Source organism: Lepus europaeus, chromosome 2, assembly GCF_033115175.1.
Source record: "Lepus europaeus isolate LE1 chromosome 2, mLepTim1.pri, whole genome shotgun sequence".
Classification (NCBI taxonomy): domain Eukaryota; kingdom Metazoa; phylum Chordata; class Mammalia; order Lagomorpha; family Leporidae; genus Lepus; species Lepus europaeus.
Genome location: NC_084828.1, coordinates 75297528 through 75585885, shown reverse-complemented (window position 1 = coordinate 75585885; position 288358 = coordinate 75297528). Strand labels below are relative to the sequence as shown.

General features: G+C 39.5%; 1 protein-coding gene across 2 annotated transcripts; it reads left to right on the top strand.

Annotated features, from left to right (window-relative positions):
* Positions 1 to 47374: 47374 nt before the first annotated feature.
* Positions 47375 to 223093, top strand: IGSF11 (immunoglobulin superfamily member 11). Of its 2 annotated transcripts, none has more exons than XM_062176859.1 (7): positions 47375 to 47455; positions 191265 to 191428; positions 192798 to 193005; positions 195152 to 195307; positions 218289 to 218411; positions 219213 to 219360; positions 220826 to 223093. In XM_062176859.1, the coding sequence occupies exons 1-7, from the start codon at positions 47404 to 47406 to the stop codon at positions 221268 to 221270; spliced, it is 1296 nt and encodes a 431-aa protein (XP_062032843.1). In that variant the 5' UTR covers positions 47375 to 47403; the 3' UTR covers positions 221271 to 223093. The 2 variants fall into 2 exon arrangements, with proteins under 2 accessions (XP_062032843.1, XP_062032853.1); XM_062176869.1 differs by lacking the exon at positions 47375 to 47455 and adding an exon at positions 74935 to 75019.
* Positions 223094 to 288358: the final 65265 nt, after the last annotated feature.

Genomic DNA, 288358 nt, shown 5'->3' with positions numbered 1-288358 from the left:
TGGTGGGTGAGACCCCAGTGGAAAGAAGTAGTCATCAAAGAAAGAGGTACTTTTCTCCGAAGGGAGGAGAGAACTTCCACTTTGCTTATGGCCTTGTCTAAATACTGATGGAGTCTGTGGATTCAAAAGGCTTCCATAGCCTAGTCAGCTCATATCAAGAGCCTTGGGTGATCACTGACATTATACATAAGAGTGTTACTTGTTAAATTAAGAACAAGAGTCACTGTGCACTAACTTCCCATTCAGGACCTCTGTCCTCAAAGAGTTGTGTTATAATTATATCTAAGTGCTCACAAAAGATGTGTTATCCTTGGGTGCTTCTTTAAAGTTAATTAAGTTTCTAAAAAAAAAAAAGTGAAATTAACTTCAAAATGCAGCCCTTGTCTAGACTGTTGAGAAACAGTTCTTTTTGTTTTTGTTTTTTTGTTTTTTTTAATGCAAATTATTGAACTCTTTACTTAGTATAGGGTTGGTCTTCTGTGTATAAAGTTAACTGAAAATGGGTCTTAGTGGAAAATGGGACTGGGAATGGGAGAGGGATGAGGTGGTGGGGGTGGGAGAGTGGGTAGGAGGGTTGGGGTGGGAGAGTGGGTAGGAGGGTTAGGTATGGTGGAAAAAATCACTATATTCCTGAAGTTGTACTTACGAAATGGATGAAATCTGTATCCCTTAAATAAGAGGTTTCTTTGGTGGGGGAAAGAAATGGGAAAATGATACGAACAGGCATTTTTCAAAGGATAAAACAAAACGGCCAATAGACACATGAAAAAAAAGGTCAGGATCACTAGCCATGAGGGAAATGCAGGGGGGAAAAAAAACAGCAATGGGATATAACCTCATTCCAGTTAGAATGGCTATTAGTCCATTCTCAAAAAATACAAATGCTGGTGAGGTTGTGGAGAAAAGGGTACCCTAATACACTATTGGAGGGAATGCAGATTAGTACAGTTATTAGGAAAAATAGTATGGAAATTCTTCAGAAATCTGAAAATGCATGTACCATATAACCCAGTTATTCTACTCCTGGAAACATATCTAAAGGAAATGAAGTCAGCAATATGAGAGCGATACCTGTACTCCTATGTTCATAGCAGCACGATTTATAATAGTAAAGATATGGAATAAATCTAGATGTCTAACAACTGATGACTGGATATAGAAAATGTGGTAAATGTACATTATGGACTATTGTTTAGCCTTAGGTAAGGATGAAATTGTGAAATTTGCAACAAAATGGATGCAAATTGAAATTATTATGCTAAGTGAAATAAACCACACCTAGAAACAAAATGTCACTTTTTTTCTTATTTGTCAAAGTTAGTATGTAGAGAGAGGACAAAAATTATGTGGATGTCACATCATTTGATATTTATTTATAAATATTGTTTCACTGAATCATAACATGTAAATTACAATTTATAATTCTTTACTCATGTTATAAAAAATGGAGAGGTGGGAATTGTGAGGACTGGTGGGGTATTAGCAATGTTTTGGTATTTATTTAGGTGTTTGTTATAAATGTGCTCAAAGGACAAAAAAGTGTTGAGGGGAAGTGAAGAGAATCACAGGTTCTTCAGCCCAGACCATTACTTTATAATAGTTTCTTTGATTAGTTCAGTATTTTTAAGATTGGCTGGTCATTGTAATCTACCTGGCAAAATCTAAGTGTTTGGATTTCTCCTAATATTTGAGATGTATAGATTGTGGGAGGTCAGTATTCCTATTGCGAAAGCTAGATAAATTACAAATGTAATGTACAGAGAGCTGTAAAAGCAGGTTGTGATACTAAAATTCTAGAAAGGGAGGAACCAATCACAGTTAGATGAACAACAGTCATTTCTCTCCCTGGGGGCATTGACACAGGGTCTTCCCTGAGAGAGCCTTCATAAAGGGTTTCATAGGCGTGTAGTGCTAGAGGGAAAAATGGAAACTTGCAGCACTTCAAATGCTGCAATGTCAGGTTTCTTCCCCAGCTGGTTTCCTTTTCACGACATTTGTTAGATTTTAAAATGTAGAGGAGATCTGGCTGATAACCTCAAAAGGCAGGGCTATATCTTCTATAGCTTGTCAGATAATGAAATGGGTGGAAATTCTTCAGACGCTCAATAAAAATTTCAGGAGAGCCAGGAAAAGAGGTGAGCTAGAGGTAAACTTGCTGTTATTTAAACTGAAACTCAACCCCATTCGAGTTCAGCACCTAACTGGGTTGAGGTGATTAGCCTGTCATTCTGCATGCTAGTAGAGGACTAGAGGAGCTTCCTTTGGTTAAATGTAATGTTATGGGGCTGGCGCCATGACTCACTTGGTTAATCCTCCGCCTGCAGTGCTGGCATCCCATATGGGCGCCGGTTCTAGTTCCAGTTGCTCCTCTTCCAGTCCAGCTCTCCTGTGGCCTGGGAAGGCAGTGGAGGATGGCCCAAGTGCTTGGGCCCCTGCACCCGCATGGGAGACCAGGAGGAAGCACCTGGCTCCTGGCTTTGGATTGGTGCAGCACTGGCTGTAGCGGCCATTTGTGGGGTGAACCAACGGAAGGAAGACTTTTCTCTCTCTCTCTCTCATTGTCTAACTCTATCTGTCAAATAAAAAAAAAAAAGATTTTAAAAAAAGTAATGTTGTTAGGAAATACATATCTTTTTTATCAGAGTGCTGTATAATAAAAAATAAAAATACAAACTAATGAAAACAAAAAACCCATAAAAACTAGAAATATAATGAGACAAAACAAATTTGTATGGTCTGTAAATGAAGAGAAAAATAAAAACAGTTGAAAAAGAAAACAAATTCCACATGGTCCAGATATTGGCATTTGTAAATAAGGAATTTAAAGTAACTATGATTAAAGAAAATATGGAAAATTTCATCAGATAATTAGAATGTATAAAAGAGTAAAATAGAAACATGTAACTAAAAATGTAATAGCTGCAATTAAGAACTCAGTAGATGGGTTTTATGAGATTGAACACAGAAAAACATAGTTTAGGGAAATGGAAGACAATTCAAGAAGAAATTTTGAAGTTGAAGCATACTGAGACAAAAAATTGAAGAAACAAAGCAGAGTATACTAAACATGTATTCAGTGTGCTAATAATCCACTGTTGCGGGGTGGAGGGTATTAATTTGTAGTGCTTGCTGATTGCTGTGGTGTAAATGCTCTTTCCATAGGAGATTTTGAATTACTAATCATTTAACAATTATCTCACAAAGATCCTGAGTATTTAATAATCAATTCTGGAGAGTTGATATAGGCTCACTTCAACACACTATTGCCTGTGAATCATACTCAGAATGTCTATATATGTTTAACTAGAGACCCAGAAAGAGAGAAGATAAAGAATGAGAAGAAATACTTGAATACAATATATCAGAGATTATCTAAACTTTTGAAATAAATCATCATAGATGAAGGACAATAGTAAAATACAAAGGAAATAAATATGAAGAAGACTATACCTAAGCACATCATTGTAAAACTGTTGTTGCAAACTTGGTGTCATAGTATAGATGCTGACATCAAAAGATATGTCCCTGTCCTAATCCCTGAAAACTGAAAATGTTACATGGTTTGGAAAAGATCTTTACAGATGTAATTAAGGATTTTGAGATAGGAAGATGATCCTGGGTTGTTAAATCCAGGAGGACCCTAACTGTTATTCTGTCTGTTTCACCCCTGTTAAAAGAGAGAAAAATATGAATGACTTGCATTTAGTTAAGAAAGAGGACAGGGTGAATATTTGGCCTAGCATATAAGACATTTGTTAGGACACCCATATTCTATATTGTAGTGCCTATATTGGGTTCAAGTGCTAGCTCTGGTTCCTGGTCCTAACTTCCAGCTAATGTACCTTCTGAGAAGCAGCAGGTGATGGCTCTAATGGTTGGGTCCCTACCAACCATGTGGAAGACCTGAATTGAGTTCCTGGCTCTGGCTGGCTCTGGCCTAGGCCTGCCTAGCTCTTGTGAGCATTTAGAGAGTGAACTAGTGAATCAGTCTATCTCTTTCTGTCTCTCTGCCTCTAGTAATAAAGAAGACACTATCATGCATCTTATAGATATAAAATTTTATATCCATAATTTGGATAAAATGGATACATTTTTGCAAAATAAAAGTAACTCAAGCTGATAGAAGAAATAAAAAACTTGAATTGTCTTATTTATTAAGTAGTTTGCCCATTAATACACAGGTTTCCTTTAATGATATCCTATATGTGATAGGTATACAAGTGAATTCTTTCAAACACTTATGGAAAAATATAACAAATGATTCATGAATTTATTTATAAAGTAGAAAACCAGGAATACATTCTTAATTTTTATGAGGCCAGTATAAACTTGATTCTAAGACCTGACAAGGCAGGTATTTGGTCTGGTGGTTAAGATGTCATTTATCAATGGGTGTGGAGAAAAAGGTACCCAAATTCCTGTGTTTTGCAACAAAATGGATACAACTGGAGAGCATTATGCTTAGTGTAATAAGCCAGACCCAAAAAGACAAATATATGTTTTCTCTGATTTGTGACAGCTAAAATACAGAGTACAACAAAAACCTTAATGTAGATTAGCAAAATTGACATCTTATGATTTAATTGTTATTTATATAACCCTTATCTATATTCTGTAGGAACAGTAACCTTTATATTTTATTTTTCAGTTGTAGAACTCCTTAGGGGAGCTTTTGGATTCTAAAGTAAATTCAAAGTATATTACTGCAAAAAAGTGAAAAAGGGGAGAACACGGAGGGAGGAAAGTATCATTTTATATTTTTGAATCATATCTATGAAATTAACAAACTCTGTTCTCAATATATTAATAAAGAAAGATGTCACATGAGGCACCTGCATCTCACATGAGGGTGCCTGGGTTTGAGTCCTGGTACTACTCCTGATTCCATCTTCCTGATAACGTGCTCTCTAGGAGACAACAGATGATGGTTCAAGTTTTTGGGTCCTGCCACCCATGTGGGAAACTTGGATTGACATTTTGGCTACCAGGTTCAGCATGGTCCAGCTTTGGCTATTGTGGGCATTTGGGATGTAAGCAGCAGAGGAGATCTGTCTGTCTGCTTCTCAAATAAAATGTTAAAAAAATTATAAAATTTGAAAATAATTATAAGAAAAATAAAATAAAATTATAAATCACCATCTCATGATTTAGTTAGAATCCAGTTATGTAAGTATAGTATACAGTATAAGTAAGTATATACAGTTATGTAAGTATAATATTATGACCAGTGGTATTTAGTTCACAGGCATACTGGTAATATAGTATACAAAAACAAATTAAGTTTACACATAATTAGGAAAAACAGAGAAAAGGCATGATCACTATAACATATACAGAAAAATAATTTTAGAAAATCTAGGACATATTAATGATTTTCGAAAGTCTTAGAAAATGTGGAATAAAACGGCACTTTCTTAATTTGATAAACATATCCATTTAAACATCTATAGTTAATATCATATTAAATGATTCAGAACTTTCCCTGTGAGGTTAAGTATGAGCCAAAGGATCCTGCTACCAACACTTCCATTAACATTTTCTGAAAGTCTTAGAAATTGCAATAAGGTAAAAAAGTCAATAAGGATTTAAAAGGAAGAAATAAATTTATGATTTTTCAAATTATATGATTGTTTTTATAGATCATTCAAAATAATATATAGGCAAATTAATGGAATAGTAAGTGAATTTACTTAGAAACAAGGTATATGTGTGAATTAATTTTTTCTGTATGGCAACAATAACCAAAGAGAAAATAAAATTTGAAAAATTTACAATAACATCAAAGAACATCAAATACCTTGGAATAAATTTAACTAGAAATGGACAAGAACCAACAAAATACTATTATGAGAAGTGAAAGATAAACTATATTTAATATTTTAAACCTGCACATATAAGAGGTATTTGTCTTTCTGGACTGGCATATTTGATTTCCAGCTCCATTAGTTTTTTTGCAAATGTCAGGATTCTGTTCTTTTTATGGCCTGTATAATATTTCATTGTTTATATATACATTTTGTTTAGCCGTATATCCAACACTGAACATTTGTGTTGATTTCATATCATGGCTATTGTGAATACTGCTGTGATGAACATGGTATGGGAATCTCTTTCTAGTCTGATTTCATTTTCTTAGTATATACACTCAAAAGTGGGATAGCTGGCACCTGCGCCACGGCTCACTAGGCTAATCCTCCACCTGTGGCACTGGCACACCTTGTTCTAGTCCTGGTTGCTTCTCTTCCAGTCCAGCTCTCTGCTGTGGCCCGGGAAGGCAGTGGAGGATGGCCCAGGTCCTTGGGCCCTGCACCTGCATGGGAGACCAGGAGGAAGCACCTGGCTCCTGGCTTCGGATCGGCGCAGTGCACCGGCCGTAGCGGCCACTTAGGGGGTGAACCAATGGAAGGAAGACCTTTCTCTCTGTCTCTCTCTCTCACTGTCCACTCTACCTGTCAAAAAAAAAAAAAAAGGTATAGCTGGGTCATATGTTAGACATACGTTTAGGTTTTTGAAGAATCCCATACCGTTCTGCATAGTGGCTAATCTAATTTGCATTTCTACTCACAGTGTATAAGGGTTCTCTTTTCTCCATGTCCTTACCAGCATTTTTTTTTTGTAATAACCATTCTAACTGGAGGGTGATGATGCCTCATTGTGGTTTAGATATGTATTTTCCTGATAGCTAATGATTTTGAGCATTTTTTCTTGGATTGACTTGCCATATATATTTATTCCTTTTAGAAACATCTATTCAAATTTGTTGCCCATTTCTGAACTGGATTTTTTGTTTTTCTTATTTCTTTATATCTGGATATTATTCCTTTGTCAAATGAATAGTTTGCTAACATTTTCTGCCATTATATCAGTTGTCTGTGGATTGTTTCCTGTACTGTGCAGAAGTTTCTTAGTTAGACATAATCTCATTTGTCTGTTTTTGCTTTTATTGCTTGTGCTTTTGGGTCTTATCCAAAAAGTTGTTGCCTATACAAATGTATTGAATGTGTTTTCTTTTAGTAATTTCATAGTTTCACATCTTACATTTAGATTTTTGATCCATGTTGAGTTGGTTTTTGAATAGGATGACAGGTAGATGTCAAGTTTCAATCCTCTGCATATGAGTATCCCATTTCCCCAGCACATTGATTGTTGAGACTTCATTTCTCCAGCATACTTTTGTAGGTGTGTGGATTCATTTCTAGGATTTCTGTTTTGTGCCATTGATCTATATGTCTGTTTTTCTGTCAGTGCTACATTGGCTTGGTTATTATAGCCTTGTGGTATGTCTTGAAATCTGGTATTGTAATGCCTCAAGCTTTGTTCTTTGTACAGGATTGCTTTTTTTTTTTTTTTTAGATTTAAAAGGATTTATTAAAGTCAAAGACCTCCAGCCAGAGCAACATGGAAGAGGGCTTCCGAGAGAGGTAAAACCCAGAAGACCCTGTGGCATTGGGGTTTTTAAGTACAATTTTGGGAATGAAACTGTCAATCAATAAGGTGGGGACAACCCCAACAAAAGACCTGAATTACAATTCTTTATAGGATTGTTTTGGTTATTTGAGGACTTCTGTGCTTTCATATGAATTTTTGTTTTCTTTTGTTCTATTTCTATGAAAAAATCCTTGATATTTTGGTGGAGACTGGATTGAATCAGTAAACTGTTTTGAGTAATATGGTCATTTTAATAATATTAATTCTTCCAGTCCATAAACATGAGACTATGTTCATGGAAACATTGGTGTTATCTTCAAATTTTTTCATCAATATTTTGTAATTTTCATAGAGAAATTTTTTTTTTTGACAGGCAGAGTGGACAGTGAGAGAGAGAGAGAGACAGAAAGGTCTTCCTTTTGCCGTTGGTTCACCTTCCAATGGCCGCTGCGGCTGGCGCATCTCGCTGATCCGAAGCCAGGAGCCAGGTGCTTCTCCTGGTCTCCCATGCGGGTGCAGGGCCCAAGGACCTGGGCCATCCTCCACTGCCTTCCCGGGCCATAGCAGAGAGCTGGCCGGGAAGAGGGGCAACCGGGATAGAATCTCGTGCCCCAACCGGGACTAGAACCTGGTGTGCCAGCGCCGCAAGGCGGAGGATTAGCCTGTTAAGCCTCGGCGCCGGCCCATAGAGAAATTTATTGAAGGTATTTTTTGGTAACTGCTGTGAAGAGGATTGCCCTCATAATTTCTTTTTCGGCTTTCTCAGTAAGCTTGTTATTGATGTATTAAAATATTGATTTTTGAGTATTGATTTTATATCCTGAAAGTTATTGAATTCCTTTATAACTTTTAACTTTTATTTAATAAATATAAATCTCCAAAGTACAACTTTTGGATTATGGTGGCTTTTCCCCCCATAACCATCCTCCCACCAGGAACCATCCCATCTCCTACTCCCTCTCCCATCCCATTCTTCATCAAGATTCATTTTCAATTATCTTTATATACAGAAGATCAATTTAGTATATACTAAGTAAAGATTTCAACAGTTTGCACCCACACAGAAACACAAAGTATAAAGTACTGTTTAAATACTAGTTATACCTTTATAATTTTTAATAGTCACTTTTAGAGTCTTTAGATTTCTCTCTGTATATAATTGTGTCATCTGCAAATAAGAATAATTTGACTTCCTCTTTCCCTATTTGTATGCCTTTTGTTTTTTTTCTCTTGCCTAAGTGCATTTTCTGGTACTATTTTGCATAAGAGCAGTGAGAATGGAAATCCTTATCTGGTTCCAGATCTTATAGGAAATGCTTTCAGATTTTCTTCCTTGAGTATGAAGTTAGTTGTGGATTTGTCATCTATCTATCTATCTGTCTATCTATCTATGTTTTGTTTTGTAAATTTTTATTTGAGGTAGGGGGATAGATCTTTTTAATTTTTTACTATTTTTAAAGATTTATTTATTTATTTGACAGGCAGAGTTACAGATAGATGGAAAGATAGAGAGAGGCCTTCCATCCACTGGTTCACTCTCTAGATAGCTGCAACAGCTGAAGTTGGGCAGATCCAAAGCCAGGAGCCAGGAGCTTCTTCCAGGTCTCCCACATGGGTGCAGGGGTCCAAGCACTTGGACCATCTTCCGCTGCTTTCCCAGGCCACAGCAGAGAGCTGGATTGGAAGTGGAGCAGCTGAGACTTGAATTGATGCCCATATGACATGCTGGCCCTGCAGACAGAAGGTTAACTTACTATGCTACAGCGCTGGCCTCAAGAGATCTTTTTTTTTTTTTTTTTTAAGATTTATTTATTCATTTGAAAAATCAGAGTTACACAGAGAGAGAAGAGGCAGAGAGAGAGAGAGAGAGAGACAGAGAAAGAGAGAGAGGTCTTCCATCCTCTGGTTCACTCCCCAGTTGGCCTCAATGGCTGGAACTACATCGATCAGGAGCCAGGAGCTTCTTCTGGGTCTCTGCTTTCCCAAGCCATAGCAGAGAGCTGGATCAGAATTGGAGCAGCCGGGTCTTGAACTGGCATCCATATGGGACACCAGTGCTTCAGGCCAGGGCATTAACCCACTGTATCATAGCGCTGGCCCCAAGAGATCTCTTTTTTTTTTTTTTAAATATTTATTTTGAAAGAGAGAGAGAGAAAGAGATCTGATGTTAGGTGTGTTACTTGTTTTTATCATGAGTGGATGTTAGATTTTATTGTATGCTTTTTCTGCATCTTTTGAAATAGTCATATAATTTTTATCTTTCATTCTGTTGATATATTCATTGGCTTATGAATATTGGGCCATTCCTGAACCCTGTAACAAACTGCATTTGATTAGGATGATTTTTTTAAATGCACGGTTGAATTTGATTTTTGTATTTTGTTGAGTATTTTTGCATCTGTGGCATTAGAGATACTGACCTGTAGTTTTCTTTTTCTTTCTTTCTTTTTTTTTTTTTGTTCTGACTTTGTCTGGTTTTGGAATCAAAGTAATGCTGGCCTCTTAAGATTAGTTTAAAGAAGTGTTTCCTTCCATTCCTTTTTTTCTGGAATAATTTGAGGAAAATTGGTGTTAGTTCTTCCTTAAAAATTTGGCAGAATTGAGCTCTGACCATCTGATCCCGGGCTTATCTTTGTTGGAAGACTTTTTATTACTGATTCCGTCTCATTTATTGTTGATCTGTTTTCTAAGTTTTCTATGTCTTAATTGTTCAATTCGGTAAGATTTTTGTATAGAGAAATTTAATTTATCCGTTTCTCCTACATTTTCCAATTTGTGTATACTTGTTCATCTGTAGTATTGCTGGTTGATCCTTGCCATTTCTTTGACTCTAGTTGTAATAGCCTATCACCTCTGATTTCATTTGAATTTTCTCATTTTTTCTTAGTCAACTGGCAGAAGTTTCAAATTTTTTCTTTAAAAAACTGCTCTCCATTTTATTGGTCTTGTATGTTGTTTTTATTAAGTTTATTTCATATATTTCTTCTGTGAGTTTTATTATTTCCTTCCTTCCATTAAATTTAGATTTGGGCCAGCACCGCAGCTCACTAGGCTAATCCTCCGCCTGTGGCACCGGCACCCCGGGTTCTAGTCCCAGTTGGGGTGCTGGTTCTGTCCCAGTTGCTCCTCTTCCAGTCCAGCTCTCTGCTGTGGCCCAGAAAGGCAGTGGAGGATGGCCCAAGTGCTTGGGCCCTGCACCTGCATGGGAGACCAGGAGGAAGCATCTGGCTCCTGGCTTCGGATTGGTGCTACGCGCTGGCCATTGCAGCCATTTGGGGAGTGAACCAACGGAAGGAAGACCTTTCTCTCTGTCTCTCTCTCTCACTAACTCAGCCTGTCAAAAAAAAAAAAAAAAAAAAAAAGAGAGAGAGAGAGAGAGAATGAATCTTGCTGATTCACTCCCCAAATGCCTGCAAAGGACAGAGCTAGGCCAATCTGAAGCCAGGAGCTAGGAGCTTCTTCCAGTTCTCCCACATGGGTACAGGAGCCCAAGTACTCAAGCCATCTTCTTCTGCTTTCCCAGGCACATTAGCAGGGAGCTGGATTGGAAGTGGAGCAGCTGGGACTTGACCTGCACCTATGTGGCATGCCAGTGCTGCAGGCAGAGGCTTTATTTGCTATGCCACAGCACCAGCCCTGAGATCTTAGGTTATCTGTGGAGATATGTTGATTACAAGCATTAAATGAATTCAGATATCTCCTATGACTGCGAAATTCAATGTATACCTTATTATTAGGTCATTTTCAGGAGCAGGAGTTGATGGAGAGTAAAAAGGGAAAGAGGAGAAGCAAATCAAATATTCATTGGTTACAGTGACAAATTTTGGGTGGAGGTACCAAGTCCACAAAATGGATATTTTATCCCCATGATGGCAGACTTAATGGTAATAATAGTAGCTAATGTTACTTGTCAGGCTAATTACCTGCCAGGCACTGGAGCTATGCTCAGTTGTTCTGTGTAATCTGGGGCTTGATGCCAGCAGCAGCTGATACACAAGCACAGAGGACCAGACCTAAAGAAAATCCCCTTCTGCTTCTCTAAGCACACAGTGATAGTGGCCAGAAAACATGCCCCAGCATCACCCACCCTTGCAACCCCTGTGGACACTGGAGGAAATCCTAAATCCCTTCTGTGTCCCATGACTCTGGGACTATGGATGGTGGTGCTAAAATTCCTGGAGTAACTCACATGCACTGCACCATATTTCCATTGCTCTGCATTAGGCTGGTGGCTGCCTGTTCACCACCCCTGGCATAACCAGCACTCTTAACTGTGAGACTTGGGTTAGGACATCACTATATCCTACAGATCTGGGACTGAGAAGGTTGTTTCTCTAAGTTTCAGGGATGCTTGATCTCCTCTGTGTGGCTTGGCAAAGGCTCTATCTTCATTCCTATGCTCTAGGCCTGGATAATGTGCAATCACAATGTGGGACCTGGGTGTTACTCTCTGAGTCCTGCAGCTTTGGGACTGTGACTGTTGGAGTTATCTTTCACAGAATCACCATTATTTACCTCAAGGCACCTCGGTAAGGATTCTACTACATTCTGAAACTCTAGGTCTGTGACTATTTTCTGTAAATTCCAGGGACACCTGTGCTTATTCATGGACCCTGGAGAACACCTCATGTGCATCTTATTGATCCTGGCTTGCCCTGGCTAGTGTACAATTGCTAGAATAAACTATGATCAGTCTGGGATGTGAGTAAGGTTCCCTCCTAGTCCTGCAGCTATGAGGCTAGGGTTGTTGGAACTCTGTTCCATAGAGTCATCTGAGTTCTCTGTGTGGGACCTGCAGAGGCCCCTATCTACATCCCCCTGCTCCAGCCCTGTACCTGATCGTGCAGAATAACCTGTATATAAAACGTGAGAACCAGGTAAGTTGTTCACTGCATCCTGCAGCTCCGGGACTGTGACTTTTGGCTTATAAGTCCTGGAAACACCTGTGCTTGCCCTGTGGGCCCCTGCTGCAAGCCCATGGTTGCCAGTGCACAATCTCCAGCATAATATACATTTTCTGTTTAAGACCTGAACAGGTACCCATCCTGTTGTGTAGCTCCAGGACTATGTCTATTGATGATAGATTCCTCAGAGTCACTGGGACCTGCCCTGGAGGACTAGGAAGGATTCTACCTGCATCCTGCAGCTTCAGGTACATACTTTGCAGGGTACAACCCTCACCATAACCTGTATTCATGTGGGACTGGGATAAGGTAATGTTCACATACTCCCAGTGCTGACACTAGGGTTGTTGGTGCTATAAGCCCCATCGTCATCCATGTACGCACAACAGAACCTGTGGAAGTTCCCATCCATATCACATGGTTCCAGGGACAACATTATTGGTGCCACAAGCCCCAGCATCATTCAGACTTTGATAGGATAAGGGGCCAGCCCCTTCTGTGTCCAATAGCATCAGGAATAAGGCTACTACCATCACAAACCCTGGTGCAATTCACTCCCAACTCTCTGGGTGCTGAAGACACACACTTTTGGAAGCCCATATCCACTATAAAGTCATACTGTTAACTCCAGGAATTGCTTTTGACTAGAAGACTGTGGCACTTAACATTCTCTGCTGACATTGCCTGCAGATGAAGAAATCACTCAGAGGTTACACTTCTGGGCTTATCTAGAACCAAATCCAAAGGAAATACCCAAATGACACACCACATGTTATATAAGTAAAAAGTCTTTCTAGTGAAAGCTATTCCATAAAGAAGAAGGAACTCGTATACCTGATGTGTAGACATCAACACAGGGGCACAGGAAAACATGAAGGAGCAAGGAAGCATGTACCTACAAAAAGAACACAATAGTTCTCCAGAAATTAATCCCAATTTGAAGGAAATCTGTGAAATGCTGGAAAAAGAGTTCAAAAGTAATGATCCTAAGGGAACTCAATGAACTTATTAGAGAATACAGATAGAAATTCAAAGAAATGAGGAAAAAAATCATGATATGAATTAAATCAGCAAAGATTTAGTGATTTCCATCATGAAAAGGACAGAAATTTTGGAACAAAAATGTTTAAGAAATAAAAAGTACAATTAAAAGCTTCAACAATAGACCAAAATGAAAGAATTTTTGATCTTGAGTATCAGACTTTTGAAATAACCTAGACAAAATTAAAAATAGTTAAAAATAATGGAGAAAGCCTATGATATATATGGGATGCCATTAACTGTACAAATATCTGTATTGTAGTGACACCTGAAGGAGAAATGAAGAAAAATGGCATTGATGAACTATTGAATAATAGTCAAGAACTTCCCAAATCTTGAAAGAGATAGGGACATCCAAATACAGGAACATCAAAGTAGCTGAGCCAGACTCAACAAGAAAAGACCTTCTCCAAGGCATATTATAGGCACTTTGTCAAGTTGAGATAAAGGAGAGAATCCTAAAGACAGTGAGAGAAAAACATCAAGTTACATATAAATGAAAACTTATCAGACTAGCAATGGATTTCTCAACAGAAACTCCATGAGCCAGAAGAGAATGGGGTGATATATTCAAGGTCTTGAAAGAAAAAATCTTCTAATCAAGAATACTATATCCATTTAAACTATCATTTAGAAGTGAAGGAGAAATATTTCCCCAGATGAATAAAAATGGTGAGAATTCATCACCACCAAACCATCCATATAAGAAATCCAGAAGGAAGTCTCATGTTAAAATCTAAAGGATCATAACAACGATCATGAAAACACATGACAGTACAAAATTCATTAAGAGAACAGATACACAAAAGATAAAGTGAAAAGGATCAGTTCTTAACATGGTTTATCAAAGCACAAAGCTACCATGAAGGTAAATAATAAGAGAAGCAAAAACAAGAAAATATATAAAAATTATTAAGCAATCAACAAAATGACAGGAATTAGTTATCTTTCAAATATTAACCTTGAAAATAAGTGGAGCAAAAAAGAAAAACAAGAACAATAGAACATTTACAAATATATGGATTGAATATGTTCCTGAATGACCCACGGATCAACAAAGAAATTAAAAAGGAAATAAAATTTCTTGAGAAAAATGAAAGTGATAACATATCAAAATCTAAGGATACAGTAAAATCAATATTGAGAGGCAAGTTTATATTGTTAAGTGCATAAATTAAAAAATAAAATTTTTCAAATAGATATTCATCTCTCCACGATTTAGAAAACAAAGAACAAACAAAACCAAAATGAGCAAGGAGGCAAGAAATAATGAGTGGAGCAGAAATTTAACTGAAAAGTGATCCCTGTTAAATATAAGAGTGGGAATAAGAGAAGGAGGAGATGTACAGTTTGGCACATGCTCAATCAGACTTACCTTTAATGGTAGAGTTAGAAATGTACCAGGGGATTCCAATTCAATCCCATCAAGGTGGCAAGTACCAATGCCATCTCACTAGTCAAAGAAATCAGTTTCAGTTCATAATTGATCATAATGATAGGACTAAGAGTCAAAGAGATTACACAAACAAGACTAGTGTCTGCTATTACTAACTGATAGAATTAAAAAGGGAGAGAACGATCCAACATGGGAAGTGGGATACACAGCAGACTCATAGAAGGGCAGATGTCCTAAACAGCACTCTGGTCTCAGAATCAGCTCTTAAGGAATTCAGATCTGGCTAAAAAGCCCATGACAATATTTCAGGCATGGAAAGCCAAGACACTCTGGCAAAAAAAAAAAAAATCCTAAATAAAAGATCTCTGTGAGTGAGATCCCAGTGGAAAGAACAGGCCATCAAAGAAGGAGGTACCTTTCTCTGAAGGGAGAAGAGAACTTCCACTTTGACTATGACCTTGTCTAAATAAGATCAGAGTTGGCGAACTCAAAAGGCTTCCATAGCCTTGGCAACTCATGACAAGAGCCTCAGGTGATTACTGATGCCATAAATAAGAGTGTCAATGTTAAATCAACAACAGAAGTCACTGTGCACTTACTCCCATGTGAATTAATGCTATAACTAATACTCAAACAGTACTTTACACTTTGTGTTTCTGTGTGGGTGCAAACTGTTGAAATCTTTACTTGGTGTATACTAAATTGATCTTCTGTATATAAAGATAATTGAAAATGAATCTTGATGTGAATGGGGTCGGAGAGGGAGCGGGAGATGTGATGGTTGCGGCTTGGAGGGGGAAAAAGCCATTGTAATCCATAAGATGTACTTTGGAAATTTATATTTATTAAATAAAATTAAAAAAAAACAAAAAGATCAACAAAATGAAAAGCCATCTGTTTAAAAAGACAAACAAAACAGACAAACCTAAAGCTAGACTTAATAAGAAAAAAGGGAAAAACCTCAAATAAATGAAATTAGAGATGAAAAAGTAAATATTCCAAAAAAAAAGCCCCAGAGAAATATAAAGCATCATAAGAAACTAGTATGAGCAATGATATGCTAACACATTTCTTTGTGGAAAGCCTCAAAGAAAGAGATAAATTCCTATATACATCCAACCTGGGAAGATCAAGCCAATAAAATTAGAAAATCTGAACAGATCAATAATGAGTAACAAGATTGAAGAAGTAATTAAAACTTTCCCATCAAAAAAAAAAAAAAATCCAGGACCTGGTAGTTTTACAACTAAGTCCTACAAAAAATTTAAGATGGAACTAATTCAAGTATTTCTCAAACTATTCCAAAAGGATGAAAAGGATGGAACTTTATCAAATCCTTTTATGAGGACTGCATTAAGCATTACTCTGCTATCAAAAACATGGATACAACACAAAAAGAAAATGATAGATCAATATCCTTGATGAACATAGACACAAAAATTGTCCACAAAATATTAGCAAACCAAATCTAGCCCTGCATCAGAAAGATCATACATTATGATCCAGTGGTATTTACTCCACAAATGCAAAGACGGTTCAATATTCACAAATCAATGAAGGACAACAACCATATTATCATTTCAATATATACAGGAAAAAACATTCAATAAGATTCAACATCATTTCAAGATAAAAGCTGTGAACAAATTAGGTATTAAAGGAAAATCATTATATCTCAAAATTATAAAAGCTATCAATGGCAAACCCACAACCAATATCATGTCAAATGGTGGAAAAGCTGACATCACTTCCCCTCAGATCTGGAACTAGACAAGGATATCCACTTTGACCACTCTTACTCAAAAGTTTGGAAAATAAGCAGGAACAGTTAGGAAAGAGAAAGAAATGAAAGGTGTCAGAATTGGAAAGGAGGAAGTCAAAATATTCATGCTTGCAGATGACATGTTGTACATTGAAAAACCTAAACACTCCACCAAAACTGTTATAATTGATAACTCAATTTGGTAAATCAAGGTATACAAAATCAGCAAAAAAGTAGCATTTTAATACAATAATAGTCTTGCTGAAAGGTAAATTAAGAAGGCAATCTAATTCATAATAGCTACAGAAAATGTAATATTTAGGAATATATTTAACCAAAGAAGTGAAAGACTTGTACAATGAAAGTGTATTTGAGACTGAGTCAGAGAGAGAGAGACAGACAGACAGACATCGTCCATCTGCTGATTCATTCCCCAAATGGTTCCAGTGACTGGGGTGTGCCAGCCTGAAGGCAGGAGCCTAGAACTCTATCCTGGTCTCCAGGTGGATGCAGGATTTGAAGTACTAGGGCCATTTTCCACTGTTTTTCCAGGCACATTAGCAGGGAGTTGGATTGGAAGAGGAGCAGCTGGGACTCAAACTGCTGCCTAGATGGATGCTGGCCTTACAGGCTGCAATGTAACCTGTGATACCACAGTACTGGCCCTTAAAGCAGGACCTTTTTTAAAATCAGTAATATTCCATTTATTATTATTATTATTATTATTTATTATTATTAATTTATTTATCTCTCCCTCTCTCCCACCTAGACTTCCTCCCTCTTACTTTTTTGTTTGTTTGTTTTGTTTTGTTTTTGACAGAGTGGACAGTGAGAGAGAGAGACAGAGAGAAAGGTCTTCCTTTTGCCGTTGGTTCACCCTCCAATGGCCGCAGCAGCTGGCGCGCTGCGGCCGGTGCACAGCGTTGATCCGAAGCCAGGAGCCAGGTGCTTCTCCTGGTCTCCCATGCGAGTGCAGGGCCCAAGGACTTGGGCCATCCTCCACTGCACTCCCGGGCCATAGCAGAGAGCTGGCCTGGAAGAGGGGCAACCGGGACAGAATCCGGCGCCCCGACCAGGACTAGAACCCGGTGTGCCGGCACTGCAAGGCGGAGGATTAGCCTGTTGAGCCGCGGCACCGGCCCCTTCTTACTTTTTTCTTTCTTTCTTTTAAATTTTTTTGAGATAAAATACTTTAAATTTGCATTAAAATCAAGTGCTTAATTCTCCACCAAATAAAAAATTTAACAAGTAAAAGGCAAAAGACCCTAGTTTAGTGGGAATTTAGGCAAAGGCTATAAACAATAATTGAATGGAAAGATGACTATTTCTATGCAGAAAATTTTAAAGTAATCACAGATCAATAAAACTATAGTAATATAACATTCTTAACCGTTGGTTTAACAAAAGAATAAAACAAAGACTGACAAAACTATATTTGCAGCAATACTGATACACACAGGCATTTCATTTTCATTTCTTTTCCTTTTTAAAGTTTAGCTTTCATATATAAGGGAAGACATGTGGTATTTGTGTCCAGCTTATTTCATTCAAAATTATCTCTTCCAGTTGCATCTATTTTGCTGTAAATGGTAGAATTTCATTCTTTTTTATAGCTGAATAATAGCCCATTGTGCATATACACCTCATTTTCTTTATCCACTCATCTGATAATGGACACGTTAGTTGATTCCATATTTTGGCTATTGTGAAAAGTGCTGCTATAAACATGCTGGTACAGTTGTCTCTGTGATACAATGTGTTCATGTCTTTGGTATATACCCAATAACAGGATTGCTGCATCATAGGACAAGTCTATTTCTAGTTTTTTAAGAAATCTTCATACTGTTTTCTACTGTGGCTACATTAATTTACATTCTCACCCTTTCTCCTTTCTCCACAACCTTGCCAGAATTTGTTACTCTTACTCTTTTGGCTTTTAGCCATTCTATCAGAGGTGAGGTGATACCTCATTTTTTAAATTTGCATTTCCCAGATGGCTAGTGATGTTAAGTATTTTTTTTTATCTATTTGTTGGCTATTTAAATTCTTCTTTTGAGAACTGTGTATTGAGGTCTTTTTCTCCTTTCTTAACTAGATTAGTTGTTTTGTTGTTGAGCTTTTAAAGTTGCTCATATATTCTGAATATTAATTCTTTGGAAGCTGGAAAATATTTTTTTAAAGATTTATTTATTTATTTAAGAAGTAGAGTTGCAGACAGAGAGAGGGGGAGATGGAAAGATGGAGAAAAAGGTCTTTCGTCCTCTGGTTCACTCCCCAAATGGCTGCAGTGGCCGGAGCTGAGCTGATTCAAAACCAGGAGCCACGAGCTTTCTACAAGTCTCTCACCTGGATGCAGGGGCACAAGCACTTGGGATCTTCCGCTGCTTTACCAGGCCATAGCAGAGAGCTGGATCAGAAGTGGAACAACTGGGACGTGAATTGGTGCCCATATGGGATACTGGCACCACAGGCAGAGGCTTAGCCCACTATGCCACAGTGCCGGCCCCGCTGGCAAATCCTTTTTCCCATTCTATTAGATGCCTCTTCACTCTATTGGTTGTTTCCTTTGCTGTGCACAAGCTTCTAAGTTTGATATAATCCTATTTGTTTAGTTGTTCTTTATTGCTTGTGTTTTTGGGGGTCTTTTCCAACAAGTCTTCCCTTACACGGATATCTTAGAATGTTTCTCCTACATTTTCTTTTAGCAACTTATTAGTCTAAGGTCTTCAATTTAGGTTTCTGATCCATCTTGACTTGATTTATTATATGGGGAGAGGTATGGATCTAATTTCATTTTTCTACATTTATACATCCAGGTTTGCCAGCACCATTTGTTGAAGAGATTATCCTTACTCCAAAGTATGGTCTGAGCACTTCTGTCAAAAATCAGTTAGCTCTATGTATTAATTTTGGGGCTGTCTTTTACATTGATCAATATGTTGGTTTTTATGCCAAAGCATATTATTTTAATTACTGTACTTTATAATATACTTTGAAGTCAGATATTGTGATGCCTCCAGCTTGATTTTTTTTGCTCAGGATTGCTTTGGTTATTATGAGTTTTTTTTCAGGCCATATGAGTTTTAGGATTGGTTTCTCTAATTTTGTAAAGAATGTAATTGGTATTTTGATAGGACTTGGATTGAATCTGTAGATTATTTTAGGTAGTATAGACTTTAATAATATTAATTCTTCCAATCCATGAGCAAGTTATATTTTTCCATTTTTATGTCCTTTTTTGATTTCTTGCATCAATATTTTATAATTTTCATTGTAGAGATCTTTTGCTTCTTCAGTTAAATTTATTCCTAAATATTTGAGTTTTTGTGGCTATTGTGAATGGCATGTCTCTCTTAATTTCTCTTTCAGTGAGTTCACCAGATACTGGTTTTTTTTTTTTGTATGTTTATTTTGTAACTTGCTGCTTTACTGAATGGGTTTATCAGTTCTAACAGCTTTTTGGTGGAGTGTTTATGTTTTTCCATGTACATCATGTCATCTGCAAACATGGATATTTTGACTTCCTCTTTTCCAAAATTTTGATGCCTTTTAAACAATTATTAATATAAGCAGATTTCATGTATTTCATAGGTGCATTCTAAATAGATAACCACACTTTCTTTCCTCCCTCTATCCCTCCCTCAATCCCTACCCTTCCTTTGATTTTTGCAAAAACATAATTTTAATCCATTCTGTAATCACAGACTTAATGTACCACTAACCATAATATTCAACTAGTAAAAAGTAGAAAGACCACAAATCTGCAAATCCACAAGAGTATAAATAAGGGCTAAAACCAATAATCAAATCACGATATGTCTGTTTTTTGCCTATACATTTTTTTGTAGTGTATATTGATTATCACATATCAGAGACAACATATGATATTTGTCTTTTTGGGACTGGCTTATTTCACTAAGCATAATGGTTTCCAGTTGCATCCATTTTGTTGCAAAAGACAGGATTTAATTTTTTTATAGCTGAGTAGTACTCTGTAGTATATATATACTATAATTTCTTTATCTAGTCATCAGTTGATGGACATCTTGGTTGATTCCATATCTTAGCTATTGTGTACTGAGCTACAATAAACACGTGGGTACAGATACTTCTTTCGTACACTGATCTCATTTCACTTTGATAAATTCCCAGGAGTGGGGTGCCAGTTGTGATGCCTTTTATTTCTTTTTCCTCCCTAACTGCTCTGCCTAAAACTTCCAATACTATATTGAATAAGAGTGGGGAAAGTGGATATCTTTGTATTGTTCCAGATCTGAGGGAAATTCTTTCAGGTTTTTCCAGTCAGTATGATATTGGCTTTTGGTTTGTCATAGCCTTTACATTTGGAGGTATGTTCCTTCTATACCTAATTTGTGGAGGTTTTTTTATCATGAAGGGATATTGAATCTTATCAAATGCTCTCTCTGAATTTACTGAGATGATTTTTTTTTAAAATTAATTTTGAGGGAGGCGGCAAGATGGCGGAATAGGCAGGAAGCACACTTAGTCCGGGGGGAGAGAAAGTTTAATATAAGTGGAGATACTGCAGGGTCAAGGAAGAGTAGGGGATGAAACAGCAGAGGAAACTCTTCTGGAACTAGTGATTCACAGTGGACCTGCGTGGAGAGCGTGGGAGCCCAAGTTCGGGACACCAGCGGCAGACTCAACGCACCAGCGCTGGAACGCGAGGTGAGCCGAACCTCAATAGCCCGAGACACCAGCAGGCAAGCGGAAAGAGGAGGCTAGAGGGAACGAGGCTTGAAACTCCGTGGGGAAAAGTTCACCAGGCTAACTAGAAGAGAGAGAAAAAAAATAAAAAAAGTGACTGATACGGACACAAGTTTCTCTCTCTCCGCTCACCTCTCAAAGGCGAGCAAGACAGAGCAAGCGCCATTTTGGACATACGTCATAAGCAGGGCGACCTCAGGTCTGCACCAGCCCTGAGCCTAGCAGAAAAACCTGACTCTGTGGGGAGGGGTGAAATAACAGGAGATTAGCATCTAACTTGGCAACCCAGTGGGAGACTGCAGGAGAATTGGAGCCCACACTGAGGGCAGCAGAGATTCCCTGTGTGGTCCTTGGGAAAGAGCTTCCGATCTCTGGCTCCTGTGGGTATATCATTTGCCTGCTAACTACCTCCAATTACGTTCAGCTGTGCAGAATTACTTCCCTTTTAAATCAAAAAAAGAAAGAGAGATTTACCACACCTAACCTGGGAGTGTCATCCTTGACACACCCTCAACCCTGAGGAACCAAACACAGCTCTCAGTCCACACTCATCTCAAGCCTCTAAGGCTCCACTGAAAGCAGACAGTCCACTTAATATAGAGCCATAGTGTAACAAGAAAAAACACCACAGTGAAGAAACCAAATATCTCCAACATGCCAAACAACAAACGCAAAAACCAAGCTAACAAGAACAAGGAAGACACTTTGACGCCCCCAAATGAAAAAGACACCCCAATTCAAGATTATGAAGATGATGAGATCGAAGAAATGCAAGAAGCGGATCTCAAAAAATTGATAAGAACATTAAGAAGTTCTCAAAAACAAATTCTTGAACTACAGAAATCCTTCATGGACAAGATAGAAAATCTCTCTCGTGAAAGTGAAATATTAAGGAGGAATCAAAATGAAATGAAACAACTAGTGGAACAAGAAACTCTGATAGTGACTAGAAATCATAATGAAATGAAGAGTTCAATAGAGCAAATGACAAACACATTAGAGAGCCTTAAAAACAGAATGGGTGAAGCAGAAGAGAGAATATCAGACTTAGAAGACAGAGAACAGGAAAGGAAACAGGCAAACCAAAGAAAAGAAGAAGAAATTAGAAATCTAAAAAATATTGTCGGGAATCTACAGGATACTATTAAAAAACCCAACATTCGGGTTCTAGGAGTTCCTGAAGGCATGGAGAGGGAGAAAGGATTAGAAGGCATTTTCAGTGAGATACTAGCAGAAAATTTCCCAGGTTTGGAGAAGGACAGAGGCATCTTAGTACAGGAAGCTTATAGAACCCCTAATAAACATGACCAAAAGAGATCCTCACCACGACATGTTGTAATCAAACTCACCACAGTGAAACATAAAGAAAAGATCCTAAAATGTGCAAGAGAGAAACGTCAGATCACTCTTAGAGGATCTCCAATTAGACTCACAGCAGACTTCTCATCAGAAACCCTACAAGCTAGAAGGGAATGGCGAGACATAGCCCAGGTACTAAGAGAGAAAAACTGCCAGCCCAGAATACTATATCCTGCAAAGCTCTCATTTGTGAATGAAGGTGAAATTAAGACTTTTCATAGCAAACAGAAACTGAAAGAATTTGTTGCCACTCATCCTGCCCTGCAAAAGATGCTTAAAGATGTGTTACACACAGAAACACAGAAACATGGTCACCAATATGAAAGAAGGTAAAGGAAAGAAACCTCACAGCAAAAGATCACTGGAAGCTCAATTTCTCTTTGACATAGAATTAAACTCTGATGCTCTGTTAAAGCAATGTGTTACAGTAATCTATTATGTTCTCTTGATGTCTGTTAAATTCTAATTGTTCAAAAACAGCTGAATTTTTATTAAGAGCTATGGGTTATTTAAATATGTGCTTTTTTCAAAAATTTGAATAATCACCTTGTAACAATGATCAAATTTGGTCTATGTTATGTCATGATTTTAAGGAATCTTATTTCAAACAGATATTTTGGATTTTGAGCCTTCTTTGCATTCTTGACAGGCATTCAAAAAATCAAAGTTTCAAACAATCTGGTCTCTAAAATTTCCAGTAAATCCTGGACTTTGGTTTTTCCAGTTTGGGCCCAACTGAAAAAATCGAAGGACCTATGTCTCTCATCTTATAGAGACACCAACTAATCAGTCTATTTGGAGTATATTAGAAGTACTGTCAAGATGTGATGTGGTACCAGACTTTAAGTTTTATAATGGAAAATGCTATTAATACAAATGTTTGAGAATTAAAAAGTCTAATGATCTTGTGTTACTAGACATGATAGTTATCTTAATGAGAAAGCCCCAGAGGCTTAAAGGGTTAAATACTTGTAAAATCCTACAGGTGCTTTCAAAAATACTGTGAAGTAAGCAAGTGCCTCTTGTTGGTTGATGAGTTTATAATTTTAAACATGGCGACTTAAAGTCTTTTGTCATCCACAGTTATATATGATGTGCTGCTCATAAAACTAAAGCGTTGTTGGTTCTGTGTTTAGCTGTCCTCCTATAGGTTCCTATGGACTTTTTCCAGCCACTTTTATTGTATTCAGTACTTTGGGATGGCTCTGTAAACAGATGAAGCCAATAATGTATTAACAGTACCAACTGAGAGAAAGTATGGTTAACTGAGGTTACTAAAAAGAAAAAGCAATTCAAATCAATTGGCAATCTACAAAAAGAGTTAAAGATTTTAAAAGCTATTATTAAAATTGCTATATTGGTCTATTATGCTATATTATATGTGTGTACATATTGTATGTCCACATGGGGAAATTTTATTAAGAGTTTTATTTTAAATGGCTTATAGATAAGATTGTCCATAAATTGAAGCTGCTAAAATCAATCAAAGATACATTTTAATTTGTGGGACCTGAATCTGTGTATCATATGTTTTAGACTTGTTGGTAGAAAGAAACAAAACATTTTAGATGGTTGTGCTTAAGTTTACTGGCTAAACAAACTACACCATGTTAGATATTTAAGAGGTGTTTTCAAATACATGATTCTTAAAATTTATAGAAGGCATTGGACCTTCTGGTAAATGTTTTCTTAAGTTGTTATCTAATGGTTGAAACGGTTTGCTAAGTATTCATGTGATATTGCTATTGTCAGCAAGCGATCTAGGACTTACTCCCTCATTTCTCTATTCTAAGCCCAACTTGTTCTTTCATTTCTCTATTCTCTTCAAGGTAGGAAACTAATTCTATTATGAAGGAATCTGTAGGATGCACAATTTAATCTTCAGACCTTATAAAAGAGATGGCTAACATTTTTCTGCAATAGCATAGCCAAAATAAGAACTCAAATAATAATCTCATAGCTAGATTCACTTCGCCATCAGCGAAGTATACAGTAAGTAGAAAAAACCTCCCTTTCAGACCAAAGGGAAAGAAAGTTTTAAAGTGAGAATATAATTTTCCTCATGGGCATTGTCTACCTTAGAAAAACTACTACAGAACATGCCTGTGACTATAGACTTGTAGTTCAGGCCACCGAAGATTAGAGATGGGACACGGGCACTCCCTTGACTTGCATCCTCTGGTCTGCTTTAACACAAACCAGGAGGAAAAGAAAGCTCGGCATCAGAAGCAATGGGTGGCAGGCCTATTAATGGCTGATCTGTACAGTGATCTGCCCTCAAGGAGACCCAACAGGCCAGTCCACTGCAGTGGCTTTCAATGTGGTAAGCCTGGGCTTCAGCAGAAGTCAGCTTGTGAAGAGCCCTGGCAGCTCTGCCAAGAGTTGGATCACTGGAAATGGACCTGCCCTGGAGTCGAAGGATGCCCAGGTCAGAGCCACAGATCTTATTGGCTCTAAGCTGAAAAGCCCTTCACTCAGCCCAGCTTCCAAAGTGACCACTGCAGCTGAGGGCATGGTCAAGTAGGGTCAGCAACATTGCAGGCAGAACTGTACATTTCTTGTTAGAGATGCCCCCTGCCTTTCCCTGGCCAGCTCTCCTCCCAGGCCAGCCAAGTAATGAAAGTCAACAGAGTGCCTTCCCCTAGGAGGTTCACACCTCCCTTAGGATATACCCCATGTGAAGAGATAGATAGGTCTGGGCCTCTTAACTTACAAGGCCTAAAGCCCACCAGATTATTATCAAGCCCCTTCTATCAGGTTCTATTTGCCTCTCAATCAGAAAACTTAATTGTAGCTTAGACAGCACCTTTCTTAGCTCCTCTAATAATGACTCTGTCCTTTGTTCTAGACCCTGTCTAGCACACTTGAGCCTCATTCCTTTGTAATCATAACCTCTACTCTACCACCAATGGCTCTACTCCCATCCTGTGTGTACTGATGGTCCTCTTCCCCACTTAATGCTGTATAATTGTTCAAATCTGGTAAATGCCACTCTTAGGATCATTGGTTACTATCCTCACTCTGTCTTTTATGACCTTGTCTAAATATGATCAGAGTCGGCAAACTTGGAAGGCTTCCATAGCCTTGGCAACTCATGACGACAGCCTAGGATGGTTACTGGCGCCATAAACTAGAGTGTCAATTTGTTGGGTCAACAACAGGAGCCACTGTGCACTTGCTCCTCAGGTGGGATCTCTGTCCTTAATGTGCTGTACATTGTGATTTAATGCTGTAACTAGTACTCAAACAGTATGTTTCACTTTGTGTTTCTATGTGGGTGCAAACCTTTGAAATCTTTATACTCAATTGATCTTCTGTATATAAAGAGAATTGAAAATGAATCTTGATGCAAATGGAAGGGGAGAGGGAGCGGGAGAGGGGAGGGTTGCGGGTGGGAGGGAAGTTATGGGGGGGGGGAAGCCATTGTAATCCATAAGCTGTACACTGGAAATTTATATTCATTAAATAAAAGTTAAAAAAAAAAAAGAAAAAAAATTTTTGAAAGTCAGAGTTACAGAGTGAGGGGAGAGACGGAGAGATCTTCCAGCTGCTAGTTCACTCCCCAGATGGTCACAATGGCTAGCACTGGGCCAGGCCAAAACCAGGAGCCAGGAGCTTCATCTGGATATCTGACATGGGTGGCCAGGGCTCAAACATTTGGGCCATCTTCTGCTGCTTTTCCCAGACCTGTAGCAGAGGGCTGGAATGGAAGTGGAGCAGCTGGGACATGAACCAGTGCCCATATGGGATGCTGCTATTGCAGGCAGTGGCTCTACTTGCTGAGCCACAGTGCTGGCCCTGATCATATGGTTTTTGTTCTTCATTCTGTTGATGTGATTTAGGATGTTTATTGATTTGTGAGTGTTGAACCATCCTTGCTTCTCTGGCATAAATCCCACTTGATCATAAGGTATGATCTTCTTGATGTGGTTTTGAGTCTTGTGTTTTGTTGAGAATATTTGTATTTATGTTTATTAAGGATATAGGTCTATAGTGTTTTTTTTCATGTTTTGTCTTTGTTTGGTTTTGGTTTCAAAGTGATGACCTCATAAAAAGTGTTTGGCAGAGTGAACTAGTTTGGGAAGTATTAAAATTAGTTCATCTTTAAATGTTTTGGAGAATTCAGTAATAAAGCCATTGAGTCTTGATGGAAGACTTTTGGTTATTACTTCAATCTCATTAATGTGTTATAGGTATCTATAGATCGTCTATATCCTCTTGACTAATCTTGGTAGGCTATATATATCTAGAAATTTACCAATTTCTTTGAGGTTTTATAGTTTATTAGCATTTCATTTTTCATAGTAGTTTCCTATGATGCTTTGTATTTGAGTGGTATTTGTTGTAATGTCTCCTTTTTCATCTCTAATTTTATTGAGTTTTTTCTTTGTTATTTGGTTAGAGGCTTATCTTGTTTATCTTCTCAAAAAACGGCTTTTTGTTTTGATGTTTTTTTCTTAGTCTCAATTTCATTTATTTTTGCTCTGATCCTTATGATTTCTTGCTTCCTGCTGATTTTTGGTTTGGATTGTTATTGTTTTTCTGAGTCTTTGAGATGCAACAACAGCTACTTTGAGACATTTCTCTCTTTTTAATGTAGACACTTAATGCTGTAAACTTCTCTCTTAATACTGCATTTGCTGTATCTCACAAGTTTTGACATGTTGTTTTCATTTTATTTCAAAAAAGTTTTTTTTTATTTCCTTTTAAATTTCTTCAGTGACCCATTGATAAGTCCAGAGCATGGCATTTAATTTCCAAGTATTTATGAGTGTTCGATATTTTTTCTTGTTGATTTCTAGTTTTACTGCTTTGTGGTCTGAGAAGATATATAGTATGATTTCAATATTTTTAAATATTCTGAGACTTGATTTGTGGCCTAATATATATATGATCTATTCTAGAAAATATTCCATATGTTAATGAGAAGAATGTATATTGTGTAACTGTTGGGTAAACAGTCCTGTAGATGTCTATTAGGTCCATTTGTTAAACAGTATGTTTCAACTCCAGTGTTTCTTTATTGATTTTTAGTTTGCATGACCTGCCGATTGAGGAGAGTGGGGTGTTGAAGTCACCCACTATTATATTCAAGTTTATCTCTTTCCTTATGTCTAATAGTATTTGCTGTATATTTCTGCATGGTCTTGTGTTAGGTGTGTATATATTTGATTGTCCTATCATACATTGTCATTTTGTTGGATACTGCCTGCTGTTAGTGAATTTGGTGGTGTCATGAGTTTTCTTGATGTTTACTTCTAATGGCGGACTCCCTTCAGAATTTCTTTTTTTTTTTTTTTTCCAAATGGGATCATCTGTTTTTTTTTTTTTTTTAGAGTTTATTTATCTGAAAGGCAGAGTCACACACACACACAGAGATCTTTCATCCGCTAGTTCACTCCCCAAATGGCCACAATGGCCGGAGTTAGGCTGATAAGAAGCCAGGAGCTAGGAACTTCCTCTAGGTTTCCCACATGGGTGCAGGGTTCAAAGACTTGGACCATCTTCCAATGCCTTCCCAGGTGCACTAGCAGGGAGCTGGATCAGAGGTAGAACAGGCAGAACTTGAACTGCTGCCCATATGGGATGCTGGCACTGCAGATGAGGGTAGGCCCTTTCTCAGATCCTGCTAGGAGAGTTGAACTGGTGCTGTAGCTTGTAACATCCAACAGTCCTGGTCCTGGGGCCATGGAATGTGAGCCAGTGTGTGTTCTAGTCCTACAGGGTGACTACAAGATATACAGGAGATTTTGCTCTGGTTGGTGTGAGACCAGAGAGGTGGAATGTAGGCAGGTTCTTCATCAGGATCAATCAAGTATATTTCAGTGAGAATGAGAAAATTAGAACAAATTATTACACTCCGGGTGTTGCAAAGAATAATGGAATCACTCTCCAGATCTCCCAGGTTGGGAGCATATTTTTTTGTGGGCTGCTGATTGTGCCATCCCTAAGAAGCTATGGGAAACCCCGCTGGTTCATGTAGCATGAGTGAGCATAGCTCTGGGACTAATGCCCCCAAACTCCCACAGTTTCAAGATTCAGACGATCTTTTCTTTGCCACAAGTTGCCCTGTGACTCTGATGGGTCTGCTAGCAGCGGAACAGCAGCCTGCTGTGTGACTTTTTACAGCTGAGTCCAGTGCTCTGTAGGGGTTGGGGAAGGGAGGGAAGCAATGTGGCTTTCCTTCTCCAAGTTCAGCAGTTGCTCAGACTCTAGTCAGCTCCACAGGCTGGAGTAGAAGTCAGCGGGTAACTGTGGAATTCTCTCTCAGCTAAAGCTGTGGGTGGCAGGACACTGGGCAATAGCTTCCTGCCTTGAGTTGGCAAGATAGTGACCCCTAGGCAGCAGTTCCTGTGCTGCATGGCCAGACAGCTGCAGCAGCATCTCTGTCCTCCTTCCTCTTGTCCCACAGAGTCGTTGTCATCTTGTTAATTCTCTGCTGAAAATAACTTTGTTCTTCCTTTGTTCTCTTTGTATCCCAGGGCAGCCCAAGTCAATGTGGCTATACCCTATTTAGCCATCTTGGATCTGTCCCAAAGGGCAATTCTTACACACTGTTGGTAGGAATGTAATTAGTGTAGCCACTATGAAAACAGTATGTAGATTTCTTAAAAAGTTAGAAATAGAATCGGCATGTGATCCACCAATTCCACTACTGGGTATGTATCCAAAAGAAATGAATACATGATTTATTGCAGCATTTTTCACCGTAGCCACAATACAGATTCAACCAAGGTGTCTATCATTAGATGAATAATGAAACTGTGGCATATATATACAATGGACTACTGTTCATCCACAAAAAGACTGAAATCCTGTCCTTTGCAGCAAATGGTTGAAACTAGAGGACATTATGTTAAGTTCAATAAGCCAGACACAGAAAGACAAATACTACATATTATTCCTTATATATGTGAGCTGAAAAAAACCTGAATCTTAATGCAGAATGTTGATTACTAGAGTCTGGGGTGGTTAGTGGGTGTATAAGGAGTTTGAATAACAGGTACCAAAACAGAGTCAGATCAAAGGAATGAATTCCTAGTGTTACACAGCATGATGGGGCAACTACAGTTCACAATAACCTAGTACATATTGTGTAAACAAATAGAAGACAGAAGTTTCAAGCCTCCATTCATAAAGAAATGTCAAATATGGGAAATATTGATTACTCTGTTTTGATCGGTACACATTGTGCACCTGTATTGAAATATCGTGAAGATTAGAGATTTGTACAATTATTGTGAATAAAAAATTAAAAATACAGCAAAATTGAAATTGAGTAAATATCATTTAGAAGTTCAAACATAGAAAGTTTTGTGTTTGAAATATGTTACTCTAGACATCATAAAAGATATAAGAAGATGCCAAAATCTCTAAGTCAAAAAGTGTACTATTCTCACAATTTTGGTGTATAATTTTAAGAAAGATGGCTACTAAAAATATAAAATAACAAAAATTATAGTTGCATTTTATTAAGAACCATATATACACATAATCTACTTAAAAGAAAGTCTCTTAATTTGGGTTCCCCTTGAAGTATATCTTCTACCAAAAGTTTATATACAGAACAGGACATGGGAGCAGAAAATGGCAGATTAGGGAGTGGCACACTTTGCAGAGCTAGGGATAAACAGTGAGGAGAAAAGTGTAGAAGGTACATTCTCAGTGGAGAATTGGAGAGAAAACCGCCCAGGAAGCCCCACAGGAGGAGGCGAAACAGTGTGAACCTGCGTGGTGAGTACTGATGCACAGCCTGCACAGCTACAGCAGTGGAGAATCTGAGCTGGTGGCATTGTACAGACGGAGAGGAGGCCAGAATGCACCAATCCGTGGTGATAGAGCTGGAGAGACAGCATGGTGTGGGTCTGGATTGGAGCTTTGGGGGCTGGCGGTCACCTGTGGTCCTAGAGGAAGTGGAGGAGGATGATTGATTCAAACCAGTCTCTCCAAAACAGAATCCTTAATCTGGCTGAGAGAGGGTGGGCACCATTTTCCAATGGGACAACAACTACAGAAGCCTTCAGGGATGCACATAATAGCTCACCAAGATGGGTCTCCTGAACGCAGTGCTGGCAGCAGTAATGGACAGGCTAGGCCAGTGGCTCTAGTGTGCACTTGTGATTCAGAGCTTTGTGTGGAGGGAACGGCCCATGGCCCTCACTGACTCAGAGCTTGGTTGGGAGTTGGTTGGGCAACTACGAAGGACAGAGGGGTGTCCATACCAACAGTGCCCTCTAGAATCTGGCTGTGGAAGCCTTGTGTGCTGAGACCTCGTGCACTCTGTGGCTACATGAGAAATATAGCTGGGTCTTGAGTTGTACAAGCCCAACTTGGGTATTAGCCTGGAAACTCATCCTACCCAAGAGCATTGACCAGAGCCCACTGGCCACACCCACTATACACCAAATGTGCGGACATGCCACTCAGCCACAAAAGAATAGCCCCAAAGATTAAAACCATCAGAAGAAAAAAATTAAAAATCAAATCCACAAATGCCAAAAAATAAGAGCCAAAATTCAAGCAACAAGAATATGGAAGTCACCATAACCACCCCCTCCTCCACCAGAGGAACACATCATTTCAGTATTAGAATACAAAGATGAAGAGAATGAGGAATGCCAGAAATGGGATTTAGAAAATTATTCATAGGATTGCCAAAAAAAATTCAAAAATCCATGAACTAAAGAAAACCATACATGACACGAACAAAAGTTTTTCTCAGGAAATTGAGAATGGTGAGATATATTCCAAGTCTTAAGAGAAAAGAACTGTCAACCTAGAATACTATACCCTGACAACCTCTGATTTATGAACGAAGGTGAAAAAGAGACCTTCCATGACAAACAGAAATTGAAAGAATTTGTCACCATCAGTCCAGCCCTGCAGAATATGCTTAAGGATGTGCTACACACAGAAACAGAAACATGGTCATAACTATGAAAAAAGGTAAAGGAAGGAAATCTCCCAGTAAAAGTACAAAGGAAATCCAAAGTGAAAAAATAGGAATATTTATAGGAAAAAGGCAGGGCAAAGTTGTTACTTATCAACAGTCACTTTGAATCTAAATGGCCTCAGTTCTCCAGTTAAAAGATACAGACTGGCTGAGTAGATTGAAAAACAAGACTCATCTATTTGCTGCTCACAAGAAACATATCTAACCAACAAAGGTACATGCAGACTGAAAGTGAAAGGATAGAAAAAAATATTCTGCATTAATAAGAAGCCATAAAAGAGCTGGTGTAGCCATCCTATTATCAGACAAAATAGATTTTAAAATAAAAACTGTCAAAAGAGATTAAGAAGGGCACTATGTAATGATTAAGGGATCAATCCAACAGGAAGATGTGACTATAACAAGGGTATATGCACCCAATTACAGGGCACCTGGCTACTTAAAAGGAATGTTAATGGACCTAAAGGGAGACAAAGCCTCCACTACAACAGTATTGGGGGACTTCAATACCCCACTTTCAGCAGTGGACAGATGAACCAGTCAGAAAATTAGCAAAAAAGCATTAGAATTAATCGACACTATAGACAAAAAGACTGCACTGAGACTATTGGGACTCATAAAAGAGTTTGGTAAAGTGGCAGGATATAAAATCAACACATAAAATCAATAGCCTTTGTATACACAGAAAATGTCATAGCTGAGAAAGACCTTTTAAGATCAATACCATTCACAATAGCTCAAAAACTAATCAAATACCTGGGTATAAATTTAACCAAGGATATCAAAGATCTCTATGATGAAAATTATAAAACACTAAAGATAAAATAGAAGAAGACATTAATAATGGAAAAATCTTCCATGTTCATGGATTGGAAGAATCAACATAATCAAAATGTCCATATTACAAAAAGCAATTTACAGATTCAATGTGATCACAATCAAAATGCCAATGACAATCTTTGCAGATCTAGAAAAAACTATGCTGAAATTCATATGAAAACACAAGAGGCTCCGAATAGGTAATGGAATCTTATACAACAAAAACAAAGCTGATGGCCTCACAATACCTGATTTCAAGACATACTGTAGGGCAGTTATAATCAAAACAGCATGGTACTGGCACAAAAACAGACTTTTAGACCAGTGAAACAGAATAGAAACTCCAGAAATCAATCCACCCATCTACAACCAACTTCTGTTTGATAAAGAAAATAAAATCAATCCCTGGAGCAAGAACAGTCTCTTCAACAAATGGTGCTGGGAAAACTGGATCTCTATATGCAGACATATGAACCCCCACCTTACACCCTATACAAAAATCCACTCAAAATGGATCAAGACCGAAATCTGTGATCCAATACCATACCATCAAATTATTAGAGAACATGGGGGAATCTCTACAAGACATTGGCATAGGCAAAGACTTCTTGGAAAAGACCCCAGATAGGGGCAGGTGCTGTGGCGTAGTGGGTAAAGCCACTGCCTGCAGTGCTGGCATCCCATATGAGCACGGTTTGAGTCTCTGCTGCTCCACTTCTGGTCCAGCTCTCTGATATGGCCTGGGAAAGCAGTAGAAGATGGCCCAAGTCCTTGGGGCCCTGCACGTGTGTGGGAGACCAGGAAGAAGCTCCTGGCTCCTGGCTTCAGATCAGTGCAGCTCCAGCTGTTGTGGCCAATTGGGGAATGAACCAACGAATGGAAGACCTCTCTCTCTCTCTGTGTGTGTGTCTCTTTCTCTCTCTGTGTAACTCTGATTTTCAAATAAATCTTAAAAAAGGACCCCAGAAGCACAGGCAGTCAAAGCCAAATTGGCAAATGGTATTACATCAAGCTGAGAAGCTTCTACACTGTAAAAGAAACACTCAGCAAAGTGAATAGGCAACCAACAGAATGGGAGAAAATATTTGCAAACTGTACAACTGATAATGGGTTAACATCTAGAATAAATAAACAGCTCAAGAAATTCAAAAACAACAAAACAAACAATCCATTAAAGAAATGGGCAAAGGACCTAAACAGGCATTTTTCAGGAATGGCAATTGAAATGGCTAACAGACACTTGTAAACATGCTCAGGATCTCTAGCCATCAGAGAAATGCAAATCAAAACTACAGCGAGGTTTCACTTCACTCCATTTAGAATGGCTCATATATAGAAATCAACAAACAACAATTGCTGGTGAGGATATGGGGATAAAGGTACCCTGATCCACTGCTGTTGGGAATGTAAACTGGTGGAACTGCTATGGAAGACAGTACAGAGATACCTCCAAAATCCGAATATAGACCTACCGTATGATCCAGGCGTCCTACTCCTGGGAATTTACCCAAACTAAATAAATCAGTATATGAAAGAGTTATCTGTGTCCCCATGTTCATTGCAGCACAATTCACAATAGCTAAGATATGAATCAACCCAGATGTCCACCAACTATTAACTGGATAAAGAAATTATGGTATAGTACCCTATGGAATACTACTCAGCTATAAAAACAAAAACAAAAATGAAATCCTTTCTTTTACAACAAGGTGGTCACAACTAGAAACCATTATACTTAGTGAAATAAGCTGATCCCAAAAAGACAAATATTTTATGTTTGCCCTGATCTGATGCAACTAATAGAATACCTGAAATGTAATGTATTGGAGCAAAATAGACATTTTGAGAATGGATGATTCTATATATCCCTTGTCTCTTCAACTGTGGATGAATCTTTTGTTTTGTTTTGTTTTCTTTCTCTTCTTAGTATTTGCTGAACTCCTTTACTTAGAGTAGGGTTAACTATATTAATACTAAGTATACTAATAATAGACTATTCTAAAATTAAAATGGGAATCTGAGAGTTTGGGGGGAAGGGTTGGAATGTGGGTGGGAGGGAGAGGAAGTCCCACTATGTTCCTAAATCTGTGTATATGAAATATATGAAACTTGTATTACTTCAATAAAATTTTTTAAAAAATGGACAAAAAGTTTACATACAGTTAGTTTATTTGAAAAATTATTTTAAAGAGTAGGATTAATTGATATCAGAATGAAAAAGAGAAGCACTAAAGCCAATCAAAGATATATTTATTTGCTTGGGCACTGTCAATAATATCAAAATATTCTAAAGAATCTGATCTAATGTGGATAATAAATGCCCCTTGATGCCAGTAATGCAAGAGAGAAGGATTATCTGTTGACTTCTCTCCCACATTGGTCAAGAGTAGTCCCATAAGTATTATCACCCTTGCACTTCTGAGTTGCACAGATCAGTGCTATACAATTCCTGCTGCTAGCAGGTAGCAGTGTCAGAGAATCTGCTGATAAAGTATAGATACCTGGTGTAGACCAATGTAGAGCAAGACACTGTCACATTGTATTAGTTAGAGGCTGATCTAAGACTGCAGCTGAGGCTGGAATAAGATAGTGCTGACATGGTGCCCAAGAAGGTTCTAAAACTGCAGTACTCTTCTTTTAGGAGTACCTGGTATTAATATATGGATTTTGGTAAGGACAATGATTAGATTATGTATTTTTTGTAAAAGAAAATGTTATAGCTGCATACCAATTTATTGGAATTAAAATATCTTATAAGCCATCTATTTTTCCCTATTTTGTTACCATAGAAACATAGCATCACTTGCGGTTCTTGAGTTCTAATTTTCATAGGTTGTTCCTCATTTCATTATTAAAAAATATAGAATTCCAGGTATTACTTTTTAGTATTTTATGTTTACTAGATAGAAAATTTCAGGCCAGTGCCGCGGCTCAACAGGCTAATCCTCCACCTAGCGGCGCCGGCACACCGGGTTCTAGTCCCGGTCGGGGCTCCAGATTCTGTCCCGGTTGCCTCTCTTCCAGGCCAGCTCTCTGCTGTGGCCAGGGAGTGCAGTGGAGGATGGCCCAAGTCCTTGGGCCCTGCACCCGCATGGGAGACCAGGAGAAGCACCTGGCTCCTGGCTTCGGATCAGCGCGGTGTGCCGGCTGCAGCACGCTGGCTGTGGTGGCCATTGGAGGGTGAACCAACGGCAAAGGAAGACCTTCCTCTCTGTCTCTCTCTCTCACTGTCCACTCTGCCTGTCAAAAACAAAAAAACAAAAAAACAAAAAAAAAAAAGAAAAAAAGAAAATTTAAGGTTTATTTTTTAAGGGAGGGGTTTTCATTTAATTGTGGAAAAGTCCCTAATCTCAAGGAAGAGTATTCATAACAAACACAGAAGGTAGTTTAAGACATGAACAAATAATTCTTTAGTTAAAAATTAACAGAAAGATTATCAGTTCCACATTGTCAATCAGGTTGCTAATAGAAATAGAGGTATTAGGGTCAAGTGGATGCAACACTGGCCTTAGAGTCAGGAAACTTGCATCTCACTCTTTGGAGTTTATTGCTTAAGAGCTATGAGCTATATGATTTTGGCCATGCCATTTAAAACATATTTGAATGTCATTTTTATTCATCTGGAAAATGGGGGTAAAACTGCCTGTATTACAGGATCATTATAAGGATTTAAATGAAACCATGTATGTTAGAGCAGAATAAGTCACAGTGCTTGGAGCATGGAAAGTATGCTATAAAAATGGATTGAACTTAAATATGAAATATATACCCTATACTTGTTCTGACCCATACATTGGTCATAAATACAATCGGACTAGAGGCCATGTTTTCAAAATCTTTTTGTTCTTCTTATGCTTACTTCTTATGTTTTCAGTCCATACCTAGATAGTACTATTTTGTAAAGTCTAATATCTCTAAACTCCTGGAAAGAGAAGAAACCAAGAAAACTTTAATTCTAACGACAAAGTTTTTGGGTGCAAACAGTGGAAATTAGTGGTGGTTAATTAAAGCAGAAAAGATAGGTAGCTTACAGAAAACATGGGAAGTCTAAAGGATCGGAACACAAGCAGCAACCAAAGGAAACTATATAGACAAAATATTACCACAGGAACATTACAGTGGGATTCACTGGATGGCACTTGGTATCACCACCACAGATGTCACCAGGCACTGGATACCACACTTGGCACATTAGCCACAGAGCCTCTAGTCAGTAATACTTTAATGGATTCCCACTTATCCTTTCCTTATTTTGAACATCTTGTCATTTCCTTCAGCTTATCCTTTCCTCATTCTTGAATTTTTATGACACCTGATCAAGACCTAAAAGTTCTAGGTGTGAATCTTTCCAACTGGCTAACGATTGTGCTGTCACTGTAGTCTGGTTGCTGGGGAGGCATTTTTGGCTAGTATAGCAGAAGGTGGATGCTTGTTCTCATTGAAAATCAAACTTTGTGAAGTGTCTGAACATTGGAAGTAGATCTTGATGACAAGCCATAAAAAACAAAAATCACCAGTCTACCCTCTTGGATGCCCAATACCCACCAATAACCTTTTCTTATTTTATATGCATATGTCCTTATAACTGAAAAAAGTTCAGTCAATGCATTCACATTAGGCAACAATGTAGCATTGTGTTAGTAGCTGTTTCCACATTTGAGTCCAGTGGTGATATCTATGCTTCTTCCACTTAGGTTGTTCTTCTGTATTAATACATATCAGTCTGTGTACTAACTGTAAAATTATCCCACACTAGATAAATAAATAGGGAGCTAAAGAAGAAGAAAGGAAAGAAACAGAAAAAAATAGTTAAAATTTAAATATATAAATGACACAGCAAGAATAAAATAGTTACAAATGATGTAGGACCTTATTCCTGGAAAAGATTATGAGATCATAGATATGTCAACCCTGGATCTTCAAGAGATAACACCCCTTTGGCCTCAGAATCAGCCCTTAAGGCATTCAGATCTGGCTGAAGAGCCCATGAGAGAATTTCAGGCATGGAAAGCCAAGACACTCTGGCAAAAAATGACCTAAATGAAAGATCTCTGTGAGTGAGATCCCAGTGGAAAGAACGGGGCCATCAAAGAAGGAGGTACCTTTCTCTGAAGGGAGGAGAGAACTTCCACTTTGATTATGACCTTGTCTAAATAAGGTCGGAGTTTGTGAACTCAAGAGGCTTCCATATGACAAGAGCCTTGGGTGATTACTGATGCCATAAACAAGAGTGTCAATTGTTAAATCAACAACAGGAATCACTGTGCACTTACTTCCCATGTAGGACCTCTGTCCTTAATGTATTGTACTATGAGAATTAATGGTAAAACTAGTCTTCAACTAGTACTTTATACTTTGTGTGTCTGTGTGGATGCAATATGTTGAAATTTTTATTTAGTATAGAGAATTAAAAATGAATCTTAATGAAAAATGGGATGGAGAGGGAGTAGGAGATAGGATGGTTTGTGGGTAGGAGGGTGGTTATGAGGGAAGAACTGCTATAATCCAAAAGTTGTACTTTGAAATTTACATTTATTAAATAAAAGTTTTCTATAAAAAAGATTTATTTATTTGAAAGTGGAGAGGTAGACACAGAGAGAAAGAGCTCATCTGTCTGCTGGTTCACTTCCCAAATGGCCACAATAGCCAGGTCTGGGCCAGGAAGAAACCAAGAGCCAGGAACTCCATTCAGATCTCCCCCATGGGTGATAGAGGCCCAAGTACTTGAGCTATCATCTAAAGCTTTCCAGGTGCATTGACAGGGAGCTGGCTTGGAAGCACTGTAGCTGGAGTTGGAACCTGTTCCCCTCTATGGGATGCTGGTGTCACAGGTGGCCACTTAACTGGCTATGCCACTCTGCTGACTCTGAGAGATAACATTCTTTTACTCACACTTTTAGGAAGTATGTGAATTTCAGTCTAGGCTTTGACACTAGAATTTAGGGATTTGGGTGTGTTACTTTCTTTCTTTAATGTAGTGACATTATATGTAATTGATCACCCCATAGTTAATCATTCTAGTTTTACTGTACTCTGAGAATGACAACCAGATTTCTCAAAGCCTTGGTTTCAGTCATCACTTAATGAAATGAAAACATGAATTTTTTCCTTTAATTTCAATATGGTGAATGATGTTGATTTTAAATATTTAATATTAAATATTAAAACAATATTACATTTCTGAAGAAAATACAGTTGTTATGATGCATTTGGACTTGGTTTGCTTCTCTTTGCATGATGAAAATTGGCTTATCTTTTGCTTTCTCCCATTATCTTTATCAATATTTGCTATATGATATAATGCTTCTATGGAAAAATGAGTTGAAAATTATTTTTTTTCTAGTTTTGAATAGTTTGCAAAAGATCAGTTTTGTTTTATTTTCTAAGTATTTGATAAAATCTGCTTATAAAATTGTCTGGATTTGGAGTTTTATTTATAGAAAGAGTTTTAAGCTGTTGCTTCAATTACCTTAATTGTATGAGACTATCCAGGTTTTCTCTTTACTATTAAGCATTTTCTAGGACTTTGTCCATTTCTTCCATGTTCTCAAGTTTATTGTCATAAAATTATTTATCATTTTCTTATTTTTAGTGTCTATAGCATATTTAGTGATATATCTTTTTAAAATTTTGATTCTTTGAGATCTCTCAGTTCCTCATTTTTAACTTTGTCTCATCATAATTTGGATAATTTTTTTAAAAGTACAAACTTTTGACTGTGCTGATCTTGTGTACTATTTGTTTAATATTAAACTTTTCTTTTTATTATTTTGGATCTATTTTATTTCTTTGTCAACATTCTTAAAGCTGTGTAATAATCTATTTGTGTTTAAATTTTCTTTCTTTTTTTTTAGTATAAAAACTTTTTATTTGACAGCTACAAGATTTTTGCATCTTGCTGCTTTTGACCAGGTTTATACAATCTCAGTTTTTCAATAGTGCAACTTGTCCCAAGGGGGAAAAAAAAAAGGAAATAAAAAAGACCAATTGTCCCCTCACTTGTTTTTATAAACATCTATTATAGGCAAAACAAAACTTACCCCTATTATAGATAAGTGTCTATTCACATTTGTACATTACGATTTTTTTTTTTTTTTTGACAGGCAGAGCGGATAGTGAGAGAGAGAGACAGAGAGAAAGGTCTTCCTTTTTGCCGTTGGTTCACCCTCCAATGGCCGCTGAGGCCAGCGCATTGTGCTGATCCGAAGGCAGGAGCCAGGTGCTTCTCCTGGTCTCCCATATGGGTGCAGGGCCCAAGGACTTGGGCCATCCTCCACTGCCTTCCCGGGCCATAGCAGAGAGCTGGCCTGGAAGAAGGGCAACCGGGATAGAATCCGGCGCCCCGACCGGGACTAGAACCTGGTGTGCTGGCGCCGCAAGGCGGAGGATTAGCCTGTTAAGCCATGGTGCCGGCCTTGTACATTACGATTTTTAACAGCTTAAGATAAACTCTACAATGTCTTACAACACATTAAACAATATTCAAGTTACTGGGTAACAACAACAATACCAACAGAAAAACACACAGCAGAAGCCTCAAGTGTTTCCTCATTGTCTAGTTTACAGCTCAAGTACAATTCCTCTTTTATGAATGACAAAGCAAAAATTAATAAAGTAAAAAACCCAGTATTTGCAAGATGGAGGCCAATTTGTACTTCTTTCCAAAACCAGCTTTTAAGTTAAGGAAAATGTAACTTTAAGAAAAAAGGCTCATAGCCATTTTTGCAGCACAAGTCAGGAATACTATTAATACATTAAAATTAACCTTTCAGAGTTTTATCACACACACAAAAAAAGGTACGCAGTCATTACTTTGACAAGAAACCTGGGACAGGAAGGGGGGAGAGGCTCATGGGAGTAGAAACCATACACAATTATAAACACTATAAAAATGCAATAACCAATACTGTACAGCTACAAATGTTTCTCTCTTTTGGCCTGTTAAGGCCCATTTTGGGCTTCCTGACCTCAAAAACTGTTAGATGACACATTTGTGTTGTTTTACACCACTAAATCTGTAGTATTTATAGCAGCAATAGAAAACTAACATGGGTCCTCTGACTTATAATAAGAACTTTTACTTTCACTCTGAGGAAACTGGGAATCCACTGGAAAGTCTTGGACAGAGAACTGATCTGGTGTGGCCTATTAGGATTGATATCGGAAAACGGACTCCTTAAAATCTATATGAAAATGTGGCCCCTTAAAGTTTCCCAGAAGTGCCATCTGGGCTACCACATATCATTTGCTGATGAGGATATAGAGAAAAGGGAACCCTTATACAATGTTGGTGGGAATGCAAATTAGTACAGCCATTATGGAAAATTGTTCTTCAAAAGGACCCAGATATCCCATTTTGGTGTGTACATCCTAGGGAAGTGAAATCAGCCTGTGAGAGAGACCCACAACTGCCATGTTCATTCACTTCATAATAACCAATATATGAAATCAACCGAGGTGTCCACTGATGGATGAATGAATAAAAAATGTATATATTCACAATGGAATATTGTTCATTCAGAAAAATAATGAAATCCCAACATTTGCAGAAAATGGATGAATGAGAGATCAGATTTTAAGTGAAATAATCCAGACACAGAAATACAAATATGTGGAAGCTAAAAAATATATAGTGGATCTGAACTCAAATGGTGATTACTAGAGGTTGGGAAGGGTTGGGAGAACAGATGGAGGGAATTTGGATATTGGTACCAAAACACAGATAGCAGTAACAAGTTCTTGTGTTCCATAGCACTGTGCGATGACTGTGGTTCACAATAACGTATTATATACTGTACAAAGAACTGGAAGAGAGGGGCTAGCAGGCTCCAAACAAAGAAAAGGAAATGGAAGGCTATGTCTGCTTTATTATGTGTATGTGTTTGGATATTACATAATATACAAATATTACATGATGATCAAAACTTTAAAAAGCAAAATAAAAAGTAGTTACAGAAGGAATTATTCACTGAAATAAGAATCAAATAGGGTACTCCCAACTTTCAGAAAGATGTTCTTATACTGCATAGATGAAAATCCCTCAAAATTTAAATGCAATTAACCTTTAATTTATATACATGAATGGAGAAGGATCTGAGGTACTTAAAGTGGCTAATTCAAAAATAATTTATATTTTACTTTGGAAAGCCTTATAATTCCCTCTATCATTTAATTGCTTAATTATGTTTTGTAATCTAATAAATTAATTTTCCATTCCTGAATACAGATTGATTATGAAAGAAATCGGTTGAGGAGAAAAACTTGCCTAGGATGACTAACCCATACATGAGTTTTGAGATGTGGACTGTATTCTCATGTCAGTGAAGTCTTGGAGCCAAAATTGTTAGGGTAGCAGAGTTTTCTATGGAGTTTCTTGTCCCTGTCATACCCCTCTTCATTTCTTCCTTGGTAAGGCAGATCAACAATAGCTCCTCTAGAGGTGTATGTTGGGGGCAATCTCATCAGATTATACTTCTAGTAAGGTGGGCGGCAGAGAAGTGGAGATGGATAAATGCTGGGGAGGCAACTGCCATATTCCCCAGAGATGGCTTTAAGACTGATTTACACATTTCTTTAGATGCTGGTCCACAGAAATAAAAGGACTTCACGGTGAGGCAGTTTTACTTAGTGGTAGTTCTACTCGTTGCTATTTGCAGTCCCTGAGGATCTTGATCTTCTTGAGACACACTATTCTAGGTGAAGAGGCGGTAATAATATATGCCTTACCTCCTCCCTGGGGTTACTGTGAAGATCAAATTAGATAATATATGTGAACACACCTAGAAATGTACAAAGGACTCGGGAAATGTAAGAAGTTGTCTGTGGCTTTGGCACTTAGAATACACAGGAGATTTAAAGAAAACTGCAGATTAGGAGAGAACCAGAACATGCTGGTGTTATGGTATTTACAAAATAAAAAGCATACCTTTTTCTCTTCTTCTGTCGGTAACTCTTTCAGATAATTTTTTTTAAAGCACACTTTTTGTGTGCTGTGAGACAGTCCTTTGTGTGTACAGCACTTGGAGTTTCCATTATTCCTGATCTGCTTCCTTCGATTCCACAATTTGCCATCTGTCCCCAGGCTCTGGGCAGCCATACGGCCTCCTGAAATCTGACTGCTCCCACTCTGCCTTCACAGGCCACACTTCTTGTTCTACTAAATGGGCTCTTCCACCAAGCTGTGAGCACCCTGCCTGTCCTCTACGCCCCATCAGCTCCTGTTGGGCAAAGCAGAGGCACACTTTGGTGAGAGACGCAGGGAAGCTCTCTTTCTCTGGTTGTTTCTCTGTTTGATACTTGCTCACACAGATATATTCCATGTTCAACTGGAATTTATTTGAGGACAGGAATCCCATCTTCTACTTTTTTGATTAACTTTCAACCCAGTGCCTTAGGTAGCATAGGTACTTAGTAAATATTGATTTGGAGAGGTAAGTATATCAGATAACTTTTTTTTTTTAAATCAGGGCCTTTAATCCTAAATAGTTATTTATTTCATTAAAGAACACTCTATCTTTTTGTTTTTTAACTTTTATTTAGTAAATATAAATTTCCAAAGTACAGTTTATGGATTACAATGGCTTTTTCCCCCCCATAACTTCCCTCCCACCCGCAACCCTCCCATCTCCCGCTCCCCCTCCCATTCCATTCGAATCAAGATTCATTTTCAGAGTGTTATTTAGGACATCTGCCATTCCATGAGTCTGCTCTGTCTCCCACTTCCCACGTTGGATTGTTCTCTCCCTTTTTGGTTCTATCAGTTAGTATTAGCAGACACTAGTCTTGAAAAACTCTGGCCTCAGAATCAGCCCTTAAGGCATTCGGATCTGGCTGAAGAGCCCATGAGAGTATTTTAGGCATGGAAAGCCAAGACACTCTGGAAAAAAAAAAAAACAAAAAGAAGAAGACCTAAATGAAAGATCTCTGTGAGTGAGATCCCAGTGGAAAGAATGGGGCCATCAAAGAAGGAGGTACCTTTCTCTGAAGGGAGGAGAGAACATCCACTTTGACTATGACCCTGTTGGAATAAGATCAAAGTCGGCGAACCCTAAAGGCTTCCATAGCCTCGGCAACTCATGACTAGAGCCTAGGGAGATTACTGATGCCATAAACAAGAGTGTCAAATTGTTAAATCAACAACAGGAGTCACTGTGTACTTACGTCTCATGTGGGATCTGTCCTTAATGTGTTGTCCAATGTGAAGTAATGCTATAACTAGTACTGAAACAGTATTTTTACACCTTGTGTTTCTGTGTGGGTGCAAACTGATGAAATCTTTACTTAATATATATTGAATCGATCTTCTGTATATAAAGATAATTGAAAATGAAAAAAAAAACTTGGTGTTAAATTGGAAATTGCATAGAAAATTAATCAATTCTTAAAAATATATCATGTAGGATCTCTGTCCTTAATGTGCTGTACATTGTGATTTAATGCTATAACTAGTACTCCAACTACTCCAACAGTATTTTTCACTTGGTGTTGCTATGTGAGGGCAAACTGTTGAAATCTTTACTTAATATATACTAAACTGATCTTCTGTATATAAAGAGAATTGAAAATGAATCTTGATGTGAATGGAAGGGGAGAGGGATCGGGAAAGGGGAGGGTTGCAGGTGGGAGGGATGTTATGGGGGGGGGGAAGCCATTGTAATCCATAAGCTGTACTTTGGAAATTTATATTCATTAAATAAAAGTTTAAGAAAAAAGAGAAAACATGATATTAAAAAAAGATTCATTTTCAATTATCTTTATATACAGAAGATCGATTTAGTATATATTAAGATTTCATCAGTTTGCACCCACACAGAACATAAAGTGTAAAATACTGTTTCAGTACTAGTTATAGCATTACTTCACATTGGACAACACATTAAGGACAGAGACCTACATGAGGAGTAAGTACACAGTGACTCCTGTTGTTGACTTAACAATTTGACACTCTTGTTTAAGGCGTCAGTAATCTCTCTAGGCTCTAGTCATGAGTTGCCAAAGCTATGGAAGCCTTTTGAGTTAAGCCAATCCCAAAGGGACAAATATCATATGTTCTTCCTGATCGGTGACAATTAACCAAGCACCAAAAAGGAAACCTGTTGAAGTGAAATGGACACTATAAGAAACAGTGACTTGGTCAGCTCTTGTCCTGACTGTTGATGTACAATGTAATACTTTATCCATTTTAGTATTTTTTTTGCTCTAGTACTATTGGTTGAACTCTGTAATTAACACACAATTACTCTTAGGTGTTTAAATTTAACTGAAAAGTGATCCCTGTTAAATATAAGAGTGGGAATAAGAGAGGAGGAGATGCTCAATCTGACTTGCCCCAAATGGTAGAGTTAGAAACGTGCCAGGGGATTCCAATACAATCCCATCAAGGTGGCATGTACAAATGCCATCTCACTAGTCCAAGTGGTCAATTTCAGTTCATAATTGATCACACTGATAGGTCTAAGAGTCAAAGAGATTACATAAACAAGAATAGTGTCTGCTAATACTAACTGATAGAATCAAAAAGGGAGAGAACGATCCAACATGGGAAGCGAGATACACAGCAGACTCATAGAATGGCAGATGTCCTAAACAGTACTCTTGCCTCAGAATCAGCCCTTGAGGAATTCAGATCTGGCTGAAGAGCCCATGACAATATTTCAGGCATGGAAAGCCAGGACACTCTGTCAAAAAACAAAAACAAAAACAACAAAACCTAAATGAAAGATCTCTGGGAGTGAGATCCCAGTGGAAAGAACAGGCCATCAGAGAAGGAGGTACCTTTCTCTGAAGGGAGGAGAGAACTTCCACTTTGACTATGACCTTGTCTAAATAAGATCGAAGTTGGATAACACTCTATATTTAAATCTGGGGTTATGGTGAAACAAAGTGACTGGTCTGAGTAGCACTGACCACTACATAGCCCCCTTGCTTTTCTCCTTATGTTGTTTACATTTAAGACCCATTTAGACTGGATTAGATTGCAGGGATATGCACAAGAGAGGGTAAGAAATTGAATTGGATGCTGAAAAGATAGGTCCTTGTCCCAGAGTTTATGAGAATGAACCTTTAAAATTTAAACTTGTCTTATTTAATACGAAAGATTCTGCTGTCAAATCACTCTGTTCTTGCATTAGAGATCTCAGTAGGGGATTCTAACAAATGAAGTAGTGAGTAAAGTTACAGCCTCATTAAAAATATCTTTTCAGGGTATTCCTGCTAAAATTGATTGTCATTTCTTTTTAAATATTTATTTATTTAAAAGTCAGAGTTACAAAGAGAGAGAAGGAGGGAGGGAGGGAGGGAGGGAGAGAGAGAGAGAGAGAGAATCTTCTGTCTACTGGTTCACTCCCCAGATGCCCAAACAGCCAGAACTGGGCTAGACTGAAGCCAAGAGCTTTAGCTGTCTCCCATGTGTGTGGCAGAGGCCCAAACTTGGGCCATCAAGGGACATGGATCAGAAGTAGAGCAGCCAGGACAAAAACTGGCACTCATATGGAATGTTGGCCTTGAAGGTGACGGCTTTACCCGCTAGGCCACAGTGCCTGCCTCAATGATTGGAATTTCTTAACAGATCCTGCTCTTCCCCCTTTTTACTCGAACATATAAAATCCACCATATTTTCCAAGTACATCTGTAATTCCACCATCTTGACATTATTTTCATTTTTATACCTTATCTTTCCATCCTTGTCCAAATGGAAGGTTTACATTTTCGACTTTCTTCTGTGCATGCCAGTTTTGTCGTGACTTGCTCTGAGAGGACTGTGCCTCCCAGGTGGGGACTCGGAGTTTCTGAAAGGTCCAGAGAATGTGACCTAGGCTGCTGTAGCAGTGGACCAGAGGGGTCTGGCGCTCCCAAGGCACTTAGGTCTTCCCGCTCCCGCTCGGTGTAGGGGCTGAAACAGGAAGTGATTGTGGGCTGTGAGACCCAGAAAGAGACCTAATGGAAAAGGAATGTAAAGAGATGTGGGACGAATAATTAGAACAGCCACCAAGGTCTTTCTCCCCAGCCCCCACAATCAACAAAAGATAAAGCCCAACTACACTGACAACCACAACCAAAGCACTTCCCCACTAGTTAACAAATACTTGTTAAAGAAGCCTCCAGCGGTTCAAAAGGTACATTTAAGAGATCATAAATTGACATATTTTACACAAGGGACGAGAAGGTGGGAATCTCTTAGGAATGGGGAGTAAAGAGTGTTGTTTTTGTTTTTGTTTTTAAGGAAGAGGAGCAAGGAGGAACCAGGAAGAAGAAGAAGAAGAAAAAAAAAAGAGCTATAGAATCGGACAAATCCCATCGATTCCGAATGTTGCCAGATTCAGTGTATTCAGATTACTTTTAAAAAGGAGAGTCCGCTAGAAAGGATCTGAAGACTGCAACTGAAGACTTGTTGGTTGGGGTAAGGTGTGGAAACGTCAGCCCCGCGGCTCCGGGGACCCCACAGCACCTGTTGGCGAGCGGTTGCGGGCGCGGAGCCGCGTGTGGGCGTCTCGGGCTCCCGGCGCGGGCGGGGACGCGAGGACCGGGGGAGCGGGCGGCCGGCGCGCAGGTGGCCGGGGCCGCGCCAGCTGCGCGCCGCGCTCGGCTCCGCGGGTGGGCCGCCAGGCGTCGCGCTGGAGCCGCGGTTGCCCGGGAGACCTCGCGGGGCGAGTGGGCGGCGCGGCCGGGAGCCGCGGCTGCCAGAGAAGCCTGGCGAAGAGTTGGGAGGAGTGGCTCCCCCGGAGGCGCGAGGGGCCGGCGGGTCCGAGGGCAGCGCCGGGTGGCAGTGGCGCTGCTGGGCGCATCCGGCGAGCCCGGGACGCCTCGGGTCGCGCGGCTCAGCGTACGCGGAGTCGGGAGCTGTTCTGGGTTCGTTTGCGCGCCCCACGATTCCCAGCTCAGCCCGGCAAAGTGCGGCCGGGCTGCGGGTCTGGGAGCACTGGGTCGCCCCGCGTGTGCCGAGAGCCCGGCCCGCGCCTCCGCCGCCGCGACGAGGAGTCCAGCAGGCAGCGGGCGCGCTCCCCGCAGCCCCGGGATGACTTCTTGGGGCTCCCCTCTGGCGCCCTTGCTGCTCCTGTCTCTGCACGGTGAGTACCCGAGCCCTCCGCTCCTGGTCGGGCCGGGCCAGGCTGGCGAACCCGGGGCAGAGTCGTCTGGGGCCCTCACACGGCTTTCTCGGGAGCCCAACTTTCGCAGGTGCAGGGTTCGCTGCCGCGGGCCGAGGCTTCAGCGCTCACCTGCGGCCCCGCCGCTCTCAGGGCTCAGGTGTTCGCGATCTGAGCCGTAACTGAGCCAGGCACGCGGTGCCCGTCGGCCTCGGCAGCTCCTCTGGCTCCTACCCCTCCGCGCTCCTGGGAATGCGGGGTCCCTTCCCAGATAAGGAGCTCCCGTACTTAGGGGTCCGGTTAGAAACTGTGTTTAGGATCAGTTTCCCTACAAGGCGGCTTCAGGAAAACTTTAAACTGTAGCTTGACCGTAACCTTTACGAAGTAGCCTCTCGTTTTGATGGACTTTTATTTTAAAAATAATTGCGGCGTGCTTTGCAGCGTCTGGAAAGTATGTATTTCCGCTCTAGCTTCATCCTAGAATTTAAGTTGGTTCACTAAAAACAACCACCACCACTAAAAACACCCCCCCCCCCCCCAGGATAGAACAATATTAGGACAAAAGAAGTAAACAACTTTTATTTTTCTTAACGGTTTACTAAACATTATTTAAATTCAATTTTCCTCTCTAATCTTTCCTACATTTTATTTGCCCTGAATGGCCATCACAAGCTAGACCCTGATTGACATGTTACACAGTGCCCTTTGTTTTGGTGTGTGCATTGTCCCGTGGAATCAAGTTTTCTGTCCATCCGATGGCCCACGTTTACTGAGCTTTATTCTAAAGGGCTGTGTTTAAAAAGCAGGTTCAGTGCTTTACAGAGTATTGTGAACACTTTCCTTCGGAGATATCAGTATGTTTGTGGGCTTATTGGAACAGATGATGTGACTGGAGTTCTTGAGGTAACCTAATTTTAGCCAGCTTTAATTGTACAGATTCATTTAGTCGGGAAGAAGTGAGTACAAAAACTTTTTGGATATCTTCTCCACAGAAGCTAGGAAGGGTATAATCATCAAAATTAGAGCTAACTTTCCTGGAGTTAAGTAGGTGCATTTTTTGTGATGATGTGCAGATAATAATTAAGTACATTATGTGTACATTTAATGAACTTGTGCTTCCAAATTAATTTTGTTCTGTTACAAGTTTGAAAGGGCCAGTGTTTCTGTCTTCTACTCATTTGAAGTGTAAAATAATAGTAAATAGTTTTTTTTTTTACCATCAGTTGATGTAACAGTATTATAAATGTGACTTTTTTTGGTAGAACAATCTATTATTAAATTTCATATCTACAATAAATGCTACTCTGTATTATTTGTAAATAGCATTTGTGAACTGTGGTTTTTGAATTATCAGGCAGTGTCTTCAAAGAGTTGGTCTAATTGGCAGAATCAGTCTTACAAGGTCACCTGATTTGTTCCTTTTTCTTCAGCAGAATATTCCCAAGCCACACTAGAATGTTTTTAAAGACTTTCAAGGACATTTCAGTCTTTGTGATAATCTATTCTGTAGAAGCACTTGTAATCCTCAAAAAAAAAATGTTCATTTGTTCAGCAAATATTTACAAAGCCTGTGCATTTGAGAATCTGGTGGGGAGAGATGGTGGTGGAATACAGAGATGCATGATAGTTTGTCTGCACCCCTTAAGGAGTGAGCAATTTTAAAACAGGCTGTTGAAAAACAAACAGGCTATATCCATGCACAAATAATTTATGATACAAGGAATGCATAATGCCATTTGTTAATGTGATAATCACGAGGGTTTCATGGAATACTTTACTGTTTGGATTTTGAATGAGGATTTGAATTGGCTGAGATGGGAGTGGTTGGTTGGGAATAGCCAGAATGAAGGCCAGGAGGTGGAAGGTGGAGGGGCGTATTCTGAAAGGCCAAGCTTCTGTCTGCTCAAGCCAGAGATGGTGTGTACAAGAGAAAGGGATAACAAGGCAGTCAGGGGAGACCTGAATGCTGATTTTGAGCTTTATCATTATGTCTGGAAAAAGCACTAGTGATCAGTGTTTCTGTGATGAGGAGGGAAAGGGGTTGAACAGCCAGGGTGCCTGCTTATGCTGGCTTATTAGTTTCCAGGGAGAGATCCATGTCCTGATGGAATCAAGTTCTTGAACCAGTCAGTGACAGTTTCAATGAACTCCCAAAACGAGCAGGAATGGTGGATATTTGAACAAAATGGGTTCCATTATGAAGGGAGAAAGGGAAACAAATGATAGGTAAATAGCCAACAGCTGTAGCCACTGAAGTGGTATAATGCACCATAGGTAGAAACAGCAGCTCTTAAATAAAAGGAAGAAAATGATCATCAAAAATATGTATTGTTAAAAAAAATCTGCTGTCAAAATATTTATTAAATACGTATGGAATAAGCCATAAGGAAATTTGAATGGAAAAGTTAACTAACTTGAGTATCATTGTGGCAATGAGTTAGATGTGGCTAAAGTGTTTCTTGTACCTGTGATCCCCTGGAATTGCAGATCAAGTTCCATAATTTGAGAAAGTGTATAAAAAGAAAAAGCCACATAAAATAAAATAAAAATGCTTGAAATTATAAGCCATTTAAATGTTAGTATTATGAAAAATTTATGGTGAATTTTAGCTTCTTGGCCCTAAGTTTAATTATGTAACTGTTTTGGAAGGATTTGCTTTTTAGTAAAAATCTGTACTTTGACTCACATGAAAGGTGGCAGCTACTGGATGAAGATTTTAGAGAAGTTAAGCTTAATACACTATATGAATATATTTAACATGAACTCTTCAGGAAGTAGTTTAAATATGAGATCGTCAAGAGCTTTTAAAATATGCCTAGAACTGTTGTCAGACCCAAGATAACACAGCGGGTAAAGTACTTGTTTTGCTCCCCACCCCCAGCATATGTGGAACAGTTGCAAATGCGTTTTCTCACTTTGGTAGTGGAGACATTTGTAATGACGATTCTCATTTGAATCTTCATACTTAAGCCATGTGATTTAGTGTCAAACAAGGTGATGTCCTCCTGCACAAGACTCTGACTGCCGCGAGCCATAGAGAACAAGGGAGCTGGTAAAGAAGAGGAGATCCTGGAAGCACTGAGATCTTTGGAAGGATCTTCAGAGAATTAGGCTAACATTCACAGCTATGAATGACCGTAGACCAGGATTTAGGGTTAGGGTAGATGGATAAAGTATAATAGGTTTATGGGATTGGAAAGTCAATGCTGTTTTCTCGTTGAGAATCTCAGTCTGTAATAACAGTGTAAATTGTGAATGCAGACTAATATTATGGGAGCAGACACTTCTTTAAAGACTCATCAGTACAGTATTTTAAAAAACTGAGAAGAAATTTAAATCTTTACAAAAGACTGTTGAAAATCACAACAGTGGAAATATTACAAGGTCCTAATTTAAAGGCTCCCTTTACCCACATTTGCTCAAAATCTCATTGTTCATAGAGGTTGCTCACCTAAAATCTTTTCTTTCTTGAGCTCTCATTGATGTTGATTTTTCTGTTTCTTCCTCATTGTCATCTTCCATTTAACAGTCTTCTGTTGAAATCAGGTTCTTGTAATAAAGCTAACCATTTCTGACTCCTTTCAAGTTACTCAGTTCTACAGATTTCAAATATTGATAATAATAATTAAAAAGAACCCAAGCCCTGGAGTCAGTGAGACAGGCAAAGAAATACTCTGAGAAGCTGGGCTTTGGTGGGGGTATGTGGGTGTGTAGATGTGTTAATATTTTCCCTTTGTTTCATGCAGTTACCTTTATGATATAATAATGTGTGTGTGTATGTATGTATGTATGTATGTGTATTTGCCCAAGACAGTACTTATCTCAGTAGGTGCTTGTGAGTGTATATTCACCAATACATGTGATGATACTCCTATGTACTTGGAGTACCTGAAAAGAATCTTTTCTTCTTTTCTAAAGAAAAGTGGACTTTTTGTTAAAAAATTCTTTAGTGATTTGATGTGATTGGGTCAGCTTTTGTGGGAGAGATGGTAAAGATCTATTTTTTTTATTAAACTTTTATTTAATGAATATAAATTTCCAAAGTATAGCTTATGGGTTACAATGGCTTCCCCCCTCCCATAACTTCCCTCCCGCCCGCAACCCTCCCCTTTCCCGCTCCCTTTCCCCTTCCATTCATGTAAAGATTCATTTTCAATTCTCTTTGTATACAGAAGATCAGTTTAGTATATATTAGGTAAAGATTTCAACATTTTGCCCATATAGCAACATCAAGTGAAAAAACTACCATTGGATTACTAATTATAGCATTAAATAGCAATGTACAGCACATTAAAGACAGAGATCCTACATAATTTTTTTTTCAAATTAATTAATTTTCTATGCCATTTCCATTTTAACACCAGGTTGTTTTTTTTTTTTCATTTCCAATTCTCTTTATGTACAGAAGATCACTTCAGTATATAATTAGTAAAGACCTCATCAGTTTGTGCCCACACAGAAACGCAAAGTATAAAAATACTGTTTCAGTACTAGTTATAGCATCACTTGGCTTTAGACGACACATTAGGGACAGATCCCACATGGGGTGTAAGTACACAGTGACTCCTGTTGCTGATTTAACAATTTGACACTCCTGTTCATGGCGTCAGTAATCTCCCTAGGCTCTAGTCATGAGTTGCCAGGGCTATGGAAGCCTTTAGAGTTCGCTGACTTTGATCTTATTCCGATAGGGTCATAGTCAAAGTGGAAGTTCTCTCCTCCCTTCGGAGAAGGGTACCTCCTTCTTTGATGGAAAGATCTATTTTTATAGTGTTTTCAATTTCTGTAACCTCTTTGAAAGCTTATTTACAATTTCAATACTTATAGACCTCTCAGAATTGAGTCTTAGCTTATCTGTAATCCTAAAACTTTGAAGTTGTCCAGTTTTGAAATAGTTTTTTCTTAAGGAATTTTGAAGGTTTTGCTCCACATAGTGAAGAATGATCTCAGTTGCTGGCATCGTGGCATAGCTGTTAAAGCCACTTCCTGTGACTCCGGCATCCTTTATGGGTGCCAAATAGTGTCCCAGCTGCTTCACTTCCAATCTAGCTCCCTGCTAGTGGCCTGGGAGAGGCAGCCAAAGATGGAACAAGTATTTGGGCTCATGCCACCCATATGGGAGACTCAGAAGAGGCTACCTGCTTCAGCCTGGCCCAGCCCCTGCTGTTGTGGCCATCTGGGGAGTGAACCAGTGAATGGAAGATCTCTCTGTCTGTGTCCCTCTGTCTCTCTCTGTCTCTGTGTTTCTCCCTCTTTCTCTCTGTAACTCTGAATTTCAAATAAATAAGTCTTAAAGAAAAGAACTCAAACTTTGGCAATTCATTGAAAACTTTGGAAGTTTCTCACTTTCATGTCTGTTATTAGTCCTGAGGACCTGCTATGTTAGAACTATTTCCTAAGGACAGAGATAATCCCGGTAATACCTTTTATAGTCTAAGCTTTCCCTGTCTGCTTACATCGTTCTGAGGGAGTGGGCATGGTTTTTTAGAAATGTGTTAATTTGATTAGCTCCAAGTAGAGGGCATTGTAACCTGCTCCTATTGGTGACTGGTAGTTTTCTTCCCTTCCCATCCCCCTTGTTTTCTCCTGAAGTGTACATATTTCTGTTTGGGGATTTTTCCAGTTATGATTCATAGCTGGATGGACCACCCTCTCAGTATGCAGTGTTCTTTATAGTCTCCCTCAAAATGTCAGAAGTCTTCTACCACTCATATTGGAAGTCTCAACCATGTGCTTCAAAATGGCTTAAAAATTGCAAATATCAAACATTGATTACAATACTTAATTGTTGATAGGTCCATTACTGTCAATTATACAAATTCTGTCAGCCCCTGTGGGTCAAGATCATTTGCCAGGACACCAGATACATGGCAAAAACAGGCTTCATTGTATTAAACATCACTGCTTGCAGCACATCTTTAAATCAGGCGAGCTATTTAAGACTTTCACTGGTCAAGAAAGCTTGTAGTACAGTTGACCTATGTGTATTGCCCATGTGCAAAATATAGCTTGCACACTAGCTTCTTTTGGCCTAGACTTTAGACAGTATGCCTGTGAAAATGTGTTAACAGTGTACTGCAAAGATTCTCTAACTTTATGGTGTTAGAGATTTTTGCAGACACAAAGAGCTTTTGTTTTTGTCAATTACATCTATGATTACTATGTTAGAAATTAAAAGTAAGGAAATCTAAAAGTATTAACTAATCCATATAAAACAATAAATCTGTTAAATATTGAAGTATGCAATATATTTTTATGATGGATAACTTTTTTTCCAAAACCAGATAATATTAGAAGAGTGGCACTATTTTACATTTTTGGAATTCTTTTTAATGTTGAGTTCATTAGAAGGCAGCTGGATTCTCTTATCTGCTTCTGCATCCCATTCATTATATGTTTTATTGGTTTTGCTGAAATATATGAATAATATCTGTACATTCATGAATACATGCTATTTTGATAGTGTTTTGAAATAATTATAGATATTTTCTTAGATAGTCCACCAAAATGTGGGATATGGTAGTTTTGTTAAGATTGATTGCAACGCAGAATCATAAACCATGTCAGCAAGGATTTATTGTTATTAAAATACATCAGTTTATCTTTTACTTTGTATGGATCTTTTACTTACACATACCTCTTTGTACCATTGGAAAATATTTGTTCATTGTATTGTCCAGCTCTTACAGATATAAATATAATCATTGTTATCATGACCACTGATCTCGTTAGAATAGTCTTCCACTATTGTGAAGCTGTTAAGCACACAGTGTCATACAACTTTCCCCAATTTTTAATATTTGCTCCAGTTGTATCATTGACACCAAACAGCTGTCAGTTATTTCACTTGAAATCATAGTCTCAGTTTGCAAAATGTCTGCCAAATACCCATATCTCATTGCCCATATTCTGTGCTTGCTCTTTCAGGTCAACATGGTAGTCCATGCAAAACAGCACTGAATTATTTTCAAGTTGGAGCTCACACAGCTGTGCCAGTGCTTTTCCTTGGGTAACCCTTTGAGTTCATATGCAGCGCAAAGGCTTTTTGTTGTATGCTCCCCATTTGCTCATGCAGAATCTCCCAAAGTGTCAATATTGAGTGAAATTACCATTGTTGCATCATCAAAGACATTCTGTCATTGGACTTGATTTTCGTGGTTTTTTTTTTTTTTTTTTTTTTTTAAGTATTGTTGAAGACTTCAGTGACTGCTGGTACAGGTTGGTGCCAAGGCCTTGACCTGTGCTGAGGCTCCAGCAGTATCACTATCACTGCTGCTGTGCTATGTGAACGTTAACCTGGGAAAAAGGCAAATGGCACTTTATCAGCATTAAAAAATCATAGTTTTTACTGCAGAGACTCTTTGCGAGGGTCTTGGGAATCTCTGCAGATCCATGGAGTATACTTGAAATGTTGATGTACTGTAATGGAACTTTAGAAATATATTTCTTGAAGTTGTTTTAGAGACAGTAGTTTTACCTGTGCTATATGAGATGTCATTAAATGGAATATACATCTATTAGAGTAAATAATAAACTTATTTAAAATTATTTCTCTCTCAAAAGTGACACATCTTAGGCATAAAAACTCCAAACAATGCAGAAGTGTGAAAGAAGGGACTCATACCCCACCTCCGTTTACTGGAACCCTGGGTTGGCTCTGCATTGTTCTACACATTTTTCTAGTCACAAAGCCTGAATGTGTGCATATTTTTTAAAAAAATTAAACCACCCAATAAATACTGTCTTCCAATCTGTTTTGAAAACATAACAATTTTATATGGGCATCTTACCACATCTGTTCATGGATATACCTCATTTTTTAATAGCAATCTATAATTTGATAGAAAGTATATGACATTGATTTATTTAGGTGTTTCACCATTGTTAGCTGTTTGTGTTGTCTTTAGCTTTTTGATATTTATGCTGTTGTAGTGAACATCTTTGTACTTATAAGTTTATAGATATTTCTGTAATGGAATTATTTGGATATATAGGTATTGTTTGTATAGGTGTTCTGTAGTGGAATTGTTTGTACACATTTAACATTTTGGGGAGACAGCATTGTCTTAAAGTTCATGAACTTTGCATAGTCAGACATATTTAATGTTGAATTTCTGAATTGCCATTGTTTTACCCTATGACTTTGGGAATGTTACTTAATATTGTTTGCTTACATTGATCATGTAAAGTGGAGGCAGCCTTATTGTGTTGAGAATTATTAAGTTAAATGAAATCTGACATCACTGAAGTGTTTAGCATAGTGCTTGGTATGTAGCATATGCTTTGTTAGTGGCAGTTATTATTAGAAGCACTGATCAACCTTAATTTGAATCAGGAGGAGGTAGGAGTCATATCCAGATTGTACTATTGGAGGTGTGACCTGGGGCATATTCTGTAATTCTTCAAGCTTGCTTTCATTTTCAAAATGAGTGAGTTAGATTAGGTAAGTTCTTGTGATTTTTCCAGGTCTGCAATGTTTTGATTTTTTGACAGGTTTCCTAGTGATGAGACTATTGGTAGTAAGATATTTTCCCTCAAGTAGTTGGCTTTCCTTTCTCCCTTCCCCCATCAATATGATAAGTTGTTATGATGATTTCTATTCTAGGAATTAAAGGCATCTTTATCCATTGTAGATTATAAAAGGTAGCTATAATATAAATAATCTTAACATTTTATTTTAAAACAGATTTTTGCTCACATAGGCTTATACTATTTATGTATGTCTTTTTTTTTCTGTTAAATCCTTTATACTATAGTAGATCTTATATGTATTAGGAATGGATTGATTCAAAGAAGACTATAAATATGATATCTTCTTTTTATAACAATCTCTGTATTCTGATCCTTTTACTTGGTTTATTATGACTTTCTCTGATTATTACTTTTCTTTGTCCAAGCGAGAGCTTATGTGTCTGTTATCTATATTGGGCTTCTTGATGAACATTGACATTTTACTAGTGTTCTTACTGATTAGAGTGACAGTCCCATGACCTTTTAAAAAACAGTAAACTTGACAAAAATAATGATCCTTAAATAGAAAGCTCTGAGGTGTGTGGTTAAGGCACATCTTTGTTTAGTGATAGATTTTATGTCATTGATAGTGTTTTCTCAGCTATACTTTTCATAAAACAGAATGTTTTCATATAAAACTAGTTGGTCTCTAAAGTGGAGAATTAGTCACACTGGTAGAACTAAAATAATTCTGAGATTTTAAACATAATAGTGTCTGTTTTCAGATCATTACATTTTTTACTGAAACTAAGCTATATCAATAATAGATGGTTCTTGAGTTTTATACCCTGAAATAATTATAGGAACTTAAACACGACTAATTTTCATTAGAATATTTTCTGGAATTATAACTTAATTCATCCTAATGCATGGCTTCATTGTTAGCAAGATATCTTTTGGTTGCCTGTTGATCAGCCGATTCTAGTTACAGTCTTAACATTTGTACTTCTATGAATAAGTTAATTATGTCCTTTCTCTCTCCCCTTGGTTATTTTGAGCTCAGGGAGTTGGGTTGTCTTTGTCATTAATAAGAAAGTATAATATTGTGAGCCACAGGGAGCTGGACCAGTAAGGTCTCTTAGAGCCCTTTAATTCCATAATGTCCTTGATCTGATGAAGCCGCTCAGTAAATCTCTTCACAATTTCCATGACCAAGCCATCTGCCTGCATTAAAATAAATCAAATCTGCTTACTCCTTCAATGTCTAACAAATATTCTATAAACTGATGATGATGAAGTCCATGAACACAAAAATAATTTGCAATTTTCAGCACTTCCTCTTCAGTTCTCAGCTCAGATTCTCTTGACAAAGTGGAAGTTGGAATGCCAGCTTTCTCTTTGGCCTGAGTAGAGAGTATTGAAACTCTTTCCCCTAGTCATTTTCATTGTGTTTATCCCAACTTTGCAAAGTGAAGATGCTCCTGAATAATGTTTAAACTTTGCAAAGCCTTTACTTATCCTTCTACTTCAGATGTGTTTGCTAAAATTAGGTAGTCACACACATACCTTTATTAGTTTTCTATATGACAGTTCACATGTGTGTAAACACACATGCACAGTGTGTGAATATGTTCATGTATAAAATGCCAGCCAGACTCTTTTTTTTTTGGTCTATTCCAAGGTTTCCAATATGGTCCAAACTTTGGGGACTGGGTCACATGTGGTAACAGCATGCTATATTTGTATGTGATCCCATGATCGATTGAAGGCAAAAATAGTTCTTATTTTGTCTTCACATCTGAAAACCATTGCATCTTTGAAATCTTCTCAGTGATCTTATTATCCTTTTATCATCAGTGTCTTAATTTTTGTCTTTATCATTTTACGTTTAAAGTATCTCATCCATTTCCTAGCTAGTCTTTTTCCATTGCATACCTGTTACACTCTACCAAGTTAAGTTTCTGTCAGATACTGTTTCATTATTTTCCTCTCTTCTTTTAAAAACAGTAACAATAGCAAACTTGAAAAATACCAAACACAGAAGTAAAAGATCTTTGCAATGAAAATGATATAATGTTGATGTAGGAGATCATAAAGAACATGAAAAAATGGGAAGATATTTCTTGTTCATGGATTGAAAGAATTAATATCATTAAAATGTACTACCTAAAGCAATCTACAGGGTCAGTGCAGTCCCTTTCAGAATACCAATGGCATTCTTTTTTTCCTTTTTTTTTTCTTTTTATTTATTGGAAAGACAGAGTTACAGAGAGAGGTAGAGACAGAGAGAGAGAGAGAGTTCTTCCATTCACTGGTTCACTCCCCAGATGGCTGCAAATGACCGGAGCTGAGCCGATCTGAAGCCAGGAGCCAGGAGTTTCTTTCAGGTCTCCCAAGTGGGTGCAGGGGCCCAATCACTTGGGCCATCCTCTACTGCTTTCCCAGGCCATAGCAGAGAGCTGGATCAGAAGAGGAGCAGCCGGGACTGGAACCAGTGCCCATATGGGATGCCAGCGCTTCAGGCTAGGGCTTTAACATGCTGCGCCACAGCACCAGCCCTAACAATGGCATTCTTTATAGAATCAGAAAAAAAAATCTTAAAATTTCAGATGGAGGCCGGCGCCACAGCTCACTTGGCTAATCTTCTGCCTGCGGTGCTGGCACCCCGGGTTCTAGTCCCGGTTGGGGCGCTGGTTCTGTCCCGGTTGCTCCTCTTCCAGTCCAGCTCTCTGCTGTGGCCCGGGAAGGCAGTGGAGGATGGCCCAAGTCCTTGGGCCCTGAACCTGCATGGGAGACCAGGAGAAGCACCTGGCTCCTGGCTTTGGATTGGTGCAGCGCACTGGCCGTATCGGCCATTTGGGGGGTGAACCAACGGAGGGAAGACCTTTCTCTCTGTCTCTCTCTCACTGTCCACTCTGCCTGTCAAAAAAAAAAAAAAAAGAATTTAAACAAAAAAAATTTAAAAAAAATTAAAAACAATTAAAAAAAACAAACAAATAAAAAACTTCAGATGGAATGATAAGAAACCCAGAATAGCCAAAATGATCCTGAGGGGAGGGGGAACAAATCAAGCTGAAAGTATAACAAAACCTGGTTTCAAAGCATACTACACAGCTATAGTAATTAAAACAGCCTGGTACTGGCATAAAAGCCAGCATATAGCTCAATGCAACAGAATAAAGAGCCTGGATAGTAATTCATATACATATAGCCAAATGAATTTTTGACCAAAATGTCTGGAACATATATTGGAGAAAAGACAGTCTTCAAAAAATGGTGCTGGAAAAACTAAATATATATATGCAGAAGAATGAAATTAGATAACTACCTCTCTAAATACCTAAAAATCAACTCAAAATGGATCAAAGACTTTAAGACTTAGACTATGAAATTACTTCAGGAAAATGTAGGGGAAACACTTCAAGATATTGGTATAGGTGATGACTTCTTGGATAAGACCCCAAAGTACAGGCAACAAAAGCAAAACTAGACAAATGGGATTATAACAAACTCAGAAGCTTCTGCACGGCAAAGTGCAGACACTCAACAAGGTGGAAGAGAAATATTTGCCCGCTACCTGACAAAGGAATAATATCCAGAATATGTCAGCAACTCAAAAAACCTCAACAAAACAGCCAATCCAATTAAGAAATGGGTGAAGGACAGATAGTTCTCAAAAGAAGAAATGTAACTGGTCAACAAATATATGAAAAATTGCTCAACATCACCAGCCATCAAGGAGATGTGAACAAAACCGCCGTGAGAAATCACTTTACCCTGGTCAGAATGGGTATTAGCCAAAAGACAGTGAGCAACAAATGTTGGCAAGGATGTGGAGAAAGAGAAAACTCTTATACTTTGTAGGCAGGAATGCAGATTAATGCACTGGAAAATAGGATGGAGATTTCTTAAAAAAAAAAAAAAAACTAGAAATAGAACTGGCATTTGATTCAGCAGTCCCACTGCTGGGTATATACCCAAAAGACAGGAACACGTTGTCTCAGTTAGATACCTGCTCCACCGTGTTTTTAGCAGTACTGTTCACAATAGCTGAAATATGGAATTAACCAAGGTGTCTATCATCAGATGAATGGATGAAAGATATGGTTTATATATACAGTAGAATATTATTCAGCTGTGAAAGAATGAGATTCTATCATCTGCAGCAAAATGTTTGGAACTGGAGGACATCATATTGAGTAAAATAAGCCACAGATGAATATTGCATGTTCTTCCTTATATGTAGGAACTAAAATTGTATATGTTTATAGATATATATACACATACACATACACATATGTATATATTTATATATACACACAGTGTGTGTATATATATGTATATATATATACATACATACATATATGTGTGTAAATAAAACAACTCAAGCCTGAACGCAGAGTGTTGATTATTAGAGGCCAGGAAGGGTAAGAAGGATAATATTATTGGATTAAAAAACAGTAGGGGAAGCTGGGTGTAGTTCATTTATTGTGACAAATATACTAATATAAGATGTTAATAGGGAAAATGGGGTGAAGGGTATATGGGGACTCTCTGTAAGACTGCTTTACATTTTTGTTTGTGAAATTAAAATTAAAAGGAAAAAAAAATAAAGGATGAATCGCACAATTCTTAGAGTATTATTCAGTGTTCTTTGTACCTTTCCACTATTCCCACCTAACTTGTTTCAGCTGCCCCTCTATTAGCACTGCTCATATCTGCCTTTTTCAGTGTGTTACTCTCATTTCCAAGCTGCTTCTGGTTACTCTAAAATACCTCCCCCTGTACTCTTGATATCCTGCATAATCTTCCAGACCCAGTTCAGGGCTATCCTCTGAGGCTGTCTTGCAGGTTAGCCTGAATCCACTGTAAGAGATCTTCACAGTTTGTGCTGCTCCTTTAGTAGCCACCTCCACACTGCTGTGCTTTGTTGTCCTGCACTTCCTTGCAAGTGCCGTGGGTAGAACTATATACTGGCCATGTGGAAGGTGCTTCACTTAATGAGTAAATGCATGAATGTTAGGTCTTTGCGTTTTAGAAGACTTTTGTCTTGTGGTAGGTAATAGACAATATGAATTTTAAAAGTGTAGTTTATCATCGATATGTCTTATTCTCAAAAAATAAGACAGTCTTTTGTGCTGTAGACTGAAATTACATTTCACTTGTGTTCTGGTATTTTTATCCTATTTCTTTCTATGAACAAAGTTTATAGTAACCTCCCCCTATCTTCTAACTTGCTCCTGCTGTCTTTCTATAATTTATATTCAGTTAATTCTGTTGAAGAGTGCTAACTTACATAATCAGTCTTTTTCTTTGCCTTTGATGTGTTTCGAAATTGTAATGTTTATTACAAAAGGCCATTGTGATAGGGACTAAAAAAATTCAGAAGTGTGATTTACTTAAATGTGGAAATCTTAAAAGTGCTACTGGGGTCAGCGATGTGGCATAGAGGGGAAAAAGCTGCTGCCTGTGGCACCGGCATCCCATATGAGTGCTGATTCAAGTCACACCTGCTCTACTTCTGATCTAGCTTCTTGCTAATGCACCTAAGAAAGCAACGGAAGATGGCCCAAGTGCTTGGGACCCTGCACCCACCTGGGAGACTTAGGAGCAGCTCCTGACTCCTAGCTTCGAATTGGCCCAGCTCCTGCTATTGTAGCCATTTGTGGGGTAAACCAGTGGATGGAAGATCTCTCTCTCTCTTGCCTTGCATATAAATGAATAATTAAATCTTGAGTGCTACTTAATGAATTTAAATGACTGTACTTGTGTAATCATCATCTAGATTTAAAGACAGTATCACTAGCAAACCCCATCACCCCCTAAGGACCACATTATGATTTCTAACACCAGGAACTAGTTCTCATGCTTTTGAAACTTAAAAGAACAAAAGCATTAATATCCATTAAGCTTGCTTTCTTGACTAGTTTTTAAAATTCAACCTTGTTTGGGACCGATGCTGTGGCATGGTGAGTGCTGGCATCTCATATGGGCCCTGGTTAGAGACCTGGTTGCTCCTTTTGTGATCCAGCTCTCTGTTGTGGCCTGGGAGGGCAGTAGAGGATGGCCCAGATCCTTGGGCCCCTTTACCCATGTGAGAGACCTGGAGGAGGCTCCTGGCTCCTGGCTTCAGATTGGCTCAACTCTGGCTGTTGTAGCCATTTAAAGAGTGAACCAGCAGATGGAAGACCTCTCACTCACTCACTCTCTGCCCCTGCCTCTCTTTAGTGCTGCCAAAGAAAGAAAGAGAGATAGAGAGAGATGGAGGAAGGGAGGGAGGAAGGAAGGAAGGAAGGAAGGTTCAGCCTTGTTTATGTGATTTTGCTCCACTTTTGTGTGTAACTGTGGTTTGTTAATCTTTATTGCAGTATAGCATTTCATCATAGGAAAACATCATCAAATAAATTTACCATACTGCTGATAGATATTTGAGCTGTTTCCATTTTGGCCTATAATGAGTAATGTTGTTTTGAACTTTTTTTTAATAGTAAACTATATTTTCTGTCCCAATTTCTTTTCTTTTTTTTAAAAGATATTTTTTATAAACAGAGTTAGAGGGGGAGACAGAGAGTGAGATCTTCCATCTGCTGGTTCACTCCACAGATGACTATAGTGGCTGGAGCTGGGCCAATCTGAAGCCAGGAGCCAGGAGCTTCTTCCGGGTCTCCTATCTGGGTGCAGAGGCCCAAGAATTCAGGCCATCTTCCACTGCTTTCTCAGGCATATTAGCAGGGAGCTGGATCAAAGTGGAGCAGTTGGAACTTGAATCGGTGCCCATATGGGATGCTGGTGCCACAGGCAGCAGCTTTAGCTACTGTACCACCATGTCAGCCCCAGCTTTGAACATTTTTTATGTGCCTTTTGATAAATGTCAGAATCCATTTCTCTTGGGTATATCCTCAAAAAACATGTTGCCTGTATTCAGTGTAAGAACTGTCATTTTTTTCCCCAAGTGGCTGTGCTGCTCTTTACTCCTTCTAGCAGCATGTGAGAGGTTCATTTCCTCTGTACTTCAAAATTAGAATGTGAAGATTTCTAAAAGATTGATGAAATGTCTGAAATGAATTTAAAAGAATGATCATAAGAATACTCAAAAACACAGAGAAGCAAGTACATGAGATAAAGAAATCTATACACAAAAGATGAAAAAAATTTTGCTGGGTGATAGAGATATCAAAGACAAATCAAACTGAAATATTAGAATTGAAGAAATCAATATGTTAAATACTACAATGGAAAACCTTAACAACGTACCTGGTGAGGAAGATGAAAGAATATCTTAGCTAGGAGACAAATTCTCAACCAAAAAAAAAAAAAAAGAAGAAATTAGACTAAAAGTAGTGTTTGAGATTTATGAGATAACTATCAAATGACTCAACATATGGGTCTTAGGAGTTCTTGAAGGAAGAATGAATTAGAAGGCCTATTCAGAGAAAGAATGACAGAAACCTCCCCCAATATCAAGAAAGATAGAGACTTCCAAGTAGAGGAATCACATAGAACTACTAATAGACATGATCAGAAATGATATTCACCAGGACACATTATACTGAAACTTTTCAATGACAAAAAATAAAAAAAAAATTCAAAATGTACATGAGAAAATGCAAGATCACCTTTGGAGGATCCCCAGTTAGACTAACAGCTGATCTATCCTCATAAACCCTATAGGCTGCCGGCGCCGCAGCTCACTAGGCTAATCCTCCACCTTGCGGCGCCGGCACACCGGATTCTAGTCCTGGTGGGGCACCGATCCTGTCCCGGTTGCCCCTCTTCCAGGCCAGCTCTCTGCTGTGGCCAGGGAGTGCAGTGGAGGATGGCCCAAAGTCCTAGGGCCCTGCACCCCATGGGAGACCAGGAGAAGCACCTGGCTCCTGCCATTGGATCAGTGCGGTGTGCCGGCCGCAGCGCGCCTACTGCGGCGGCCATTGGAGGGTGAACCAACGGCAAAAGGAAGACCTTTCTCTGTCTCTCTCTCTCTCACTGTCCACTCTGCCTGTCAAAACAAAACAAAACAAAACAAAACAAAACAAAACAAAACAAAACAAAAACCCTATAGGCTAGGAGAGAATAGGGAGTCACAGTCCAAGTCCTAAAAGAAAAAAAAAATTGCCAACCCAGAATACTGTACCCAGCAAGTCTCTCATTTATAAATGAAGGGGAAATAAAAACCTTTCAAAACAAGCAAATTGAAAGAATTTATCACCACTTGTCCAGCCATACAAATGATAATTAAGGATGTGCTTCGTGTAGAAACAGAATGATAGTCATCATTATGAAAGAAGATTAAGGTAGAAAATCTCCCAGTAAAAGTATAAAGGAAATCCAAAGCAAACAATAGGAATATTTATAGAAAAATGGCAAGACCAAGTCATTACTTATTAATAATAACCTTGAATGTAAATAGCCTAAATCTCCAATTTAAAAGATACAGACTGACTGACTGTATTAAAAAACAAAACCCTCTATTTGCTGCCTACAAGAAACACACCTCACTAATAAAGATATGTGCAGACTGAAAGTGAAAGGATGGAAAAAGCTATCCCATGCTAACAGAAAACAAAAATGAGCAGGTGTAGCCTCCCTAATACCAGACAGAGTAGACTTTAATACAAAAACTGGTAAAAAGAGATAAAGAATGGCATTATGTAATGATTAAGGGATCAATTCAACTGGAAGATACGACTGTAGTAAATGTATATGCACCCAATACCAGGGTGCCTGTCTATTTAAAACAAGTGTTAATGGATCTAAATGGGGATACAGACACTCCAGTACAATGAATATAAGGGAATCCAACATCCCATGTTTACCAATGGGCAGATTAACTAGACAAAAACTCAACAAAGAAACAAAAGAGGTAATCTCCACTATGGACCAAATAGACCTAATTGAACACACATGCTTCTGAATGAACAGTGGGTCATAAAATACATCAAAAAGGGAAATAAATTACTAGCAATGAATGAAGGTGACAACACAACACATCAAAACTTATGGGATACAGCAAAAATGGTGTTAAGAGGGAAGTTTATAGCAATTAGTGTCTACATCAAGAAATTGGAAAGACATCAAATCAAATAATCTGAAAATGCATCTCAGGCACCTAGAAAGATACGAACAAACCAAACCCAAAATTAGTAGGAGGAAATAATTAAAATTAGAGAAGAAACAAAACTGAAACAAAAAAATACAAAAGATCAGTGAACTGAACAGCTGGTTATATGAAATAAAAGATACTTCATTAGCACAACTAACTAAAAAATTGTAGAAGATTCCAATTAATAAAATCACAGATGAATCAGGAGATCTTACAATGGAAACCACAGAAATAAAAAGAATCATCAGGAATTAGTGCAAAGAGCTGTATGCCAACAAATTAGAAAATATAGAAGAAATGGATAGATTTCTGGATACCAAAATTGAGTCATGAAAACATAGAAAACCTAAATAGACTAATAACCAAAGCAGAGATTGAGTCAGTAATAAAGACCCTCCAAACAAAGAAAAGCCCAGAACCAAACTGTTTCACTCTGAATTCTATTGGACCTTTAAAGAAGAACTAATTCTGATTCTTCTCAAACTATTCAAAATGATTGAAAGGGATATAATTTGCCAACATTCCCTCTATGAAGCCAGTGTTACCCTAATTCCAAAACCAGAAAAAGATAACAGAGAAATGAAACTATAGACCAATATCCCTCATGAATATAGATGCAAAAATCCTCAAGAAAATGCTAGCTAATTGAATCCAACAGCCATCAGAAAGATCATTCACCAGGACCAAGAGGAATTTATCCCTGGTACACAGGGATGGTTTAACACATGCAAATCAATCAATGTGATACATTACATTAACAAATTGTATAAGAAAAACCCAATGATATTGCAATAGATGCAGAGAAAGCATTTGTTAAAATACAACATCTTTTTTGATAAAACCTTAAGCAATTTGGTTATAGAAGGAATATTCCTCAAAACAGTCAAGGCAACACACAATCCACAGCCAGCCTCACCGTGAATGGGGAAAAGCTGGGAGCATTTCCACTACGATTTGGAACCAGACAAGGATGCCCACTTTCACTATTGCTATTAAATATTGTTTTGGAAGTTTTAGCCAGAGCCATTAGGCAAGAAAAAGAAATCAAAGGGATACAAATTGAGAAGGAGAAGTCAATCTATCCCTATTGAGGAAGTCAAACTATCCCTATTTGCAGATGGCATGATTCTGTATATAGGGGAACCAAAAGACTCCAGTAGGAAGGAGACTGTTGAACTCATGAAAGAGTTTAGTAATGTTGCAGGATATAATCAGCAACAAAAATCAGTAACTTTTGTATACACAAAATATGTAATGGCTGAGAAAGAACTTCTAAGATCAATCCCATTCACAATATCTACAAAACCAAATTAAATACCTTGGAATACATTTAACCAAAGAGGTGAAAGATCTCAACAATGAATGTTAGAAGACATTAAAGAAAAAATAGAAAACAAAAAAATGGAAAGACTTCCACATTCATGGATTGAAAAATATCATCAAAATGGTCATACTACTCAAAGCAGTTTACAGATTCAGTGTGATCCTAATCAAAATTCCAAGGACATAATTCTCACATCTAGGAAAACATGATGCTAAAATTCACATGAAAACACAAGAGGCCCCAAATAGCTAAAGCAATTTTATAAAACAAAAACAAAGCCTGAGGCATCAAATTACCAGATTCCAAGTCATGCTTCAGGACAGTTTTAATAAAAAAGACCTGATATTGGCACAAAAATAGACATGTAGATCAATGAAACAGAATCTTTGACAAAGGAGATAACATTAATCCCTGGAGCAAGGACAGTCTCTTCAATAAATGGTGCCAGAAAAATTAGATCTCTGCAGAAATATGAAACAAGACCTCTACCTTACACCTTACACAAAAATCAACTCAAAATGGGTCAAGGATCTAAATCTATGACTCAATACCATCAAATTACTAGAGGAAAACATTGGAGAAACTCTGCAAGATGTTGGCCTAGACAAAGGCTTCATGGAAACAACCCCAGAAACACAGGTAATAAAATTAAAAATAGATAAATGGGATTATCTCAAGCTATGAAGCTTCTGCACTGCAGAGGAAATACTCAACAAAATGAAGAGGCATCAGACAGAATGGAAGAAAATATTTGCAAACTATGCAACTTGTAAAGGGTTAATATCCCAGACTCAAGGAGAGCTCAAGAAGCTGAACGACAACAAATCAATCCATTTGAGAAATGGGCAAAGGCTTTGAACAGGCATTTTTCAAAGGGTGCAATGCTAATGGCCAATAGCACATGAAACAATGCTCAGAATCACTAGCCACAGGGAAATTTGAATAAAACTGCAGTGAGGATTTACCTCACCCCAATTAGAATGACTATCATATCATACAGAAATAAAAAAATAAGTGCTGGTGAGAGTGTGGGGAAAAGATACTGTAAGACACTTTTGATGGGAATGTAAATTAGTACAGCCATTATAGGAGACATGGAATTTCTTCAGAAATCTGAAAAATAAATCTACCATATAACACAGCCATCCCACTCCTAGGAATTTACTCATAGGAAATGAAACCAGCTTATGAAAGTTATCTCTACCCCATGTTTATTGCAGCATAGTTCATGATAGCTAAGATGTGAATCATCCCAGATGTATATCAACTGATGACTGGATAAAGGAAATGTGGTATATATACACTATGGAATTCTACTCAGCCATAAGGAAGAGTGAAATCCTGTTTTTTTGCAACAGAATGATGCAACTGGAAGCCATTATGCTTAATAAGGCAGTCTCAAAATGACAAATGTATATTTTCTCTGATATATGATGGTTAACAGAGTACAAAATGTAGACATGAAATGGACATCTTATGATTACCATTGTTAAGCCTTATACTCCTGTACAACTGTGATCTTCCTACTTTTTACTTGTTGAATATTATGGCTAGTGTTGAATTAAACTTGAGTTTATAGAGTTGGTTAAAATTATTTCTGCAAAAATTAATGAGAAGAAAGGAGGGAAGGAGGTGTTTGGTGGAAGGAGAGAGAAGGGTGGGAAGTATGGTGATCTTCTTAGAACTCTACCTATAGAATACATAAAATCTGTTTATATTAACATAAAGTTTACGAGTCAATTCGTTTTGGTATATTACATTATTTTTAAAATTTATTCCCTTAATATATTTACAAATCATTGGCATTAAGTACATTCCAATGTTGTACAGCTATCACTACCATTTCTGAAACTTTTAAAAATCACCCCAAAGAGAAACTCTATCCATTAAACAGAAACTCCTAACTTCTGTGTTCTAGTGTGTGGTACCCTTTGATGTACTGTCTCTATAAATTTGCCTATTTTAACTACCTTATATAAGTAAAGCATATAATGTTTGTGCTTTACTGACTGGCTTATTTCAGTTATCATTGTGTTTTCAAAGTTAGTGTTATAGCATGTACTAGAACTTCATTCTTTTAAATGGCTTAGTAATCTTTCATTGTATTTCTATACCATGTTTTATTTATCTGTTCATCTGTTGAAACCACTTAGGATGTTTTATTTATTTATTTTTTGGTCAGTTTTTAAAATTAGGTGATGGGTGTAACTTTTCTCCCAGTGATTGGTATAGGTTATTTTTTTTTAAAAGATTCATTTATTGAGTTACACAGAAAGAGAAGGAGAGGCAGAGAGAGAGAGAGGGAGAGAGGGAGAGAGGGAGAGGTCTTCCCTCCACTGGTTAATTCCCCAGTTGGCTGCAGTGGCCGGAGCTGCACCAATCCGAAGCCAGGAGCCAGGAGCTTCTTCCGGGTCTCCCACGTGGGTGCAGGGGCCTAAGGACTTGGGCCATCTTCTGCTTTCTCAAGCCATAGCAGACAGCTGAATCAGAAGTGGAGCAGCTGGGACTCAGACTGGCACCCATATGGGATGCCGGCACTGCAGGCAGTGGCTTTACCCACTTCACCACAGCGCCAGGCCCGTAGGTTTAAACAATACTTTTGTCAGAATACTAGCATGTTATTGATTTATATATGTTGCAAAATCTTCTCTGTGATTTGTTTTCTCATTCCCTTATTTTGTTATCTTTTAAAGAACACAAGTTCTTTATTCTAATTGTTCCAGTTTTAAAGTTCTTTCCTTTTTTATGACTTACAAATCTTGGGTAGATATTCTTTGCCTATTACTGTGTTATGAAGATATTCTCTGCTGTTTTCTACATGTTGTACTGTTTTACCTTTCATAGTCTGACCTGTAGTACACCTGGAATTGATTTTCTTGTGTGCAGTGAGTGTTGAGGGTCAAGGACTAAAAACTGACTTTTTGTAATGGTTTACCTGTTTACCTATATGTCTTGTCTTTTGGTTATGAAAGTCTTTTGATGTGGTCTTACGCTCCATTTTATCATCCAGGTCTAGTGTAGTACATCAAACATAGTGAGAGATCAATAAATTCATAATAATAATAGACCATGAAGATTCATCTCCCAAAAGACACAGAGGGGCCCAAACAGAATGTCATGTATGACTTTATTCTTAAGTAGTACTAATTATTCATTTCATCTTCACAGAATTACTTTTTTCTCTCAGTTATTGTCTGCTATCTGCCTTATCCTCCTCCTCTGTTGTGGCCACCGTCATCACTGTCACCTTCTTCTAACATTATCTTCATTGCCCAGACATGAATATGTCTTCTGTCTCATGATATTAATTGTATAATTTCATGATCCCAAGGTGAAATGGTATTTTCTGGTTCTGTTTCTGAAGCAAGAAGATAGGCTTTAGAAACAAAAGAGTCACGGACCTCTGTTATTGGAAAGAAAATGAACCTTTTGCCCATTGTTTTGCTTGCTTATAAAATAGAAATTTTTAAACTTCCATTGTCATAATCTTAATTATATAATTTTACTATAATTTCTTAAAATACTCCTTTTAGTTATTTTCAATTTTTTATATTTCTGAGTCCCTTGCATCATAGCACCACAGTCTACATTTGCTTCATAGAAGGGTTTTCAACCCCGAGGCTCAAAGATGGTTCTCAGAGATGCTCCAGAAATTTGATCTCAAAGTTAGGGTTGTTTGCTTTTGACATTTTTCTTTTTCTTGGGAACAGTGTCCCATCAGTGTTTTAAAGTATGATCTTTTGTTTTCCAACACATTATTGAGAAACCTACTTTATATACACCACTGTGAGTTACACAAAGGTTGTCAATTTGGAATGTGATTTTAAGGTATTTAATACAGGTGCAACTATAATTAGAGTTGTTACTGTTGTTACAGTTTGGATATTTAAGTGACTCAGTAAAGGAGTATTTAGAGAATAGTTGATAGAACCCTGTGAAGAAATAGGAATATAGATATGTTATAATTAAAGTGTCAGGTAGAAGATGATAAAGGTTGGTAGTTATAACCTTGTGCACAGCCAATTTTTTTTAATATTTATTTATTTGAAAGAGTTACATAGAGAGAAGGAGAAGCAGAGAGAGAGAGAGAGGGAGAGAGAGGGAGAGGGAGGGAGGGAGAGAGGGAGAGGGAGAGGTCTTTCATCTGCTGGTTCATACCCCAGTTGGCTTCAATGGCTGGAACTGTGCCGAAGTCAGGAGCCAGGAGCCAGGAGCTAGGAGCTTCCTGTGGGTCTCCCACATGGGTGCAGGGGCCCAAGGACTTGGGTCATCTACTGCTGCCCCAGGCCATAGCAGAGAGCTGGATCAGAAGTGGAACAGCTGGGACTCGAACCGTCACCCATATGGGATGCCTGCACTGCAGGTGGCAGCTTTACCCACTATGCCACAGCACCAGCCCCCCAATTTGGTTTTTAATCTCAGCTGGTATGGCACAAAACCTTGGTTTCTTACATGTTCAGTGGTTTTTGAAGATCAGAAGAGGACTGAAAATTTGCTGTGCTCTAATCATAGGAAGAAGAAGATATAGGGGCATGTCTTCAAATTCAGGCTAATTTCCATTGTTTAGTCTAACAAACATGATTCATTATGATGGCATAGTGAGGTGTTTTCTCTCTTGTACTGACCAATCTATTTGGTTCCTCGCATGCTATGGTTCTTGGGGTCTGCAGGATGGCCGCTTTCAACATTGTTCAGAGTAAAGCATGGAGGTAGTGGCAGAGAACAGATAGAGTCTGAGGCAGTGCTTTGACATGGAGTGTGGGAGAGATTTGTGAGTGCTCTAATATCCTGGTCAGGGAACTGAGAGAGCTTGCAGTTGGAATGAAGAAGTCTATCTGCAGGAATTTTAACATCTGTGTCCTACTTGGTTTGTGCTGCTGTAACAGAATACTGTAGACTGGGTGGCTTATAAACAACAGAAATTTATTTCTTAACATGTCTAGAGCCTGACAAGTTGAAGCTTAATATAGGTTCAGTGTCTCACAAGGGCTTGCTTCCTGGTCATACAGATAGGTGGCCTCTTTGCTGTATTCTCACATGGTGCAAAGGAGCTCCCTGGGCTTCTTTTATAAGGGCACCAATCCCATCAATGATAGTGCCACCTCCTGACCTCATCACCTCCTAGAGGTTCCCCTCTCCAAATCTCAGCACATGAGACAGTCACTAGCCATCAGGACAAATAGCCAGGACCACAGAACCAGGATGGGGACCTTCCCCTACCCACCATTATTCCCATTCTACAACAGCAACAAAGAGAATAACCCTAGGGAGGGCCAGTCGTGCCAGTCTGGGATCTGCCTGACAAGATCCTTCACAGCAGGGGCTGGTGAAGAACAAGTGAACTTTGTGAGTGGTTTGTTGGTAGGAGGGGAGATGTGTGAGAAGTGGAAAGAAAATAAATCAGTTTGAAGGAAAATACACTGTGCTCCATTGCATGTGCTTTTTTCCTAACAAAAAGAACGTTAACTTATTGTTGTCTTCCTAATAAAGCTAGGTTCAGGTATATGGCCAGTCTTAAGGGATTTCAGATCTTGTTCTGGCCAGGTACACCAGTCTCTAGCTCTGCCCTGATTTTTAACTTAAGCTGATACACCAACATGACAGCAAATGTTTAAGCAGTCACACAAACCATACTACAGTGGTATATTGAATCTCAGTAAATGATCTTCTCTTTCAAGAAAAGCCTCCTTATTCACTTGATCACTTATAGTGCTTTTAGAAAAATACTTGGATTTGGCATACTTTTTCTGACACTGAGGTGCCCACAGTGAAATGAATGTGGTTAAACAGCTTGGAACACTGGAGTTGAATAGGCTCTGGGGACATATGCCAAAGAATGGCAAGCCAAGTTACCCTGCTTCCAGTGCCAGCTCTGACAAGCTTCAGTTCAGCTGCTGCCACCACCCCTGAGTATGTGTCCAAATCACACATGTTTCTTCTCTTAGTGTCACAAGTTTCCAGTCTAGATAGAGATTCCCATTAATGTCATAGCTGCCAGTGTTGGGAACCCATCACCTACCATTCATTGCCTAAGCATTTTATTTACATGTTCTTGTTAATCTTTAAGCCTATGAGATAGATGAATATTAGTCCCATTTCCAGGTGAAACTGTTGATGGTGCAATTGTATAGTACAATGCATTTTGGTGCCTGGAATTAAATGCCTGGATGATTACTAAGGTTATTACCTCAGGAAAGTGCCTAACACTGTTTCAGGAGCAGACAATCAGTAAGTGAATAATATTTTCTCTTTTAAGCTCTGTTTGACTTTGTGGTGATTTTCTCTCTATTCTAGGGCCTAACTGGAGGAGAATTTGGGAAATGTTTATTGGAGCTGTGAGCTATCCTTATAAAGATCTGTAGAATCCTGAACATTGAAAAGCATTAGGACCTTAAGCATTTTGCCTCTCAAAGATGAACAGTAAACTGTAAAGTAAAGACAGGCAATTCCTACACAATTCTGAGCTTTTCACCAGAGAACTTTCCTTCCCCACTTCTCATACCCCTTTGTGTCTCTGTCTTACTGATGCCTGTTTGGTCTGCTTATTGAGTAATATGACACTTAGCTCTAAAATCATTTAAAATTTTATTTTAATTTCTATCAAATAATTAGGTATGTTATAAGGTTTACTTCATCCAACTCAAAGAGGGAATTCTTAAAAATATTACTGTGTTTATATGTTTGGGAGATTACTGGTTGGTAAGAAATTGTTCTTGGCAATTGTGTTTGACACTGCAGGTGATAGAAGAAGTCTACTCCTTGATTCTTGCCTTCATCGAGTTTATAATTTTAGAGGAGTTAGAGGAGGGAAGGGAGGAAACATTTTTTGAATGCCTGCTAGATACCAGTCTTCAGTATGCATTAAATAATTAGCTTTTCCAGCAACCATTATTTCCACTTTGTAAACAAGGAATACAGTGGCCACCAAGGTTCATGGTTTTCTAGTAACATAGGTAATGTGGCTGTTTGGTTTCTAAAGCCCATCTTCCTGCCTCAGGAAACTGAACCAGAAAATACCATTTCACCTTGGTGACTCCCTACTCTTATTTTCCTCTGATCCTGGCACACAAGGCTTTCTCTTTAATACCCAGCTTGGATGTCCCCTTCCATGTGAAGTCTCCCCCAGAGACAGCTTTTTATTTCTCTGTTTCCACACGAGTTTGTTGATACTTCTGCTTTTACCTCTTTAATTTATGCACTTATTTAAGTCACCTGTTCATTTCTTAGCCAGTGCCTTCTAAATGTTTGACTCATAAGTGACAACTGTATATGTAAGGCTAAATGTGCTGATGGAACAGGTGGGAGCTATTAGAGTCCCAAGGCTATGAGTGGGATTTAGACTAGCACCAAGAAGTCTAGACTCCCCTTGGCGGGGGTGTGGGTGGGTGGGGAGAGAGGAGGGGTGCAGGAGGGCAATGTTGGAAGTGGTCTGGAAAGGAGCTAGTTACTGTTAGGAAGTAATGTGAGTTAAATTTAGATGCTATGTTTATTATTTCAGCTCTTTGAAAACCACCCCTAATGCTCTCACTCTTCTATTGTTTCCTCAAAATTAATTATCTTCTGGTAGCTATGGAAACTCATTTGGAGCTCTATTATGCATGTAATCTGTACACATTGAACTATTTGCTTCAGCATTCTGAATGTTTTCCTGCATAGTCAATAATTCTATATTTACAATGTTCCTTTCCTTCTGGTGAAAATTGGCTTTTTCCTTTGGATTTCTAAAGATGATTTTAAAAAGAATTAAGAATGACAGCTTGACTAATGAATTGCTATATATGGCCATCATCTTTGTCAGTAGTGTTCATGCCATTTTTTTTTTCGCTCGTATTGACATATTTCCTGGCAGTTTTTGCTTTGAAAAACTTTGAACACATGACATACACCATCCTGGTTTCCCCAGCTTGGCAGCTTGCAGGGCCCCACATCCTTATTCCGGAGGTCTCCTACACTTCTGTGACTCCTGCTGTCCAGGCTGTTGTCTCAATGTGTTTGCAGCCCTCCTTGCCTGAGCTGCTGCTTATTATCCCACCACTAACCTTCCTGGTCTAGTCTCAGACTAGGTTTCTTTTATGTCCCATCTCTCAGAAGAGTTTTGCACCCGTGTCCCTACTCACCTGGATGAACTAACACTTGAAGCATTTTAAAAATAAATAGAACAATTTCACATTTCTAAAGTAAATTGAAAAAATAAATTGAAAAAGAGAATTTGAAAAAAATAAATTGAAAAAGAGAAAGAGGCATTATCTAGAAACATGTTGATTACTGCTGATAAATAGCAAATATAATTGTTGATAAAACTCCAAAGCAAAAAAGTATGAAAGCACATCCAGGGAGATATACATTTTCTGTGTCCACAAACCTTTCCTGTTCAGCCTCTGAGTCTTCTTTCTCATGTGAAAAATGGGGGAGGTAAAATCTACGCCAGTGAGTGCTGACTTAGATGGCGAGATTGGCCTCAGATACCTGATGTTTAGTAAGAACCTTTGACTCTTGACCTTTGCCATTAAAAAACAACTTTTTTTTTTAACTAAATATTATTCAGTGCCTTCTCTGTGCCAGGAAGAAAGACACCATCTGAGGTGGTAAAAAATGAAATAGCACTAAAACCTCTTCTTCAATTCCCTGCTTCTTTCATTCACCTATATAGTAGAGGTGTGTTAGAATTAATGTAAGTATAATAAAATTATGTTAAGTACTTGAGTATCCTTAAGGAATGATAAACATGCATTTTAAGTGTTTTATGACATTTTCGACTTTTGTTCCTGTCCTCTGTTCCATAGTGGATTTCTGATACCCTTTCAGTAGACAAGCTAGATTTTTATACAAGCAATTCTCTCCACTTCTAACTACGTGATTCCTTACTGCGGTAATACAAACTTTAATGATGTTGTCTGAAATAGTGATTGCTCAGAATTGCTTATAGCACAGAACCTTACCCAGGGACATCATTCAGGAAAGTTTTGAGGATTCAGAAAATGTGTATTTCCTTGGATGTGCTTTTACACTTCTTTTATTCTTGGAGTTTTATCAACAGTTACATGCGCTGTTTATTAGTGGTGATAAACATGTTTCTAGATAAAGCCTCTCTCTTTTTCAATTTACTTTTGTACTTTAGAAATGTAGTGTAAGATTGTTCTGTTTATGTTTAAAATGCTTCAAATTTTAGTATTTACCAAATAAATACTTAATATATGTGTGTGACTCATACACTTTCAAGGTACCTGAAAGAACTATATAAATAGGTATTTGTTGATTTGCTTCTGGGTTTGGTGTTGATGATTTCAAGGCAAAAGGGAGAGATTTCTACCTACTGCGGCTTCCTTGTGAAAATTTATGTACTGTCATCCAGTCCCGGAATTACAGAGCCAGGCCATACCTTCAGTTTTCTGGCTTCTCTTCTGTGCAGGGCTCCTCTTTTCTCATCCATTCTTGCAGGTCCTAAAGGAAAAAGGTGATGTAACCTTTCCCAAACCACACAGTGTGCAAGTGGCAAAGTTTGGGTCAGAATCCAGGCCAATATTCTGTACAGTAACACAAGTAAAATAATACAGCTAAACAACATTTCAGTAATGTTTTCTTTGTTGTTCAAGCGAATTTTTGCCCTTTTTAGGACCATGCATCAGTCTCTTCCTAGGATTTGTTGGTCGTTGTCACTCTACCTCATCAAAATATTGCTCAAGAGAAATATACATGTCCCATGAGTGTACACAGTTGTGTATACACAGTGCATGCACTTGCGCAGTTGTGGCAGGTCATTTAAACACAGTGGGGCTGTTGCATGCACAAAATGGAATGCATATTAGATATGCTGCCCTTAGCCACTTTTATGCTGCTGTCATGCCCTCATATTCCAGATTGAGTAAGATGAAACAGAGAAGAAAATACTCAGATTTCATTTCAGAATCTGCAGCAGCTGGAGTGAACGTCAAACAGATGGGCTTTTCCACCCTGATTATCCTAACTTCCTAAATTTAGAAATACATGCTTTAAAAAAAATGTAAATTACCCGCGGGGGTGGTGTAGCACATGCCAGGCAGCGCTAACGAGTGCAAATAGATGTCATCTGCTGACTTAGAGGAAGCTCTGCTCCCACTGCTGGCTCTCTGCTGTTTCGCTCCCTTTAGGTTTGTTTCATGCTACTTCTTTCCTTTCTGAAAGTGTGGTGTGGAGCCTTTTTTCACATATAGATTAATATGATCTTAAACTGTTGAGTTGGATATAGTATCGTAAACCAAAACAGCGTTTAATCTGTCTTATTACTCAGTATTCCTTCAAACTGGTGGAACAGGACAGAAAAGAGAGACTTTAGGTGAGAAATCTGTTGTACATTACCTTTGCTACTAACTAGCTGGGCGAAAATTGGTAGCCTCTAACATCCCTTTCATCACAAGTTACATGGTTCTTTGCTTTTGCAAATTATCTGAATCTAGAGATAATTTTGAGCACTGTTGAGAATCTAACACATAATCAACATTTTCAAAAAGAATTAATATTATATGTCATTTGTCTTAATTTTAATTAGCAATGTATAAATGCATATATAAATACATAGTTTACTTAGAAAGTTGTTTAGGGACTATTTTATGACTACTCTGCCCTGATTAGGATATACCACTTCTCTCCTGTGTCTTCAGTTGAGTAGACTGAGTAATGACTTGAAGACATAAAAAACTATAGCCAGCAAATCAGATTTGTTTATACAGGTCACCTTTCACTGGCATGTGAGTTGTGTGGAATTATGTGTTATAGAAGTGTCTGTGTTGATATAAACACCTGTTAATGGAGTGTTCTAAGAGAAAATCGTGCAAGACAGTGTGAGTACATCACCAAAGGAAGTGGAGTGATCAGGTTTGCAAGATGAGTGGTCAAAGAAGCAAGTCCTGGAGATTCATCTTGTGCGAAGACTGGACAATGAGAAAGCCCGAGGTGGGGAATGGGAAGGGAAAGGGCTTGGGGAGCTAGTCTTTCTGGGCAGAGAGTAGCTAAGCGGTCATCCATCCACAAAAGAGCCTGGGAGCTACAAGTAGTTCTTCTACATGATTGGAGGATGGGGTTCAAGGGGAGCAGAGGCTGTAGAGATACGACAAAGCAATAGACAAGTTCCAAGTATTTGGACTTTAACCGATGGGCACTGGGGAGCCTTCCAAGGATTTTAAAGCAGAGGAATAACTTGCTCAGATTTGCTACATTACCAGATTGACTTCAGCGCCAGTGTGGAGGATGGAATAGGATTGGGCAAGGAAGTAGATGTGGTGATCAGATAAGAGTTTGTCATGGTATTTCAAGATCAGGTGGAATTCCTCATAAGTGTTCATAAAGTAAGTCTAAGAAATAATCTCATCAAGTCTTTAAAATACTTGGCATAATTGCTGTTTCAAAGCCCCACACCACCCCCCTCTCCCCAGTAGAAGAGAGGGATGTAAAAGACATAAGAGAATATTTCCTTCTAAGAATGAGGAAAGACTTGAATTGAGTTTTGTGGGAGTTTTAATACATGAGAAATGTGAAAAATTGAGAGGCTATGAGTGTTGTATTGAGACTGTCGAGCTATTATATTTCAAACAAATTTATTTTATTGAAAGGCCGAGAGACAACAGAGAAAGAAACAGGAAAGTTCTCCTGTCCACAGGTTCACTCCCCGAATAGTGGCAACACCATGGATAGGTTAGGTTGAAGCCGAGAACCAGTGACTCCATCTGGGTCTCCCAGGTCAGTGATAGGGACCCAGATACTTGAGCCATTACCTGCTGCCTTCCATGATGCACATTAGCAGGAAGCTGAACCATGGACTGGAACTGAGACTCAAAGCCAAGCACTCTGCTGTGGGATGTAGGCATCCCAAGTGCTAAGTTACCTGTTGTACCAAACACCCACCACTTCGTGTCTGTTTTCTAGTTCTGATGTTAGTGAGCAGCGTGGAGTTTAGGAATCTAGATTGCATTCCATAAGAAGAGGAGATTCCGTTTCAGTTCACTAAGCAATATCCCTCTGAAACTAAATCAAACCACCTTTTTGCTTGATAGAACTTAAAAGCACATTGAAGAAAGCCTGTAAAACTTATTTGGGAGTGTCTTGAAAGATTTGGGAAAATTACAATTCTGAGAATGTTGGAACTTTTAGCTTTTTTTCTCTTTAGCTCTCACTGATAATTCTTGGAGAACCTCTTGTCCTTAAAGCTCTTTTCAGAGATCTGAGGTTGCCTGGCTGTCATTTTTCTATCTCACACCTCCTGGGAGAAGGGACAGTCTCATTACTCAGCTCGTTCCTATCAGTCTGGTCTCCCAAGACAAGTACCTTAGCAAGGTTAGCAGCTGTTGTGGCTGCCTCACACTCACTTAGGTTTCCCATCTAGCGTACCTTTTGTATGGAAATAAAGCATGATTTCTTTTTTGTTTTGCTGATATAATTGCATCTTTTGTGGGCACAGATCTCGTGGATAGTGGTAAGATGTAGTTACCTTTGCTTTCCTTGATTTCTATAGCCAGACAATACTCTCCAAATCCCAGCACTCAAAACCTTTCCTTAGGAACAGTACACAAAAGCTCCAATCTCAGTTTTCTTGTCTGTCAAATGGAATTACAGAAGAGTCTATCATGTAGGGTTGGTGAGAGGTTTAGGACGTTATAAATTGTATCTCACTAAGTAGGTAGAATATGCCTAGGGGTTTCTGGACTGTTTATTTATTGGTCTACATTGTGCCCTCATCACCATTCTAGCATGTGCATAAAGTGTCTGCTTCACCACTGCCAGCTCATATTTCCCAAGTAATCATGTGCTTGAATTTACAAGTCTGACAAAAATAGATTCTTGTGTTATGATGCTTACACACCGATCCTGAATGTTACTATTTGAGATTCCATGGGTATAGCTTTCCCTTTTGTTTTTAAACATTTGTGTATTTATTTTCAAGGCATAGGTACACAGAAAGAGGAACACACACACACACACACACACAGGAGCGCTTTCATTTGCTGGTTAACTCCCCAAATGGCTGCAGTGGCCAGGGCTGAGCCGGGCTGAAGCCAGGAGCCTGGAACTCCATCCAGCTCTCCCATAAGGGTGGCAGGGACCCAAGTACTTGGGATATCTCCTGCTGCTTTTCCATGCACATTAGCGGGGAACTGGTTTGGAAGTAGAGCAACCAGGACTCTTAACTGGTGCTCATGTGGGATGCTGGCATTTCAGGCGATGGCTTAGCCTGCTGAATCACAATGCCAGCCCATTTTTTTTTTTCCTTTTAAATTATGGTGCAAATTAGATCATTCTCCAAATTTTAGAAATAAACACATTACGACTCAGTGAATGGTCTTAGTTATTGTTAAATTTGGGGACTAAGGTCAGAACCCATGCTACAGAGAAAATGACTCTCCAGGAAGCATTGATGTCTCTTTAAAAATCAACTTTTTTGAGTTAAAGTTTAACTACAAGAAACTACATTCATTTGAAGAGTGCAACTCTGTGACAGTTGTATATGCCCATGAATCCACTGCACAGTAAAGGTAAGAGCATTTTGAGGAATTTTTGTGTTTGTCCTCCCCTCTCCCTGCCTCCCCGGTTCAGGAAATTACCAGTCTGCTCTTAGGAACTACATATTAGTTTGCATTTCATAAGACTTTATGTAAATAAAATCACGTAATGTGTTCCTTTGTGTCTGATTTCCTTCACTCAGCATAATTTGAAATGTTGAAATTTACCCATGTTTCTGCATGTAAAACTCGTTTGTGTGGATATACTAGAACTTGGGTTTTCTCTGCTATTGAGGAACATTTGGCTTGTGTCTGATTTTGTATGAGCCTATGTAAACATTTATTTTCAGATTTTTGTTATGGAAGGGTAAATAAATTTATGAGTGCAATGGTTGATCCTCTCTTATAAACTTTCAAACTCTTTTCCAAAGTCTTTGCATCATTTTCTATCTCCACCAGCATTGTATGAGCTTTTTTGCCTCATTTCATTGTCAAGACATGCTATTATGAGCTTTAAAAATTTTGCCCTTTATTAATGAGTGTGAAGTAATACCTCATAGTGGTTTTCGTTTGTACTTTCTGGAGGACTGGTGATGTTAAGTATCTTTTCATGTGCTTAGTGGCCATTCATTGATGTAAATAATTCGGTAAGGGGTTGTTCAGATATTTTGCCTATTTATAAAAGTAAGTTTTCTTATTGAGTTGTGAAAGTTATTTCTGTATTCTGGATACCATCTTTTTTTACATGTATTGTGAATAATTTCTTCTGTATGTTGGATTGCCTTTTGACTTTTTTTTTTAAGATTTATTTATTTGAAGAGGCAGAGGCAGAGAGAGAGAGAGAGAGAGAGAGAGAGAGAGAGAGAGAGGTCTTCTATTCGCTGGTTCACTCCCCAGGTAGCTGCAAAGGCCGGAGCTGTGTAGATCTGAAACCAGGAACCAGGAGCTTCTTTGGTCTCCCATGTGGGAGCAGGGGCCCAAGGACTTGTACCATCTTCCACTGCTTTCCCAGGCCATAGCAGAAAGCTAGATTGGAAGTGGAGCAGCCTGGACTCAAACTGGCATCCATATGGGATACTGGCTCTGCAGGTGGTAGCTTTACCTGCTACACCACAGTGCCAGTTCCTTCACTTTTTTAATTGTGACTTTTGAAGAGTAAATATTTTAAATTTTGAAAAATCTATTTTTTTTCTACCATGCTTTATGTTTTTTAAAAGATTTATTTATTTTAAAGGCAGAGTTACTCTCAGAGAGAGGGAGAGACAGAGACAGAGACAGAGACAGAGAGAGAGAGAGAGAGAGAGAGAAAGAGAGAGAGAGAAAGATAGAGCTATCTTCCTCTGATGGTTCACTCCCCAAATGGCTGCAACAGCCGGGGCTGGGCCAGGCTGAGGCCAGGAGCCAGGATCCAGGAGCTTCATCCTGGGTCTCCCATGTAGATGGCACTCAGGCCATCTTCTGCTGCTTTTCCTAGGCAGTTAACAGGGAGCTCCATCAGAAGCGGAGCAGCTGGGACATGAACCGTATGGGAAGCTGGTGATGCAGGCAGCAGAGGCTTAACCTGCTGTGCCACAATGGTGGCCCCTGTTCTTAACTTCTACATTAAGATCTGTGATCCCTTTCAAGTTAATTTTTACATATGGAGTGAGGTAAGAGTAGATACTGATTATTAATACTGATATACATTGTTCTAATTCCTTTTATTTAAAAGACCTTTTCCCCACATGTAATTACATTAACACTTCCATTGTAATCTAGTTGAAGAAATATGTATAGGTCTATATTTGAACTCTGTTCAGTATCATTAGCTTATATGTCTGTTCTGTTGCCAACACTATGCTGTTTTGATTGCTGTAACTTGATAGTAATTCTTGAAATCTAGTATCTATATATAAGTTTATATGTTTTTTTAAATTTTAATAGGCTACTATGATAGTTAATTGACTGGATTAAGGAATACATTGACACTTAGAAAAGCATTATTCTGTGTGTGTCTCTGAGGATGCTTTCAAACTAGGTTAGCGTTTCATTCTGAGTAGATCGGCGGGGGAAGACCTGGCTGTAGTGTGGGCAGGCATGGTGAATTGACTGGGGGAGGTCTGCAGAAAGTGAAACTGGCCTCTCGCTGTTAGAGGTGGCGCACAGTGGACTTCTACCTGGGACATCAGAGCTTCAGGCTTTCTGGCCTTTTGATTCAAGAACCTACGTAGTGGGCTCCATGCTGGCACTCAGGCTGTTGACCTTGAACTGAGATTTATATCCTTGGCTTCTTTGGTTTTGAGGCATTCAGACTTGGGCTGAGCCACCCTAATGGAATCCTAGGACCTCTAGCCGGCGGATGACCTGTTGTGGGACTTCTCAGCTGCCAAAATCACATGAACCAATACCCTAGTAAAATCCGTTTCAAGTATCTATGCACATATCCTGTTTAATCCTCTGTATAGAACCCAGACTAATACAGCTAGTCTAGATTATTTGCATTTCTGTAGAAATTGTAGAATCAGTTTGTCAGTGTCTTGGAATATCCTCTGAAGTCTTGATTGGGATCTCATTGAATCAACACATTGAATTGAGGAGAGTTTACATACTACCGATATGAACTCATCATGCAAATACACACATTCTCCATTCATTTGCATTTTTATATTTTCTCTAAAAAGTATTATAGATTTTTTTTAAAAATTATTTATTTTGAGCATAAGGGTTACAGAGAGAAAGAGGAAGAGTAGGGGAGAGAGAGAGAAAGAATCGTTCATCTACTTGTTTACTCCCCAGATGGCCTCAATGGCCAGATCTGGGCCAGGCCAAAGTCAAGAGCCAGGAGCTTCATGTGGATGGCAGGGACCCAAATGCTTGGTCTATCTCCCACTGCTTTTCTCAGGCTATTAACCGGGAGCTGGTTTGGAAGTGTAGCAGCTGGGATATGAACAGGCGTCCATATGGGGTGCTGTCATCACAGGTGGTAGCTTAACCCACTGTGCCACAACGCCAGTGCCCTGTAGATTTTAATGATGATATCTGCTATGTCTCTTAAATTTATTCCTCTTTTGTTTATTTATTCACTATAAATGAAACTTTTAAAATTCAATTTTTTGCTGCTGACAGGAGAATGCAGTGTTTATCTTTTATTCAGAGACTGTACCTAATTTATTAATTTTATAGAGTTTTCTGTGGAAATTATATGTCATCTGCAAACTTAAACTGTTTTGTTTCCTGGTGTTTGTCTTTTTTTCTTCTTGTTTTTTTTTTTCAATGTCTACAACTTTCAGTTGCAGTACTGAATAGAGATAAAGGTTTCCTAACTTTGTTCTTGATCTCAAAGGGGAAATATTCAATATTGGGAAGTATGATATGAATTCTAGGTTCACTGTAGATGCCTTTTCTTATTATTTTATTAGATTAATTTAGATTTATTTTATTAGATTGAAGATAATCCCAGTTTTCAGAGTGATATCATCTGGGATGGAAATTGAATTTTGTCAGATGTGTCTTCTGCATCTATTGAAGTGTTAACTGGACTTTGTACTTTATTCCATAATTAGGGTAAATGCTATTGATTGATTTTTGAATGTTAAATTGGCCTTACATTCTTGGTAAATTATATTTATAACAATGTAGAATCCTTGTTTAAAAATATTCTTGAGGGGTCTGTGTTGTGTTGTAGTAGGCTAAGCCACTATTTGCAGTGCCAGCATCCTATAGGGGTGCTGGTTTGTGTCTCGGCTGCTCCACCTCCCGATCCCCCTTATGGCCTGGGAAAGCAGTGGGGTGTGGCCCAGGTGCTTAGGTTCCTACACCCGCATGGGAGACCAGGAAGAAGCTCCTGGCTCCTGGCTTCAGATTGGCTCTATTCCAGCTGTTGTGACCATTTTTTTAAACTTTTATTTAATGAATATAAATTTCCAAAGTACAGCTTATGGATTACAATGGCTTTTTACGCCCCCTATAACTTCCCTCTAACTTCCCTCCCACCCGCAACCTTCCCCTCTCCTGCTCCTTCTCCCCTTCCATTCATATCAAGATTCATTTTCTTTTTTTTTTCTTTTTTTTTTTTTTTGACAGGCAGAGTGGACAGTGAGAGAGAGAGAGAGAGAGAGAGAGAGAGAGAAGGGTCTTCCTTTACCGTTGGTTCACCCTCCAATGGCCACTACGGCTGGTGCGCTGCAGCCAGCGCACCGCGCTGATCTGAAGCCAGGAGCCAGGTGCTTCTCCTGGTCTCCCATGTGGGTTCAGAGCCCAAGGACTTGGGCCATCCTCCACTGCACTCCTGGGCCACAGCAGAGAGCTGGCCTTGAAGAGGAGCAACTGGGACAGAATTTGGTGCCCCGACTGGGACTAGAACCCAGTATGCCAGCGCCGCAAGCGGAGGATTAGCCTATTGAGCCGTGGCGCTGGCCAAGATTCATTTTCAATTATCTTTATATACAGAAGTTCAGTTTAGCATATATTAAGTAAAGATTTCAACAGTTTTCACCCACACAGAAACACTAAGTGTAAAATACTGTTTGAATACTAGTTGTAGCATTAATTCACATTGAACAACACATTAATACAGAGATCCTACATGAGGAGTAGGAGTAGGAGTAGTGCACAGTGACTCCTGTTGTTGACTTAGCAAATTGATGCTCTTGTTTATGGCGTCAGTAATCTCCCTAGACTCTTTAAATGAGTTGCCAAGGCTATGGAAGCCTTTTGAGTTTGCCAACTATAATCTTATTTAGACAAAGTCATAGTCAAAGTGGAGGTTCACTCCTCCCTTCAGAGAAAGGTACCTCCTTCTTTGATGGCTTGTTCTTTCCACTGGGATCTCACTTGCAGAGACCTTTTATATAGGGTTTTGTTGTTTGTTTCTTTTTTTTTTTTTTTTTTGCCAGAGTGTCTTGGCTTTCCATGCTTAAAATACTCTCATGGGCTCTTCAGCCAGATCTGAATGCCTTAAGGGCTGATTCTGAGGCCAGAGTGCTGTTTAGGACATCTGCCATTCTATGAGTCTGCTGTGTATCCCGCTTCCCATCTTGGATCGTTCTCTTCCTTTTTTATTCTATCAGTTGGTATTAGAAGACACTAGTCTTGTTTATGTGATCCCTTTGACTCTTAATCCTATCATTAGCATCAATTGTGAACTGAAATTGATCACTTGGACTCGTGAGATGGCATTGGTACATGTCACCTTGATGGGATTGAATTGGAATCCCCTGGCACACTTCTAACTCTACCATTTGGGGCAAGTCAGCTTGAGCATGTCCCAAATTGTACATCTCCTCCCTCTCTTGAGGAGTGAACCAGCAGATGGAAGACCTTTCTCTGTCTGTAACTCTACCTCTTAAATAAATAAATAAAATCCTTTGAAAAATAAAAAATGTTGAATTTACTAATGTTTTGCTTGTTAAGAAGTTAGGTTAATATAGTGATTTCCCCTTACCCATAGTTTTGCCTTCTGTGTTTTCAGTTATCTTTGATTAACACTATCTGAAAATATTACCTGGAAAATTCCAGAAATAAACAATTTTTAAGTTTTAAGTTGGACGCTGTTCTGAGAAGTATGATGTAGTCTTATAATGTCCAATCCAGAATGTGAATCTTCACTTTGTCCAGCATGTCTACCCTGGATATGCTACTTATCAGTTGGCTGCTTAGTAGCTGCCTTGGTGATCAGATCACTTGTTGCAGTATCACACTGTTTGGGTTCAAGTAAGAAAGTCAACAGTAGGCTAACCCTACATCCCAATGTCTGCCTTATTGTATCATTTCACATCATCATGAGAAGACTGAGTAGAGAATAATATATTTTGTGAAAGACCACATTCACATAAACTTTATTATAGTATGTTATACTTGTCCTTTTAAATTATCAGTTATATATAAACAATGTTACTGGTGTGTGTACAGGAAAAAACAGAGTGTAGATAGGATTCAGTGCTGTCTGTGGTTTGAGATTTCTACTAAGGGGTTTTGGAACCTATCCCTAGAGATAAAGGGAGGGGATACATTAATGTCAGAGTGTGCTCTGCAGGGTTTGTTTCTGATAAAGTCTTTGTCAAGTTTGATACTTCTGGCCTCATAATGAGTTGAGAAATAGTCCTACCTCCTCTATTTTCTTAAAGAGTTACTGTGAAATTGGTGTTTTATAAAATCACCTGGGCCTGAGGTTTTTTTATTTAAGTGGGAAGATTTATGATAAATTCAATTTATGTACTAGATATAGAGGTATTCAAATCTTCCATGTGTTTTTTGTCATTTTTAAATGGATATACTTTTCAAGAATTTTTTTTCATTTTATTTAAATTTTCACTCCTGGCATAAAGTTGTTCATAATATTCTTTGATATTTTTTATTTATGTAGAATCCATGGTGAAAATCCTTTTTTCTTTCCTGATTTTGGTACATTGCTTTCACTTCTTAAATTTCTAGATGAATCTGGCTAGAAGCTGATCAGTTTTGTTGAAATTATTTTTGAACCAACCTTTGGTTTTGCTGATTTTCCCTGTTTTTCTGTTTTGCTGATTTTTGTTCGTTATTACTTCCCTCTGTTAATTTGGCTATCCCCTGCTTTCTTCTCTGATATATTGTGTGTAAACTTAGGTCAGTGATTTTAAACCTATAAGCATGTGTAGCACCCTACATATTTTGAAATATTTTGTTCTTTCATTTGAATTCATTTCAGACTGTCTTTTTTTTCTTTTTTTTTATTAAACTTTTATTTAATGAATATAAATTTCCAAAGTATAGCTTATGGGTTACAATGGCTTCCCCCCTCCCATAACTTCCCTCCCACCCGCAACCCTCCCCTTTCCCGCTCCCTTTCCCCTTCCATTCATGTAAAGATTCATTTTCAATTCTCATTATATACAGAAGATCAGTTTAGTATATATTAGGTAAAGATTTCAACATTTTGCCCATATAGCAACATAAAGTGAAAAAACTACCATTGGATTACTAATTATAGCATTAAATAGCAATGTACAGCACATTAAAGACAGAGATCCTACATAATATTTTTTTTTAAATTAATTTTCTATGCCATTTCCATTTTAACACCAGGTTGTTTTTTTTCATTTCCAATTCTCTTTATATACAGAAGATCAATTCAGTATATAATTAGTAAAGACCTCATCAGTTTGTGCCCACACAGAAACGCAAAGTATAAAAATACTGTTTCAGTACTAGTTATAGCATCACTTGGCTTTAGACGACACATTAGGGACAGATCCCACATGGGGTGTAAGTACACAGTGACTCCTGTTGCTGATTTAACAATTTGACACTCCTGTTCATGGCGTCAGTAATCTCCCTAGGCTCTAGTCATGAGTTGCCAGGGCTATGGAAGCCTTTAGAGTTCGCTGACTTTGATCTTATTCCGATAGGGTCATAGTCAAAGTGGAAGTTCTCTCCTCCCTTTGGAGAAGGGTACCTCCTTCTTTGATGGCCCCGTTCTTTCCACTGGGATCTCACTCACAGAGATCATTCATTTAGGTCTTTTTTTTTTTTTTCCCATGATATCTTGGCTTTCCATGCCTGCTATACTTTCATGGGCTCTTCCGCCAGATCCGAATGCCTTGAGGGCTGATTCTGAGGCCAGAGTGTTGTTTAGGACATCTGCCATTCTATGAGTCTGCTGTGTATCCCGCTTCCCATGTTGGATCTTTCTCTCCCTTTTTGATTCTATCAGTTAGTATTAGCAGACACTAGTCTTGTTTGTGTGATCCCTTTGACTCTTAGACCTATCAGAGTCATCAATTGTGAACTGAAATTGATCACTTGGACTAGTGAGATGGCATTGTGTTGGAATCCCCTGGCACATTTCTAACTCCACCATTTGCGGCCAGTACGATTGAGCATGTTCCAAATTGTTCATCTCCTCCCTCTCTGTACAATGTAATACTTTATCCTTTTTAGTATTTGTTGTTGTTGTTGTTGTTCTAGTACTGTTGGTTGAACTCAGTAATTAACACACAATTATTCTTAGGTGTTTAAATTTTAACAGACTGTCTTCTAATTTCCATTGTGAACTATTCTTTGACCCACCAGTCAAAGATTCTATTACATTTCCAAAACCTTCAGGGTTTCGCTTATTGAGTTATTGCTGTTGATTTCCATTTTAAGTCCATTTTGGTAAAAACATATTTGGTATAATTTCATTCCTTTTAAATTCATTAGAACTTGTTTATGACTAAAACATATGCTCTTCTTTAGTCAATTACCATGTGTAGTTTAAAAGAACATGGATTCTGCACAGTTGAGGTTCAAGGTAGTTGATAGTAATGTTCTGATCCTATTGATATTTTTTGCGTGATGTTTCTATCAATTACTTAGAGAAAGATGTTAAAGTCTTCTACTTTGGTTGTGGAATGACTCCATTAGTTCTGTGAAGTTTTGCTTTTGGATGAATTAACCCTTTATCATTATCTTTGATAGACCTTGTACTTAAGTCTGTTTATATAATATTAACATGAATTAGATTTCTCATGCTTACTGTTTGCATGGTATTTTCAAATTCTTGTTTTTGTATTTAACATACATCTATTGTAGACAGCATATAGGTAGATCTTGCTTTGAAACTTATTCTGATAATCACTTGTTGATGTTTAAGCTGTTCCTGTTTAGATTTTTTCTTATTTGTTGGTTTTGGAATTTTACATTCTTAGTTTGCCATAATATCATTATATTTAATATTATGCCATTTCACATAAAATGTGAAAGTGTAGAGAAGCATAGTTCATTTACCATTTGAGTGTACCATTCTTTATGATGTTATTCTTATACTCCTTACATGTATGAATATTATAAATTACAAAAGTAATTTTTGGGCTAAATGCCATGTCTATTTTAAAGAAATTAGGAGAAAAATGCATTTACCCAGATAATAACCATCTCTAATGTTTTTCATTCATTTGTGATGGTTCAGGTTTTCCACTGGCAATATTTTCCTGTAGCCTGAAGAACTTCTTTGAACATTTCTTATTGTGCAAGTCTCTTATGACAAATTATGTTGTTTTACCTGAAAATATTTAATTTCTCTTTCATTCTTGAAGGGTATTTTTGCTAAATATAGCATTCTAGACTTACAGTGTTTTTCTTTCATTACTTTAAAAATATTGTTTAATTGCTTTCTGGCTTCTGTGGCTTGAATTAAAAAGACACTGTGGTTATTTGAATAATTTATTATTTCTCTTTAGTGTTGTGCTTTTATTTTAGCATTTTGATTATGGTATTCCTAGTTGTGATTATCTTTGAATTTATCCTGTTTGAAGTTTGTTGAGCTTCTTGAATCTGCAAATTTATACCATTTACTGAATTTGGGGGAGTTTGTGGTTCTTATTTCTTCAAATAGTTTTGTTTTGTGAAACTCTGGTATAAGATATCTTGCTTCAAGGCATGTTGATTTTTTTTCCTGTGTAAATGAGCATTTCACATGGTTAGACCTAAACTGTAAAGTCTGTCTTTCCTGTGGTTGGTGGTTAGAGCAGCATTCCAGGCTGCCTGAAGTCAACCATGTATACATGAATTTCACTGGTTAGTCAGAGACCTGTACAGCATTTCAGCCAAATTTTAGCCATCACTTTGCTGCCCTCTTCTTTTTCAAGGTTCCTTCCTCACTGCCTGGTGGCATTTGCTGCCCAAGGCCCTGGTCTTTTCTGGAAAAAAAAAAAAAAAAGGCAGGTTTTTCTTATTAGAGTTTGAGGCTCTATATACCAATGGTAGGTTGTTGCTTATCTTAAAATTTAAATTAATTATGTTGTGTTTCTATGTAGAATTTGATATTCTCATTTTCTGGCTATCTCCTTTCCAGGATTTGTCCTCATTGCCTGCTAGCAGTGGTTTCTTTGAGCTCCTTCCCCTACTTCTGGTGTTTTGATGGGGTTTTTCTCCTGGGAGCTTAACCACCCAGAGCCACTACCACCACCAAGTAGCTGTGACTAGGGTATACCTGCAGGACCTGAAACTCGCTCCATGGAAGTCACTTCTACAGTATAGACCCCCACCCACATTGGTAAGGGTTTTCTTTTTTGCTCAGTGTGCTGATTCAATGCTAGTGTCTTCCAAAAACACCCTCAGAATTAATGTTTTATCAGTTGTTTGGGTGTCCCTTAGCCCAGTCCAGTAGACACTTAAAATTAACCACCACAGAATGGCTTCTATCATTTCCTCCCTTTCTCCTTGCTGTGTTTATATTTTTGGTACTGTAGTGTGGAAAGTTTCCTTGACAGTCCCAGCTGAATCTCTGTGACCTCACGTGTACTGCTTTGCCAGAAGGAGTCCTGTTTATGGGTACATACTATGTCCTATGCTTTCTGCATGGGTATGTCTTGGCATAAGAGTCTGAAGGGAAGGAAAACAACACCTCAAAGAACCCCCCCCCCCAAGGCAGCCAAGATAATGGCTCTTTTTTACATGACTTCCTCTTCTTTTGCGTCAGCATTCCCCCATGTTTTGATCATTGTGATCCTTTCTTTTCTCATTCTGCTTGTTAATTTTTATGAAATTAGTGTTCAACATCATATTGAAATAATATCATGTATTTCCTAGCCACTCTAACAAGATTTTACTTTTCACATTGTTTAATCTGTAATCCAGGTATTGCATAAGTCACAGTAGGTGTTACATCTCTTGTAGTATTTTGCCTTCCTCAATTTGTATGATCATTGAAAACAGTGTGACAAAATAGTAATAAATGAACCAAAAGGTTGTGAGGCCCCCAAGTTACTTGACAGTTCAAATTACTAGAGAGGCTGACAGGTAAGTAAAATAATCTTTTATCTCATAATTGTTACTAGCCATTCACCGATTCTTTGTAGTCTCTTAAAAATTATTTATGTAACACCAGTGTGGCAAAGGACATTGTAGAAGAGAAACCATGGATAGTAGACTTGAAGATATTTTATTTTTTAAAAAGATTTATGTATTTATTTGAAAGGGAGACAGAGAGACAGAATTAGAGAGATAGAGATAGAGAGGTCTTCCATCTGCTGGTTCACTCCTCAGATGGCCACAACAGCTGGAGCTGCACCAGTCCAAAGCCAGGAGCCAGGAACTTCTTCCTGATCTCCCACACGGGTGCAGGAGCCCAAGGACTTGGACCATCTTCTACTCTTCTCTTAGGCCATAGCAGGGAGCTGGATCAGAAGTAGAGCAGGCTGGCGCCATGGCTACTTGGTTAATCCTCTGCCTGCGGCGCCAGCATCCCATATGGGTGCCGGGTTCTAGTCCTGGTTGCTCCTCTTCCAGTCCAGCTCTCTGCTGTGGCCTGGGAGGGCAGTGGAAGATGGCCCAAGTGCTTGGGCCCCTGCACCCGCATGGGAGACCAGGAGGAGGCACCTGGCTCCTGGCTTCGGATTTGTGTATCTCCAGCCATGGCAGCCATTTGGGGAGTGAACCAACAGAAGGAAGGCCTTTCTCTCTCTGTCTCTTCCTCTCTCACTGTCTATAACTCTACCTGTCAAAGAAAGAAAGAATGCAATAAAAAAAAAGTAGAGCACCTGGGACTTGAATCACCGCCCATATGGGATGCCGGCACTGTAGGTGGTGACTTTGCCTGCTATGCCATAGCATTGGCTCTCAGATATTTTACTCTAAGAGTTTTGGTTGGCCTCTAGAGTTTACAGTCTGAAAGGTTGAACAGTGGATCAAATAGATTAAAGAATGCATTGTCTTCCTACTCATTTGATGTATTAGGTTCTCCAGAGAAGTGTGTGTGGAGAAGAGAGAGTGCGAGCAAGCAAGAGAGAGAGAGATAGGGATTAGGAGATTGAGATTTTAGTAAGGACTTGGCTCCTGTCATTGTGGAAGCTGGCAGGCCCAAAATCTGCCAAGCTGATGTCCCAGTTGCGTATGAAGGCTGGAAGTTGCTTTGGGTCCAACAAGAGCTGTTCCAGGTCACAGATCATCAGGCAGGAGAATTCATTCTTGCTCTGGAGACATCAGCCTGTTCTATTCAGACCTTCAGCTGGTTGGGTTAGGCTGTCCACAAGTGGAAGGGAATCCACTTTACTCAATCCATATTTAAGTGCTAATATCATCCAAAAATTCTCACAGAAACACCCAGGGTAATGTTTGGCCAAATATCCAAGCACCTCCATGTGTCACATTGACAAATTAAAAACACTCCTCACAGGTGGGCATGCTTATCTCTGAAAGATGTTAAGCTTTACTTAGGGTCACTTCAGGAATGCAGAATGACCAAAATTGTCATTGAGGTCTGTAGGGGAGAGAGTGGGCAACACTAACATTTGACACTGTTGACTGCTTCCTCTTCCTAGAAATTCCTTCCTTGCAAGTCTTTCTACCTCTCCGATGGCTCCTTTGGTTTCTATGCAGAATCTTTTAACACTCAGGTTGAGACTGTGTACTTAGTGTGTGGCAGATAGAGGAGTGGAGAAAAAGAAGAGGAAAACTGACTTTCCTGAAATGTTTTCATGGTGGAACATTATTATTTGGTGGAAAAGTTTTGGAATTCAGTGAAAGGTCACATGCCAAAGCCAACTGAGAAGGGTTTAGGTTATCTGTGGCTGTGTTTGTGTTGGCTTCCATTTCGGATTATGAAAGTGACTTCCTTTTCCTTTTATGGAGATATCAAAATGGTATTGAGATTTAATTGACTTTTTAAAGAGTATCTCTTTTTCTGGACTGAAGGTTGTTGAGATTCTAGCCCATGCTGATTTGCAATATAATACTGGTCTGATTAACCTCCCACGATCTCAGCTTCCTTTTCTTTTTTTTTTTTTTTAATTTTTTTAATTTTTTTAATTTTTTTTATTTTTGACAGGCAGAGTGGACAGTGAGAGAGAGAGAGAGAGAGACAGAGAGAAAGGTCTTCCTTTGCCGTTGGTTCACCCTCTAATGGCCGCCGCGGTAGCGCGCTGCGGCCAGCGCACCGCGCTGTTCCGATGGCAGGAGCCAGGTGCTTATCCTGGTCTCCCATGGGGTGCAGAGCCCAAACACTTGGGCCATCCTCCACTGCACTCCCTGGCCACAACAGAGAGCTGGCCTGGAAGAGGGGCAACCGGGACAGGATCGGTGCCCCGACCGGGACTAGAACCCAGTGTGCCGGCGCCGCAAGGTGGAGGATTAGCCTGTTGAGCCACGGCGCCGGCCCAGCTTCCTTTTCTGTAGAATAAAGTGAACAGAGTAGATGAGCTTGAAGACCTCTTTCACTTTTGATTCAATGATTAGGAAGATTGTAGGGAAGGAGGAGGCAATGGATATGAATCAAAAATTGGGCAGCTTGATTAGAAAAAGGAGGCAGCACAGTACAGTCCAGGGGAAGTTTTCAGAATAACAGGAGATACTTGATTTTCTGAAGGAACAAAGCAAGAGGCCAAAGAAACAGGAAAACTTGAAATGTGCAGTGGTGGGATGATCACATGAACAAGACTTTGGTGGAGGTTGGGAGATGGGCGGGGGGGGGGGAAGCCATTGTAATCCATAAACTGTACTTTGGAAAATTATATTTACTAAATAAAAGTTTAAAGAAAATGTTTTTGGAAAGAAAGAAAAAAAAAAACTGTTCCTCAGCAGTCATGACAAGGAATGTTCAAGTCATTGCTTCTTAAAGTGTCAGTTTCACTTCTACAGATTTCCTTTTAGGTGTTCCATTAGTTATCACACAGCAGGGAAAACATGTGATATATGTCCCTTATATATGTATATGTCCCTTATATATGACTGGCTTATTTCACTAACTATGTTTTTTCCAGATTCATCCATTTAGGTGCAAATGATTGGATTTCATTTTTTTACCACTGTGTAGCATTCCATAGTGTGCACATCCCATAATTTCTTTATCCAGTCTTCAGTTGATGGGCATTTAGGTTGATTCCATGTCTTAGCTATTGTGAATTGAGCAGAAGTAAACATGGGGGTGCAGATAACTCTTTTATTTGCTGATTTCATTTCCCTTGGGTAAATTCCCAGGAGTGGGATGGCTGGGTCATATGGTAGGTCTGTATTCAAATTTCTGAGGTGTCTCCTTGCTGTCTTCCATAGTGTGGCTTTACCAGTTTACATTCCCACCAACAGTGGATTAGGGTACCTTTTCCCCCATATCCTTACCAGCATTTGTTGTTTGTTGATTTCTGTATGAAAGCCATTCTAACTGGAATGACGTGAAACCTTGTGGTTTTGATTTGCCTGATGGCTCGTGATCCTGAGAATGTTTTCATGTGTCTGTTGGCCATTTGAGTTTCCTCTTTTGAAAAATGTCTGTTTAAGTCCTTGGCTCATTTCTTTTTTTTTTAACTTTTATTTAATGAATATAAATTTCCAGTGTACAGCTTATGGATTACAGTGGCTTCCCCCTCCCATAACTTCCCTCCCACCCGCAACCCTCCCCTCTCCCGCTCCCTCTCCCCTTCCATTTGCATCAAGATTCATTTTCAATTCTCTTTATATACAGAAGATCAATTTAGTATAAAGATTTCAACAGTTTGCACCCACATAGAAACACAAAGTGAAACATACTGTTTGAGTACTAGTTATAGCATTAAATCACAATGTACAGCACATTAAGGACAGAGATCCCACATGAGGAGCAAGTGCACAGTGGCTCCTGTTGTTGACCCAACAAATTGACACTCTAGTTTATGGCGCCAGTAACCACCCTAGACTGTCGTCATGAGTTGCCAAGGCTATGGAAGCCTTCCAAGTTTGCCGACTCTGATCATATTTAGACAAGGTCATAAAAGACAGGGTGAGGATAGTAACCAATGATCCTAAGAGTGGCATTTACCAGGTTTGAACAATTATACAGCATTAAGTGGGGAAGAGGACCATCAGTACACACAGGTTGGGAGTAGAGCCATTGGTGGTAGAGTAGAGGTTATGATGACAAAGGAATGAGGCCCAAGTGCACTAGACAGGGCCTAGAACAAAGGACAGAGTCATTATTAGAGGAGCTAAGAAAGGTGCTGTCTAAGCTACAATTAAGTTTTCTGATTGAGAGGCAAATAGAACCTGATAGAAGGGGCTTGATAATAATCTGGTGGGCTTTAGGCCTTGTAAATTCTTTTTTTTATTTATTTGACAGAGTTATAGACAGTGAAAGAAAGAGACAGAGAGAAAGGTCTTCCTTCCATTGGTTCACACCCCAAATGGTCACCATGGCCGGCGCTGCACTGATCTGAAGCCAGGAGCCAGGTGCCTTCTCCCAGTCTCCCATGCAAGTGCAGGGGCCCAAGCACTTGGGCCATCCTCCACTGTCCTTCTGGGCCACAGCAGAGAGATGGACTGGAAGAGGAGCAACTGGGACTAGAACCGGCCCTTGGCCCATTTCTTAACTGGGTTTTTTGTTTTGTTGTGGAGTTTCTTGATCTCTTTATATATTCTGGTTATTAATACTTTATCAGTTGTATAGTTTGCAAATGATTTCTTCCATTCTGTTGGTTGCCTCTTCACTTTCCTGAGTGTTTCTTTTGTAGTACAGAAGCTTCTCAGTTTGATGTAATTCCGTTTGTTAATTTTGGCTTTGGCTGCCTATGCCTCTAGGATCTTTTCCAAGAACTCTTTCCCCAGTGTTCCCTAATAATTTTATGCTACTGGGTATTAGATTTAGATCTTTAATCCATTTTCAGTGGATTTTTGTGTAAGATGTAATGTAGGGGTCTTGCTTCATATTTATGCATGCAGAAATCCAATTTTCTAGTACATTTGTTGAAGAGATTGTCCTTGATCTAGGGATTGGTTTTAGCTCTTTTGCCAAATATAAGTGGTTGTAGATGTTTGGATTGATTTCAGGCATTTCTGTTCTTTTCTATTGGTCTTTCCATCTGTTTCTGTACCAATACCAGGCTGTATTTATTGTAACTGCCATGTAGTATGGCTTGAAATCTGGTATTGTGATGTCTCTGGCTTTGTTTTAGTTGTATAAGGTGGCTTTAGCTATTCAAGGTCTCCTGTGTTCTGTATGAACTTCAGCATCATTTTTCCTATATTTAAGAAGGATGTCCTTGGTATTTTGATTGGTATTACATTGAATCTGTAAATTGCCTTTGGAATTATGGACATTTTGATGATATTTATTTTCTAATCCATGAACATGGCAGATTTTTTCATTGTTTTTGTATCTTCTTCTATATCTTTATTTTAATGTTTTTTAATTCTCATCATAGAGATCTTTGACATATTTGGTTAAACTTATTCCAAGGTATTTGATTTTTTTTTGTAGTTATTGTCAATTGGATTGATCTAGAATTTCTTTCTCAGCCATGTCATTGTCTGTGTGTACAAATGGTATTGATTTTTTGTGTATTGATTTTAGATCCTGCTATTGTAAAACTCTTCTATGAGTTCCAATAGTCTCTTAGTGGAGTCTTTTGGTTCCCATATATATAGATTCATGTCATCTGCAAATAGGGATAATTTGACTTCTACCTTCCCCATTTGTATCTCTTTGATTTCTTTTTCTTGTCTAATGGCTCTTGCTAAACTTCCAGGACTATATTGAATAGTAATAGTGAGAGAGGGCTTGCTTGTCTGGTTCTGGATCTCAGTGAGAATGCTTCCAACTTTTCTCTGTTTAGTAGGAAGCTGGCTGTAATAGTGTTGAGGAATGTTCCTTCTATACCCAATTTGCTTAGTGTTTTCATCATGAAATGGTGTTGTATGTTATCAAATGCTTTCTCTGCATCTATTGATATTATCATATGGTCTTTTGTTCAACAGTTTGTTAATGTGGTGTATCACATTGATTGATTTGCAAATGTTGGACCATCCCTGCATACCACAGATAAATCCCACTTGGTCTGGGTAGATAATCTTTCTGATGTGTCGTTGGATTCTATTGGCTAGAATTTTGTTGATGATTTTTGCATGTGTGTTTATCAGGGAAATTGGTCTGTAATTCTCTTTCTCTGCTGCATCTTTTTCAGGTTTAGGAATTAACATGATACTTGCTTCATAGAAGGAATTTGGGAGGATTCCTTCTCTTTGCATTGTTTTGAAAAACTTGAGAAGAATTGGAATTAGTTCTTGTTTAAATGTCTAGTAGAATTTAACAGTGAACCCATCCGGTCCTGGGCTTTTCTTTGTTGGGAGGGCTGTTATTACTGATTCAATTTCCCTCTTGGTTATGGGTCTGTTTAGGTTTTTTATGTCTTCATGGTCCAATTTATGTAGGTTGTATGTGTCCAGGAATCTATCCATTTCTGATAGGTTTCCCAGTTTGTTGGTATACAACTCTTTGTAGTAATTTCTGATGATTCTTTTTACTTCTTGGTGTCCATTGATGCATTTCCTTTTTATGCTCTAATTTTATTGATTTGGCTCTTCTCTCTCATTTTTTTGGTTAGTTGGGACAACAGTGTGTCAATTTTGTTTATTTTTCAAAAAACCAGCTCTTTGTTTTGGTGATCTTTTTTTTTTTTTCTTTGACAGGCAGAGTGGACAGTAGAGGGAGACAGAGAGAGAAAGGTATTCCTTTTTTGCCGTTGGTTCACCCTCCAATGGCCGCCGTGGTAGGCGCGCTGCGGCCGGCGCACCGCGCTGATCCGATGGCAGGAGCCAGGTGCTTCTCCTGGTCTCCCATGGGGTGCAGGGCCCAAGAACTTGGGCCATCCTCCACTGCACTCCCTGGCCACAGCAGAGAGCTGTCCTGGAAGAGGGGCAACCGGGACAGGATGGGTGCCCCGACCGGGACTAGAACCCGGTGTGCCGGCGCCGCAAGGCGGAGGATTAGCCTGTTAAGCCACGGCGCCGGCCTTGGTGATCTTTTATATATATTTTTTTTTGGTTTCAATTTTGTTGGTATCTTCTCTAATTTTAATTATTTCTTTTTTCCTGGTTTTGGATTTGGTTTGCTGTTGTTTTTCTAGATCCTTGAGATGCATTGATAGCTCATTTATTTGGTGCCTTTCCAATTTCTTGATATAGGCACCAGTTGATCGCTATAAATGTCCCTCTTAACTATTCTCTTGCTGTATTTCACAAGTTTTGATATATTGTATTGTTGTCTTCATTTTTTTCCCGAACTTTTTTTTTATCTTTTGATTTCATCTGTGACCCATTGTTCGTTCAGGAACATGCTGTTCAGTCTCCATGTGTTTGCATATGTTCTAGAGATTCCTGAGCTGCTGATATCCAACTTCATCCCATTATGATCAGAGAAGGTGTGTGGTATGATTTTGATTTTTTAAAATTTGCTGAGACTAGCTTTATGGTCTAACAAGTAGTCAATCCTAGAGAATGTTCCATGTACTGGTAATAAAAATGCATATTCTGTGGCTATAGAATGGAAAGCTCTGTGGATATTTGTTAGGTCCATTTGGTTTATAGTGTCAGTTAACTCTCTTTCTTTCCTGATTTTCTCTCTGTCTTGGAATTTATGTCTCCTTTTAGATCTCTTAACATTTCTTTTAAATAGCCAGATGCCCTATAATTAGGTGTGTATATGTTTATAATATACATCTTCCTGTTGATTTGATACATTAATCATTAAACAGTACCCTTCTTTGTCTCTTTTAACAGTTTTTATGTTAAAGTCTATTTTGTCTGATATTAGGATGGCTGCACTAGCTCTTTATTGGTTTCTGTTAGCATGGGATATCTTTTTCTATCCTTGCACTTTCAGTCTGCATGCATCTTTGTTGGTGAGATTTGTTTCTTGTAGGCAGCAAATAGCCGGGTTTTGTTTTTTCATTCCATTCAGCCAATCTGTGTCTTTTAACTGGAGAGTTGAGGCCGTTTACATTCAAGGTTACTATTGATAAGTAGTGACTTTGTCCTGCCATTTTCCTATTTTTTTGGATTTCCTTGTACTTTTTCAGGGAGGCTTTCTGCTTTTACCTTCTTTCATAGTGATGACTATGTTTCCATGTTTCTGTGCGCAGCACATCCTTAAGCATCTTTTGAAGGGTTGGATGGGTGGTGACAAATTATTTGAATTTCTGTTTGTTATGGAAGGTCTTTATTTTACCTTGATTCATAAATGAGATTTTTGCAGGGTGCAATATTCTGTGTTGACAGTTTTTTTCTCTTAAGGCTTGGACTATATCTCACCATTCTCTCCTAGCCTATAGTGTTTCTGGTGAGAAGTCCACTGTGAGTCTAATTGGAGATCGTCTGAAAGTAATCTGGTGTTTCTCTTGTGCACATTTTAGAATTTTTTTTTTAATGTTTTTCAGTGCTGAGTTCAATTCCAATGTGTCATGGTGAAGATCTTTTCTGGTCATGTCTATTAGGAATTCTATATGCTTCCTGTACTTGGATGTTCCTTTCTTTCTCCAGATTATGGATGTTTTCTGTTATTATTTCACTAAAAAGGCCTCCTAAGCCTTTCTCTCTTTACATGCCTTCAGGAACTCCTGGAACCTGTATGTTGGGTCGGTCGTTTGATAGTATCCTTCAGATTTCCAACAATATTTTTTAGTTCCTAATTTCTTCTTGTTTTATGGTCTGACTGTATAATTTTCCATGCTTTGTCTTGTAAGTCAGATATTCTTTCTTCTGTTGTTAAGGCTTTCCACTGCATTTTTTATTTGTTCTATTGAATTCTTAATTTCCAATATTTAATTTTGATTTCTCTTTAAGATCTCAATTTCATGGGAGAAATTTTCTTTCATGTCATGTATAGATTTAATTAGTTTGTGCATTTGCTTCTGATTACTTCTAAGTAATCCTTTAATCAATTTTTTATACTGTTTGGCATTTCTTCAGTCTCTTCATCTTTACCATCTAGTATTGAAATGTGTTATTTTGGGTGTGTCATGTTGTCTTTCTTATTCTTTTTTCTTAAATTGGTGCCTTTGTTATTTGATATTTGTGGAGATACTCATTGGTTTCTTTGTTTTTTTCCCCTGTGGCAGCTTTTGTCTTTGTAGTATTCCTCTGTGGATTAGTGGAGCTTCTGCTTTCACTGAATACTTAGAGGTGTGTGGGGGGTGTGGCCAGGGAGCTCTGTTCAGTTTTCCATGGTGAAGGGCATGTCTAAAGAGTGACTCACCCAAGTTGGGGGTGGTAATCTTTTTTTTTTTTTTTTTAATCAGAGAGGAGGTTTGTTCTGCCCACCTGGAATAGACTCTGCTCACCCCCTCTCCTCAAAGGAGGCCAGCACCTGGGTGCTAGCCGCAGTGTGTATAATATTCATCTGCTTTGTCACAAGAACCACACAAAGGATTTGTGCAGGCCTCTGTGTGAGTACAGATTCCCAAGCAATGTCCCTCACCAGGTAACTGGGGAGCCCTGAGCATGTGGAGCCTCCCACAGTGACTTCCCAAAGTTCCAGCCAAACATTGAGCCATCCCACACAGCCTCAGTGTTTTCACCATCCAAGCACACAAGCCTCCCACAGACACAAGCACCCAGCCCTGTTTTAGTTTTCCTGGCCAGACTGAGGAGTCTCTGCTCAGCTGGTTGCTGTCCCCCCTACCCACCAAGCTAGTGCAGCTGTTAGGTATGTCCAAAATGGTGCCTGCTTTCTATTAGCTTGTTACAGGACTCTGTTGCTGGGTGATGTGGAGGGGGGGAGAAATGTGCCCCTCCTTGTTTTTTTTCTCTTCTAGTTTGGCAGGTACATTGTCTCCATGGGGCTCCAAGCTGGATTCCTGCAGGCTCTTCCTGCACCTTTATCGCCACTGGCTTGAGCTACTACAGTCTGATCTCACCTCACTATCCAGAGCTGGTGTGGAGCCTCTTGGCTGCTGGGGTCCTGAGTTTTGTGAGTCTGCACCCTCCATGTAGATCCACAGTGTCCCTCTAATTTGCATGGAATTTCTTCTGCCATTTTTTCCCTATCTATTTCCTGAGACTACACTCTCTCCACCTTTTTAAAAACTACCTTCTCCTAAACTAGAGCAGTAGGTTTCCTTTCTACTCTACCATCTTAATCCAGAACGGCATTTTTCTTTCTGGCCTCTCAACTTTAATTGACCAAACACCTTATTTTTCAAGAATTCACTTATGAATTAATTTTTTAGACTTATTTATTTGAAAGAGTTACACATAGAGAGAAGGAGAGGCAGAGCGAGAGAGAGATAAGTCTTCCATCCGCTGGTTTGCTCTCCAATTGGACACAATGGACGGAGCTGCACTGATCCGAAGCCAGGAGCCAGGAGCTTCCTCCAGGTCTCCCATGTGGGCACAGGGACCCAAGGACTTGGGCCATATTTCACTGCTTTCCCAGGCCATAGCAGAGAGCTGAATCATAAGTGGAGCAGTTGGGACTTGAACTGGTGCCCATATGGGATGCCGGCACAGCAGGCGGAGGCTTTACCTACTATGCCACAACATCGCCCCCATACTTATGAATTAATTTAAAAAACGTATTCTGTTATTTTGGGTCTGTAAAAGTTAATTTGAATAAAATAAACTTGATCTTAAAAGGATATCTATGAAGTACTATGTCATAAATTTTATTTTTAATTTATAATTTAATACAGCATTATGAATAGTTGTTTTGACTTTTCCATTTACCCAGTAATGTACAGTCTGCATTTTTAATATATTGAACATTTTCAAAACTATTTTGCTTCATAACTTTTTATGGGGATATGTCAAGAACCTGATGTTTATAATGTTTTTTCCTTGTAACCCTGAGGAAATTAAGAAACCTGTAACAGCTGCTGTTTCAACTATTGATGGAATATAGAAAAGGATTGGGATGAAATTAATTACAAGATTGCATATGTCATGCAATTCCAGGGGGAAAATATGGAGCAGTTTTAAGATCAAACACAGTGGCTACTTTACAGCTTGACTTTATCTATAATTTTTGAATTATGTATTTTTGAAAGCATTAATTTCTTCTAAAACATTCATTTCATGGTTTATTTTTTAAAAGCATGTATTTAAACTTGTCCTTCTTGGAATAGGTACATTCACATGGCTCAAATTTCAAAAAATATAAACGTGTTTATTGTAAGCTTTCCATCCTATTCTGACTCCATTCACCTATCGGCAACCAGTGTTAGGTTTTTAAAAATATCATTGTACAGGGGCTGGCTCTGTGGCACAGTGGGTAAAGCAGCTACCTGCAATGCCTGCATTCTGTATGGGCGCCGGTTCAAGACCCGGCTGCTCCACTTCCAATCCAGCTCTCTGCTATGGCCTGGGAAAGCAGTGGAAGATGGCCCAAGTCCATGGGCCCCTGCACCTACGTGGGAGACCAGAGGAAGTTCCTGCTCCTGGCTTCAGATTGGCGCAGCTCCAGCTATTGTGCGGGGAGTGAACCAGTGGATGGAAGACCTCTCTCTCTCTCTTCCCCTCTCTCTCTCTCTCTCTCTCTCTCTCTCTCTGCCTCTCCTCCCCTCTCTGCGTAACCCTGACTTTCAAAGTAAATAAATATTTTAAAAAATATCATTCTACAGTTCTGTTTCAAAGTTCAACCAAATCAATTTATATATTCTCCAGTCCAACTTCATTTTCTGTGAGACTACTTGCTTACTATGCCCATTTCCTTATTGCTTTACATATTTCTGTGTAACATGTGTCCCATATCTTATCTCACCTGTTGATGGACACTTAGAGGGTTTCCCATATTTTACTAATATAAAAATGCTAAAATGAACAACTTTGTACATGTAATACTTTGCACATAAAATTTGTTTCATTTTCTTTAAATCAGCCACATAAAATGAAGCACCATTTGGCAGATTTCATAATGACATGATTTTGGGAGTGAGTGTAGATTGAAGTGCAGATTGAAATTTGAGGTTATGTTGAGTCATCAATAATAAATAAAAACCTTAGTTTGTTACACAGTGTTTAAAGTCTTGAATTTTATATGGCTTAAAAATGGCTTTGGGATTTTTTGCAATGAGAGACAAATATTTTGAACAATACCCACCCCTTTTGCAAATAAAGTATTATTGGGGCAGATAATATTTATTCAAACTAAAAGCCAGTTTGATATTATAGTAGCTGTATTTTTAGTTGTTTCACATTAGATTTTGAAGTACTAGAGATATTTTAAGATGTAATAAGTTTGATCATAGAAAGCAATACATGATAAACATTTTTCAGCTGAAATTGCAGGATTTAATGTTTAGGTTCATTATTCACTTGTACTTCACTTCACAGATTCTAATATTCTATTTATTTAGTGGCCCTATGTAGATATAAAGTAAGTGATACACAAGCAAATACATATTAGTTTAAAAACTTAGGGTTCTCAAAGTCACTGGGCTGTTTCCTGTGGTCTCTTTAATAACCCAAATGAGTAGACCATAAGCACTCATTTTACATTTGCTAATTGTTGTACCTGCTTCCTGCATAAACAGATGTTTTCAGAAAGTCTGTTTTACTTGATCTTAGCCAAAAAGCTGAGAAGTGATAGAAAGTCTGTTTTAAGAGAAAATATTTATATAATCATTTTATATATTGACTTAAAAATAAACCATGGGTGTTATCACCAGCTTAACAAATTTGAAGGGTTTGTGTATAGTAGTGAAGAAACACAGGTACTGGGGAAAGTTAAGAAAGAAGAGAGGATATTGGATATTTTAATCAGGTTTTCCTCTATCTTATTTTGGGTAATTAATTTTTTACTTATTAAAAAGTCTCTAATCTGTTAGCACTGTCATGTATGATATTTGGCATTAAAAGTTCTGGTATGGTACCATAGGAGGCACACAGTAATTTTATTATTTTCTGAAAGTCCTTGTAGCAGCCACGAGCTAGGGCAACCCCTGGGATCAGTAGAAATGCGGGATAGAGATAACTCTTGCTCATGTCCTCTGAACTGTTAGCCTTTCCCAGACTGAAATGTTACCCGAGAAGTGCTGTTGGAGAGTCAGGTTCAGTTCATAATTAACTAATAGAGAAGTCATTTGGAAATTAGTGTGGGCATCAGGAAGCAGACGGGCAGAGGAGCTGCAGAATTAGTTTGAAGGAAATGACCAAATCATAGGCTTCCCTGCTGATTCGTTCCTTGTATAGATCGCACCACAAATCTGGTGCTGGATCACTGGTTTCTGTTGTCCTTGAAATGCTGACCTAGACCTAACCGAGGGCTGCAGAATTCCAGATTAGGGAGCTACTTTAATCTTTTCTAAGAAGCTGAGCTTGCTTCAAGCAAGTTAACTTAGTTCATGATTATCTAAAATAGTCTTAGTCCTATTTACCATAGATAACCCTACTTATGCTAGTCCTGAAATAGTGGAGCTAAATGTCAGTTTGGATCCAGGACCGCACTGCCTGTTGCCATTGGGTAACTACTTCGATGTCTGATAGACACCTCAAACCACCCAATTAGCCTGAGATGAAACTCATTAGCATGCCCCAGATCTGGTCCTCTCTTATATTCTTTAAAAATCCTTATATTCTGTAGTGCACTAAATATACCATTTTGAGTAAAACAAGACCTGTTCTCTGTCTTGAGACTTCAGGTGCGTTGGTATTCTGTTGAAGAGCTGTACTGTTTGAAAAGATCATTCTGTGTGTGGAATGAGTTGTAGTGAGTCCAAGAGAGTAGTAAGGAGATTGGCTGCCGGCTGTTGTGGAAATAATGCTATGAGGTGGTGGTGACATGAACTATGGTGGTGGCAGTGACAATAGTGAGAAGTGGCCAATTAGTGAAATGGGTTTGGGAGTTAGAATCAGTGGCAGTTGGTGATGGACTGTATATAGGGGCAGTGGGGAAACAAGTGTCAAAAGGTGCACCCTGAGTTTCTGGTTCAGGCCCCAGCATTAATCTGGTGCTATATACCAAGATGATGAAGCTGCTTGCTCTGGGCATAGGCTTGGGGGAGGGGCAAGGGCAAGGGTTCAGTTTGGGGAATTATTAAGTTTTAAATAGCTTCAGGCTAAGTATATCTGCCCTTTTCCTTTCACCAACAAAGTTATTCCCCTATACCTGGAATTCATCCTTGATAATTTCTTCTTTCTCAAGTCCTGTTGATTGTATTAACTCCTTAGAGCTTCTGTGGTCTCTCTTCTCCCCCTTCCCTATCACTTATGCTTCCTGCAAGCAGTGATCATTTTCCATTTTCCTCCTGGGCTTTCATACTAGCTTCTTAATCAATCTCCAGTCTTCTGTTCTTACCTTTCTTTAGTCCTGAGTGTCCCCCAGCATCTTCGGCCAAGCACTGGGCCCCTTCAGTGGTGGAGGCTGATGGGACATTGCCTAGACAGCGCTACAGAATCTCCACCATTGTCTCATCCAGAAGAGCTTTGCCTTTTTTTTTTCCTTTTTCCCACTTTGGGTCACTATGTAAAACTTCATTTGAAAGCGCAGATAAGTGAAAGCTGGAGAATACTTGTCCTAGCGAATCTTCATCATGAAAACAATTGATAGGGTGGTATTTCTAAAATAATCCAGTAATTTCATTCTCCCGACTAAAACCCTTCAAAGGCTCACTGTTGCTTTTAGGATAAGATTTACAATTTGTAGTGTATCCATGAGCTGACTTAATTTCTCAACTCATTTTCTTTCTTTATTTTATTTTATTTTTTTATTTAGTGAATATAAATTTCCAAAGTACAGCTCATGGATTACAAAGGCTTCCCCCCCCCCCACAACTTCCCCCCCACCCGCAACCCTCCCCCCTCCCACTCGCTCTCCCCTTCCATTCCCATCAAGATTCATTTTCAATTCTCTTTATATATAGAAAATCAGTTTAGTATATATATAGATTTCAACAGTTTGTCCTCCCAACTCATTTTCTAACATTCTTGCCTGCTCCCTCCCTTTTTTTTTGTTCCCAAATGTCATTCAGGCCTCCATACCTCTTTGTAGTTGCAAAGTCCATCTTCTCATGGCCTCCACTGAAGTCTGCCTACCTTCTTTCCCTGCATCCCTCCCCTCTTGTCTGCCAGTTCACTAAAGCCCTGCTCAGCTGTCATCATTCCTGTGAAACCTTTGTGAGTCGTCTCCAGACACAACCAAGTGCTCTGTTTTCTGTTCCGTTTCTCTGCCACCACACGGAGAGTTTGCTCGCAGTGCCCTGGACTCGTACGTGCTCGTACGTGTCTGTGTTAAACTTAACAATCTGTGAGCTGCTGGGGTTCACTGTCTCTTGGTTAATTCTTGGGAATTCCTAGTGTTTGTAACATAGATATTAGGTCCTCTGGTGCACCCAGAGGCTGTCTAATTCTAGGCCAACGATCAGGTTATATACATAAGTTGATAGGCAATCAATCGCTCTAATTCATTTGTATTTGTCTTCATCTGATATCAAGTGGGTTAGGAGCCTGCTTTCAGAACTGTGTAGAGATTTGCAGTTTGGCATAGTCCCTTGAAAATATTGGTATACAATTTATATACTATAAAATTTTCCCATTTATAGTGGACAGTTTGATAGCTTTTCAGTAAACTTAGAATTGTTACCATGTGCAGTTGTTACCATGATCTAATTTTAGAATGTTTTTGTTACTCCAGAAAGAAAATGTGTACCCATCAATTGTCATTCCTTGTTTCCTCCTTAGCCTTTCTGACACTAGAAAACCTCTAAACTAGGTTATATCTCTCTTAATTTTTCTTCTCTGAACATTTCATATCAGTAGAATCATGCAAGGGTTCCTTAAAAAAATCGAAAACAGGGGCCAGTGTTGTGGCGTAATGAGTAAAGCCACCGCTTGAAGTGCTAGCATCCCATGTGGGTGCCGGTTCATGTCCCAGCTGCTCCACTTCTGATCCAACTCTCTGTTGTGGCCTGGGAAAGCAGTAGAAGATGGCCCAAGTCCTTGGGCCCCTGCACCCGCGTGGGAGACCAGGAAGCTGCACCTGGCTCCTAGCTCCCCAGTCAGCACAGTTCCGGCCATTGTGACCATCTGGGGAGTAAAACAGTGGATGGAAGACCTCTATCTGTCTCTGTCTCTACCCATGCCTCTCTGCAGCTCAGCCTTTCAAATAAATATATGTTTTAAAAAAATCGAGGAGAATGGAATTAAAAGATAAGTTTATTGAGGTGCAAAAATTTTGAAATCCATGAATCACTTTTATAATATGCATTTTTAAGATTTTAGTTATTTATTTGAAAGGCAGAGTTAGAGAGGGAGAGGCACAGAGAGAGAAAGCTCTTCCATCCATGGGTTCACTTGCCAAATAGCTTCAAAGGCCAGGGCTGGCCCAGGCTAAAGCCAGGAGCTTCTTCCAGGTCTTCTATGTGGGTGGCAGAAGCCCCAGAACTTGGGCCAATGTCCACTGCTTTCTCAAGCACATTAACAGAGAGCTGGATCTGAAGTGGAGTAGCTGGGACATGAACCAGCACCCACTGGATTGATTGTCTTTTCACTGTATTGACAATGTCATTTGAAACTTAAGTTTTAATTTGTTGAGGTTTAGAATATCAAGTTATTCTTTTTTTATCATTTGTACCTCTGGAACCAGATCTAAAAAAAATCATTGCTTAACTCTGGCACAACTTCTTGTTCTTGTCTTCTTCCCTTGACCTTTTTTTTTTTTTTTTTTTTCCCAATCCCAAGGTAGTCATGGGATCATTGTAACTTATTCAAGGGCCTGTAGATTTGTCCGGTTCCAGGATCCAAGTCACAAAACCAGATCAGTTGGTTAAATGGACAGTAGTTGTAGCTTCTTGGCTATGTGGGTGGGGATGCTGACCATTTGTTTGCTCTGCCAGTCTTGGAAAGTTATTTGCAAGAATCTGTTATTCTGGTGGATAAAGATATTTTGAAAAATATATTAAAATGATGTATAAATGGACTTTGTACTTTTTGCTAAATGTTTGAAGATCATCATTAAATTAACCTGTGTTAGAATTCTGGCCTGTGGCTTAAACTTGTATGCAATAAGGGACTTGCAAAAGGGCTATATCTGGGTGAAAACTACAAGTGTGGGTTGATAACTGGGAGACCCCTAACATCCAGACTGACTCTATATCTGATGCATTAATGTTTCAAAATGCCTGCTATAGTATATTCTTTCTTGTTTATTTCACATTTTGGAATATAGAATGTTTGTGATAGTTTTTGGTACATTTCCCTGATCTTTTTAGTGCCAGCTTAAGGAATTGCTAATTGTCCATTCTTACTGGAAAGTACTGATTTCCATTTGAATATAGCAGCCTTTTTGCTAAAACTCTCCTATGGTTGATTGGAGCAAATACAGAAGCCTTCTGTTTGTGGACTGAATGTTCAGCCAGCCGTGACGTAGCCGCTGTTGTCAATGAAGCCTTGTCATCACTTTCCCTGCTAGTACATTGTACGAGCCTTGCAGAGGATCTTGGAGACTGAATGGAGCGCTTCTCCTTCCCCACCTCCATCGACTGTTGGTATTAAGTGATTCTGTTTCTGTCTTTTCCAGACCTTGTGGATAATTAGATCTTTTTGTTTTCCATTGATTCTCAGTAGTAACTTGCAGATGGTAGCCACTGATTGAGAGTTTGTCTGTTTTCTAAATTAAAACAAGGCAATTAATGCTCCTAAGAGATAATTTTCCTTGTAATGTGAGCATTTATGTCCAGTGTCATTTTACAAAGATGTGGGCAATGTTATGTTTTCTTAAAGTTAAATAAAGTGGCAGTTTATAGTCTTAGGTTAAAAGCTTATTCATGTTTAGATAAATTTATCTTTTAATATTTAATTTCGTATACTTATTGAACATTTGGATTAAGCCCACAGGTTAATTCCTGAACTTTATTTGTATAGATACAGCTGTTGAAACACAAAAGGGGTTATGTTTCCCAGTTCATAACTAGAATTCAGTAGAAGGTGTTATCAAACTAAGCCTATTCTATAATTTGGTAAAATTATGTGCCCTGAAATACAGCAGGCACTTACTATCAGAGCTTGATAAAACACAGTCAGACCAGCACAACATGGATATTGGGCTCGCCCACATGGTAGTGGGGATAATAAGTGCTGTTTCCTCGAGTGTTAGTTGTGGGTAGTAGAGTGCAGAATATCCAGGATAGAATAATATTTGACTTTTTTTTTGACAGGCTGACTTTTTCTGACTCCTACTAGCTAATTATGTTTTTCAAAATATTTCATGAAAAATGCTCTGTGATTGCCTTACCTTCCCCACCCCGGGACCTAGAAATCAAGTCTCTGAGTTTCAGGGACTCGCTAGGCTTGTGACCTCTATTCCAAAGAGGAACAGTTCTCTGGATCTCTGTGGGTTTACATTATGCTTGAACACATCACTCTCCCTGGATACTAGGTGATTCTGGAGGAGCTGGTTGATTCCAGTTTTCATTTGAGAGAATTGTGTTTTCCTTAGGGATGTTGTTGAAAATACTCATTTTTTTTTTTTTCCAGACAAGGAACCTCTCTTCCTTATCCACATACCAGACTTTCCTACCCTTTGGAGATTCTGTGAACCCAAATAATTTAGCTTGGTTGCAGGTGAGTCTGGAGGGGCCGTCACTGTGGTGTAGCTGGTTAAACCGTCTATGATGCCAGTATCCTGTATGGATGCCAGTTCCTGTTCCAGCTGCTCCACTTCCAGTCCAGCTCCCTGCTAATAGCCTGGGAAAAACAGTGGAAGATGGCCCGAGTGTCTGGGCCCCTGCTGTTCCTGTGGGAAACACAGATGAGGTTCCCGGCTTCTGGCTTCCACTTGACTCAGCCCTGGCCATTGCGGCCATCTGGGGAGTGAACCAGCAGATGGAAGATCTCTCCCTGTCTCTCCCTCTTTCTCTGTAACTCTGACTTTAAACAAAGAAAAAAAATCTTAAAAAGAGAGAAGAAAAAGAAAATGAGTCAATATATCAGGTCTGCTAAGGTCCCAAGCTAACCTCTGGGGTACTCAGGAGACCCCTGAGTTGCCCAGGGTCTGGAAACAGTATTCCCCATTGAGTTCTCCATAGTGTCTAAAATACTGCATGATATAGAAATGTACAAAAGAAATGTGCTGCCTACAGCTCTGTATCCATTCCGAGTTTTTTGAAATCATTAAAGCCCAAGGTCAGTCTAGAATTTTAGATTTTACCCCACAAACCTCTCAAACCTCTGAAATCTCTCAGCAACACTGGTATAGTATTTGTATGAGGATGTGTCAGTGTTCAAAAATTATAATGCAAAACTGTACAGATTTCAACAAATTTTGCACCGAAATTTTCTTCTAATTCCATTTTCCGTGAATTTTCTGAAGTCCTCTCAAATTTTTGAACTTGCACATTTTCATTCTAGATTCTCACCTGCAAGTTTATCTCAGCAATGCACTTATCATCAGTTGGTATTTATAGATCTCCCCCTTCTGTGATCATGCCACTTACTGAGTTAAGTGAACAGATATCTAATTAGATTCATACCTATTCAGTCTGATCCATACTGATAAGTATGGAAGAAAGTAGGCATGTTCAAGAAGGAAAGCATTTCTCTAAGCCATTCACTCTTACCTGGTTTCCTCAATGTAATGCAGGTTCTCTTTGTACGGAGATTATTTGAGTGTGCTCATAACAGGTGTGGCCCACCCTCTTTTATCTCTCCTTCAGCTCTGTCTACCACACTGCTGCCAGAATAACTTTAATGAAAACATAAACACATCCTTCTTTGTTGATAAAAATCTTCAGTCGTTCTCTATTGTATTTACTTTGGGTCAAGCTTAAGGCCTAAACATGGTCATCACAGTCTCTTTGAATCTCTTTGTAACCTGAATTTCTGCACCTCTGATATTTATACCTGCACCTAAAAGTTGATTCTCTGAGTATACCATCCAATTATACCACTCCAGCCCTTTGCAGATGCTTTTCGCTGTCTCTAGAAAACCTCTACTTACTCTTTGCAACTCAAAGCTTCTCCTAGACCTCATAGGCCATTTATTGTCATCTTTGCTCAGATAATAGAGTATAGCTTATAGTATTTCTTTATATCACTTTGTTGCATTGCTCCTCAAACTTTTTGGACTGATAATTTTGTAAACTCCAATAAAGATAAACTAGTAGAAAAATGAAGTGTAAAAGAAATCTATAAAATAGAAGCCTCATTTTAAATTTATTGAATTTAACACATCTAAAATTACCACAAAATTTCCATAGAAGTTTCCAAATGTTTATTCTCAGTTTCTGTACTTAGCCATCTTCTTGTGGACCAATACCAAACAAGTTTTGCAGATTGGCATGGCTCCAGGGACCACGTTTTGAGTAGCTCTGCTTTATAACATTTAGCAAGCAATGCTGTAGTCATTTACTTGTACTTTTGCTTTCCTAAATGGAGCGGAGTTGTGATTTACTGATCTTTGGGCTGTGTAACTTCCCATATTTTGTCTTGTCCCCTACCCTCCCAAAGTATCAAGCTTTAAAAGAGTGCATGAAACAGAGTTAATGAATTAAGTGACACACTGGTCATATTACCTTGTAATCACAACTGGCTTGCATCTCTGTTTGCAGAGTAACTTGGGTGGCACTTTATTGTCCTTTCTGAGGGTATAATTGTGAACTGCGTGATACCCTGCTGGGTAGAGGGCTTGCTACCTCAATCTGAAGCAGAAGCAGTTGTGCTGTCATACCCCTTGGTTTTGGTAGTCTCTAGGAAACCCTGAGTGCAGGAAGGTGACATCTCCACAGTCTTAGCATAGATGATAAAACGGATTTTGCTGGAGAAAGGAGGCTAGAACTACTAGCACCATGGATGCAACCTTTCAGTAAATAGTTGCTTTAGGGAAAAGCTTTGCAGCCAGTTACCAATGAAATGCTTGTAATTTTCCTGGGTTTACTGGCGAGCCACATGCAGATGCTATTCTGTTCTCCTCCAGGTTTCCCACCCTAGGACAGCCAGCTTCTAGGCCCTTCCCCCTCTCCCATGCATACCTCCCTGGTTTGTGTGTCTTTAGAATTTGTGGTTTTGAAAGTCCTATTCCTAGCTCCAGAAGCCTTGAGCTTACCTCATTTTCTATGATTTTGGAACAATGTTGTGTGTGGAAAGCACTAGAAGCCTGAGTGCCTGTCCAACTATATGGTCGTGGACCCATCACCATCCCAATATCACTGATATCCCTGTTTGAAATCCAGACTAAATTATTTCTAAGGTTTCATTTTAATTCTTCTATTTGGTCCTCACAGGGCTCTGCCTTTGCTTATCTTACTTTTAGTCTTGTAACTCTGACTGATATTCACTGTGTATATACTGTGCCAACATTTAACATATTATGTCGACAGTCTCTTTGCTTTCTTTGTCCTCAGAGACATCTTACTCTTTGTATTATCTGCTCTTGGTCCAGTGTCTCAATTCACACCCTGTTAATATTGGCTGAATTGTTAAGCTGAACTCTGTGCTTGTTTTTGCTTCACAGCTTTGTTTGGTAGTCTGCCTATCAGGCGTGAAACTGTATATTTGATACAAAATTAATATTCCAGAACTGTTTAAGGTTGTAAATGTTCTAAAACCCAGTTAGAGGAATTCTGATCAGTCCTATGCATATGGGAAACTGATGAGAGTTGTGGTTATTCATTCATTGTTCTCCTTAGGAAATTCTTACTGATTATTACCTTGATGAAGGAAATGAGTTGATATTTCTCTGTGCCTTCTTGGCCCCTGGCAGCCGGGAGAAAGCACTGAATTCTCTTCCCACAGACTGTCCAGCCCTGCAAGGCAGCCTGCCAAAGGGCTCCAGTCACATGCCCAGTGAGTTGCTGCTACATTTTTTCTTCCCTGTCTTTTTCAAGGCTACCATTGTTAGGCTCTCTGCCTGGTGTCCCTGAATTGTAGCTCCTTTGGTTCTCTGGGTGATGAACTCCAAACATGGTTTAGCAATCCTTATTGGGACTGATTAGCTTCACGGAGTCTGCCAGGCTTGCTTTCTGTGGTCCCACACTTCCAGACAGTACTTCAGAAATGGAAGGCACTGGACTTGTTCTGGTCTTTGTTCCTGAGTTTGGAGCCCTCCTACCAGCTCACAGCCCTCAGTGCCCGTGGTTACCCCAGATTGTCCCTGAGCTTAGGATGTTTGGGGGATATTCTTGGAGGAGAGATGTCTTCATCTTCTAGAGGGAACATATGATGTAACCCTCAAATCTGTCCAGCCTCTTTTTTCTCGTTCTGTATTCCATTTTGCATATTGTTTGAAGAGCTGAGCCTCTGCCTCTTTGGAATTGCATTCATATACTGAAATGTAGTGTCTCATAATGGTGCATGCAGTGTTAAAGGCACAATAGTCAGGTTAGTACTTGAGTTGTATTTATGATGGTGGTGGTGGGTTTGAAATGAGCTTCTGTACCCATTCTCTTGTTCCAGGTGTCTGTGAGAAGGTTTGTAAGGGTTTGGTGGATGGACAAGACTTGGCTGCTCAACTCATGCAGACATTTAAAACCTAAAGTCATAGTTTAATAATACAGAGAGGACATCTTAGTTGAGTTACGATGTTTAGGAGGTGGGCCTAGTAGGAAGGAGTTCTCCAGAGAGGGCTGCTTATAAAAGCTGAGTGGGGTTTAACTGCTAGTTCTGCTCCTTGGCTTGCCATGCAGTTGTTTCTCTGCACATACTCTGCCTTTGCCATCCCTCTCTCATCCCAGACAGCTGAACTGATGGGGCTTGCCTGACCTTGGACCTCGGACCTCAAAAACCATAGGCTGAAAAAAATCCTTTTCTTTCTTAAGTGACTTCTCTTAGGTATTTTGTAATAGTGACTAAAAGCTGACTAACGGCAGGTATTATAGTGCAGCTGGTAAGGTTGCCATATCAGATGCTTGCATCCTCTGTTGGAAGGTCTAGGATGGAGTCCCAGCTATTCTGCTTCCAATCCAGGTTCCTGTTCATGCATCCTTGGAGGCAGCTGATGGTGACTGAAGTGCGTGTGCCCTTGCTGCTCATGTGGGAGACCTGGATGAAGTTCCTGGCTCCTTGGCTTCAGCCTGGCTGGGCTCTGGCTGTAGGCATTTCAGGAGTGAATCAGCCAATGGATGAGCCCTCTCTCCCTCTGTCTCCATCTGTATTTTTCTCTTTCTGCTGCTTTGCCTTTCAAATAAATAATAAAATAAGAATAAAAGTGGGCTAGTACAGGAGCTAATTAACACTGAAGTTTATTTGTTTTTTTTTTTAACTTTTATTTAATGAATATAAATTTCCAAAGTACAGCTTATGGATTACAATGGCTCCCCCCCCCCCATAACTTTCCTCCCATCCGCAACCCTCCCCATCTCCTGCTCCCTCTCCCCTTCCATTCACATCAAGATTCATTTTCAATTCTCTTTATATACAGAAGATCAGTTTAGTGTATATTAAGTAAAGATTTCAACAGTTTGCCCCCATATAGCAGCACAAAGTGAAAAATACTGTTGGAGTACTAGTTATAGCATTAAATAACAGTGTACAGCACATTAAAGACAGAGATCCTACATGATATTTTTAAAAATTGATTAATTTTGTATGCAATTTCCAATTTAACATCAGGTTTTTTTTTTCATTTCCAATTATCTTTATATACAGAAGATCAATTCAGTATATGCTAAGTAAAGATTTCATCAGTTTGCACCCACTCAGACACACAAGGTGTAAAAATACTGTTTTTTAAATTTTTTAAATTTTTTAAATTAAACTTTTATTTAATGAATATAAATTTCCAAAGTACAGCTTATGGGTTACAATGGCTTCCCCTCCCCCCATAACTTCCCTCCCACCCACAACCCTCCCCTTTCCCGCTCCCACTCCCCTTCCAATCACATCATGATTCATTTTCAATTCTCTTTATGTACAGAAGATCAGTTTAGCATATATTAGGTAACGATTTCAACAGTTTGCCCCCATATAGCAACACAAAGTGAAAAGAAATACTGTTGGAGTACTAGTTATAGCATTAAATAAGAGTGTACAGCACATTAAAGACAGAGATCCTACATAATATTTTTTTAAATTAATTTTCTATGCCGTTTCCAATTTAACACCAGGTTTTGTTTTTTTCATTTCCAATTCTCTTTATATACAGAAGATCGATTCAGTATATAATTAGTAAAGATCTCATCAGTTTGTACCCACGCAGAAACACAAAGTGTAAAAATACTGTTTCAGTACTAGTTATAGCATCACTGCACATTAGACAACACATTAAGGACAGATCCCACACGAGATGTAAGTACACAGTGACTCCTGTTATTGATTTAACAATTTGACACTCTTGTTTATGGCATCTGTAATCTCCCTAGGCTCTAGTCATGAGTTGCCAAGGCTATGGAAGCCTTTAGAGTTCGCCGACTTCAATCTTACTCCAACAGGGTCATAGTCAAAGTGGAAGTTCTCTCCTCCCTTCAGAGAAAAGTACCTCCTTCTTTGATGGCCCCGTTCTTTCCACTGGGATCTCACTTGCAGAGATCTTTCATTTAGGTCGTCTTTTTTTTTTTCCCCCAGAGTGTATTGGCTTTCCATGCCTACAGTACTCTCATGGGCTCACTGAAGTTTATTTGAAACACTAACCTTGACTTAACATTGTGTTCTCAGTACTAGTCATGGTCTTAGAGTGACCCTATTATTCAGTTATCCATTCTGCTGCGGAATGTGGAGGAAAGAAAACTCGGAGGCTGGAGAAGAATTTCGAAAAATTTCTTTGTGTTGCCTTTCTTTCTGTTTAATTTCTTAATTTTTGCGTTGTTCCCTTTCTTACATGAGAAGCAATGTTGGGTTTATGTTAAACCTACATTTAAATATTGACCCATAGCTGTGTAACCTTGGGAGAGTGTATTCTTTGAGCTGCAGTGTGCTTTACTGTAAAAACAGGATGCTGCCTCAACTTACATGGCAGGGTGTGTGTGTGTAATTTAAACAGAGAGAGCGGTCTGTTGATCATTCATGGTTTACTCCTCAAATACCCACAACAGTCATTGTTGGGCCACATGAAGCCCAAGAGCCTAGAAGTCAATCCAGGTCTCCAGTGTGGGTGGCAAGAGCCCAAGTACCTGCCGTTACCTGCTGCCTCCTAGGGTGCTCATTAGCAAGAAGGTGAAATTTAGTGCAGAGCTGGGACTGAAACCCAGGCGTTCTGAGATGGGCTGTGGGAGTGGCATCTTAACCACTTTGCCAGATGCCCACCCCACTATTTTAAATATTAAATAACATGGTGAAAGTATATACTTGGTACAGTGCACTGTTCACCCAGGGAGGACTCAGGTATGGCTCCTTTCCGTTTTCCTGTGAAATTGAGCATACAAAATACTGATTATTTACTGTAAAGCCCTCATTTGTGTCTCCATTGAAAACTGGAGGGAAATGTTGCAAATAGCGTTGAGTAGAAATTGAGGCCTTCATGAATAAAACTTAGTTACATTCAGTGAACAGTTGCTGCCCGTCAGGCCCTGAGTAGAGAGGGAGGTTCTGTGAGCCACGTACATTCTAATGAGTGATGAAGACAAGTGAGCAGACGTTTCCATCGAGTGTGATGGGGTGCGGAGGCATGGCTGGTGGCTGTGCTAATACAGGGGAGGGTACTGGCTCTCGGAGCAGGAGAGAAGGGAGAACGGGGTGTGAAAAGTCACAGAACAGTTCCTGAAGGAATGCACTTTTGAACCTTGGCTTGATGAGAGGGAGGGCGCATTTCAGGCAGAGGGAGATACACGAAGAGGGAAATACATGGAGCGCATAATGAGTACAGCTGGCAGTTTTCCAAGCTTGCCTAGTGGTCAATGCAGGAGGTGGAAGGTGAAGCTGTGAACAGCCAGCCCATAGAAAGCCTTTTTATTTTTATTTTTTGCATGCTAAGAAACTTAGTTTATATCCTATAGAGAATGGGGGCCGCTCCTTGCAAGCTCTGTGCTGAGTTGTGACACAATCAGATTTGCACTCTGGTGCGGGCTTTCAGAATATATTAAGAGGGACAGGAGAAGAAAGGGGAGACTTGTTAAGAAGCTGGTGCAGGGGTTCAGAGCAGAGATGCTGAGGGCCTGGCCTGAAAGAGTGAATGGCAGTTGGGATAAAGAGGAGAACAACTGAGAGTAGTTTGGGAGGTTGGATCTATGATGCTTCATTGTAAAGGATGAAAAAGTATCAGGAGTGAATCTCTCGGTTTTTATCTTGGGTGCATGTATGGGAATGGTGAACAAGGGAGGAAGATCAGGTTTGGGGGCAGAGATGATAAATTAAGTTTTGGAGAAACTGATTTTTTTTCTGCTTGTGGAGTGTGATCGGAGGGAAGAGAACAGCAGCAGGAGATTTGATATGGGTCTGAGATACAGAGGTCAGGACCAGAATGGCAGCTTGGAAAAAAAAAAAAAAACTTTAATCTTTATTGATAATGATGACGTTAGAAACGACAAGTACAAAGATCCTTTTGTCCTTGCATCATGACAGAGGGAGAAGGGGGGAGAGCAATTTGTTATATTTCACAAATGAAGCTGTCATTAAAGAAGTGCGATAGACACCCCCCTTCCCTCCCGCCTCAACCTGCTCCTTAATGGATTTAGAACACTGTTATCTCCCTTCTCTCTTTCAATTCCCATAGTGCCTTTTGGTTTGAAATACAGCTTTGAAATGAAATAAGATTGAATTTTGGAGGGTCTTAAATTTTAATGTGATACTTTACATAACTCCAAGCTGCATTTTAATGTGGCTTGGCATATCTTCTGATGCCTTTGGGAATGGTTCAAAATAATTTATTATTAGTAGTAGTGTTTTATCATTAGTTCACAGACGAAAGTTTAGAGAAAACTATTAGAAAAATCAGAGTGTTTCCTCAAGGTGGTAGAAGGGATACATGTCACTCCATCTGGCTGCAGTGGCTTTGTGTCTTCTCACCTGACTCTCCTGTTCTGCCTTCTCTCTCCTGGAAACTGGGCGGTCTCAGGTCAGTACTAGGGCCACTGAGGGCAGCTTCAGTGACAGAAGTCTTTCACTCTGGAGTTTTGGGTTAGTCTTCCACCCCTCACCTTTCTTGCTTACCATCCCCCTCCTCTCTGGCTAGCAGGGTGGGCAGACCTCTCCTTCTGGGGGTCTTGGGGGAGCCTAATCCCGAGTATCCTTGTTCTGGCTCTTTCTGGTCTTCACAGATTTTTCTTGAATGGTCCTCTTGTCAGCAGTGAGTTGTATTGTGACTGTTCCTTTCCTGCCCATTTCCATTTGAACATAAAATCAGCCATTCTTGGTACCTTGAAATTAGAGTGCTCTCTTGCGCTCTCTCTTTCTCCCCTCATCTCACAATTGCTCTCACTCTACTTCTTCCATGCACTCCTTTTCATACTCTTTTTGTTCCTCTTTCCTATCTTTTAAAATTCTTCCATAAATTAAGGGAAAAATCTACCAGGCATAGTCACAGCACACTCCTCCTGTTTAGATGTGCGTCTCTTGAACTTCTGTATTGTTTTAACAAAGGGCCAGCCAGCCTTTTCTTGAATACTTCCTGTATTGTGAAGTGTACTGTCTCACACAGCTTATTTCTTTTCAGAATCTTTAAAGGTTATAGGGTTTTTATTTTTTATGCACCATGATGATATCATAGTATGTCAGCTACTTTCTATTCCTATTATTCCCTGCATCCTCTGAGAGTTTCACTTTTAATGGTTTCTAGGGGAGGAGGGAGACACCTCATTCAGCAGAAAGCAAAAGAAGAGGCAGCTGTTTGGCTTTTTTTTTTTTTTTTTTTTTTTTTTTTTTTTTTTTTGACAGGCAGAGTTAGAGAGAGAAAGGTCTTCCTTCTGTTGGTTCACCCCCTAAATGGCTGCTGCGGCCGGCGAGCTGCGCCGATCTGATGCCAGGAGCCAGGTGCTTCCTCCTGGTCTCCCATGCGGGTGCAGGGCCCAAGCACTTGGGCCATCCTCCACTGCCTTCCCAGGCCACAGCAGAAAGCTGGACTGGAAAAGGAGCAACCGGGACTAGTACTGGGCGCCCCAACTGGGACTAGAACCCGGGGTGTTGGTGCCGCAGGCGGAGGATTAGCCTAGTGAGCTGTGGCGCCGGCCTGGCTTTTGAATTTCACAAATTACAAAGCCTACATCTGACTATAAAGCTAAATTTGGAAGAATAAAAGAAAGCCCAAGAAAACGGTTTTGTAGACTAGGAGAGGGAGGAGTCAGGATGTTGAGAGAGCCTCGATATTGGCCTTGAAGAAAATCCCAAAGGAGGTTTGATGAATTCTAGATAGGAGTGGGCCTTTCCCTATCATGAGTCATTACACTCCACGTAGGAAGTAAGGAGAGACATCAGAGCAAAATGTGATACTAAGTTTCAGCTTCCTGACTACATGGAGGCAGACAATGAAAATTAATTGTAATTACAGAAAAAAAGTAAAGTATTGAAATTACATTTTCCCCCATGTGGTCTGTGGACTGGGATTTGTATACACAGTATGTAGATTAGCAGTGATCTAAGTGGAGAGTCACTCAGGTTTAAATCTGGCTCTGTGTAACATCCTTGTTGAGTTATTTAATCTCAGAGTCATTCAGGTGGGTGGAAATAATACCTACCTTGTTTTCGATGCTTGGGTCAGATACCTGTCCAGAATAGTGCTTGGCTCCTGTTAAGCACTCAAAAAACACTTTCTTGCAGTTAAACCTTTCTCGCAGTCCCAACTCTTATTTTGGGTTCTCGAGACCCATAGATTCCATGAAACCCCTTCTTTCATGGACCAGCTCTAAAGATATTTGGAAGCTATTGTCCTAACAATGCCTGATATCACATCTTGCATCTTTGAGAGGAAGATGGCTTAGTGTATTCTGGGGCATGTTGCTTGGATCTGAATCTTAGCTTGTCCACTTACTCATGTAGCCAAGTTACTTACTGTATTTGGGCTTGTATTTCTTTATTTGTAAAATGGAAATGATAATAATATCTGTTGGAGCCGGTGCTGTGGTGTTGTGGGTAAAGCTGCCGCCTGCAGTGCCGGCATCCCATATGGGTGCCAGTTCGAGTCCCAGTTGCTCCACTTCCGATCAAGCTCTCTGCTATGGCCTAGGAAAGCAGTGGAAGATGGCCCAAGTGCTTGGGCCCTTGCACCCATTTGGGAGACCCGGAGGAAGCTCCAGGCTCCTGGCTTCAGATCAGTGCACCTCTGGCCATTATAGCCATTTGGGGAGTGAACCAGCAGATGGAAGACTTCTCTCTCTGCCTCTGCCTTTCTGTAATTCTGTCTTTCAAATAAATAAATAAATAAATAAATAAAAATAATACCTGTCTTTCAGCATGTTTGTAAGTATTAAAGATGTTGATACATAAAAAAGATCTCTGGGTGCCTGTTAGTTAACTGAGTGTAGAGTGAGCAGGTACTGCATTGTGACAGAGACAGTACCGCTTTTTTTTTTTTCCCCTCTGTTTTCTGTTTGTTTCCCATTTTCTTTTCCTCTTTAGAGCCAGACAGAGGCTATATTTCCTGCCTTCCTTGCAATTATCTTGGGGCCATGTGCTTATTGTAACTGGTAGATTAATAAGCAGAGGTGATATGTACCATTTATGGGCCAAAGCGCCTTACCTTGTGGAGTGTAGAGTGCACATGTTGTAATGATAATAAACTGGGTTCTGAAGTCACCATTTGGAAGGAATTTGAGGAAAGAGGGGGCATTGCATGGCAGGCTAAGGCTGAAGCACAGTGCATGTTGCATTTTCATCAAATTCAGTACTGAGAGCTCTGTTTCTCTGGACAGTGGCTGTAAGCTATAGCCCGGCCCAGACAGGGTCTCCGGGGTATTTGGTCGTGGGTGTTTTCAATGTGCCTTTCATGTGATGCTTCTTAACATTCAAGTGTCTGACCCATGATCAGGGGTCCCCTTGTGGGCACTGTGCTTATATGGCACACATCCTTATGGCTCTAGGCTGACCTGTGTCTGGTTTATTCCTACTGAAAGAGCTACCCTTGGAGAGAGCTATGATGGTGAGGTGGAATAGGTTCAGGTGTGTCAGTCAGGTGAGGCACAGGGAGGTGGCACAGCAAAACACATGAAATAACAGAATCAGCCTGTTTGTTACAGATCCAAGGAGAAGAGTATGGCAAGCAGGAAGGGGAACGCCATCTTGGAAACACACGCCCAGCCAGCAGGGTGGGGAGCAAGAGAGAAAGAGAGATGTGCCTGTGGGTTGGGGCTTTTACTGGGGTCTGAGTTTGACCCAGGCAGGTTTCCTGCAGGGAGCCTAATACTTGGGATTTCAACAAGCAGGCTCTAGCTCCTTGGAGGCACACTGGCACTGAGAGGTGGCCCCTGTGGCAGATCTGCCCAGTCCATGTGGGTGTGGGGGTTGGTAGGGCGAGTCTCCTGAAGAGGAGGCAGTTGTGGAAGGCAGATCTCCAGGTCAGTCACCTGGAGGAACTGGAGACTGGAATCCAAGCCTGGTTTCTTTTTTTTTTTTTTAATATATTTTATTTTTATTTTTTTGACAGGCAGAGTTAGACAGTGAGAGAGAGAGAGAGAGAGAGAGAGAGAGAGAGAGAGGGAGAGAGTTATAGACAGTGAGAGAGAGACAGAGAGAAAGGTCTTCCTTCCATTGGTTCACTCCCCTAATGGCCACTACAGCTGGTGCTGCACTGATCCAAAGCCGGGATCCAGGTGCTTCCTCCTGGTCTCCCATGCGGGTGCAGGGCCCAAGCTCTTGGGCCATCCTCCACTGCCTTCCCGGGTCACAGCAGAGAGCTGGACTGGAAAAGGAGCAACTGGGACTAGTCCTGGGTGCCCCAACCGGGACTAGAACCCTGAGTGCTGGCGCCGCAGGTGGAGGATTAGCCAAGTGAGCTACAGCGCCGGCCAAGCCTGGTTTCTGATATGAGAAAGTCCAGCAATTTAAAATGGGTGCTGAGGCCACATAAAACTATACAGTGTCACTGCAGGAAAGTATTAGTTTTAGCCTGGTCCATCCATAGACAAAGTCAGCTGATCCTGTGAGTGATAAATGTCATCAACCACAGTCCCAGTAGTTTCTGTGCTCCTCCCACATGTCATGCAAAATAGCAAATGGGATTCATTCTGGGGAGATGATTTTTAAAGTGTCTTTTTAAAACAAGTCTTAATTCATTTTTACTTATTTAAAAAGCAGAGTGACAGTGACAGGAAGAGAGAGAGGGAGAAAGATAGAGACAGAGACACATGTTTTCTCACTCCCCCCAGTACTCAGGCTGGGAGAGGCCAAAGCCAGGAGCCAGAAACTCTTTCTGGATCTCCCATGTGGAGGTCAGGGTTTCAGGACTTGAGCGACGAGGCATTATCTGCCTTCTCCCAGGCACATGAACAAGAAGCTAGACCGGAAGCCGAGCTTTAGGCAGAACGTGATTTCAGACACTCTGATATGGGATGTTGGCATCCCAAGTGACAACTGCTGTACCACAATGCCCATCCAGACAGAGAAATATGACTTCTAAAAATATTTTCTGTATATTTTTCTCTTCAATTTATTTATTTTTAATTGATACATTAAAAATCATACATATTTACAGAGTACCATGTGATTTTTTCATACATGTATGAATCTCATATTCAAATCAGAGTATACACTTCTGTTTGCTCAAACATTTATCATTTTTCTGTTGTAAAAACATTAAAAATCCCTGTTTTGTAGCTCTTTGGAAATATACTATATGCTATCATTGTCTGTAACCACTGGAATTTATTTCCCCCATCTAACTATAACTTAGTATCCATTCAGAAGAGGAAGGCCTTCCTCTGCCTATGTTCTACAGCTTTGGTAACCCCTATTTTATTTTGAACTTGTTTGAGAGCAACGTTTTTTAGATTCCGCACATGAATGAGGTCATACAATGCCTGCCTGTCTGTGCCTGGCTTATTTTATTTAACATTAGGACCTCCAGTTCCATCTGCGTTGTTGCAAGTGACAGGATTCCACCCTTTTTTGCGGCTGAATAGGATTCCTTTGTGTTTATGTTCTACATTTTCTTTATCCATGCTTCTCAGATTGACTGATAAGAAGATGAGCAGGCCGGCACCATGGCTCACTAGGCTAATCCTCCGCCTTGCGGCGCCGGCACACCCGGTTCTAGTCCCGGTCAGGGCACCGATCCTGTCCCGGTTGCCCCTCTTCCAGGCCAGCTCTCTGCTGTGGCCAGGGAGTGCAGTGGAGGATGGCCCAAGTGCTTGGGCCCTGCACCCCATGGGAGACCAGGAGAAGAACCTGGCTCCTGCCATCGGATCAGTGTGGTGCGCTGGCCGCAGCGCGCCTACTGCGGCGGCCATTGGAGGGTGAACCAACGGCAAAAAGGAAGACCTTTCTCTCTGTCTCTCTCTCACTGTCCACTCTGCCTGTCAAAAAAAAAAAAAAAAAAAAAGATGAGCAAAGAAATACCAGAAATAAGTGCAACAAAAATGCTAAGAAGTCTAGTCTAAAACAGCTGAGCTTTATTTGTTAATGGAAATAGGTATGTGAAAAAGTATTTGATCGAGAGCATTACAGGATCAGTGGCCACACATCCTTTGTGTTCACCTCATGTTACCATAAAGTCTGCTTTTGAGAAGACAACAGCATGAAAATGATGGGAAGTAGATGATATTTCAGTGCTGATGGTAGTTTGGGGATCATGTCTTATGGACTTCCTGTGTGCAGGACACTGCTTGAGAGAACAGACAGTACCCCGAGAGGAGTTGGAAAAGATGGATTCAAGGTTTGAACCTATTACTATCAGTCCAACTAAGAAGCTGTGAAAACAAAATAATTTTTGAGGGGAGCATACTGACTGCATTTGTTTGACATTGAGTTTGAAATGATGATCATTAAAATAGTGGCTGGAATTTTGACACTATCTTTTGTGAAAAGCTGTGGTTAACAGTGTTTTGGATAGAGACATTTTGTCGTTAGGTCCGAATTAAAGACCCACTCCCCCTCCCTGATTACCTGTTTGGCAGAGCACATCTTTGAAATTATAGTGCATGTTTGTGACAGTGTGTGATTCACTATGTAAGCTCCTAATGCAATGTCGTGCCTGAGTGAGTGCAAACAGAGGAGCACCACACACTGATAGAATTTGACGGTCCTTCAGACCGCGCTCATGCCCTAAAGAACTGTCGGCTCTGAAGCTCAAAGCAACAGGGTTTATAAAGGCAAAAACCACAAGGAGGGAAGAGAGGTATACATGGTTACTAGGGTCACGCTGACCTAAGGCCTATGCAAAACCAATATCAATTACACACTTGAGACTAGACAAATTGCAATCTTAGCATTAACCCCGGGGGAAGCCTATCTGTTTTAAGCTTGAGCAGTCATGCTAGGGAGTTCCTGTGCTGCTGCTATTGTCTGAGTTTTAGATCACACTTTCAGACCAGAGCCTCACAGTGGGGGATGCTTTCTCAAGATGGCCCCTTGGGTGCTCTGAAATGGAGTCCGTCTTGTCAGGGTATCACTTCAGCACAACTTTCTATGAGCATTCCCTTCTTATGTTCAACAGGGTTGCACTTTTATCTGTCACAGATACTAACATAAACCTATATGAAATGACTAAGTTTTTTAAAAGGAAAATTACAATTTGATTAAATAAAAGAGCGGTCTAACATTTTAAACATACATTGGCTTTGTGAACAAAATGATTTACCTTTAAGTATTCTTTTCAAGGCAATATACCTTCTATAAGGAAATATAGAGGAGAATTTCTTTTTTTTCTTTGTTTTTTAATTTTTAATTTTTATTAGAAAGAACAGATTTCATATATTTCATAGGTGCAATTCTAAGAAGAGAACCATGCTTCCCTGCCTCAGAGGAGAATTTCTTCTCTCTGGAATTTAATCTGCAGCCATCTGCCACTGTATCTCATTATGCTCTTCATATAATTAGAGCAATTAGGATGAGGCTTGCGCCATATAGTGGTCTTGGAAGCAGGGTTGAGCTATTTCCAGGCCTATTTTGAGAGGCTGGATTAATGGGCTAATCTTTTTGGTAAACTGATGGAAACTGAGAAATATTTAAGCTACAAAAAGGAGAAGGGTGAGTTTGTTTTTCTGTTTTGTTATCTGTCATGTTGTTTTCTTAATCACCATGGTAACTAGGTGTCTTGATAAATACGTTTTTAATGACACGAGCTCAAAAGGTGATAGAGGACAGGAAAAAAAGTGTAGCGTGAAAGAGAGGCCGTGTGAAAGAGGGCTCAGCAGTGTGGAGACAGTGGCTGCACGTTCTTGACCCTGCACCATTGGAGAAAGGAGGAAGAAGCATTTGAAGAGGCACAATTGGAGATATGAAAAACTCTTGTGGGAAGCGAGTCCCACGAAGTGCTTTGAGGACCCAGGAAGGGCCAGGTGATTCAGCACTACAACCGCAGTGTGCCAAGTCATTATGGGATGACTGTGGTCCTGGGTAGGGCTGTGCTAAGGAGTGAGAGTTCATCCTTCCCACCCATCTCACTCTGCCCCCTTCATCCACTGCAGCTGCTCATGCACTAGCAGGATTCTCGTTGTGTTAGTCTTCCAGCAGGTCTGTCTCAGGCCATTACGTATTCCAATTTAGCCTACTTTTTGTCACCAAATACATCTGTATGAAATACTATTCTATCCTTACCTTTTTCTTAAAAACTTTTAAATCTAATTACTTTTTTAAAAGATTTATTTATTATTTGAAAGAGCTACAGAGAGGCAGAGCAAGAGAGACAGAGAGAGAGAGAGAGGTCTTCCATCTGCTGGTTCACTCCCCATATAGCCACAACAGCTGGAGCTGCACCGATCTGAAGCTAGGAGCCAGGAGCCTCTTCCAGTTCTCCCACATGGGTGCAGGGCCCCAAGGACTTGGGCCATCTTCTACTACTTTCTCAGGCCATAGCAGAGAGCTGGATTGGAAGTGGAGCAGCAGGACTCGAACTGGCGCCCATATGGGATGCAGGCACTGCAGGTGGCAGCCTTATCCGCTGTACCACAGGGCAGGCCTTCGGATTTCTTTTAGTAAAGGCTTACATTGCCTGCTGTGTTCCATTGCCTGTCCTGGTATTCAGGATGACCATGAGAAGACTGACCCACTTCAGCTCCTGTAGCGCTTCCAGCTAGTCTGCTGTCCTCCTGGTCTCTGCGATGTCCATGCATCATACACCTCTGCCCTTGCCCCGATAACCCATTGCTCTTGTCTGAAAACCACCTTGGTCCTCTGTTGATATCCTACATCCTTCTAGGTTTCACTCAGTACCTGACTGTCCTAAGTGTGACCTACCACTGAGTATTGCTCACATTTTGACCGAACAGTCCTTAGAGTGCCCCGCATGGTTGTTTGTGGCATGGTGGAAGCTGAGAAGTTGGCGATGGTGACTGAAGCAGAGGCCTTGAGACGCGGAGGAACTCTCGAGATAACACGGTCCTCTTCGGCTGAATTTCAGGTTGCTGCGGCATCCTGTCCTTGGGAGCTCTGAGAGATGTGTCAGCCTAAAGAAATGAGTTGGCTTTTTATTTCAGTCCTTTGTTGAATCTTCTGTCAGAGACTTGACGTCACTAGATTCCATCCAGGCTCAGGCACTTGCCAGAGAAATCTGTTTTCTCCAGTTTTGAGACCGTGTGTCCTGGGTGCATTGAATGCAGTCAGCTTCTGGGTGTGTGCCCAGTGCCTTATACTTAGAACAGTTAATTCTAGGGGCTGTCCATGCTCCACTGTATTCAGACCAGTACTCATGTGTGTGCGCCAGGCTCCTGCTGAGCTTGGCATATGCTGGGGGGCTGGAGAGACTTGGCTTCTCTGGCATATGATAAGCCCTGCCCACTGCTGGGTGGGGCTGGTGCCTGTGTGAGAGATGGCGGATGAGAGAGCTCTGGCAGAGAAGAAAACATGGGGATTGAGAGAGAGTGAGCAATGACAAAATTAAAAGGCGCTTGTAAAAATAGAAGGAACTGATAGTTAACACTGCTAGTGGAAACAGCCAGGGAGAGCAGGGTTGTGATGTCTTCCTCAGGATCGTTGTCATGCATCTTTACCTAGGTCGTAGCATCACCTGAAAGTCACTTATTCCAACTCTTCATTTGTTTGTGCTGTGGTCTATGCGCTATTCCAACTCCAGTTTAGGGAGATGCTAAGTCTATATATTTTAATTCTCCAGGGGATACTGAACTTCCTAATTTGCTTTTAGTTTGTGTCAGTGAAACTCTAGACTACATATCTGAAAATGTTTCATTTATCCTTGAATTTTATCTTCCAGGCACTAATCTGTAGCTTTTACAGATTTAGTAATAACTTCTGCCCAGAGTAACTAGGATATCACTCTCCAGCCCTGTGCCCAGGCATCATGTGACAGCCTCAGATTTTTCTTTTTTACTTCAAATTGTAAAAAAATAGAGTGTCAGAATTTGCATGAACTACATGAATGCATCCATTCAACAACTGTTTATTGGATTGTATTCTGGGATATAAAAAATAGGAAGATTTTGCCATCATGAAGCCTACATTTCAGCTAGAAGATGGTAAACATTCATCACAAGCAGTGTAATACCCCTAATAGGTATGTTAGGAAGTAATAAATATATTGGAAAACAGAAATAGTGGTAATATCAGGGTGATTTGACAGTATGTGAATGAGACTAAACAGGTTAATATTTTTAATTTGGAGGAAATTTGAACCTTATATTTTAACATTCTTTGAAGCAATTGTGCTTTTTCATGGTTTTTGAGATTATAAGACTTTTGAGAAATTGTACAGTCAGATTCTTGCCTCTAGACCCTACAGAAAAAATAGGTCATTTAGATCTGACCATTTGGGATTGGAGAGATTGGCAGGAGTCAATCCAGATATCTCAGTCCAGATAAAAAATGAGTGAGAAAAAAAGCCCCCAGGCAAACACTTCTTGAGTTCTTGCTTTCTGTTCCTGTTGACTTGGAGTTTGCATTGTTCTCCAGTGATTTTTTTTTTTTTTTTTTTGACAGGCAGAGTTAGACAGTGAGAGACACAGAGAGAAAGGTCTTCCTTCCGTTGGTTCACTCCCCAGATGGCCGCTATGGCCGGCGCTGCGCTGATCCGAAGCCAGGAGCCAGGTGCTTCCTCCCGGTCTCCCATGCAGGTGCAGGGCCCAAGCACTTGGGCCATCCTCACTGCCTTCCCGGGCCACAGCTGAGAGCTGGACCTCCAGCGATCTTTACAGCCTGTGTTGGCCAGATGACTTCTCAGCTTCCCACTCAATAGTTCTTTCTTTGCTATTACTTCTCCCCTTAACGTTCAGGCATGACTTGCCTTCTTTCTCTTTTTCCTTTTTTTAAACCGGTTGAAGTCCTACTATTTTTTTTTTTTTTCAAACTCAGAGTGGTCTTGGATTTGTGATTAGTTGTCCATGGTACCTCTTGGCACTTAGTTACATAGTGCTGTTTGTTCCTTGGGGTGTGTTCTGTGGCCATTCCTTTTATTCCTCCTTCTTTGACAATCAACTCTGGAGAAACACAGGCAACCCCCTTATTTTTTCTGGTGTCCTCTTGCATACTGGCATATGGTACACATGGGGATACTGAAAAATTGCTTGATAATTAGTAGGGTAGAAGCCATTGCTATTTACATTGTGTGTGTGATGAATGTTATCTTTATCCGTTTTATTCTTTATGCATTTCTATGTCTCTACCATTCTAGCAGTTAAAGAAATGAGTAGTGGGTGGATGCGCTGTGCACATCTCTGACAAGTGAAACAAAGCTGATTTGCTCTATTTTTAGAAAGCAAATGTCACTTCCCAGTGGGTAGCTAAATAAGTACTCTGTGTTTTTAATGTGATGGTATACTTTGGGAAATGGGCATCACAGGTTTTACATCTTTAGTTAACACTTGCTTAAAGTTATTGAAGGGATAGAAAGCTATTGCTCGGGTTTTTTTTTTTTTTTTTTAATATCTATTTATTTGAAACAGAGAGAGGGAGAGACAGCAAGATTTTTCCATCTGCTGGTTCACTCTCCAGATGGTCACAATGGCCAGGGCTAGGACAGGCTGAAGCCAAGAGCCAGGATCCAGGAGCTTCACCCAGGTCTCCCACATGGGTTTCAGGGGCCCAAGCACTTGGGCCACATTCTGCTGCTTTTCTCAGGCTGTTAGCAGGAGCTGAATCAGAAGTAGCAGCTGGGACACAAACCAGCACCCATATGAGATGGTGGCATTTCAGGCAGCAGCTTTACCCACTATAGCACAATGATGGCCCATGTAATATTTTCAACTGTTAGAAGTTATCTGACTTTAATTAGAGTCCCTTTTAAACACAGCTTCAAAAAAATCCCTTTGTCATAGATTATATTCCATGTTGCATGTATGTACACAAAAGAAACTCAGCCAGTCTCTTGACCTGTTCTGCACTATTTTCAGTATTAACCACCTTTCTTCAGATGGCTTTTTCTTTTCCCATATCACTTGTGATTATAATTCCCAATGGCCTAAGCAGACAAGAATCTTGGGAAAGAAGGAATCGAAAGTGAGAGCCTGCAAGCACATCGGAATGATACTGTCTTGCCCTCACCACCCTCTGCCAGTCACCCTTTGCTTTCCCCAAACCCAGAGAAGAACATAATCCATTTTGCAGGAGTGGGTCTTATGCCTCTCTTTAAGGATGACCTATAAAATTTGTATCTGTTTTCATATGTAAAAGTATGTTGTGCATCAAATATATCAAATATTTTAACTCAAAAATTTGTTTTGTAATATTGTTTGTAAGTAACCTTATCTGAGGTGCTTTTTGATTAAGAAGCTTTGAAGAATACACAAACATTGAGATAGTTTTATGGCACAGCACCCCTGTGGGATGTCAACTCCCCATATCAGAGTACCGATTCAAGTTCCTGCTACTCCACTTCCCATCCAGCTTCGAGCTAATGCATCTGGGAAGAAGGATGATGGCTCACGTACTTGGACCCCTCACCACCCACATGGGAGACCAGGATGGAGTTCTGGATACCTGGTTTCAGCCTAGCCCAGCTCTGGCTGTTGTAGTCATTTGAGGAGTGAACCAGCTGATAGAAGATTTTTCTGTCTCTGTAACTCTGCCTTAAAACAGATACCTATTTAATTTTGTTTTTGTTTTTGTTTTGTTTTAAATTTTATTTAATAAATATAAATTTACAAAGTACAACTTTTGGATTATAGCAGCTTTTTCCCCCCATAACCTTCCTCCCACCCACAACCATCCCATCTCCCACTCCCTCTCCCATCCCATTCACATCAAGATGCATTTTCATTTTTTTTTATTTTTATTTTTTTTGTTTTTTTTTATTGTTTTTAAATTATTTATTTATTTATTTATTTTTTGACAGGCAGAGTGGACAGTGAGAGAGAGAGAGAGAGAGAAAGGTCTTCCTTTTGCCGTTGGTTCACCCTCCAATGGCCGCCACGGCCAGCGAGCTGCGGCCGGCGCACCGCACTGATCCGAAGGCAGGAGCCAGGTGCTTCTCTTGGTCTCCCACGGGGTGCAGGATCCAAGCACTTGGGCCATCCTCCACTGCACTCCCTGGCCACAGCAGAGAGCTGGCCTGGAAGAGGGGCAACCGGGACAGGATCCGGTGCCCCGACCGGGACTAGAACCCGGTGTGCCGGCGCCGCAAGGCAGACGATTAGCCTAGTGAGCCGTGGCGCCAGCCAAGATGCATTTTCAATTATCTTTATATACAGAAGATCAACTTAGTATATACTAAGTAAAGATTTCAACAGCTTGCACCCACAGAGAAACGCAAAGTGTAAAGTACTGTTTGAGAACTAGTTATACCGTTAATTCACATAGTACAACACATTAAGGACAGAGATCCTACATGAGGAATAAGTGCACAGTGACTCCTGTTGTTGAATTAACAATTGACACTCTTATTTATGGCGTCAGTAATCACCCAAGGGTCTTGTCATGAGTTGCCAAGGAGATACATCTTTAAAACACACACACACCCGAATGAACTTTCCTAATGGTCATGACCCTAAAGCTGGCCTGTATCACAGTGGCATTATTTGGAATCTGTGCTTGTACTGTGATAATGAGGAAGAACTCAAATTAACTTTGGGAGGAATCCCGGCCTCATTCAGTGGCACTGCTTGCCGATGTGTAATAAAATAACATAAAGGAAAACAGGATTCTACGGAGAGAAAGCCGTCCAACTCTAAGTTCTTATGTATTTGACATTTTACCAAGTGTGGGGAAGAAACAGGAATGGGTAGTAAGAGAAAGCATGGCAGCCGGGGAAGGGTGTGCTTTAGGAGAAGGACTGTTTGAGGAAGCCATGGGAGCTGGGGAGGCCTGCAGACTAACCAGGAATTGGAGAGGTGGCCACCTGGAGGTGTGCTGGAGGACCCAAAGGCTACTTGGGGTGGCATAGCCACCAGAGGAGGACTGCAGGAGATGTAGGCCAATTCATTAGGAAACACTTAACATTAAATTTTTAAAGGATTCTTGAGTTTCTGAGTGGGAAATAGCTGTGGACAGTGAATTAACTTGTTTTGGAGCAGCAACGTGGCGAAACAGCAGATCCTTGAAAAGTTGTATCTGTATCTTAAAAGACAATGCAAAGGGTAAGTTAGAGAAGAGATTGAACACAGATCATACTGTGATCAGTGGCTTTTAGAAACTTGCTTCTCCTTTACTTTCGAGTAATGAGTAGAATATGTATCGTATATGTGAAATATGTATAATATATGAAATATTTCATGTATTTTTCCTTTAATATTTTGGCATTAATTCGTGGAGCTCAGTTTATTTAGCACCCCTGTTTGTTTAGGAACCCTTTATACTTGTTATATCACTGAGAATATAGCAATATGTTTAAGTAAAATCTTTGTCCTTCAAAATCCTGAGTTAACTTTGGAAAGTGTATTTTTTTTCTTGCTCTCTTTTCCTTTCCCTTTCTCTACTTTAATATTATAAAAGCTGATGGGAGATACTGTCTCTTCTAAACGTGGTGTGAGGTCACCACCTCCTGTGCAGGCGGAGCCCTGTACATTCCATTAGTGTCCTGGGAGTGAAAGTTGGACAGAGAAGAGTACTGGGTTGCCTTGGTTGGGCTACATCACACTCAGAGTACGAAACAATCTACTGGAGATGAAGAATAGGAAGTGGAAAATAGTTTTGTTTTTTTTTTTTATCTCTCAAATTTTAACTGTCTCTTATAAATGTAATCTGCGTGCTGACTTGGTAGCAGTTCTTTATTCCTCAATGAGCATGTGTTTAAAAAAGGAGATTTTTTTTTCTGCACTGAGATGAGTTCTGTTTATATTTGTATCACATTAGTGTCTGATTTGATACTGTTGTTGTGTCATGTATTTATTTGGGTAAATGTATGGGAATCCTCGATATGCTGTTTGAGGTATATCACTGGGGAAATAGGATCTAGAGATGAAAGTCGCCTTTTGAATTCTGTGCTCTGCTAAGCACATTGTCAGATGCTTAATAAAGAAAATGGAAGTCAGAAACGTTAGTTGTCTCTTGGTAGACTTTCCACACCACTGTGATTTTTAGCTTGTGTAGAATATAATTAAGATAAGCCGGATAATTCAAGCTGGTAAAGGTGCTGGGATGTAGGGAATGGCAGGTGGAGCTGGAGGCCCTTGAATACCCCAGCCTTGCTAGAAAATAGCCATGCGGCTTTAACAGAAGCTACTTAACCTCTCTCAGCTGGAGTGGAGCTAATAATACCTCCCTCGTTAGGCATCACTTCTGAGGATTCCAACATGTGAAAATACTGTAAGTGGTCATGCATGGTCGCTAACCTTCAAATGAATTTAATTAAATAATTACTGAGTGCAAAGTTAGGTTTACTGAGCAAGACATCTCCAGCCACTGCCTTTAAGTGGTTTACAGGTCAGTAGTTGTGGACCCTGAATCTTTTCCCATTGCTCCAGTTGTTGTTTGAAAAGCATTATCAGTGCCACTTCTGACTCATGTCTTAATCCAATGGCCAGACCAGAGATCACTCAGGGACAGGGTGCTCCAGTAGTACAACCCCTTTCTGGACCACTTTTGATCAAGCAATGGACGAATTGGATCTGGCTGCTACCCAAGTTGATGAAGGTGGGGGTCAGTTCACCACAGACAGGGTGCGTGAATGTTGTTGGGAACTCAGCAGGCAGAGTCAGCATGTGGAGATTGCTGGGTGTGTAGCCAGGTGGAATTTACCAAGGGGTGTACGCCTGGTAGCCATTCTATATTATTCAGTGTGTGTGTGTATAAAAAAGGAGATACTCTTTTTTATGTTGAGATGAGTTCTGATTATATTTGTATTACATTAGTCTGATGTACTATTGTGGTATTGTGCATGTTCTTTTTACTCTTCTGTTGTTTTTCATGTCCATCTGTGGGCTTTTCTTACCACTCCTTAAGCTTCTTGTCTTTTCTGAATATTGAACTGCTCCACCCCCAGAATTTACCCACTCAAATGCTGCATATAAAACAAGTCAGTTCCGTTTCGTCTTTCTTTCACTCCCTACAGTGACACTTATATTGCCGTGCAGTGAACATATTTTAATAGATGTATCTGTTCTTGAAAATATATTATATTTATATATAATTTATATATTTTATATTAATTTTTTGCAGGAATTTTAGAAGAGATGGAAAAGTACAAAGGAGAAAATTAAAATTATCTTTATTGCTGAATGTCTAGAGAACATCCGCTCAATCCGTGACATATCTGTTCTGTCTTAAATTATTTCAGACACATTTGGATTTTTACATTTAGATTACAGCACCATTTTAAAATGATCTCTGATAATTCGGAATTATTTTTCCTCAAGAACTACAATCCCTTCTATGGGAAAGTTGTTTTTTTAAAAAAGCACAGTATCTGTTATGATTATTATGATCGCTACTAACCTCAGTTCATCTTCGAGCCAGAAGAGAAGCAATGAAGTGGAGGTTAGGAGAGACAAGAGCTCTTTTCTTTAGTAGTTTCGGACACATTAGATGCTCATTAAGTTAATTTTTCCCTCTTAACTGTCCTTTTATTTTAAAGATTTATTTGAAAGTGTTTTACACACACACACACACATGCACAGGGAACTCTTCCTTCTGCTGGTTCACTCCTCAGATGGCCACCACAGTTAGGGCTGGGCCAGGGAAGTCAGGAGACAATAACTCCATCTGGGTCTTCTTTGTGAGTGGCAGGCGTCCAAACATTGGACCGTCTTCTGTTGCTTTCCCAGGTACACTAGCAGGGAGCTGGACTAGAAGTGGAGCAGTGAGACTTCAACCAGCCCCCATATGGGATGCCAGTGTTGCAGGCTACATCTTAACCAATTATGCAGCAATGCTGGAGCCTTTATGTTTTTATGTTCCTCTTCAGCTTGCAGATTTAGCAAAGGGATGGAGCCCTAATCTTTGGGATGTCTTATGTGACCCGTGTTAGAACTTGAGTATAGCCTCTTAGAAAATACACTCATTCTTATTATTTAAAAGATTTATTTTATTTATTTGAAAGAGAGACAGACAGACGTAAGTGTTCCATCCTCTGGTTCACTCCCCAAATGGCTGCAACGACCAGAGCTGAGCTAATCTGAAGCCAGGAGCTTCTTCTGGGTCTTCCACACAGATGCATGAGCCCAAGGCCATCCTCTGATGCTTTCCTGGGAGCATTAGCAAGGGAGATGGATCAGAAGTGGAGCTGAGACTCGAGACAGTGCCCATATTGGATGCTGGTGCTGCGGGTTGAGGCTTTAAACCACTGCACCATAGTGAAGGCCTCAGAAAATACACTGATTCATCGCAGTTGGGACCTCCTGAACTCTCAGAGGTATCTACATTCCCTGAAACTGTATGCTCAAATGTGTTTCCCTGTGCCCTTTTATGAGACAGTAATCGCCCATACTTTCATCAGGTTTTTAAATGACTGACCAGAAAAGATTCAGGATGTGATGCTAAGATATAATTGTAGACTAGCCCTTGAATCACTGCCAACTCTGAGAAAGGCACATAGCTTCTCTGAAAGCGGAGGAGCTACTTGTACATGGTGTATATGGAAGTTGAAAACAATTTTGAAAACTATGACAAATTGAGTTTGTTAAGAAAATGTCTGGGGACACTTAATTGACTCTCTGAACTGTGAGAACTGTTGTTACCATATTCTGAAGGTGGATATGAGCTGTGGGATTTGGAAGACAAAATAAATATTGTCTTCAAACTCCAGTTCGATAGATTTGGTAGACTATAAGACTTTTCTTAACAAGAATTTCAGACACTGAAATGAACTTATGTAATGCTCTTCTCTATAAGCCCTTTTAAATTGGATAAGATTTTTGTTGGAATGAACTAGTTTAGAACTGATCTTTTTTGAAATTAAAATAGGTTGGGTTACCTGGGAGATAGGTTACATACTCAGAGACTAAAGAAACCCACACCTAATAGGTAGTTAAAAGTATAAAATGTCTTCCCCTCTTAATATTTGCAGCTCCTCCTCTCCCCTGGCTTTTGCTCCTGTAGGTAATTTTTGTGTTTGCTGTAAAGTGTGTATTCCCTTAAGCTAGGGTTTCCAGACGCTCTTCTCAATCCATGGCATGCTGCTGGGATGTCTTCCATCCTGACCTTCTTTCCTCTTTCACGTTGCTGGTCTTCTGCCCATCCTCCGACTTGCCCTCACTGTCTGTATGATTAGTACACATGTATAGACAGAAACCATCCAACTTTCAAAATTTCTTTTCTAGTTTCTCTTTCATTAAAAAAAGCACCAAAGGCCGGCGCCGCGGCTCACTAGGCTAATCCTCCACCTTGCAGCGCCGGCACACCAGGTTCTAGTCCCGGTCGGGGCACTGATCCTGTCCCGGTTGCCCCTCTTCCAGGCCAGCTCTCTGCTGTGGCCAGGGAGTGCAGTGGAGGATGGCCCAAGTGCTTGGGCCCTGCACCCCATGGGAGACCAGGAGAAGCACCTGGCTCCTGCCATCGGATCAGCGCGGTGCGCTGGCCGCAGCGCGCCAACCGCGGCGGCCATCGGAGGGTGAACCAACGGCAAAAGGAAGACCTTTCTCTCTGTCTCTCTCTCTCTCACTGTCCACTCTGCCTGTCAAAAAAAAAAAAAAAAAGCACCAAGCAATTATGCAAGCCTGGAATGTAATGACATGCAAAGACCTTCTTTTCCATGTTGCGTTAAGGGGTCATAACTGTGCAGGGACTCCAATGAAATGAGCAGATCCTGTAGACCGCGGGGGCGGAGGAAGGGAGGTGGTTTCACAAGGTTGGACTAGATGGCTGCTCAAGGATCTTTCTGTCTCTGACGTTCTGAAAATCGTTGCCTAGACAGAGACCACTGAAAACAAAAGGCTCCTCTGCATAACGGATCACTCCATGCTCCTCACCCAGGAAATGTGGCAGAGGCCAGCGTGAGACTCATCAGTCAAGGGAAGTCAATATCAATTAGGGAATAGTAATTAAAGTTGTAGCCACCCTAAAGGGAAAAACATTGATTCTCTATCTCTATATATGGATAGAAACGTTGACTATTTCTGTGTATAGAAAGAGGCTTTTTTCCCCAATCAAAAGAAATAACTGGATGGTTTTTGAGTATGTCTAATAATAGTCACCTAGTACTTTTAAATTCTTTTCAGTGCTCAGGTACCACCACAGAGAACTTTGTTTTTCACTCCTGTTTTACTCAGTTTTCCTGGCCTACAATCCCATCTCCATGAATCTCGTAGCTACTTGTGAAGGTAGTTCTTTACTAACACAATAGCACCTCAGCCATCATCAGAATGTAGGTACCCCGTGATGGAAATGAAAAGAAATAGCATTATTTCTGCTTCAGATTATTGCATGTTAATCAAATAATTTGTGACTTCTGGGTGAATTTTACTAACTGCTCTAGCACCCTATTTACAGAGAGAGGGAGAGAAGGGGGAGGGAAACTGGGGAGAGAATAATTAATTGATTTTATTGCAGTACAGAATGTCAGAGATAGGACAAGCCTTGAAGATAAAATGGTCCTCAAATTTTAGCATGCATAAGAATTACCTGGGGAGGAGTGGGTGCATGCCAAATCAGAGTGCCTGAGTTTGATTCCAGCTCCTGACTTCTGACTCCAGCTTCCTGTTACTGCAGACCCTAGGAGGCACTGGTGATGGTAATTAGGTAATTAGGTTCCTGTCATCTTTGTGGTCGACCTAGACTAGCCCTGGTCATTGTGGGCATTTGGAGAATAAATCATAGGATGTGAGCTTTCTCTCTGTCTCTCAAGTAAATACATAATTTTTTAAAGACTGGTTTAAAAAATTACCTGGGATCTCATTAGAGCTCCATAGTTTTGAGTTTTACCTCCTGAGTTTCTGATTGTAGTGTCTTTAGTGGAATCCTTCCTTCAGGGTTTTTAAGAGGAACCTCATGATCCTGATGGCTGTGGTGCCGGGATTCCCAGCAGAGCTCACCTCACATGGACAACGTGGACTTCCAAGTCTGCAGTCCTATGTGTCAGGAAATCAGCCAGGTCTCCTGCTCTTTGGGAACTGCTGTTATGAGGACTGCCTTCTGGTTGCCAATTCCAGTGTGGCTGTCTTGCAGGCTTCATAAGAAGTTGACTTAAGCATTTGGATTGATGGACTTTGAGCTTTTAAGGCCTGTGATAATTACCCCTTTCCCTCATTTCCCCTCTCTCACCCCTCAAGTCATTCGTGCTTGTTCTTTCCCCAGATTCCCTTCCTCTGCCCACTTCTCAAATGTGGGTGTTCTGGTGAACTTCTGGCTTTCATGTTGGCTTATTACTTTTAAATAATCTCTTGTTCAGTTCTAGGGGTCAGTCAGTGGCCCACGTATTTGTTCTCAACTTGCAGATCTTGCTTTTTCTCTGCAATTTGGCTGTCTTTGGGGCATTTTCATTTGCGTCTTCCTTAGAACATTTAAACTCAGTGTCTTTTTCCTCCCCAAATACTTACTCCACCTGTATTTCCCGCAACAGTATATGCTCCCACGAGTGCCCTACTCGAGTACTCGACAGAGTGGATTTTTTTAACACCCTCCTTTTTGTATGACAAAATTAGTTTCAGTAATAATTATGAAATGAAATGAAATAATGATCAGAAAATAATTTTTCTTTAAATCTGTATACATGCAATGTTAATCAAAAATGTTCAAATCTGTGCACATGTAATCATGCCAGTTACAAAAATATATCAGTATTACAATACAAAAGGCAAACTTGTAAATTATAATAATGTCATTATGTTGAAAAAGGGGATGGAGGACATGCAAAGAAGTGTTTCTGAAAGAATGAACTCTGCAAGGTTCAGAAAATGAATTGCAAGCAAAACACAGAACTGAAGTAGCTCAAGTTGCATTTCCTTTTTCTTTGTTCAGAATCTGCTCTTTAAGCACAGGAGTCAGTAGTTAGAGGCTTATGTGGGTTGGAGACAGGAGCCGTACATGAAACGAACCTTAATGTTTTCCAACTAACAGGCATTGAGGCCAGGCCATATCATAATTACATATATGTAAATCCCATGTAACTAGTGATCTTTATGGAGAAGCTCCTATGTTACATTCAGTGTTCACTAAAAGATTAGTAGTAAAAATGTGCTAATCCAATGTTAACTAGAACATAAATGGGTAACCATGTCAGTTGTTTAGACTTTAGACCAACATATTTTCCTCAAGGAGTCATTTATTAATATTTTTTAGACTTCCTAGTTCATGGTAGCAGTGAGAAGCAAGCTTTTAGTTAAATGCATCATTATCTTTATACCAGTGACCGTTATTGTCTTAATTCATTCCTGTCCTCTTAGTAGCTCCTGGATCCTGGCATAAGCCAGCATTATTTTAAAAATTTCTCTTTTTCTATGTTTGTGGAGTTCAATTGTTTCCTCTTCAGTTTCTTTCTTCTTTATTTCATGATTAATTTCTTTAAGTTTGAGGCTTTTTGTCAATTTTGTACATTTTTAACAGGTTTCCTCTTACTGCTTTTTAAAATTATTATTATTAATAGCCTTTTGAGGTATAACCACATATAGTAAAATTGCCCCTGTATGTTGCACCATGCCCAGAGCTTTGTGGTGGGCAGAGGGCAGAACCATAGGTTCTGCCAGAGCCTCGCATCCATTGGACAAGGTCTGCACAGGAGCCTCCGGCAGGAGCCCAGGCGCTGCGGTGAGGGCCAGCATGCTTTGCAGACAGCCGCCTGATAGCCACACCTCTGCAGGAGCGGGTCCACGAGGAAGAGGTGGCTCAGCGGCTGACGACAGCCATGGTGTCGAGGGATTCAGCTGGATCAAGGCCCTGTTCTCCTCCTCCCCAGAAGGCTCTTGTGAGCTCCTTTTGTGTTGTCTCTTTTAGTCTTTGTGGATAAGGTCAGGGTTGCCATGGAGCTGTAAGGGACTGTCCTGAAGACACTATCATCCAGAGGGGGCCATTTGACCGTGCTGCTCTGGCGAGTCAGATTTGGAAAGGATGGACACATACGCCACAAGAAGGGTTACACTGGGACAGATGGAAACATTACCGCTCACTGGGATGGGGCTTCTGGGGTGATTACATCAGCTAGAGAAATTAAGTTTATATTTTACTGTAGAAGTAACCACTGGGGCCAGCACTGTGGCATAGCGGGTAAAGCCACCACCTGCAGTGCAGGCATCTCAGATGGGTGCTGGTTCAACTTCCAGCTGCTCCACTTTTTTTTTTTTTTTTTTGACAGGCAGAGTGGACAGTGAGAGAGACAGAGAGAAAGGTCTTCCTTTTGCCGTTGGTTCACCCTCCAATGGCCGCCGTGGCCAGCATGCTGCGCTGATCTGAAGCCAGGAGCCAGGTGCTTCTCCTGGTCTCCCATGGGGTGCAGGGCCCAAGCACTTGAGCCATCCTCCACTGCACTCCCGGGCCACAGCAGAGAGCTGGCCTGGAAGAGGGGCAACCGGGACAGAATCCAGTGCCCCGACCGGGACTAGAACTCAGTGTGCCGGCGCCACAGGTGGAGGATTAGCCTATTGAGCTGCGGCACTGACCTGCTCCACTTCTGATCCAGCTCTCTGCTATGGCCTGGGTAAAGCAATAGAAGATGGCCCAAATTCTTGGGTCCCTGCACCCGCATGGGAGACCCAGAAGAAGTGCCTGGTTCCTGGCTTCAGGTCGGCACAGCTCCTGCTATTGTAGCCTATGGGGAGTGAACCAGTGGATAGAAGACCTCTCTCTCTGTCTCTGCCTCTCTGTAACTCTGCCTTTCAAATAAAATAAACAAATCTTAAAAAATAAATAACCACCATCAAGAATATATGTGTAGCATTACAATATTGTTTATGTTATTTATTTATAAGAGTAACATAATAAACACATGTGAGAAGATGAGTCACATATGCACTAGTAGTCTTCATCTCTGAGTAGTGACATTACAGGCGATTTTCATTTTATTTTTATATTTTTAGTCTCTCCCCAAATTGTCTGAAATAAATTGTCTACTTTAAAGCCAGGAGAAATGTGTACTATTGAAGAAAATAATTTAATAATAAGAAATTTATTAACAAAAACTGATAATTGTGTTGGGTGTATTTACTTTATTACACACTTTATAATATAGTTTATAAATATATATCTGCTATCATATTTTTATAGCATTAATGATTTTTGTCACCTAATATTATAACATGATCAGTTTCTCTTTTCCCTAAATATTTTAAAATAGCTTGCTGATGAGCTATTCCTCTGTCACTAGATATCTAGGTTATATTTTAAATTGCACCACTTTGATTAATGCTGTTATACATATATTTCTTTGTAATGTCGGCTTATTTGATTTCTTGCGATAGAGTCCTTGAAATGGAATTACCAGGCCATTTGAAAACAGAATATTTTAAAAGTTCTGGATATAAAGCAGTTTTTGTTTCAGTGATCCTCAGGGAGTCTTGAAAAAGGACTGAGCTACATTATACGGCTGAAGCCTTTTCATTCTGCACGTGAGTTATTTCTTAAAAACAGCAGTAGCAATGGCTAAACACACATGAGTACGGTCACACAGCTTCGTTCCGTCCAGTCAGGGCTGCTTCAGACCATGCTCTCCCAAGGATGTTCTATGACGGTTGTATCTGTTCTCCGTGCAGGAAACCTCTCACTCTCCACAGCTGCTCTCCTGTGGATTCAGCAGGGATGGGGCGGGGAGGGGGGAATTACCTCTGTGTGTTCTCACTCACCTCTATGCCATTGTGACTACCTCTTGATGGGATCCTCTGCAAATTTTTCCTGGCTGCTTCCTGCCCCTGGTTTTGGTTCCACCTCCTTGTCGATTAATAGTGCTCTTCCTGGCTTTTCCAGATCTCACTGAAGACTCAGACTATTTCAGTCTTCGCCTTTTGGGCCACACAGTTTCTCTCTCTCTCTCTCTCTCTCTCTCTCTCTCTCTCTCTCTCTCTCTCTCTCTTTCTGTCTCTTCTCTCTCTCTCTCTCTCACACACACACACACACACACACTTTTGGACATCAGTAGTATGTAATCTGCATCAGAAATCTTAAGAGCTTGCATCCTCTCTAAACCGTGACTTTTGGCCCATAATTAATTATAGAGGACATCCCAACACCCCGTGTTAAAGAAAAATCTTCCATGCATAGTAGAGGTTAGGTAGTTTATTTGTACTTCTTGTTTAATCCAGGCAGCATCTCCCAAATGCAGTCTTTAACATCTAGTGAAATTTGGCATATCCACCTTTATTTATTAGCAAAACATCTTTCTCTCCGATAAACACATTTTTCAGGTGACTCTGCAGTTCATATAATTCAGCAGACGTGCAGATTGTGCTAGGAGGAAAGAGTAGGGGTTAGCAGATGGAATTTATGAAATGGGATGATGTCCTCAGCTAATGTAGAGAATCTCATTTATTGCTTTTGTGTTGCCCACAATGCATAACTCAGTATTGAGGACAAAACCCACCCTTAATAAATATTTATTCTCTGTTCACCTATATTTCTGTTTCATTTTTATTATAGTAATGCCTTTGGTAATAATTAAATGTTGAAGAGTATCTATTATAAAATATACTTATTAATCATTCATGTCACAAGCTGACCTTGTCATTATCTGATTCACTGCGATTAAATCTAACTTTTTTCAGTTTTGAATTCATACCAGGGGCGGAAACAGCCATAACTAGCAAATGTTCCTTGAAGTTACTGTTGTGATATCCACATATACCTTTGTAATAATTTTGCTCTTAGCAGGCTGCTTGCAATCATTGTTTATGTTTTTTTGCCCCACTGACCAGGAGGAGTTATAATTGTGAGATTTCTGGCTATAGTGCTCTCATAATTCATCTCTTGAGTACACTGTGATAAAATAAAGGGAAAAATTAAACTGCCAAATTGGGTCACAAATTGTGCATGCATTCCCCCTCACTGTTCCCTCTACTTAGAGTGTAGGTGGTTGTTATAGTGATGACAAGAGCAGTGGTTTCTGGATACCGACTCATTTCCAACTTTGTTAACTTTCACTGATTTCTCGTTCTCCTTTATAAGGGAACAGTCATTGCATTCATCATTGGCCAGGCTGATTACAAACATTAAGCTTTTTTGGTGCACTTTCAGCTTGTCCCACATTCTATTAAATCTCACAGTCAAGCTTGAGGCAATATCTGTGATTCTGAGAATCGTAAGATTGATTTGCAAGTGGTTGTAGAGTAAGTGTGTTTAGGAATTCCCTTTTCTTCTGATTTTCCACTTTTGTATTTTAGCACCTTTGATCCTAGGAGGAAGGCTCTTTTGCTGCTACAAATCTAGCTCGTTTTGATGATGTCTTCCTAATCAAACTGAAAATATCTAACAGGGCGCTGGCATTGTGGCATAGTAGGTTAAATTGCTGCCTGCAATGCCGGTATCACATATGGGTGCAGTTATGAGTCCTGGCTGCTCCACTTCTGATCCAGCTCCCTGGTAATGTACCTGGGAAGGCAATAGAAGATGGTTCAACTGCTTGGTCCTCTGCACCCATGTGGGTGACCCGCCTGAAGCTGTTGGCTCCTGGCTTCAACCTGACCCAGCCCTGGCCATTGCTACCATTTGGGGAGTGAACTGGTGGATGGAAGATTCTGTCTCTCTCTCTTTCTCTCTCTGTCTTCCTCTCTACCCCTCACTCTGTAACTCTCCCTTTCAGATAAATAAATAAATAAATCTAACAGGCTTAGTAACCCAGCCACAGTAGGATGATAGAAATTTGGCAGGTGGTGTCCTCTGTTGGAAGTAAAGAATGCCAGTCACTTTACCCTGCTCAAGTTGGTAATACATCCAGGAGGTTTCTTTTTGTTAGCTGATAGAGAAGGCTCATTCCGCTAACACCTCTGCCGGCAGTTGGCTGCTGTCTCAAAGTAAAAATTACTTTTACTCTTCAAAGCAGGAGTGAAGTGGGGACTAGTTATTGCATTGAAAAAAAGCATGTTTAATATATGTTGCTTTTGAAATAAGCAGTGATTGGAGGAAATAAGTTAACTTGTGGCAGTGGAGAGTGTGGTGGTTAAGAGCTTACATAGACTTTGAAACCAGACTTAGAGTCAAAATTTGGCTCTGGTAAGAGGACTATGTGCCCAAATTTTGATAATGCAGATGAATTGGATGTATTCCCTTGAGAGAAACAATCTCCCAGAAGTCACTCAAGAAGAAATCTGAATAAACTTGTATCTACAAGGGAACACAACAGAATGCACAAAAATGGAATAAAAAGTGTGTTTTTTTTTTTTTTTTGTGCAAGGAGTTTTTGAACTCCATACGTAGTTTTTCAATGATACACATTTTTTCTTTTTTCTTTCTTTCTTTCTCTTTTTTTTTTTTTTGGACAGGCGGAGTGGACAGTGAGAGAGAGACAGAGAGAAAGGTCTTCCTTTTGCCGTTGGTTCATCCTCAAATGGCCGCCATGGCCAGCGCACTGCGGCCGGTGCATCTCGCTGATCCGAAGCCAGGAGCCAGGTGCTTCTCCTGGTCTCCCATGCGGGTACAGGGCCCAACGAGTTGGGCCATCCTCCACTGCACTCCCAGGCCATAGCAGAGAGCTGGCTTGGAAGAGGGGCAACCGGGACAGAACCAGCGCTCCGACCGGGACTAGAACCTGGTGTGCTGGTGCCACAAGGCAGAGGATTAGCCTACTGAGCCGCGGTGCCGGCTGATACACATTTTTTCACTAACCTTTGAAGACTGTTCATTTTAAAGATATTGAACCAATAATTTATCATTGTGATGGTTAATTTTACGTGGAAATGAGTGGGCTATAGATGCCCAGAGTAAACATTTTTTATGGCTGTGTCTATGAGGATGTCTCTAGATGATCTATAGTGTTTGAATTGACTCAATAGATTGTGAGTAGATATCATCCAATTAGTTGAGGGCCTGAGGAAGGAGGAATTCCTCCCTTCTGTTTTTCCTGCTTCTCTCCTCGCTGCTTCATCTGGGATATCTCATCTCATCCTTTTTTGCTCTTGTACTGGGATTTGTATGAATTCTCCTTAGTTCTTAGGCCTCTGGTCTGGAACTTAACTACAACACTGGCTTTCCTGGTTCTTCAGCTTGCAGACAGCAAGTCATGAGATTTTCAGTCTATAATCAAGTGAGTCAAATGCTCACAAGTCTATATTAAATATATACACATACAGGATTATGTGTGTGTGTGTGTGTGTATATATATATATACATAGGGTATTGGTTTCTGTCTACACAGACACAGACATATATACATGGTCTTCAAAAGGTTCATGGAAAATTCGCATTATGAAAAATACTTCAGTTTCTCCATAAACATAGGTGCAAAAATCTTCCACAAAATATTAGCAAATCAAATCCAACAATGTTCAGAATGATATGCCATGTCTAGGTGGGATTTATACCAGGTATGCAAGGTTGGTTCAGCATTCAAACTTCAGTTAATATAATCCATCACACCAATAGATTAAAGAAAAAAATCATATGATCACATTAATAGATGCAGAAAGGACATTAGGTAAAACTGTATACCCAATTATGACAGAAATTTTCAGTACACTAGGAGTAAAGGGAAATTTCCCGTGTTCATATCAAATATCTATTAACCTACAGCTAACATCATAATTTTTGGTGAGGAACTTCTGATTAATATTAGAAACCAGGCAAGGTTAACCCTTGTTCAGGACAATCATATGTCCAAACACTGGTCAGTGATGGTAAGGCTGACCACTGATGGTAAGGAGACCGTTGGTGGTGGATATAGGTGTATATGGTAGGGACCACTAGAGTGGGACCTTGCAGTGAAGGAGAGAGATTAGACTCAATTTCAACAAATAAAACATTTATTTTATTTATTTGAAAGGCAGAGTGAGAGAAAAAGATATGATATCTGCTGGCTCATTCTTCAAATGGCCTTTATGGCAGGGCTGAGCTATGCTGAAGCCAGGAGCCTGGAGCTCCACCTGGGACTCCCAGTGGGCAGCAGGGGCCAAAGTACTTATCATCTGCTGCTTTCCCAGGCCTGTTAGTAAGAAGATGGATGAGAAACATAGCAGCCAGGACTTTAGTTAGCACTGTGGTATGGGATGCCAGCATTACAAGTGGGCAGCTTAACCTGCTGTACCACAAGGCCTGCCCCAAGTGCAGAATTTTAATCATTGAGCAGGTTGTGGGGACAGTGGGTAGAAAATTACTAAGATGAAATATCAAGAATATGGCAAGTCTGTCCAGACTTACTTGGTAGAATTGCTATTGAAGTTAACCTAGGGAGATAAGATGTCAGATACCAAAGGTGGGAGATTTTCACTAAACTGACTTAGAATTCTCAAATTAAATTATACTAGGACAGAGAGAGAAACCCAAGGTCAGTTCTGATCAGAAAGGAGCTTATCTAAAGTTTTGGTAAAAGGAAGAGAGGCTTTGTCAGTCCTCTTAGCATTCCTTTTCAAGAGTTTATTTATGAGCATCTCTACCACTTTTTCAGAACTACTCTAGAAAATGAAGTAAAAAAAAAAAAACAAACGGGTTCTGCCATTTATTAGTTGTAAGCTGGCAAATTAACCCCTCCATGTTTTACTACTCTTATTTGCAAATCAGGAATAATAATAGTATATGAAGATAAAAACCATATTATAAAAGGGTTGTAAGGATTGAACTACTAAATGTGAATAACATAGAAAAGTTTATAACCTACAGTAAGAGCTCAGTAATGGTATGAGATTATTAAAGCTATAGCTGTTATTTTAAAAGGAATTAACACTTGAGGTTTAGTTGAAAGAATGTTTTGTTTTATGAGGAAGAATTTGAAAAATACTACCACTACATTTTGTAGTGATAGGAAGCCCAATCCTTGTGTGTGTGTGTGTGTGTGTTTATATGTGTGTTTTTTCACCCACTAAGAAAAATGCATCAACGAGAAACCTTAACCTTTAATATTCTGTAAAAAATGTATAAAAGGCATATTTCTTTATGAATCTTTTTTTTTGACAAGCAGAGTGGACAGTGAGAGAGAGAGAGACAGAGAGAAAGGTCTTCCTTTGCTGTTGGTTCACCCTCCAATGGCGGCCATGGCTGGCGCGCTGCGGCCGGTGCACTGCGCTGATCCGATGGCAGGAGCCAGGTGCTTCTCCTGGTCTCCCATGGGGTGCAGGGCCCAAGCACTTGGGCCATCCTCCACTGCACTCCCTGGCCACAGCAGAGAGCTGGCCTGGAAGAGGGGTAACCGGGACAGAATCCAGTGCCCCGACCGGGACTAGAACCCGGTGTGCCGGCACCACAAGGTGGAGGATTAGCCTATTGAGCCACGGCGCCAGCCATATGAATCTTTAATATGTCAAATAATATGTCTCATGGTGGCAATAAATACAAGCTAACACTATAATAGTGTTATTTATAATAGGAAATGAACACTTTTAATCATTGAATGGTGATTTGAAAATTTTTTACTATGTTGTCTTCAGTAGAGGATACTTGAGTGGGTGATAGGGTGAAGTAACAGCCCTTTAGGGCTATTCAGGTTAGTGGTGGAGATTGTATCCATGTTGCCATTCATTATAGGGCCCACATGTTGCTCCTTACACACAGAAAGCACACAGCACAGAGGCAGCTTATGTCTGTCATGGTTTGCTTAGAAAGAACTGATGGCTTCAAATATGATATGTCATGGGGGATGGCCTGAGTGAATTTCCATTTCCATTCATGATTCAAAAAATAGGGCTAATTCTTCATATTTCCTCTTTTATTGAGCTTTTGCGTTGGTAATTTTCCCTTCACTTCTCCACCTAATTTAGTTTATTCTAGGCCTTGGGCTTGAGAACTAAGGCCAGTTTTCTTTGGTGAATTAATTTCAGATAATACTCTCACATCAGAATGAATGCATCCCTTCTCCCAGAGGTGAAGCTTGCACAGGTATTTTGGCCTATCTGGAACTTCTCTTTGCTTGATCCTTCCTCTTGGAGCTGTTATGTGGGAAGAGAATGAATATCATGTAACTTGAATTTTAGCCTTAGCTTTGACGAATTTCTTGGATTACTTTATGTAAGCTATTGAATCAGTGTGTTCCTTTTTACCCTCAACATAACATGTAAAAGGAAGTAAGAGTTCTGGTGCTCACCTCACTCACATGAATACTTAGAATAACATATAAACAAGTGAAGTTACTTAGAACCTCCAAGAACAAGGTGATAGGTAGCAGGTTCAGGTTTTGTACTATTTCAGCTAAGCATGCTTAACTGTAAGAGCAGTTATGAGGCAAAAGGTAACTTCCTATGTGACCAAAGCAACCCCAGTGGGGTGTGTGTGTGTTTGTGTGTGTGTGTGTGTGTGTGTGAGAGAGAGAGAGAGAGAGAGGCAGAGGCAGACACACGTAGTCTCAAGAAACTGTTGACATTTCCTCTGGACTCTGTTGCTTCTTGTGATCCAGGTCCTCTGATGCTACCCGGGTTTAGCTGAAGGCTGGGATGTATATCCCTTTTCCTTCCAGAATGATTTTAGGAGCTTTGCTTTATCTCTCACTTTTTAATTTGCAGAATCTTTAAATGCAGCCTTTTAAAGGTTCATATAGCTTCTTGTTAAAGAATGAGTGAATTCCTTAAGCTCGAGCCAGAGAACAGGACCAGTGGCTGCGCATAGTTTGACACCCAAGACTGATCCTCCTCCTTGACCGTGACCATCCGTTTCCTGGATCAGAACTCGAGCTCAGACATCCTCTCCCATAGCTTGAGTTTCTAGTCAACAGGTCTTAGGGTGTCTTGGCTCCCATTTTGTCAGAGCCTTACTTCTGATGTTTTGGGGGCGTAGTGTTTTGCTTTCATATCTGCTCCTCTCGGAGGTCGCAGTCTGTGCACAGACTTAACTCCCTGGTATTTTCCCTGCAGGTAATTACTCCCCTGCTCTTTCTTTTAATAAGCATTGAAGTCTTTACTGTTATTATTTTAAATATCAACAGGTAAAATTTGCATGTATTTACCATGTGCAACATGATGTATTAAGTATAAGTACATTGTTGAATGGTTGAATCTAGCTAATTAATGTTACCTGTTGTAGTTTTATTTCTGTGGTGAGACACTTAACATCCATTTGTTTGAGTTTTTTCAGGATATACTGTCTCATCATTAACTATAGCCACCATGATGTACAGTAGTTCTCTTGAGAATATTCTATCAGTCTATAATCTTATTTCCTTTGGCCAGCATGTCTCCCTGACATGCCAGACTCTGACAGCCACTGTTCTACTCTCTACTACTGTGAGATCAACTTGTTAAGTTTCCCATATGAATGATATCGTGCTTTATTTATCTTCTGAGCCTGGCTTATTTCACTTAATGTAATGGGCATGGTCCTTGAATTCTTAAAGTAATTTTCAAGGGCAGGGCAAAGTTGACAATATTTAATTTGTGGTAAAAAGTCATTTATTACTTGATGTGATCCTAGATTATGTGTTGCAAGAAAGATTTTTTTTTCTATTCTTTGATAATGTTCCTTACATTTTGTCATTTACAAAAGCATTTGAAAATGTTTCTGTATATGGTTAATGTATGAGGATGCATGCATACAGATATAGGATAGATTGCTGGTCCAGAGGATTTGCATAAGTTTAGAAAATTGCCAAACTTTTTTTTTGCATTGACTGTTCTGTAACTGTACATGTACTTAGAACCCAAGTGTCTGTCAACACTGGAATGGATAAATAAGTTATAGTATGTTCCTCAGTCGCATATTACACAGCAGTAGGAATAAAATACAGCTACACTCAACAGTCTGTATAAATATTATCAACAAAAGCTTGAGCAGAATAAACCAGACATGGAAAAATATATACATGAGTCTCTTTATATCAGGTTCAAAATTTGGTAAAACTAAAGTATGGTGTTAGAAGTTACAGTAATGGTTTTGAATGGGGCAGGGTAATAACTAGAAGGGACACAATGAGGGCTTGTGGGATTTTGATCATCTTTTCTCTTTTTTTTTAAATTATTGTTTATTTATTTGGGAAAGAGAATTATAGAGAGAGATCGAGACAGAGACAGAGAGAGAGAGAGAGAGAGAGAGAGAGATCTTCCATTCTGCTGGTTCACTCTCCAAATGACTGTAATGGCCCGGGCTGAGACCATCTGAAGCCAGGAGAAGGAGTCTCTTCTGGGTCTCCCATGTGGGTGCAGGGGCCCAAGGACTTGGATCTTCTTCTGCAGCTTTCCCAGGCCAAGCAGAGAGCTGGATTGGAAGTGGAGCAGCCAGTTCTTGAGCCGGTGCCAATATGGGAAGCCAGCACTGTAGGCTGGAGCTTTAACCCACTGCTCCACAGCACCTGCCCCAATCATGTTTTCTTTCTAATTTAACAGTATGTGATGGTTACACAAGTGTGTTCTTGAAAAGTTATTGAGACATATTGAGATATATTTTTCTTTATGTCTGTAACCCTTCATAAATTTCACATTAAATGTGAAATTATTTCAAGTTTATCTTATTTTAAAGTAAGTGTTGGATTTATTTGTTTTTTTGTAAATTCATCTTTCTTGATAATCCATTGTTTAAAAAACATCTCTTAATTTAACTTCCTGATTATACTGATAACTATTTAATATTTTGTGATTATATAATTTTTAATACAGGGATTCAGAACTGTAAATTTCCCTTTAAATAGTATATTTGTTGCATCCCAAATAGTTCAGGGTAATAGAGAAGAAAATTTATGACTCTTTGGCACATCCATTGGGTTATCTCAAAGCTGACCCAATAAAGTGACCATCGCCATAGGGAAGTTCCCTAATCCTGATAATACTAATTTGAAGCTTTTTGAAGGAAGAAGCTTATAAATAAATACAGTAGGGAAGGTCCCCTTGAAGTATACGCAGTTACTACCAAAATAAAATAAATAAATAAAAACATACTTGGAAACAAAGGAGACAAATCAAACAGAAGTCGACACTTTGGCCCAATTGGAAACCCAGAATTTACTAAAATAATGTATATAACAAAAAGATAAGGCATTGCTTGATTTTCATACTTCTGTGGCATAGGGTCTTAAGTAATTTTAGTGTTTGATGAAATCTACCTTCACAGCCTTGGTTGATGCTGAAGGTTAAAATGAAAGACTGTAGTGATTTAACTTGAAAATTTAAAATGAAAACTTGTAGTGATTTAAATAAGATAACTGTATAAGACACCCACTATACTCACAGGCATGAGTATAGCAGGCATGGAAAGCCAAGATATCATGGAAAAAAAAAAAAAAGACCTAAATGAATGATCTCTGTGAGTGAGATCCCAGTGGAAAGAACGGGGCCATCAAAGAAGGAGGTACCCTTCTCCGAAGGGAGGAGAGAACCTCCACTTTGACTATGACCCTATTGGAATAAGATCAAAGTAAGCGAACTCTAAAGGCTTCCATAGCCCTGACAACTCATGACTAGAGCCTAGGGAGATTACTGACGCCATGAACAGGAGTGTCAAATTGTTAAATCAGCAACAGGAGTCACTGTGTACTTACACCCCATGTGGGATCTGTCCCTAATGTGTCGTCTAAAGCCAAGTGATGCTATGACTGGTACTGAAACAGTATTTTTATACTTTGCGTTTCTGTGTGGGAGCAGACTGATGAGGTCTTTGCTAATTATATACTGAAGTGATCTTCTGTATATAAAGAGAATTGGAAATGAAAAAAAAAAACCTGGTGTTAAAATGGAAATGGCATAGAAAATTAATTAATTTGAAAAAAAAATTATGTAGGATCTCTGTCTTTAATGTGCTGTACATTGCTATTTAATGCTATAATTAGTAATCCAATGGTAGTTTTTTCACTTGATGTTGCTATATGGGCAAAATGTTGAAATCTTTACCTAATATATACTAAACTGATCTTCTGTATACAAAGAGAATTGAAAATGAATCTTTACATGAATGGAAGGGGAAAGGGAGCGGGAAAGGGGAGGGTTGCGGGCGGGAGGGAAGTTATGGGAGGGGGGAAGCCATTGTAACCCATAAGCTATACTTTGGAAATTTATATTCATTAAATAAAAGTTTAATAAAAAAAAAAGCTGGAAAGAGTGGTGTTTCCCATTAGAGTACCATAATCTTAATGCTGTGATTCTACCCATTAGTATGTCCCAGTTCTTAATATTAGTGAAATTATTGACACCATCTAATCAAAAACTGGGTAATATTGTGCTGTCTTACTTTTGTCTAATCTGTTCTATTTCAGTTGCAGCAGATTCCCACCTGCTTTTTCCTTCATCTTCGAGGGGACATAATATGCTTTTATTTTTGTATTCATGGAATATAAAAGTATGCTGTTATCGCAAACACAAAACTCTTTGCAGACAAATCTTAATTATAACTGACACTCTCCTGCAGGGAGATTCATTCGGCATTGCTCTCTGGGACATACAATACTCAAAATGAAGTCTCCCAAAAGAGCATGGACCATCACCCCACACATAATTTAGCGTCTGGATCCCTTTGTTAGATTACTTAAAATTATTTGGTAAGCTAAGAGCCATTCCACCTTTAATACTGTCAAGAAAAACAGTTAATGATGGCCCTTTCCATACCTACAATATTAAATCAGGCTCCATGTCTTTCAGAACTTTTTAGGTTTTGGGTATATTTTTTCAATAATGGATTTTACATAAGCCAATTTATTCTGTTAGGTTTCAATCCAGCCTGTCTTGATTGGGAGTTTCTACAATGAAAGGCTCTATAAAATGTCCAAATTATAATATTGTGATAGTTCCATTAGTGCCTACTTCCCATGGGAAGATTCTTTTACTGCAGAGGTATTTAGCAACCTCCTCTCCAGTCTCCTAGAGTCTGTGAGACACCTATAGTACCCTCAAGTTTTTTGTTTTTTCTTTGTATTCTCTGCCGTGGTGGTATATAAAATGTGTTCAGTATTAATAGTTTTTTCTTTAAATCGTTAAATCCATGTTAATTTTAAATAAATAGAAATTAGGCAGATAAATTTATTTTGAATATTTCACAAGTATAATTTTAGAATAGCTATTTTATTAATTATTTTATAATAATTATACAAGGGTACAGTGTGATAGTTCCAGTTTTTCTTTGTGTTCCTAGAAGCTTTATTTTTTTTTTAAAGATTTATTTATTTATTTGAAGGGCAGGGCTACAGAGAAAGTAAGAGAACCAGAGAAAATCTTCTATTCACTAGTTCACTGTGTAAATGGCTGCAACGGCCAGAAATAGGCCTGGCCAAAGCCAGGAGCCAGGAACTCTGTGTAGATCTCCCACTTGACTGATGGAGCCCAAGTCCTTGAGCCAACTTCTGTTTCGCAGGTACATTATCATGGAGCTGGATGAGCAATGGAGCAGCTGGGACTCTAACTGGTGCCAAATTGCATACTAGCATTGCAGACAGTGTTTTAACCCCTGTGCCAAAACACCAGCCCTGGAATTTTTAAAAGTGTAAGATTTAATAATTTTAATATTTTGCCACATTCATTTCATGTCAATGTTGGATATGTTATTTTTCTTAAAAACAAGGAAGTTAATATCACATACTGTATGATTCATGACAGTGTTTATAAAGTAAGGAAAACAGGGTGTATTATATAGATGTTATAATTAAATGAACACAATATTTATAACCCTATACAAAATAATATGACATCCATACAATTTTTATACTCTGTATATGTTAACATCTACATATGAGGGAATACATGTGGTATTTGTCTTTTGTGTCTGGCTAATTTCACTTAGCATAATGATCTGCAGTTCCATCCATTTTTGTTGCAAATGTTGGGATTTCATTCTTTATTATGGCTGAGTAATACATTAGACACACATGTGTATATATATATATATATATATATATATATATAAACCTTTTCTTTAATTATCAGTTGATGGATATCTAGGTTGATTCTATATCTTTGCTATTGTGAATTGGGCTGCTATAAACAATGGAGTGCAGGTATCTTCATATGCTGACTTCATTTTTTTGGATTATACCCATTTGAGGGTATAATATTAAAGCAACAAAAAATTTTCTTCCAGCTGCTATTCAGTTGATAAATAACATAATGCAAGTTTACATTAATGTCTCTCATGACAACTAGTGTTTCACAGAATAAAACTTAGAAGCCTATCTGCTGGGGCCAGCGCTGTGGCATAGTGAGTAGAGCTGTCGCCTGTAGTGCTGACATCCAACATAGGCACCGATTCGAGTCCCTGCTGCTCCACTTCTGATCCAGCTCTTTGCTATGGCCTGGGATGGCCCAAGTCCTTGGGTCCATGCACCCATGTGGGAGACTCAGAAGAAGCTCCTGGCTTCGGATCGGAGTGAACCAGTGGATAGAAGACCCTTCTTTCTTTCTGCCTCTGACTCTCTGTAACTCTGCCTTTCAAATAAATAAATATTTTTTTTTAAAAAGAAGCCTATCTACTTAGAAAGCTACAATTAGTAAAATAGTATTCAAATCCTTATCCAGTATTTCAATCCTTATGTCAACAGTTAAAGATATTACTTTGATCCCAATTTTACAAGGTATGGGAAATCAAGAGAAGAGAGATGGGAAAAAAAATCTGTCAGTGCATGCTGAGTTACAGAGTTGGGGAATTGGCATATATCAGTCACTATTCACCTTAGGATAGTGTTTTACAAAATTACAAAAGTGTCCTAAATTGTGGTATGTTGGAAACTATATTGAGGATTAATAATCTTCAGTCTTGAATATTTAATGTGTGCCAACCATGGGCTTCAGTAATACACAGGGATGGGGTGGGGATAGGGGAACTTGTGAGGCAAAATGAGGTGAAAGAAAAAGTGGAAAGTGTGAGAATTATGTTCATTCAAATAAATGCACATTCAGGCAATGTGAAAAGGCACCAGAGAGACTGCTTTGGTTACGACTGAAAAGTGCTTTTCAGCTGGCTACCTGCTCCTGGTCACCAAGCACCCATTTGAGAGCACAATTTGAGTAGGTATTGCATTTAAACTTTGATAATACTTCACTTATTTGGATCGAGCAAGAACACAGGTCTGACTTAATCAAAAGAGTCAATAAATATTCAGAGCTGTAGTTTAGTGAAGTCAAGCAAAAAGACCAACTAATTGCAGCTGTTAGAAAAATAGCAAATAGAGGCCTTAACCAGCCTGCCTTGGTGAATATGAGGACATGGTTTATGTAAGCAGCATAAGATTGTTGAAAAATGTGTAGACTACAAATATGCTCCCTTCAGTTTCTCAAAACAATCCACAATCCATACCATTCTAACTTGCTGTCAACTATAATTGTTCTGATCAGATGCAGCCTTCAAGAATGAAATATTTCTCAAAACTATGCTGTTAAAAGTAGGATCTGGGCAGGTGCTGGATCCCAGAAGATTGAGCTGTCACTTGAGATACCCGCATCTTCCATCACAGTATGTGGTTTGACTCCCAGCTACTCCACACTTCTGATCCAGATTCCTGCTAAAGTGCCTGGGAGATAGCAGATAGTGGCTCAAGTACTTGGGTCCCTGACACCCACCTACACTGGAGACCTGGATGAAGTTCCTGGCTATTGGCTTCTGTTTGGCCTTGCCCTGGTGGTTGTGGTATTTTGGGAGTGAACCAGCATATGAAAGATCTCTCTCTTCTTGGTTTCTCCCCCACTGTCTGTCAGTATGTGTAAGTGTGAATAAGCCTGATACACACATCCTATACAGTCTCAGTCACATAAAATGGGATGTTTTGTGTGTGTACACACATAATCCAGAAGGACTTGTTGGACTAAACTGCTAGTGATTGTGGATGACTTTGTTCTTTGCTGCTTGTATTTTCAGTTTCCTATAATGCATTTCCATACTTTTAAAAGATACAAATTATTTTGATAACCTAAAAATAAATAAAGCTTTTTAAAAAGTCAGAGCTTCTGCATATGAAACAAGCAGTTTATTTCAGATTTTAGTTTTTATGAAGCATTTTTCTTTAACTTCAGATTAATTTATGATAAAGAAGACAATTAAAATTAACCATTTTCCAAACTACAGTTTGAAATCATAAAATGGACAGTTAAGCTTATCTAGTCAAAATCTGCACTAAAGTGATGATCAAACAGCTTATAAAAATGCCTTCAATAAAGTGAGCTATGAGGCAGAACAAAATAGAAAAAACATTAAATATCTCTATCCCATGCACCAGTAATGCAGGAAGCTAGGCAGTTATACCCATAGATCCTTAATGACAGATCTGTACTGTTGGAAAATCCTGAGCCTTTATGCTCCATGACTTTATAGAAGGCAAGTTGGTCTAATGTGGAAATACACCTCAATTAAAAAAAATCAGTCAACAGTATTTTATTTCGGACACTTGGCAGTTCACAGATTCTCAATAAGTTTTGAGTTAGTTCAGATATTACCTGTACAGGTAATATATATTAGATAATATATATCTGTATATAATATGTGGATATTTATTTTACAAATTAAACCAAAAGCATGTTACGTCACTTATTGGAAACCTCAGAAGTCTTATTGTGGTCAGGAATAACATAGTTTCTCTGATCTTTCAGACTTATCTTGTCTGATACATGAATTTATTGGTGAGAACTTGCAAATATTCATGAAAAAACAAATGACTAGATATATTAAGAATTCTACTAGAGTTTTAAAAAAAATTCTTAAGTCCTACAAGCATACATACTGTATAATTACCTACTTTGTGGTGATGAACACAGCACTGCTTTTCTGCCTTTAGGGGTGGTTGAAATGGGAAGGTAGTGCAAGAGCTTTGTTCAGGGCAGCATCTACTATCTTTTGGGACCACTGGGTGGCAGGTGTACACACGGAGCCAAGATCTAGCAAATGCCTGGATGCAAAAGAAGGGGTCCTTGTGAATTCAAACAGGAAGGGAAATACAGTATCATCTCAGATTACACATCCTTGTCATCATACCATGGCATTACAACAACTTGTGGGGAGACTGCTGAAAGAACAGGAAGTTTGTCCCAATAACATCTGTTAAAGTTCTAGTTAGACAAACCACAAGTAAAAATAATTGATATTTTCTTAGGATAACATTTATAAAAGCAAACACTAAATATTTGTAATATGAAGAAGTTTATCTATAATGTAAATTACTTTCATTGATACAAGCCTTTTCTCTTAGTTCATCACAAAATTATTCACTAGAATTCAACTCATCTTGCCATTGGTCTCTGGGTCAGTCTTCTCAATTGTTTGTTTCACTATAAACTTTCCTTTATTTAAACCATTGCCAAATATTAATAATAATTCAGGATTAAGAGTGATTAATTAGCAAGTGAAAAATAAGTGGAAATTGCTAGTTCTGTGTTATGAAGTAATGGCATTCAGCATAGCAAAATTGAAGAGAATGATAGAGACTCCTGTGCTTTCATATAGACCAAAAAACCCAATACCATTTGAATCAAGGAGAGAGAGAGAGAGAGATGAAAATATAAAAGATGAAGATGGGAAGGGGGAAGACAAGAGTTTTAAAGCCTTTGATTCTAGTGACCCCAAAGTTGAATGTAGAAGTAAAATATTTCTACATTTTAAAAGTTTATATAAATTATATGATTGGTAATTTTTTGAAAGCCAAAATGAAATGTCCTACATAGAAGAAGGTATGCCTAAGCAGCATACCATATTTAGACAAGACCACTGAATGTAATGGATAATAATAACAAATAAGAAAGCTTAAGTCTATGGCATACTGAGCAAAGATTTTAGTTTCTTATCTTATAAGCCCAAGTTTGGAAATTACTCTTCTACAAAAACTAATGACATCCGGAGTTTTGTATAGAACTCTTGTGCTTCTGGTTGGCATGTTAATCTGCTTTTTAATACGTGAAATTAATACAGACTTTGTAAAAGGTTGTGCAAAGCTATTATATTTACAAAAATATCGCAGAATTGGATTGGATGGTCCATGCTCATGCATACCTCATTCACATCTCCAGTGAAAGCTTTTCTAACATTATAGAACTGAGTAAGAATAATGGCTTTAAAGGCAACTGCTCTGCACTAAGTTATAACAGAATGGACAAATATTGCCCAAGTAAAATTATATTAAAATTATGCCAGTTTAGTTGAAACAAAGGGTTTGGGCATTTGGCTTAGCAGTTAAAATGCCACTGGGGCACTTGAATACTGTGTCAGGATGACTTACTTGAGTCCTGACTCTGCTTGTGATTCTAGCTTGCTGTTAAATGTGGATTGATTTCTGGGTTCCTGACTTTGGCCTAACCCAGCCTCACTGTTGGAGACATCTGAGAAATTAACCAATAGATGGAAGATATCTGAAGATACCTTTTTTTTTTTTTAAGCTGAAACACATTTAAAGTCATTCAAGTTCAAGCACAGGGTGAACATCTTTTGGAGTCCCATCTAGTTGTGTTTGAATTATGTGATGTTTCTTTTTACTTGTGATCTTAAACTTTGAACAGAAGGAAAATACAGAAAAACCAATATAATAGAAGCTATTTTAAATAAGAATAACATACAAAGATATAATTAAGCTACAGTAAAGAAACCAAAACTTTAAAATTATAAAACTTGTTTCTTGTTTGAGCCATCTTACACTAGGATATATAGTTTTCTTTTTTTTTTTTAAAAAAAAAAGATTGATTATTTGAAAGGGTTACACAGAGAAAGGAGAGGAAGAGAGAGAGAGAGAGAGAGAGAGAGAGAGAGAGAGAGAGAGAGAGAGAGAGGTCTTCCATCCACTGGTTCACTCCCCAGTTGGCTGCAATGGTCAGAGCTGTGCTGATCCAAAAGCCAGGAGCCAGGAGCTTCTTTTGGGTCTCCCACACAGGTGCAGGAACCCAAGGACTTGGTCCATCTTCTGCTTTCCCAGATCGTAGCAGAGAGCTGGCTCACAGCATTGGCCCCAGGATAAATAGTTTTCAAGCAAATTGATTATATTGGCCTAATATATCCTTTTCATCAGTGTATTGTTAACCTGATCACAGACTCTACATGTGCATATTCTTTCCACTAGCACTACATACCACCACCACCTGCAAAGCTGTTAATGTCAAATCACTTAATGAAATCAGAATTGAACAAGCAATATAATCAGGAGAAATAATGGGAGTTGTGTTGATTCATGCAAGTTCAGCTCTTTTAATCAGCCAGCCAGCTGCTAGTAACAAGGGTGGTTTCTATTAAGGAAAATCCTGTTGGGTGGGAATGGGTTCACCAGTGACCTCCATCTCATCTGGAGATGCAGTAGAAGAGAACTTGTCCTTCATTTTTGCCTCAGCCATGTTGTAATCTCCAGAGTCAAAATATTTTTGTTCTTTCTGCAGTTGTTTCATTAAGAAATCTGAAGCCCTGGGATTTTGTCCCTGGTGATATCTTTTAGTTTTGCTTCATTTTCCCCTAGTCAATTTTTTTTTAATCTTCTATCTGTTTTTTTTTTTTTTTTTAATTGGCAGGTAGAGTTAGACAGTGAGAGAGAGAGACAGAGAGAAAGGTCTTGCTTCCATTGGTTCACTCCACAAATGGCTGCTACAGCCGGTGCTGCACTGATCCGAAGCCAGGAGCCAGGTGCTTCTTCCTGGTGTCCCATGTGGGTGCAGGTGCTCAAGCACTTGGGCCATCCTCCACTGCCCTCTTGGGCCACAGCAGAGAGCTGGAGTGGAAGAGGAGCCACCGGGACTAGAACCTGGTGCCCATATGGGAAGCTGGTGCTGCAGGTGGAGGATTAACCAAGTGAGCCATGGTGCCAGCCCCCTAATCTTCTATCTTCTTACCTCCACAGAGGCTGCCTCATGGACTTCAGCAGATATAGTGCTCCTTCTAATCCCATGTCTCTGTCTCTGTGCTTAAGTATATTTAAAAGAGCTGTTTTGGAGTGCTTTTTTTTTTTTTTCCATCTGTGGATTGGCATTTACTGATTCCTTGCCTTCCCCACTACAGGCCGCATTTTCTTGTTTCTTGTGTCTGATAATTTTTATTATATGCTAGACGTCATTGATACTATGTCTTTAAGATTACTGATTTTATTATCAGAGTTTTGAATTTTCTTCTGGCAGAAGAATTATTTACTGGAATATTAGCTTGATTGATTTGAGATTTGATTTTAGGTTAAGTTAGGGTGGGCCTTTACTCTAGGGCTAGAGTAGCTTTATTACTAAGTCCTGGCCATTACAGTAATAAGTAAACACCTATAGTATTCAATATTGTCCCTTTACTCTGGATGGGTCTTCGTGGTATCTCTGTTTTGTTTGGTCCTCTGTCTCTCAGTGCTGTTCAACTTGTAATAGCTCTGCACAGCTCACAGCCCCCCTTATAGCTCCTTTCTGTTGAGTCCCATGTAATCTTTCCCTTTACATGCATACCTAAGCCTTCAGATGAAGACTTAGTGGGAACCTCTGTGTAAATTTCTGGAACTCCTTGTTCTCACAGCTCTTACTCTGGTAACTTCTACAGTTTCCCTCTACGTCAGTCGTGCTAAACTTGAATACTGTCTTTTTAGTTTAATGAGTCTGTGTGGGTGTGCTTTGATTCCACTCATCTACACTGAACTATGGAATGTGTCTTAAGGCCTAAGGCTGACAACAGTAATGGAGTTCACCTTGTTATAGTCCTATGTGCCTCTTCTCCAGTTTCTGGAACAATTATTTCATTTTTATAGTTATTTGTTCAGTTTATACAGATAAGCTCACTTTGCTCATTTTTATAGTTAGTTACATTGAGAGAAATAGTGTAGAAGCATTTACTCTTTTATGGTTGATAGCATAAGTTACAGTACACTTTTTTTTTTTTGACAGGCAGAGTGGACAGTGAGAGAGAGAGACAGAGAGAAAGGTCTTCCTTTTTGCCGTTGGTTCACCCTCCAATGGCCGCTGCGGCCGGCGCATCTCGCTGATCCGAAGCCGGGAGCCAGGTGCTTCTCCTGGTCTCCCATGCGGGTGCAGGGCCCAAGGACTTGGGCCATCCTCCACTGCCTTCCCGGGCCATAGCTGAGAGCTGGCCTGTAAGAGGGGCAACCGGGATAGAATCCGGCGCCCCAACCGGGACTAGAACCTGGTGTGCTGGCGCCGCAAGGCGGAGGATTAGCCTGTTAAGCCACGGCGCCGGCCGCAGTACACTTTTTATTAATATTTGTTGACAGCTTTCTTATCCTAACCATTTCAGTAATATTATCAATCTTATCAATAATAGCTTTAACAGATTTTTTAATTCATTTATGTAATCTAGACCAGATAATATTTTATTTGTGGTTTTTTTTTGTTTGTTTGTTTTTTGTTTTTTGACAGGCAGAGTGGACAGTGAGAGAGAGACAGAGAGAAAGGTCTTCCTTTTGCCATTGGTTCACCCTCCAATGGCCGCCGCGGTAGGCGCGCTGTGGCCAGCGCACCGCGCTGATCCGATGGCAGGAGCCAGGTGCTTCTCCTGGTCTCCCATGGGGTGCAGGGCCCAAGGACTTGGGCCATCCTCCACTGCACTCCCTGGCCACAGCAGAGAGCTAGCCTGGAAGAGGGGCAACCGGGACAGGATCCGGTGCCCCGACCGGGACTAGAACCCGGTGTGCCGGCGCCGCAAGGCGGAGGATTAGCCTAGTGAGCCACCGCACCGGCCATAATATTTTATTTGTGATCATATTTTTAAAATAGTTTCCTTTCATTAACTGGGATTTTCTAGTCACCTTAAAATTCAGAAAATTAGGAAGAAAACATAACTAAAATTTAGAAATTTAGAAAGAAAACATAACTACTTGATTCTTCTCCTTTAATCAGAATTTTCTTTTAAAAAATTTCTACATTTTAGATCGCTATAGAGTTGTTTATAGATTTTTTTTTTCAGAACTTATACTTGATGTTGCCAGCTTTTGTTTTACAAGGATGTGGTAGATATTTTATTTTATGCTTTTATATTTTTTAGCTTAATCAACTTTCAATCTTTCATTAACTTTTCAAAAATATGTTTGAATTTTTGTGTACAGTGCAATTAGATTATCTTAAGTAGGATATTCTGGCAGTAGTTAAAGCCAAGTATCTTTTAGATACTCTTCTGTGGCAGAGTAAGTTTTTGAAGTTCTTGTATTTAGTTTGAGCTTGTGCAGAAGTGTTAATGTCAATACTTTCTAATTTAGGAAATATTAACTTTTCTTTGGGATTGTGGCTCAAACACAACGTGGGGAGCTGTGAAATGTCAGTAACTGGAATTTGTAAAATCTCCAGTTGTAATTTTTCTTGTATTATTTTCAACTCCTTTTCACTGAAAAACTTTAAAATAACTGGTTTTTCTAGAATGGATTGATTTCAGAGTCATTTTCTTTTTCTCTGTCGTCCACCATTTGGAAAAAATCCAAACAAGTAGTGCAGTAAATAATAGAGAACCAGATCTAGAGAAGCAGAGACTTTAAGCTCCCAGTTAATAAATTCTTGAGATTTATTCCCAGGTATTTGAGTTTCTGTCCTTTGTTCTACAAATCTGATATTGTGGAAGAAACACTCAATTGAGAATTAGGGATCGACTCTGTGATTTCAAACAAGTGACACCCCACTTGTGGATCCAAGTTTTTTCATTTATGAAATAAAGGGGTTAGATTAGCTGATATTTAATATCATTTGCCACACTTTGAGCTTTCTGAAAAGGCATAAATAAAAAACTCAAATACTACAATGAAATCTAGTGTCTAGGATTTAGAAGAAAATTCAAAGAATCTGTAATCAGTTGTTCAATAGAGTATCTTAAGAGTGCATCTTAAAAAGCATCCAGAATAAATACTCTCAAATAGACTTTTAAAACTTTAAAATAATGAAAGTAGGTCAGGAGCAAATGTCATTTGGCTGCAGACTTGATTTCTGAACACGGTTTGGGTAACTGATACACCTACAAATAGTAAAGTCACTGAAGGTGGAAACACTGATCCCAAGGAAAACTCGATACAGCTTGGAACTGAAAACTGGTGTAGGGTGAAGATTGAAACAGTCTATAAAATTTAAATGCTTTTGTTTAAAGTTTATAAAATTGGAAAACTGAATAGTACAGACCACTATTTTATTTAACATCTAACTCAGTGGCAGGCATTAGGCACAACAATTACTATGCTGCTTTGGACACCCACATTCTGAGTCAAAGTGCCTTTTATTGTATCCAGGCTCTGCTCTAAATTCCAGCTTCCTGTGAATGTGCACCCTAGGAGGCAGCAGGTGATGACTCAAGTAGTTGAGTCACTGCCACTCACGTGGAGACCTGGACTGAGTTCCTGGATCCTTGCTTAAGCCTTGCCCAGCCTCAGCTGTTGTGGGCATTTGGGGATTAAACCAGCAGATGGGGGCTCTCTGTCATTGTCTCTGTCACTCTGCCTTTCAAATAAAATAATTTGAATAATAAAAGCTAACACAGTAAAGGCACCATGTGACTGCTGGTTTGAGTGGAGAGTGTTACTTTTGCTTCTTTAAGAACTCATAAATATTTCCTGTGTTTTATTTTTTTCCATACATACTCTGATCGCAATTACAGAGCCAGCACAGACACACAGTTCTGTTAAATGCCATCAGCTCCCAAATAAAAAGTAGGAAAGAATTGTTTTAAGTAAAACAACTGGAGACTTTCAAAATGAGCTACTTACCTAATTCAGTTCTCATTCATCTGGCATTTCCATTGTTAGTATTTTATATATGAGCAAATAGTGTCTGTATATATTATAATATGTATAAATAGAATGTGTATACACGTGAATAGTATATGCTTGTGCATATGTATGTTTTATATGTATATATATCTTGAGGTGTAGTTGTTAGGAAAAGAGTTCCAGATTGGTGCCTCCTTAGGGCATCAAACTGTTAGGAAAAGAGGCACAGAATAGAGAGGAGGCAGTGTATGAATTTACAGCCAGACCAAATTTTTTCAGAGAAAATAAATTCATAGAGGTAGGTGACCCACTGCCCGTGTGCCCATGATGGAACACAGGGCAGAAGGCCCTGACCCCCAGGGGCTGGGGGCCTTTTTATATTTTAGGAGGGCTAGGGATGGAGGTGGGGTAGGGGCAGCAGGCAGAGGGGAATTCCTGGAACTGGTCTTTCAGGTGGCTGTAAGGGTGAGGTATGAAGGCAATAGGGTGTAAGACCCAATTGAGTTTCAAGGGCAAGGAATACATTCCAGTGTTTATCTGTTTTGGGCAATAAGGGAGAATGGCTGAGGCTTATGTCATTGCTCCATCAGTAGTGATCATACATTCTGAAGGAGATACCTCATAATTGAGGATGGATTACTCAGTGGATTGTTTATACCTGTCATCATTCTATTTGTTGACCACTTCTGCAGAGGTTAAGGAGGTGGAAGTGAAGGAAGTGGGTTGTTACTTGGAGGATATTCTCATCAGGAAATTGAGTTGAGAAGAATAGACCTGTAACATCTCACTGCTCATTTTTTAGGTCAGTTTTAGTCTCATAACCCTCACCTCAACAGCTACTTTCTTCATGAAACTTTATTTACTCTTAGAGGTATCTAACCTGGTTAACAAATTTCATCTCCAACTCTTTAGATTGTATAAGTATACATTTAGTGGATGCTTCCATGATTGTAAATTAACTGCAAGCCATTTTGGACCTAGGAGTTTCTTTGGCTGCATCTTAAAATCATGGACAAATTTGAAGAGCCATGGGATTGACATCAGGCTTAAAATGCAGTGCTATTGTTCACAGGTACGGGGGGTTGGTATATGAAATGGATCATCTGTGCAAGGAATCGCTTTGGTCAATGTCTGGGATGGCTGCTGCTTCTAGTCTGCAACTGGAAGTTGTTTTGGGGAGGAGATGGGGGAGAGAGTAACTTTTAAAATTATATGCAAAGGTGCTGTCATTGTGATGTAGCAGGTTAAGCTGCTGCCTGCAATGCTGGCATCCCATATGGGTGGCTGATTTGAGTCCCTGCTACTTTACTTCCTATCCAGCTCCCTGCTAATGCACCTGGGAAAGCAGCGGAGGATGGCCCAAGTCCTTGGGCCTCTGCACCCATCTGGGAGACCTGGATGAAGCTCCTGGCTTTGACCTAGTCCATCCCTGGCCATTGTGGCCATTTGGGGAACGAACTATCTGATGGAAGATCATCTCCACCTCCATCCTGTTACTGCCTTTCAAATAAAGAAATAAATATTTTAAAAATGTATGCAAGGAACATATAATATTAAGTAGTTGAAGTGCCTTAGATCTGATAGTGCTTTTCAGTATTACCAGTCCTTTAACTCCGACCCTGGTGGAGGCACACAGCTTTTCTCTCTAGGGCTGGGGTAAAGCCAGGCAAGCTTCACTTAGAAGCCATGAGCCCAGCTGCCATCGGGAGCAGCTGCATGTCTGTGGCAAGGCAGCAGCTGTGTAGAAAGTTCTGTGTGCTCTGCTTGGTGCCTCCAATCCACTGTCAGTTTTTCTCATGCCAAGGAAAACATCCCTCACCAGCCTCTCTGAAGAGGACTCTGTTCAAAATTCAAGTGAAATCCTCTCTGAAACTCCGCTTGTTGACAGGAATGGAAAACAGGCAGGAGCCCATGAACCCTCAAGCTTCAGCTCCCAGGTTCCTGGGCCTGCCCCATGGGCCCTGTGTGCGGGTCACAGACCACCAGCTGTCCTGAGTTCCAGGTTCTTTTTCTGGACATGTGGATCCAGCAGGCTATTGAGACACCAGTGGTTAGCTGTACTAACCAAATCTAACCAAACTTTGCAATCAAAAGTACTTCAACAAAAGAAAAGAGAAATAAAATTGCCCATCTCTGCATAACATTCATTACCATACATTTACTCGAGTAACACCTATATTTCCATTAGATCATAAGGTTCCTGAAGACAGGAACTGTCTCTCAGGTTTGCTCATTCTGTTCCCGGTACCCAGCACATGGCTGGCTGCCTCAATTAATCTGCCTGACAGGCTTGACCTGGGCCTCAGAGCAGTAGGCTGAGGTAGGAACCTAAAGAATGTGATTCCCTCCATACTTAAAGGCCCCAGGCCATTGCCTCTCTTCTCCCCAACACCAAACCACCACACTCGGTCCTCAGTTCTCTGCCCATTCCTCATAAGAATTACGTTCTTTCAAATTGAGCTCTTACTGTGTCTGATCTTGAAATATTTTCTCCCCACTTCTCTTCCACTTAACCTATTATGTCCATGTCTTTTATAATCTACCCTATCCCTGTGTTTTAATAAAGAAGGCCATAAGCATTTATCTTCTGTAATGTTCAAATGATGTAATAAGACTAGTTCACTTAGTGAGAAAACCTAGTGACCATCATAATAATATTAATAATACAGCAATGAACATCTAGAATGCCCAAAAAGGGAGGCCTTCTGGATTCTATTGTAGGCTTCTGCCAGGTGGTCGGCACCTTCTGAGATGGTCCCCTGGAGCTGGAGTTGAAGAATGGAAGCAGTGAGAACACCTTCAATAGTCTGTCCCTCAGAAGAACACATCTCACAGGGCACATCCCTTCATCCATGGCTGTCAGTGTCCTCTTCACCCTAGCAGATTCTGCTTTGCTTTTCTTTACAGCAGCGTTGCGCTTTCTCTGTTGAAGTTATACACTACCCCATAATTCCTTTGTTGCAGAACCTCTTCATGTGGGAACGCTGTGTTTTGTGTAACTTGTTAATTAAGTAGCTCAGTGTCAAAGCTAAGCCAAAATAAAGGCGCAGTTGCTTAGACCACGTCTAGTAGTGTCCAGAGAGTGACTATGTTCTTAGTGCTTTCACCTGGCATAAAACTCCTTGTCAGTGTGTGGGTGCTCCTTTCTAATTTAAAACTCTGGAGAGGGACTGTTAGGGGCAAGATGTGCTTTCCCCCCACAGTAACACGTACAGTGTACCATCACCACGTACAGTGTACACAGAGGTAATGGCCGGAATCCTGACTGCTGTGATGGTCGGAGTTGCTCAGGAAGAATCAGAAGTGAGTAGAGGCCCCTTCCTGTGAACCAAACATTTGATTCTCTTGGTCCTCAAGAGATGTTTAACTTTTTAAGTAATAAGCTCATCTGTGAGATCAAGTCTTGTAAAGTCCTATAAATATGTTACACATGTAAGTCTATAGAAAAAAATAACAAGTATAATAGCAGAATCCTGTTTTTTAGTGGGTAGTATTCAAAGGCAGTATGTGGTTTCAGGGAGAATGTGTCTTCTGTTTTCAAAGCCATTGCTAAATTCAGCAGTGCTGTGTGTAACATATGTATATATTTTTTGGTCTTCCCACCTACTTGCAGCTATGGTTCTATGGTTGCCATGGAGAAGGTTATGATAAGGAAAATCATAATAAGGTTCAAAGTACTTCTCTGCATCCTGGACAGAATAACAGCCCCATCCCCTCTGTGCCCCCCCTGCCCCCCCGCCCTCCACCCTCACCTGGTAATTGATCTTCAGTGAGGGAGGATGACTTGATGGCTCCATGTCAGAAATTACGCAGAAGAGCTAATTCTGTCTCTCTCTCTTTTTTTTTTTTTTTTTTTACTTCTTTCAAGCTTCAACCCTTTTATTATTTTAGTGCAGCCACAGAATGGAAGGACATTGGGTTGAATTGTCAACCCAGAACATTTGTATTTCGTGTGGGTGGCTTTTTCCTTCTGTTTTATTTATGCGTCAAAATTTTTTATTTATTTTCTTATTTGCTGATATGGGGGAGGAAAAGCTTAGAGAAAGGACCTGATGTAGAACAGTTGGGATTTAGTTAATCTGCTTAGAAATAACATTAATCGGTGGATCAGATGCCGTCAACAATACAGTGCCTTGTAGTCCCATTATCTTCCCCCCTTCTTTGCTTATTCTCTCTTCCCACATTCTTTTCTTATTCTTTCTGCACTATCTTGGTTTCATTTAAATTTTGTTTCCTAATGTTTCTTTTCTGTTTTCCCTTTGCATTTCATTTTTGACTTTCACTACTGCTTTGTCATGGGAAAGTATTCGCTCATTTGACTTCTTTCTCAGGGCTGGGGAAGATAACTCATATACCAAAATAGATTTTTCTTTACATATGCTTAACAGTAACAACTTTGTATGGTTTGCTGTTGTTTTTGAGAGGCAGATGGAGTGAGCTCCCATCTGCTGGCTCACCCTCCAAATGCCCACAAAGGCTGGGACTGAGGCTGGCCTGAAGATGGGAGCCAGAAACTCAACTCTGGTCTCACACATGGGTTGCAGGACCCCAACTGCTTGAGCCATCTTTGCTGCCTCCCAAGATCTATATTTGCAGGAAGGTAGTGTTAGGTGGTGGAGGCAGATTCTCAAACCCAGGCGCTCTTTTTTTTTTTTTTTTTTTTTTTTCAATGTTTATTTCCATCTACTTAAAAGACTAAGAGTGAGAGAAAGGTATCTTGCAGCTGCCGGTTCACTCCCCAAATGGTCACATTAGCCAGAGATGGAGCAGGCTGAATGCAGGAGCCAGTCTCTGTCTAGGTCTCACATGTATATGCCAGGAGCCTAAGCACTTGAACCATCTTGTGCTGCCTCCCAGGATGCATTAGCAGGAAGCTGAATTGGTAGTGGAGGTAACACCTGAGCATCTTAGCCAGTGTTGTGTCTTAATTATGAGGTCAAACACCCAACCCTGTATAGCTTTTATTATTATTAGGATAACAACAATACATCATTACTGTAGGTTTGTGTCAAAATAAAAGTATGGTTATAATTTCCATGAAAAGTTTCGTGTTACTGGGACAATTAATTAAATGGGTCTAGGTGAATGCATACTATTTTTTCTCCTGTTGTACTTCTTACTGCTTATTAACTACTGTTGGTTATTTCCCTCATGTCAGATTCAATTTCTATTTATGAAAAACCTTCTCTGAGTCAGACATTTTAGTGTGCAAATTTTCAGTGTCATCCTGCTAGGGAATTTTTATTTTATTTTATTTTTTCATTTTCTTCAAGACACCAGCTAACTAAGACACAGAGAGTTTCAGTCGCGTGCCTAAGACTCCACAGCAGGTCAGTAGCCATGCCTGGATTCTGTGTCCTATGCCCTCTTCTCCATTATTAGGAGGCTGTATGTGGCAGGAGTGAGGAAAAGCTCTGGACTCACAGAAGTCATTGGTTTCAGCCCCCCAGCCTCATTTTCCTGTGTGTAAAACACACTTAAAAATTATACCACCTCCCAGTCTTATTTGCTGCTGAGCTTTATGTAAGGTGCTTAGAACTTCATGAATGGCATCAAATGTATGTACTGGACTCTCGCTATATGTATGGGTTTGGTATACTGGGCCTGGGTACCTAAGTTTCTACTTGGAATGTAAGAGTGACCTACACTAAGAGCATTAGTGTCATGACTGTTTCTAGGCACCATGGGAGTATGAGAGAGAGTGTCAGCTATCTTGGAGGTCAGTGGAAGTTTGAAATCTAGAGAATGGATAGGAGTTAGAAGGACCATATGTGTGTAATTACAGTTTGAGGAAACACACTATGAAATCTTCAAGGGGAGAAATGTGTACGATGGGATAAAGTACTGTAAAACTGTCTGGAAAGGTAGTTGAAGGGTCTTGAAGGTCATGGAAAATACTTGGGCCTACTTAGATGCCATATTACCTCTCCCTGTATTCCTAAATTTCTGAGAGCTTCTACAAAAATAGCTAACCAAACTCCCTATATTCACAATTCAAATCTCCTCTGTTCTCATGTTGTATACCTCAGCAAATGCTTTAAACTAGTTTAAAGTTAACTTTTATGATGGAAACATACCCCCAAGAAATCTAGAAACAATTTTAAAATAGGCTTTAGTTTGAGAAAGGCAATGTTATTGGTGAACAGGAATAAAATATTTCAGTTGAGACATTTTTAACAAAAATTTAATTGGTTTCAGAATATAGCATCTTTCCTGATGGTTTCAGATGGCTGTATTTGCTCATAAATAACTCTACTTGTTGACTTAGCCACTTTTATCATATGAATGCCTCATTAAACAAATGGGGCTTGCTCATTATAGCCAAGTGGGGTTGTATTCAGCCAAGTGCTGAAGTTGAGAGTACATGGTTGTTTTTAACAGAAAAGGACATTTATCTGGCCTTTTGCCATCTGGAAACTCTTGATCACATTTCCCAATATAAGTCTTCAATCTAGTGACCAGGTTGATAAAGCCATTGAACTACAATAACATAATGTCAGAAAGGCCTACCAAAATATAAAGAACCTGTAAATAGAGAATTACCCAAATTAAAAGCCTAGATTTTCAGAAGTTCTTTAAAGAGTTGAGCAGTAAGGACTTTTGAATTTTTGTTGTTGTTTCCTGAAAAAGGCCAGTCACTTGCAAGTTCAGATTTGGCAACAGAAATAAAAAATCCCCAAACACCGAAGGAGTGCAGATTCTTTCCTCTTTCCTCTCAGCCTTTTCCCTGTCTCTAAACTGGGATTTCTGACAGTTGAAAGCACATAGGTAGAAAAGTTACTCATCTAGTCCTTGAGACACTAAGATTTATTTTTAAATTCTGTTTATCATTTTAGGCTCCACAAAGGTTTTAAGAAATGGCTGCTTCTCTATTTTCATTAAATCAAGTTAAATTCAAGTCTGAGACCCTGTTTGTACCAGGGTGACAGGAAATTCTTTATCAATTATTGAGGCTCCCTCCCTCGTTCTGCAGTGTCTCCTACAGAGCACACCCTGGTCTTCTGTAGAGTATCTGCTCAGCTTCCCCGTGTTGGAGCCATGGGGTCCTTGGAAGTTTTGTTGCTCTGCAGCCTCTGTGCTTCCTGAAACATGGAGATCCTCGTAGTGACAGAGCCCTGGTATCCAGGCACCGCCATCCTTTTTGAGACACTGTTATTTCCATTGTCCTCTGAGCAAAGCAGAGAATGGGTTGCGTCTTGTCAAGGAACCTGGCCCACTTCTGTTCCCCTCCTAGTAGTGCATTTTCGTCTTTTTTAGAATCAAAAGCAGCTTCCTCTGTGAGCCCAGGCTACACAGGGGACAGGAAGCCTGCTAGTCTTCAGTAGTCTCAGCTTTCCATCCTGCAATGCTTATGAGGTAAGGCAATACAGAGGGCTAGACAAAGAGGCTTAGAAGTGATTGGAGAGAAGAACGAGACACTTTTGAATGTCTTCATGAGCATTTTCCCTGCTCATGGCTGGCCATCATATTTTGAATAGCACGTCTATATTTGGAGAAATTCCAAAATTATGAGTCTACTTCCCCAGTGTTAGAAGTGCAAACTCAAATCTGTAGCCTCTCACACAGCTTCGATGGAGTCTTCCAGTGGAATTCACACAGGTGAGACCACAACTTAGGAGAGAACAATATGAAGAAACGGGCTCTGGCTTGAGCTTCTATTGCTGGCATAGATGGCAGGCAGAGGAGTACAGCTTTGCGGGATGTTAGTGTTGAGTGACTGTTAGAGAAATGGCATCAGCAATGGTTGCAGTGAGGTTCTGGAATTTAGCATTGGTAATGGGGTCAGCTGCAGTGGATTTCACATGAAGACAATTCCACAGCACAGTGTTGGTGTTTTCCTGGAAAGCTAGCCTTGAAGTTGTTTTTTCTGCCATCTCGGTGACTCTGAACTTCCTGATGCCCTTTTCTTTTAAAAAAATATTAAAGTTGAATCTACATACAATAAAATCTCTCTTGCATTTTGGAAAATATTTACAGTCTTATGATCACCATTGTGACCATGATGTAGAGTATTTCTATCATCCCAAAGAGCTCCCTTGTGTCCCTGTGTGTGTGCAGTTATTGTCTGCCTCATTGCATCCCTTATCCCCAGCTCTGGCATCTGACTACTCTGATTTGTTTTCTGCTCCTATAATTTTGCCTTTCTTTAGTTTAAAAATTGATTCATGCAGCATATATTGTTTCTGGGCTATTTCAGTTTCCATAATATCTTTCTATTTATACATGTTGCACATATCAGCAGTTTGTTCCATTTTGTTCACAAATAATATTCTATTGTATGGCTTTGCCACCATTTAAAAAAATTCATTTCCTGGTTGATATATGTTTTGAGTTTCCATTTTTTGGTTATTGTGAATAAAGATGCTATGAATATTTGCATATAGGTCTTTTTGTGAATGTGTATTTTGACTTCTTTTGAAAAATAGCTAGGATTGGAATTGGTAGATCATATTGATAAGTATATATTTTGATTTATAATATACTGAAAAGATTTCCACATGACTGTGCTGCTTTGCATTTCTTCCAGAAAATGCTCTACATTGTTTTCAACACTTGGTATCCTCAGTCATTTTAATGAAAGTCATTTTGGTCAATGTTTTATGGCATTTCAGTGTGATTTTAAGTTTCCTGTTGAATAGTGAGGTTGAACATCTTCTCATGGTCTTTTTGCATATGTGTATATTTGCTATGGTGAAGACTGACTGTTTTAACCTTTTGTGATTTTTAAAATGTGCTTGTCTTATTTTAAGGGTTCTTTATGTATTGTAAACACCAATACTTTGTTTCAGAAATACCTTTCCCCAGCTGTGTCTTCTATTTTTATTTTCTTAGTAATGTCTTTTGAAGAAACTGTTAATTTTGTTGAAGTGTAATATGTAAATTTTTGTGTACCATCTAAGAAGATTTTTTCTAACCCCCAATCATGGAGACATTCTTTTATGTTTTCTCCCAGCAATTTTAGAATTTTATTGATATTTATTTCATTTCTGTGATTTAAAATTTTGTTTCATTTTGGGTTAACTTTTGGATAAGCTGTAAGAAAGGCTTAGGTATTTTCCATATAAATAAATATATGTTTTGCATACAAAAGGTAATATTTTGAATATAAATATTGCATATGGAAGGTAGTATTTTTGCATATAGATTCCAATCACAATAGCTACCTAAGAAAAATACCTAAGAATACATTTATCCAAGGAAGTGAATGGTTCCTACAATAAAAATCACAAAACACTGGTGAAAGAAATTGAAGAGGACACAAAGAAATGGAAGGGCATCCCATGTTTATGGAGTGGAAGAATTAATATTGTTAAAATGCCCTTGTATCCAAAGAATTTCTTATCAAAATGCCAATGACATTCTTCATGAAAATAGAAATAATGATGGTAGGGTGCAAAGAATTACTGTGTTCTTATAATTGTGTTTATGAAATGCATGAAGTTTGTATACCTCAAAGGATTTCTGGGAAGAAATGTAAATAAAACAAGCCAAAAAATAAATAAATAAACTTTGTGTGAAACAATAAAAGACCTTGAATATCCAAATCATTCTTGAGCAAAAGAACAAAGCTAGAAGCCTTATAATATCTGACCTCAAAACATACTACAGGACAAATGTTTGACATAGTGGTAAGATGCTGTGTGGGGTACCTATATTTCATATTAGAGTACTTGGGTTTGCGTCCTGGATCTACATCTGATTCCATTAGCTTCTTACTAATGCTCACTATCAGAGTCAGTGAGTGATGGCTTAAGCAGTTGGTTCCCTGGCACCCCTGTGACAAACCTGGATTGAGTAACCAGTTACTGGCTTCGGCCCCAGGCCAGCCCCAACTTTTGTGAGCATTTTGGGAGCCAACCAGAAGATGGGAGATAATCTGTCTGTGTCTCTGTTCCCTACTATTTTTGTTTTTGAAACAAACTAAAGATACATAATATGAAGCTACACTAACTGAAGTGGCATGGTACTGTCATAAACACAGACACACAGACCTGTGGAATAGAGATCCCAGAAAAAAAAAATTCACACATTTGTAGCCAGTTGCCTTTTGACAGAGACAGAATAAACATACATTGAAGAAAGGAAAGTCTCTTCAGTAAATGGTGCTAGAAAAAATTGGAAATTTTATGCAGAGGATATAAACTAGACCTGCCTCTCACCATTAAACAAAAATCAACTCAGACCAAAGATTTAAATATAAGACACAAAATCACTAGAAAAAAACCAGGAAAATGCTTCAGGACATTGATCCAGACAAAGATTTCTAGGATATTATCCCAAAAGCATAGGCAACAAAAACAAAAATTGACAAATGAGATTATATCAAACTAAAACACTTCTGTGCATCGTGGAAACAATCAACAGAATGAAGAGACAACTTACAGAATGGAAGAAATATTCACCAACTGTTCATCCAACAAGGAATTAATATGCAGACTATTAAGGAACTCAAGCAACTCAACATACCACCCCTAAAAATCTAATCAAAATTTAAAAATGGACAGATGGCCAGCAAATATATGAAAAAGTGCTTAGTATCACTAACAATCAGGGAAATGCAAATAAAAACCAAAATGGGATATCATCACCACTGTTAGAATGACCTTGTCAAACAGACACAGAGTATGAGGCCAACATTTTGGTGTAGCCAGTTAAGCTGCTGCTTGTGACATCAGCCTCCCATATCACTGGTTCAAGTCCCAACTACTGTGTTTACAATCCAGTTTCTTGCTAATGTACCTGGAAAGGCAGCAGAAGATAGTCCACATCCATGTGGGAGACCAGGGTGGAGTTCCTGGTTTATGGCTTTAGCCTTGCCGGGACCTGGCTGTTGTGGTCATTTGGAGAGTGATCCAGTACATGGAAGATCTCTCTTGCGCGCGTTTCTCTCTCTCTCTCTCTCTCTCTCTCTCTCTCTCTCTCTCATTCTTTGTGTGTGTGTCTCCCTCCCTATGTGTTGCTCTGCCTTTCAAATTAAACACATACTTTTTTTGAAAATATTAAAAAAATGTTGCTGAGCATGTGGATAAAGGAGGATTCTTATACAATCACTACTGGGAATGTAAATTAGTAGTGCCACTATGGAAAACAATATGGAGATTATTTTTTAAAGATTTATTTTTATTTGAAGGCAGAGTTAGAGAGGAGAGACAGAGACAGAGAGAGAGAGAGAGAAAGTGTGAGTCTCCTGTCGACTCCCCAAGTGACTGCAATGACTAGGGCTGGGCCATATTCTCCTGCTTTCCCAGATGCATCAACAGGGAACTGGATCAGAAATGGAGCAGCTGGGACTTGAACTGGTGCCCATATGGAATGCCAGGACTGCAAGTGGTGGCTGAAGCCACTACACCACAGTGTTGGCCCTGGGGATTTCTTCAAAAAAGTAGAAATAGAACACCCATGTGATCCTGCAATCCCACTACTGCTCTACCATGTTCATTGATCCCAACGTTGTTCACAATAGGCAAGATATATTGAGTCAGCCAAGGGGCCCAATATTAGATGAATGGATAAGAAAAGGTCAGCCATGAATAAAAATGATATTTTGCAGCAAAATGGATGGAATAGAGAACATCATGTTAAGTAAAACAAGCCAGACACAGAAAGACATGCTGCATGTTCTCCCTCATATGTGGGTGCTAAAAATAAAACTCAATCTGAACATATAATTGTGATTACTAGAGGCTGCAGGGGATGGAGTTGATAGAGGGGATTTGGATAAATAAAGAGGAGGAGTTGGTGTGGAGTATATGAAAACTCCTTATACTACTTCACAATTTTTTTTTGTGAGCTAAAAAACTATTCTGAAAACTCAATTTTAAAAAGTTAATTAAAAAATGAAGTATGCCCTGAATAGACATTTTTCAAATGAAGATAAAGGGCCAACAAATATATTTAAAAATATACATCACTGATAATCAGGGAAATGCAGATCAAAACCACAATGAGATACCTTCTTGTCCTAGTTAGAATGACTGTTGTAAAAAAGTCAAAAAGTAGCAAATGCTGGCAAGGATGCAGAGAAAGGGGAACTGTGATGCACAGTTAAAGTTGGAAAGATGGATGAATGTAGCCATTATGGAAAACAGTGCAAAGTTTCCTCAATTTCCTAGAAACAGAACCGCCATATGATCCAGCAGTGCCACTAGTGGGTACATGCTCAAAGAAAGTGAAATCAGCATGTTGAGGAACCATCTGTACTTTCCTGTTAATGGCAGCACTACTCTTTATAGCCAAAATATGGACTCATCATGGGCCCCTATCAACAAATGAATGGATAAAGAAAATGTACTATATGCACATAGAATATTACCTAGCCATAAAAGAAGAATGAAATGGTGCCATTTGCTGCATCGTGGGTGGAACTATAATATATTATATTAAGTGAAATGTTAGGCATAGAAAGATAACTATTGCATAATTTCATTTATATGTGGAAGCAAAAAAGTGGATCTCATAGAAGTAGAGAATCCAGTAGTGATTGCCAGAGCCTGCAAAGAGAAGAGAGGATGGTAGATGGGTACAGGGATGCAGCTAGATAGGAAGGGTAGCTTTTAGAGAAGAGAGGATGGTAGATGGGTACAGGGATGCAGTTAGATAGGAAGGGTAGCTTTTAGTGTTCTGTAGTATAATAGCGTAACAGTGGTTGACAGCAATTGATTATTTCACAATAGCTAGTAGAGAGGATTTTGAATGTTCCTAACCAAAGAAATGTTAAATGTCTGCATGATACATACGTGTTACCCTGATCTGTCCATTATACATTGTATACATTTGTTGAAATGTTATGCCATGCCCATAAATATGTTCAGTTACCATATATGGATTAAAAGTAAACCATATTAAATATTTTTGCATGTGTAGGTCAAATTTTTTCAGCACATTTTTGGAAAAGACCACGACTACTACCTGCCATTGTAGGTCCCAAGGCCTGAAAGTATAAAAGTCTGAAACTCTGCTGTATTTTTCAAAATGTTGTAAATGTCTGAGTTATTGTGAACAACTATTTTAAGTATTTTTGTCATCCAGGTGTAATTCTCTGAAAATATTTGCAATTACATTTATGGGGCTGTGTTTTTCAACAAAATGTTATTGGTACTATACTTAAATGTTTTGTCTTCTTGGCTCAAAGATGCTGATGTCATGTGCTAATCTTTTTAATCAAGGTCTTTCTGTTCTATTGTAACTGACCTAAATAATGAGAATTATACGCATCCTGGGGAAGGTTTCATGTGTTTTCGTTGCTATTATTGAGTCTTGTTTATTTAAGAGAACTGGGTCTTAAAGGAGTTGGCATTATCTGCCAATTTTTGATGATTGAGTGATTACTGCGATTCTGATTAGCTCTGGCTCGCAGCTTTGGCTAAACTGCTCAGTTTAAATGCACAACATCAGCCTATTTTTATTTTGACCAAAGATTTTGAACCTCTGACAATGCTGTAGATTAAGAATTATAAACTGAGTCTTATGACTTTAGGGCTTCCAGTTGGATCCCTGGAACTCTCATAGAATGAGATGCTCAACTTGGTGAGATAATAGTTATTTGAGTTAAATTATGTAAAGTGCAATGTAAAATGATGGCAAACTCATGTTGTGTGCTTATACAAAGGTCTAGTTTTTTTTTTAAGATTTATTTATTTAATTCAAAAACAGTGTTAGAGGTAGAGGCAGAGAGAGAGAAGTCTTCCATCCACTGGTTCACTTCCCAAATGGCCACAATGACTGGAGTTGAACTGACCTGAAGCCAAGGAGCCAGGAGCTTCTTCCAGGTCTCCTACCTGTGTGTAGAGGCCCAAGGACTTGGGCCATCTTCTACTGCTTTCCCAGATCATAGCAAAGAGCTGGATGAGAAGAGGAGCAGCTGGACACAAACTGACACCCATATGGGATGCTGGCACCACAGACGGAGGCTTAGCCTACTAAGCCACAGTGCTGGCCCCAAGACCCTAGGTCTTATAACTCCTTTTGTATTGCCTTCCTGGAAGTGCAAGCCAAATTTATGGCCAACCCATGTAAAGCATGAAGGATAATATGCCATTCACCGTATGTCCTGACCTCAAAGTTCCATCTTCCATTATTTCTTATTTTTATTATAGCATTATTCTTCTATTTTGGCAAGTCTTTAAATTTAATCAATAAATATATATTACTGATAGTAATAAATATATGTAAAATGTATATAGTAATTAATATAGGTCTTGTTTTACTATTCATATCTTTTAAATAATTTTTAAAGATTTATTTATTTCTTTGAAAGAAAGAGAGAGAGATATCTTCCATCCACTAGATTATCCCTAAATGGCCATAACAAGATCATTTTTGGGTTTAGGGCCCAAGGACTTGTGCCATCTTCTACTGCTTTCCCAGATACCTTAACAGGGAGCTGGATCAGAAGTGAACAGCTGGGCATGAACCTGTGCCCAAGTGGGAGGCCGGCACTGCAGGCTGCGGTTTAACCCACTGCACCATGGCAGTGGCCACCAATGTATATCTTTTAATTGGAGAATATAGTCCATTCAGGGTTACTAGTGATAAGTAATTGACTCAGTCCTGCCATTTTTCCATAAATATTCCTATTGTTTATTTTGAATCTCCTTTGTTTTCAAAGATATATATATTTATCAAAAAGGCAGAGTTACTAAGAGGCACAGGCAGAGAGAGAGAGGTCTTCCATCTGCTTGTTCACTCCCCAAATGACCACAGTGTCAGAAGCAGACTGATCTGAAGCCAGGAGCCTGGAACTTCTTCTGGGTCTCATACACAGACGCAGGGACCCAAGGATTTTGGCCATCTTCCACTGCTTTCTTAGGCCAAAGCATAGAGCCGGATTGGAAGTGGAGCAGCTGGGACTTGAACCAGTGCCTATATAGGATGCTGGCAGTGCAGGCAGCAGCTTTACCCGCTACACCACAGCACTGGCCTCAGGGTCCAAGATTTTATGTTCTGGGGTTAGTCACTGCTGACAGGACACAGTGTCAGGGTTGATCCCATCATCCCTTGCATTTTTTTGTAACCAGAGATTACTGGTCCTGTGCATTGTACTGGTGAGGGTGATGGGGATATATGCTCTCTCTCTAATTCCCAGCATCTGACCAGGGCCCACTTGGTACGGAGACAGCGAGCTGGCTTTCTTCCCCATTGCACTTCCATCCCTGCTTGCAGCCTACCTCATCTCTTCCAGGCACCTAGGTGTCCAGGCACTAAGGGTCGAAACCCTGTATCTGCAGGCAGAGTGATGGCAACCATCAGGGGCCTGTTACCCAGAGCAGGACAGCCACATTTTAGATGCTAAGTTTCCCAGCAGGTGGGCATTAGATGCAGGAGTGCATGTCATTCCAGCCGCTGGACCACAGCTGGGCTGTTAGAAGGAAAAAATAAGAAAGGGAACTTTTGTTTCACCCAAGCCAGGAGGCTTGCAGATCAGATTCTTAAGCTTTAAAGGGGGCTCACAGGCTCAGTCAAGTTAGCTTTGAATAGGCAGGATTGCCATGTCAAAATATGCATCAAGGGGAAGTGCAGCCAGCAGGCAGAAGGAAATAACATAAAGGGGGTTCAGTCCTGCTGGGGGGATGGACTCCAAGCTCTGGGGCCCCTCCTCCACGTGGGGTGTTTTTGTGGTTTATCACAAATAAACTCACTTCAGCTTTTGCATTCTGAAAATAAGTGAATTAATTAATTTCTCTCAGGAGAGTGTTGTTATTTTATTAGTATATATTGTACAAATCTTACTCATATTGTGTTAAAGCTATCCTTTAGCAGTTCAAGTTTTTGGTGATAAGTACTATGATGACATTTTCAATTTCTAAATATTTGTTGCTACTCTATATAAAATATAACCGGTGTTTGTATATTTTTATTCCTACCACCTCTCTAAACTCATTTATTAGGATATTTTGTTTTTTGTAAATTCATAAGAATGTTTAACTTAGATGGTTATATTATCTGCAAATAAATACTTGTGCAATTTTACTTAATCCTTTCCATTTGTGTGCCTCTTCTTCTTGCTGTGCTTTCTGTGTTGAATAGAAGTGACAGGAACAAACATTCTTGCCTTGTGTCTAAGCATAGGAGGAAGGTCTTTTACCATTAAGTATGATTTTAACTGTCTTCTTTGTGGTAGATGCTTATTACCACTTTATGAAAGTTCCCTATTCTTTCTTGTTTGAAGAAGCTTTTTAAATGAATTGGTAATTTTTCTCAATTTGCAATTTATCTATTGAAAACATTTTTTTTTCTTTTTTAATATGTCACTGTAGTAAATCATGTTGATTTTAAATATTCAGCAAGCTTTGCATTACTGGGAGAAACCCAATCTGGTCCTAAAAATTTATCCCTTCTATATATTGTTGGATTCAGTTTGTTAATACTTTGATAAGGACTTTTGTGTCTGCTCAGGAGGGATGTTAGTCTAATTTTTTCCATGAATTGTCTTCACTGGCTTTGGTATTGGTATAATATTAACATTATAAAATTAGTTTAGGAATGATGCCCAAGGTGCCATAAGATCCTTTTGTTGCTTTGCGGACTATATTCCCAGAGGGGAGTGTTCTGGCATTCCGGCTGATCCTGCAACATGAGCTCCAGAGACATCAGATAATGCTCTGTTTTGAAATCTCAGTTGGATTGTTTGGGCCAGTCTCTATTTCTGACCTTCCAGTGTTCTAGCTCCAGTGAGTTTGCAAAGATTTCATGTCATCTGAGTATAGCAGTAGGTAGATTTAAGTGTCTTATCTGTTATTTAGACTGTGTAGTATGGATAATCACTTGTAGGAATTTTAAGGATTCTCTGCAGCTTCTTTTTCCCTGCTGTACCTTTTGGTCTAAGATAATGTGAATTTCATTCAGCTTTACAACTTGAGAAATAAAAGTCTATAGAAAGAGTCTACACAACTGCAACTTAGGATTTCAACTCCTCAGAGGAAATACAGCCATTTACTTTATGTAGTTTTTATTTAATTGCTAGAAGTCATTCAGAATTCATGAGTTGACTTAATTTTGGGGAGTGGAAAGTACTAAGAAAAGATTCAGTTCTGTAAAAATGCTGCCAATTCAACTCTTCAATTATGTATTACATGTAAATATTGAAAGTCATAAGGTATTTAAGTGAATTTTTAATATAATAGCATGAAAGTTAAAATTCTTGCCTAAAATTTCAAGCATGTAAATACACTCCAAAAGGTAACAGGGTTTTTAGTTTAGGTTTTTTTTTGTAGGATGGAAAAAAGTTAAGCATTTAAAATGTGACAACCAGTCATTTCACTTTTACTGTAAGAATTTTTAAACCATATTTAGCTCAATAAGTATACTAAAGAGGAGACCTGAGAAAGAATCATAAAGCAACTTCATTTTGAGTTCCACATCCCTTGAAGTTTATTCAAAGGCCAGTCTTCTTTCCCTACATGAACACTAAATCAGATTATACAGCTTTTCTGCTTGTTCTGAATTTTAAAACTAAACCAGGAGAATCTCAATTTATGTATAGAAGTACATGTGTGGTTCCCAGAATGCTAGTGAGGAGGGTGCCTCCAGCTCCTTCCTGCTGAGATCCCCTCCAGATGCCATATGGGCAGAACTTAACATGAACATACACAAGCTCTTATGTGTGTTTGTAGCTGATCCATTAGGAATACTTCGAGTCCTTTGTCCTAATACATTTAAGGAATTTAGACCTTTGTGGAGGGGATGGGAGGTTGAAATGGAATGGATCTTCCCACATAAGTAATTTAAGAATTCTCTCCACAGTACTTCTTTATAGGCTATTACTCCTGATTGACTTCCTATGTGGTCCTTAAAATTATTATGCATCCAGTTTTCAGCCAACTTCTTTTAAATTAATTAATTTTTGAGATAGGGAGACAAAAGGACAGAGAGAATACAGAAAAGAGATTATTGATCTGCTTGTTAACTCTCCAAATGCCTGCAACAACCAGGCTGAAGCCAGAAGTCCTGAACTCAATCTTGGTCTCCCACAAACTTGAGCCATTATATACTGCTTTCCAGGATATACGATAGCAGGAAACTGGATCAGAATTGAAGCTGGGACTTGAACCAGACTCTCTGATATGGGACATGAGCATACCTAGTGGCATCATAATGGCTATGTCAAATGCCCACCCCTATTAATCTGTTTTAAAACTCTTTGATATCTAATACTTGATATCATAGAGTCTTGGATAACTTAAAGAAAACTACCCCTTGGAGAAGTAGCTAAAGAGACTAACATTCTTTTTGTGTTAAACGTTTCTATCTATATCAGGCAGAGTATAATAGGTATATTTACAAATTAATTTGACTTTTTGTTGGTCAGTATAAGGCCTGTTGGTAAAGAAAGAGAAATGCTAGATTACTTTCAGAGTATCTCCAATTAGACTCACAGTTGATTTCTTATCAGAAACCGTATAGGCTAGGAGAGAATGGAGAGACATAGTCTAAGTCTTAAAGCAGTTGTCATCCCAGAATACTGCACCCTGCAAAGCTCTTATTTACGAATGAAGGTGAAATAAAGATTTTCCATAACAAACAAAAATTGGAAGAATTTTCCACCATTCATCCAGCCTTACAAAAGATACTTAAGGATGTGCTACATACAGAAGCACAGCAAGATAGTCTATTAATGAATGTGAAGGCAGGAAATCTCCCAATAAAAGTACAAAGGAAATCCAAAGCAAACTGTAGAAATGCTTACCAATATTAACTTTGTATATAAATGGCCTAAATTCTCCAATTAAAAGATACAGACTGGATGAATGGATTAAAAAACAATGCCCATCTATTTGCTGCCTACAAGAAACACACCTCACCAACAAAGATATAGGAGACTGAAAGTGAAAGGATGGAAAAAGATATTCATTTTGACAGAAGAAAAAAAAATAGGTATTGCCATCCTAATAGCAGGAAAAAATAGACCTTAAACCAAAAACTGTTAAAGGAGACAAACAAGGGCATTATATAATGATAGAGAAGTCAATTAAACCAAAAGATGTGACTGTAATAAAAATATATGCACCCAAAGCCAGTGTGCCTGACTATTTAAAACAAATGTTAATGGATCTAAAAGGAGGCAGAGACTCCAAAACAGTAGGAATGGGGAACTTCAGCACTCCACTTTCATCAATGGATAGATCAACCAGACAGAAAATCAACAAAAAAACAATAGAGGTAATCTACACTATGGACCAAATGGACCCAACTAATATCTACAGAACCTTTCATCCCACAGTTTCAGAATACACATTCTTCTCATCAGTGCATGGAACTTTCTCTAGAATAGACCATATGCTATGCCATAAAGCAAGTCTCAGCAAATTCAAAAAACTGAAGTCATGCCAAATATCTTTCCTGACCACAGTGGAATGAAGTTGGAAGTTAACAACTAAAAAAACCTCTAAAAAATATGCAAACACATGGACACTGAACAATGTGCTCCTAAATGAACATTGGGTCATAGAAGAAATCAAAGAGACGATCAAAAAAAATTTCTGGACAATTGAAGATGACAGTACAGCATATCAAAAATTGTGGGTTACAGCAAAGGCTGTGATATAAGGGAAATTTGTAGCAATTGATGCCTACATCAATAAATTGAAAAGGCATCAAATAAATGAGATATCAGTACATCTTAAGGACCTAGAAAAACAGCAAACCAAACCCCAAATTAGTAGTAGGAGAGAAATAATTAAAATTAGAGAAGAAATAAGCAAAATTGAAACAAAAAAGAAAATACAAATGTCAGTGAAATGAAGTGCTGTTTTTTGAAAAAATAAACAACATTGATAAACTATTGGCCCAACTAACCAAAAAAAGTAGAAGACCAACAAAAATAAAATCAGAGAAGAAAAAGGAGATATAACAAATGATACTACAGAAATGAAAAGAATCATCAAATTATTACAAAGAGCTACATGGCAATCAATTAGATAATCCAGAAGAAATGGATGCATGGACATATACAATCTACTAAAGATGAGTCATGAAGACATAGAAAACTGAAACAGGCACATAACCAAGATGAAGATTAATCAGTAATTAAGACCCTCCCAGCAAAGAAAAGCCCTGGACCAGGTAGATTCACTGGTAAATTCTACCAGGTATTTAAAGAAGAACTAATTCCATTTCTTCTCAAGCTATTCAAAACATTTGAAAGGGAGGGAATCCTCCCAGACTCCTTCTATGAGGCCAGAATCACCTTAATTCCAAAACCACAAAAAGATACAACACAAAAAGAGTACTATAGATCAATATCCCTGATGTACATAGATACAAACATTCTCCACAAAGTACTAGCTAAATGAATCCAACAACATATCAGAAAGATCATTCACCTGGACCAGCTGGGATTTGTCACTGCTATGCAGGGATTGTTCAGTATACACAAATCAATAAATGTGAGAAATCACATTAACAAATTGAAGAATAAAAACCACATGATTGTCTCAATAGATGCAGAGAAAATATTTGATAAAACAACATATTTTTGTTATATATTAATGTTAGCCATCACAAAACACACTGGACACTGGAGTAAGGGGGAGGTTTATTGGGGGACACCCAACAGACTGAAGTGAAGGTGCAGTGAAGAGAAAGAGAGTATAAGAGAGAAACAGAGAAGAGAGGAGCTAACAAGGAGAGAAGAGAGCAGAGAGGAGCTGAGAGAGAGAGAGCCAGGAGACCAGAGGAGGAGGCTAGAGAGAGGAACCAAGAGAGCGCAGGAGAGAAGGACCAAGAGAGAAGAACCAAGAGAGCACGTGTTCAGGAACAGGCCCTTTTAAAACTTTGCCTGAGGGTGGGCAGGGAAGAAGGAGCAACAAATCCCATTAGGATGGGGGTGGAGCTTGACCAGAGGTTGGGCCATGTGGCCACCTGGCTAAAAACTGTGCCAGTTTCCTAACAACTTTCATGATATAAACCTTAATCAATTGGGTATAAGAGAAACATTCCTCAACACAGTCAAGGCAAATTATGACAAACTTACAGCCAGCATCTTATTATATGGGGAAAAGTTGGAAGCATTTTCACTAAAATCTGGAACCAGTTGCCCACTCTCACCACTGTTACTCAACATAGTCCTGGAAGTTTTAGCAGAGGAATTAGGCAAGAAAAAGAAATCAAAGGGATACAAATTGGAAAAGAGGAAGTCAGTTCATCCCTACTTGGAAATGACATGATTCTATATATAGGGAAACTGGAAGACTCCTCTAAGATACTGTTGGAACTCATATGAGAGTGTGGTAAAGTGGAAGAATATAAAATTAACACACAAAAATCAATAGCCATTGTATACACAATGCCATAGCTGAGAAATAGCTTTGAAGATGATTAACATTCACAAAAGCTACAAAAAATTAAATGCCTTGGAATAAATTCAACCAAGGATGTCAAATATCTCTATGATAAAAATTACAAAACATTAAAGATGATACAAGGAAGGAAAAATATTCCATGTTCATGGATTGGAAGAATTAGTATTATTTAAATGTCCTTACTAACAAAAGCAATATACAGATTCAGTAGGATCCAAATCAAAATAGGTAGGACATTTTTCTCAGATCTATACAAAATGATACTAACATTCATTTGGAAACACAAAAAAACCCACATAGCTAAAGCAATCTTAAATAATAACAACAACAACAAAAAAGCTGGAGGCATCACAATACCAGATTTCAAGACATAGTACAGGGCATTTATAATCAAAGCAGTCTGGTACTGGTGCAAAAATAGACATGTAGACCAATGGAACAGAATAGAAACTCCAGAAATCAATCTATACATTTAAAACCAACTAATCTTTGACAACGGAGCTAAAATCAATCCCTGGAGAAAGTACAGTCTTTTCTACAAAAGGTGCTGGGGAAATTGGATCTTTGTATGCAGTAGTATGAAATAAGACCCATTTCTTACACATTATACAAAAATCCACTCAAAATTGATCAGACACTGGCATAGGCAAAGACATCTTGGAAAAGACTCCAGTAGCACAAACAATCAAAGCCAAAATAGATATTTGGGATTACATCATGCTGAGAAGCTTCTACATTGCAAAAGAAACACTCAGCAAAGTGAAGAGGCAGCCAAAAGAATGGGAGAAAATATTTGCAAAATATGCAAGTGATAGAAGGTCCTGAATCCATTAGAAGATCAAGAAACTCAACAACCACTAAACAAACAATCCAGTTAAGAAGTGGGCAAAGGACTTGAACAGGCATTTTTCAAAAGAGGAAATTTAAATGGCCAACAGACACATGAAAACCTTCTCAGGATCACTAGCCATCAGGGAAATGCAAATCAAAACCACAATATGGTGTCACTTATCCCCTTTAGAATGGTCCTGATACAGATAGGGACAAACAACAAATGCTGATGAGGATGAGGGGGAAAAGGTACCCTAATCCAATGTTTGTGGAATATAAACCAGTACAGCCATTATGTAAGACAATGTGGAGATTCCTCAGAAAGCTGAAAAATAGATATACCCTATGACCTAGCAATTCCACTCTTGGGAATTTACCCAAAGGAAATAAAATCAGCATAAGAAAGAGTTATATGTACCCCCATGTTTATTGGATCTCAATTCACAATAGCTAAGATATGGAATCATCCTATATGTCCATCAACTGATGACTGGATAAGTAAATTGTGATAGATAGTATGGAATACTACTGAGACATAAAAAAGAATGAAATCCAATATTTTGCAACAAAATGGATGCAACTGGAAACCATTATACTTAATAGAATAAGTGCATCCCAAAAAGACAAATACAATATGTTTTCCTTGTTCTTGGTAACTAATAAGAGTACCAAAAATGTAAGGAATAGGAGTGAAATTGACATTTTGAGATTAGATGACTATTTACAGCCTTTGTCTACCATTGAAGAACAATGAATTTTTTTTCTTCTATTTGTTGAACTCTATTTAGTGTACAGTTAATCTTATGAGTATAAAGTAAACTGAAAGATCATTGTAAACATTAAGAGAGGGAATAGGAAGAAGGAGAAGGAAATGTGGGAGTATGGATAGGAAGGAGGGTAGGGTGAAAAATATGATGTTTCTAAATCTGTATTTATGAATTATATGAAATTTATTTAAATAAAAAAATCTTAAAAGTCAATACTGTCCTTATCACTTTGTTTTCTGGCATGGTCATGGAAGAATTTAGAAAACAGACTTTATTGGAATTAAGAAGAGATCCCAATCTTAAGACCTTAGGCAAGCCTATCTCTTTGGACTCTAGTATGAATGTTTTCATATGAAATCAAAGGAATTGGATTAGTTCACTTTAATGTGTTCATGAATTGATGGAGCTCCTATTGACCTGACAGTATACTGGTGAAGATTTGTTAAGTAATACCACTAATGAAAGTGTGATTACAACTTTGAGTAGTGTTCTCATACTGGCTTGTGAGACCCTGAGCACAGACTGTGAGGAAGGCTTTCTGCAAGGAAATAACAACTTGAGATAATATGAAAGATGAATGGTTTCTCAAGTAAGGAGTCGGGGACCAAGCAAACCAGCAGGGAAAAGGACAGAGCAAGCTCTGGACTCAAGAAATGAAGAGAAGTTTAGTTGGTATAGTGTATAAGATTGGATCCTGGGTTGGGCTTGGGAGATAAGAGAATAGAAAAAGATGAGAAATATTGCTCAATTCTGGATTGCCAGCTTGGTTCTTTTTGAACAATTCACTGCCCCAGGGAACAGTGGAAAGGAGCCAGACACACAGGAGATGCAGGTACAGAAGGGAAGAACTTGATCTTCTACAAGTGGGTTAGAGGTGCTTCCCAGATGATCATGTGGAGTTGTCTAGGGTATTAACAGAGGTTGAGTTAGAAATAAATTTGGAAACTGTTAGCAGGCATATGAAATTTGAATTCATAATAGTAAATGAGATTATGTAGTGACAGAATTTAGAATAACAAGTCAAGGCAGCCCTTTGAGGAATACCAGCATTTAGTGGCCAAGTGGTGAAGGGTAGGACAGCAAAAGAGATTGGGAGGATGTATCCAGAGAGATGGGAAGAAACCAGAAGCGAATTACACCACTGAAGCAAAGGCGGAAGTGTGTGAAGGAGGGGAGAATTGTCTCTTCTGTTATGGTGCCCAGTCCACACGTATTACAAGAGTCCTGTAGTTGCAAGGGAGTTTCTGAAGAGCTTTGAGAGAACGGCTTTTAAGAAGTGATAGGGGAGGGACTGGGTTGAAGACTGAATAGGAAGAGAACCTACCGAGAGAGAGAGTATAGAAGTTCTTTGAAAATGTCAGATGGAAATCCTTTGAGAGGATTGTGGCATGTGGGGAGGTGGGAATTTTAAGATGAAATATTTGAGGATGTTTTACTTCAGTCAGGAACTCTACAGGGCAGAGAGAAGGGTTGAACTACAGAAGGGGACAGTCGATGATGATCAGGTCACCAGCGGGTCCAAGAGCCTGGAATTCAAAATCATGTAAGCAGCTAGCTCCAGATAAATTCCTTTGATCTCTAAGAGACAGTGCAAACTGAAACTGATTTGCTGTTTTGCAAGCAGAAAGTAGAGGGAGTTTCCATCTGTGCTTATGTAAAGTTTAATTCTAGCTTTACATTTTGTGATTATATAATATAGTATGATAATAACAACAAACTTTCTAGAGTGATTTCTATGCAGTAGTTATGTTTAGTAGTTAAGTGTATGTTCTCTATAGACAAATTGCCTAGGTTTGAATCCAGAGATTAGCCCTTCCTAGCTGTATGACTGTAATCTTGAGCTGGTTTTTAATTCCTGTCGGTGGATACCTCATAGGATTAAGTGAGTATATACATAGTGCTTAGTGTTTGTTTGATATGGTCAGTGAGCCCTAAATGTTAATGGTAGTCACCATCTTCAGCATCGGACACTCGCTCCCCGTAGCTTTTGCTAATGTACTGAAGGGATCTAGCCCTGTATCACAGATAAAGCAACAGGCTCAGAGCTTAAATGAAATGTTTGAAACCATGTGGCTAAACAGATGAGAGAGCCAGCTTTTAATCCGTGTCTCCCAGCTTCAAACCCATACCTTTACAAGTTCTGAAAGCAACTCATCTGGAATATTTCTTCTACAGTTATCTCAAAACGTGAGATGTCAGAATTTATCTTATGTACAAATGTGAAGTAAATGAGGTTGACTTTTCATAGCTTCTGCTGACCCTGGGGCCTGCTCTTTGCAGCAGACTTGTCCTGCCTCGCCACCTCCCACCCTTTCCTGTGTACCTGTTCATCTTGTGCTTAACAGTTTCCCAAGCCTACACCTTTCTCTTTCATTCTTAGTTTGTATTTGTCATTTTTTCCTGTTTTTAAAGTTTTATCTAGTAATTTATCTTTTGTTTGAAAGGCAGAAGGACATGGGTGTGTGTGTGTGTGAGGGAGAGGGAGAGAGAGAGGGAAAATCTCAAGATCTTTCATCTGCTGATTCACTTTCTAAATGCCTGCAACAGATGTGGCTAGGCCTCGTTAAAATCAAGAACTCAGGGCCAGTGCTGTGGCCTAGTAGGCTAAGCCTCTGCTTGCGGCAAAAGCATCGCATATGGACACCGGTTCATGTCCTTGCCGCTCCTCTTATGATCCAGCTCTCTGCTTAGGCCTGGGAAAGCAGTGGAAGATGGCCCAAGTGCTTGGTTCCCTGAACCAGCTTTAGACCTGCCCAGCTCCAGCCGTTGCAGCTATTTGGGGAGTGAACCAATCGATAGAAGACTCTCTCTCTCTCTCTCTCTCTCTCTCTCTCTCTCTCTCTCACACACACACACACACACACTGCCTCTCAAGTAAATAAATAAAATATTTAAAAAAAATCAAGACCTCCATGTAAGTCTCCACTTGGATAGCAGGGACTCAAGTACTTGAGCCATCACCTGTTGCCTCTCAGGATGTGTATCAGCAAGAGTCTAAATTGTAAGCTGAAAAGGGACTTGAACCCGGCACTCTGATATGGGCAGTGGGTGTTCCGTGTAGCATTTTAACCTCTATACCAAATACATACTGCCTTTTTTTTCTGAACATTTGCATTAGAGGTTGTGTGAGTTCAACCTGAAATTGTTTTTATAGTGAATGGAGGCATAGTCCCCTCACGTCTTCCTGGAATATTGTCTAAAGAATGCAGTGATGTAAATTCTGTGACCAACTTTCCTATAAAACATCTCTATGGTATGGATCTTCAATTTGTCTAATTGTGACAAATGCACATCCTCCCTTATCTCACTTCTGGTCTGGTTTCTTTTTTGTCTGCTCCATGATCAAATATTCTTCCTTTTCTGTCTCTAATGCCTGGGATTCTTTCAACTTCCTTTTTTAAAGCTTAGAAACTTTTCTCAATGTTATTTAACTTGGAAACTTGTATCACAGCTGGCTGTTTAATGAAACATTTTATTCTGCACACAGAACTCCTGAGAACATCATCAGACTATCTGTAAAGAACATTGAGTTCCATAGTAGGAAGGTGTTATGTACATTTACTTTAAAAATGAATTGTAATCATAATAGTATGTTATGCTACATTTTTTGCAAGAATTCAAATGCTGTAACTTCAAAATAGAATTGTTAGAGGTACTGCTGTGGATTTAATGTATTTTTTGTGATTTAGAATAGCTTCTTGTAGAGTCTCCCTGACCTATTTTAATCTGCTTTTTTTCATGCTGTTGCATCATCCCAGGGGTGCAGGCAGTTTTTACAGAAGGGATAACAGTTGATTTTGACTCGACAGGAGTTGGCTCTGGTGAATCACTAGTTGTTTTTTTTTTTTTTCTTTAACAGTGTTGTTGGGATGTAGTTTATATTCCACAAAATGCACCCATTTAAGCAGTGAAATTCAATGATTTCTGCTATTACACTCTACAGACATCATAGGAATCTACTGTTAGTATTCTTCATCATCCTAGGGAGTCCCATTGAACTTCATTGTATCAGTCCCCACTCCTTCCTCTTGAGCCCCAGGCATGCCCTAATCCGGTTCCTACACCTATAAATTTGCCTTTTATAGATATTTCATCTGTGTGAAACTATTCTGTAGTGTTCTGTATCTGACTTCTTTCATTAAGGGAAACATATTTGAGAAGCATACGTATGCTCTAAATTGTATCTTTTATTTCTGAGTACTATTCCACTTTATGTACATACTGTTTTTATTTATCCATTAACCTGTTTATGGGTATTTGATTTATTTCTGATATGAGGCATGGTATGACTAGTGCTATGAACATTTATAAATGGTTTTTATGTAGGTGCATTTTCATTTTACTTGGGTGGATTCCTAGGAAATGGAATTGCTGAGCTGAGTGGTATGCTTATGTTTAACTTTTTAAGAAATTGATACTATTTCCCAAAGTGCTCATACCATTTTATATTCCCACCAACAATGCACCTTGGTATTGTCTTGATTACAACCATTCCATTGGATATGTGGTGATATCTTACTGTAGTTTTAACATGTAGTTCCTTGCTGAGAATGATATTGAGTATATTTCCATGTGCTTATAAGTTTTTGTCAAAGTGTATATTCAAACCTTTTGCTCATTTTAAAATTACATTGTCCTTTTAAATTATTGACTCGTAAAAGTTCTTTTCATATTCTGGATAAATTCTTCATCAAATATATACTATGCAATATTTTCTCCCAGTCTCTATCTTGGTTTTAAAGTCATTTTTTTTAAGGTTGTTTATTTAAAAGGGGAGGGGGGGAGGGAGAGAGAGATCCATCCATCTACTGGTTCACTCCCCAAATACCCACAACAACCAAAAATTGACTAGACTGAAGCCAGGAGCCTGGACTTCGTCCTGGTCCTCCACGTGGGCGACAGGGACACAAGGACCTGTGCCATCACTTGCTGCTTCCCAGGGTGCCCGTTATCAGGAAGCTGGTTCAGAAGTGGAGGAACTGAGACTGGAACACAGGCATTCTGACACGGATACAGGTGTCCCAAGAAGTGACTTGACCAGTTGTGGCACAGTGCCCAACCCTATTTTGTTTTGAAATTACAAAGTTTTTTTTTTTTTTTTTTTTTTACTTAGATAAAGTGCATTGTGATAATTTGTTTCTTTTATTATTCATAGTTCCGGTGGCATATATAAGTGCTTTTTGACTAATCCAAGGTCACTAAGATTTTTCATCTATATGGGAATAGTTCAGTTCTTTCATTTAGGTCTGTGAAAATTTTAAGTTTATTTTTATATATTCTGTGAAGAAGGAGTTTAAATTCTTTTTTTTTTGGCATATTACTATCAAATTTTCCCGTGATCAGTTTTTGATAAGACCATCTTTTCCCCTTTTATTGTCTTGTAGCTTTGTTGAAAAGCATTTGAAAGCATTTCAATACTTTCTTTTCCACGATTCAGAGTTAGTTTGTCAGTATCTTCAGAAAACCAACAAGGATTGTGACTGGGTTGTTCTGAACCCATAGATGAATTTGGGGAAAATCGACACCTTCACCAGACTGAATCTCCAATGGATGAGCATTGGATAGCTCTCCATTTATTCAGTCTTACTGACTCGTTTAATCAGTGTTCCATAGACTTTAGCATATGGATGATACACATATTTTATTAGATTTATGTATAGTCTCTTAATATTGCAGTGTGTTAATATAATTATACCTTAAAATTTAGTTTATTTCTTGTCTTTTTTCATCATTGCAAGTGATGTTCAAATGCTGTCAGCTGAATTCTATCATACTGTGTTTCAGTCTAGCCAACTAGAGTAAGTAGTTTCTAATCTTTTTCAACTGTGACTTCCAAAAGCTAGAGTGATGAGCCATTTTTGTTGTTTTCACTCAGTTGACTCATCCGCAGGTGTTTATTAAGACTGTCCTTTCTGTCTGTCTGTTCACGTTATCAATGATACTGTGACCATACAGAACACACAGTCCTTCTGAAGGGGTTTGGACTGCCAGAAAGTGCGAGCCTGTAACCTCCCTGTTCCTCCTTCTGCAGGTGTCGCAGCATCCCTGGAAGTGTCAGAGAGCCCTGGCAGTGTCCAGGTGGCCCGGGGTCAGACCGCAGTCCTGCCCTGCACATTCACTACCAGCGCTGCCCTCCTTAACCTCAATGTCATCTGGATGGTCATCCCTCTCTCCAATGCTAACCAACCTGAGCAGGTATTTCTGATCTGTTCTGTGCTGCCTCTAAGATAGGAAGAGACAGGGAAGCATTGTGAGTAAACATTTGATTTCTAGAATACAGTGACATTTGTAGTGTGCCTGTGTAGCTTTAAGTCCCACCATATTTACTGTTAGTTAAATAGCAGCAAAAGCTATCTTCTTTATTTAGAAATGCATTTTTTAAAAAAAATCAATAAATATTAAGGGGATCCTCCTGAAAATGTTATTTAGCAACTTAGAATTTTTTCAGAAACTTTGCTAACAGGAAAATACCAAGACAGAAAAAGCAAAGTATGGGACTGGCACTAACACCACGAGTGTGCTTGTTAAAGATAGTGATTGGGAAGGAATTGATATTAGGTAGTAGTACTTGATTTCACAAGTGTTAAAAAGATAGGCATGCTAGCTAATCTCAGAGACCCTTATATAAATTTGAGTGTGTACACATAAGAATGTCAATGCAAACGGAAGCTACTCCCAGTAAGCTGTATCAGTTACAGGAAAGAGACCCATAGTTTTTAGTACCCATTGCAGAAAATAATGCTCAGAAAATTAGTGAATTGTAATAAAGGCTACACTTTTATTTATAATGATATTTCATTTATTTTGTGAAGTTTTCCTGCTTCAATAAGCTTATTACTACCTAAAAATATTTAATAAGATCCATGGTTTGATAAGAAATCCAATAGAAGCTGCTTGTTTTCTGCTAAGTGTGCGGTTTTGTGGTTACACTGTGCCTTCAAGATCATTTTGTTCAACCTCATCAATTTAGGAGTCAGTGTTGGAGTGAAAGAAGTGAAGAAAGAACTTTAGTTCACCAAAGATTTGCAGGGTGACTAGAGTCCCTCATTCTTAGCCCAAAATGCTGTGGCTTTTTGCTGTACCTTTCAGAGTCCTCAGCTATCGTTAATTAACCAAAGTTAACTAACAATAGGAATCGACATTAAAATAATGCAACTCTCCTCTTTATATGTTTATGTATATTCCCACTGTAACTATAGTCTATCATTTTATAATATAGCAAACGTGAGAATGGAGATGCTAATATTCTTAACACTTTATATTGAAATTTTGAACTGGTAACAATATTGATGGGTTGATAATAGGGTAGCATAAGGACATTTTCTGTGTTATGATGTATTAGGTAAAGAAGAAATGCTATTTTAATTTTAAGTGCAAGAATGTAGAGCCTCAAGGAACCTATGGACAGGTGCTGTGGCAAAAAGTTGGTGGCAACTCTCATATTCGAAACGAAATCTCCCAGCAATTGATGCAGCATCATCTAGTACAGTGTACCATGCAGTTCCTGTTAAATGTTGAGGAGGGATTTTAGTGGCAATTGTATTCACTGTGCTTTCTTTTGCAGGTCATTCTGTATCAGGGTGGACAGATGTTTGATGGTGCCCCCCGATTCCATGGTAGGGTGGGATTCACAGGCACCATGCCTGCCACCAATGTCTCTATCTTCATTAATAACACTCAGCTGTCAGATACAGGCACCTACCAGTGTTTGGTCAACAACCTGCCAGACAGAGGAGGCAGGAACATTGGGGTCACTGGTCTCACAGTGTTAGGTGAGTGACAGAAATGTTCCAGGTACCTTGGGCTCCACTCACAAATGTACTCTGAAGCATATTTAACTCCTGCCCTTCCTTCCTCTATGCCCTGTTTGCTTTGCTGTTTCCCCATCTGTCTTCCCTTAGCTCCGTTCCTTCTGCTTTTCCCTGCTTCCTATACGTGATCTGCCCATCCCTCCTTTCTTCATGTCAGGGAGTTGTTAAAAATTACTTCTTAAATGGCTTTCTGAAACTGGAGGAAAGTGGTATAAAACACTATTAAAAGTAGCCTCTCGGGTCCCTTAAGCTTCTATGACAGAACTTACTCTTTAGAGTTGCTTATTGGGGAAATGAAGCAGCACTTGTTTCAGCACACAGAGGAATAATGCTGTTACTTCATGTCTGAGGCAGCACTGAGTACCATCAAGGCTTTGACCAGTACCTCTTTTGACTCTCAGAGGTATTCTTGTCTGAACAGTAAATGATGTTATCCTTTTAATACTGAGGCCAAGCAGATCAAGGGTCTTTTCCCAGGTTACAGAGACACTGGACAGTAATGAAGTTTAGAATAAACGTTAGACCTCCTTACTCAAACCATTCTTTCTGTTATGCCGTGCTGTTCTAAATGATCAGTTCCAAACGTGTTACTTCTCAGTTCCCTTGTCTTCAGTATCAAGCACTGCATTCCAAGTGGGGACTTGTGGCAGAGGGGGCCACATTCAGTTCATTTGAGGAGATGGAGGAGGGGTGTGGTGAAGGCTGCTGTCCTTGACCCTCCTGCAGCTCAGCCTCCACCTCCACAGCCCTTGGCAAGCTGTTCCCCGTCTTGTTTCCCACTTCCTTGTCAAGTCGCTTGAGGATACAGGCTTTGGGGAGTTCTTGCCACTTTTCCCTCTCTGAGTGGGAGGATGTTGTAACCCTCATGCCTTTTTGTCACAGTTTCAAACAGAGTAAGAAAAACAAGGACCAGTTTAGAAATTTCTATTTTCAAAGTCTTATTCATTGCAATGTATTGAAAATCGTATAGGTTTTAAAAGACTCTGTCAGTCCCAGTGGACTGAAATTTTACGCTGATGCTTGTTTCTATAAAGTAACTGACTTCCTAAGTTATCCAACCTTATGTATTTCTTCATTTTTTAGAGGAAGATAAAAAAAGCTTTAATTTACTTTAGGAAGTTAATTCTACCTCCAACAAAGTGCTCTGTGACATTGCAGTGGTAAAGTCAGAGGCAGTAAATTAGAGATGGTCTCACCCCCTTAGGCAGTTAGGATCCTCTGAGGTTTTTTTTTTTTTTTTTTATTCTTCCCATCTATACCCTTTCACTGTTCTCTCTTCCCCTACTCACTCTGTCTCCTGAGTTTTTGTAGAAATATACATTTATTTTCCACTCATTCATTGTTGAAAAGGTGAATACATTTATGGAAAGTCAGTAGCACTGCAAATGCATCATCAGTTGGACTTAAACTCTACATTTGACATTCTCCAATATGAGAGTTTAGGCTGCAGACTTTGCTTTTAGTTTGATTTCCTTGTGTTTTAGTATAAATCATCACCTTCTTTAGTGTGCTTTTGATAATTTTTTTGTTCCCTGTCTTTTATGTCCTTATATTAATGATTATAAAATGTCCATTCCTTTACTATCAACTTCCCCCTTCTTTGAATACTATTCTCTCTTTGCCTACCATTAAGCAGAATTGGCATAAAGCAGGGCTGTCTGGGTTTCTTTTTATTTTTTGGTAAGTAGCAAAAACGTTGCCAAGGTGGTCTTGCCGGGAATAGCCAGGAGGGTGAATACTATTATACCTTGAAATCTCTGAAAGTGACCTCATTCAGCAGTGTTTTTAAAGACCCGTTAAGAATTCAGTGGTGGAAACGGAATGAGACTAAGACCATAAGACACTTTGGAAATGTAATAAATCCAAATGTGTAGCCCCTTCTACATATCTGGTCCCTCTCGCTTTGATGTTGCCAGTCCTGCACCTGTTGCAAGCCCTGTGAATTGGTGCATGATTGTCCTCTGCTTTCAGCCACGAGTCTGTCTCCTGGCGCATGTTCTGAAAACAGTGTTATCTGTGGTTCCAGTGTAGTGAATATTGATGTCTCCTTCTCATTCCCTTGCCTCACAGTAAATGTGTCCTTTATTGCTTACTTTTCCTATTATAGTTCCCCCTTCTGCCCCACACTGCCAAATCCAAGGATCCCAGGATATTGGCAGTGATGTCATCCTGCTCTGTAACTCAGAGGAAGGCATTCCTCGGCCAACTTACCTTTGGGAGAAGTTAGACAATACCCTCAAACTACCTCCAACAGCCACTCAGGGTATGTACAGTGCTGCTTTATCCATTTTATTAGTTATCACAGAAAATTCTAATTCTGAGGTTCACAAAGTAATCAACTGTAGTAGATTTTGAAAAATAACATACCGTATTTGTAACTGCTGATAAAGCTTTGTGAATTCTTTTGTGCTTCTAGCTTTAAAGGAAATACAGCATTTTCTTTCTCTTCTTTATATTGCCTTTATGAAAGACATCTAGCCCAGTGGTAACTACATATGAAAATTCCATTCTTTAGAGTGACAAGTTAAAATAGCTACATGGTAGCTCCTCTGAGTTAGCTGTGAGACAATCACTGAGGTTTATATCAGAGAATCTACTTCCTACTTGACATAAAACTGCTTATTTTAGTGTGAAAAAACATCTGCCTAGTCGCAGTCTAATTAGAGGAGGAAGATAGGAAAGAGCCCAGGAAAAGGGCTCAGTTCACAGGAGATGGAGGAGATTTGAGCATCCTAGGTAGTTTCCTGCATGTAAGCTCAGCGTTTAAGTTTTATTTGGAAGGAAATATCCTTTAAAAACTGAAGACATTTTAGAAAATAAATGAAAGTAATTACAGAATTACACATGCAATCTTCTGTGACAGGAAAATAAAACTTAGTGATCTTGAATATTGCATCATATCTAAAATAGAAAATGTATCCTACAGCATTCACTGCCCATTTGCAAATCTCTTTTTAAGATTTATTTATTTATTTCAAAAGAATTACAGAGAGAAGGGGAGGGGAGCGAATGAGGTTTATTCAGTCCTCTGGTTCATTCCCCAGATGGCTGCAATGGCCAGTGTTGGAGCAGGCTGAAGACAGGAGCTTCATCCAGGTCCCCCATGTGGGTAGCAGCGGCCCAAATACTTGGGCTGTCGTCAGCTGGTTTCCCATGCCATTAGCAGCAGGAAGCTGGATCAGAAGTGTAGCAGCCAAGACACAAACCAGTTCCCATATAGAATGCCGGCATCTCAGGTGGAGTCTTTACTCAGTGTACCACAATGCTGGCCTCTACGTATCTTAATTTATATGTGAAAAGTTGAATTTCACTTCTGGGTATATTTCTACATGAAATTAAATCAACATATCAAAGAGATCATTGAATTTCCCTGTTTATTTTGCAACACTGTTCACATTAGCCAAGATAGGGAATCCACCTCAGTGTCCATCAGTGGATGAGTAGATAAAACAAATAAAGAAAATCTATGTACACTGGATATCATTCAGCTATAAAAATAGTGAAATTCTCTCTTTTGTGGCAACATGGATGGGAGGAAGTAGAGGTCATTTTTCAAAAGTATAATATGCCAGATAGGGGAAGATAAATACTGCATGTTCTCACTCATAAGTGAAAGCTAAAAGAATTGCTTTCAAAGAACGAAAGAGTATAATAGTGATTACTAGATACTAGGAAGGACAGGGAGAAGAGAAGACAGAGGTTGGTAACAGGTGCCAAAATACAGTTGGATAGGAGGAATGATAAGTTCTAGTGTTCTGCAACACTAGTGACCATAGTTTAAAACTCACTTACATTTTATGAAGAACTAAATGAGAGGAGCTTTCAAGATCCAGAGAAATGATAAGGATATGGAAATGCTGATTATCCTGATTTTATCATTGTACACTTTGCAAATGTGTTGAATTGTCCTGTCCACTGTAGATATGTGCTAATTTATATTTATATAAATATATAATACATGGCATTGGCAGTAATGGAGAGGCCCCAAACAACCTTAATTGTTCTTGGTAAGTTTGAATCATACTGATGGTGCATGTCTGTCATGGAAAAAAGATAGTCCTAAGTTGTATGAAGTTAGAAATACTAAAGATCTAGCATTACAAGACTTGAAAAAGCATTCAAGCTTCCTTTAAGAAACCCAACAGAAATATTGATGTACCTTCCCATTCATTTTTTTAATTAGCCTAGCCCCAAATTAATTATTTTTAAAAGCTCCTTTCAACATAATAACTTCGGGTTACTTTAATGATGACTTCCGAAATACTATTGTTCCCTCCTGATTGTTCATTTCTACACATTTTAACCCCAGTGTGGTCTAACTAGCTTTTTTTGTGGACTGACTTGTAAATTTCACCATTTTAAGTGGCATGCTTAAAATAACTCCTGTCTTGAAATACCAAAAACTATATTCAGTTTGCAGATTTTCCAGCAACTGTTTCTGTGACTGTTCACCCTTTCTGGCTCCATGTCGCTTTTTTTTTTTTTTTTTTTTTTTTTTTGTAAAACAGGGAGGTTAACAGTATCATATTCAAGGTCCTCTGTAGCAGCATTAAGATTCCGTGGTTTATATGTATAACATTTCTGCAGAAGTTTGTATGGAGTTTGCAATTACAAATGAACACTCGAATAGCAGCTGGTTGTAAGTTGAGAACCATCCATATTTGTTTCTGTGTAAGCGTATATCAGTCAGATTTCTTGGTATCATCTTGGAACTTGAATATTCTTTGCTACTTTAATGAATTTGAATACCAATGATTAAAAACCAAGTTGTCCAAATTCAAACTCTGCATTGATCATCAGAATGTCTTTAGGACGCCGTATCTATTATAAAAATGCACATTGAGTCTGATTTAATTTAAACTCACCTCTGATATTTATATTCATAAAATGAAGCTCAAAGAAACACAGTATTTTCTAAATCACTTAGATGAAAGTTTTAATTCAGGATGGATCCTTTCTGGAAACCTGATGTATAGCATGTTGACTATATTTAATAAAACTATATTATGTGCTTGAGAATAGATACTAAAACACATACACATAAGGATGGCTATACAAGGATATATTAATTAGCTAGGAATATATATATATGTATATATATATAGCCAAATATACCTAATTGTATAGTATTCAATAAATATATACAAATTTTATTTGTCAATTATGCCTCAATTAATAGAAAGAAAACAAGTTGAATAATGTATAGGGTAGCTCCTAAACAAAGAATTATCCAGCCCAAAATTGTGGCATAAAACACACTCACATTTCTGAAATAAAGTCTATTTGATTTGATTTTTAGATATAAAATACTCTTTTAAGATTACTAACTTTTTTGGAACCATTTTTTTTAAACTTTTATTTAATGAATATGAATTTCCAAAGTACAGCTTATGGATTACAATGGCTTCCCCTCCCCCCATAACTTCCCTCCCACCTGCAACCCTCCCCTTTCCCGATCCCTCTCCCCTTCCATTCACATCAAGATTCATTTTCAATTCTCTTTATATACAGAAGATCAGTTTAGTATATATTAAGTAAAGATTTCAACAGTTTGCCCCCACATAGCAACACAAAGTGAAAAAATACCGTTGGAGTACTAGTTATAGCATTAAATCACAATGTACAGCACATTAAGGACAAAGATCCTACATGATATTTTTTAAAAATTAATTAATTTTCTATGCAATGTCCAATTTAAAACCAAGTTTTTTTTTTCATTTTCAATTATCTTTATATACTGAAGATCGATTCAGTATATACTAAGATTTCATCAGTTTGCACCCACACAGAGACACAAAGTATAAAAATACTGTTTCAGTACTAGTTACAGCATTACTTCACATTGGACAACACATTAAGGACAGATCCCATATGAGACCTAAGTACACAGTGACTCCTGTTGTTGACTTAACAATTTGACACTCTTGTTTATGGCACCAGTAATCTCCCTAGGCTCCAGTCATAAGTTGCCAAGGCTATGGAAGCCTTTAGGTTCGCTGACTTCGATCTTATTCCGACAGGGTCATAGTCAAAGTGGAAGTTCTCTCCTCCCTTCAGAGAAAGGTACCTCCTTCTTTGATGGCCCCATTCTTTCCACTGGGATCTCACTCGCAGAGATCTTTCATTTAGGTCTTCTTTTTTTTTTTTTTCTTCCAGGGTGTCTTGGCTTTCCATGCCTAAAATACTCTCATGGGCTCTTCAGCCAGATCCGAATGCCTTAAGGGTTGATTCTGAGGCCAGAGTGTTGTTTAGGACGTCTGCCATTCTATGAGTCTGCTGTGTCTCCCACTTCCCATGTTGGATCGTTCTCTCCCTTTTTGATTCTATCAGTTAGTATTTGAAGACACTAGTCTTGTTTGTGTGATCCCTTTGACTCTTAGGGGCTAGAACTGTGGTGTAGCAGGTAAAGCCACCTCCTGCAGTGCCAGCATCACATATGGGTGCTGGTTCAAGTCCTGGCTGCTCCACTCTCTGCTATGGCCTGGGAAAGCAGTAGAAGATTACTAATTTTTTAATAGAACTTTTGTATTAGTAATGAAAAGTGAATGATTCTTTTCTACCTTCTGTTGTCCTGGTTCATTTTTAAGTCAAAATACTAAACAGTGTCATAAAATGAGTGTGAGACCTTGAGGATCATCTGATGATTTTGTAGAATTATCTGTGAAAGCTTTTCCTTACTCTGTTTTGTTGGTAGATTTTTCATTCAGTTTCTCTATTGGTAGAGGTCTATTGAGATTTTCTGTAATGTCTTTATTTTTCTGGAAAATGTGTCTTTGGTCCAAGTTCACACATAGTGAAATGAAGTTGCTAATTTTCTCAATATGAAAGCACAGAAGTGTCTTTAAGAGCATAGGTTCTGGAGTCAGAGGAATAATATTGAAACCTGGGTCCAGGAGTTGCTAGGTATATGACCTTGTATTTTAGTTTTCTCATTTTTTTAAAAGATTTATCTTATTTGAAAGGCACAGTTACAGAGAGAGGGACAGAGATCGTCCATCCGCTGGTTCACTCCCCAGATTATCACAATAGCTGGAGCTGGGCTGATCTGAAGCCGGGAGCCTCTTCCAGGTCTCCCGTGTGGGTGCAAGTGCCCAAACACTTGGGCCATTTCTCTGCTGCTTTTACAGGCCATCACTAGGGAGCTGGATCAGAAGTGGTAAACTGGGACTTGAACTGACATCCATGTAAGATGCTAGCACCACAGAGGCTTAACCTACTATGCCATAGCGCCAGCCCCTTAGTTTTATTTGTAAAATAGCAGCTACCTCCTGGTTGGATAGAAATGAAACAAAAACACATAAAATTTTAATAACACCATTGGGCATGTATAAACACTTATTAAACATTAGGTACTTCTAATTATTATGGTGTTATGAATTTTTTAAACACATTATGCTTCTATTCACTTCTCATATTGCTTATGTGTGCCTTCCCTCTTTATTTAGTTTTTTAAACTCTATCTTGCTAAACACAGCTTTTGATTTCATTTATTCTCTTTTACAAGGATACTTCAAAAAGTTCACGGGAAATGTGTATTAGAAAAACTACATGGATTTCAGAATTTTTTGCACCAAAATAATCTTATTTTTTATTTCCATTTTCCCACAAATTTATTGGAGTACCTTGTATAGTTGTATTAATTTCTGTTCTTTAATAGTTCACTCAACAGATATTTTTGAACACTTAGTATATGCCAGAAATCTCTAGGAACTGTGGATACCTTACTGAAGAAAGCTGCTATCCTTCCATTTGTGGACCATACCTTCTAGTGGGCAGAGATTGAATATTGCAGATCTGTAATTCATGTAGTTTGTTACAATTATGTGATAAGTTCCATAGGGAAAAGTGTATCAGGATAGAATAAATTAGTTGGAGGATGAGGAGCTGCAATTTTTCATAAGATACTTAGAGTAAGCTTCATTGAAAGGATGATATTCTAGCAAAGATTTAAAGATGATGAAGGAATGAACCAGGTGAGTATGAGGGTAGAGAGCATTTCGGGCAAAGGGGTTGGACATCTGAAGGTCCTGTGCAGCAGTGTGCCTGGTGTGTTTCATGGATATCGGAGAGGTGTGCCTGGGTGGAGTGTGCAAGGCACTGTCCAGTTGCCAGTACTTGGAGATATTAATCAATTGCATATGAAACTTGTTATATTGTTTAGCATTGTGTATCTCTAGCAATATTTTATATGCTATGTCTGTTTTATGGGAAAGACATGTTTCAATACCACATGGTATGATTGTGTGTTTATCAGTTTGTTCTTGCAATTACAATAATTTTTTTCTTTATCCATCTTGAATAAGTGCTTGTAGGTTTGTTATATCTCTTTGATTCTCTATGCTAAATATACTTTTTGCATGATTTATAGAGAGCCATAGTAATTTTCTTTAGTTATTTCTTCTTGGTATGTTTCTATTTTATACTTCACTGCTTTTAGCCTCCCATTCCTTAAGTTTTAGATATTTGTCTTTTAAGCAGTGTGTATCTGGATTTAGTCTGGTTTTTGATCTGTAGTCTCAGAACCTGTGTCCTTTGTTTATTTGAATCCATTTACATTAATTATGGTTATTAACATATTTCTAATATGTTATTTGATGTTTTCTGTTTACCAAGCCTTTTCTTTCATCTTTTTCATATGATCTATTGATTATTTGAATATCCTTCCTAATCTTCTTTAATTTTTTAGTTTTTTTCTCATAGTTATTCCTAAAATTCTTGATTACATAGTTGATTTATATAGCCTATAAAAATATCCACTCTCTTTTTCTAAATAATAACACACTCAGTGCTGGCACTGTGGTATAGTGAGCTAAGCCTCCACCTGCAACACCAGCATCCCATTTGGGCCCTGGTTCATGTCCTGGCTGCTCCTTTTCTGATCCAGCTCTCTGCTATGACTGGGGAAAGCAGTGGAAGATGTCCCAAGTCCTTGGGCCCCTATACCCATGTGGGACAGACCTGGAAGAAGCTCCTGGATCCTGGCTTCAGATTGTTGCAATTATTAGGGGAGTGAACCAATGGATAGAAGAGCTTTCTCTCTGTGTCTCCCTCTCTCTCTGGCTTTACCTCTCAAATAAATAAATAAAAATCTTTTCTAAAAGAACATACAAAGCATTAATTCTCCTGTTTTCCATCATATATGTGCACATTTCCCTTCACTGGTTTTCTCTGTTCTTTCCTGTTAGCCATTGTTGTTCCTTTTCATTCTAACCACCGTGAGTCATAGCTTCCCTTTCAGATCTTAAAGTTCTGTATCTTTCTTTTATGTATTTTGGTTAATTTTCTTGGCTTTAGTATATTCATTCCACATTATTTTTAAACACTCTCCTTATTTCTCACTCCTGTTTTGCTGTTGTTATATTTATTACCAGTTTTATTTAGAATTATCCAAAAAGTATGCAGTTTTCTTGCTTTTTTTAATCACACTCTTTTTTTTTTTCTATGTTAAATTTCCTTACTACTGAAGTATATACCCTCTATCAGGTATTAAATTGATGATCAATTAGTAGCTAATGTTCTCAAGTTTATCTCAAAATATCTTCATTTTCCCAATGCTGTTGAATGCAGTTTATCTGAGTATAGAAGTCTAGATTATCAGCTATTTGTCCTCAATAATTTGTAAAAATGTTACATCATCTTCTGGCTTTTGATAATGCTATTGATAAACTACTGTTTATCTATTTATAGGCATTTGTTATTTCCTTTTATTTGTTTTTTAGATGCTTTTGTATTTCCTGTTTTAGAGACCCTAAAATATAACTAGATACAGGTTGAGCATTCCTAATCTGAAAATTTGAAATCCAGAATGCCCCAGTATTGAAAACTGAGTGCTATTGGATTTTGTTTCAATTTGGATTTTGAATTAGGCGCTGGTAGTTCTGTGCAAATATTCCTAAATCCAAAAATCCTAAGCATTTTGGATAAGGAAAATTCAATCTGTTCTGGGTTCATTTTTGTTTGCCCTGATTTTGGCCTATGATGTTTCTTAAATTAAGAGATTGTTATCTTTTATCAATCATGGAAAATTCTAGGTCATTGTGTCTTTGAATATATATCCTTTTCCTGAGCTCTCTGTCTTTCCCTATAGCTCATAGTTCAGTTTTTAAGTTCCCCATCACTGTTTCTAAATTCTGTGCTCAAGTGGGTAGCTCTGCTTCTCTTTCTGTGGCATTCTGGTTATTTATTTTTTTATCTTTCAGATCATCATTTTTTTTTTCTTCTGCTCTGATTGCTGTTCATCCTGTCCACGGAGTTTTAAAATTTCTGTGACTGTAATTTTTATTTTTGTAAGTTTCTCTTGACTTTTCATGTCATCACACACTTACTTACTGTGATGATTCTTTGTGTGCATAAGAATTCTTTTCTATTTCAGTTTCAAATGACACAAAATTATACATGCTTATGGAGAATATAAGTTGATGTTTTATACAGGTATATATTATGTAATGATTAAATTATAGTAATTATATTGCTGTGCACATTTATTATTACTTTGTCATGAGACTATTAAAAATCCTCTCTTCCAGCTTTTTTGAACTATGCCATACATTATTAATTAATATCACCCTGCTGTGCAATGAAGCACTGGAACTCGTTCCTCTTACTTAACTAATATTTTACTTACTCACTAACTTTTCCTTATTATCATCCCTTCCTTATGCAACCTCTTTCATCCACGATTCTACTGTCTGCTTTTATGAGATCAACATGTGAGTGAGATTAGGCAGTATTTGGCTTTCTGGGTCTGACTTATTTCACTGAACATAATCATCTCCAGTTCATACAAATTGTCACAAATGACAAGATTTCACCCTTTTTAAAATGCTGAACGGTATTATATTGTGTATATATAGCATGTTTTATTTATCTGTTCGTCACTTGGTGGACACTTAGGTTGACTGCGTATCCCAGCTATTGTGAATAGTGCTCCAGGGAACACAGAAGCACAGGTGTCACCTTGAGAAACCAGTTTCACTTCCTTTGTGCTTGTTCCCAGCCGTTGTATTACTGGATCACAGGGTAGCTTTACTTTCAGTGTTTTAAAAGGATGTTAATTTTATGCCAGCAGTTTTGAAAACTTGTGGAAAATACGCATACTTCTTCAAAAACATAAAGAAAAATTAACATGGAGAGAAAAAATTTTGAATAGCTCCATACATATTTAAGAAATTTAGTTTCACTTTTAAAATGTTTCTCCACAGGTAATTAAATGTTTAAGTAGTTCACTGATGAATTCTACTTAACGGTTAAAAAAGAAATAATGGCACAATAATATCTTCTTTCATTAAACACAGAAGTAACAAATGTTTTTGCAACCACTTTTAAGAGTCCAACATAACCCTGATAGCAAAACCTAGGTATAAGGAAACATAGCATTATAGAACTATAGCCATAATTAATACAGATGAAAAAAACTTAATAGAAAATAGAACCCAGAAACATATGAAAATAAAATGTATTAGATTTTTCTTCTCCTTCTTGTTTGTATCTGATTTGATATTGAGATTTGTGCTTTCATGTGTTTTCGTATTGGTAGTTATAATTCTTTTACTTCTTTTTTTTTTTTTTTAAGATTTATTTGTTTATTTGGAAGGTAGTTAGAGAAGCAGAGGCAGAGGCAAAGAGAGATCTCTTCCATCCCATGGATCACTTTCCAAATGGCCTCAATGGCTGGGGTCAGGCATATCTGAAGCCAGGAGCCAGGAGCTTCTTCTGGGTCTCCTATGTGGGTGCAGGGGCCCAAGGACTTGGGCCATCTTCCATTGCTTTCTCCAGCCAAGGCAGAGAGCTGGATCAGAAGTGGAGCAGCCAGGACATGATGCGGTGCCCATATATGATGCCAACACTGCAGGTGGTGGCTTAACCCACTAGCCACAGCGCCAGCCTCCATCCTTTTAGTTCTGATGTTCATGGGAATTTGGCCAGAGAATACTTGGCAAGGTCCAGTCCTGATCATGAAAGGCTCTATGTAACAGGCAAGGAATTCAGATATTATCTGTGAGATTCAATATTCAGTGACATGGGGGCCAGCGCTGTGGCATATTGGGTAAAGCTGCTGCCTGCAGTGCCGGTATTCCATATGGCCTCCGGTTCATGTCCCAGCTTCCAATCCAGCTTTCTGCTATAGCCTGGGAAAACAGTGGAAGATGGCCCAAGTCCTTGGGCCCCTGTGCCTTCATGGGAGGCTTGGAAGACACTTCTAGCTCCTGGCTTTTGATCAGCGCAGCTCCGGCCATTGCAGCCAATTGAGGAGTGAACCAGCGGATGGAAGACCTCTCTCTCTCCCTTTCTCTGTTTCTCTCTCTCCCTCCCTTCCCCCCTCCTTGCCTGTCCTTCTCTCTGTAACTCTTTCAAGTAAATAAACCTTTAAAAATAAATTAAAATGATTTAATTTAAAAACAATATCCAGTGACATGTATAAAAGTGAGAGAAGACAGTCAGATGTACATTTTAGAAAGAGTGTGAGCAATCAGTGTGAAAATTGCCAGGTAAGTCACAGATCAGAAGCTTTGATAATAGCTATACCAAGGAATGAAGAGGGCTTGAACCAAGTCCCTAGTGGTGAGGATGGAGAAGGAACAGAGGGAAGGGTATGATTCAGGAGAGACTGAAGACAAATAACAACAAGATGCAAGGCTTGATTTTTTTTTAGATGTTGGAACTCAGTAAAGAGTTGGAATTACCTGATTTCTGTTGTGGACAACTGAATAAACGTTGCCATGTTAACTTAGAGAAGGAATTTGTAGATGTTTGCTTGAAGAAGGTTAGTGTCCTCTAGGACCTGCAGGTGGGAATTGAAGTAATGATAGTGATAACACTTCTTCACGTGCCATATCACTTTGAAAATTAAAGTATAACAATTAACATAGAGAAATATCAACACAAAGAATCCATTGATGTAAAGTTAAAAGCAAGAGCGGAGGTTATATTTATGGAAACCCAGACAGAGATGTGTTGGAGAGAAGTGATCAAAATCTAGTCAGTTGGTCTAACTTATAGCTGTTACCATAAATATGTGTTGTCTTGCTGCTATTAGTGAATCATTCTTGCTAATAAATATTAATATTTTTTACATATTCTTAACTTGGTGATATTTTTCTTTTTTGTTTACTTTTTAATTTTTATTCTTTTAACGTTTCTTTAATAAATATAAATTTCCGGGGAGAGCGGCAAGATGGCGGAATAGGAAGGAAGCACATTGATAGTTCGTCAAGACACATGTTAATATAAGTGGAGATACTGCAGGGTCAAGGAAGAGTAGGGGAAGAAACAGCAGAGGAAACTCTTCCAGAACTAGTGATTCACAGTGGACCTGCGTGGAGAGCGTGGGAGCCCAAGTTCGGGACAGCAGCGGCAGACTCAACGCACCAACGCTGGAACGCGAGGTGAGCCGAACCTCCATAGCCCGAGACACCAGCGGGCAAGCGGAAAGAGGAGACTAGAGGGAACGAGGCTTGAAACTCTGTGGGGAAAAGTTCACCAGGCTAACTAGAAGAGAGAGAGGAAAAAAAAAAGTGACCGATACGGACACGAGTCTCTCTCTCTCCGCTCACCTCTCAAAGGCGAGCAAGACAGAGCAGGCGCCATTTTGGACATACGTCATAAGCAGGGCGACCTCAGGTCTGCACCGGCCCTGAGCCTAGCAGAAAAACCTGACTCTGGGGGAAGGGGTGAAATAAGAGGAGATTAGGATCTAACTTGGCAACCCAGTGGGAGACTGCAGGAGAATTGGAGCCCACACTGAGGGCAGCAGAGATTCCCTGTGTGGTCCTTGGGAAAGAGCTTCCAATCTCTGGCTCCTGTGGGTATATCATTTGCCTGCTAACTACTTCCAAGTACGTTCAGCTGTGCGGAATTACTTCCCTTTTGAATCAAAAAAAAAAAAAAAAGAAAGAAAGAAAAAGAAAGAGAGATTTACCACACCTAACCTGGGAGTGTCATCTTTGACACACCCTCAGCCCTGAGGAACCAAACACAGCTCTCAGTCCACACCCATCTCAAGCCTCTAAGGCTCCACCGAAAGCAGACAGTCCACTTAATATAGAGCCATAGTGTAACAAGAAAAAACACCACAGTGAAGAAACCAAATATCTCCAACATGCCAAACAACAAACGCAAAAACCAAGCTAACAAGAACAAGGAAGACACTATGACGCCCCCAAATGAACAAGACACCCCAATGCAAGATTATGAAGATGATGATATCGAAGAAATGCAAGGAGCGGATCTCAAAAAATTGCTAAGAACATTAAGAACTTCTCAAAAACAAATTCTTGAACTACAGAAATCCTTCATGGACAAGATAGAAAATCTCTCTCGTGAAAATGAAATATTAAGGAGGAATCAAAATGAAATGAAACAACTAGTGGAACAAGAAACTCTGATAGTGACGAGAAATCATAATGAAATGAAGAATTCAATAGATCAAATGACAAACACATTAGAGAGCCTTAAAAACAGAATGGGCGAAGCAGAAGAGAGAATATCGGACTTAGAAGACAGAGAACAGGAAAGGAAACAGGCAAACCAAAGAAAAGAAGAAGAAATCAGAAATCTAAAAAATATTGTCGGGAATCTACAGGATACTATTAAAAAACCCAACATTCGAGTTCTAGGAGTTCCTGAAGGCATGGAGAGGGAGAAAGGATTAGAAGGCATTTTCAGTGAGATACTAGCAGAAAATTTCCCAGGTTTGGAGAAGGACAGAGGCATCTTAGTACAGGAAGCTTATAGAACCCCTAATAAACATGACCAAAAGAGATCCTCACCACGACATGTTGTAATCAAACTCACCACAGTGAAACAGAAAGAAAAGATCCTAAAAGGTGCAAGAGAGAAACGTCAGATCACTCTTAGAGGATCTCCAATTAGACTCACAGCAGACTTCTCATCAGAAACCCTACAAGCTAGAAGGGAATGGCGAGACATAGCCCAGGTACTAAGAGAGAACAACTGCCAGCCCAGAATACTATATCCTGCAAAGCTCTCATTTGTGAATGAAGGTGAAATTAAGACTTTTCATAGCAAACAGAAACTGAAAGAATTTGTTGCCACTCATCCTGCCCTGCAAAAGATGCTTAAAGATGTGTTACACACAGAAACACAGAAACATGGTCACCAATATGAAAGAAGGTAAAGGAAGGAAACCTCACAGCAAAAGATCACAGGAAGCTCAATTTCTCTTTGATATAGAATTAAACTCTGATGCTCTGTGAAAGCAATGTGTTAAAGTAATCTATTATGTTCTCTTGATGTCTGTTAAATTCTAATTGTTCAAAAACAGCTGAATTTTTATTAAGAGCTATGGGTTATGTAAATATGTGCTTATTTTCAAAGATTTGAATAATCACCGTGTAACAAGATCAAATTTGGTCTATGAGTTTATAATTTTAAACATGGCGACTTAAAGTCTTCTGTCATGCACAGTTATATATGATTTGCTGCTCATAAAACTAAAGCGTTGTTGGTTCTGTGTTTAGCTGTCCTCCTATGGGTTCCTATGGACTTTTTCCAGCCACTTCCATTGTATTCAGTACTTTGGGATGGCTCTGTAAACAGATGAAGCCAATAATGTATTAACAGTACCAACTGAGAGAAAGTATGGTTAACTGAGGTTACTAAAAAAGCAATTCAAATCAATTGGCAATCTACAAAAAGAGTTAAAGATTTTAAAAGCTATTATTAAAAACGCTATATTGGTCTATTATGCTATGTTAAATGTGTGTACATATTGTATGTCCACATGGGGAAATTTTATTAAGAGTCTTATTTTAAATGGCTTATAGATAAGATTGTCCATAAATTTAAGCTGCTAAAATCAATCAAAGATACATTTTAATTTGAGTGACCTGAATCTATGTATCATATGTTTTAGACTTGTAGGTAGAAAGAAACTAAAAACATTTTAGATGGTTGTGCTTAAGTTTGCTGGTTAAACAAACTACACCATGTTAGATATTTAAGAGGTATTTTCAAATACATGATTCTTAAAATTTATAGAAGGCATTGGACCTTCTGGTAAATGTTTTCTTAAGTTGTTATCTAATGGTTGAAACTGTTTGCTAAGTATTCATGTGATATTGCTATTGTCAGCAAGCGATCTAGGACTTCCTCCCTCATTTCTCTATTCTAAGCCCAACTTGTTCTTTCATTTCTCTATTCTCTTCAAGATAGGAAACTAAATCTAATATGAAGGAATCTGTAGGATGCACAATTTAATCTTTAGACCTTATAAAAGAGATGGCTAACATTTTTCTGCAATAGCATAGCCAAAATAAGAACTCAAATAATAATCTCATAGCTAGATTCACTTCGCCATCAGCAAAGTATACAGTAAGTAGAAAAAAACCTCCCTTTCAGACCAAAGGGAAAGAAAGTTTTAAAGTGAGAATAGAATTTTCCTCATGGGCATTGTCTACCTTAGAAAAACTACTACAGAACATGCCTGTGACTATAGACTTGTAGTTCAGGCCACGGAAGATTAGAGATGGGACACGGGCACTCCCTTGACTTGCATCCTCTGGTCTGCTTTAACACAAACCAGGAGGAAAAGAAAGCTAGGCATCAGAAGCAATGGGTGGCAGGCCTATTAATGGCTGATCTGTACAGTGATCTGCCCTCAAGGAGACCCAACAGGCCAGTCCACTGCAGTGGCTTTCAATGAGGTAAGCCTGGGCTTCAGCAGAAGTCAGCTTGTGAAGAGCCCTGGTAGCTCTGCCAAGAGTTGGATCACTGGAAATGGACCTGCCCTGGAGTCGAAGGATGCCCAGGTCAGAGCCACAGATCTTATTGGCTCTAAGCTGAAAAGCCCTTCACTCAGCCCAACTTCCAAAGTGACCACTGCAGCTGAGGGTGTGGTCAAGTAGGGTCAGCAACATTGCAGGCAGAACTGTAAATTTCTTGTTAGAGTTGCCACCTGCCTTTACCTGGCCAGCTCTCCTCCCAGGCCAGCCAAGTAATGAAAGTCAACAGAGTGCCTTCCCCTAGGAGGTTCACACCTCCCTTAGGATATACCCCATGTGAAGAGATAGATAGGTCTGGGCCTCTTAACTTACAAGGCCTAAAGCCCACCAGATTATTATCAAGCCCCTTCTGTCAGGTTCTATTTGCCTCCCAATCAGAAAACTTACTTGTAGCCTAGACAGCACCTTTCTTAGCTCCTCTAAGAATGACTCTGTCCTTTGTTCTAGACCCTGTCTAGCGTACTTGGGCCTCATTCCTTTGTAATCATAACCTCTACTCTACCACCAATGGCTCTACTCCCCACCTGTGTGTACTGATGGTCCTCTTCCCCACTTAATGCTGTATAATTGTTCAAACCTGGTTAATGCCACTCTTAGGATCATTGGTTACTATTCTCACTCTGTCTTTTATGACCTTGTCTAAATATGATCAGAGTCGGCAAACTTGGAAGGCTTCCATAGCCTTGGCAACTCATGACGACAGCCTAGGGTGGTTACTGGTGCCATAAACTAGAGTGTCAATTTGTTGGGTCAACAACAGGAGCCACTGTGCACTTGCTCCTCATGTGGGATCTCTGTCCTTAATGTGCTGTACATTTTGATTTGATGCTATAACTAGTACTCACACAGTATGTTTCACTTTGTGTGTCTATGTGAGTGCAAACTGTTGAAACCTTTATACTAAATTGATCTTCTGTATATAAAGAGAATTGAAAATGAATCTTGATGCAAATGGAAGGGGAGAGGGAGCGGGAGAGGGGAGGGTTGCGGGTGGGAGGGAAGTTATGGGAGGGGAAAGCCACTGTAATCCATAAGCTGTACACTGGAAATTTATATTCATTAAATAAAAGTTAAAAAAAAAAAAAATAAAAATAAATTTCCAAAGTACAGCTTTTGCATTACATTGGCTTTTCCTCCTCATAACTTCCCTCCCACCTGCAAACCTCCCATCTCCTGCTCCCTCTCCCATCCCATTCACATCAAGATTCATTTTCAATTATCTTTATATATAAAAGATCAATTTAGTATATATTAAGTAAAGATTTCAACAGTTTGCACCCACACAGAAACACTAAGGGTAAAGTACTGTTTGAGTACTAGTTATAGCATTAATTTACATTGTACAACACATTAAGGACAGAGATCCTACATAGGGAATAAGTGCACAGTGACTCCTGTTGTTGATTTAACAATTCACACTCTTATTTATGACGTCAGTAATCACCCAAGGCTCTTGTCATGAGCTGCCAAGGCTATGGAAGCCTCTTGAGTTCACAAACTCCGATCTTATTTAGATAAGGCCATAGTCAAAGTGGAAGTTCTCTAAAGGTACCTCCTTCTTTGATGGCCCGTTCTTTCTGCTGGGATCTCACTCACAGAGATCTTTCATTTAGGTCTTTTTTTACTTTTTATTTTTTTTTTGCCAGAGTGTCTTGGCTTTCCATGCATAAAATACTTTCATGGGCTCTTCAGCCAGTTCCGAGTGCCTTAAGGGCTGATTCTGAGGCCAGAGTGCTATTTAGGACATCTGCCATTCTGTGAGTCTGCTATGTATCCTGCTTCCCATGTTGGATCATTCTCTCCTTTTTAATTTTACCAGTTAGTATTAGCAAACACTAGCCTTGTTTATGTGATCCTTTGACTCTTAATCCTATCATTATGATCAATTGTGAACTGAAACTGATCACTTTGACTAGTGAGATGGCATTGGTACATGCCACCTTGATGGGATCAATCCAAACATCTACAGCCAACTTATATTTGATCAAGGATCTAAAACCAATTCCTGGAGCAAGGACAGTCTATTCATAAATGGTGTGGGGAAAACTGGATTTCCACGTGCAGAAGCATGAAGCAAGACCCCTACCTTACACCTTACACAAAAATCCACTCAACATGGATAAAAGATCTAAATCTATGACCCGACACCATCAAATTATTAGAGAACATAGGAGAAACCCTGTAAGATATAGGCACAGGCAAAGACTTCTTGGAAAAGACCCCAGAGGCACAGGCAGTCAAAGCCAAAAGAAGCAATTGGGATTACATCAAATTGAGAAGTTTCTGTATTGCAAAAGAAACAGTAAGGAAAGTGAAGAGGCAACCAACAGAATGGGAAAACCCTGCAGGACATTGGCATAGGCAAAGAGTTCTTAGAGAAGACCCCAGAGGCACATACAATCAAAGGCAAAATTGACAAATGGAAATACATCAAATTGAGAAGCTTCTACACTGCAAAAGAAACACTCAGCCAAATAAAGAGGCAACTTCAGAATGGGAGAAATTATTTGCGAACTATGCAACAGATAAAGGATTAATAACCAGAATCTACAAAGAGATCAAGAAACTCCACAAAAACAAAACAACCCACTAAAGAGATGGGCCAAGGACCTCAATAGACATTTTTCAAAAGAGGAGATCCAAATGGCCAACAGACACATGAAAAATGTTCAGGATCACTAGCAATCAGGGAAATGCAAATCAAAACCACAACGAGGTTTCACTTCACCCCAGTTAGAATGGCTCACATTCAGAAATCTACCAACAATAGATGCTGGAGAGGATGTGGGGAAAAAGGGACACTAACCCACTGTTCGTGGGAATGCAAACTGGTAAAGCCACTATGGAAGTCAGTTTGGAGATTCCTCGGAAACCTGAATATAACCCTGCCATACAACCCAGCCATCCCACTCCTTGGAATTTACCCAAAGGAAATTAAATTGGCAAACACAAAAGCTGTCTGCACCTTAATGTTTATTGCAGCTCAATTCGCAATAGCTAAGACCTGGAACCAACCCAAATGCCCATCAACAGTAAACTGGATAAAGAAATTATGGAATATGTACTCTATAGAATACTATACAGCAGAAAAAAAAAACAAAAAAACCGTGAAATCCGGTCATTTGCAACAAGATGGAGGAATCTGGAAAACATCATGCTGAGTGAAATAAGCCAGTCCCAAAGGGACAAATATCATATGTTCTTACTGAATGGTGACAACTAACCAAGCACCAAAAAAGAATCCTGTTGAAGTGAAATGGACACTATGAGAAACAATGACTTGATCAGCCTTTGTCCTGACTGTCAAGGAACAACTTAATACTTTATCCCTTTTAGTATTTTTTTGTTAGTCTTAATACTATTGGCTGAACTCTTTAATTAACACACAATTATTCTTAGGTGTTTAAATTTAACTGAAAAGAGATCCCTGTTAAATATAAGAGTGGGAATAAGAGAGGGAGAAGATGTACAGTTTGGCACATGCTCAATCAGACTTGCCCCAAACGGTAGAGTTAGAAACATGCCAGGGGACTCCAACTTGGTGATTTTGATGTGTGATTCTAAGTAATGTTATTCAAATATTTCTCAGTAATGTTTGTTGGGGTTTTCCAGTGTTAGAACATTTGCCATAGGCTTCATTTTCTTAACACTTTGGAATATCTACACATGAAGTTTGAAATAGATTTAAATGTGAATTGACAAAGGCAGGGTATGTGTTAATGGCAAAACCAGACATGAGACAAGCAGATAAAGTATTTCATTACTGAGCAGAGGAATTGAGTTCATCTAAAGCAGCATATATCCTAACATGCATCTGGAAGAAGCTTTTTCTCTTAGTGAGAAATGCTCTCCCTTCCCCCTGCACCATCTCCATCTTCAAGTCAAGAGACATCAATAAAAAACTTTCTGTATCTGGAAAATTTGTCTTGAAGCAAAGACAAGTCTGTATACTGTTGTAAATTTCTCTTTAAGAGTGATGGAGGATGAAGTTTAAATATTACATTTGTTATCTTTAAGTGTTCTTATTTTTCCTTTTTTTAGATTTTATTTAAGGTACACAAATTTTGTGTATTTCTTATGTACAGATTTAGGAATTTAGTGATACTTCCCACCCTAAGTATGCATCTAAGACTTTAAGAAATGATTCACTGTTTATTATGGGCATTTATTATTTAAAGTATATAAATCAGATAAAATACAGAATAATTAATGATTTAGGAATTATATCTGTCATCTCCAAATCATGAAGATTAATATCTGTTGGGAATATGGAGACTCTAGACATTTCACAAATTTTTTGACTCATTATTTTCATTATTCAGGAAAAAAAATGTAAACTTCTCAAGAAATGCCAGGAAGGAATTCCCTCCTGGAAACATTTTCGGCACTGTACGGAGCTCATTACATGCACTATCTCGTTTAGTCCTTACCGAGACCTGTGATGTGCGGCCGTTTGGTAGCTGCAGATTACAGGTGAGGAAACCAAAACATAGATGGAGGATAGGTAGCACCCACAGGACCACATAACTAGCAGCAAGGACAGCAGATTCAAACCCAGGCTGCATGACTCCACAGCACATGCTCTTAAGGGATGCCCCACACACTGGGCTGACGGAGGTGGGGTTTTGGAGCTAAGGAGAATGGATGAAGTAGAATGTACACTCGATCTGTTCCTGTCTAACAGGGACATGCGAGGGCAGGTGCACAGTTGGTGTGGTATAAAGTGTTGGCTGTGAGCTGAAACTGGGCTTTGCAGTCCTTCGAGCTCTCCAAATTTTGTAGTTCCACACAACAGAGCTTCCCTCATTCTTTAAAAGAAAGAAGATCAAAAGAACATTTATTTGCTAACTTCATTTCAGCAAATTACTTCTGTGCCAAAACAGGCCAAGCAAACTGACAGATTGAGGAATGAGCCCTACCAGTGTGCTTTGTGGCTGCAAACAGCCTGGTGTTTGCTGAAGAGTTGCTCCCATCTCTGCTTTGCCTTGTTTGTTTCTGGTTAATCCTCTCTTATCAATGCATCTGTCTTGTTCCCTGATTACATTCTGAGTTAGCTCTGCTATGGTATGGCAGCTTCATTTGTTAAGACTTTCTTACTGCAACTGCTAACAGTGTCTGAGTCCATAGGGACAAAGCAAAGAGCAGCAACCTCAACTATATTTATTTTTTAAATACCTTTCTAAAACAATAATCTTTAAGAGTTTCCCTCTTTTTTACATGCCAGCATGCTGCTTAGAGCAGCTGTTTAAAATTTCCCAAATTGTCTCTGGAAATATCAACAAAATTACTGATTTGATGTGAGCTGATCAAATTCCTAGAATTTCAGGGGTTAGGAGGAAACAAATCAAAGAAACAGCAGCAGCACAGTGTCTGGAAGTGTGGGGTTGGTTGCTTTACTTGCATGATAAAAGTTGGGCGTGTGTTGAAGAGGGAGTTAGGCAGATGGCTTAGTTTATAATACTAACAGCAATGGAATGTTAACATGGTTAGGAAATATCTTTTAGATGCACCCTTTAGAATAAGTGTGGTTTTAAATGCCTTACTGAAAAACAAGTGTATGTTTGGTGATTATGAGCTTTGAGCTTGGACAGACCTGACTTTCTAGATTGCTACTACTTGCGTGCTATGTGATCTTGGGTGAATTATGTAGATTCTCTGAGATTTCTCATCTTTAATAAGTAAGGAATGCAGGGCCTGTGTCGTGGTGCAGCAGGTTAAGCAGCTGCTTGCAACACCTGCATGGCATATGAATGCCGGTTCAAGCCTGGCTTCTCTGCATCCCATCCAGCTAGCTGTTAATACACCTGGGAAAGTGCTTGGCCCCTGCCACCCATTTGGGAGACCTACATGGAGTTCTGGGTTCCTGGCTTTTTCCTGGCGTGGCCCTGGCTGTTGTGGCTATTTGGGGAGTGAACTAGCAGATGGAAGATTCTCTCTCTCTCTCTCTCTCTCCCACTCTGCATGTCAAATATAAATGAATCTTTAAGAAAATAAGCAATGTAGAACTTAAGCTTGTTATAAAAAGAAATCAGTGATATATAAAGATCTTAATACAGTGTATATGGTACATAGTAAACACTAAAGAGAAGGTGGTCCTTTTATTTTATGGATGGATCACCTTTATTTCTTGAGCACCTTTCTCTGTGGTGGTGAATTTCTGAGCTTCATGATGTGATGATACGACAAGTGCATTCCCTTACCTTAGTGAGACAAGTAGGGAAACAGAGTAAATGAGAGTAAGTGTCAGCCATAGAGCATGCAGGGTGCTAGTGGAGCACATGGTGGTGACAGCTAATGAGAGCCTGGTAGATCTGATAGATCGTGGGCAAAGAGAAAGCAGCTGCCCCCAGACTTGCCCAAGCATCTGAGTGAATTCACTGGCCTGCTTCCACTCAACACATATTGAAAACCCGTAACTTTTTTTTTTAAGAAAAGGAAATAATACACAAGTGATAAACTTGTAATCACAAAGTGTATTGAGTTTTGTGTGTATAATACAATCCAAGTGTCCATAGTTATCAAGCACGATACTCTGAATAAGTAAGCTATCCATATAATATAGTTTAACCTTTTAAATGTGTCCACTAAAAGATACAAAAGCAAAAAATAAAATCTGTCCTTTTCCTATTGAGTTTATTGAAATTAATTCAAATTAATTGAAGTATCTTATTAATGCTATGATACTACATTTGAAGGCAGAGAGATAACCCTGGGGATTTTTGACGCTTGTATCTCTTTCCCTGAATTCTCTCAGAATACACTGGGCCCATTGTCTTCTCCTCCCCCGTAGTCGATTTGATTTCCCAGGGTCTCATAATGTGTCCCTCCTCTGTGTGCCCCTCGCCACACTGTATTTTCTGTCCCTGGCTGGCACTTATCTCATTTGTTATAATTGCTTGCCTCCTTGTCTCATTAAGATAGGAGACTTCATTGACCTCGTGTTACCATTCTCAGAAAGTACCTACCACAAAAGAAGGCACCTAATGAATATTTATGTAGCAAATGAATGAACTGATAGAGACACACATGCTGTGGTCAGGTATGCTTTTGCTGGACCCTCCTCTCTGCTTTTGTGAGCTAGAAGAAAAGATTGCCAGTAGAAACCACTTAACTAAACTTGAGTTCCATGTAGAAACAAGTCAACCCAGGGTGCATATAGCTTCAAGTGTTGCCCTAGGCGTATTTGGACTTTCTACTAGATTTGCTTTTAATGTTTTTGCTTATGCCATTAGGAGGCTTTTCCCCTTCTAAATTTGCAGCCATTTTGAATGGTTGAGATGACTTGGATGTATTATCCTTCCTGTCTGAGGAGGGTAGTGAAACCTAGAACTCAGAGCTAAGGCAGTCCTCCATCCAGCTCCAGTTTCTAATGTCCAGCTGCGTAATCTTATTATCCATCTAAAGCTTCAGTCTCCTTATCTATTCAATGGGATTAATAGTAAAAATACCCCTTAGGGTTGTTGTAAAGATTGAGATAATACATATAACAGCTTACCCAATGCTTGGCATGTAGTGATAACTATTAACTTTAATTTTTATTGTTAGTGTAAGTCATCTGCATGTTACAGGAATAAAATAAACTATGCTAATGTTGACAGTCAAATGTGTACTATCGAAACATTTCTTCATAATACCAATGTTACGGCCTTGGAAATGCAGTGCTCAGACTTACTGATGTCGGAATCCTAGTTGATGGATAGCCTTGCCTGCTTCCTGTCTGGATCCACTTCTTCACGCCAAGGCCGAGCTTCTCCTGAGCAGTTCCTAGCCAGTGTTGGAGCCCAGTAAGGCAGCGAATGCATGCCTTTTCCTGCAAAGCCTGAGACTCCTTTAATAGGTGACTTCAGCTCCCAGACTCCCACCTGCCTGTGGGAACTTCCATGAAACTGCTAAGTCTGACTGTTCTTGCACAGTCTTCTTTTCTCCTCTCTTCACTACACAGATCTTAGACCTATATCCAAATCTGAGGTTCTCCCACTCTGGCCTGCTCCTCTCTTTTTCCTTTCCTGGCATTTCCTGCAGTTAGTGTCAGGCTTTTCTTGGTGCGCTCCTTGGAGATTATGAGCTGACACAAACCATTGTAACCATTGCTGGAAGGGACTCTCAGTCTATACAGTAAAGCACAAAGCTGTGTTGTCTCCACTAAGTGACTATTACTATATTGCATTTAACATGATCTTTGCCATTGCATTTTTTCAGAAGTAAAATTTGATGATATTGATCATCAAATCTCTAAAATAACGTCAGCCACCCTTTCCTCATAGAAAAGTACTAAAATATAGGCCTTAGCATGCCAGTATGCAGATTACGTTTTAAGGTTGCCATTATTTAGGACAATCCCTTACAGTTCCAGGTCTTTAAATTGATACAGTGATTCGAGTCCTTAACATTCTTGAACACCAAATTTCCCCCTCTTCAATAAACACAACAAAACCAAACATTGATAGCTCTCTGGAATTTACCTACCACCAAATCCTCCTTTGATTATTATTTTCATGACAGACCAGGTCCAGGGGACAGTCACCATCCGGAACATCAGTGCTGTGTCTTCAGGTTTGTACCAGTGTGTCGCTTCTAATGCCATTGGAACAAGCACCTGTCTTTTGGATCTCCAAGTTATTTCACGTAAGTATGTGAAATTCTGATGTTAACTCCAGGGCTGAATCTCTAAGATCTTTGCTAAACCAGGAAGTGAAAGATTGTACTTATATGTTTTGAGGTTTTCTGAAGATTAAAATCAGAAAAATTTCCATCTACTCATTTTTAAATATTTTATAAATGTCTTAATGTACTTTTTACTCTCAGAAATATCATGATTGTAAAAAAGTACCTTCCTCTTCCGAATAACGAGACTCAAACCAGCTTTTGTATCATAGTGCTATAAATGTCAAACATGTGTGATGATCTTATGGCCAAAGTGAGACTTTCTTGTGTTTTTCACTAATCCCTTATGACTGCTTAGTTGTTGGGTGTCTAAGCTATAAGCAGGCACTGTAGAAAAGTTTCTGTTTAGTTCATCATTTCTGGGTTATTTGAATTGTAGTTGCGAAAGAGAGTGCTGTGGCTGTGATAAAGTAATGAGGTAGCCAGCTGATGGCCGGATTCCATTTGTGGCAGATCAGCCAGGGTAGATTTGTACACTCTGTTTTCTGCTCTCCTCTGATCTTAAAGATGTGAACTGCTTAATGACTTGTTCATTCCAGAGGTGTTGAGAACCTAGTATGTGTTAGTCCTAGCCTGTGTGGAATATAGTAGGTTAATTGAGTTTTAATTTTGTATGTATGTAGTACTTTGGGCATGTTTAAAAATTTTAAACATATTATTTAGTAAACGTATGTGCTTCTAAGTTGTGCAGGTTTATGCTATTTCACTCCCTTTGTGTGTGTCTCCTTTTTTAAAAAAAAACACCTTAAATATATTTTGCAGCCCAACCCAGGAGCATTGGACTAATAGCTGGAGCCATTGGCACTGGTGCAGTTATTGTCATTTTTTGCATTGCACTAATTTTAGGGGCATTCTTTTACTGGAGAAGAAAAAATAAAGAGGAGGAAGAAGAAATTCCTAATGAAATAAGGTTTGTCCTGCATGGCCAATATATATTTCTCTTTATTTATGAAGTTAAGATTTCTTTATTGCTCTTATAACTCTGATGATCAAGGTAATTAAAGTGGCCGAACAGTACTGTGTCTGGTATATGCTTTTCTTCATGGTCCTGCCTGGCTTTATTAACTGGGACATTAACAGAGGACACAACCAGCAGGAGAGAAATGAAGACTTCCCCCGCTCCTCCATGTATCTCCAGAGTCAGTGGGGTGAATTCTGGGTTGCCAGAATAAAGACATTAGTTTAAAACACGTGTTAACGTGGGCATTTATAACAGAGGAGAGTGTACGGCATGAAGGAGCCCCTTGAGAGCATACCAGTCCCTGTACACAGAGAACACGAGCACCTTCAGGAAACAACGTCAAAGTGATTTTTTTTAAAGAAAATGACTCCGGGAATATTGTGGATATTTGAGGAGTCTGGCTCTGTCTCAAATTTGGTCTGCTCATATTTTTGTTGAAAATGCTGTTACTCCTCCAGTTGTCTTTGTTTGACATACCCAGCCTCCAGGATCTGCCCCTCACCTGCTTGCTGCATGCTGCTTGCTACGTTCTCTCTCACCACTGCTCTGCTCACTCGGTGCTCCTGCCTGTTCTGCGTTCTCTCGTGCCTCAGGACCTTTGCTGATGCCTCGGTACTCTCCCTGGACCAAAGGTCTTCCCCTCTCATCTGTTCACTTACCGAATCCCTGGATCTAATTCAACACGAGTCCAGACATCACCTCCACACATAAGTTGCATTTAGCTCCTTGCCTGACCTTTCCAGCTTGCCAAATGTTCTTGTGTTGATTGGCGGCCCCATTTGAGTGTAGGCTTCTTAGGTGTAGGACCTGTGTCTTTTTGTGTGAAACATCAGGTCAGTTGTACTCAAAAATGTTAAATAAATCCATTAGCTTCTTAAATCAGTGACTTCTGTGGGACTCTTGTATTCTTTAGGATTGAGCTGTGTGTAGGTATAGAGTGTTTCCCAGCATAAGATCACTGGGGAAAAGTTCTCATTGGCGTACCACATGATTTCTTTCTGCACACCCAGAGCTTGATTTCCTAGCTATTTTATGGCAACTGACCCAGTGGATTTCTTCATGGACTATATTCCTATTTGCAGTAAAAATCAAGCATACTTATTTATAAATATATCCATGTTTATATGTTTATGAGTAAATATTTGTGCTATAAGGAAGAAGGCATTCTTTAAGAGATTTGCTGTTTCCTTTTCTGCTCTTGCTATGAGGAGGGAAGATTTTCTTGACCATTGTCTCAAAGGGAATGGGTGCCCAAGCTGAGACCATCTGGCATCGCTGTGTTTGCTTTTGTGAGAACAAATGTGATAGTCTGCTGAGGCTGGTGCCTCCCACATATTCATGTCAGCATGCCTGAGTAGAAGGTAGGATAAACCTCGGGCACATCCTAATGACTGTTTGGTTTCGTTCCTTCCAGAGAAGATGATCTTCCACCTAAGTGTTCATCTTCTGCCAAAGCGTTTCAGGCCGAGATGTCGTCCTCGGAGAACAACACGTTGACCTCTTCCAATACCTACAGCAGCCGCTACTGGGGCAACAACCCCAAAGTTCACAGGAACACAGAGTCCTTCAACCACTTCGGTGACTTGCGCCAGTCTTTCTCCCTCCACTCAGGCAATGCCAACATCCCATCCATCTATACTAATGGGAGCCACTTGGTTCCAGGTCAGCCTAAGACTTTGGTAGTGACAGCCAACAGAGAGTCATCCCCGCAGGTCATGTCCAGGAACAATGGCTCAGTCAACAGGAAGCCTCGGCCTCCACACACACACTCCTACACTGTCAGCAAAGCTACCCTGGAGCGAATTGGTGCAGTACCTGTCATGGTGCCAGCCCAGAGTCGAGCTGGATCCCTGGTATAGGACGTGAGGGGAATGTTGGGTTTCGACAAGAATACCTGGAGTTTCCCCTACTGGGGGGAGGGAGTGGTTAGGACGGGCAGGTGCTGGGAGAGCAGCTCTCCTCATCATATTAGTGAAAAGCACCCAGAAGAAGGTGGTGATGTTACCTGGCTACAATGATGTATAAAATGGATTGGAATGTGCCATCATGAAAACGTGTTTCCCCACCACAGATACATTGTGACTCTGTTCAGTAAGCTACATCTCAAAGATGTGCCATGCCAAGGAAAAAGACACAAGAGCAGAACAGCACTTAAAACGCAAACTGTAGTCCAGCTGGACTTGGTTTGTAATTCATGCCTAACTTAATATTTTTGAGGAGACTAAAGTGCCAGATGGAATTTAAATGAGATTATTTGAAAGATTAACGATAGGTGTCTTTAGAGGAGTAACGAGCAACCCTGTCGTATGTTCTGCTTCTCCCTGTCCGCTCTTTGAGTAGAGGGCTTGATGACAGACATGGTTAATTTTGATCCCTGCAGGTCTGACTCTTTTATCATAGAATCAAAACTACACAAACAAAATTCAGTAAGAAATGGGAGAAAGCAAAGGAAACGTCTTTGGAAAGCCCCTGCATATTTATTTATTTATCTATCTCTACCTGAACCATGAATTTCATATTTGAAATATTGCTGTATTGACAGATTCTTGCCTGTCTGTTATTCTAGGATCTGTTACAGGTCCATGGCAATTACTGTTCATTATCTCCTGGAAAAATATTTTTTAAAGAAAACTATTGATTGGTTGGGTTTTTGTTGTTGTTGTTGTTGTTGTTGTTTTTAACAAAAATACTTGATAGACCTTGGGCCAGGAAAGAAAAAAAAAACAACAACTTTGTTTAGCACCTTCTTCAGTGATTGTATTAGTGAGCCCAGGAGGCTGTGAGTTACAAAGGTGCTAGATTGTGTGAACAGCACTGTCCCAGGGGTTTTGGCCTTGCTGGGCAGGCTCTCCGTGCAAGGCAGCCCAGGGCTCCCTCGCTGTCACACTAGGTCATTCTTAATGAGGGCAGTACCTGATGCCTTTTGTACTGTGGTAGATAACTAGCTCCTAGTTGGAGAAACAAGTTACTAGACTGCCAAAAGGAGTACAGACTTCTTTTGTTTGTTTGTTTTTCAAAATAATCCTTTTTGCAAAAAGAGCTAGGATTGAGACACTGGGAGGGTCTGCCCTGTATCTGTGACAGCTCAGGGTTGCAGTTTTGGCCAAATGCGTTTTACAGCACTGTAGAGACTCCTTGTGTGATTCATTACGTAGCCTAGCTGACTTTGCAGTTCCCCGGAGGAATTTACCCACTCCGGACTCTGTTTCGTGCCCCTGTAGATCTGGCTGTCTTTACATTGGTAACTGTCTTGCCTTAATCACACTTTGAGCTACACACAAATAATTTCTTGCCAGATTCTCTTCCAAAATGATTTAGGATGCTGACCCTCTAATTCAATAAGAGCATCTTGTCTCCACCTGCTGTGTTCCCTCACTCCTTCTTCCCACTGTGCTGATTGCCCTCCTTTCCTACAAGCATCGTTCCCAGGAAGTGGCCTCCTGACTTTCGTCCAGTTGTTTGAAGGGAGCAGAGACCAACAGCTGCCACACAAACAATTTTTCCAAGAGAACCGTGCTCAGAACCTAACTATTGCAGCCATTTTAACACTGATAAAAAGCCGAAGTTACTTTAGCATTACTTATTTTTCCCATTTGATGGTTCTTGACTTTGTAAAAAAAATTAAATAAATGAATGTCTATACTTTTATAAAGAGTGAAAATATATGACTTGGAAAAGATGATATTATCAGATGCTGTTTAGAAAACATTTGTCTTGCATTTCTTTATTCTTTCTAATTATCTAAAATTCAATAAAAGTTTATTCATATAAAATAAGTTGTCATTATAATACTAATGAATATGTGATTTTTTGTCTGGTATATCCTTTAAGTTATATGCATTTTCCATTGTGTAAAATAAGATTCATAATCATTTTAATAAGCATATATGATATGCTAAAAGTTACTAGCCTTTTTCCTATTGTTGGAAATTTCAGGTTGATTCTAGTTCTCACCCATATGACTACAGACCTAATGACTGTCTTCACACATCAAGCTATTTTCATATTTCCTTTTCTGAAAGCTTATGAAGACAGGGTGCATGCCTGCTTTTAGCCATTGAGTCTCCATCACCTACCACAGTGTCTGGATGAGCATTGAGTGGATAAATCCTTGGTGATTTCTGAACTGTAATTGCCGTACCCTGAGTATGATTATAGCTCTTGTTGTAGTGTTGTAGGTTGGATAATTTCCTTTGTTTGAACTTCAGCATTTTATTTTCTTTAAAAAAATTGGAGAAGCAGACAGAGAAAGAGAGTAAGCTCCCATCTGGCGACTTACTCCCCAGAAGCCCACAATGACCAGGGCTGGGTTGGGGCCAGAGTCAGGAACTGAGACTGCAATCCAGGTCTCCCATGTGGGTGGCAGGAAACCAACCACTTGAGCCCATCACTGCTGCCTCTGAAGGAGCTCTGCACTGGCGGGCAGCTGGAGTCAAGTGCTGGAGCCAGGAATGGCACCCAGGCACTGCAGGGTGTCATGCCAGTGTCTCAGCCACTTGGCTAAACGCCCATACCTCTTTATTTTTAACTTTTTATTTTGAGGTAATTATACATTTATATGCAGTTATAAGAAAGAACCCAAATACCCTTCAGTTGATTTTTGTGATAACATCTTGTATAACTGTTATACAATATCACAAGCTGACATGGATACAGTTCCCCAACCTTATTCATGTTTCAATACTTGTGCATGTACTTGTACACACACATTTACTTAATATACAATTTTATCATGTAGATTCACATGACTTCCTCCACACTCAAGATGCAGGGTTCTTTGTGTAACTATTCAATGATCACAGAGACTTCCCTCTTCTTTAGGTCCCTAATCCCTGACAGTCACTAATCTTTTGAGGATTTTCTTTTTTTTTCACTTGGAATAATTTCCTTGAGATCCATTCAGATTGTTGCATGTGTCAATAATTCATTCCTTGGCCAGCACTGCGGTCACTAGGCTAATCCTCTGCCTGCGGCGCTGGCACTCTGGGTTCTAGTCCCGGTTGGGGCGCCGGTTCTGTCCCGGTTGCTCCTCTTCCAGTCCAGCTCTCTGCTGTGGAAGGCAGTGGAGGATGGCCCAAGTGCTTGGGCCCTGCACCCGCATGGGAGACCAAGAGGAAGCACCTGGCTCCTGGCTTCAGATCGGCACAGCGCGCTGGCTGTAGCGGCCATTTGGGGTTGAACCAACGGAAGGAAGACCTTTCTCTCTGTCTCTCTCTCACTGTCTAACTCTGCCTGTCAAAAAAAAAAAAAAAATTCCTTTTTATTGCTGAGGAGGAGCGTTCCATAGTATGGATGTACCACAGCTTTTTTTTTTTTTTTTTTTTTTCTGTTTCACCATAGAAGAGTATGAATGATACTTGGGTTAGTTCCAGTTGGGGGCTGTTATGAATAAACTTGCTTTAACCATTTGTAGGTTTTTGTGTGAACATGAGTTATAATTTCTCAGGGTTATAATGTCTGGGAATAGAGTTGTTGGGTTCCGTGTGGCAGTTACACATTGAGTTTTGAGAATGGCCATACAATTTTACATTTCTGCCAGCAAAGTTTGAGTGGCCCAGTTTCTTTGTATCCTCCACTGTAGTGAGTACTGTTAGTATTTTTCATTTTATCATTTTGAGAGCTGTGTGGTGATATTTCACTGGGTCTTGAATTGGTACTTCCCTAATGACTAATGATGGCAAACATTTTCATGTGCTTATTTGTTATCTCTGTAGCTTATTATGTCTCTCCATGTCTTTTGCCCATTTTCTATATTGTGTGGGATATTTAAAATTTGTTTTAAGAATTTTTAAATTTTTATGAACATTGTAATACCGGCACATGTTTATGGAGTACAGCGCAGTATTTTACTTCTATGTAGTATAAACTGACCAAATAAGACATTAGAATTTCCTTCTTTCTATGTTTGGAGCATACCAGCTATTCTCTCCCAGTTCTTTATAATTATATAATATGCTATTATGAACTGTAGTCATACCTCTCTGTTTTGAAGCCCTTCTGTCTGTCTGCTTATATTTATCTTCCTGTTCACCTGAGTTTTGGTGCCCATTATCCAATCACCCTCCATCCTTCCTCCTTCCAACCTCTAGTAATCTCTATTCCAAGTTCAGATCAGCTTTTGAAAATTTCCGTATAGGAGAGAAAATATATTAAATGTGTCTTTGTCTGATGTAATCATTTAACACAAAGACCTCTACTTCCTTCCATTTTGCTGCAAGTGTCAATTTTATTCTGTTTTTTGGCAGACTAGTGTTCCATTGTAAACCTCTACCATGCTTCCTTATCCATTCCTCTGTTGATGGGCACTTAAGTTGGTAAAGAGTGCTGCAGGGCACTTGGGAGTGCAGGTAGCTCTGACGTGCTGATTTCATTTCCCTCAGATACAAACCCAGAAATGGGATAGCTGGATCATACAGTAGAGCTGGTTTTAGTTTTTTAAGGAAGTTCAAAATACGGTACTCCCTTATGGTTATCTTGATTGCTTATATTTTTGTTATTTTTACTGTTGAACTCTTGAGAGTTCTTTATATATCTTAGAAACACATCCTTGTTGAGTGTGTCATTTGCAAATATTTTCTTCTAGTTTGCGGCTGGTCTCTTCAGAATTTTTTTTTTTTAATTTTTATGAGGTCCAATTTGCCATTTTTTTCTTTTAATGGATTGTGATTGTGCTTTTGGTGTTAAGTCTAAACCCTTCCAGAAGGTCATGAAGATTTTCAGATTTTTTAGTTACCTTTGAAAAGAATGAATAATATTTAGGTTGGCATTCCTTTATTTGCCTGTGGACACTGAGTTGCTCTAACACCATTTGTTGAAGTCTGTCCTTCAAGTGAATTTATTTGTACATTTTAAAAAGTCGTTTAGGGAGTGGTTGTTTAGCTTAGCAGTTGAGATGCCTGCCATCCCGTATCAGAGTACCTCGGTTCGATTCCTGGCTCTGGTTCCTAAATCTAGCTTCCTGTGAAGGCCCTTGAGGGCATTTGGGGAGTGGACCTGTAGATGGGTACTTTCAGTCTAAGTTCAAATAAATAAAAACATTTTTAAAAAATTAAATATCTTTCAGGCATATGAAAGTACCTCAAAAATTCATGTAAAAGTGGAATTAAAAGATGTTTATTTTGGTACAAAATTGAAATTCATGAGCAGTGTATTCACAATACATATTTCATAATACATATTTGTATGAGTCTCTGAGTTCTACAGCTGTTCCATTGTTGTTCTTGTGTGTATCCTTTCACCAATGACACGCTGACCACTGTAACTGCTTTCGAAGCTTCAATATTTGTTAAAGTGTTTTCTCCCACTTGATTCTACTTTTTCAAAGTGCCTTAACTGTTGTAAGTCCTGTGGCTTTCTCTATAAATTTCAGAAATAAAGTGGCCATTTTCTTGGTGTTTTCATAAGCATTACATTTGACCTGAAGAATCAGTTTGAGAAAAATTGTCATCTTTAATGTGTTAAATCTTCTAATCCATGAACTATCATGATATCTCTTTCTACCATGTAGGTCTTCTTTGACGTAGTTCATCAGTGTTTTGTAGTTTTCAGAATGCAGACACTATACTTGTTTTACTGAATTTTTACATAAATATTTCCTTTTTGAAAGCAATTTAAACTTTATTTCCGTGTATTTATTGTTAATAATTAAAATGTGATTGAATTTTGTAGATCCTGAAATCTTGCAGAATTCATTTCTTCTGAGATTTCTTTCCCCTTTTTGGAGGAGGATTCCCTGGGATATTTTACACAAGTATATCTTCTGCAAATAGGAATAATTTTATGCTTCAGTCTCTGTGCCTTTTATTTCTTTTTCTTGCTTTATTACACTGGTTGGAATTTAAAGTACTATGCTATGGTGGTAAGGGTGACATCCTCCCCTCATTCCTGATCCAATGGAAAATCATTCATTATTTTGCCATTAAATATGATACTACCAACATATTTTTGTCGGTACTTTGTATTTAGTGAGGAAATTTTACTAATTTTTCAAAAAAATTTTTTATCTTAAATGGGTGTTGAGTTTTGTCAGATGCTTTTTCTGCATCTGTTGATATATTCTTTTTCTTTAGCCTGTTAAGCTGGGTTATGTTGATTTTCAAATGTTTAGCCAGCCTTCCATTACCTACAATAAATCCTGGCTGGTGTGATATGTATTTCTCTTTTTAAGATTTATTCTTTATTCATTTATTCGAGAGGAAGAGCTACAGAGAGAGAGTGGCAGAGAGATCCTCCATCTGCTGGCTCACTCCCCAAATGGCCACAATGGTTAGGGCTGGGCTGGGCCAGGCAGGAGCCAGGAGCCAGGAGCCAGGAGCCCAAGTCCTCGGCCATCCTCTGCTTCCCTCCCAGGTGTGTTAGCAGAGCCCTGGATAGGAAGCACAGCAGCAGGGACTCAAACCGGTGCACACATGGGATGCCGGCACAGTAAGTGGTGGCTTAACTTGCTGTGCCACAGTGCCGACCCCAGGGTATATTTCTTTTAAACTGCTGAATTTGATTTGCTATTTTTAAAGATTTCTGTGTGTTACTTCATAGAATTCACTAGTGAAATCATCTGGGCTTGGAGATTTCTTTTTTCAAAGTTTAAATTATTCAGTATCTGTAATGGTTATAGGACTTTTCAAGCTAGATACTCCATATTGATTGGATTTCAGTAGTTTGTAGTTTTCAAGATATTAATCCGTATTTCCTAGGTTGTCAGTTCTATGAGCATGTGGCTATGTGTGATATTTCTTTATTCTAATTGGAGGAGAATCTGTAGTTCATAGACCCTATTTTGTTCTTGATGTTGGTGATTCTTTATATTTTTTTATTTTTTGTTTGCTAGAACTTTGTCAATTTTACTAATTTATCTCCGAGACCATTTCTTTTGTCATTGATTTTCTGTTTTCGGGTTCATTGATTTCTGCCTGGTTTTGCCCTTGAAATGGATTTGGGTTCGTGCTTTTCTTATTTTTAGAGTTTATGGAAGAGGGAACAAAGATTATTGATTGAAAACTCTTCCCCTCTCCTAACATAAGAATTTTAGGGTTATGATTTCTCTCTTTCACTACCACTTGCCTCCCACATATTTTGACATATTATAGTTTCATTTCATTCACGTCTCTGTATTTTTTAAATTTTATCTGTCACTTCTTTTGACCCATGGGCTATTTAGAAATGTATTACTTAATTTATAAATTATTGGAGGTTTTCTTAATTGTCTTTCTGTTAATTGTTAGGCAGATAATATTACAGTCAAAAAACATGCTCTGTATTTTAATATTTGCGAAGTTCTTAAGGTTTGTATTAATGACCTAGAACAAGGTTTCTGTTGCGACGTTTTCCATGGGCTTTTTTTTTTATTAAAAACTTTAATGAATATCAATTTCCAAAGTACAGCTTATGAATTACATTGGCTTCCCCCCTCCCATAACTTCCCTCCCACCTGCAACCCTCCCCTTTCCCGCTCCCTCTTCCCTTCCATTCACATCAAGATTCATTTTCAATTCTCTTTATATACAGAAGATCAGTTCAGTATATATTAAGTAAAGATTTCAACAATTTGCCCCCACATAGCAACACAAAATGAAAAAATACTGTTGGAATACTAGTTATAGCATTAAATAACAGTGTACAGCACATTAAAGACAGAGATCCTACATGCTATTTTTTAAAAATTAATTAATTTTCTATGCCATTTCCAATTTAACACCAGGTTTTTTTTTTTTTCATTTCCAATTATCTTTATATACAGAAGATCGATTCAGTATATAATTAGTAAAGATTTCATCAGTTTGCACCCACACAGAAACACAAAGTGTAAAAATACTGTTTCAGTACTAGTTATAGCATCACTTCACATTAGACAACACATTAAGGACAGATCCCATATGAGATGTAAGTACACAGTAACTCCTGTTGTTGACTTAACAATTTGACACTCCTGTTTATGGCGTCAGTAATCTCCCTAATATAGGAGTGGGAAAAAGAGAGGGAGGAGATGTACAATTTGGGACATGCTCAATTGGACTTGCCCCAAATGGTGGAGTTAGAAATATGCCAGGGGATTCCAGTACAATCCCATCAAGGTGGCATGTACCAATGCCATCTCACTAGTCCAAGTGATCAATTTCAGTTCACAACCGATGGCTCTGATAAGTCTAAGAATCAAAGGGATCACACAAACAAGTGTCTGCTAATACTAACTGATAGAATCAAAAAGGGGGAGAAAGATCCAACATGGGAAGTGGGATACACAGCAGACTCAGAATGGCAGATGTCCTAAACAGTACTCTGGCCTCAGAATCAGCCCTTAAGGCATTTGGATCTGGCTGAAGAGCCCATGAGAGTATTTTAGGCATGGAAAGCCAAGACACCATGGAAAAGAAAAAAAAAAAAGAAGAAGACCTAAATGAAAGATCTCTGCGAGTGAGATCCCAGTGGGAAGAACGGGGCCATCAAAGATGGAGGTACCTTTCTCCGAAGGGAGGAGAGAACTTCCACTTTGGCTATGACCCTATTGGAATAAGATCAAAGTCGGCGAACTCTAAAGGCTTCCATAGCCTTGGCAACTCATGACTAGAGCCTAGGGAGATTACTGATGCCATGGGCTTTTTAATAATTTTTATTTTGGTCATGGGCATTTGGCCCAGCTTAAGATGCAGGTTAAGATGTCCATTTCCCATACCATAGTGCCTGGGTTTGATGCCTGCCTCCAGCTCCTGACTGCAGCTTTTAACCCATGCAGACCCGAGAGGCAGTGCTGATGGCTCTGGTGATTGGGCTCCTGCCACCCACGTGAGACACCTGGTTTGAGTTTCCGGCTCCGAGCTTCACGCTAAGCCTAAACCCAACCCTATTTGTCACAGATATTTGGGGAGTGGGCCAGCAGGTGGGACCCCTCTCTCTGTATCTTTCTCTGTCCCTCTGACTCTCAAATATTAAAAAAAAAAAAAACATGAAAACTGTTTATTCTGTTGTTGGGTTGAATGGTCTGTGTATGTCAATGAGCACCTATTGGGTGATTGTGCCCACAAGTTTTACTGATTTCTAATCTAGTAATTCAGTTGTTCAAACTGAAGCACTGAAGTGCCCAACTACAATTGTAAATCTTTACATTTCTTGTTTCCCCTTTATCAGTTTTGCTTCTATGTTTTGAGGCTTTTTTGGTGCACATGTATTTAGAATTACTGTGCCTTCCTAGTGGGTTTATCAGTAGGTAATATCCCTCTTTGTTTCTATAATTTGTATTTGTTCTGAAGTCTATCTTACATTAATTTGTCCATATATGCATTTTTAAATTTAATGTTTGTGTGATACATGTTTTCTTTCTCTTTCAACATTCCTATGTTATGTCAAGTTGAATCTCTGTAGACATCATATTGTTGGATGACATTTTTGTACCCACAATGTCAACATCCATCTTTATCGGTATGTTTGGACCACTTAGATTTACAGTGATTATTCATATATTAGATTTTTTTAAAAAACTTTTATTTAGCAGATATAAATTTCCAAAGTACAGTTTATGGATTACAATGGCTTTTTCTCCCCCATAACTTCCCACCCATGCACAACCCTCCCATCTCCCGCTCCCTCTCCCATTCCAACACATCAAGATTCATTTTTTATTATCTTTATATACAGAAGATCAATTTAGTTTATATTAAGTAAAGATTTCATCAGTTTGCCCCCACACAGAACACAAATTACCAAATACTGTTTGAGCACTAATCATATCATTAATTCACATTGAACTACACATTAAGGACAGAGATCCTACATGGGGAGTAAGTGCAAAGTGACTCCTGTTGTTGACTTAACAAATTGACACTCTAGTTTAAGGCATCAGCAATCTCCCCAGGCTCTAGTCATGAGTTGCCAAGGCCATGGAAGCCCCCTAAGCTCGCTGACTTTGATCTTATTTCGACAAGGCCATAGTCAAAGTGGAAGTTCTCCCTTCAGAGAAAGGTACCTCCTTCTTTGATGGCCTGTTCTTTCCACTGGGATCTCACTCGCAGAGATCTTTCATTTAGGTTTTGTGTTTTTTTTTTCCCAGAATGTCTTGGCTTTCCATGCCTAAAATACTTTCATGGGCTCTTCAGCCAGATCCGAATGCCTCAAGGGCCGATTCCGAGGCCAGAGTGTTGTTTAGGACATCTGCCATTCTATGAGTCTGCTGTGTATCCCGCTTCCCATGTTGGATTGTTTTCTCCCTTTTTTATTCTATCAGTTAGTATTAGCAGACACTAGTCTTGTTTATGTGATCCCTTTGACTCAGACCTATCATTATGGTCTATTGTGACCTGAAGTTGATCACTTGGACTAGTGAGGTGGCATTGGTACATGCAACCTTGATGTGATTGTATTGGAGTCCCCTGGCACATTTCTATCTCCCCCACTTGGGGCAAGTCAGCTTAAGCATGTCCCAAATTGTACACCCCTCCTTCTCTTTTTCCCACTCTTATATTTAACAGAGATCACTTTTTAGTTAACTTTAAACACCTAGGAATAATTGTGTGTTAATTACATAGCTCAACCAATGGTATTAACTAGCACAAACAAAAATACTAAAAGGGGTATAGTATTAAATTGTACATCAACAGTGATGATAAGGGCTGATCAAGTCATTGTTTCTCATAGTGTCCATTTCACTTCATCAGGTTTCCTTTTTGATGCTCAGTTAGTTGTCACCAATCAGGGAGAACATATGATATTTGTCCCTTTGGGACTGGCTTATTTCACTCAGCATGATGTTTTCCAGATTCCTCCATCTTGTTGCAAATGACCGGATTTCACTGTTTTGTTTTGTTTTTTTTTTTTTTAACTGCTGCATAGTATTCTATAGAGTACATATTCCATAATTTCTTTATCCAGTTTACTGTTGATGGGCATTTGGGTTGGTTCCAGGTCTTAGCTATTGTGAATTGAGCTGTAATAAACATTAATGTGCAGACAGTTTTTTTGTTTGCCAATTTAATTTCCTTTGGGTAAATTCCAAGGAGTGGGATGGCTGGGTTGAATGGTAGGGATATGTTCAGATTTCTGAGGAATATCCAGACTGACTTCCATAGTGGCTTTACCAGTTTGCATTCCCACCAACAGTGGGTCAGTGTCCCTTTTTCCCTACATTCTAGCCATCCTCTGTTGTTGGTAGATTTCTGAATGTGAGCCATTCTAACTAGGGTGAGGTGAAACTCATTGTGGTTTTGATTTGCATTTCCCTGATTGCTAGTGAACTTGAACATTTTTTCATGTGTCTGTTGGCCATTTGGATTTCCTCTTTCGAAAAATGTCTATTGAGGTCCTTGGCCCATCTCTCAAGTGGGTTGTTTGTTTTGATGTTGTAGAGTTTCTTGATCTCTTTCTAGATTCTGGTTATTAATCCTTTATCTGTTGCATAGTTTGCAAATATTTTTTCCCATTCTGTCAGTTGCCTCTTCACTTTCCTGACTGTTTCTTTTGCAGTACAGAAACTTCTCAATTTGATGCAATCCCAAATGTTAATTTTGGCTTTGACTGCCTGTGCTTCCATGGTCTTTTCCAAGAATCTTTGCCTGTGCCTATATCTTGCAGGGTTGTTAGGGTTTAATCTGTCATTTCATTTTTTGATTTCTGTATTTTCCTCAGTTTCCCTCCTCTTACCTTCTGTGGATTGCTTACACAAATTTTGGGGTTTCATCTTGATTTATTTATAGTTTTTCCCTGTACATTTCTTTGTATAATTTTTAGTGTTTGCTCTAGATATGAAAATTTGCATATGTTACATGTCACAGTCTATTTGTATCAACATTTTACTACTTTGCAAGTGTGGAAATTTAATCCTATACTTACATTAAATATATTTCCTGAATAATTTTTATTTCAATAATCATATAGTTTATGAAACTCATGTAGAGAAGTCCTTTTACACACCCATACTTCTATATTTTTGTTACTCCTTCCTGTCTGTGATTCCCTCTGCTTTCTATTTGAAGGATTCCCTTTAGCCAGTCTTTAATGATGGATGTTCTAGCAATGCATGCTGTTAGTTTTCCTTTGAGAATGCCTTTCTTTTCCCCTTCATCTCACTGAATATCATATTCCTGATTCACAACTCTCTTAGCACTTGAAAAAATGTTCAGCCATTATCTCTTAAAATATTCTTTCAGCCCTCTCCTCTTTCTCACATCTTTTTGGAACTCTGATGATGGGTCTTTTGTCATTGTCCCTGTTCACTTTCTTCAGTCTTTTTTCTCTGTGCAGTGCAGATTGAGTAAATTCTATTGATCTGTCCTTATTGATTCTATCCTCTGTCATTTCTGCTCTGCTGTGGAACCCATCCAACAATATTGAATCCAGTTACTATTTTTTTTCAGTTTTATAACTTCCTTTTCCAAACATTAATAAGAAGTTTAATTATACTGAGATATAATTTATATGTCATAAAGTTCATTCATACGTGGTACACTTACAGTAGATTTTAGTATATTTATAGTGCTAAACAAACATCATCTCATTTTAGGATTATTTTAATTCCTCACTAAAGAAACCTGTGCCCACTGACAGTAACTCCTTATTTCATAATACCTTTAATCTCAGGCAACCACTAATCTGCTTTCTGTCTCTGTACATTTGCTTGTTCTAGACATTTCATATAATTGTCATCATAGAATGTGTTCATAATTCATATCAATACATTTTTACTATCACTTCTTTAAAAACCTTAGATGCTTCCAACAACTGATTCATATTGATGTTGGCATATATATATATATATATATACATATATATATATATTGGCATATATCTTTTCTCCCTGAAGTTGTGATCTGGTTTTTGGGATAATGAGTGATTTTTTTGAATTCTCTTTGATGTTTTGAGCATTATCCCTTTTTAATGTAATTTTTGTTATTGTAGTGTGCATTCCCCCTTGTTATATATGTTTGGTTTCTCATTAGGCTCTGTTGTCAGCACTCTGTCAAAAGTAAAAGACTAGCTCCTCTCTCAGCCCTGTTTACATCTTAAAGTGGGGCACCAAATTGTAGCTTGTAGTTGCCTCAAAGTAAGCGTATAAGCAGGGCCCTAGTGACACTCAAGAGGAAGGAAGTAGAAGGCTTATTCACACCACTTGTTGTTAAAAAGTAGAAGTAGAAATTCAGTTCTGTGCTGCCTTACTGACACCAGTGGAGGAAAGGGAAGAGGGAGGAATGGCACCTTATTCAGGCCTGTGGATGGCAGAGGAGGGTGGAGGCTCATCGTCCCATTGACTAAAACCAGGAGAAGGGGAAAGCCAAGTGTCCTCTCTCTCTTGTGAGTAGAGGTTCCGAGCCCCACTGGGGGTATCTCAAGTTCCCTATGCGTCTACTCTTCCCACTCCTCAGGGTCTTCCCATATTTGCTGTGTTCTGTCCAATCTGTTGTTGTTTTAAGAGGAGAGACTATCTTACATTGAAACTTATGATGGGGCTATTCTGTGTTGCATGGAACCAGTCACACTGGATCATCACTTTTTAAAATAGCCATTTGTCAGTTAAATCATACAGCGTGCTATTTGGAAGCTTCAAGAATTCTTAATTGAGTATTAAAAACTTACTCCTTAGCATGACTCATTCAGTTTTTTCCAGAAATGTTCCACTGTTTCTCCCATCTCAACTTCCACTACTCCTCTATCTGCAAACTGGGCTCCAAGCCTGTTCACCATCCTTTGAAATGACTGTTGAGTTTTTCCTATTTCCCAGCTATAACTGCCACCTATCATTTTCACCCAGATCTTCCTGTACTGCAAGTCCAATTTAAATACTCCATGCTTCATAAATCCTTTCTTTTTGAGTCTAGTGAGAAGTGACACCCTTGCACAAGCTATAGCCTTTACTACACACAAGGGAATTATCACAATTTATATTGTATTTCTGATTAGTGCACGACTGATTTCCCCTGCTAGACTGAACTGAAGTACTCTACGGCCGTCTTTGATCCCTAACTGTCTTGAGCACTGTTGCGGGTATAGTAGATACAGATGGTGAATTTGTCACAATTCCTGTTCTCAAGATCATTTTATAGGGATGGTGCTGACCTGTAAATAAATAACTGTAAGCTCCAGTTGATATTTATTCAAATCCAGGCAGGCTAGCTTATTTCTTCTATATTTTAGTTGTGGTCCTAACACTTAGCATGTTGCTTTATACATAGAAAGTACCTGAAAATGTGCTAAAACCATGAACCTGAAAATACATATGATTGTTAAAAGTCGCAGGAAAATACCAGATAATTCTCAGAGCAAGGTTGCATTAGAATTGTTTACCCAGATGGCAAATGATTGCACAAATTCCTGGGTGGATTTGATGTTACTTTAGAGATTTAATATTCTTTAGAAAATAATAATATTGAAATAATATACTAAACTCAATGGTTTAGACGAATCTTATAGAATTAACAAATTTTATGTAAAAATATTAATTTATATTATTTTGAGCTTAGTACCCAGTAGGTACTTTAAAAAATGTAGATCAAGTATGAATTCACTTAATCTTATCACAGTTCTACATGGAAGATATCTTTGCTCATGTGTTAGAAACCCAGAAACTTAGGCTAAGTCAGTTAAACAATTTGCCCAAATAAGTAATCTGTCAGTTATTTTTCTTAGTAGACCCCCTGTCTCTGAGTATTGGGAAGAATTATCCGGAGTCCTGGCAGTTCTGCCTTCTAGAATCCCCCTTTTGGACAAGTCATTTAACCTTTAGAAAGTAAAATAATACTCAACTTCACATCAAAATGCTGCGAAGGTAAATGCAATCCAGAGAAAAAGGTGACTTGTAAATTCTGTGTGTATATAATTATTTATAGCTTTTCTTCACAGCTCCTGTGTGAGAAAGTACTGTCTCCCTGTCTTAGGTAAAGGCAGGACACAAAATTCTGACATAATCACAAGCTGTTAGTGTCAGAGGGAAAATCAGTAGACGAAGCCATAAGTTAGTACCTCATGTGTGGTTAACAGTGAGTTCGGTTGCTATCTGGTTAATTTTTGTAGATCACAGCACTAAAGTAGATAATTAGGCCTATAACAGTTTACATTGAAGGTACATATCTGTATCACTAATTGCTCCCCAAGATCATCACAGTTTCGCATTTGGGACTTAGACAAAATCATTATGCCCATTTCTGTTGTATGGAGTTTCAATTTTCCATTACATTGGGCAAGTCACAACATTCTGTTTTCTTGTACAAAATGGAGATAATAGTGAATCCCTTTGAGGTTGTGAGGACTACATGTAACAATTCACATAAAGTGAATGACAAAGCATATAGCTGTAGTAAATACTCAGTATTTGCCATTAGTAGAAGTTCAGATGCTTTGCATTTCTAGAGGGTAGCTAAGACATTTACAGGTACTAAATATTCCATCTCTTTTAGCGAGTTATGGCTTATAAAATAGTTCTTCAGGACTCTTGTTTAGCAGAAAGGAGAAGACTCAGTAATTACTGTCTGCCCATATGGTCCACTGCTCTTTTTCCTCACATTTCAACCTGAATTAGCACATTAATGTCCTAATTACCATCAGTTTTAAATCACTGAGAATTAAGAATGTGGGAAAGCATTGACATTTATGGAGCACCTGCTGTATGCCAGACACTTTGTGTGTGTTCTGTTTAATCCTCACAACACACTTCCAAGTTCAATAGTATGGTGATTTTACAGAACTGTACAGGAAACCAAGGCATACACAGGTTAAGTCCCTTGCTCAAGGTCACAGAGCCAGAAAGTTGTAGAGCTAAGGGTTTTGTTCATCCATTGCCACGCACTGTCACTCCTTGAAGATAATTAATACATATTTAAAATCTTGGTCCTGCCTCAAATTCGGCATGGCGTAGAGAGAATTCTTGATTCCTTCTAGTCATTCTTTCCCCATTTTTCTTAAATTATTGAAGAAAATTTTCATCTCTGACTTCTAGACCATTGCAATGATTTTTTGCACATAGTCAAACTTCTTGGGTTTTCCTTTTTAGTTCCTACACATTAGGGAGTCTCACAGCCTTTTAGTTCTTTCATGTCAGTTTCCTAGGGCATCTGTAATTTGCATAAAACACCACTTCTCTCATTCTGCAGTCAGAACGATTGCCAGAGGAGGGTGAATTTGAGGAAATTAGGTGGGAAGTTTTGAGGGAAGCAAAGAGGTCTGTGCATCTGGAGGAAACAGCTAAGAGGAAGGTTACCCTGGGGTCCCTGCTACTGACAGGTTAACAGATAAGCTCCTGAGCCCCTCTGAGGCTATAAAGTGGGGGTCACAATTCCCACGTCATAGTTCTGAGGATTGAATTACATAAGTTCTTAATAAATTGGAGCAATTATTTCATGGTTCTGAATATTATAAGGAGAAAGAAAGCTTGAATTGGGAAAGTAGAGAAGATCCGAGACTCACACACAGTGCAATCCTCACTTTGCTTCTCCCAGTAGCCCAGAAGGCATGGCCGTGTCCACTCCAGCAGCATGGGACCACTCCTTTGTTAGGATCTAGGGATAAATGGAGTTTTCTGAGCTCAATCCCTTTAGTATAGAGCCCATAACCTCAAATGCACACAGCAGTTAAATAAATGGGGAAATGGGCCTGATGGGAGCATGGTGAGCTGGAGACTCTTATTGGGATTAACTGTATGTCTGGGAGCCCTCATGTGCCTGTAGTCCAGAACTTAAACTCTCTGTTACAGACCAGACTCATTTCTAGGAGCGCCATGCGTTCATCCAGCCTGGAACTCTCCCCTTCTGAGTAGTATCTACCTGATGCCCAGCAGCTGTGTGCTGGACACTGTTCTGTGTACTTTTCATCGATTCACTCATTTTAATCCACACAACAACTCTATGAGGTAGGTACTATTATCCCATTTTACAGACAAGGTCAGTCACTGAGGCACAGGGATTCTGTAACTAGCTCAGAGTTACATCATAATGGCAAAGCTGGAGCCGGATTCAAAATAGCCTTGCCCTACTTGTCTCTAGTGTTTCCTCATGTTTGTGCTTCCAGAAGAAGAAAAGGTGAATTTTTGGTCCTGTTAAAAATTGCAGGAAGATCTTTAGTTTTAGTTTTAGTTTTCATTGATTAGATCAGTACATCCTTTTCTCTCCGAAACAAGCTGGCCTTACATTTGGAAAGAGGAGGAAAAGGCTGGACTGTCTTCTGGGTCATCCCACAAGATTCTTCTGAAGTAAATGGAGCTGAAAGCACCCATTGTGTAGATTCCCGGACCACCCTTCCCCCCAGCAAGATGTTGGGAGCAAATCTCGAGACTGCATAACTCTGCAGGCCTATAGAGGAAAACTCTTCATTAACAATGCATTGATTTGTGACTGCACTGTTATAAAAAGAACAGCTTTAATAGAGGCCTTTGCAGGCTCTATTTTTTTAAGCTTTGTGTCTTGGTTACTTGTAAAGCACTGAAGAGGAATTAACTTTTAGATGGGTACAAGGACTTTTCAGATGTGTTGCTGCTACTAGCACTTTTTTTTTTTTCCTTGAACCTGAGGGTGAAAAGAATGATAAATTTCAGGAGGATGATCAGGAAAGGGAGTTTTTTCTCACTTGATGGGGCACAGTTGAAAGGGAGAAAATCTTTCACCTACCTCTAACTTTAATTATTCCATATGATGAAAATTATTCCTGTCTCATCTGAAAAATAAAGAGAGCATTTGCTATTTTAGTCTTGCATGAGAAAAGATGTTATAAATATGTTTATGAGAAGCAAGCAGAGCTGGGTAGAAATTTTTGCTCAGATGGGAGGGCTTGGGTTTTTGTTACTCCCATCTAGGAAATGAAAACGTTTTCCTGAGTCTCTACCATATGCCAGACAGTCTATACACGAGCTTATTTATTCCCGCTTAAGCTCTAGGAGGTAGGTATTATTTACCCTGAGTGCTGGAAAGGCAGTCATCCTAATTCCCTTCTGATTTCACGTCCTTCTCTGCCCCCAGTCGCTGTGACATCAGAAAGAATCCATCAGGATGATGGAATAGGGAGAGAGCTTACTGTTCTAGTCTAGGGGGAGGTAGTTTAAAAAAAAAAGACAGAGTGCATTCCCAGGGAAGAGTTAGGAAGAAAATAGCAGAGGAAACTCCATGCAAATTAGAGGGACACTGTGGACCTAAGTTGAGGGTGTGGACTCACATAACTCAGGACCCCAGCAGCTGAGAGACTCAATACCACTTTTGGAGAGTGAGGTGACACCAAACTGCAGCAGACCAAGTCACTGGTGAGAAAGCTGTGGGAAGAGCCTGATGTGAGTTTGGTTTGAAGCCCTGTGGGGGAAGGTGTACCTGCCAAGCTAGAAGGAAAGGGGGGGGGGGCGTGTTTCTCTCTCCCTGACAACCTGGCATGGCATCCTTTAACTAGCCAAGAGAGGCTGGGTGCCACTTTGGACATACATAACAGCTGTGCCAGTTCATGTCTGTGCGCCCAGCAACCAACTGAGAGGAGATGCCCGAGTCTGGCTGGCAGAATTGACAGGGCGCTGGCTGCTCGTGATTGTGGGAGCCTTGTGCGCCAGGATTATGAAAACACTGTGGCTGCATGGGAGGGTGCAGGATGTGCCTAGGACTTAGGGCAATCACTGTGTGCAACTCCTCATGCTTGGAGCTCTCTGATTCCCTGGTGAGGGTCATAGCTGCAGGATCTGTATTCACTCCAAGGACTGCACAGATCCTTTATGTGGTTCCTGTGGCAGTACAGATGAAAATTGTACCCACTAGGTCTAGAGCCCAGGCATTAGTCTCCATTAAAGAAAGGAAGTGAGCATGAGACTATGCCAACAGAGAACAAACTTCACTTCCTATGAAAAAGAAGATTTACCACACCCAGACTCGGGTGTCATCTTGGACACTCCCCTCACCCTGGAACACTGAACAGAGCTCCCTGACCACACTGAGCACAAGCCTCTGGGTATTCACTGAATGAGCAGACACTCCACCAAGCCACAAAGGCATAGTTCAAAGGTAAGAGCCATCACAAGGAAAAAAAAAACCAGTATTGCCACAAAGGCCTAATTATAAATGCAGCAATTCAAGAAATAAGAATAAGGAAGACAACATGATGCCCCCAAAAGAACACAACACTTCAATACTAGAATGTGAAGATGAAGAGATTAATAAAATGCCAGAAACAGAATTCAAAAAATAGAAGCAATTAGCATTACTTCTAAGCCAATTAATGAACTAAAGAAAACAGTACATGATATGAATTAAAATTTTAGAAATCAAAAAGAAATATTGGAAATGAAGAATTCAATAGAACAAATGAAAATATGGTGGAAAGCCTTGCAGATTTGCTGAGGCAGAAGAAATAATATCCAAGTTAGAAGACAAATCTCTGGAAATTTGAGAGTCAGACCAAAAAACAAGAAGAAATTAGTAAACAAAAAAACAAAGTTGTAAATTTATGTGATACTATAAAACAACCCAACATATGGGTCATGGGTGTTCTTGAAGGCATGAAAATAGAGAATGGATTAGAAGGCCTTTTTGATGAAACAATTACAGAAATCTTCCCTAATCTGGAGGAAGAAAGTGACATCCAAGTACTGGAAGCACAGAGAACTCCTAATAGACATGACCAGAAAAGATCTTTACCATGACACATTGTAGTCAAACTCTCCACAGTAAAACGTAAATAAGACTCTAAAATATGCATGAGAGAAATGCCAGCTTACTCTCAGAGGATTTCCAATTAAACACAGCTGACTTCTCATCAGAAACCTTACAGGCTAGGAGAGAACGGAGAGGTATATTCCAAGTCTCAAGAGAAAAAAAAAAAAAAGCTGTCATCCCAGAATACTGTACTCTGCAAAGCTCTTGTATATGAATAAAGGTGAAACAAAGACCTTCCATAATAAACAGAAATTGAATTTGTCACCACTCATCCAGCCTTTCAAAAGATGTTTAGGAATGTGCTGCACACAGAGACACAGATACGTGAGTCATTACTATAAAAGAAGGGAAGGGAAGGAAGAAAATCTCCCAGTAAATGTACGAAGGAAATCAAAAGTAAACAACAGGAATATTTATGGCAAAATGGCAGGGCCAATTCATTACTTACCAATAGTCACCTTGAATGTAAATGTCCTCAACTCTCCAGTTAAAAGATAAAGACTGACTGGATGGATTAAAAAGCAAAGCCCATCTATTTGCTGCCTACAAGAAACACATCTCACCAACAAAGATAAATGTGACTGAAAGTGAAAGGTTGGAAGAAGATATTCCATGTTAACAGAAACCAAGAGCTGATGTAGCCATCCTAGTATCAGACAAAATAGGTTTTATCATAAAAAACTGTTAAAAGAGACAAAGAAGCTCACTACATAATGATTAAGAGATGAATTCAACAGGAAGATGTGACTACTGTAAATATATGTGCACCTAATTCCAGGTCACCTGACTATTTAAATGTTAATGGATCTAAAGGGAGACCTAGATTCCAATACAATAATAGTGGGGGACTTCAATATTCCACTTTCAGCAATGGACAGAGCAACCAGACAGAAATTCAACAAGGAAACAACAGAGTTAATTGACATTATAGACAAAATGGACCTAATGGATATCTACAAAGCTTTTCATCCTACAGTTGCAGAATACACATCCTTCTCATCTGTGCATGGAACTTTCTCTAGGACAGAACACATGCTAGGCCATAAAGCAAGTATCAGCAAATTAAAAAAAATCATGCCATGCATCTTCTTGGACCACAAAGCAATGAAGCTGGAAATCTACAACTCAAGAATCTCTAGAACATATGTAAGCACATGGAGACTGAACTGCATGCTCCTGAATGAACAGTGAGTCATTGAAGAAATCATAAGAGAAATAAAAAATTTCTGGAAATGAACAAAGAATGCAGCATATCAAGACTCATGGGATACAGCAAAAGCAGTGTTAGGAGGAAAGTTTATAGCGATTGGTGCCTACATCAAGAAATTGGAAAGGCACCAAATAAATGAGCTATCAATGCATCTCAAGGACCTAGAAAAATATCAGCAAACCAAACCCAAAACCAGTAGGAGAAAACAAATAATTAAAACTGGAGAAGAAATAAACAAAATGGAAATAAAAAATACAAAAGATTAGTAAAACAAAGAGCTGGTTTTTTGAAAAATGAATAAAATCAACACACTGTTGTCCCAACTAGCCAAAAAAAGAGAGAAAAGACCCAAATCAATAAAATTAGAGATGAAAAATGAAATGTAAGAACAGACAGAAATAAAAATAATCATCAGAAATTATTACAAAGAGCTGTATGCCAACAAACCGGGAAACCTAGAAGAAATGGGTAGATTCCTGGTCACATACAACTTACCTAAATTAAGCCATGAAGACATAGAAAACCAAAACAGACCAATTAACCAATACAGAAATTGAATCAGTAGTAAAGGTCCTCCCACCAAAGAAAAGCTCAGGACCAGATAGTGTCATTGCTGAATTCTACCAGACATTTGAAAAGAGCTAACTCCAATTCTTCTCAAGCTATTCAAAACAATTGAAAGGGAGGAAATGCACCAAAATTATTTCTATGAAGCCAGCATCTCCTTGATTCCTAAACCTGAAAAGATAAAACACAGAGAGAGAGCTACTGATCAATTTCCCTGGTGCACATAGACACAAGAATCCTCAACAATATACTAGCCAATTGAATCCAATAACACATCAGAAAGAACATTCACTGGACAAAGTGGGATTTATCCCAGGTATGCAGGGATGGCTTAACATTCACAAATCAATGTGATACATTTACAAATAGAATACCAAAAGCCCTATGACTATTGCAAAAAATTCAGAGAAAGCATTTGATAAAATACAACACCCTTTCATGTTGAAAACTTAAACAAATTGGGTATAGAAGGAACATCCCTCAACAAAATCAAGATAATTTATAATAAACCCATGGGCAGTGTCCTATTGAATGGGGAATATTTGGAAGCATTTATACTGAGATCCAGAACCAGACAAGGATTCCCACTTACACAATTGTTATTCAATATAGTCCTGAAAGTCTTAGCTAGATCCATTAGGCAAGAAAAACAAATTGAAGGGATACAAATTGGGAAGGAGGAAGTCAACCTATCCCTATTTGTAGATGACATGATTCTATATATAGGGGAACCAAAAGACCCCACCAAGAGACTATTGGAACTCTTCATAGAAGAGTTTGATAAAGTGACAGTGTATAAAATGAATACAGGAAAATAAATAGCTTTTGTATACAGACAATGCCACAGCTGAGAAAGAACTTTTAAGATTAATCTCATTCATAATCACTACATTCAAAAATTATCTTGGAATAAATTTAATCAATGATGTCAAAGACCTTTATGATGAGAATTACAAAAAAATTTTTTAAAGAAATAGAAGAAGACACCAAAATAAAGGAAAAAATCTTCCATGTTCATGGATTGGGAGAATTAATATGTTCATATTCCCAAAAGCAATTTGTAGACTCAATGCAATACCTATCAAAATTCCAAGGACATTCTTCTCAGATATAGAAAAAATATGCCTAAATTCATTTGAAAACACAGGAGACCCCCAGATAGCTAAAGCAAACGTACATAACAGAATACAAGCCGGAGGCATCAAAATACTGAGTTTCAAGACATACTACAGCAAAGTGATAATCAAAACAACCTTGTACTGGTATGAAAACAGACAGACCAATTTTTTGGAACATTATAGAAACACCAGAAATCAACCCATGTACCTATAACCAACTTATATTTGACAAAAGAGCTAAAATCAATAGCTGGAGCAAAGAGAGTCTTTTCAATAAATGGTGCTGAGAAAACTGGAGTTCCACATGCAGAAGTATGATACAAGACCCCTACCTTACACCTGACACAAAAATCCACTCAAAATGGATTAAAAACCTAAACCTATGCCCTGATACCATCAAATTATTAGAGAAAGTTGAAGAACCCTGCAGGACATTGGCATAGGATAGAGTTCTTGGAGAAGACCCCAGAGGCACATGCAATCAAAGCCAAAATTGACAAAGGAAATCAAATTGAGAAGCTTCTACACTGCAAAAGAAACACTCAGCTAAGTAAAGAGGCAACCGACAGAATTAGAGAAATTATTTGCAAACTATGGAACTAATAAAGGATTAATAACCAGAATATAAAAAGAGCTCAAGAAACTCAACAACAACAAAACAAACAACCCAGTTAAGAAATGGTCAAAGGACTTAAACAGGTATTTTTCAAGAGGAAATCCAAATGGTCAACAGACATATGAAAACATTCTCAGGATCACTAGACATCAGGGAAATGCAAATCAAAACCACAATGAGGTTTCACCTCACCCCTATTAGAATGACTTTCATATGGAAATCAACAAACAGCAAATCCTGGGGAATTTGTGGGGAAAAGGTACCCTAATCCACTGTTGGTGGGAATGTAAACTGGTACAGCCACTGTGGAATACAGTATGGAGATATCTCAGAAATCTGAATATAGACCTATCATAGGACTCAGCTAGCCCACTCTTGGGAATTTACCCAAGGGAAATGAAATCAGCATATGAAAGAATTATCCATACCCCCATGTTTATTGCTGCTCACTTCACAATAGCTAAGATGTGGAATCAACCCAAATGCCTGTCAACTGAAGACTGGATAAAGAAATTATGGGACATGTACACCATGGAATACTACACAGTGGTGAAAAAAAAAATCTCGTCATTTGTAGCAAATTAGATGAAACTAGAAAACATTATACTTAGTTAAATAAGCCAATCCTAAAAGGACAAATAACATATGTTCTCCCTGATGTGTGCTAGCTAATAGAGCACCTAAAAGGGTAATTTACAGAAGTGAAATTAACATTTTGAGATGCAATGTCTTTGAACTGCCCCTGTCTCAAATGTTGAGGAACAGTTTTTTTTTTTTTCATACAATTTATTGAACTCTTTACTTGGTATAAATTTAATTGTATGTGTATAAAGTTAATTGAAAATAGATCTTAAAAAAATAAGAATGGGAATAGGAGAGGGAGGAGGAAGGCGGGTAGGAGTATGGGTGCAAGGATGGGTATGGCAGGAAGAATCACTATATTCTTAAAGTTGTATTTATTAAATGCATGAAGTTTGTATTCCTTAAATGAAAGTTTTCTTGGCAAAAAAGAAAGAAGCAACACTGAAGTGGGCAGGGTGGAGGATTTTCCCAATGATTGTTTTATCATAGCAGTCTGTTTCTACTCTACTGGTGTATTTAGGAGAGCTTCAGGAGATCATGGGTGGGTTAAACTTCCCACCACCCAAGCCTCCCTAGATTACCACTTTTGCCCTGTAAGTCCTGGCTGTGAGCTTCCCATTTCAATATTTCCCCTCCTCTCTGTCCCAATTGCCTTTATTCACTCAGACTTCCTTGATGGTCTCCTTTGCTGGACTTCCTGCCACACTATTGTTGATGGAAAATGTGGTGCTACACCTGTACTTATTTCATTCCTTGAATACCTAATCATTTATCCAAAAAGAAGTTGAGGGGCAAAAAAACCTTAGATCTCAAGAAGGGTCAATACTAACCTATATTAATATTGGTGAATCAGAAACCTGCAGTCTTTGAAGGCACACAGGCTGTTCCTCCTTCTACGAATCAGTTGCCCAGAGTCGCCAGGATCCATGACCACGCACATCAGGCCCTCCCTCCACAAACTCACCCACACTCAGCTCTCCAGTCTCACTTCTCAGCCCCATTCTGACTCTCCTTGGGCTGCAGTCCTGCCAACGTTCCCGCTTGTCCTGAATTCACCTGCCCCTAACTGTGTGCCTCCCTGCTCTACCTTTCTACCTAGAATGCTCTTTTTTCTCTTGACTTCCCAGTGTGAATGTGCCTTGAAAACCAGCTCAGTTGTCACCTTCCAACAGAAACTAGTAGTCTCTCTCTTTTGACCCACACTGGACCTTTTACATCCGCCATCTACCAAAGCATTTATTTGTTGAGATGTGTGCTTTCCCCTTATTGTATTTGGATCACTTTTGCATTTTGAGTACTGAGCACATAATGCTCATAGGGAATACTGAACTCCATGTTCTCCCTGTAAGACAGTGTGAAGTGGAAATATTAAGCAAATTGAGAACACTCTGAAGTCCCATATCTCTTAGCAGTGGCCAGAGAATCATCCCTTTGTGTACATACTTTTACAAATATCAAAATCAGGCTCTATAGACAATTGATACCTTGCTTTGTTATCACTGAATGCATTGCTGTGTGATTAATGTTTTAGTAAATAGTTGCATAGTTAAATAATGCTCTATTAAATTGTTGCCATTTATATACTTTAAAAAGGTGATGCCTAGGAGAGGGAGAGAGAAGGAAAGAGAGCAAGTATATACTTCCAAATGCTCTCAATAGCTGAGGCTGGGCCAGGCCTAGAACTCAATTCAGTCTTCCACATGGGTGACAGGGACCCACTCTTTGGGCCATCACCACTACCTACCAGGGTGTGCATTAGCAGGAAGCTGGAGTCAGAAGCCAGAGCAAGGAACTCTGAAATGGGATGCAGGCATCTCAACCGGCCTCTTATTGCTATGTCAAATGCCTTCCTTGTTACCATTTTTAATCTAGTGATTTTTCAAACCATGGTTCACATTTCTACCTATTAGGAGGTTTAAAGGGTTACAATCAACACTATTTTAAAATGGCTTTTATTTTTTAAAGCATTTTATTGAAATACAGTATACAGGGGCTGGCACTGTGGCGTAGTGGGTAAGGCTGCCACCTGCAGTCCTGGAATCCCATATGGGTGCTAGTTTGAGTCCCGGCTGCTCCACTTCTTTCTGCTATGGCCTGGGAAAGCTATGGCCTGCACCCACGTGGGAGACCTAGAGGAGGCTCCTGGCTTCAGATTGGCACAGCTCCGGCCGTGTGGCCATCTGGGGAGTGAACCAGTGGGTGGAAGACACTTCTCTCTCTTTCTGTCTCTCTCTCTCTTTCTCTCTCTCTCTCCCTCTGCCTCTCTGTAACTGTGCTATTCAAATAAATATATACATCTTTTAAAAAAGGAAATACATTATACATACCAAGGAATGCACATAAATGTACAGATAAATGAGTTAGAACAAAACGTAACAAGTAGTCCAAGATGAACTGAGGAGAGGACATTGTGGCATGGTGGATTTAGCTGCCTCTTGGGATATACACATCCCATACTGGAGTGCCAGTGCAAGACTCTGTACTCTGCTTAGGACCCAGCATCCTGGTAGTGTACCAGAGAAGCAGTGAATAGTGGACCAAGTACTTGGGTTCCAGCAATCCTCCTGGAAGGCCCAAGTGGAGTTTCTGGCTGCTTGCTTCAGCCTAAGGCAGCCCCAGCTGTTGTGGCCATTTGAGAGTGAACTAACAGATGGAATCTCTCTCCCTCTGCCTTTTAAATAAATAAATCTTTTTAAAGAATGAAATTGGATGCATTGTATGTAATAAAGATATGTATTGTCTCAAAGTTTTTATTTCAGATCTGTCTATAGGTACAGATACACACAAATGCATGCTTAGTGTATGAATATAAATTTAAAAATTATAAACTCTGTGTTTTTACCTTCCCTTACCTTCCCTTCCCTCCTTTTCTTTTTTTTTTTTTTTTTTTTTTTTTTGACAGGCAGAGTGGACAGTGAGAGAGAGAGACAGAGAGAAAGGTCTTCCTTTTTGCCGTTGGTTCACCCTCCAATGGCCGCCGCGGTAGCGCGCTGCGGCCAGCGCACCGCGCTGATCCGATGGCAGGAGCCAGGTGCTTCTCCTGGTCTCCCATGGGGTGCAGGGCCCAAGCACTTGGGCCATCCTCCACTGCACTCCCTGGCCACAGCAGAGAGCTGGCCTGGAAGAGGGGCAACCGGGACAGGATCGGTGCCCCAACCGGGACTAGAACCCGGTGTGCCGGCGCCGCAAGGCCCTTCCCTCCTTTTCTAAAATGATTACAATAATATATGCCCCAGCTATTGTACAAGGTGGTTTTGTTAGGTAGCAAGTCCGACATCTAGCTATGTGTGTGTGAGACAGGCCTGAAGACCAGCACCTACTGTGGAAACTCCAGAAGCCCAGCATCTTGCACTTCGAAGTCCTGCTCAGACCCTGATAACCTTCCAGGTGGTCCCAGCCCTTCCCCCAAGGAAACTCGAGGAATTCTCTCTCCCCAGGACCAAATGGGTACAGGATAATGGGAGGCAATAAAACCTTCACAGATGCCCTAAGGGAAGCACCTCTACTCTGCCCTATGCCAGAAAATTTGAGGAGGAATTTGCGATTTTCACCCATCACACCCTCCAGCTAGGACTCCCCATCCTTTGTCCTGCAGGAGAGGGGGAGGTGGGTAAACAGACTCCCTTAAAAACCTAGGGAGTCCAAATGGACTGCACACTCAGTCCTTTGCCTCTCAGCTGAGCCGCCAGCCTGGCCTGCCCAGGTGTATTCTCTCCATTCAACCATGTAACCTGGCTCTCCCCCAGTCCAAGTGACTGGACACTCTCTCTCTGTCCCTTCCATCCTGATGGATGCCCTATCCTCAATAAAGCCTCATCACTCCACTCTCTGTCTCAGGCCTGAATTCTTTCTCGGATGAAGACAAGAACCCCAGGGCTTCCACGGCCTTTCCTCCAGTGACAGTTTTAAGTTTCAAATGAGATTGCAGAAATTAAAAATACTTTACAAGCACATATCAGAATATTATCAGCCCCTATGTTCTTGAGTAGATCTTAAAGGAACTTGTTCAGACCTAAAAACAAGCAGGCTCATCATGTCTGTTCATGCCGGGGAGGGACAAGGAAGAAAGGGAGAGACTCATGTGCGGTGAGGGCTCTGACAGCCCCATGAGAGGACCTGAGGGATGTCAGAACAGAGCAGACCAAGGAGCACCTGAAAATTTCCTTGCACAGTCTGCCTCTGGCCCGCAGGTAGCACATAGATGCTGCCTTGGGCACTTCCTGACTACTGGAGGCTAGACCAGGGCGTGGACAGAATACCCTGCTAAACAGTTACTTGCAGTGTAAGATGAGATGGTGCAATGGTTTTCCCTCCTTTTTGTTGCTTTGTATTGTTTTATCCAGGGTAGAGCGTCCTGCCCTGTGTTAGGTGACACACGGCAATCGGCAATCCTGTCTTTCATAGCGCCGCATAGACTGTTCAGTAGCTCTAGGGCGACACTTGCTGTAAACTGCAGGAAACTACATCCCTTAGAAATTCAGCATTTCTGTTTCCGCAGGCTGGGGATCACACTGATCCCACAGGCCTCCTATGAAAATCAGGAGACCTGTTCTTGTTTAATTGACATAGGCTTCTCAACCGAAAGCCAGCAAACCAATATTGTTGAGCTTCCATTGCATGCTGCCTCTGTGCAGTTTAACTGATGGGGTGGGGGCGTCTGCAACTGGACTTGGAGTGAATCCTCCAGGGCTTTGTGCAGTTGGGCTGTAGCCCTGCCTAACACTAGCTTTGTAAATTTCCTGTGGTCATAAAACCAGTCTTGTGCACACAGTGGAGTCCCTATGTGGGCACGGTAATGTATTCGTGGCGGCTTTCCAAGCTCTGAGTATAAAGTGGTTTTTCCAAGTTGTCCTCAGGGACCGCACTCTAGTGCAGTGTAATGGAAGCGACAAATGACAGCTACATAAGACCCATGCACAGTATCGGCAGTAGAAATAATGAAGATGGTTCTAAACTGTGACCGTTCAGCTAAACAGTGGCCATATTTTCCAGGACTCCTCCCTTGTGTAGCACTGGGTGATAGAGCTGGTCATAGGAGAAACCTCCATGGGCTTGGGAAGGCAGAAATGGAACACCAGCCCCTTGGCTCAGAGGCTTGATGGAGAACTCTGATGTGCTATTGTGCTATTGATGTGCTATTGGCTCATCTGTGTCCAGTGCTTCTCCTGCCACACCCAGATGCCCTCCGCTTCTCCAGTAGCTGTGTCACACATGAGTGCAGCTCTCTGGAGGGCACTGGCTTCTTTTTTGGATCACCAGGCGCATGAGAGGCATCGTGGGTTCTGGTTTTCTTTGCTTTCCTCTGCTTTGGCCCACCGTTTCTTCCCACACTACCTGCTCTGCTGACTGGGCACAGCACTTCTGGCCTCCAGCAGAGGCAGAGACAGCTCTTCCTCATCCGCTGCGTCTGTGGCCCCTAGCAAGCGCGCAATGTTTCTCTGACCCTCCGGCTCTCTCCTCCAAGGTGTTTGCCTTCCCCACAATTACAGTCCTGATATGGACTGAACAGGATTGCACCAACCCCCCCCCCCCAACAAGTCTTACGTTGACAGTTAATGGGCGAATGGAAATGGTTGATGGACTAGGGTGGAGACCTGATTGGATGATGGTGTCCTGGAGGTGGGCCCAGTGGGTCCACTGGGTCACTTAGGTCAATAGGGCTGCACACTCAGCAAGTAGCTCTCAGAGAGGGTTGGTTATTTAAGGCCAGTGTGGCCCAGCTTCTCTCGACTCCCTGGCTTGCCCTGTGATGGCCCTGCTACCATCCTCAGTCCTCACTGGATGCCTGAACCAGTGGGGCCACTTGCTCTCAGGCCGTGAACTTCCAGAATAGGCTGAAATCAATCTTACTTCTTCTTGAGAAGTTCCTCTCCGGTGCTTTAGTTAGAGTAAGGAGAAGCTGAATAACACAAACCCTGATTCCACATCTGTCAAGGTGGTTCTGGTTCCCTCATTCACTCCCCCAGGGTATACACTATAGAGAATCTTCCAAGTATCTTGCATATGTTTATATATTTAATTTATACCACAAGTCTGGTTAACAGATCCTATTGTATCCACTTTGGGAAAAAAGAGAAAATTGAGGCACAGAGGGGTTAAATAATTGGCTCAACATCACAGTCCACCAAGTAGCAGAGCTGGGATCTGAATCCCAGTGCTGGTGTGGCTCCAGGGTCTATGCTCTGATTCTCTGGACTATGTGAGGAAAATTTAAAAAGGTTGTGGGAAATAGAACTGAAAAACAAGCTTATTTGGGTGCAAAAAATATGAATCTAAGTAGGTTTTTTCCATAATATGCATTTTTCATGAATTTTTTGAAGATTCTTCCACCCACTCCCCCATATGCATGGCACCTCAGAGCAAAGACAAGGGCCCAGGAAGGAGAAGGGGCAGGGAGAATGGTCAAAGTTAAGTACAAAGTTCAAGGGCTCCATGGAGGAAGAGGCTAAACTCAGAGGAATCCCACCCCCTGGGTAATCAGCCTGGGAGTATCTGCCCACAGATACTCTAGGCTGGTTAAAAGGACATAAAAGAAAGAGGGAATGGGGAATGAAAGAAAGGAGAGAGGGGGAAAAAGAAGAGAGAAAAGAAAGGAGGAAAAAACAACTTGGAGATTTCCCAGTGGGACTCTGGCAAGAATTCGAGCCCCAGTGGGGTCATGATTAGGGTGTAAGCATAAAAGGAGGAAGCAGCCCTCAAGCTCTGACCCGCTGGGAGCTGCGAACACCAATCTCCTAACCCTTTGCCTTGGGCAGCGTGGAGTCCAGGGCCTAGGGGCTCCTGAAACCCACATTAGCATGAATGTGAATGTAGGCGATTTGTGCCACACCCCTTCTTCTGGGGACCCACTTCCTTGATTCCAAGTGATGCAGCTGGGGCAGTGGCTCCCTCATCACCCAGCCCCCAGTCCAGTGAGAAGCATCATTTGCCAGCCGTACTGAAGACAGTTTTGGTTGGAGTTGACTCCATTCTCGTGGTCTCAGTGATCAACTCATGGATGATCAAGGGACACCAGCCACGGGAATAATGTCTTTCCACAGAGACTGTGAGCTACAAGAAGCACAGGTAAGTGCAAATGACTTGGGAGCCAACTTCTGCAGATAAATGAAAGTATCTCGTCTTTTGGGAGAGGATGAACCCAACATACAAAGAAAAACAAAACTGAGACAGCCCAAACCACACGAAATGGGCTCCTGGGACCAGCTGTACATGGTGAGTCTAGCTTTAGCTCTGTGCTAATACGGTTACCACTAGCACAGGTGGCGATCAAGTCTGTGAACAGTAGCTAGTCCAACCCGAGATGTCCTAGAAATAGAAAATACACACCAAACTTGAAGCCTCAGAGTAGAAATAAAAGTCAAACATCTCAATAGTTTTAACATGCTGATTAACTATTTTAAGTAGAATAATTGTTATATGGGATTAAATAAACACACTACTACAATTAATTCCACCCTGAGTTTTTAAAACATTTTAAAATGTGTCTAGCAACAAGTTTGAGATTTTGGATGTGATTCGCAGAGTATTTCTATTGATTAGTGCTTCTGTAGACTTTGGTTACAAGAGACAACGTCTCCTTTTTCACTGATCCTGAATTGAGTTTTTGTCATTTGCCAGTGACAGATACACACTGGGCCACAGCACGAGAAGTTCAGAAGCGGGAGTGGGAAGCAAAGCTCTGCCTGTCATCCGGTGGGGACCACAGAGCGTTAGGTTCTCCACGCCTGTGGCTTCTGAGATCCCCAGATTAAGCTGTTTTCCTCATTTCTCTTCTGAGCTCTAAGCCCAAATTTCCTAATGTCCGTTACATGTTTCTCTTTAGTCATTCCACCATCAAAAGTTCAATATGTCCATTTCAAACACCTTCGGGTCCTTCTGTCCGACCAACCGTACACAGGTCCAGCCATCCTTGACCCACCACCTGCCTCTCGATTTTCAGTAAAACAGACTTGTGAGCCAGGATGGCCTCTTTGAATGTGGTCTCACTTCAGAGGTATGAAAACGGATTAGCCAGAGTCCATCGAATTATTCTCCATGCCCTCTGGCTGTCATGGACTTCCCCAGCGACCTAGGCGAGCGATTTCTGTCTCCAAATCCTTTTGAAGCGGCTTGGTTAAATGATCTGCTTGATTGCACTGCCCCCTTGTGGCACCAACAAATGTTAGCTGCGCAGACGTGGGGAACCCAAGAAAATAGACGTTTTCTAAATGTTGCTTTCATTTGCTTATTTGTTTTCATACAAGAAGAGATAAGAAACATTGGCTCATTTATTTATCACATTAATCTAAGAAACCAAATTATATTCAATAAGTTAAAGATACTTTAAAAGTGTGCTTTCAGGCTTAGGGTCAAAGAGAGGAAAGACGTAGTAATGGGAATAATTAGACATAGGCGGCGAGGCAGGGGAAGAATCGCAAGGTGTATTTCAGAGGCACACCAGAGAGATCTTTCCCTCAGAAAGCAATCCTGCGGAGTGCAGGTTCTGCAGAGGCAGGGCGCTCCCTTCCCAAGAGGGCATCCCGCCAGCTCAGCGCGAGAGCTGGGTCCTTTGAGTAGTGACCAAATAAAAGGGCCAGCTGAGGACGACAGCGATGAGGAGTAGGGGGGCTGCAGCTAAGCCTCTGGGCCCGGCTGCGTGGCAGGGCAGAGTGGCCGGCCACAAGTCCTTCCCTGGATGGCTCCTGCGTGGTGCCTGAGCTCCAGGGACGTCCCCCCGCTGTGAGAGACTGAGGACAGAGCCACAGACATCACAGTGTGCCAGAAACAAGGGACAAGCAAGCCCGTCCTGCTCGCGAGTTGGTCGGCTCCGGCTGCCATCACGGAGTCTCAGGGACCAGGTGATGTGCGCAAGGCAAATTAATTGTGTTCACATTTCTGGAGGCTGAGGGTCCCAGGGCAAGGCGCTGGCAGGGCGGGCTGGTTGCAGGTGAGCCCTCCCTTCCTTTGTGTGCGCTCTTAGGAGGCCGCTGATGAGATCGGATTAGGCGCTCACCCTAACCACCTCATTTAGCTTTAATTATTTCCTTACGGGCTGTATCTCCCATTGCCAAACTCACCTTGGGAACACCTGGGGGACCAGGTTGGACTGCTGGGGCGTGTGTGGTGGAAAGCTCTCTCCTGCCTCTGCAGCAAGGCAGGTGTGGCAGAGGAGAGCAGGTGCCAGGGATGAGGATGATGACTGAGTGAGGGGCGTGGCTCGGGGAGTGAGGTCTGCCTGCCGCAGGATGGTCCTCGGGCCGCTGACCGCGGGTCAGCGATAGGCAGCAAGGAGCCAGTGGCTCCAGCCCGTGGCATCGGAGGTGAGGTTTGTTCAGAGATCGTGAAGGTGAACGTGAGTGCGTGCGTAATGGCTCGCTAGTACAGCAGCCCACTCGAGAACTATCGCAAAGAGGGAGGAACTCTGGAAGAACGAAGTTCTAGTCGCTTCACCTGGAGTGGCCTAGTTTCATTTTCCAAAATCCCACACCTTTCTCAGGCTTGGGAGCCGGAAGCAGCCCAGGAGACCGACACGGAGAGGTGCCGAGGGAGACAGAAGGTAGCACGGGCTGATGGGCATGGGGGTTGACCAAGGGGAGGAGGGGACCCCACGCTCCCAAACACGAAGAGCTCCAGAGATGCATAAACCTGGGGGTACTTTCCATCGTGGAGACTGTCACATGGCTCCGTGGTTTGTCACTGTTAAATCCCTTAATGCCAGGTGGTGTTTGCCCCGACACAGGGGTAAGGGGAAATGTGGCTATCGGTCCTAGATCATGAGATCTGGCTTTGGGATCAGGAGTTCCACAGTATTGACACTTGGCACAGTGGAGCTGGCAAGAGGCCTGCTGGAGGGCCCCCCACCCACCCACTGCTGCCCCATGAGCACGTACACCAGGACCTGCGGTTAGCCCCATCAGGTCCATCCAGCCGTCAGCCTCTCTACAAGCCAGTGAGGATTGCCATGGAGCAGGATTATAATTGGCAGGTCTGTACAAGGGTAAGAGACGGAGGGAGAGGAGAGGCATGAGAGCACAAGGAGCTCACATGCAGGGGAGGCTGGCCTGTTTGCAGTTGGTAGAGGAGGGATCACAGATGGAGAAACTAAGGAGGACTCAAGCTGTCATTCAAGTTCAAGAACCTAGTAGGTCTTGCCTAAGTCATCTAGAAAGTGGGCACATTGCACCAATTTCACACAGTTCCGTGTTCCTGGTAACCATCCTGGGTGGATAGGCCTAGCCACTTCATCTGAGGCCAAGATAGAGCAGGAGGCAGCAGGAAAAGTTTGTGGGGGCAGCACATCCGTGGTGGAGGAACTCTCGGCCCACCCTGAAGGCCTCTTTCTAGACTCACGTATGGAGCCATGAGCTAGAATGCATGGCCAAGTTATTTAACAGCAGGATGACCAAAGTAGTTTGGTGTCCTTGGAGTCTAAGAGCCATTGGTGAGCTGGGCCGGCGAGCGTAGAGACGCGAATTCAGACAGTGTCTTGAGGGGCCAGTGGGAGAATCCGTGTCTGCACAGCTGACAGCCTGGACGTGAAGGTCAGCAGGAAGGGCCTTTCTGCCTCATTGGTCAATGAGCTCAGAGGCGCAGCTGAGTTCCCCTGTCCCGAGTCATCGGTTTCTCAGCGTCCTCACGGTCCCAAAGCCCCATGTCTACATTTATTTTATCATTATTATTTATTGTACCTGGGATAGAGGTCAAAACTCAATATTTTGGAGAGAAGGATATTTGCAAGATTTGTTACAATTGTAGTGGTTGTTAAAAATAGCTCTCCGTGTTGGAGCTCCCAAGGTAATATACCCCAGGATTGTATTCCAGGTGCTGCGACTCATTGTGAGAGTGGGAGAGCCAGCCCTGGGTCTCTCAGATCGTGGCTGGTGCCTCCGGAGACCCTAGTCCCTGAGACTCTGCAGGCCAGATGGCTCTGCCTTTGCCTTGCAACCTCAGCAACCACAGAGACTCAGCGGGCTTTCTGATGTCGGAAAAGCAGCCCATCAGGGCCAGCTCACACAACTAGACTGCCCCAGAAGTTTATAAACTTCAAGCTCCTTTTTACTCTATGACAGCGGTTGGCCTACGTTTTACATTTTAGGCTTTGGGGGGCAGTTTCTGTTGCAATTTTAGCTTTGCCATAAACTATATAAATAAGCATGACTATGTGTCAGTAAAACTATTTACCAAAACAGGGAGCTGACTATATTTGGCCCACAGTCTATAATTTGACCTCTGATAGGAAACATCCTCTGTAATTTCTCATCTTAACCTCCTGCCATCAGCCAAACAGCCTGTATTTCCTCCCTACCTGGAGAGATGGGAGGAGCTTGACATTCAAGGTGTTCCTTTTTTATAGCTCTCACTAGGGGCTGGGCAAAGGTGAAATATACAATGATTAATCAGCATTGGAAAGCACGTTCAGGCACAGGTTACTGTAGATAGTGCTACGTATCAACAGATGGGCCGGCACCGTGGCTCACGTTGTTAATCCTCCGCCTGCGGCACCAGCATCCCATATGGGTGCCGGTTCCAGTCCTGGTTGCTCCTTTTCCAGTCCAGCTCTCTGCTGTGGCTCATGAAGGCAGTGGAGGATGGCCCAAGTGCTTGGGCACCTGCATCCGCATGAGAGACCAGGAAGAAGCACCTGGCTCCTGGCTTCGGATCGGCGTAGCTCCAGCCGTAGCAGCCATTTGGGGAGTGAACCAAAGGAAGGAAGACCTTTCTCTCTGTCTCTCTCTCACACTGTCTAACTCTATCTGTCAAATAAATTAAAAAAAAAAGTATCAATAGATAAGTCAAACACCAAGACATGTCACTTCCACCCAGCAAATGTGGGAATGGTGGAACAATCCAACTCCAGCTGTACCCTAAATAGAAAATGGGTCTCAAAAATGTTTCCAGGTAAACATTAATGATACCCTTAGCTGGAAGGAGGCAGGAAAGAAGGGAATATCATTATGTTCTTAGAAGTGTTTCTACAAATCACGTTGAATCTGTCAAAAATTAATTAAAAATTAAACTAAAAAAGGATATTCTTCGATAAATTTAAAGAAATGTAGGTTGGGGGTGAGGGAATGTGGCTGCTAAGTTGCCACTCGGGACACCTGCCTCTCATGTCAGAGTATCTGGATTTGAGTCCTGGCTTCCCGGCTTCTGATTCAGCTTCCTGTTAATGTGCAGTCTGGGAGGCAACATTTGATGGCCCAAGCACTTTGGACACCTTGATCGAGTTCTTAGGTCCTGGCTTCTGCCTTGTCCAGCCCTGGCTATTGCAGGCCCTTCGGTAGTGAGCCAGTGATAGATTTCTCTCTCTCTCTCTCTCTCTCTCTCTCTCTCTCTCTGTGTGTGTGTGTGTGTCTGTCTGTCTGTCTCTCTTGAATTTCCCTCTCCCTGCATTTCAAGTAAATAGAAATAAATAAAAAGTATTTATGCAGATGTAATTTTTACTAGATTGTCATTTTACCTTTCTATCAGCTAGGAATAAGACCAAATATTATAATTTTATATATGATATATGATAAGATTCATGGGTTTTGCTGAGAGATAATTGAGAACTACCTTTTTGGTGTTTTTTAAAAGAAAGTTTAAAAGTTATTTATTTGATTGGCAGGAAGAGAGCAAGACAGTGAGAACAAGAGGGCAAGAGAGAGAGAGCACGCCTCTCCACTGGTTCATTCTCCGAAAGTCCACAGCCAGGAGCTAGGAATGGAGTGCAGGTCTCCTCAGTTACTTGCGCAAGCACTGTTGATTCCCAGGTGTGCATTGGTAGGAAGCTGGAGTCAGGAGCAGAGCCGGTGATTGAACTCGGGCCCTTTGAAATGGGACACAGGCGTCTGAACAGCTAAGTCCAACACCTGTACTTCAGTGTGGTTTTAATTTGGGTTTTTCTTATTAGGAGGGAGAGGAGCATCCTTTCATACATTTTAAATTTATCTCTTGTTGTCTGCTGCCCTTTGTTTTATTGGGTTGTTGGTATTTCCTTAGTAACACATTAAGTTCTGTGGAGGCTAGTCTTTTTGAAGTTAGCTGATTTTTTTCCAATTTGTTCCTTGAATTTTAGTTTCCTTATGGTTTTTTTTTTTTTAATGTAAAAACTCTTTTTTTTACAGTCTATATAGATCATTCTTGTTGCTTATTCTCTGAAATATAAGTCATGGAGGAAGATTTTCCTCCTTCCCAAGTTATAAATATAGCTATTTTTCTTTGAGTTCTTATATGGGTTTCATTTTTAAATGTTTAAATCTCTGACCTATTTGGAAATTATCTTGGCAGATATTGTGAGGGTGGATTCAATTTTATTTTATTTTCTAAATGACTAGTTGTCTCACCCTCATTTATTAAAAAGTCATTTTCCCCTATGATTTGAGATGCCATTTTTCTAATCTATCAAATGTTCATGTGCACTTGGGTCTATTTCTAGATTTTCTATTCTGTCTGTTCACTCATGTGTGAATTTTAAAGGATGTTTTAAGTTTAAAGGATTATTTGTACTTTAATATATTACAGGCTAGTCTTTTTTCCTTTGTTCTTCTTTCATTGGTATATCTATGGCTATTTTTTCTTTTTGTTCTTTCAAATGAACTTTATAACTAGCTTGTCTAACTGTAGAAAATAGCTCTCTGGGGGGCCGGGTATTTGGCCTAGCAGTTAGGTTGACACTTGGGACACCTGTACCCTGAACGGGGTTTAAGTCCTGCCACTGTGCATGACTTCATCTTCCTGCTAATGCAGACTCTCCGGAGGCAGCAGTGATAGCGCAAGGGGCTGGGTCTCTGCCACCCTTGTGAGACCCAGTTTGCATTCTTGGCTCCCAGCTTTGACCTTGCACAGCCCCAGCTCTTGTGGCTGTTTGGGGGAGTGAACCAGCAGATGGGAAATTTCCCTCTCTCTGCCTCTCAAATATATTAAAAGAAAAATCAGAATTCTATTGATATTTCTGTTAGGATTGTATTAAATTTATGAATTAACAGTGAGTTGAGATCTTTAATGTTGAATCTTCTCCTTCAAGTATGTGGTATTTCTTTCCATTTGTTCATATCTACAGTAATATCACTCATGCATATTTATAATTTTCATTTTCCTCAGCTCAAATAAAGTCCTTAAAAATTCTTAATTAGTAAGTCTGCTGGTGATAAATTATCACTTTTTTTAACCTGAAAATGTCTTTATTTTACCTTCATTAGTGAAGAATAATTTCACTGTACAGTTGTCCATAAGTATACAATGAAAATTTTCTCACACCTCCCAATGATACCACATTCTGCTGATGCTCAAGTCTCTTACATAAAATGATATAATATTTTCATATACTCTATGCATACTTTCCCATACACTTTAAATCATCCTTATATTACTTATAGTACCTAAGACAATATAAATGATGTGTAAATTGCTGTTATACTATATTAAGAAATACTAAAAAGTCTTTTTGTATTCAGTACAAACACAATTAAATTGTTTTTTCAATTTACAATAGGTTGTATCTGTGAATTCAAAACCCGTAAATATAGGTGATCAGTGGTACATAGAGTTCTAGATTGACAGTACTTTTTTGTTTTCAGAATATTAAATATGTCATTCCATTAAACTGTGAGTTTGCATTCTTCGGTGATAATTCTTAAGCATTTTTGTATCTTCTGTATCTGGCTGCATATCTGTTTATCATTTATTTCCAGTGATTTGGCTATAATGAGTTGAGGTATTGTTTTCTTTATGTTTATTCATAAGCATCTGTTTATGTTGTGGTATGTTGAATGTCTTCAATCTGTAGGTTGATAATTTCCATCAAACCTGGAAAATTTCCGGTCATTATTTCTTCAAATATTTATTTTTTTAAACTGAATTTCCTCCCATCTCTTCCACTGAAAACTCAATCACAGATTTATTAAGCTGTTTGATATTGCTCTATAATTGTTGAGGTTCTACTAATTTTTTCAGCTCCCTGCCTTCACCCCATGCTCCAGTTTGTATAGTTTTCATTGTCCTGTCTTTATGCTCACTGATATTTTCTTCAACAGTCAGTCATCTCCTGTTATGTCCATTTGTACACTCTTCATTCATTCTTATTAACAGCTTTGTTACAGAATTTCTATTTGGTGCGTTTATACATATTCCACTTCTCTTGAGATTCCTTATCTCTTTATTCACTATATATTATATATTTCTTTTATATTCTTAAACATGTTTATATTAACTATTTTTTAAAAGCTTTTATTTATTTATTTGAGAGAAAGATTTACAGACAGTAAGAGGGAGAGACAGAAAGATCTTCCATCCATTGGTTCACTCCCTAAATGGCAACAACGGCTGGAGCTGAGCCAATCCGAAGCCAGGAACCAGAATCTTCTTCTGGGTCTCCCACATGAGTGCAGGGGCCCAAGGACTTGCGCCATCTTCTACTGCTTTCCCAGGCCATAGCAGAGAGCTGGATCAGAAGAGGAGCAACTGGGACTAGAACTGGTACCCATATGCGATGCTGGCACTGCAGGCGGAGGATTAACCCACTGCACCACAGCACCAGCCCCTATACTATCTACTTGAAGTAGTTGTTTGCTAATTGCAAAACCTCTGCCATCTCTGAATGTTTATCAATATAAATTTTGTTTATATTGGTTTTTGTTCTGTTTATATGGATTTTTGGAGGAGTAATGGATCACATTTTCTTCTCATGTCTAGAGAATTTTGATTGTATACTGGACATTGTTATGCCATATTTTTAAAAGCCTTGCTTTTGTTGTCTTTTAAAGAGCACTGGCTTTTGTTCTGTCACAGTTAATTTAATAGAGCATAAATTGAGCTCTGTAGTAATCTTTATAACTAGAATAAGTTGAATTCAGTCTCTTTCTTTCTCCTTTTTTTGTCTTCCCTTTTTGCTTTTCTGAGATCTCAGTTGAAATCCTTGTTTTAGATTTTTTTAAAAATTTATTTGAAATACAGAGTCAGAGAGGTGAAGAAGAGAGGGAGGGAGGGAGGGAGAGAGAGAGAGAGAAAGAGAGAGAGAGAGAGAGAAGTCTTCCATTCTGTGGTTCACTCACCAAGTGGTCACAAATACCAGGGTGAGGCCAGGCAGAAGCCAGGAGCCAAGAGCTTCTTCTGGGTCTCCCACATGGATGGAAGCACTTGGGCCTTCCTTCACTGCTTTCCCAGGCCATTAGCAGGGAGCTGGATTGGAAATAGAGTAGCCAGGACTTGAGCTGACACCAAATAGGATACCAGCATTGTAGATGGCAGCTTAACTTGCTACACCACAATGCCAGGCCCCTCAGTTGAATTTTTGAAGTGTGCAGTAAGGTTTTTTTGCATCAGCTGATTGGAACCCTTATATCTCTCATTTACTAGAATCTCCATTCAGTGTAAGATCTACAACCCCAGTAGCTACTCTATGCTCTTGTCTAGTCTTATCTCATCCTATACATGTGTAATTAACTTAATCTTTATTCAAACTATTAAGTAGATCCCTTAACAGATTTCCTGGTCTCCATTTTCTTCCTAGTACATGGACCCACACATTTCACCTTCCCCCAAACCCCTGGAACCCAGGTCCTGATCTCCAAACTTTGTGTCTTTGGGTAACAAACACATTGTGCTCTGCATGAGGTTGCTTTCTTGAACAATGCCCAGAAATTGCTTCCATACAGAAAGCCAGAGAAATTGAAAGGCTCACTTCATTGGTTTTCTTGTTTTATATGTTGCCTCTAGTCCAACAACTGGAAACATTTGCTACATAGATTTTAACCATTTTTACAACTGATGACTGTGAGAGTATTGTCTGGTATTGGTTACTGTCATGGTTAGGAGTAGAAGTATTGTCTGTGTGACTTTTCTTTTGATCTTAATTCTCATACAGTGTTTAGGAGAAAACCTTGTAGATTAGAAAACAAAACAAAACAAATCTATCCTGCTTCCATTATTCTGTAGAATCCTGAAACCCTCATTCATAGGATTAACTCCAACTGTCTTCATTTCTGTAGCAACTCTTTATGCAATTTTAGCAACCATAATTTGCTTTGGGGTTTTGGCAGTTTGTTAACATCTGCTTCTGAACTCATTACTGTGTTGACCCCCAACACTTGAGGGACTTCATCCTGGCCTGACTTTCCTCTGCATATCTAGGCACTAAGTGGAGAAAGCGTGCCACAGCTGAGTCCTGGCCTCATGCTTGTGTTTGGGTATATCATCAGCTGAGACAGGCTTTAGTTCTTCACAAAGTAAGATGAGAGAAAGAAGCACAGTCAGTTTCTGGAGTCACTGTAGGGTACAAAGACACTCCAGTTCATGTGGGCATGGCCTGAGAATTCAAGCCAGCAGACCCCAGGGCTGTTGCTGCTGACAGCTCACCCTTTGTAGCAAACCACAGAGGGATTAGCAGTGGCTTTGCCTCTGAAGCTTCTACCCTTTTGACATTGAGGCTGTTGGTTCCCTGGAATTATAGATTTGTACAGTTCAGCTGCTTAAATCCCACAGAGAACCAACATGGTTTCTCACTGTCATGCTGAGATGCTCTTTCCAAAGGCTTTTTACAAAGCCAGCATCCCCATTCCCAGCCTTTCCTTCTCCTCTAGCAGGTAGCCTGGTGCGGATTTGCAACCATTCTAGCAAAAGGGCACAGGGATGCTGATCCTTTTATTACTTGATCTTGGGTCGAAACTGGGCTCAGTGATATCCAGTCACAATTTTATTTTTTCCTCTTTGGCTTACAAAAGGCTTAGCTTTTCCCTCTTTATTTATAGAAAGCCACAAATCAAAGGAGAGAATAAGGGTAATTTTTATATGAGCAGGTTCTTTGCGGGAATCTGCAGATGTTACATGTTTTCCTCTGTCTTTGAATATTTGTGATTTCTCTTTTGGAAAGGGCTCACAGAGACCCCGTCATACCTTTCTAACAGGTAATGATTACTGCCCATTAGTTCTGTTTAGTACCAACTGGAGGAAAAAATCCTTACGTGCTGGTGCCAGGACTTGTGGGCCTTTAGGACAGTTTCAGGAGAATTTTCCATATATCATTTAATACAAACGTGTTCTGACCCTTTACAGGGAATCCTCACCAGTTTATTTCTATGACTATAAATATTGTTGGTTTATTTCCTCCCTTCTAGCACTCTCAGAATTAAGGAGATTTCTCATAAAAGAATAGGTCACTTAGGAATTGAATTTGGCAACAACTTGTAACAAACATTGGTTTCGTATGGAAGCCAGAATACCTTGTGTGGTCCCCTGTGATGTGCTTTATCTCCTCTTCACCTTGTCTGGATGGCTGAAGTCTTGGTGACGCATTTCCTGGTTCTCAGTGAGGGGCGTCAGCTAAGTCATTGGGAATCCACTGTGTCCCCAGCTCTGCTGCCCAAAGCACATCTTGAGCTATAGATTGGCCCTCTGTTCAATAGAGAAACCCATCACTGGGGTCAGCGCTGTGGCGCAGCATGCGAACGCCATGGCCTGAAGCACTGGCATCCCATGTGGGCACCGGTTTGAGATCCGGCTGCTCCACTTCCCATCCAACTGTCTGCTCTGGCTGGGGAAAGCAGTGGAAAATGGCCCAAGTCCTTGGGCCCCTGCACCCATGTGGGAGACCCAGAAGAAGCTCCTGAATCCTGGCTTCAGATCGGCACAGCTCTGGCCGTTGCGGCCAATTGGAGGAGTGAACCAGCAGATGAAAGACCTCTCTCTCTCTCTCTCTCTCTGTGTGTGTGTGTGTGTGTGTGTGTAACTCTTTCAAATAAATAAATGAATCTTAAAAAAAACTCACTACTTGTATCACATGACCTTCAATAAGAGACCTAAAAGAGAAAGGGACTGTAAATGTGCTTGTGTGTGTGTGTGTGTGTGTGATGCTGTCTTTGATTCCTTTTGTCTTCCTTCAGGTATTTTCTTCCAGTCTCCTACCAGTGTTTCCTTTACTGGCCAGTGTTCCCTGGCTGATCTTCCACTGAGATTCTTTCCCAGTCAATTATTTAGCCTGAGCCCCCTTGTTGTAGTGCCTTCCTATATTGTAGCCACATTGCATTATTAAACATCTCCACGATAAACAATACAGAGCAGCATTCAAAATTAAAAACATTCATCCTGAGGCAAATAGGAACCCTAGCTTATTGGAATGCACTTTAATGAGACTCCAACGTTCCTCAAAGAAGGTTTCCCAGTTCTAATCAGAGTTGCTGGGTGGTGGATCTCATCCTAGGACCCCAGGCCTGGTTATCATCTCTGAATTTGCCCTTCATTCTCAGCCATTTGTTTCTTGCTGAAGCCATGAGCCTCTTAGAACAACTGCCTTGCTGGTAGGTTTCTCCTGACTTCATTCCTATCCACATGCCTTTGAGAAGCAGGAGTCAGTCTGCTGTCTCCGTCGTCCGTTAGTTCTAGATGAACTTCATTGCATGCACACTGTTGTACCAATTGAGGAGTGCATTTGTAATGAGGCACCACGCTCAGCATCATGTAAATGAATATAACTTTAAAATTTCTGCTATTTTGGAAGAATTTCCTTCATGTTATTAACTCTCAGGACACTCTCTAAAATATTCTCAAATCCTTCCTCACATGCTCCTCAATAGCTGGCACAGCGCTGGAAGAGCTGTGTTCCCCATCTGTCCAAAGCTACCTTTAACGAAACAGCTGCAAACAGGGTGGATGCATTGCTTCCAGCAACCTCCCAGGCTTCACAGCGCATATCTGAGTACCTCGACTTCTCTACTGCAAGATGAGGATGATAACCATACCCAATATTTAAGGTTATTGTGAAAATACAATGAGTTAATAGATATGAAGCACTTAAAACAATGACTAGAATATTATTCAGTAAATCTTAGCCATTGTCACTATTTGAAAGGATCAACTGCTATAAATACATAATTTTTAAATGCATAACACATCTACATTATATACAAGCCTGTTCCTTCTCCTAGTGTCCCACTATCACTAAATAGGTTTGTGATTTAGGTCTTTCCAGGCAGAACCTGAACTTGAGGCTGTGTGGGAGCTTTATCACATTTCAAGGACTACCTAGAGATTGGATTCCTGATCTGACTAGCTTAATCTCATCCATTCTATATTTGTTTTTAATGTTCTACCAACTGAAATAGCCCCTAACCTTACCTCTACTCTTGCTCATGTCCTCTCTGCCCAGCCACTCTATTTTCATGGGCTAAGACTGGAGAAGGTTTCAGACTAGAAGCTCCATTGGCGTTTGTGGCTGAGTCAGCTTCCCCAGTGTGCAGACACTGTGGCTGGACTGAGCGTGCTCTCCTTGCCCCTGCTTTCTGATCACGTCCAGTTGTTAAGTGATGATCCATTCTCAGGAGATCCTAGTCTCATTGTCTCCGTTTGTTTGTGCTGCTGTAACAAAACATTCCAGAGTTAGTAATTTATAAACAATACAAACTTACTGCTCACAATTCTGGAGGCTTGGAAGTCTGTGACCAAGGCTCTGCCATTCATTGTCTGGTAAAGCGTTCCTGTGTATCTTCACATAGCGAATGCTGTGTCCTCCAGTGGTGGAAAGGACAGAGGGCAAAAGGGCTCTCAGTCAGTTCCCTCTATCCCTGGTAGAAAACACTAAGCCTTGCATCAGGGTGGAACACTCGTGACCTATTCATATCCCCAAGGGCCCCACCTCTTAATATCACCACAATGGGGATTCACTTTCAGCATATGAACTTTGAAGGACATTCAGACCATATCATTCACTATTAAAAAGTAGCTACATTTCAAGGCCAAAAATTAATCCCAATTTTCAGAGGGTGTTATTCGAAATCCTTCCAATCAGTTTAACCTAAACATGATGTAGAAAGACCAATGACCATGGCAAGATTATGTTGTTAGGCACATTTACGATTTGCCAGATGACTGGAATGTGACCTTCAGCAGTGTGACCCTGTTACTAATCCACACAGGTTAGTCTCAGTTTGTATTTGTGGCCTAGGAATTATTAATAGTGTTGCTCCGTGACTCTCAGAAGTGTCTTAATTTAGGCAATAAATTATAAGATCACCCTACCTTGAACTGTAACCACCCTCCAAATTGTTTTATGCCAGTAGTTCACAGTCTGACATCAATTTTCCAGATTTCCATCTCTGTGTTGCAGCTGGTGGTCTCTGTAGGTACCTCTATTTTAACAACTCTGATACAAAGCTTCCAGGAGAGTTATGGTGCATGACTAAGAAACTATTTGTAGAGAAAGACTATGATGACAATAGAACACCAACTTCACAATAGCAGAACAGAAAAACCTCTTCTTGAGTGATATCGCTTCCTGGGCTATTCCTTGGTTGCTCAAATCAAGCAAAGAAGTCTTTTGTGTTCACTTAAGATGTCCTGATTTTAGGATTTACTGTATCATATTCCAACTAATTTTTTCCTGTGAGTATGCTCTTTAACTCAGAGACTACTTAGATTCTGTAATCATTTATACTCAGGGCCTTTTCACAGTGCCTGGCACAGTGCAGATGCTAAAGACAATGAGTAATTGATTTGAATATTTACCATGCTGAACTGAACTTAAAGCTATTTTACTCACTTTTCTCTTTATCAAAGTGGATTAGTGCATACTAGAAGTTGCTGGTTATCTGTGTTATACCATGAGTCCATCTGCCAGTCATGCAGGCCACCCACCTAGCCTGTGCTCTGGTAATCCATGTCTGAAACTTCCTTCCACCTCCCACAGAGGGAAGAATGAATCGTTCCCTGTCTTATTACTCTCATAAGTCTGATGACACCCTATGTCCTTGGCCATCTGATCTCAAGGCAACAACTCTCTTAGCCAAGATTTCCTAGTAATGTCCAGTTAGGGACAGTTGCCAGTCCCAGAGAGACACCTCCACAAGATGTGTGTTGGAGTCAATGACTTAGATGAGGAAGGTGAGATAAGTTATCCTGAGTTTGGAGTCTGAGATGGGGGTTAGTCGTGACAAGGGAGCCTGATCAAAGAAAGAGAAACCAATTAGAAACTTGTTCTTGTAGCAATTTCCATTCTGTTTATCATTCTGGCAAAACACTAAAAGTAATAGATTGTATGTGCTATTTTATACTCTGTGAATTTGAGTGGCCCAACGTATTCTTACCTTGTTTGACTGTGAATAATTGAGGTTTAGGCATGTAATGGGATGAAAAAATATTTTGTTTCAAAATCCAATACTACAATGGCAGTCTGTGCCTTTTTAATGAAGCGGATATAATGTATTTTATATCAAAGAAGAGCTATGCACCTGTACTGATTCCTTCACACAGGCCAGAAAGGGGGAAAGAAAGGAAAGGATGAAACTTCCAAGTCTCTGCAAGTTTTTCTGTGGTCCCAAAGGTGGCAAGTAGAAGTAGATAACTTGGAGTTTTATTGAACACATGTGAGAGTGGGTTATTTTAAAACAAATGCAAAAGTGCTCACAGAACCAGATTGTGGGTGGAGATTGAAATTATTCTGCATAGCAATTCAACAGGAGCTGAGGTGTGTGATTAGAAGACAAGAGGAAGGAGGTCAAGCAATAGTTTCCCATGATCCAAAGGCTTCTAAGTATCCCGATGGCTAATAATCAGCTATAGAGCCTTGACATTACTTCTGTGTAACCCCCTACACTGCCCTAAATCTGCAATAAAGTCTGTTATTCCCACCATGCTTTTTAGGGAAGGAGGCTAGAGGAACAAGGGTTGACTGAGTTCTACATTGACATTGTATTTACTGTAGAAGAACTTCTCATTTTTTTTTTTTTAATTGGACAGGTAGAGTTATAGACAGTGAGAGAAAGAAAGAAAGGTCTTCCATTGGTTCACTCCCCAAATGGCCACTACGGCCAGCGCTGCACCGATCTGAAGCCAGGAGCCAGGTGCTTCTTCCTGGTTTCCCATGCGGGTGCAGGGGTCCAAGCACCTGGGCCATCCTCCACTGCCCTCCTGGGCCACAGCAGAGAGCTGGACTGGAAGAGGAGCAACTGGGACTAGAACCCAGCATCCATATGAGTTGCCATCGCCGCAGGCAGAGGATTAGCCAAATGAGCCATGGTGCCGGCCCTGAGCTTTTCAAACTTTAATATGCAGGCAAGTCACTGGAGAGCTTGTTAAACTGGCAGATTTTGATCCAGAAGGCGTGAGTGGGCCCAAGATTCTATACTACTGGCAAACCCCAGTTGCTACCCATACCCCTGGTCTCAAAACCACACTCTAAGTATCAAGGAGAGAAGAGAACCATAGGCAAGAAATGCAGGTGAAACATCACATTCAGTAGATTGAGAAGCTAAGAATCGAAACACCTCAGTAACATAAACCCTAGAGATTTTCAGATACTCTGGGAGAAGAGTACAAGATTACTTACAGGGCTCAGGAAAGAAGGGTGGAGACAGGTTTGTTAAAACTCAGATGACAGGGAGAAGGTAGCTGACACCTGAGTTGTAAGCACCTGAACTACCCTTTGTGTTTTAGGGTTGAAATCTTCCTGACTTGCTTTTTATAATCTCCCTCTCCCCTTTCCCTCACTGTTTCCCTCACTGTTTCTCCTCCTTTCTTATTCTGATCTGCATTTTACTCACATCCAACACAGACTTAACTGGAATCCGAGGAAGAAAAGTCAAACTTGCCCTGAAAGTGTCACCCCTAATTAATATCCTAGAAGGCCACCCTTTCATTAGTATTCAGACCTGGATTCAGCCCAGATCATTAATGGACTCTCTCTCTCTCTCTGAGGACGATAATTATGTGTGACGCTGATGTTCTCTGCCAGTCTAGGGTTACGGAGAGCTTTATCGCTGTGGTGGGCTCAGCGGAGTGCTAAATGGCATGGCAGAAAGCTGGTTCAGTGGGAAAACGTCCTCCAACGTTGGGAGCAAAGTTTCAGCCACCACCAAACCCGAGGCTGCCTCATCGCCTCGTGTGCAGTTCCTGTAGTTTCTGACAGCCTGAGACTGCTGGATCTGCGGTTGGCTCTCGCAGCCTCTGCTGTCGGCCAATTCTTGGCTCCTCCGCTGAATCACCCAAAGGTAGACTGAATGCAAAAGCAACAGAGTTCCTTCTGTGACAGTAATTCCACCTGGAATGCTCCATATTTGGATTTAGTTCATTTGAGCTCTGAAACTGTAGTTCACGTGACGTTATCGTCTGAATGGTGGTGTCCTCCCCCCACATTCCTATGTTGAAATTGAAATCTCCAAGGTGATGGTACTGGGAATTGGGGCCTTTAGGAGAAGATTGGGTCACAAGGACTGGGTCTTCATGATTGAGATTACTGCCTTTATCAGAGAGCTCCTAGGACAGAGAGAAGCTGTCACTTACGTACCAGGAAATGGGCCCTAACCAGACACTGAATCTGCCAGTGCTTTGACTTTGGACTTCAAAGACTCGAGAATTGTATATTTCTGTTGTTTATAAATACTCTGCTTTGTTATAGCAGCCTGAATGGCCTGACACAGGGTGCTTCCAAAAGCCTCATTTCTTTCCTCAGCTTTTGCTCTGCTGACCATTCTCCAATCTAGGGTTTATAGCTTAGTGTATATCATCAAAGAACTTTGGCACATATTTGATGCATATGCCATTATCCCTTTCTAATTCTCTTTTATTGCTTTATCACCTTCCCAGTGCAAAATTACTTGTCACTTGCCCTGGCTATGTTCACAGAACAGTGTGTTCCACACCTTATACAAGCCTCTCCCTCACTCTTGCTGGCATTTTTCAAAGCTGTGGCTAAGTCTGACACACCGGGGTGCAGGCAGCAGCTCTTTTCACACAACAGATGAGCGATTAAGATGGGGCTTGGAAAGAAGTCAGGAGGGAGAACCAGGCCACAGTGCAGTAAGGAATCCTAGGCCAGCAAACAGAAGCTGAGGCCACAGTTTCCTGGACAGCAGAGCACAGCAGATTGTATCCTAGCCACGGAGAAGATGGGGACTTGCAATGATTCAGAAGCTGAATGGGCAGAGAAAAGCAAACAGGGAAATCAAGGATAAGACAGTAGCTACAAAATGCCCCTGTTTGCTGAAGCTGCCTTCAGCCCCAGGAGTTTACATGCTTCTTGCTAGGGTTACACCTGTTACCTGGAGAGGCTGCCCCTAGGTCTGCTGGTACAAGTGAGTGAGATAACTTTCTAGAACAGAGGTGGGGTGGGAATCAAAGGCAAAACAGAAGGTCAGCTCCTAATGTAGATAGTACTGTTCATACAAGTCAGATACTTCCTGTGTCTGGAATTGCCAGACAACCCAAAAGTTCTGCAAAGATACTAAAATTTAGATTTGACAAGTGTTTATATGGAGCCAGTATGAGATTTCCCACTATCACAAATCCTAGTACCTGATACACAATGGACACTAAATTAAGGTTTGTGGAACTGAGCTGTTTGAAGTGGGAGAATCTGGCACATGGCCATGTGGAAAACTTGGATGTGTGGATCAGAGTAGGAGAGAATTAATATGAGTCAAAAAGCACAGAAATACAGAGAAAATGAAAGACAACAATAAAAGGGAGTCTTCGTGTTTGGGGAGGGGAGGGATTATAGAAATGCGTGAAGGATGCCGTGTGAGAAGCCCAGAGGTCGAGCATCCCTATGGTAGACTGTAGCTTGCTAATGTCAAGAATGGTTGACTTTTTTCATTCTTTCTGGTTTCCATTCTCAGTGTGAAACTTTATGCTCAGGGTCACCCCTCCCATGGTGATGAGAGTTGTGGCTGTTCAGATTCACATTTCACATCCAGACATAAACATCAAACAGAGCTCTCCCAGGTTCTGCTGCTTTCCAGGGAAGTCTTAGTAATATATGACTTTGTCAACAACTAGATCCCTGTTTGCTCCAACATTAATCACTGATAAGTAGAATGAGATTTTCACGATTGGAATATCTTGTGCTGAATGGAATCCATTTCTTGGTATGTAGAGGCCAGGAAGAAGCGTTATTTTCTTCAAACAGTGTGGAGAAGAAGGTGAAAGGGTAAGGATTTTGAATAGGTGGCCTTACCATGTTATTGCATGCCTGTAATAATAGAAATTTCAGAGGTTTCAAGTCTTGGAACTGATGCTTGTGAACACCAAAATCTAGTTTCCGGTGTATGTGCCACATAGATCTTGTCTCTGACAGAGCATGTGTGTTCTCAGAATCAATGAACTGGGCTTGTTCTGAAGCCCACACTTGATAAAGGATAATGAATGATGGAAGGGGAGAGGCTGCAGCACTAAGTGATAGCTTTTGAAAGTGGAAACCACCCATTCCTGTTGATGTTGTAGGCATGTATCAACCAGGGAGCCTTCTCTGTGGGGTTGCCCTTAACCTGGTTCATCACATAACCATGGATGATAATTTAGCAACTATTCTGCATGACCTTAAAGACTAACAATCCCTCAGGCCCCAAGTCCCTCTCCCCTTATTAGCTAGATGTCTAGCCATATCATGGCAACTTCTGCTCCCTGTGTTGTAGAAGTTCAGGCTTGTGTACTCTCAGGAATCAGCTTTAAACCAATAGGGAACATGCATTTCCATGGTAGACGTCCAGCCTGCCTTGTGGGGAACTGGAATAGGACAGTTTCACTGGCACTCCTTGTCTCACTAGATAACTGTTCTGACCAGCCTACTGCTTCTGAAATGCTCATTCTTCTGGGTGTATTTCAGGTTCCAAGAGGTCAGAGAGAATGGGGCTTACTTCCCTAACTTTTAATCATGGTTTTCACTTACTGTTCAAGTTGTTGCAACATTCATGAGATTATATAGCTTTAGATTTGGAAAAGTGTCTCATTCCTATTTCACCCTTTACTCCTTAGTAGCACATAGTTATAAATTCCTTGGCTAAATGCAATTGGAAAATGAGATTCCCCTTATCTCATTCTCAATTTCTTTCTGTGAGAAAGTCACGAAAGGTACTTTTATATTCTGTCTCCTGAGGTTTAAATGCCAGTCTAAACCCTTGTACCCTTGACACATTGTCCCAAGATGGTGTGACAATGGAGACATTTTAGATGCCATAGGATATTTCATAACTTTAAATATTTTATAACAAATTAAATGTTAATTATATGCTGGTCAGGGAAGAAAATCACTGAAGTATTTAATTAACATTTAATTTATTAGTCATCAAATATTTAAGTAGCTCCTATCTGAGGGACTTATACTCCTCATTAGTTGTAAGTTAGTAACAAGTTATCATTGTTAGTTGCTACAGCTCCTACCAATGCAAGCATGTATGGCTTTTCTAAATTTCTGTAAAAAAAAAATCTTTACATACTATACAGGCAGCCTCTAATATAGGAAGAATATATTTCTAAAGCTTTTTTTTCTAAAGTCTTTGTAAGTCCAGTTGATTGATACTTGGATTAATATTCTCACAGAAACCCTATATTTGTGCATTAATTTACAATTTAAAAATCACTGTGATATCCATGATCTCAGTTGGTATTTTCATTGGCTGGCCACTTTTATGAAATTTGTAGGGTAGGTGGAGATAAGAGTTGGAACTTCAGAGACCCTACCCCAAAGTCACATAGAGATTTGAGGTGAAATTTGATCCCATATTTTCTGCCCATGAATATCACATTGCATCATGGTCAATGTCAGAGGCATTTCAGTCTCACTAAAGTCCTGATGGTGACCAAACAAGCCAATTTAGGGGGGTGAACCAACGGAAAGGAAGACCTTTCTCTCTGTCTCGCTCTCTCTCACTGTGTAAATCTGCCTGTCAAAAAAAATTATTATAAATAGAAAATGTAGCTTTAAACTATTATCTTGATTTGCTTATATTTAACCAAAGTAGAAGATCAACTTTTGTAAATGTTTCATGCTCATAAGACAAAATGTATTTTTATTTGGAGTCACATGATTTTCCATATATCCAATAGCATTATTGATTATGTTCCTCAATTTATTGATTATGATAGTTCCTTTAGGTAGCTGTGGTTTTGTCTAGTAGATCTACCCACTTTTTTTTAGAAAGCTTTTATTTAATAAATATAAATTTCATAGGTCCAGCTTTGGGAATAATGTGGTAATCTATCCACTTTTGAAAGAGCTTTATTGATTCTGCCATACCTGTATATTTAGTAAGTTCTTTTTGCATTCCCTGTGCTTTATGCTTTACATATTTTTCTGCTGAACTGTATGGTGATAACTGTGTCTTATTTATAAATAGTGCTTTATCAAGGCAAAAATCTCTGTTCTATTTTTTTATAATTCTGTCTGATTTTAAAATCCTCCATCCAGCTTTCTTTTTATTTATATTTTCTCAGTATTTTTAGACTTTCATTAGGACTTTAAGTGTTTTTTATAAGTTTAGAGATTTTTTTGAATAAAAAATAAATCTTACTTTTGATTTTTGTCCTTTGATGGAAGAAATTAGCCATGCATATGTAAGGACTGATATATTTGATTTTATTCTAAATCTTTTGCTTTATATTTTGTATTCATTACCTTGTTAAGCCCTATTTTTACTTCACATTCATTGACAAACATTACCACACAAGTAATTGAAACACATGGAAAGCACTTATTTTTAAAGTGCACAATTTGATTACTTTTGCCACATGTATGTATGTGTAAAACCATATCCTCAATCAAAACAATAATAAATATTCCCTCCCGCAAGTTTCCTCATGTTTCTTTGAATCTATTCCTCTCTTTATTTTTTTTATTTTATTTTTATTAAACTTTTATTTAATGAATATAAATTTCCAAAGTACAGCTTATGGGTTACAATGGCTTCCCCCCTCCCATAACCTCCCTCCTGCCCGCAACCCTCCCCTTTCCCGCTCCCTTTCCCCTTCCATTCATGTAAAGATTCATTTTCAATTCTCCTTGTATACAGAAGATCAGTTTAGTATATATTAGGTAAAGATTTCAACATTTTGCCCATATAGCAACATAAAGTGAAAAAACTACCATTGGATTACTAATTATAGCATTAAATAGCAATGTACAGCACATTAAAGACAGAGATCCTACATAATTTTTTTTTCAAATTAATTAATTTTCTATGCCATTTCCATTTTAACACCAGGTTTTTTTTTTTTTTTTTTTTCATTTCCAATTCTAACCCACCCCTGGTCATTGTGGCCATTTGGAGAGGAAACCAGCAAATGGAAATCTTTCCCTCTGTCTCTCTATCCCTCTCTCCTTCTTCCCTTCTCTTTTTGTAACTCTGCCTTTCAAATAACTAAAACAAATCTTTAAAAAGAAAAATTATCCACCTGGAGGAATAAAGAAATGAAAGATTATGAAAATTAGCAGAGCCTCAGAGACCTGTGTAATAATATCAAATGGTCTAACATACATATCATAGGAATCCTAGAATAACAGGAGAAAGAGATCAAGGCACAAAACACATTTTAAGAAATAATTGGTCAAAACGTCCCAAATCTGACACCCATCCCACACAGTCTCATTTAGGAAATTCAGTGAAACTTAAACAACACAAACTCAGAGACAGTTGCACCTAGATACATCAATTGAGCTGCCCCTAGAAACATCAATTTAGTTTCAAATTGATGAAACCGAAAATGAAAGTCTTAAAAGCAGCTAGAGAAAAGTGACATGGGAAGCAATGATTAGAATGACTGTGGATTTCTCATCAAAAACCATGGAGGCCAGAAGAGAGTGAAATGAAAACTTTAAGTGCTGAAAGAAATGAACTGTCAACCCACAGTTTTATGTTCAGTGAAAATACCCATCAGGAATGAAGGCAGAATAAAGATATTTTTCTCAGATGAACAGAAGCTAAGAGAATCATCACAGGCAGACCTGTTCCATAATGAAAGCCTAAGAAGTTTGTCAGGATGGAAGGATCTTCAGAAATGGAGAGCGGAGAGCGAAAGAATTGTCAAGTCTCTGGGTGGACATGATTTTTTTTCCCTAAAGTGTCTAAAATACATACAGCTGAAAAGAGCAAAATTTTATAGGATTTTTAATGTATGAAGACGCACTTCATTTGTCATTTGCAACATAAGGTTGGCAGAATAAACTATAAGTTTGGAAACTTACCTTTTACTTGAAGTGGTACAAAATTTTGTTCTAATTAGGCTATTAGGTATTTATATCATAACCCCTAGAACAGCCACTGAAAAATAAGACAAAAAAGCGTATGGCCCAAAAGCTATAAATTATATAAAGAAGATGATAAATCAGCTATTTGCTTCCTGCCAGTTGTGGGAGACCTGGATGGAGTTCTTGGCTCCTGGATTCTGCCGGGTCTAGTTCTGGCTGCTGTGGGTGTTTGGCGAGTTAACCAGTAATTAGAAGATCTCTCTCTCTCTCTCTCTTTCTCTCTCTCTTTCTTTCCTCCATGTGTCACTCTGCCTTTTAAATAGATAAATAGATAAAACTTTAAATAAAGCCACATAGACAAATTAAAATGGAATGCTAAAGATATTTAAATATTACAAGTGAATTTTTTCATTTGTGTTATTTTGCTAGTTTATTGAATTCATATCCATTTTATTTGTTTCCTCTTGTCAATTTGGATGCTCTGCTGTACTTTATGATTTTCTTTTCTGTTACTCAAACTCATGTATATTTCTCTACCACTTATTTTTAAAATCTTGCCTATTTGCCTCATTAACACAAGTCCTCTCTGCTTTCTCCACTATTACTCCCATAAAATAAGACTTTAAAAATATCTTTACTTTCATCATCTCATAAATTTCCAGACCAGGTGAGAGTTTTAGAATTCATTAATATCTTTTCTTTTTTCTGTTGTCAACCTTAAAATTTTGCTGAAACAGTTTAGTACTTTTTGTTCTTGAGGATTATTAAGAATTTCACTGCAGTATATTACTTCTATTTTCATAATCCTTATTTAGTGCATACCTCACTCATTACCACAGTTGATCAGTATCATTTATAGTTCTTTGTGAGTCTGTCTCCCTTTCCTTGTCTTTGTCTCTTTCTCTCTCTCTTAAACGCACACACACATGTCTGCAAAACTTGATGCTTCTCACTATTTCCTGCCCTCTTTATTATGTTAGACATTGAGTTCTCTGTGTTGATGCATTTGCAGTTTGGTTGGGATTCTTTCTTTCTTTTTAACTTTTATTTAATGAATATAAATTTCCAAAGTACAGCTTAAGGATTACAATGGCTTCCCCTCCCCATAACTTCCCTCCCACCTGCAACTCTCCCCTTTCCCTCTTGGTTGGGATTCTTTCTTGAGCATTTTTTTTTTCTCATGAAGTATGGGTGACATGTGTATCTGCAAATAATTATTTCTTCCTGGCAGTTAAATAATGCCAGGGATGAATGTAGAATTCTTGGTTTCCAATCCTTTCCTCTCAGTGGTTTATAGATAATAGTCCAACATTTTTTAGCTTTCACTATTGTGGATTAGAATCTCATTCCTAGTTCTTAGTAGACAACTTAATCTTCCCGCTAGAAACTGATAGATATTTGTTGTTCTTAGACTTCAGGAATTTTAACGAGATATCCTTAGGAGTAAAACTTTTTCAGCAAATTCAAATGGGACTTAATCTATATTTTAAATCTAAAAACTTGAATTTTCCTTTATATTTTTATTTTATTATTCCATAGTTTAAATTATTTTCTCTCATCCCTGTATTCCATTTGTGATCTAGAACCCTAATTACTGGCATTTGGTTCTCTTGAAGCTATCCTTCAAGTCTTTTATCATTCCCTTACAATTTCCTTTCTCTGCCTTGAGATTATTCTTCTAATTGGTGTTCCAGGGCACTAATTTGGGCCTCATCATTGACCAATCTATGTCAATTAATTTACTGAGATGTTTAGTTTGAAAAATCAAAATTTCTAACTCCTTACAGTCTTTTGTGCTTTCATGTGTGCTGCGATTGGATTCCAGGACATGCTGCTGATATTCTTTGGACTCATTGTCATCTGTCTCTGAAAGTACAGCTTTTCCGGGGCTTCTTTTGCTTAGTCTTACCTTCTCTGCAGCCATTTAGACATACTGATTTTCTTTATGTGTCATTATGTGTGTTTTTGGCCTTCTGGGTGTTATTGGCACATCCCGAGTGGCAGAGATCATGATGGTAGTAAACACTGATGCCATACCCACCTTGTGAAATGCTGAGTGGAAGTATCCATCTCGCATCTCTGGAGAAAGTAACTCTGTCTCCAAACTCCACGTTCTCTCCTCATATGGAGGGCAAGGAGACCTCTGCCCTACAGTTTAAAGTATCTCAGTTTCTTGAGACCTAGGAAACCTCTCACAAAGGACAAAATGTTGACCTTACCCTCATGGGTGAAAATTTCCCAGGACAAATCTTCAAGAAATTCAGTCAATAATCCAGTTCTTTGACCCTGGTCTTCAAGTGTTCCATGAGCTTTCCCATTAGTCATGGATGGATCCTTTCTCTCATCTGTCTATTAGTGCTAACAGATTATGGGGATTTGTGAGGAAAAGGGAAACATATACCAGCTTACTGAATTCCCCCTTTTTGAGGAAGTTTAAAAAAGCCCAAGTTGATTCTACACAAAAGTATTAAGGGGAATGGAAATAGAATTGTTAACAAAATAAATGGAAATGGAATGCATATTGATGTTTCAGTTGTTAAATTATCCATGAGAGCAAAGGAAGCAACTTCATTTTAGAGTATGGTGGCAAGTTTGGGACACTATATTTCTAGTTTTGCGATAAATGGACGATTATCTATCTAGTGCTCATTCATTAATGATGGCTAGTGATTAAGTAGGGAAAATGTGGTCAATAGATAAGGAATGACTTAAGCCTTTGTTATGACTTGAGTGATTCTGCTGAAAACCATGTATTCGAAACTAATTCCTCCATGCAATGTTGGAAGGTGGGGGTCTAGTGAGAAGTGACAAAGCCATGAAGGGTCTCCCTTCATGAATGAATTAACAGTGTTGTTTCAGGAATGGGTTCTTTACAAAAGGATGAGTCCTGTCCTCTCATACTCCCTTTTATCTTCTCTTTGTCCTTCACCGCAGGATGATATAGCAGGAAGGCCCTCATCACATGTTGGACCCTTGATCTTGGATGCCCCAGCCTTCAGAACCATCAGTCAATACATTTCTATCAATTATAAATTATCTACTTGGTGATATTCTGTTTCAACATCACAAAAGCAACTAAGAGTCTTACATAAAATACGTCTTTGGAGCCAGAAGAATGCCTTCTTTTACACTATCTCCAGTGTTCCTGGAGATGGCATTATTTTCAGGGGCTAAACTGTTCATCTCTTAGATCTTAGGTGGATTATAGGATCAGGAACAAGGATGAGAAATACGGCTCCATGAAATCTTGCTCTAAGTTTTCCAGATATGCTACTAGAATATTCCTTTGAAGAGGGACGGCCACATTAGGGGATAGAATAGTCAGGGTAATTTCATTTGTTGGAAGCTCATCAATTAGCTTGGAGGGTCACTTTTCCTCCCCTCACTGTGTCCACACACTGGGAGGTAATCCGGTCCAAGGGCATTTCCTGGCACACATTAACATGGAACTGAGCCTTTGTGGGAGGCTCATCTGTTACTTCCCTTCTTTTCTCCTTTTGGGAGGAGCTGCTCTGCCCTGAGGTGCCTTGTGTGGAAGGAACAAACTGTTTTCTCTCATTTTCCTTGGTCTTTTCCTCCTCCAAGAGAGTGATTACACCCAGAAGTTTAAGATGTGGGTGTGAGCCCAGGAGAAAGAAATGGAGGCCTCTCAATCTGCTTTGTTTAAGTGCATCTTCGGTGGAAGGAGTTTTCTGTAGAGTACTAACTGGTCTCCAAGGTTTACATTAGGATGTGGAGTAAGCAACTCATGGTAATAGAGTATGTATTTTCTTGGCTTTGCTCAATACATATCAGTATATTTATGTATGTATGTATGGAGTCCTCACAAAGTTCATGGAAACTATATGTTAAGAAAAAAGCTATGCGTGGATTTCAAAAATTTTTGCACCAAAATTAGTTTTATTTCATTTTTTCATGAACTTAAAATTTATTTATTTATTTGAGAAGCAAGGAGGGAGAGAGGGCAAGCATGCTCCCAGGTGCTGGTTCATCCACAAATGTGCCCAGTGACTGCAGCTAGGCTGGGGCTGAGGCTGGGACCTGGGAACTCAAATGGAGTTTCCTATGTGGGTTACAGTAACCTAACCACCTGAGCCATCACCAGTGCCTGCCAGTGTCCTCACCAGCAGGAAAATGCAATCAGGAGTCAGAGGCAGGCATCAAATCCAAGCTCTTTGGCATGGAAAGTAGGCATCCCAACTGCTGGGTCAAATGCACATAAATCCACAAACTGTTTGAAGTACCATCTCTCATACACACACACACACACACATACACACGTATCTTAAACTCCTTCTAGGAACAGTGGTGGTAGTCATTGTAGACAGCATTTAGGTGTTTGTGGATACTAGGGACTTGTCATTTCTTCCACTTGTTCTCATTTTTATTATAATTTGCTGCCTAGGAAGTGAGATCTAGTCTGGGCAGTTTTAGTAGATCCTTTGCGCCTTTCATGTCCTTGGGAAAACCTTGCCTTCCTCAAGGGCTACTGGAGCTGAAGGTTGGGGAACTTTGCAATAGGGAAGGGCATAATGGATGTTCCTGTGTCCTCTAACGATTTCTCATTATGGGGAATCTCTGGCCATGGGGAAGGATAGGAGACCGTCAATCACTAAGCTCACCTCCAAACCCACACTTCTATAATCTGGGATACTCTGCCAGTCACATGTATGCTTTGCTAGCTGGCTACCTGTTAGGATTTCCAGCAGGGGATACTAAGAAGGAGACTGAAAGGCAACAGGAAGAAGATGAGACTTGACTTCCTTTTCTTTGCTTTTTATTCCTTTGATTTTTTTTTTAAATTTTAATTTTTAGTTTATAACAGATTCAACGTGATTTGTAGATAACAATTGTAAGAACATTATGATATTCCCTTCCTCCTTCCCTTGCCCTGTCTCCCTCCCACACTCTTTCTTTTTTTTTTTTAAAGTTTTAAGATAACATATTTTAAAATTACATTACAGCAAAAGGCTTAATACTTCACCGAATAAGAAGTTTAACAAATTAAAAGCAAAAATACCCTAGTTCAGTGGGGATATTGACGATAGCTATACACAATAATTGAATTCCTTTGAGTGTCATCCGTTACGGCTTCTTCACTCTGGCCGCAGCAATTCCTTCCTATAGCAACAACTGAGTTTGGTTTGCAGTTTTTACAACATATGAAGGACTAGTTTTGTTGTCCTCCCTGAAAAAATCCCTGTACCAGTCGGCCAGCATCCCCTCCTTGGAGGGCTGAGTTCCTCCTGCAACACACCCCTCACTCTACCTGAGTCTTAATTGTAAACTCTTCCCTCTGTTGCTCCGTCCCAAGGGATGGTAGCTGTTTTCTGCAGTTGCTGCCTTCTGATAACTTAATGTTCTTTTAATCTTTCGTCTCATGGCTAATACCTCTGTACAATTCTTTCTACTCAGTTATTTCTATTCTCATTTATTCTGCGCTGTCTCCTGACTGCATCTTTACTGATACAGGAGCTTACCTGAGATTGAACCTGGAACTGTACTACGGATTTTCAGACAAGACCAGTATGGAAATCATTGAGATTCCTAATCTGTGTGGAATACAGGAAAAGACAGGGGCATTCGCACTCTCACTGTTCTCCCGATCCTCTGTGCAAAGGGATCATATGAACCCTACCTTATTAAGATGGTTCCCCTTAAACGTGACCCTTTCCCCAGGATGGTGGTGTGGGTAACTCATGTCACTTACTTCTAGGGCATGCAATGCTGAGCTAAGGTAATGCGGGCAACCCAGGAACCCAGAAAATAAGACAGTGATATCGAGGCATGGTCTTTAGAGCTAACTGAGAGTCTGCAGATCTGACCAAGGAAGGCTGGGCCCTGAAGGGGAGGGATGAGCACTGAAGGACTCTTCGGAGTCTAGCAAGAACAATCAGGAGGCTTCTGGTAACTGCTTCCCTGGCAGCTGCTCTAGGGCATATGTTCAGGGTTAATGAGAAGCCAGGGAAGACTTGAGTTACAATTAAAAATCTAAGCAAAGTTGTGTGTGTGTGTGTGTGTGTTTTAAAATTAATTTACTTGAGAGGCCTAGAGAGGGAGAAAGTATGCATGCTTCTATTGGCTGGCTGGTCCACTTTCCAAATGCCTGCAACAGCTAGGGCTGGGCCAGACCAAAGCCGGGAGCCAGGAACTCAATATAGATATGGGTGGCAGGAATACAAACACTTGACTCATTATCTGCCCCCTCCCAGGATGCCCATTCATTTATAGGAAGCTAGATTTGAAGCAGAGTGGCTAGGACTCAAAGCCAGGGACTCCTGCAGACGTCCCAGGATAGGCCAAATGCCTGTTCTTGGGCAAAGCTTTGAATGATAATTGGCATATGGCTAATCATAGTATCTGCAATTTATTGGACAATATATCTCAAACACTTTACATATATTGCATTATTTAATCCTTACAGCAGCTCGGAGAAAACTGTTTTAACAAGGTTCTGTTATTTTATCAGTCATACTGTCATGTAGTTAATAAATGTTGAGGATGGGCTTTGGATTCGAGCCTATCTGCCTTGAATCTAGGATTAAATGCTATGAGAGTGTACTTCAAACTGTTTATGGAAAAAATGGAATTAAAAGATAAACTTTTGTGTAAGCATTTAGTGAATGGTAAAGATGCCTCTTTGAACCCCTAAATCCTGTATTGAAATGTTTGAATTTGAGTTCCAGCTCTGCTCCTGATTTCAGCTTCCAGTTAATGAATGTCCTGGGAGATAGCAGGTGATGGCTCAAATATTTGGGTTCCTGTTAGTCATGTGGGAGACCTGGATTGCATCCTTAGCTCTGAGCTTCAGCCTGGTCTATCCCTGGCTGTTGTGGGCACTTGGGGATTGTACCAGTACATGAGATATCTCCCTTTCTGTCTCTTTCCATGTCTCTCAGCCTTTCAAATAAACACCCTGCTCCCTTCCTCAGGTCTGATAACATTTGCATCCATAAAGTCCTTTGTTTCAGACCTTCAAGAGAAGTTTTTCTATTTACATCCAAAAAGCCCTTTGTTCCAAGAGGAGCAGAGGTGGGGAACCAAGACCCATCTCCTTAAAACCCCCAGCCTCAACTGGACTGCGCGCTCAGCTCTCTGCATCTTTGCTGAGTTGCCCGCCTGGCCTGGCCTGGCCTGGCCTGGCCAGGTGTACTCTCCACTCACCCATGCAGCCCCCCCTCTCCCCCAGTCTGAGGGACTGGGCACTCTCTCTCAGGTCCTGTCTGGAGAGGTGCCCATCCGTCCTTACAGATGTTCCTTCTTAATAAACCTTGCTATTTTACCTCCCACTAAAAAAAAAAAAAATAAAAAAAAATAAAAATAAAAATAAAAAATGAAAGTTGTAAAAAAATGTTTATTTTTATGTGCAAAAAGTTGAAATCCATTCTTTTACATAACATGGTTTTCATGAATTTTCTTTCTTTTTTATCATTTATTTGGCTTATGTTTTAATTTTTTTGTTTATTTAAGGTAAACAAATTTCATGTAATTCGTGTGTAGAGATTTAGGAATATAGTGATATTTCCCACCTCTCCTCCCTCTCTCCCACACTTCTACTCTTCATCCTCCTTCTTCTGTTATTCCTTCTCTTAATATTTACAATGACCTACTTTAGTTTACTTTATACTCATAAGATTAACCCTACACTAAGTGAAGAGTTTAACAAATAGAAGAAAAAAACTTCCTCAACAGTACAGGCAAAGATTCTGAACAACCATCTAATCTCAAATGTGAATTTCATGCCTATATATTACATAGTTGGTACTCATTAGTTGCCACAGATCAGAAAAAAAGGTATGGTATTTGTCTTTTTGGGACTGGCTTATTTCATTAAGTATAATGGTTTCCAATTGCATCCATTTTGTTGCAAAATATGGGATTTCATTCTTTTTTATGGCTGAGAAGTATTCCATACTGTCTATCTAGCTACCACAATTTCCTTATACAGTCATCAATTGATGGCCTCCTCAGTTGATTCCATTTCTTGGCTCTTGTGAATTGAGATGCAATAAAAATGGGGGAAGAGATAACTTTTTCATATGCTGATTTCATTTCCTTTGGGCAAATTCCCAGAATTAGGATTCCTGGGTCATGTGCTGTATCTATTTTCAGCTTTCTGAAGTATCTCCATAGTGTCTTCCACAATGGCTACATTTACTTTGCCACCAACAGTGGATTAGGGTACTTTTCCCACCATATCCTTTCCAGCATTTATTGTTTGCTGATTTCTATATGACAGCCATTCTAACTGGGGTGAGGTGAAGCTTCGTTGTTGTTTTTGGTTTGCATTTCCCTGATGGCCTAGTTACCTGAGCATTTTTTATGTGTCTGTGAATTTCCTCTCTTGAAAAATGCCTATTGAAATCCTTTGCCCATTTCTTAACTGGATTGTTTTGTTGTTGTTGAATTTCCCGGGCTCTTTATGGATTCTGGATATTAATCATTTGTCAGTTACATAGTTTGCAAGTCTTTTCTCCCATTCTTTCTGTTGCTTCTTCACTTTGCCGAGAGTTTCCTTTGCAGTGTGGAAGCTTCTCACCTTGAAGTAATCCCATTTGTCAATTTTGGCTTTGATTGCCTGTGCTTCTGGAGTCTTTCCCATGATATCTTTGCCCATGTCAATCTCTTACAGAGTTTCCCCAAAGTTCTCTTCTAGTAATCTGATGGTATCCGGTCACATATTTAGATTCTTGTTCCATTTTGAGTTGATTTTTGTGGAAGTGTAAGGTAGGGGTCTTGTTTCATACTACTATATGCAGAGATCTAATTTTCCCAGCACTGTTTGTAGAAGAGACTATTCTTTATCCAGGGATTGATCTGAATTTCTTTGTCAAAGACTAGTTGGTTGAAGATGTATGGATTGATTTTTGGAGTTTCTTTTCTGTTTCATTGATCTACATGTCTATTTTTGTGCCAGTACCAGACTGTTTCGATTATAACTTCCCTGCAATATGTCTTGAAATTTGGTATTATGATGCCTCTGGCTTTATTTTTGTTGTCTAAGATTGCTTTAGCTATTCAGGGTATTTTGTGTTTCCTTATTAATTATAGGGTTTTTTTTTCTAGATCTGAGAATGTCATTGGTATTTTGATCAGGATCACATTGAATCTGTAAATTGCTTTCAGTAGTATGGACATTGTGATGATATTAATTCTTCCATTCCACAAACATGGAAGATTTTAACATTTTTTGTGTCTTCTTCTATTTGTTTCTTTTTAAAAAATAATTATTTTATTCATTTGAAAGACAGACACTTTCCCCAGGCCATAGCAGAGAGCTGGATTGGAAGTAGAGAGGCTGGAACTTGACCCGGTGCCAATATGAGATGCCAGCACTGCAGGCAGCAGCTTTACCCATGATGCCACAGTGCTGGCCCCTCCTTTGTACTTACACTGGTAGATTTTCTCCCTTTGCATTCTTTCATAATAGTGACCATCTTTCTATGTTTCTTCGTGTAACATCCTTTAGCATCTTTTGTAAGGCTGGGTGAGTGGTGACAAATTCCTTCTCCCCCCCTCCCCAACCTCCCTCCCTCCCGCAGCCCTCCCATCTCCCACTCCCTCTCCCATCCTACTCTTCATCAAGATTCATTTTCAATTATCTTTATATACAGAAGATCAAATTAGTATATACTAAGCAAAGATTTCAACAGACTGCACCCACACAACCGCACAAGATATAGAGTACTGTTTGACTAGTAGTTTTACCATTAATTCTCATAGTAAAACACATTAAGGACAGAGATCCTATGTGGGGAGCACGTGCACAGTGACTCCCATTGTTGATTTAACAATTGACACTCTTATTTATGATGTCAGTAATCACCCGAAGCTCTTGCCGTGAGCTGTCAAGGCTATGGAAGCCTCTTGAGTTCACCAACTCTGAACTTATTTAGTCAAGGCCATATCACAGTGGAGGTTCCTTCCTCCCTTAAAAGAAATGTGCCTCCTTCTTTGATGGCCCATTCTTTCTGCTGGGATCTTGTTCACCAAGATCTTTCATTCAGGTTGTTTTTGCCACAGTATCTTGGCTTTCAATGCCTGCGAGACTCTCATGGACCTTTTAGCCAGATCCAAATGCCCCAAGGGATGATTCTGAGGCTGGAGTGCTATTTAGGGCATTTGCCATTCTATGAATCTGCTGTGTATCCTGCTTCACCTGCAGGATCATTCTCTCCCTTTTAATTCTATCCTTCATTATTTGCAGACACTGGTCTTGCTTGTGAAATCTCTTCCACACTTAACCTATCTTTTTGATCAATTATGTACTTAAACATCACTTTAACAAGTGAGATGGCATTGGTATGTGCCTCCTTGATAAGACTGAATTGGAATCCCCTGGCACATTTCTAGTTCTACCATCAGAGGTAAGTTCGAGAGAGCATGTGCCGACCTGTATATCTACTCCTTCTCTTATTCCCACTCTTATATTTAACAAAGATCAATTTTCTGTTAATTTTAAATGCCTAAGAATAATTGTGTATTAATTACAGAGTTCAACCAATGGTATTAAGTAGAACAAAACAACAACAACAAAAAATACTAAAAGGAATATAATAGTAAGTTGTTCCTCAACAGTCAAGACAAGGGCTGATCAAGTCATTGTTTCTCATAATGTCCATTTCACTTCAATGGTTTCCTTTTAGGTGCTCAGTTAGTTGTCATTGATCAGGGAGAGCATATGATATTTGTCCCTTTGGGACTGCCTTATTTCACTCAGCATGATATTTTCCAGATTCCTCCATTTTGTTGTAAATGACTGGATTTCATTGTTGTTTTTTTTTAACTGCTGTATAGTATTCTATAGAGTACATATCCCATAATTTCTTTATCCAGTCATCTGTTGATGGGCATTTAGGTTGATTCCAGGTCTTAGCTATTGTGAATTGAGCGGCAATAAACATTGAGGTGCAAACAGCTCTTTTTTTTTTTTTTTCCAGTTTAATTCCCTTTGGGTTAATTCCAAGGAGTGGGATGGCTGGGTCATGTGGTAGGGCTATATTCAGGTTTCTGAGGACTCTCCAAACTGTCTTCCATAGTGGCTTTACCAGTTTGCATTCCCACCAACAGTGGGTCAGTGTCCCTTTTTCCCCACATCCTCACCAGCATCTGTTGTTGGTTGATTTCTGTATGTGAGCCATTCTAACAGGAGTGAGGTGAAACCTCGTTGTGGTTTTGATTTGCATTTCCCTGATTGCTAGAGATCCTGAGAATTTTTTCATGTGTCTGTTGGCCATTTGGATTTCCTCTTTTGAAAAATGTCTGTTAAGGTCCTTGGCCCATCTTTTTATTGGGTGGGTTGTTTTGTTGCTGTGGAGTTTCTTGATCATTTTATAGACTCTAGTTGTTAATCCTTTATCAGTTGTGTAGTTTGCGAATAATGTATCCCATTCTGTTGGTTGCCTCTTCACTTTCCTGTTTGTTTTGCTATAAAGAAACTTTTCAATTTGAGGTAATCCCATTTGTTTACTTTATCTTTGACTACCCATGCCTCTGGGGTCTTCTCTAGGAATTCTTTGCCTGTTCCAATGTCTTGAAGGGTTTCCCCTATGCTCTCAATTAGTTTCATGGTGTCGCAGCGTATCTCTATTTCTTTGATGCATGTTGAGTGGATTTTTGTATATGGTGTAAGATAGGGTCTAGCTTCATACTTCAACATGTGGACATCCAGTTTTCTCAGCACCATTTGTTGAAGAGGCTATCCTTGTTCCAGGGGCTGGTTTTAGGTCCTTTGTTGAATATGAGTTGGTTATAGATGTTTGGATTGATTTCCAGTGTTTCTATTCTGTTCCATTGGTCTATCCAACTGTTTCTGTACCAGTACCAGGCTGTTTTGATTATAACTGCCTGTAGTATGTCTTGAAGTCTGGAATTGTGATGCCTCCAGCTTTGCTTTTATTGTAGAGGATTGCTTTAGCTACTTGAGGTCTGTTTCTCCATATGAATTTCAGTAACGTTTTTTCTAGGTCTGTGAAGAATGACTTTGGTATTTTAATTGGTATTGCATTGAACTTGTAAATTGCTTTTGGCAGAATGGACATTTTGATGATATTGATTCTTCCAATCCATGAGCATTGCAGATTTTTCCATTTTTTGTGTCTTCTTCTATTCCTTTCTTTAATGTTTTATAATTTTAATCATAGAGGTCTTTGACATCCTTGGTTAAATTTATCCCAAGGCACTTGATTGTTTCTGTGGCTATTGTGAATAGGTACAAATTCTTTCAATTTCTGGTTGTTATGGAAGGTCTTTATTTCATTTTTATTCATAAATGAGAGCTTTATGGGATACAGTATTCTGATTGAGAGCTTTTCTTTTAAGACTTGGTCTATGTTTTTCCGTTCTCTCCTAGCCTGTAGGGTTTCTGGTAAGAAATCAGCTGTAAGTCTTATTAGAGTTTCTCTGAAAATAGTCTGGTATTTCTCTCATGTATACGTTAGAATCTTTTTTATGTTTTACTATTGAAAGTTTAACTATAATGTGTCATGGTGAAGATCATTTCTGGTCATGTCTATTAGGAGTTCTACGTACCTCATGTAATTGGACATCCCTTTCTTTCTCTAAATTAGGGAAGTTTTCTGTTATTATTTCACTGAATAGGCCTTCTAACCCATTCTCTCTTCCCACATGTTCAGGAACTCTTAATACCCATATGTTGGGTCATATGATAGTGTCACATACAACTCCAATACTACAACACTGTTTTTAATTTTTGTAACTTCTTCTTTTTCATTGGTTTGACTGAGAAATTTCCAAACATGTCTTCTAGGTTGAATATTCTTTGTTCTGCCTCACCAATTCTTTTATTAAGGGTTTCCACTGCATTGTATTTTTTATTTGACATGTTGAATTCTTCATTGCTAATATTTTTGTTTGATTTCTCTTCAAAATCTCGATTTCATGGGACAGTTTTTCCTCCATGTTATGTATGGATTTTTTGTAGTTGTAGTTTATTTCTCATTGCTTCTGACTAATCCTATGAACAATCTTTTGAATTCCTTTTCAGGTATCTCATCAATCTCTTCATCTTCAGATTCTAATATTGAAGTGTTGTTGTATTCCTGAACGCAGTGCCTCAGACCTGTAGGTGTCAAGTGTTGTATTCCTTTGGGGAGTCATGTTGTCTTCCTTATTCTTATTTCTTGAATTTCTGCATTTATTTTTAAGCATTTGTGGAAATACTTGTTGGTTTCCTCTTTTGTTGCATTTTATCTTTTAATTGTGCCTCTGTGGGTTAGTGGGGTGTCTACTCTTTCAGTGAATAGCCAGAGGCATGTTCTGAGTGTGGCAGGGAGTTCTGGTTCTGGTCAGTATTATAGGGTGGGGGGAGTATTCAGGGTGACTCCCAGGTTCAGCATGGTA

Bases quoted from the DNA above. Each gene is read 5' to 3' on its own strand.
- IGSF11 (XM_062176859.1), top strand. From the start codon at position 47,404: ATGACTTCTTGGGGCTCCCCTCTGGCGCCCTTGCTGCTCCTGTCTCTG. The intron at 193,006-195,151 runs GTGAGTGACAGA...TTCCTATTATAG, and splicing joins CACTGGTCTCACAGTGTTAG to TTCCCCCTTCTGCCCCACAC. The intron at 219,361-220,825 runs GTTTGTCCTGCA...CGTTCCTTCCAG, and splicing joins GAAATTCCTAATGAAATAAG to AGAAGATGATCTTCCACCTA.